Source organism: Oreochromis aureus, linkage group 9 (genome assembly GCF_013358895.1).
Source record: "Oreochromis aureus strain Israel breed Guangdong linkage group 9, ZZ_aureus, whole genome shotgun sequence".
Lineage (NCBI taxonomy): Eukaryota > Metazoa > Chordata > Actinopteri > Cichliformes > Cichlidae > Oreochromis > Oreochromis aureus.
The window spans coordinates 9,925,060-10,213,417 of record NC_052950.1 but is presented as its reverse complement, the minus strand read 5'-3'; the positions used below and the strand labels follow the sequence as shown (position 1 = coordinate 10,213,417).

General features: G+C 39.3%; 3 protein-coding genes and 2 long non-coding RNA genes across 8 annotated transcripts; 3 read left to right on the top strand and 2 right to left on the bottom strand.

Annotated features, from left to right (window-relative positions):
- Positions 1-95,727: 95,727 nt before the first annotated feature.
- On the bottom strand, positions 95,728-116,000 carry rnpc3 (RNA-binding region (RNP1, RRM) containing 3). Of its 4 annotated transcripts, none has more exons than XM_031759561.1 (16): positions 115,734-115,881; positions 114,924-115,074; positions 114,777-114,824; positions 114,580-114,689; positions 114,352-114,441; positions 110,835-110,946; positions 110,136-110,204; positions 107,946-108,088; positions 106,902-107,027; positions 106,377-106,522; positions 103,283-103,477; positions 101,166-101,260; positions 100,341-100,399; positions 98,453-98,585; positions 96,203-96,280; positions 95,728-95,794 (listed from the first exon to the last, which is right to left on the bottom strand). In XM_031759561.1, exons 2-15 carry the CDS (start codon positions 115,068-115,070, stop codon positions 96,212-96,214), a joined length of 1,542 nt encoding a protein of 513 aa, XP_031615421.1. In that variant the 5' UTR covers positions 115,071-115,074; positions 115,734-115,881; the 3' UTR covers positions 95,728-95,794; positions 96,203-96,211. The 4 variants fall into 4 exon arrangements, with proteins under 4 accessions (XP_031615421.1, XP_039473652.1, XP_031615419.1 ...); XM_039617718.1 differs by lacking the exon at positions 115,734-115,881 and adding an exon at positions 115,917-116,000 and having other exon boundaries at positions 95,744-96,059; XM_031759559.2 differs by having other exon boundaries at positions 95,744-96,059.
- A 183-nt stretch (positions 116,001-116,183) lies between these two features.
- LOC120442015 lies at positions 116,184-118,292 on the top strand. The gene is made up of 3 exons (XR_005614461.1): positions 116,184-116,251; positions 116,466-116,547; positions 117,263-118,292. It is a non-coding gene; the product is annotated as an uncharacterized LOC120442015 (long non-coding RNA).
- Positions 118,293-140,948: 22,656 nt separating this feature from the next.
- Positions 140,949-212,546, top strand: col11a1a (collagen, type XI, alpha 1a). Its single transcript, XM_039617396.1, has 67 exons — positions 140,949-141,326; positions 146,018-146,182; positions 146,526-146,739; positions 148,994-149,156; positions 158,047-158,169; positions 159,720-159,812; positions 160,897-160,995; positions 162,453-162,737; positions 163,932-163,997; positions 164,323-164,364; positions 164,479-164,541; positions 166,473-166,547; positions 166,683-166,766; positions 167,548-167,604; positions 168,437-168,490; positions 168,596-168,649; positions 169,549-169,602; positions 169,727-169,780; positions 170,653-170,706; positions 171,124-171,168; positions 171,375-171,428; positions 171,523-171,567; positions 172,313-172,366; positions 173,785-173,829; positions 174,335-174,388; positions 176,116-176,160; positions 176,541-176,594; positions 176,711-176,755; positions 178,112-178,165; positions 178,291-178,398; positions 178,482-178,535; positions 179,334-179,387; positions 180,405-180,449; positions 180,644-180,697; positions 180,897-180,941; positions 183,187-183,240; positions 183,877-183,930; positions 186,368-186,421; positions 186,858-186,965; positions 189,080-189,169; positions 190,258-190,311; positions 191,420-191,527; positions 191,626-191,733; positions 192,692-192,745; positions 192,901-192,954; positions 193,063-193,170; positions 195,008-195,061; positions 195,147-195,200; positions 195,359-195,412; positions 195,866-195,919; positions 197,678-197,785; positions 198,173-198,226; positions 198,377-198,430; positions 199,425-199,478; positions 201,890-201,943; positions 203,360-203,467; positions 203,790-203,843; positions 204,319-204,372; positions 205,107-205,214; positions 206,174-206,227; positions 206,315-206,350; positions 206,448-206,501; positions 206,618-206,858; positions 207,483-207,595; positions 208,007-208,075; positions 210,239-210,472; positions 211,016-212,546. Exons 1-67 carry the CDS (start codon positions 141,212-141,214, stop codon positions 211,160-211,162), a joined length of 5,427 nt encoding a protein of 1,808 aa, XP_039473330.1. The 5' UTR covers positions 140,949-141,211; the 3' UTR covers positions 211,163-212,546.
- LOC120441900 lies at positions 194,916-246,377 on the bottom strand. Its single transcript, XR_005614363.1, has 4 exons — positions 246,244-246,377; positions 195,278-195,398; positions 195,135-195,195; positions 194,916-195,056 (listed from the first exon to the last, which is right to left on the bottom strand). It is a non-coding gene; the product is annotated as an uncharacterized LOC120441900 (long non-coding RNA).
- Positions 246,045-272,878, top strand: olfm3a (olfactomedin 3a). The gene is made up of 6 exons (XM_031759532.2): positions 246,045-246,346; positions 266,333-266,476; positions 266,877-267,032; positions 267,811-268,030; positions 271,232-271,338; positions 271,612-272,878. The coding sequence occupies exons 1-6, from the start codon at positions 246,227-246,229 to the stop codon at positions 272,287-272,289; spliced, it is 1,425 nt and encodes a 474-aa protein (XP_031615392.2). The 5' UTR covers positions 246,045-246,226; the 3' UTR covers positions 272,290-272,878.
- The last annotated feature ends 15,480 nt before the right edge of the window (positions 272,879-288,358 follow it).

The following is a 288,358-nucleotide window of genomic DNA, read 5'->3' as shown; positions in this document are numbered from 1 at the left end:
TGTATATTTGGAACTATTTGACTGGTGACCTTTTTGTGTAATATTCGCACATCAAACTGATGTCAGCGAAGTCGTGTCAAAGGGTTTGGTTTTTTTTCAAAGCTACATACTATTAATACTACTTTTCTCTGACTTTTCTAGTAGCTCTCTCCTTATCCGACCTTCTATAATTAGATCAACCCCTTATTGTGAACCATAGGTACACAGTGGCCCACATGTTACTCTGACCAATCAGCCCCAAACGTCCAATATAATCCTCCCACCTTTGATCATGATTTCCTCCTAATCCGGTTGAAGGTGTTAGGTGAAGACAGCCAGCGGCAATATGTCTGCTCAAGGTAGGATACTCGCATCTTCTTGTGAAGAAAGAGCATTAATTGCCTCTATTCGTACACGAAAACTAACCTAAGTGACCAAAGTGAAAGTGAAATCTCTCATTGGATGAATCAGCACCACAGATGATCGAGTTCCTATTGATGTAGGCTGGGAGACACAGCTGGAGAGGCGGTGGGAGCTTGGGCTGCATCCTTTCTATTCAAACTTCATTATAACTGATTAAAGTGACTTTGCAACACTGCATCATCTGGCCACATTAGATGACTGGATTAGCAGAAGGGAGGGATATTTTTACTCCTTAGAGTTTTACACAGACTGTGCTTGTAATCCTCACAGCATCCATTTGACACATGAAAACACACAGACTTACATCCACACACATCCAAACCACTGTCAACTGCTATCGCACTCAAAGTTCTGACCATTTGTTCTCTATTGGTTAAACTAATAACAGTAATGACAGTAACATAAGAAATCATTTTAAGTACAAAACCTTAACCCTACAGGACTGACATGATCTCTAAGGATAAATCAGTAGATAAACAGATGGAAAAATAATCATGAATGGTGAGGAGAGGTAAGTATTTAAGTTGTATATTTATATATATATCTGCCCTCATGACTATGTTGTGTACTTGTTCTATTTTTTCCTCTGATCCTGATCTTTTCTTTTACACTCATACAGCATGTGGAACTGCTGTATGAGTGTAAAACATGTGCCTTCAAACTCCCTGCTGTCAGATAGCCTTGTTTCTGGCTTCTTCTCAGCTGTTGCCTTTGAGACTCCACACAGACAAGTTGGCCCATACTAATCTAACGTCTTACACGAGTATCAGACCCAACCATATCTGACTCTTAGAGTAGCATATATTTTCAAAAACATCCAGTTTAAGAGCAAAATGGAGATAGAGATCAGCTCACAACTGTTGACGTAAGTTTTACACACTTTAGAACAGCTGCTGACTCTGTTTTAAACACCCATCTGCTCAAAAACCTCAGAAAGAAGTACGAACTGCTGACATGGCTGATTGTAGCAGGCTATTGAATTCTCCACGGAGCTAAAGAAGGTGTTCTGCTCATCTCTTTTGATTGAGCTATTGATCATTTTCACCATTCACATTTATTAACCATTAAGACCAAACCCTTGGTATGAAGTGCCAAAATGGACAAAAAGAATTTCGTTTGAGTCATAAGATAAGATAAGATGAGATAAGATAAGATAAGATAAGATAAGATAAGATAAGATAAGATAACCTTTATTAGTCCCACACGTGGGAAATTTGTTTTGTCACAGCAGGAAGTGGACAGTGCAAAAGTTATATAGCAAAATTAGAATACAATAAGAATAAAATACTGTACACAACTGTACAGAATAGAATAAAATAAAATACTATATACAGTAGAATAAATAGAATAAAATATACAATAGGATAAAAATAGAATGCAAAGGTTCCTATCAGGTTCCTAAAGATGTCTACATGTCCTGTATGTAAACCTTTGACTTTCATTGGCTGCAAAAACCAGAAAGCAATGAGTCTCACCTGGTGTCACAATCACATGCATGTAAGGCTAATTTTATTCAGGGTGCCCTATTAGAAAGAAATGGCACTTTTGTGTGTGTGTCAAAGTTTGCTAATCTCTGAATAATAGAGTGAATTCTTGATTTAGTATCCATAAAATAAAATCTAATCTTCATAAGAATACTGAGGCCCAACATAGCAAAACTAATAATGCACTAATAATGAACAGGTAGCATTCTCATATTATTCCTAAAGCTGCTGAGGAGTAATTTTATACCATTCCTGTCTATAAAACTCTTGAACAGGGTTCTTGATTAAATAGCCCTCTTGTGGTTATGCCATAGCAACTAAACTCATTTTAGCTGACTAAAGACTGCAAGGTTTCCAGTCCCTGAGATAGCAAATAACCAGTAAACCATCATCCTCCCTCCACCCTGCTCTACAGCTGAAATTATCTTTTGGAATTGGTGTGTGGTATCTTTTCTTTCCTTCAAATTGTGAATTTCTGTTATGGAGTTTCTGTTTGTGCCTCATATGGCCATGGAATATTGGGAGAATATTTTGGTGAGATTAGTGTTTTTTTTTCATGGCATCATTAAATTTTTATTCAATGCTTTTCTTAGAGTGGGCTCAAAAAAACAAACAAACAAAAGAAACGGAAAACTAAGTTATGGAGCTCTGCAATTATATTACCATTCACCTTGAGCTCTTTTTCAGCTCTTTTAGTTCTGTGCATTGTGATCTTTACAGGACAACTTCTCCTATGGAGACGGCCAAAAGTAATGCATTATCCCCATTTTTGTTATCATGAACTAATGAATAGTCAGCTATGAACGACTAATAAATGACAGCTTGGGAAAGCTCTATAATGGTTAGTCTAAAGCCTTCATAAAGGCCTTAAATGGGACCACGCTGACCTCTGGTCTCCGCGGACATTTTAACACCCTTTTCCAGGTGAAAAGCTGCTCTTTATACTACTGAATTTTACTCAGCTCATCAGGAAGAGACAGAGTCTAGACTAGTCTAGTCTTGAATTACAATACGCTGAATGTTTTATTATTTTTTGAAGCTTGTATTTAGTTACACCATAAATTTACATGCTTCAAGTAAGTTTTAGTAGCACAGAGGACATTTGCTTCTTCCAACCTGAATTTTAAATGTTCATTCATTTACTCAATGCGTTCAATAAAGACTTGAAAAGTACAACTGTTTGCGTGTTTTCACTTTAATCAAATCATGTTTGCTTTTAGTTGTGACTTCAGTGGAGATCAGACATAATTCAATGAGTAGTCAGCACAGGTTTCAGAGACTTCTTGTATCTGAATAGTGTGAAATTTAGGAAGTTTGTGTTTCTCTGTCCACCTGCCTTTACTGCTTTTCAAAACGCCAATGAGTCATTGTCAGAAATCAACATATATTATTGTCAGTTGCTCTCACAGCTAATGAGTAATTAACACTAATGATAGCAATCAGACTTAGCACAACTCTGGCATCAAGATCTCCATAATAATCACTTGCCTTGACCTTATTGCTATTTCTGGTGCAACAAGCCACCAGCAACTTTTCCCCAAGAGCACAATATATGGTATAACATTTGATTAAAAAAAATACATTAAGAGTTTATTTAAGGCATTTTTTACACATATATTACCTCCCTGGGCTGCAAGGTAACTGGACAATATAACATATTCATAATTATGCCAATTATTTTTAATACTTTAATGCATAATATTTGAAAATAATTACTACTATTTGGAAATTATTTGTCTTACAAAGCAATCTGTTGCACTCAATGACTACCTGAAGTCTAGAACCCATGGACATCACCAAATGCTGTATTTCCTAGCTTGAGATGCTCTGCTAGGTCTGTACTGTAGTGTCCGTGTTTGTTTGTGGGTCTCCCTGTCTTCAGTTTTGTGTTACAGTAAGTTAACTAAAAAGCATGGTCTAAAATGAAAAGCAGGAGACTGATGTCACTAATATTCAATTTCACTGCCTAGAGAAATTCTTTGGTTGCTTTTATATTATGCTTTAGGTCAGTATCGATTTGCACTGTGTATCGCCATCTAATCTTTTTTGTAGTATTTGGCTTAATCTGAGAAGAGAGTGTAGTCCTGTACACTTCAGAATTCATTGTGCTATTTGTATTAGCAGTCACATCATCAATAAACACTGTGCCCTGATCCCATTGGCAGCCGTGCATGCCGATGCCATAGCACTGTCTCCATGTCTGGCAGATGATGCGGTATGCTTCGAAAAATGAGCTGTTCCTTTCCTTTTCCATATTTTTCTCCTCCAGTCATTCTAGTACAAGTTAATCTTGGTTTGAACTGTCCAAGATTATGTATTTATTTATTTAGATGTCTTCTAGCAAAGTCTAATCTGGCCTTCCTGCTCTTGAGTATAACCTCTATTTCCAATCAAGGCCTCTCCTGAGACCTTGACAATGATAACGTCTTCAAGAGCATTCTTGGCTTGGTTAGAGACATGTTTTTCTTAACCAAAGGAAGAATTCTGCAATCATCCACTTAATTTGTCCTTTTTGGTTTTTCAGACATTTTGGTGTTGCTGAGATGGTATTCATTCTTTTTAAGAATGCACCCCACACCTAAAGACGTGCTATCTGTTTGATAGGTTTATTTTGATTTTTCAGCATAATGCTGCCTGCTTCACTTGATTCAACATTTCCTTGGATTTCATACTTTAGAGTTCCAGTGAACAGCTTACAAATACACTGATTTCAAATCTGCTGTTTTCAAAACAATAAAAATCATATATTTTCCAAATCCTTATGGACCTTACTGAACATAAAGAGTGGCAGGGATGGGGGGGTATCTATCCATTACCAGTCAACGTCAACTTTCAATTTTATCACAACGATAACACATAAAAAATGTGCTTGTTTGATATGGCACAAGTTTCTCACTGCAAATATCTAAATCACCACTACGATCATTGGTTTCCACCTGTCAATTTTCTGTTCAGTGTGCTTTATAATTGTAACAACGAGTGAACAACGGCTGTGCCAAATATTTGTTATTTGAGTTTTATGGGAAACTTACAACTTCTTATCTAGTGCTGGGAATGACTGTTGAGAAGAAAGGGGTGGAAGGTCATATTTTGAGAGGTAAGCTGTGTAATGATACCCACTTTAAGAAAGGTCAGCTGTCAGTTGCAAGATAAACTCACAGAAAAGAAGCAAGAGAGTCAAACACAGTGAGTGGAACAAAAAGATGAGTACTTTGAAATCCATGAAAGTCACAAAAAACACAATGTATAAATGACTTTTCACAAAACATTTGCTATTGTTTTAAATTTAACTGTTCATCATACATGTTGCGACTGAATCCCCTGCTTATTTAATCAAAATATTTTTATCTCACTTTTAATTTAAGGAGTGATTTTGGATTAGGTTTTCTATGTATTCCACCAAAATAGTTCTGGAATACTACATCAACCTTGTGTATGCTAATGTTGCAGGTTATTTAATAGAAACATTTTAACTGCCATAAAACCAGAATCTGTGATAAAACTAACATTTGGCTACTGTAACAGTCCCATATATATGGAACTGGTTATGACCACTGGTAGGACCAGTTTTTGCATATTTAAATGTTGTCACTGGATTCAAATCATAGCTAAGGATTTAGCTTAAGCTATATCCCATAGAGGTACTAATCTATTACCACATAACAGGCAAAATCCTACTGGGACAACAACCTCAGCATGGTAAGCTTGAGAAGGGGATCATCACAGGGTGCACCCTGTTTGTAATACTTTTCTCCCTCACCATAAACATGGTGGTAAAGGCTGCTGGGGTTGAGTGTAGAGGACCCCTTACCAGGACCCAATGGTGACAACAACATGTGTCCCAGAATGTAGGTGGATTCTGAAGGGCCTCAAGGAGCTAATTACCTGGGCCTGCATGAGCTTCAAACCATTAAAGTCCAGATTTCTGGTGCTAAAGAAAGGCAAAAAGAGCCTTGGAAAGGTATTCAACTGCAACCTGAGGGACACATCATCCATCTGAGTCACTAACCAAGATCTGGAAACCTGGCTAACTCTAGTCAATAAATCAGGCCTACCTGGTAGGTTTAAGGCCTTGAGCTACCAAAATGCTATCCTCCTGAGAATTCTCTGGCCTCTTTTGTTTTACAAGACCTCTACAGTTGTGGGCCTCAAGAGAAGAGTGAGCAGGTTTCTGAGGAGATTGAATTGAAAATTGAATATAGTATAAGTTTAAGATATTTACATGAAATATTAGTACTACTTTTTATTAAAACAACTACCTTATGTCATTTAATTTTTCTTCATTATTGCTAAATGTACAATATATTGTTCATTTCCAAAAAAGCATATAATCCACAATCCAGTCAAGTTTAATTGTAATTAAAGTTCAACCTTTGGATAGAGAAGACGGCAAGTCACATAAATGGCTCAAAAAAGTTTCTTGCTGTGTCTGCCTAGAGGTTTGTCTTTGTCCCGGTCTCACTGCATCTCATTTCGACCTCTGTCAGAATGTTTTATCACTCTCTCATCATTCATCATGGACAACTTTAAATTCTCTTCTCTCCTCATTATACTTCACAAAGGACTATTAGAACACAGAAGTAGTGATGCAACATTTCTACGATCTTTGTCAAGGACTTTTTTCCAGTCCTTACTTCCTCCTTATTCCACTTCCCAGTGCCACAGAAGTACCACTGCCTTGTATCAAGGTACACACACACACACACACACACACACACACACACACACACACACATGCACATCACTAGACAAAGCCCCACACATGGCTGCTTGAATAAAGTGTTAAACAATATTCAGAGCTTTCTCCATTACTTTATTTTAGGTGCACACTCCCAGAACAGTTCCACTGGTGAGCTGGGTCAACCTCTTTTACTCAGCTAGCCATCCTGTGACATTTCCCTGCCTTACTAATGAGACAGGCTTGGCGAGGAAGGCCTGTGCTGACACCAGCAACCTGGCAGAGTTTGGCCCCTGGGGCCTTTCACTGGGTCTTTATTCCCATTTATCCCTGTGAAATATTCTGCTGCTGTTTTATTACATAAAACTAAAAGTCCACACTGCTCTCACTGCAGGTTACTGGAACAATGATTAAAAATCAACACAAAAATCAGCAATAAAGATCTGTTAGAGACCTACGAAATGAATAATTTAGTAAAATTTTAGGTCTTTTTTCAACATGTCCTTATTGATTTTATGTTAGAATAGTTGAAGACTGAATACATTTTACTAGTATAATGCCTCTTAGCTCAGAAAACTCGATGAGTGTTGGCAGTTTGCATATTTCTAAATAGGAGTTGACTTTAGTAACTAAGACAATCTGTGGATGAGCTGAGAGTGTTGAGAAACAAGACTTGTAACTCAGATGTTATTGTGGTATAAAGACTTGGACATTTGATGTCGACTGTAGCTACACTTCACCTCCACGGGCACCACTACACAACAAATGGACATACAATGATGAAATTTAAGATAATTTTGAATAATATGTACTTCTTCTCCTTTCTGTTTGGTTACAACGCAGTAGAATATACTGTATTGCAAAATACTACCGAGTAGATGTATATCATGCAAGAATCTTCTTTTCTCTGGTGATAATTATACAGCTCAGAATGTCTTGACTCTTATATTGTGTGTGAAGTATAATTAGAAATCTTTGTGTGGTTCTGCCTTTCACCCACTGGATGTGAGGAGGCTCACTGTGGTGAAGACATTTTCTTTTATAATTTATATTTCTGGCACAACTCAGAAAATCTGTACTGAAGGAAATGCAGACACCTTAAAAACATCTGCATTTGGTGCATTGTATCCTGACATGGAATAAAACCCTTGTCTTAATAAACAGGATATTCACCATGACCTTGTTATCAGTATCTGAAACCAGGTTGGCATGTCTGCTCCTGATTCTTTGCTTTATTTAGGACATTTTGTGAAGTCTAAAAGCATTTCTGCACCTGGTGTTCTGACATTGCCTGCTCAGGGCAACACATTTTCCCTGGACACAGTGCAGCCACAGGGAGCCATTTAGAGGTTTCTGGTCTCTCTCTTTCACCTACGTGTGCTGATAGCAACCTGTGTGACTAACATATTTTAACCCTCAATGTTCTCCTGTAACAGTGAGAGTTGCCAGACTTGTTGTGACTCTGATAGAAAGACCGGTAGGTAGGTTTTGACCTCTACCATGCAGTCAGGCCATTCTACCACTTCGGAGGGGGCATGTTCACAGAAAGAAAAGAAAACAGCCCATGGCACTCAAGCAGCAGGATACTTTGGAGTTGAAGCTGTGGATATAAAGGCCACAATTGATTTTTCTCCAGTCTTTCTGTAATTTTCACTTCTCATCTTACTTCATAGCTTTGTTGTGGATCTTTTTAAAGTGCAATGGCCCGTTCTCCTACAATTGTTAATATTTTCAGAAGCAGGTGTGTATGTGTTTAGTCAGTGGATGCAGGGGGTGATGGAGGACTGGTTTTATAAGTGTTTCACCTGTAATTAAGACACTGCAGCTCAAAGTAAATACACTGAGCTAAGCTTTGAATATTAATCACCATGGTATTTTTCCTCAGAAGCAGCATTGCTCATCTGTGCATAGCTGCTTTTGATTCAGTGTGTGATATTTACAAAAAAACTTTCTTTTTAAAAATGTAAACTGTCCACCGTTCAGCTTTTTGTTTGTGTTGACAGATTGGTAAAAGCAAATTTTGAGGGTCAATCAAAACCTCCTGGGAATTGGCCGTCGGCCCAACTCTCCTTCAAGCTCTTATTATTGTCGACCACTGGACTGCTTTCAGCATTTGTAGTTGTTATTTTAAAGTCCATCTTTCCAGGTCATGGACGTCAAGCTTCTTGAAACCCCAATGAGAGGATCGCTGTTGTGAGAACTGGGTCGTCAGCTTGACCCATTACACTCCATAGTTTCCAAGCCCAAACTTGGCACATGGCTTTTTGGCTTTTTTCGTCAATATTCACAAGGTCTGAATTGTGAAACTTGGCACCATGTGCACACACAGCACACTGAAAACACCTGCCCTAGCAAGATTTACCACCCTGTGACTTTTCCCACTTCTACAAAATGAAATTTGAGGTGAAGAGCTATTGTTTTGACATAATGGAGGAAATTGAGCATGCACCTAGGCACAAGGACAATGGAGGCAGAAAAGGACTTGCAGATGTTAAAACTTCAATTTAAAACTAAATTACATATCTTACAAAGTTAATTTATGCCCAGTGCTAACATTATAGTGCTGCATTGTTCAGTTATCAGTTTAACCTTTATTCGGATTGTTGACTAAAAAATGTAACAAAATGACAAAAGAAACTAAAGAAAAAATAATTTGACTCACAGCTTCACAGCAAGATGATGTCTTTTTCTTTCACATTGAAACTACTGATTGCAGCATACATTACTGTACAAAAGTCTTTAGTTACCCCTCATTTCTTCATGTTTTCCTTCCAAGGAGCCAGACTTTCTTCTGGTCTCCAGGCTTTCTGAAGGTATCTCAAAGTTTTTCTTTGGACTTTGGATGTTTTTTCCACTCGTTGTCTGTCGAGGCCTTGTACCTGACCATTTGCAGATGATTACTTTTTTAATTAAGCCACTTAACTAAGAAACACTCAAATGTAAAAACAGCACCTAAAACAAGGGATGAACAAATGTTATGTGTACACATAACAGACACCTTAACAAAGACCTCATTTTAAACAGTCTTTAAGCACTTTGTTACCATTAGCCTGTTGGAAAATATAATTTGTTCCAATTTCTTGAATTTCATTCTGATAATTGAAGGACAAAAGGACAAGTGACAGGCCTAAAATATCTATAGCATATAAACTGTATCTCAAAAACGTTTCCTAAAGAAATAAGAAAAATACCAGCAAACACCCATCACACCCATATGGAAAAGAAATAGTAAAAACTTATATGATTTACTAATGAAAGTGGCCACTTTCACGAGTAACTCATGAGTAACTCAGTTACAAAAGTAACTCAGTTACTTCAAGTTACTCGTTACTTTCAAAGTAACTAGTTACTAGGGAAAGTAACTAAGTAAATTCTCTTGTTAATGTGTTGCTTCCATAACTTTGCCCGTCTTCTAGCTTGGTCACTTGCCACAAGTGCACTGTGCCACCTACCAATAGAAAGGAAAAAATAATGTGCAGAGAAATCCCACACCTGGACCGTCGTTGACCGCTGCCATGATTCTAGCCTACGTCACAACGTCATGTGCGCTTTTTACATCCAACACGAAAACTGCAGCCGTGGTGCTTTCGATTGTACTCAGAACTTGAAAATTCCGCCTTCCGAATAGGAAGATGTAGGTAACACCAGACTGCAGATGAGCTGCATACAGAGCTGGACTGGGACAAAAAATCGGCCCGGGCATTTTGACTAGAGACCGGCCCGCCATTATAGGAAAAATCATAAAGCCTTTGAATGAAAATAAACACTGTTGTGACAGGGATGTACACTGTTCTGATGGTATATATGTATCAATCTATCAATCGTTTGTTGTAAGATTCAGATAATTATTTTTTAAAAGCGAGACATTTTAAATGAGAATAAGAAAGAAAAGTATTTCTTTGTGCCCCCCTTTCCCTGTTAACGCCCTACCTGGCCCCCCTGGCATAACTTTGCTAGATCCGCCCCTGCACAGTTACCAGCTGTCAGCTACATTAAAAAAGCATCCTGGTGTTATTTGTCTCTCAGAAACAGTTCATAACTTCCCTTCAACTCATCCATGTCACCTAAAAGGTAAACCTGTTTCTCCATCACCTGTTCAGCTCTGATGATTCAGTAAGAACATCTCCTGGTTTCATCTTCATGTTCATGAGAATGAGAGAAGAAGAGGCAGCTGTGCAGCAAAGATGCAGAATAACTCCAGCTTTGTGTCTTTTTCATTGTAGCTGAAGTCCGGGACAAATCGCGTTCCTTTTCACCTCAGTACGAAACGCGTAATATTTTCTCTGAATACGAGACGATTCCGTTTTTAACGGGCTGGTTGGCAACTCTAATAATTAACCGTATGAATAAAATAAAGTTCAACATCAGTAACATAGCACCCACCCAGCTGTATAGAAACTCCGTCATGCTAGCTAGTACGCAGTACGAAAAAGTCAGCATAACGAAAATAAACTCCACCTAAACTTGGTTTATATCTGACCCAGATAGACTGCAGGTCATAACTTCTTACCTGAAGTTCAGTTCACCTGACACTCGGACCGGCGGCCGCCTCGGCTCTCTCCTCCTCCTGCCTCCCCTTTCCCTCATCCACCTGCTGGCCTCCACCACTTGCTAATGTTACTGAATCTGTGGAAGCTCCACGATGGCCACCACACGAAGTAACGAATAACGAGCCTATCTAAATCCCAGTAACGAGTAACGCGTTCCTGGTTTTGGCATAATAACTAGTTACCGTGCTCGTTACCACAATAATAACGTAGTTACTGTAATGCGTTACTTAATAACGCGTTAGTCCCAACACTGACAATAATACATTAAGTAATCCAAAGTATTCAGAATACGTTACTCTCATTGAGTAACGTAACAAAATACATTACAAACTACATTTGGGGCATGTATTCTGTAATCTGTAGTGGAAAACATATTAAAAGTAACCTTCCCAGCACTGTGCAGAGTGAATTAAAATTCTAATTTCTTCATGTTGTACCTATGGCCAGAGCTGCTTTTCGGAGAAACCAAAAGAAAGTGACTCCAGCTGTCTGCACCAGTAAGAGGCTGACAAACAGATGTTCTTTATAATTTAAGAGCGTCTTTCCAACAAACCCAATTATGAAATGCTCACTGATCGCTACCTGTTTTCTGTCTCTGCCTCTGGCTTCTATTAGCATTTAGACTCCTCCAAGTGGGGACACATGATGTGCATTAGAGTCCAGTATCCACATTCTGATTGTGGAGCATCCCACCTCTCTGCAATAATAAGAATATGTGAAATAATTACTGTTGCTCAACTTGAAAAAAGTGTTCAAAAGGTTGCTTTTCCCAGTTCTTGTGTTTTGGCCAGTATATACTGTAATCTGTGATTGAGAATGATGCTGACAGTCAGCAGAAAAATCGACAGACAAGATGTAACCAATTCAGAGTCTTCCAATTACTCCATCTAAAAATATCCCCAGCTATTTAAAAAATCTAAAGAAATAACTTATCGGTTATATCAAACCTCCACCCGTGGCTCATTTTCTCTTTCTCCCCAGTCAGCTTTCTTTAATCATCTTTAATCATCTACATGCATGTATATGGCAGATGTTCAATTATTTAATAGCTTGTGGGAATGGATGACAATTTAGCCAATAAATTCTCTTTGATTAATACAAATGATGGTTATAAATGACTATTAACTGCAGGTTTCACTGAAGGAGCAACTACACTAAACCTTACAGTAGTTTAAATGCTATTAACTATTGCATAAAACAATTATTTCTTAAATTGCAACTGAGCCATCACACCTGAACTTTTACATATTACTGTTGTATTAAAACAGCCAGTATTACAAACTGTACATCCTTACTGTTAAAGTATAAGCAGCACACACAGTGATCTCAGAATTTTTTTGGTCATTTTTTTGCTCTTTCAGTTTGTAAAAGCTTGACATAACTGTCACAGGCATCATATCATCTATACTTCCACTAAATGAACAAAAATGGTGATGAGTTGAGTTGGATAGTCATCGTGAAAGTGCTCCCTTTGGATAAGAGCGACCCCGAGGCCAAATCATTTTCCACTATGAGGCCTGTGTTTTGCTTGCATGATAAATACTTCATGCACTATATCATGCAAAGTCTTCTCTACTCTGGCAGACAATGAGAGGAGGACCTTTCTGCAGCATAAAAGCTCCAGTCAGCAACGTCATAATTGCTTTTCTTACGGCAAATTTGCTTTTACTTTCTCTCAGTTAATGAAATTAAACCAGAACATTCCTCCCACAATCAGCAGTGCAGTAGACCTAAATGTCAGTGGCTGCTGGATTTCTTCATTCAATTTGAGCAAACACCCAGGAGAGAGAGGGTATATGGCATGAATTGATTGACAGAGTTCCATTACAAGGGCTTATCAGACCCCTGTCTGCAATTATCCAGGTTCAGTATGGTGGTGGAATTTGATTTGTGCCGGGATTATAGTCACAAAGATGTGCACAGAAAGGGGTACTGCTCCACATTGTGACTCTTCTATAATTTGCATTAGCATGTTCTCCCCTACTAACACTCGGCATTTACAGAGCTTTGAGGTGACTGTGCTATATAGCTTATTGTCTTATTGATTTTTCAGTTGGTGTTTTTGTTTGTTTTTGTGTTTTAAGTAGATTTTAATATTTAAATCTAGTAATTTCATTGGCTGTAGTCTTTGACCAATGTTGTGCGAGGCAAAAACGACAACAGCTACTTCATTATCTGCAGAGCGTTGGTGACTTTTACACACTATGTGCTTGTACAGCCCACTCTGTATCTTCACATGAACTGCTACTTGTTACTTTTGTAAATTGATGGAATAGCAAGAAGGGGGAAATATGGCGTGACATGTTGCAACACAGGCATCCTTTTACCGTATCATGCTGGGATCCAGTGAGTAAACTGCATGGCTATGTGCTTGATTTTACACACCTATGATAATGGGCCTGAAAACACCTGAATTCAAAGATGAAGACGTGCAGCCCAATACCTCTCTATGTAATTAGATTTCTTTTTTATTTATTTATTTTTTAATAAAAGCAATATGTTGATGAACCAGATTGCAGTAAGACGAGCTCCTGATGTTTGCCCATCTCTCTCTGGAATTTTAATATTCTTAATTAATAGAGTCAAAATTTTATTATTTTCTTGCACAGGGTAGTAAAATGAAGCAAACACATTGTGAGGTTCACACAGAAGAAGCAGAATAGAAGCTCTTTATTCCTTTTCCTACTTCACGTGTCTCGATGTGGTTTTCTTTTTTCTCTCACCCTGTTTTCTTGCAGCCTGTGCATTTTTTGGCGACATGTCCTGCGGTCAGCACAATTACAACAGACTGAGGCCAGTGGATGCTTGATAGGCTGGGGAAATAAATGCTTTCAGTCGCAGATGCAACCAATTGTTGAAGGACAGCCGTTCCTCACAATTCACTCAGAGGGAGCAGCATGTGGTCAGATTTGTCCATTGTGAAAAAAAGGCGAAGAAATGCGGCATCATAAAGTTTTCAGCATAAATGTGATCTATAATTATCATTCCAAAATAGGAAGAGCTTTGTTTGTTATTTTGTGTATGCTTTTTCTTCCCTCAGGCTTTGTTCCTTGAAGTTCTTTGTTTTTCTTTTGCATTTCCTAGGTGTTTCTGACTTTGGTCATTACATATTAAGTAATGATATGTGATATGTGGCTGTTTTACTCAGGCAGTAAACAGTCATGCAAAGACCTTTCAAATGTAACTGAAAACAAACAAACAAGAAAATCGTAAAAGCTGAATTGAAAAATTTTCCGTTGTCAGACTTGAATACTAATGTATGAAATTGTATTGCTGACAACAATAATCATGTGAAAATACTACAAAATCCTACAGTGGATGGATACTAAAGGAGCCGAGGTGTCAGCTATCAGAAACTGCAACGGGTCTCATGAAGTGATCCACACAGAGGTGGCTGTTGGTCTTGTCAAAATTGATGGAATTATGAATGCAGAAGTATCATCAGATTTTCATCAACACTATTGGCCATGGATCGGCCTCCCCAGAGCCCGAACCTCAACATTACCGAGGCAGTGTGGGATCATCTTGACAGAGAGCAGAACAAAAAGAAATCAACGCCCAAAGAAGAGCTTTAAATGTCCTTCATGACCTCATACTTCACAGAACGATCAGTGTAACCAACCCTCAAAAAGAAAAAAAGAAACTGAGGAAATGTAAACTTTCTGCACTTTATTATTATTATTTTGCTTTTGGGTCTCTTGGGTTATTCATTTATTTATTTGTTTTGAATTGTTTGCGAGTCCACATTTTTCGGTGTATTTTTATTAACAGGAAAATGTAACCCTGTGGAGCAGGAAGAGGTGTGCTGAAATAGTTTGTTTAGGGCAGCGCAGGACAAAATCTGACTCTTAACATAACACACTGTGTAAAAAATAAGTTATTTAGTTAAGTAAAAGAAAGAACTCACACAGCAATCTTAGCACAAACACACACACCTGCAAATTCATACACAATGCTTTATTCAAGTGAAGGCGCTCCATTATATCTTTATTCATAACCTTACATGCACAATCACATCACCACATTAAGACACACATTCACCGAAGCAAAACACACAGCGGCTATGTACTTACGCATGCAGTCCCAACATGCTGAGGGGATGATATAATGGCAACACGCTCATAGTAAGACACATAGACACCACGCGCACGGCACAAAGATCATCTCTAGAGGCCTCTAAACAGAGAGGAAGCAAGAAGGAATATAAAATGTAAATTTTTGTCTTGCTACATAAAAATGCAGCCAGCACAGACAAAATGTATTTCCATAATGACTCTGGCTTGGCGTGCATATGGGGCGTTAGCTTCCCCTCGGCAGGCACTGCATGTGAAATGAGCTGCTGCTCCGGCTGCCTCTTTCATGAACTCTCGGGGGTTTGTCTGTCCACTAGCTCTTGCTGCTCTGACATTAAACCCAAAAGCTCCGAGCCAGACAGGTGGGCAACTTTATTCAACATTCATGGCGCCTGTCTATCCAGATTTGAAGTTGACTGGATGAGGTGTGTCGTATGCTACTGCTGTGTTACATGTACTGCTGAGTACATGTAAAATATTTGTGGGTGGAATGAGAGCACATGATCCATTTATGTTAATAGTGATTTGATGCTATTTGAGTCTTCAGAAATATTTAAATGACGGTGACTAGAATGAAAAGTTTGTCCTCTTATTCCCTGGTTATAGAAAGTTTGGTTTTGGGAGAGTTTAAGGCTGATTTCAAATCAACTGTCTGTTTACTGAGATGCTTAATTTAGCAAATATGCTAAGATGTAGCGTAGTATTACCTTACTTTAACAGAATTCAGTCTATTCTTAAGCGTCCATGCTCATCTTCCCTCTTGGCTCTATTATTATTATTTTACAGATGTAAAATGCAGCGTGAGCTCAATCCCCAAATAACCCTCATAGGTGTTCTTAGGTTTACGAGTGATGAAGGAAAGTTCTGCTGTTTGTTGCAGTAATTAGTAGTTTCAGTCCAAATGTTAATAAATCAGTTAGCATGCTTGATTTAAATATTCTCCTTCTTATATTTTGTGAAAGAAAGGAGCTCCCAAAAATACACACACTTCAGGGTCAGTTGCAAAACTCTCTGACCTCTCACACACCATCTTGTCAATGCTTGCTTTCTTTGTAAATACTTAGAGTACTGCTTTTTACCCGGGCACAATGTCTTTGAAAATCTAGCACTATATTTTCTAATCTATAGAGATTTTTCTGGCATTTCTCAGGCATCACATACACAGCTGTCACTTTGCTTATGATAAATAGTTTTGCTTTTTTGCTTTTTTAAAAAGATCTTTGTATTCAGTGTTTTGTTTTTAACAACTTATAGCTGCATGAGTTCAAGGTTTATTAATTTTACTTGATCTTTATTTACAGTGCAATATTAAAACTGGAGGTAAATTGAGATGGGGCGGATCTCATGACTACAAGAGAAATGCTCTTTTTTAATTCATGCTTTACTGGAAAAGTCAATAGTGTTGCTCTGCTCATCAATAAAGTCATTTCCACCAGGCCAGCAGCTTTCGTTACACAGAATGGTGAATAATTATATGAGGTTGATAATATTGAAAAGACAGTTGTGCTGCAGATGATGCAGAAATTAGAAAAGTGAAAGGTATTGCTTAATAACTGACAAAAATAAATTGAATTATTTTTATGTTTTTAATATTCCCTTCAAAATGCAAATACATAGTACTATTATTATTATTTTGAAATGCTAGTTTTGCCCCCTTCCTTTTTGGCGTATCTTAATTGATTCTGAGTTTCTTGGCCTTTAAACATGTTGTGTGTTTTATGGCCTTTGCATCAACTTAACCATTTGCGCTTTGCAGTGACACACATGGGAAATAAACAGCTCAGCGGAGCTTAGCACGAAGGTGCAAAATTTGGCAGAGAAGCTTGGGAGATAGAAGATGGAAAAAAAGCGTTCTTCGAATAAACCCTGCTAATGAGCTGGTGAGAGATTTACATAGCCTGATGACTAAGGATCCTGGGTAATTACCCGTGTGCAACCTCAAGGTTTAAGCTGTGATGAGTGTAGGTCTGGTGACAATCCCAGCCAATCAATCGCTGCCTTGGGAGGTCAACAGGAACAGCACCTCCCCCGGTTTAACATCAGTTTATCTGTTGACTTTTGCAGTACAGCTCGAGCTCACCCGTGGCTTTATGAATAATTTCTTCATCGTCTCTCAAGAGGACAGGCAGCATTAATGCAGATGCAGACACACCTGAACTAATCCTGGATTTCAATGTGTTAAAAGCCTCAGAATGGGACATTTTTTTACCCCACAAAGCAATGACGTACTGTTTATGACAACAGTGAAAACAAGTATTTCGTGGAAACCTTGGGTCTAAATAGAAAATGCAATCAAGCAGCAAGTTAAAGCTGAAGATGAGGTCTCTTCTCAGCTAAACATTCTATTTTGTAAGTTTTCTCTGAAAATAAAGGATGGGGAAAAAAATGAAAATCAGCAACAATGAGAAATATGTAATGTTTCCTGAAAGCAGGATTTCACTTCAGGGGCTAAACATGCACTCAACTTCTAAACCTGCATGTTTTCCATGACATTACTAAAGCCATTCAAGGACTTGACTTCATTTTGAGTGAAAGCATGTCAGATTTGATTGATTGGAATGATATAATGCTTGCCTTGGGTACGACATGACCGTCATGGAAATAGGTTGACAGCTGGAGCAGATACTTTATCAGACTTATACAAACGGATTTATCTGTGGCGCCCTGCCCGCGATTGTATTAAAATATGTATCGAAGCTTTGAAAGAACCCAAGTGTCAGAGTGGAGGAATTTGCATTGTCTTTAACTATGACAGTGGTGGCAGGGAAATTAAGGTTCTGAAGTAGCTTGATACACACGTTGCCTGGAGAAGTGCGTGCAAGGATTTTCTTGAGTTCAATTTAAGGCCAAAACTTAAAGTTGCAAGACGTCCTCAGCTATGTGTTCATGCCTTGAAAGCACAGGCAGATGATAAGTACTGTTCAAATGAATATTAATGCAATTTAGAACGAATGCTTAAAAGGTACTTCTCCCTAATTACTCACTGTATCAATAACTATCACAGAATACCTGTAAACTGCTTAACTGCTTCTCAAGAGAAGAAGAATTTAAGGACATTAATCAAGGATGAATTCCAAGATTCACAAACAGATGTTTCCTCTTATTTACAGTATCAGTCCACAGTCTACAGCTTTTTGAGTCTAAACAAAGCTTTCACTAAGTTATGTGCCTCGTGCTCTGCTCACCTGACTGATTGCAATATAGATTTCTTAACAATACAAGCTGTTGAGAGGGTCTTACATAAGGAAGCCAGGAAGATTTATGCTTGGTTAAAAGTACACAAAAATCCCATATTTTCCACCATGCTTACTGACATTCACTGAAACATGGCAAACAATGACTTGCATGCCGACCTGTGGTCACTCAAAATCTGCTCTTGCACTAGATCAAATAAGAGCACGCACACAGCACTCAGAGCACTTTGAATAGTATTAGTGGTGACAGTTCTTGCCACAGAGGTAACAATTATTTTGGTTGTTCAACAGTCAATCTCTGTATAAAACCAGCGCTCCACTTTCCATTCTTCGGGGGGTGGGGGACTGCATGCTGGGCCTGTGAATCAGCCTTAAATTTGTAAATGATACTGCTATCAAGGGCTGTTTATTTTGAAGTGATTAATAAAAGGGAAGTAGTGCACCATAGGCAGATCCATTCACATGCTGGGAGACACAGCTCAGCATAAACAGCAAATATTGCATTCAGCGAGCACTCCTTATCTTTCTCGAAAATAAAACATAAACACAGGCTCGGTATCACATCCTCCACCCAGCATGAGACTGCTCTGTTTTGACTCTTGCCTTCCAGTGGTGATAAAAGACCCCCATGTGATTACAATTTCACTGTTGAAAGCCTTCAATAATTCATGGTTACGCATTCGTACAACCAGTGGTGCTCTATGTCTCCACTGGTTTTCCCCACAATCCCGACATCATCTACCTTCTTTCCTTCCTCACATCCTCTGTCTGTCATGTCTACAGAACATCCATCCATGCTGTAAATCTCCACGCCCAATGCTGACACCAGGCGGTGTAGGCAGGTCACTGGGTGATGAGAGGGAAATAAAACAATAGCTTTTATAGCTCTGGAGGAAGAAGTGGTAAAGCTTAGAAAGCGTTACACTTGATTGGAGTAAGTCACATTTACTGACCGCTGATCTCCCACTCCATTAGCTGCAGCACACAAATGCCATTAATCCACTGCATCTCCACCCAGGCTGCCTGAAAGTGGACAAACACAGCAAACTGACTCTAGTAGACATGGGAGGAAGTTCAATATGGATAAATATAAACTGACTTACATTTTAAACTAGCTTATTTATTATGGCTTAGATACTGTGGCGCTGCTGCACCACAAACACACATCCTCCACACTGTGAGGTTAACCTCGTTTCAATAAAGAGCCACTGTGATGCTGAACACAATAGTTGAGCATGAAGCCTTCTGAAAATTAAGGCCTTTTCACAACCCTCACAAGCAGTGACCTGGAAGGCTGGTATACACACATAAATGAAGTCATGCATATATAGTGCGTGACAAGACTCAGACAACCAAACAGATAGCAAGTCATCTATCAAATGTGCCAAATGCAGAATAAATGCCTGCGCAAGAGCCTGCCAAATACACATGATGAATCTGCATGGCATTAGCAGGAAGTATGCTTCGAACATATGCCAGCCTCCAGACCAAGACTTCTCCAGTTAATGTAGTAGGAAAGTGAAACACAAGCTCTGATCTCTGCTGGGGTCACAACAAGATCAGTCTGATCTTGGTCAAGCCGAGCAATAAGGAGCTTACATATGACAACAATAGGTCTTTGTAACACTTTACTTGAAATGATTTTATAATATTATATATTTATCAGACATGCATGATGCAAACCAGAGTCAGAACACATCAGAAATGCCCTTAACTGTGTCTAAATATAATGTTAGAAAATACACACACGCACACATGCACAAAAACATTGCCTTAATATAACTGGAATTCAGAGTCTGCCTGCAGAACTGATCCCCAACAGGTCTTTAAAAACAGTAAGAAGGAAATGGGAGATGAAATGAAAGAAAGCTAAAGCCTGACTATACCAAAAATGACTCTTCTTCTTGGTGCTGAATTCATTCAGCAATAAGAATGCAGCATTGTCACGATGGGCTTTTCAGGAAGTGGACATATTCTCGACTCAGCAGCGCTGAAGGCTGTGTCCTTGACAAGTACACTTAATTAAAGTCGCAATCAGCTGTTGACTGCTTCCCCTGCCTCATCAATAAAGCAATTGAACCTGCATGCTAGGGCACCTGTCTCTTCACGTTAACTCCTCTCCTCCAAGCAGGACTGTCGGCTCATTTATCTCTGAAAAACCTGAGCTTTATTAACATTACAGTCCCCTAAAAGGTAGGACCATTTCATTAAACTGGACTCATTCTGTATTTCCAGTATTATAGGGGTATAAGAATTCAAGTTTTAAAACAAAGAGCGATGGTATACAAATTACAACTTGTCGGCTCAGCAGGTTGTCCCAGCCAGTAGAATCCATGTCTTATTGATGGCATGAATGCATTACTGCTACCACCTTAAATTACAGTTTATTAATACCACGTATTGACATTTTTTGGCAAAGCACAAAAAGTTTTTCATTTGCACATCTTCTCGCTCTGTCAGTCTCACTTAGATCAACAGCCTTCTGATGTTGATCTAGGTGTCATTCATCAAACTCCATGAGCACATATAATGGCGCAATTATATAAACAATGATTGGCAGCCTAAATAACATCATATTTGTGAAGAACCTTTCAAAAGGGTGTATATTTGCATAAGCGACACGGATTAATGCGATAGTCAAGCAGCTGCTCTCACCGGGAGGCCCGAACGATAACAACTTTCAGTGATTTGGTGTAATCAGGAAAACTTTCTGTTTTGAGGTTAAATTTGAGAGAATCTGAAAAGTAGAGAGAGCTGGTGAGCGGAAGGTGAACTCAGTCAGAAGATACAAACTCACACCCATTAAATCAGGGAATAAAACCATTCGAATTGTTAGCAAACTGTATGTACTTCTAAATCCAGAGACAAATTTAAACACACTATGAAATCATACTGCATCTCAAATTTAAGGTTTTCAATCACTTAGATGCTAACAGATGTGGTCTGTACTGAACTGCTAAATAGTTAAAAATGGTCGATTGGAGACAGAGACCTTTAGTAACAGTTTGACAGAAAAAAGCAATAGCAAACACTCCAGCTGGACTTTTTTCCAGCTCCCTAGAGAACTACACACACACAACAGAAAGGTAAACCTAAATAGATTTTTACCTCTGCTGTATTTTTCCACCAGACATTAGACACAGCTGGGTGAAAATGTTTTTGAGGCAAAAGGACAATGTCAAAAAGTATCGATATGACTGAGCCAAAAATGCACAACCTGATTCATTTAAAATGTGAGGATAAAAGAATGAATGGAAACATTAAAACTTAATTTGGGGCTGTGTTTAGTAGATCTGTGAGACACATTTTCATTATAGATGGTTCACAGTTTAAAAGTTATTTTCATTTGATGAAACCGACTTAAATTTCTTTGCTTTTTTTTTACTGGCGGGAAGTTGGATATTTTGACTTTTGGTTGTCAGGCCTTAAAAGTGTCGTATATCTCTGCATGTTTGTGTGCTCAGAGCACCTTACATCACACCCTTTGAAAGACCCTTCGACTGAAACCTCAGCCATTCTCCCTACAAGAGTATTAGACCTGTAAAATGTCTGACACATTTCTATTTGACAGTTTCTTCCTTTCTTTTGGCATTTCTAATTTGAACCAACTGAAGCAGGTGTCACTCTCCGCCAATCCAGACTCTCAGGCTGGCTTTTCATTACAGGGTCCTGGATTGCACTAGGGTGTGAGATAAATTGGTTATGTCTAAAGTCAAATTATATCCAGGTCTTTGCAATTCAATTCACTTATCGAAAAGAGGAGTGGAAAAAGCTGCTAAAAAGGAATGTTCCAAGTTGCTGCTTTCGTTAAAAGATGGATTCACAAAGAGTGAAACTCATGCCAGATTGCCTGCCAATTTCTGGTCTAGACATGAGCGAAGAGTTCTTTCACTGCCATTCATGTAATGCTTGACGGCAAAAGGAATGGTTTCAAAAAAGAACAACCACATATTTTTCAGCAATTATTTGAAAACTACAAGGCTGCTTTTGAATGCCGCCAATACTTCAGACAGATATAGACTGTTGTCTAAATGTGTTTTCCAGTTGTGCCATTCAAAGTGTTTGAAATTAGGCTAAATACCTGTCTCTCTCCTCAGCTTGATTATATCACACTGGAGTTCCATTATATGCACATTTGTGTGTTTATTTAGTGACCCAGATTGGATTTTAATAAGAATTTAATATTAACCTTGTAAACTTAGAAGTGGTTGTTAATTTGTCAATTGGTCAACTGGCAAAGGATGTTCCAGGTATCCAGCAGGCTTAGTGTATTAAAAATGCTTTAATTGCTTAAATACTGGATTGAAAATGGTCTTAATATGGACTTCTGAAAGTTGTGGTGAATAAAGACTTTTTTCATATTTCTACAAGGTGGTTTACATCTAGAGATTAAAAACTGAAAGGGGATAAAGAAAGAGTTACTTCCCGATCCTTACTGTGCATGTGCAAAGTCGGACCGTACAGATCAGGTCTACCCGATCCGTACCGCGCATGTGCAGATGTTCTCTTCTTCTTCTGTTTCGTTCAATGGCGCTTTACTCCCCAGCATCATTACAAATCGTGTTTGTGTATGAGTGTTAAATTTAATTTAGTGATAGTCGAGTGTGTTTATGCTTGTCTGTGTGGAGAGGATTTGTTGGAATTGTTATGATGATGTCAGCTATCACCGTCAATTGTCAGTAAACACTGAAAAACATATTACAAGTTTTTATTTTTATAGACAATAGGTTTGTATACGGAGGTAACCATTGTTTAAATGTCCCGGGCAGTCGAAAAGGAGGCAGAGCTGTCGAGAAATGCTAGGAGCTAACTGGCCGCTAACTGTTTCATTCAAATACATTAACTGTTACAATTTTGGCAAAGAGAGGACGTGAAGTAAGATTAGCGCATGCGTGGCACGGGCCGGGGTTTCCGGTGCGGATCGGGTAGCGACAGTTATTGCACTGATGATTGTTGATTGGAAATTTTTTACACATCGGCCAACCTTAGGAGGGTATGGGGTTTTTCTTTCAGCAGCCCAGGGACACACTCAGATTACAGCTAGTGATAGATGCAGTTTTATTCCAGACCGTCATTCTGTGAATATTCGTGAATCTAATGCAAAACTCCATCCCTTGGAAATCAATTGGAAAAGTTAGATATCTTTTAAACAATGCCTGCCCAATATTATGTTACTGTGTCCAGAACTATAACTGTATTATTGATGTACTTGGATAGAAAACTAATGTTGTTGCTACAACGAATTAAAGCAATGAAACTGCATGGAGCAGGGAAAAAAGGAATTGGGAATCCTCAATAAGGGACTCTGTATTACCCTGCGAGCAACCAGTGTGACAATGACAAATACAAGCAATCTGTAATTGTCTTGAGTGCCAAATATCAAATACAAAGGTACCATGGACACCAGTAGTAAATGCTGTCAAACAGAACACGTGCTAGTGTTTTTTTAAAGATGGAAACCTCTTACTGCTGCTGGAACATTTAGTGATAATATTATACTGTACTACATGGCTGATGTTTTACTTTAACAGCTGCAAGGGGTGTTCCACTTATGTGTGCCTATCAATCATGGAAGTGCCTCTCTCTAGGGCACAAGTGATAGCAAGGCTGACACTGAACTCTTATGCCACCGGTTCATGACTCATGACCCGCTCAAACTCATGGCCTTGAATGAGTTGTGGAGCTCAACGGTCCCTAAAAGGATTCAGTAAATGATGAACTCATGCCTGGGGGTTGTGAAGGACACAATGATAGTTTTAGTGGTAAAACTGGACCAGACTAGAAGTGGGGAGCTTTCTGCACAGCTAACCCTAAGCTAAGCCTACAGACTGTCATCTATTGTCAGTGCCAGGGTAGCTTATTGACAAGCCCATTGATTTCCTGATTAATGGACCTCTCCGCCATCTGCATTTACTGCTTCCGACATCATTTTAATGTGAGCATGATCGATACCTCCATCAACATTGAGAATATCCCGCCGTCAAGCTGCGGGGGATTTGTCTGGGCATATGTTCCCGTCAGATTGATCATGGTGAGGTCCGATAGGGCATACAGTATGGGTGAAACAAAAGTCGAGTTAAATGTGAATGAGGCACATAATATTTACGAAATAACTGTGAGTATGACAGTGCATACTCAGTTTCACGTTCATAATAAAGACGAACACTTGTGAGGGATACCATGCAAGCAGTTCCACCTTAGTGGCGTGAGCTGTTTCCAGTTTAACCTGATGTGGTACACGCAATGAAATGCAAGTGTTATGAGATATAGAGAAGGTGTCAAAAGGAGCAAGTCTCTATTGTAAAAGGAGATTTAATTAGATAGTTTCCTCTTCTTATAAAACCCCACTTCTTTTAAGTTGTTGCTTACACGGATATATTACCTTATAAGCTGGCTGTTTGTGATTTGGGATTTAAGGCAATGCCCTGGGCCAGATTTACAAGGCTTGGTCAAGGCAGTAGTAATTACCTCGTTAGTCAGAGTCCACTTTTACTCACTTCTAAACACTTCGTAATATTTCTGTAGAGACTGTTTCATTTTAAAAGTGAGAAAGGGAACTTGTGGCACCAGGATAAACTGTTAGGAAATTTTGATGACATGTAACAATCCGACAGGTTTGCTCTGTGATTAGCAAAAAGATAGAAATTCAGCAATTTTTTGTTTTTTAGCAGAGTGTCCCTTTTCCTCTGAGGTTTTCCAGCAGTGTGAAGCCATGCTGTACCTAGAAAATTTAAATGAGCTAGCCAGAAAATAATCTGTACCTTTGCACTGTTGACTCCTACTAAAGACACAAACTAGCAAAAAATGACATATTATGAATTTCCCTATCAGCTACAGGTAAACAGGGAAAGACTTCAAATGTTTTTTTTACTCTTTGGATTTTTAAACAAAACAGTGAGATACAATGCCACATCCAAAATAGCCTTGAATATGTAGGCCTGCCTCACTGCATATTTACAGGTTTCCTTCAGGGTTTCCTGCAGTATGTTCCACTGCTAAATTATAGTATGCAGCACATACTAACTGATACCTGCAATTCTGTGTAAATGTGAATGACAAACAATGTTATTCATTTCAAGAAAAATGTATTTGTAAAAATACATGCACAGAAGTACAAAACCAAGAGTTAAATATGTTGCAGTTATCCACAATTGCATAACATATTGCTCATAACTTTTCAGGTGCCAGTACTGTTGCTGAATATGGAATTAAGTTGCCAGTTAGGCCAAACTTCCACAAGGTGTTGTTTTTTCTATATTTACAGGCGTGATTATAATCAAGCCAGCACGTAATTTTGACTGACGCCACCCACCAAACATATCATCGCTTAGCAATCCAGAAATCTTGCAGCAACAACTGTTAAACATATAGAGCACATTTCTTTGTGTCAATGTGTTGCACACAAAAAAAAATGAACTATTTTTGAAAACAAGCTTTTCATTGTTTTTGACCAAAGGTGAAAAGACGTCATTAACACAAGCAGCATGCTGAAAAAGGCAAAGGCAGAAGAAGAAATTGTGATGATAATAATAATAAAAAAAACCTCATGGATCCTTGGACTTTGTTGAGACCTGAAGGGTTTCCATCAATATTTTATGGCCAGCAGGAGCAGATCATATATTGAGAATTTCAGCTAACTTACATTAAAGTAGAGCAAACCAGAATATTCTACACTTGATAATGTGGCTGTGGTCAACCTGCCCTTCCCTCAAACTCCGTAACCTGAACTCCAGTAAGCTATCAAAAAGACAAAGGTTTCTTCTGGATGACCACTGCTAACATTCAGTAACTAGTGAGAAAGAACAACACACCAACAAACTTATTTTATGACTCCCTTCATTTCAGCCTCGGAAAACTTCATATGCCATTTTAAACCTCTATCATAAATATTAAAAATGTTTCTCACTGGCTCATAGCAAAAATATTAGAAGATACAAAAGATTACTGTACTGACCTTCAATGCTGGCTAAACTGCTTTTGGACTGCTCTAAAGTTATGAGATTCTCTCAAGGATCATGTTTATATTGTGTGCTGCACATTCTAGTATAAATATCTGAATAAAAAAGATGTCACTGCCAGCAAAGTTTGATATGTGGTGGTAATTTAAATACATTTCATCCAAAAATAATAATAGTTTAGTCGTGCCTGCAATATCTACTACTCTAAGGCATGGACTTAAATGTCACATTAGTTTTGCCATCTGATATAAGCCACATCTATAATTTATCAAGGTGTTTGGTGAGACCTTTAAATTTCTTAGGAAACTCTGGCAATATTGTGGTGTACACATCACAACAACCTAAAATGATGTACAGATAACAGAACTAAGAGTGTGAGTTCTGTGAAACTGCACTGACTCATGGCATAAAGGCTCATTTAGTGCTCCAGTGATAATCATAACATGCTGATGTTCACCTTTTTCACACTCTTGTTTTAGCTTTACAGTAGAAACCTTTTTTATCACTATCATTTTTGTCCCATCGATGGTATTAAAAATCAAAAAGATGTTATAAACAGTAATAATTGCACCAGAGTTCGATGATTTTTTTGATCACTTCTTCCAATCAGTGCCATTTTACCCCAATTTAAGTGCAATAGGGAAGGAACACAGTTACATTAACATAAACAACAACATAATGAAGTTTCATGGGAAAACCACCCAAACCACCCATTTTCTTTAATAACATAAACTTTACATATTAATTGTTAGGTTTTCACTGATTAAATGACCTGTTTTTTTCTATTTACATCACACAGTGTACATTTAAAATGATATCTTGAAGAGAGATCCATATTTTGTGTACACAGATGCTTATCATAGTGCCATACATCACAAACAACAAGCTAGCTTGCAATAACCCAGCAAACCCAGAGCCACTGGGTGATAAATGCGAGAGTGAAGAGTTTGAATGTACAGATGAATGATCCTGACGATTGCCCAGGACTGTAATAAAACACTATGTCAACTCTAATGTTGTTACCATTTCATTGGTCTGCCATAAGAGGTGGTCTTTGACTTGTCTGAGTGCTTACGTTAAAAAACAGAAATATCTGGATTCTGGTTTCAATTTGTTCCTAAATTAAAACCAACAAGTTAAAGAAACTGAGAGCAAGGGAGGTTGTGTTACAAAAAAACCTTTATTATTCTAATTTAATATATTATTTCCATGGAAACAACAGTGTTCAAACATAGTAGGACTGAATAGGTGCAGTGTGTATCACTGAGAGAACACTTAGAGCACTGCTGTAGAAAGATAAGGCATTGTTTTAGTTATTGTTACTACGCTAACGCTAATATTTGAATCATGTGTAAATTCCTATAGATACAAATAATGCTCCTGTAATTTATATGTGCTTCTCTGTGTGTTGTGGTGCCTTTGTGTGTGCCGTAGTTGTCTCAAAGTTATTACCCTGTCATACATTTAAGCACCATCATCCATCAGGATAAAATTTCTAGACAGTTTCCAGGCTAATTCAAATTGTCCAATGATTTATGTGATTAAAGTGACAAATCACAACTGACAGCGAGCACAAAAATACAGCAAATTTATATGTAATTTCCTAATTCCCCCCCCCCCCCCAAGTTATTTGTTTTGTGGTAATTCTTTGGGTTGTGTTGATGCAAAAATCCAGCACAGCACATGTTTCAGCGCACATTGCCACACAGAGATCAGTATCGTTCTGTCAAACTGTTTGCTTTCTGTCAGGCTCTGATTTGATGCAATAGGGCTTTTTCCGTCTCCCCGGAGATTCGATATAATCCCAAACTTCATTCAACTCCAAATATCAGTTGTTAAAGGCATCGAGGAATTTCACTTTTTGTCAGTTTAAATCCTACTCCTTTTCTGCACTTAATCCCAAGTGTGCTTGTGGTTCTAACCTTTCATATTGATTTTAAGCCAAATAGCTGAAAAGGTCTTTATGGAAGCGGCGTATGATGGGAAGCCAACTTGGTTCCCATTCGTAGAAAGCTTCTGAAGCACAGAGATGCTCCCTTGAAGCAGCCATGGTTGTTGAGCTGAGCATTCGTAGAGCCTTGCGCCCGAGGCCATTCCTCTGAACAGCTCTCATCTCTGGCTTCCACAGAGAGGGGCCTGATGGAAAGCTTCCAGGTGACAACTGTGGAGGGGTGGCAGAGAGAAAGAAAGTCTCACCCACCAAGACGTCTTCTTCCATTCTTAACTTGACTACTGAATTTACTACATCAAATGCCAATGGATGAATTTCACATACAATATGTAAAAACTGAAATATTACATTCAATAAAGTTATAATAGTGTTTTAAAATGTTTAAGGGATTGATGTGCTTGCCCCAATTATTTTATTTTAATTAGATTAAAACAGGATTATCAACATCTTTTTTCAGGTGACACCTGGCCATCAAGAAACAATTCAAAGTTTCGGGCAGGACAATACAATAATTATTATAATTTATTTGTTATTTTTTGTAACCATTTTGTCTTCTAAAGTTAATGGACATATAACAAATGAGATAAAACAATCACAGCGCTCAATTCCATTGATTCTGAATTTAGTTCTACAAAAAAATATAATGGCAGGCACATGTATAAAATTAGGTAAATAACATAATATAACATAAGATAAAATAATATACGATGGTTCAAAGAAATAAACATTGAAAGCTATTGCCAGTAATAAGGAGGGAAAATATTTAAAATAAGTTCGATTAAAAAGCAATATTAGTTAACATTAGTTAACATTACTAATTCAATGTCATCCTTGATTGTCAGTCATATTGGACTCTTCTGATCATTTATTTTGTCCATTAATTTTTTCAGTTATCTAGATATGCCAGCATTTTCTATGTAGCAGTCTAATTAGATGCCAGTTTCTTTCTACTGTCTTATTTAGATAGAAAGGAGCACTGACTCCTCTCCAAACTTCCTCCAGAGGTTTAAGCTTCTTACCACACCTCTGAGAGTAAGCACAACCACTATATGGAGGAAACTCAAATCTCTACTCTAAGCCCACAGCCATTTGTGAGGACTGGATAATGGCTCGAATACTAAAACAAAAGCGCTGCCTTCTGGCTTAGCTTCCTTCTAACCGGAACAGTCTTATACACCATTCACTCTGCACCAATCCACCTGTCAATCTGCTTTACCCTCACTCATGAACAAGTCCTCAAGATACTTGAATTTCATAAGGAAAATGACTCCCAGTCAGTTTTGGAGTTATTGACCATCTACACTCTTTCAACTCTAGGCTATAAATTTTAGGCTGTTAATTTAAGCAGAATGAGCATTCTTCTCATTTCGTACAGACACTCCCACCATCTATTGCACAGGTTCTGGCCGTGCGAAATCAAACTAAGACAAAACAAATGTATCATTTGTAATGTTAAATCAATGGTAAATTGGAGGACAAAACCAAGACAGTGTCTCCAACCATAGACAGGGCATCACATGACATTGCTTCTAGCTCTAGATCAAGACTCAGGGCCATATGTGACCCTGCACCAACCAAGACAATGAGGTCCACCAACTGCAGGGCTCCTTCAAGACCTGGCACCCTCAGAGTGCACCATCATCTCACCCTTTCATGCCAGAGTTCCAAGATGTGTATTGTGCCTTTTGAATGCCTTCAAGCTGTCTGCGATCCCATTTTCTACTTTGTATTCCCAACGGAATCCATATTGACAAGAGAATGGACACATGCCAAATTATCGGTAACTTTTACTGTGAGACCTTTCAAAGCCCAGTCTTTACCTCTTAACAAGTGTTTGGTACTGGTTGCCTGACTCTGATATACTGAACTGTTTATATTTCCATCAATTCAACAGAAAAAACATGATGAATATATCTAGCGTCATGTGGCCTTCTTTGCACAGAGTGGGTGGGACGAGACCCCCTCCTGGCTAATACCATTGTAATCCTGTCATTGTAACCACCTCTTTGAGTAACTTCTTCAGCCTTTAGAGAATGCTCAGCTCTGTACATCCACACCAAACTACCTCTCAGCCTTGAATGGAACCATTCACAACCAGAAGTACTGCTGCACCCTCATCATTGCCTCAGCCATTACCCCTCAAGTGACCAATAATAATAACAACAACAATAATAATAATAATAATAATAATAATAACACATCCAGCCATTCTGTCCTTATCATGGTTGCAGGAGGGCTGAAGCTTCTAAAGGGTGGGAGGTACACCCTGAACAGGTCGCCAATCTGACACAGGACTAACAAAGAGAAACAGACAACCATTCACACCTATTGGAAATTTCAAATTACCAAAAAGACAAAAAAAACTAAACAAAAGTAAAGCAAAACAAAAAGTACCCATTTAAGTAGCCAGATAAGTTACAATAACCATGCAGGTGATATAATCGTTGAAATAAAATGAACAAAATGACAGCTGTTGCAACAAGCTAGTATTTCTTAAATTGCTGTCAGTAAATGGGCGTGTTCCCTCAACTCTCCTTGAATGTGCATCAAGAGAGGTGTCCTGTATAGTGTTATAGTAATCCTACCTTAATATCTCACTGGCTGAATACTTAAGTTGAGTTTTTAATAATATTGCACAAGAGATTTTGAATAATTTTGAGACTAATAACTTTTAAAGTTGCAACATACTTTTCAAGTGTATATTAAAACTTTTGCAATTCATGTTTTTTGCAATTCAAATCTCTGAAATGGGTGTTTGTCCTTCAGCATTTCTGCTGATACACTGAAGCACAGTGGAAAGGAAAAAGAGAGAAAACCATAGACTATATAAGGTAGATGAAGACACCATGACATCAACATTTGGTTTGGATTTGTAGCCGGTATCACATTTGGATGTAGGGTAAAGGCACTGAGTGACAGTTGTAACCCTATTGAAGCAACAGGCATTTCTTTGAAACATATATAGTGCCAGGATAATCGGCCAATAAAATCAAAGCTGTGTTTATAGCAACAGTGTGGCTAACCAAGCTTTTTGGAAAGCTTGGTTAGCCACACCACTGTGGTGCTATTTTATCACTGCAAGCACTGCTCCCCATGCTTTCTCACCACTGCAACATACTGAATCACACCATGGCCAACAGCACAAGCTATTATACTACCGTGAACAGTATGTGTAAATTTTTTCCTCTCAGTAGTCTGACAGTTACGTCTCACAATCTGACCAATTTCTTAGCATCAGGCACTTCTTCATTTTCAGGTTTCACACCTTTATTTTCTGGTGTGTGCACTGTCAGCAGCATATTTATATTACTACATCCCATTTACAAAGTTGAGTTAATATGAGCTGCATAAAGAATGACAATTTGTTAAAAGTCCATCTGATGTTTTACAAAGTATCTGGATGAATACAAAAGCTTTTTTCACATTCTTCATGAGGCTCTGTCTCTTCATCCTATAAGCACACTGACCAGTCACCCAGGCATAACTGAGCTAGTAATTATCACTGCTTTAAAAGGTGACATGTTACATTCTGTCAGGAGGTAATATACACTCTTGTTGAAAGATAATGCATTGTAGTGTTCTTGAGATATGGCTATACAAATATGTATGTTTTTCATCAATACAACAGGGTGCGATCACCCTCATTTCATTCTCACAGGCTTTTCAGTGAGTCCTTGCTGTATTAACTAAAGGCCAACAGCAACAGCTGCACACAACTATCTCTTGCTCATTAAACTGTGTTCTTTAGTCAGCAATTAGACATAATTGTGCGCTTAAAACTCATCCTACGTCCAGAAACAGTCATTCACGTAATGCAAAGGGAAGCATGGGTGGAGAGTAATCTGCTATCTACCTGCCTGTGGAAGATGCATTTCTGTCGTTGTTTGAAATGCCACACAGCATTTTTATTTATGCATCTTGTGTTTGCATCCTCTGGGTGCTACAGTCTTCTCAGGTGAACTGGAAACTGTGAATTTCCCCTAGGTGTGGATGTGAGTGTGAATGTGAATGTCTGTGTTAGAGCTTCAATGGACTGCGGACTTGTAAAGGGTTTTTCCCTTTCTTTCACTCATGCTGTGAAAGGCTGACCCTGAAAATAATAAGTGAGTGTTGAAACCAGACAGACTGTACTCAAATTTAGTGTAGACAGCAAGCTTCCATGAAGGTGTTAGTTTGTACTTCACCAGGTTGTCTGAACATGTCTTTAGACCTGCAACATACAACTTGCATAGAATAGGTCATCACTCAAAATCTTACCTAATATCTTGATGTAATGTAATGAAAGGGTCAACAAAATGATGAATCTTTCCAACATGAATAAGTTGTTGAGTTTTATTTTTCATTTCCTATTCTTATGTATCCATAAAACACACCTCAGAATTTATTATTTAAATCTAAAACAAACTCACCTGTGTCCCAACCGAAAACTTAGCAGTTACATACGTAACAAGGTGACATCTTTTATAAGTCATCTTCGTATGATTTTGCTCCACTGAAGGGGATGTTTTGTAACACCAGCCAATGTCTTTTTTTCAACTTCTATTAAACATCTAGTGTTGACGTCCGTACGACTTCTCTGTACGGGCTTTTTATAGTCCAAATGTGGACGTTGCGGACGTATTCGCAAGGTCAGACTTAGACTCATTATAGACATTGTTTTTATACTGCATCTATAGGCTCTGTAGTCCCGTGTTTCCAGAGGGTGGAGGGCATCTTTTCTATACAGAAACAGTTATGTGTGAAGGAATGCAGAGTGATCAGCAGACATCTTCAAGATGGTGCGGGCTCTTGACGCTAAAACAAAAGTGAGCAGCTGCACGGTGGATTTCGAGCAGAAATGTCACCAGCTTCTCACAGGCAGTTTGCAAAGTGTGCACATCGAGAAAAACTGTCGAGCAGATAGTCCAGTTCATACATTCACACTTCACAAACTTCTCGTACTTTCCATCCAACTTCTCTCAGAGCAGGCTAACGATCACAACCACATTCACTTCCTCTTACAAAGCCATGAAACAGGATACCAACCTCGCTTAAATAAAAACAAGCCATATATAATGCAAATGCTCTTTTAAAATTATTAAACACATTGTACTTCTTTTAAAAGTAATTCCAGTTTTTTTCTAAATACTTTAACCATTATTATTTTACGTTTTAACATGAATTTTAATGTTTTTAATATTTCAACACATTTTAATAAATTACAGTTTTAACAATGTTGATATTTGTAATGAAAACATATCACATTTTTTAATCATGTAAATTCCCTGCACCTGTCATAGACGTCCATATGATGTTTAAAAAAATGACCCAGTCCAAATTTCAAATGATGATCATCATATTAACGTTCATATTTGGTCATGGTTGGACGTCCAAGTTGTGGACCAAGTTTGGATGTCGTATAGATGTCCAGAATTGAGCAACGGACCGATGGACCCAATATAGACATGATCTGCACATCTATTCAACATCCAGTGTTTAGTTGGTAATGTTTAACTTAAATGTTTAAATGTGTCTTAATGTGTTTTAAAAGTTTTATAAAAGACAGAGAATTTTTACATTGTGCATCATTAGACTCTGGGATTATTTAAAGAAAATCCAATCTGTATCACGTGTCACTGCAACAAGCTGAAAGAATTTAGAAAGCAGAGGACAAAGTTGGTCCAGTTCTGAAGTTAGAAGCGTTTCATTTTACTTTGTGAATAATGTAAAAAAATGTATAACTATTAAATAATTCACATAAACATCAATTACAGTAGTATTAAAGTACTGCATGAACATCCACACACAAAACTCATCCTTTCACCTTGGCTACACTCCAACATGTTGCATATTCTGCTGTTGTCAGTGACTGTCTACAGAAGTGGATCTTTAAACTGTGAGCATGCAAGGAATTAGGTTGGGAAGGATCCATAGTTTCCATTAACAGTAATTTCTTGTCCAATCATTTGCTGAGTAAACATGCAACCCTTCCAAGGAGCCCATTATGAACAAAGACAATGCCAAAGTGTGTAAAATCAATTCATCAACATAGGTGAATGTTAAGTTGGTTTTATTAGCTACAAAAATGCATGGTGTGGCTTTTATTATTAAAAATGCTTAGCAGTATTTTTGGTAATAGTATTTTGGTTTAAAGAACTGCAACTGCACATTTCAAGTAACTAAGGCAGATACAGAAAGTGAGGTCATTATTGTAAGTCTACATTAAATCAAACGCCCAGATTTTTATTATGTATTGTGAAAATATACATCTAAAAGCCTATGAATTGCACAGCATCACCACACTTCTCATTTATTTGCATTTTTTCTGAAAGGATAAAGTGTGTGTTACTGCTTGAAGAGTCCACTTCAAGGAAAAACTGCAGTCTTTAACAAAGAGCCCTTCTATAAGTTCTCTTTGTGCACTGTTCATAAGTAACTACAATGATGAAACGCTCAACAAGCATGGAAGAAAAATTGATAGCCCCTTTATATTAACTTCCACATAATAAGGCAAATGAATTCAATTCCTTCTCATCCTTGGATCAATTTACAAATGTCTTAAAAAGGGACGATAGGGTTTTGATTTTAACCTCTTCAGCGGCTTTTATAGAAACTAACAAATGTAAACAAAAAAGTCCAAAAAGAGAGCTGTGAGGTACTTCAGTATGTTAAGTACTTTAATGTGGATGGAGTTGATGAGTCTACACAAAGTGTAAGGTGGAATAAAATGTTTTGACTATAATGCCAGTATCTTTCAGTTCCACTGATCCTCTTCTTGTTTTTCTCTTTACCGCTCAGCAGGGACACAAGCTGTGATGAAACTTTGTTCACTGCACATCATCAGGAGTTTTGATTATCTCCCTTATAAATAGTTTCAGGAGCTGCATTAAGACTGCTTTCTAACAACTGAGTTCTGACTGTTATAAGACTGTTTTGTTTCTGCAGTGACTATGACTGACTATGACGGGACAGCTCAACACTATGAGAGTTTTAGCTACTCAGAAAACCAGTGCATGTATTCAGGGCCCAGTGAATAAGGAAATTATTGTTACATTTGAAAAGTAATGTTTCACGATAGGCGTTTCTATATTATAGCTATGGGAGCACATAGTTATTAAAAGAGGAAATCAGAGTAACTTTAAAAAAAAAAGATTTGCAATTATCGTCTACTTTTAAGTATAAACAAAGTGAAGATTGTATGTCAGCCCCAAAGGGGTTTTCAGGTAATTTCTGATGTACAACAACACAAATCCACATATACAAATAACAATTGTCATTTCTTTTATTAGACGTTATTTACCAAACTGTGGAATACTTCAAAGAAATTTCTCCTCTTACACTCAAGCTGAATTAAAAAGCTGTGGTTGGTTCCCACTATTAATGTCATAGCTGATTGGTTGCCAGCTATTTGGTCTAATGGCTGCATGACATGGTTTATACCCCTTAATTATAGCTAGATTATTGCCAGCCTCGGCTCTTCTGGAAAAAGCCAGGGGTGTGGATGAGCGCTGTCAGCTGTTTCTGCCCCAAGTCCCTGAATCGCAGCTTCATTGGTTGTTAAGTGTAACATATGGAATGCCTCTCCCTGCCCATGCACTTGTCCCAGATGAATAATCAAGCTATTCTCAGAAGCTCAGACTGTAGCTGCCCATCATTGTAAACTCACAGTCCATTCACTGTCACTTATTTTTAAAAAAGGCAGGGCATCCAATAGCCATCCACAGCAACATTAGTGTAATCATGGGTGACACAGAAAGATTAACACAAATTTAAAGGTCTCTTTTAATTTTTGACAGTTAATATTAGAGATTTGTAATCTTAATTACAAGAATATTGTGTTTGTATAACACATACCTCTGACTACAAGCACTGTGGTAAATTCTTGGGTATCAGTAAATAAACTTGTTTTGTGTGTTGAATCAGTCAGAAAGTTCCACTGAGACAATAAAAGCCAGATGAATTGGCTGTATTTCCATTTCATAGACATTATATGGCCATTGAACCTTGGCAGAGACAAGGAGGGAAAACAAGATGTGACACTCTCAGTGGCCGGCCAAAATGCCGAAAGAGGCCTTGTATGTATTCAAGGTTGATTCCTCTCCTTGGGGACCATTAGTAACAACCTTTCAGAAGTACTGATTGGAAGGAGCGGTGTTCTGCATATCAACATTCCCAGAGGTTGCTAGTCTGCCTCACAAAAGGTGTAAAGGGGAGTTGACGAAGGGAGGTGGTGCAACATAAATGAATGAGCAAAGGGAAAGGTGTAAAAAACAAAAGAAAGGGAGAAGAAAACTGGAAAAAGGACACACGTTGATGCATGGAGCATCCACAGAGGAGCAGTAATTAAGATGCATTTAAACAACTACTTAATATGTTCAAGTATTTCTGATAGTGGAGGTTTATAAGCAGGAATAATTTCATACCTCTGACAAAAGAGAATTAATGCACACAACAAACTATGTGTAGCACAAAAATATCTACAGCATGCTGTGTATAAAAAGGTTGCTTCATTTGACTAAATACCCAGGGTGAAGAAAACATAACTTAATAATATCCATATTTCAGCACAAGTTTAATTGTATTCACGATATGGTAGTGAAAGAGTTAAAACGGTTCACGATATTTAGATATTTTCTTCCTCCAGTGCATCAGTATGCATATTTTTAATGAAGTGGCTCTGATATTTCACTCAGCCAACAGTAGCTATTTGATCACTGTGCTTCCTCCCTCTCTCCACTGATTTCATGCAGCCCTTCAGACACAACTATGCCATGTTTTTTTTTTATAGTTCAGATAGCGCGCTATTAGCTTGTCATTAAGATATGTTCGGCTCAAGTTTTCTCTGGCACTGAAATGAAGAAGAGCTGTGCCACAGTCTTTAGTTCAGCAGTCAAGGAAATAATAAAACACAGAGATGTATCCTAATGAAGACATCCACAGCCAGAGACCTGCACTGCTGTGCTGTGTCACGGCAAAAAGGGTGAAATATCACCCCAGCAGGAGAAAAGTGAATCAAACAGCGCACACTGCAAACCTAAAGAAGAAAGAGTTTAGAGTGTATTGGTTCATCTATCAGCACCATCTCTCTCTTCAAGGCAGTGCAGGCAGGAAAGCCATCAGTCACATTTTTAAACAATAGTCTCTCCATCTTTGTCATCCGGTGCAGGCAGAATGACATTATTTCAAATGTCTAGGGAGAAATTTGTGGATAGTGCTGGATTTTGGGGTCAGTCTTAGAAAATGGCTGGACAGGCTGTTATGGAGGTTTTACTTCAAGAAACGGGTCCCTCAGTCCCCCTGCTGTGTGAAGTTAAATTCTAAGAAATGGCGGTAACTGTAACAGCCTGCACAAAGACAGCGTCAACATATTGATGGCGGCTCGCTAGAAAGCATCGATTCGAAGAGTGTGAAGATTTCTGTGTGAAAAGAGCCTCCTATAAAAGTGCCATGAGTCATCGAGGTTATCTCATTGCTTTCTGTCTGTGCACACAGTCCCGTCTGTTTGCGGCACAGAAAAGAATATGCACGTTACATCCAACTCTTTTATGGTGCGTTTAGAGAATACACAGCTATTCTCATGCAGCAATCAACTTAATTTCTATTGACATTGAAAAAATGTGGCAATAGTATCCCATCTCCCTCAAGAGCATAAACTTTTGCTTTAACCCTCCCCAGGTTAAGAGTGGTGGAAAACAAGACTGCATGCGGTAAAACCTACATGTACAGCCTTTATCATCCCACTGAAATGTTTCTAGCTGCATTCATTATGCAAACAATGAATATTTCCCAAAAAGTCAATACTAGATGTGCTGGCAAAGAAAGCGCATCTAAACCAAAAAAATAAAAAATAACAAGTAAGAGCTGGTGCAAAAGACTAATCTTGTGGCTTCAGCATCCAATCTGATTGTGAAGTAGCTCCTCGATCTCTGTGCAGTGTGAGTGCCAGCTAAACTTTTGCAAAAAGTTGTTGCAACAGACAATAGCAACATCTGCCTCTTAACAAGATATTACTCAGAATAGTAGAGTGACCACAATCCTCTGATTTTGGGGCAGTTGATAAAATTAGAATCAGACACACTAGAATAAGCACAGAGTATATTACACTGATTAGCTTATCCTTCACCCTGCATTCTACGTTTTGTAGTCTTTTGTTTTCCAAGGACATGACCAAACCCTTCCACACTCATTGTACTAGTGGTGTGGTTCCAAACCTGAGGATGTCATTCCAGGCAGATACCAATGGTCAAAATGGGATTTGGAAAAGAAACCAGATAAAAAAAATAGAAAATAAGGCATCGAACGCAGAGCGACTAGATGTTATATCTTACATATATATGTTCGTTATGTCTAAAGCAGTTTTAATGGAAGTTATATATGCCATTTTATGTGAAACAACAATTTCTGACTATCAGAGACTGAAAAAGCAAATCACAAATGCTCCACAGGCACCATGTTAAAAAGACACCCACCACTTTCCCTCAGCCCCAGTGGACAATGCAAGGGGGGCAGCTGACAGACCAGAATTAATTGACATGCCTCTGAGAGGTTGTTCTCTAATAACATATTGATCCACCAGGCCTGATATGCAAAGCATCTGCCAGCGAGTGTCGCTGCCGAGGTGAGACAAATGCCCCCAGAATACCTTTAACCAAGCTCTGTTGATTAAGAGAGGTATTAGAGCCTATGATCACATACCAGTATGTCAGGTATTCCACTTTGAACCATGTCAGAACCTGTCCTCATTAGCAGGCAACATACTAGACAAGCACTAAAAGCTGTGGCAGACTTGCATTAAATTTTCATAAATTACAAGAATTCAATGACAGGGTTTTAGATACCAGCTTTTTGTTGTGAGACTATTTTGAACTAAATAAAAATGATAGTTTTATCTATCTAAAACATTTCTCACATGTTTTAAATGCTCGAGCTGCAGTATTTTGGGCCCTGTGGAAAGAAAGGCATATAATTAAATCAAGAGGTCGGAAATGCTTCGTTATTATGTGAAAACTGGTTAAAAGGCAGAGTAGCACTACAGTGTGGAATAACATGATGCGTCAAATGAACAAACAAAATGCTGAGAAAATCTGCAGTGAAGTCAGGAGAAACTAAAATATGGGAGAAAGTAGGAGTTCACAATGAATCGAATTTTTATCTCAATTATGATTTTGGCTTTCTGCGATTAAATGACTATGATCGAATGCTATTTTAGATGGATGTTCTGCTATTTAAAACGCAAAGCTAAAGCAAATCAAGAACCCAAATCAATGGCTGACAAAATGCCTGGACCAATCACAGCTGTTCCCTGTTTCCTGGACGCATTTGAACAAGTAACATTACATTAAAGGACAGATATACAATCAAGTCAAATATCTGGCACAGCAGAAGGGGAGGAGCTTTACCCTTGAAGCAGATCACCACCAACTGTTTAGAAATAATTTGAATTTGGCGTAATGTTACCTAAGACAAGATCAAATGCAAAGAGTGCTGTGTATCTACCCTGCAATCATCACAACTAACCAGGTTTTCAGCCACTTGAGAAGAGGCTACAGCCTGCAGTATAATTAATGGATGAAGGTTAAAAGAAAACAATGCAGTCGTTGCTAACGTGAATTGTCCAACATTAATCTGAATGTCTATAAACGCGATCGTTCACTGAGCATCTGTGTATTGATCCAGCTCACAAAGATGCGCTGAAATAACTAATGCAATCATATTCTGTTTGGTCAAAGATACGTGTTCACTAAACACAGTGCATAATGAATTTTTAAGGAAGAGGTCAACATACTGGACAAAAGATATGTTTTCCCTCCTTCCAATTATTTTTCCAAAGTGGTGATACCTGTGTTGTTTGGAAAATGTTGCAGGGGAAAAATAGAGCGGGATCACACAGCTACCAAGTTCTTTGCAATGAATTTTATTCATATCCATCATGCAGATATAGTGAATGGAGCTTTATAGTATTTGCAATGTTCGCTGTTTTGACACTAAAATCAACGCACAATTGCGAGAAATAATCATGATCTCAATACTAAAAAAAACAATTGTGAACCATCCATTCTCTGCCGCGTAACCTTTTCAGGGTTGCGGTGGGGCTGAAGCCTATCCCAGCTGTCTTAGGGCGAGAGGCAGGGTACACCCTGGACAGGTCGCCAGTCTGACACACAGACACAGACTCGCATTCAGACCTATGGGCAATTTAGGGTTTCCAATTAACTGCATGTCTTTGGACTTTGGGAATAAGCCAGAATAACCTGAGTGAACCGACGCAAACACGGAGAACATGCAAACTCCACACAGAAAGACTCCACCCTGATGGTGGAATTGAACTCTTGCTGTGAGGCAACAGTTCTAACCAGCGTGCCACCGTGCATGATTGTGAATCATGCACTCCTAAAAAGAAACATGCAGGATTTCGTGCACTTTTGTTGCAGGGGAAAATAATAAATCCAGATGATTTAAATCTTAAAGACATTTGTTGAGTTTTTGTGTGTTTTCAGTGTGTATGCTCTTCATCCACCAGGAGCACAATACACCCTTTCTACCTGGCCCAAGGGAAAAAAGTGAAATACTGTACTGTAAGTGGTCCTTGAAAACTGGTATTGACAGGGACATTCTTTACTAGAGCAAGGTCCTCTCGAAAGGTCAGACAAGACACTCTACTTTAAATGAGGTTGTTGACAGTGAGGGCTCACTTAGGCAGAGCTATTGTTTTGGTAAACCTGACTTCTCTGACTGATCAGCTCTGTTTTAAACGCCGCCACACTGCAGATAATAAAACGAACAAGACTGAGCATACGAGTGAGCAGTAAACTAGGCAATTTATGATCTGCATAATTTTTTACAGGCTTTAAAATGATTCTCAATGAGTTCAGGTGGTTTGTATGTTGCTGACTAATAACGCTGATTTATTGATGGCATTTAGAGAGCTATCGAAGCACAATAAAGAACAATTTAAATGCTTCAGTGTTTGTAAGGAGGAAGAACAGGTGTTTCGCAAAGTAGGGCAATGATGTTGCTCAAATAGTAGCGTGGAAAAACAGTATCTGGAAAAAAAGATGGTGGTTGCTCAAAATTCTTCCTTACAGTTGCCGGTTTTTACTGACCAAAAATGTAAAGGATTGTCCTGCCTTCTGCAGCAGCTGTTTTTTATGCCTGAAGAAACTGAAGCGTGTTGTCTACATCTGTTTGAGTATAATTTGCAGTTGGGGAGACAGTGTTGAGGGATAGTAGAAAAAGCTGTGCCTTCATGTAGTGTGAACCACAGCTCTGTAAAATACAGGACCTGAGAAAGATTTGTTGTCTTCAAGTACACAATGAAACACTATCAGTGATTACATTACATTATTTTCTTGTAACTTGGCCAGTGTTTTTTGTTTTTATATTGCCAGCAAAGTTCTTTGAATATCTGTTTTATCTGGTCAGTAGTTAAAGGTTTATATAAAGTTCGACTGGATGGTTGGAAGTAATTTGTCCATCAAGCTTTTGCTAACTGCATCAAATTACCTATAATTCACATGGTCGTGTTTCCAGTTCTTGCTTTCTATGACTATGATGACAAGACAGAGCAAGCGGCCAATCTGCTGTTCCTGGCTGGGATACAAAGCCCACTAATTAAAAGTCTGTCCGGTGTTTAGTCCTCTCTTTGCAGACAGCTCTTATTGGATAGGAGAGCTCACAGCCCTCTGTTTTGCATTTTGATGTCTTCATCATTGTAATGGCTAGTTAAGTTGCCCTGAATTATTGATGAGCCCATACGGTAAAAACAAACCAGACAATATGCATGCTAAACAAATGCCCTCCAGTGCACAATGTTCACATGGGCTTTCACATTCTTATTGTTTTCACTTGTGATATGGTAAAGTTATGCACACCAGCTTTGGGTGTTTCATAGTTTCTGACTGGAAAATGCCCAAAGGGGGATACAGGGAGGCAATTATACACTGTGACTACAACTGTGTGTGTCTGCTCCCTTTAGTGGCATATCCAAAATGCCACATGCTGTACACAATGGCTTTATCTGTGAAGTAAACATATAGGAATGCAGGACATCTACGTCCTCTGTGATCTATTTAACACAGTTCTTTTGCATTGAGTCTTGATGTCCACCTTTAGTTTAGGCAATAAACAACTGACTGTCCCTTACATGACTGCTGGGAAAACATTCCAACCTGAAGTGTGTAATCGACACCCTGGTCCACCATGTGCATGCCATGCTTTGCTTCTCTTAAGCTTGAGATGGATGTGCATGCTTATAAAGCTGCAGTACCAGCAGAGGGCTAAATTCTATTTCAAGATATCATGAAAATAATTATGGGAAAGCATTTTAAAAGACATTAAAGAAACACATTTACATGTAAATATATATCAGCCACCTAGCTTAATTGTTTCTGGCATAGAAGGAACCTGGAATGTACTTTGCACCTTCCTTGGTCAGTAGCAACTTGTTGGCTGTACAAAATTATCTCCCCTTGCTAGTACAGCAACTTCTGCACATGTGTCCATTTCATGCTTTGGAGAAAGCTGTTGCCGTGATTGTAGGTCCAAAAAAAGCATGTCTAAAAAGCAAGTTATTGAGGATCATTTACTTACTTCTCTTTGAGCACTTGTAAACATGTGAATGATGCGAGAACTAGACTTAATCATTGCCATCCCAGAAAAATTATTACATTTACATCTCTATCAGCGTTTCCATAGACATTAATTATAAAAACGAGAAGAGCACGGTGTGCATTGACAGTAAATCATAAGTAGACAAAAGATCTCTTGTATATGAGTGAGCAAATCTACAGACTCACAAGTCATGACTACATTAACCTATTGTATATATATCAGCCATTGTCTGGGCCAACATCTTTTCTCTAACATTTACATATGAAATTTCTCAACCGTGTGTAAGAGATTCCCTTTAATTTATAACTCTACACATTTCTCCCCACTTTTCTTACATGTTTGAGGGCTAAGCATTTGTCATTAACTACTCTAGTGTTATGCAAGTTAATAAAAAATTGGAATTGTACGTGTATAAAATGCTGCTTTTTAACATAAAAGGTTACATGATACTAGTAATCTAGTAATAAGTAATGTATCTACTTTAATTACGTTAATGCACTGTAACGTATTATATGTGATAGTGTTTTAATTACTTTATTTAAAAGGGTTTTTAAACTAGGTAATTAAGCAGAAGATGTTGCCAGCATTTTCACTGCTCGTAAACCAGCTTTACTCTGTAAAGTTTGGAGCGATCCAGTTACTGAGTCAGCTGGGAACTTTTACACACTATGCAGCTAAGCACCTGGTAAGCCCTGCTCTGTAACTTTATATATACTGCCATTATGTAGCAGAGTTGCTGTAGTTCCTGAAAACCTCTGCTTGTAGTTCATTGTGAAATATCTAGAAGCTGAGAAATTTTACAACATGACTTGCTAAAACCAGAATTCAGTGAGCTAGTTAGAATGACCCATTCTTTCAGAAATGTTTGAAAAGGGGGACTGCATAGTTAAAAAAAACTATTTGGTCAGCTAGACAATTCTTAGATCTACAGTAAATCATGCGTTTATTTGTCTATTTATTGCTCCATAATGTTATTAAGCAGTCTCTCTGTAAATCTCAAAATAGACAGCATTGTGTGTCGTAAATGAATTCATTCTTTCGGTCCTTATTTCTCCTAAAGCAGGGTTTATAAAAAATAAATAAATAAAAAAAAACAGGTCAGAATTCAATAAGCTCCCAATAAGAAGATTATTTATTTCTCATGAGATAAAGAAAAGAGTACTATAAGCAACATTTTTTCCTCTGGTGTAGCAGTTGGGTCAGCCAGCCTTAATGAGATAAAGTAATTCCATTAGCTGAATTCAGTATCTGTGATGGTTAAAATGCTGCTAAGAGGACCTCTAACCCATCAAGAATGATCTTCTCTGGGCACATCAATGTGTACAATAACCACTGCATATGCAGCAAAAAAAAGACACAGTTTAAGTGTTGAAATGGATTTTAAACCACAGTGTAAGTTACTTGTCATGCATCATGTTGTGCTCTGTCTGCCAAGTCAAAATTTATTAGTCATAAAAAAGTGACAGCATGGTTCTTCAAACTGCATGAGAAACTCATATTTATGCGGAACAGTGGATTAGGGCTGATTGATAATTGTTTATGCCGTTGGCAGTGGTGAATATGTGTATTTCAGGAAAATTCACCAAAGCCAGGGCTACAAAGAGAAGAAGGAGTGCTAGCCAGCGTGCAGAAGTGGGTGGTAAGTTTAGAGACGCATATGACACAGCCTGCTTAGTAAACACACTGTGCTAACTCCTTCCATTCTCTGCTTTGCAGAGAGATCAAGCATAGGCTGAAGTGTTATTGCTCTAACGCACTGAAATCTCAATTATATAAAATAAAACAACATGGCACAAGCCTTACCATCAGAGAAAAGACAGTCTGCAATCAATCTAAACCTAACACAAAAGATGCACTTGTTTATTTGTGTTTCTGTTGATTAGTGTGGTTTTCAAATCCTTTTTAAATATTTTAGGTGTAAGTAATTTCTCATTTGCATTTTAAATATATTTTTAATGTCTTTGAAGTTAAGCACCATGCTAAAACCTGCAATATCTGATCTCATCACTTCTTTCTCAATTAGCATAACTGCCTAATTTAAGAGTTACGACAGGTTTGTTAAGCAGTAGATAAGAATAATGGTTGTAGAATAACCATGGCCAGTATTGTACTGGCCATGTCTCAGTCTATTCTATTCTATTCTATTCTTGTGATCTCTTGAGTGGACAGCTCCGGGAGATATCAAGCTTTGTTCTAAGCATTCCTTATACTGTGTATACAATGGACATAGACAGAATAAAACAGTATGATGCTGTTGAAAATTCTACACAGGCTGATCATTCACTTCCATTTTCTTTACTGCTTATTCACATGATAGTCGCAGGGCTACAGGATGAGATCCAGGGAACGGCTGCCCGGTTTATCACAGGGACAGACTGATCAGTCATTCAAAAATGACAACTCGCAGTGGTGAAGTAACCATATCTGTTCTTCTATCAATAACAAGGTCTAAGACCAGCCTCAAAGGTCATGACTTGACTCGAATCATCATAGCCCCAGCGGGCCTCATAGCTCAATCTAGGCCTCTAGGAAACTGTAAACTAAGCCCTTACACTGATCAATGCCTTTTCAGTGTACCCCACCCTGCACAGAAACCACATGTGGGCATCAGCTCCCTGCCCCCAATCCATATCTCTCTGTTTCTGTATTTACAGCAAATGAAACATTCAGACAGAAAGGCGGCTGACATCGATTGGCTTGTGGGTACACTTTTTTGAGTGACATTTCATAAATGGCGTCGCCTCTTGAAATAGTAATGAGCCGATGGTGATAAGCATTCAACTTTAATATGGCATGATTGATTAGATATTCAAATTTCACTTGGCCAAGGTCAAATATTGAAGGCAAGTATAAGAAAAATCCCACAAACAATACATAAACTATTGGAGGGTTTTGTTCTTTATTGGTTAATGAAAGCTAGGCAATTAGCCACTGGAAAAAAATAGTAATGAACGGAGGCATTCTTTGAGAGTTTGTGTTTCCCACCTAAAGTACCAACTAGAAAACAACCTTTCATAGCAGTGTTAGTATTCTCTAGCACATAAGGGAATATCTGTACAAACACATAATTTCAAATATGTACAGTAAGAGTGTAAATGTTTGCTTTTATAAAGAAAGAAGGATTTTATTTATTGATCAACTTATCTAAGGCTTATGCCGTTATATAAAAAAAACAAGGACACAGTATAGGTAGTGCACACTTAGTATTCCAGCCTTGTATGCAGAGAGAGATTGCACCTGTACAAGCTGTTAGGTGATGTCTGTGTCACTTGGATGACCACTATCTGTAGCCAAGCATTTCCTTGAGGTATGGAATTGGTTGTCTCAGGAAAATCTGATTAGTCACCGCTGACAATGCAGAGACAAGGAAATTACTTTCTTGTGCATATCATTAAAGAAAAATCAATATGACAAATGTGGTGAGGGCCAAGGCTATTTATTGTGGCTGAACTAAGGGCAAAACAGGCTCTGTTTGCATTGGCCTCTTGTTATAGCATTTAATTTGTTCCCAGGACAAAAACTTACCAAATGCTTCAGAGTGCAGTTGGTGTTTCCTGTAGTTTCCTCTCAATAACATATCACAGTGTACACCACCAGTATCTTCTAAAATGTCTCTTAATTGTAGTAGAATGAATAATTTCATAGAGAAATGCAAGTAATACTTTAAAGTTAGACATCTTAATTGTTCTGACAAGAAATATTATTACAGCTTTATTCTGTTTTTATGGCACTTCAAAGCCTTAAGAGGTAAAGTAACAAGGAAAACATTTTTATAAAGAATGCATTTGTATATAAGATGTTATAAACGTACAATAACATGAAGGGTCAAGAAGGTGTTTTTTATTCATTATTAGAAACACCTTTACAAATTAAAGGCTCTTTGGGACTTCTGTTTTCTTATATAATTAAAACATTTTCATTTTACTTGTGGTTTTTCATTGATATATGGGAGGACTTTTAATATTTTAAAAAATCATATTTTAATATAAAGATAACTGTGAGGTCACAAGTCTCAATGACATTATTTCATAGATCAGTAGTTGCCAAATTAAAGATGAGTAAATTCTGATTCTGCCTATTGTGAAAAAAAATATCTCATCCCTATCATTTTCAGTTGCCAGGTGCAACACTTTGGTTTGGCAGCTTGATGTTACGATCTTGTACTTGTAATCAGGTTCTTTTCCACCTCCTACGCAGGTCAGATGTCAGATCATTTGCATTCATTACAATGAATGGGCGTCTTTTTCCTTCGGGATATGCTTATAGGACAAATCCATAAAACAAAAAAACAAAAAAGACAAAAACAACATCAACAAAAACACATATACGGGTTTTTTTGTTTTGTTTTGTTTTGTTTTTTACTTTACTGTAGTTTTTTGGGGGGGTTTTGTACTAATGACAATCTACAAGGCACTAGTCAGTGAACAGGCAATGCTTTGTGATAGAGGTCTACAGAGAGTTTTTTCTTACCTGATCTGTGTGTGATTAGATTTCTTGCATAAATAAGAAAGATCTACAGTATGTTCCTACCTGTTCCAGCATTGCTTTGTCTTTGGACTTGTCCTGCTCTTCCACTCTATCGTTATTTTAGTTTTCTTCCCTGTCAAACTTGCCTCATCCACAGTCCTATCATCAGCCTTCTTCCCAAATTCCAGTCTGCACTTCCAATTCCTTAAAAACCAGTGCTATTATGCCAGTTTACCTTTTAGACCACTGTTTGTGCAAACCACCTCCTCCACCATCTCCGTTTCATCCTGGAACATGTCTCAGCCAAGTCACTCCTTGCCATCTGTTCCACCACCGAACTCTGCAGACTAGTGAATAATTATCTTTGTTGTTAAATGATCTTAAAGGATTCACCAGCAGAAAATCTAACATAAATCAGTTTATTTATTTTTGTAGAAATCTTCAAAAACATATTTATAGTTAGTGGTAATGGGTTACTGAGTGTATTCCAACTGACAAAGATAGTAATTTTATCTATGAGAAATTAAATGTACACTGCCAGATGTGTGCAAAAAGTGAACCAGTCTTTCTGGAGTCTCAATACTTCGAGATAATGGATTTCTGACTTTCATGAGCTATAAGCCATAATTAAGTTTAAATTAAGTTCAGCACTATTAGCTACTCATTTGGACCATGCTTCTTATACAGGTGAGCTATCATCAGTCAATAATAATAATGCTTGTGTTATTCATCATTTTTTGAATTTAATTTGAATTTAAAATAATATTTATTGGTGTGAACAATTCATATAATCTATTAACTAATAAAGAGGTATTAACAAAAAACAATTTCTTTCCACTTAGGCGATTCTATTGGAAAACCTACAGGCGTTAAATAAAGGCAGATGTATCTTAAGTGATCTTGTAAGATTAAGATGATATCATAGACATGGCAGCGAAACACTGTCCGAAAAACGACTGACTATAATAGAGAGCTTGTTATTGGAAAAGGGAAAAAGTTCATCCTAAAGATTAATTGGTTTGAGAGAAAGTCGCCATGTTTCTGAGTTCAAGGTATGACATTTAGAGCCATCAGGGGAGTGAACTTCATTATAAAGATTTATGAAAATGATTCAGGTAGAATATTCCATTCAGCCTTCCTATTATTAATTCTATCTTAAAAAGCAAATTGAATTAAGTGGCGCATTATTCTTTCTAATTATGATGTCCATATTAGTTCTTTTAAAAAGTCAACTGATGTTGAATAAAAGAGATGTGAAACACAAAGCCTCTCTAACCTGACCAAATTTAAAGTGAATCAGCTTTGTTCTGGTAACTCTTTGTTGTGTGAGTAATACCACGTAATAGAAGAAGGAAGCACAGACTACAGAGTTCTCTCTCTCTCTCTCTCTCTCTCTCTCTCTCTCTCGGCAAAGTCTTATTTGTTTCTGTAAAGCCAGCTTTGACCATTAGTATACAGAGGAGATGAGAGGTTATTGAACCATTATTGACTGTACACTGGGAAAGTCTAGTGATTTATATATTGTCCTTTTCCAAGATAAGCAACCAATAAGTATTGGAATTATTTAATTTCACATTTTTTTGGTTTGTTATGACAGTTTATCATTTTCTTACTTTTCTTACACATCATACCCATTATTCCAAATGCAGAGGCTTTAATGGAAAATTGAAGCAGATGGCACTAAACAGTGGTGACTGATCAAGAAACACAGATGTGACAGACACATTTTGTTGAAAAAAAGTATTTACTTATTCACATATATATATTAAGTTCAGTGGATAAAACACAGTCATATTATTTGTTCCTAATTAATTTTAATTTTATGACTAAACCGATCACAGATCAAACTTAAAATCTGCTGCTGATGGTCTCTGCACTGTCTGCACTTATATCTTAAAAACAATACTGTAGAGTTACAAATTTCTTCCTGGAGTTCCAACAACTCAAATTATGTGTGCAAATCAAGGGCAGCATTTATTGTCATAATTCAATTCAAAGTTTTTCTTTGATTACACAACAAAGAAATAGTGTCGATCTGCAGGACCAACAAAAAAGAACCCTATACAGAAAGTCCTAATCCCTGATTTTATGATCCTTACCCAGTAGATAGTGCAGGGTTCTGGAGTTGATGTGGGTGAGAGGACTCCAATCTGACTGCCCTGACGTCTACCTCAGGTTACACGACAATAGGGATACTATATTTTGGCTCTTACTCAACTTCACTGGGTGCCAAAGCAGTAACTCCCGCTCCAGAGATGCAAATGGCAAGTAAGTGACAGTAAATAAGGCTTTGACAAATGGCAAATTCTGAATAAAATAAAAGAAGTGTGTCAGAGTTTTATAGTTATATATATTAGGGGCCTATGAGAGCTGAAAAACATATGAATGTGAAGACTGGGAATATTGCTACCAGGAAGAGAAAATGCAATCACTATGGCAGCTTTAAGATCTGCTGCTTCTAAACAAAATCAAATAGCTTTATAAATTTTGTATGCACTTGCTTACACGAACTATAGCGCTGTTTGACCTTCACTAACCTTTAGTATGGTGCAAACACAAACCAGGTAGCTGGAAATGGGAATGTGCATGATAATCTACAAAATGAATTTCAAAACCCACACTATTCAGTGCCTTAATTGCCTTAATTTGCCATCTATCCTTGTTGAGAAGAAGGCATCTGCACTTAAATGACGTCAACAAATCTTCAGCAAAGTCCTGCTTTCAAAGTGCTAGATAGCCTAGAGAGGACTGACATGTGGATGGTTTCAATTTCCACAATTTACATTGCCACAAAAGCCAGAACATGTGCTCTTTCTCTCTTTCTTTGCATTTTTCTTTGTGTTCCCTCTCCAACCTGCCTGTAAATCCAGTAGCATTTAACATCTGAATGTAAAAATTACTTGTTAATTTTCTACCAACAGCTCTGTTTGTATCATTAAGCAATGATGTAACCAGAAGCGATAAAGCTGACTACTTAAAGCATACAAGAATAGACAATGCATATCACATATACCTGAGAAGGAAATGCAGAGCACAGTGACAAAAGGTCTGTGCTGAAAAACGGATTGCTTTCTATTTACAACTTTCAAAGTGAGCACCACTGTCGTGGAGACATCAGGTTTCTTATTACTTGGCTAAGCAGACTCCCTTATTAAGGATTCTGGTTGGACGCATCTTCTCAGAGAATCCTAATTAGTGTGACTTTAACAAAAGATGTAGGATTGTGCCATCTGCCTCATATAACGAGGATTCCTCACTAATTAAAAACACCTAGGAAAGCACTTAGGAAGTAATACCTGGTTAGGTTTGAGAGGTTAGGGAGATCTAATGAACATGAAAATCAGTTTATACTGCTCCAAGTTCAAGTTGAGTTGTGCTTCTGTAATGATAGGCATTGTCTCTTTGGGTTGGCACATCTGTGCATGACAAAAAAATGTCCCCTCCTTATGTTACAGGTTACACACCAAAAACATATTTATAGAATAATGTTTGTAGTGCATTAGTTTAGGCACAATGTCACAAACATGGTTCAGGAGAAGGAACCGTTCAGTAGAGGATTCAAACACAACTTCACTTTCTTCCAAGGTGCATGCAGAAGTGGCTTTATCACTTGTTAAACAAACAATGTGATTTATATAATACAGTGTCCATGTTATAAAATATCTATCAGAGAATTTTTTCTACATTATTAATCCTTTATTAAGCACCGTAAATTGTGCATTTTTATTGTTTCTCTTTTTCTTGAAACGTGTAAAAGCTTTCTTTAAATTTGAAAACTATTTCTTGTACTAATTTTTAGATTTGCTGAATCTAAATGGAGGTTACATATATCAATATATGCACTGACATTTCTTAGGTGAAAGTAGGCGCTGCACCAAAAACCTCTCTGTGACACTTTGGTCGGTAGCATATTGTCACATTCTCCTGTAGTTTGAACCGAAGATGCCAACTTTTCTGTAAACATGCCAAACAGTTGTAAAACTTGAAAAAAGCCGGCGTCCACCAGTTCTGCTCCTCAGCCTCCTGCTCGATGCCCCATGGTTTAAATAGTCTAAGCGTCTAGTTTTCGTCTTTCTCAATTTATTATGTTCACAAGATTTTCAGAAATCTTCTAACCTGGACATTGAGGGTAAAGTTCCCCAAGATTCAAAGTCATTGCACCCATGGTGTCAATTTGAAAATACTACATCACCTCATTTATAAGTTATTGTGTTCCCCAAGTTGGGTGTCCGTGCCTCACACGCCAGCCACCAGTCCATATACCCATCCACCTTTTACAGCTGAGTGGTAAAAACCCGAGAAACTGAGAATATTCTACTTTTGAAGTAAGGGTTGTGCCTCAGCATGCAAGTTTCAAAAAGTGCAATTTAGACTTGTACAGAGGCAAACGGCCTCTGTTTCTGTTTTGTGTTGCATTTTTAGCAGTTGTTTTTTAGCACTGTTGCTCATAGTACAGTTTGCAAGTGTTTTACAACTGTTCAACTTGTAAAAGTAGCAGTACCAAACACTGACCACTGAAAATACACTATATGTAAAATCTGTGTTACTGACAAAATTTAAAATTTCTTTAAATTAATTATTCTGCAGGAAAGTGTTCCCATCACTGTTATATATGGATCATTATTAATAGATAATAAAACTGTGGACGGATATGTTTTCACCTGCAGTATTAGGTGGACCAGGACTAGTCTCTCCAGGATCTTCATCATATGTGATAAGAGGGCGTCTGGTCTATCTCCTACTTCAGACTCATTTTGGGTTTACAGACAGTTGGCTAGTCCAGGTCATCAGAAGGGCAGATACCCTCAGGGTATTCAGGATCTGCAAGCTATTCACAGTAGCTGACCAATTTTTGCATGCCACTCTAGATTACACATGCAGCCTTTCTGTGGTGAATGATTTATGCCATATTCCTATTAACTTCTATATTAGCTTCTATACAACTCTGAAGTGCCCCAAAATAGTAAATTTTCATGAATAACACTGGAGTACACTGAAAAGTTGCATCTTCACATATGGTAAAATGTCACCTTACTGTCTGTCTGTAGTCATCTGCACGTGAATTTTTTTTTTTTTTTAAATAGCAAAGTGCCGTTAAAGTGACTGAACCTGAGGAGAGGCAAAGCAGATTTCTGCAAGTCCGTAATTGATAGCTGAGGCTAAAAACTGATTCACTTGAAAAGATATTTTGGTCAAAATGAATTTGTCACAGAGTGTTTAGTTGTCTGAGCGTGTCAAGACAAAGAGAAAAAAGGGTTCAGTAATTGTCAGGCTACAACAGCATTTAGGTTCATGCCAATTTAAGTGAAGAATAATTGAATAAAAAGAGGTGAAAATAATTTTTTTTTATTTTGTTAGCAATTTAGGTACACATAATCATGTGCATCATGCTTTTTAAGCTCAGTACCTGTAAATTAAAGACATTTACATATTGCCATGATTATCCACATATTTTAATTGCTGTCATGTTCAAAGGAACTTTTTTTTTTATCTTTTATCCACGCCTAAAGCTACAAGAAAGGCTATTAACCAGACACACACACACACACACACACACACATACACACACACTCACACAAATATATCATCTCCTCCATACACTGCAAATGCCCTCCAGACACAGGTTTCATTTGAGCACATTCATTACCTTTTAATTGCCTCTAAATTGCAATGTGACCCATCACATCAATAACACTTTATTTGTAACAAGAGAAATAAACCTCAGCAAGCTTTTGTGCATATGTATATGCATCTGTAACTGTGTGTAAATACATGCATGTGTTTTTTTATGAACAAAGGAAAATAAAGATTGCTTTACTACTACTAGCAAAAACATTTGCCAGGCCTGTGGCACACCAAAGTCTTCATTATGTATTTAGTGCTCAATCAAACACAATTCCACCACAGATACAAATTTTGGTGACATTTAGGTTACATATGGGTGATGTCCACTGACCGTGACACATGAAAGAAATGCAGACAGCGAATGTAACATTAGATTTGCAGGGGAATGATGAAATAATAACATAATGCATATAAAAAAAATCTAAACAATTTGGATTTATAATAAATCTTTTTTTAAATATATAGATGTGAATAATCGCTAAGCATGCAGTGTCGCTAAGATTGGCCCCATTAAGGAGGAGACAGGTTACCTACAGATATGTCATTATTATAAGAAGTGTCCTGTATATTACTTGTGCATTACCTCTGCTACATATAATAACTTGTTTCTCCATTGAATGCAAATTAAAGTCTAAAAGTTTTATGAAATGTGTGACTGAATAATACATTTCAGGCAAAAACAGGAATTCTACAGATTTACAAGTGAATTCTCGGTTCTAGGTGTGCGAGCTAACACTGGAGAAACAGACTGAGAAAACAGCCAGGGTCATGAACCTGAGCCTCACGGAGCAGGTGGACCAAAACACACCTATACACTGACCAGAATCAAGCAGTAGCAGCAAACCTTGAAAATGTGATGGCATATGGACATTAACCTTATCAGGTATTCAATTTAATTCAGTTTTATTTATATAGCACCAAGTCACAACAACAGTTGCCTCAAGGTATTTTATGTTATAAGGTAAAGACCCCATAGAAAGAAAACCTTCCTCCATCACCCTTGGGGGCATCTCCCATTTTGACCTTGGGACTTCCAGGTTATACTCGGCACAGATGTTCCTGTACACTATGCCGGCCACTTGGTTATGGCGTTCCATGTATGCCTTGCCTGCTAGCATCTTGCACCCTGCTGTTATGTCCTGGATTGTCTCAGGGGCATCTTTACACAGCCTGCACCTGGGGTCTTGCCTGGTGTGATAGACCCCAGCCTCTATGGATCTTGTACTCAGAGCTTGTTCTTGTGCTGCCATGATTAGTGCCTCTGTGCTGTCTTTCAGTCCAGCTTTGTCCAGCCACTGGTAGGATTTCTGGATATCAGCCACCTCCTCTATCTGCCGGTGGTACATACCGTGCAGGGGCCTGTCCTTCCATGATGGTTCCTCGTCTCCCTCCTCTTTCTTGGGTTTCTGCTGCCTGAGGTATTCACTGAGTACGCTGTCAGTTGGGGCCATCTTCGTGATGTATTCGTGGATGTTTCTTGTCTCATCCTGGACTGTGGTGCTAACACTCACCAGTCCCCGGCCCCCTTCCTTCCACTTAGCGTACAGCCTCAGGGTGCTGGACTTGGGGTGAAACCCTCCATGCATGGTAAGGAGCTTTCTTGTCTTTATGTCAGTGGCTTCTATCTCCTCCTTTGGCCAGCCTATTACCCCAGCAGGGTACCTGATCACGGGCAGGGCGTAGGTGTTGATAGCCCGGATCTTGTTCTTACCGTTCAGCTGACTCCTCAGGACTTGCCTGACCCTCTGCAGGTACTTGGTGGTTGCAGCTTTTCTAGCGGCCTCTTCATGGTTCCCATTCGCCTGCGGGATCCCCAGGTACTTGTAACTGTCCTCTATGTCTGCAATGTTGCCTTCTGGTAGTTCAATCCCCTCAGTTCTGACTACCTTCCCTCTCTTTGTTACCATCCGACTACACTTCTCCAGTCCGAACGACATTCCGATGTCATTGCTGTATAGCCTGGTAGTGTGGATCAGTGAATCGATGTCTCGTTCACTCTTGGCATACAGTTTGATGTCATCCATGTACAGGAGGTGGCTGACAACTGCTCCGTTTCGTAGTCGGTATCCGTAGCCAGTCTTGTTAATGATCTCACTGAGGGGGTTCAGGCCTATGCAGAACAGCAGTGGGGACAGAGCATCTCCTTGGTAGATCCCGCACTTGATGGTGACTTGTGCTATGGGCTTGGAGTTGGCCTCTAGTGTTGTACGCCACATCCCCATTGAGTTCCTGATGAAGGCTCTTAGGGTCCTGTTGATCTTGTACAATTCTAGGCATTCCAGTATCCAGCTGTGGGGCACTGAGTCATAGGCCTTCTTGTAATCAATCCAGGCAGTGCACAGGTTGGTCAGTCTGGTCTTGCAGTCTCGGCTGACTGTTCTGTCTACCAGTAGCTGGTTTTGCGCCTCTGGTATTCTTGCCAATCCCTTTCTGTGCCCCACTCATGTATTGACCCATGTGCCTGTTCATCTTAGCCGATATGATGCCTGACAGGAGCTTCCATGTAGTACTGAGGCAGGTTATTGGTCGGTAGTTAGATGGGACCGGTCCCTTCTTGGGGTCCTTGGGGATCAGGGCCGTCCGACCTTCGGTTAGCCATTCCGGGTGTCTCTCGTTAACTAGCAGCTGGTTCATTTGTGCTGCCAGACGCTCGTGGAGTGCAGTCAGCTTCTTCAGCCAGTAGGCTTGAACCATGTCAGGCCCTGGTGCTGTCCAACTCTTCATACTGAGACCCTTTCTTGGATATCTGCCATTGTGATGGTTACAGGACCCTGTTCAGGGAGGTCGCTATATATGTATGTATATATACATATATATGTATATATATATACACACATGTATATGTACATATGAGCTTGAACTCTGGGTCAAAGATGCAAGTAGCAGTTATTTATATCTCCTATCACCTTAAATCTTCACTGAAAGACAAGTATCTCTGACAGTGTATATACAGATGTATTATATATAAGAGACAAACATTGTTCTTTTAATATGTTGGCATTACTAAATTTGGCTCAATGCTTACATATATGTGTAAAAAGAAAATGTATGAGCTGTGATAACTGTTTCTGATAGAATGAAGAGTAGACTGATATATTAAATATTCCTTTATTGGGTGAGAAAATCAGACCATGTCATAACTGCTTTAAGTCATACAGAATAGATATCAGAGCCTTAAACAGGCTGACTTCTGCTAAATGGGTCAAACTGGGCAGAAAGTATACAAACACATAACATCCTTATAGAATATGATGTAACACTATAGATCAACTTACCTCAGGATATATAAAGCATATAAACAATCACAGCAATATGATGCAACAAACACAGCAGTACTACTAATTAGGGCTGCACGATTTTGCATAAAATGAGAATCACGATTTTTTTGCTTAGAATTGAGATCACGATTCTCTCACGATTTTCTTTTCCAATATAAATATTTATTGCACTTATTAACTGCACATCAACTTCATAACAGTTGAGACTGAACATAAAAACAATAAACATAAAAACAATAAATGCCAAACATTTTGTGGTTGCCGCAAAATGTTGTACTGCTTGAAATTCCGTCTCCACCGTTGCTCGACACTGCGTGTATAGAGCAGGTAGTGCAACAATAGAAAAATAGTTGCGGGACGGCACTGTGTAGCGTTTGTCTAGGGTGTTGATCATTTTCCTAAATCCCTCGTTTTGCACAGTGTTGATGGGAGCCATATCTTTGGTCAGGTGATAAGTAATAGCCTCCATAATTTCTTTGTGCCTGCGGGAGTTCGACGTGTATAGGGAAGCGCTGTATAAGGTTCCCGTTATTGATGTTTGGGTGGTTGACCGGGACGGATTTTCTCCTGTCACTTTCTCGTCTTCCCTGACATGTTCTCCGTTGTTTTTTCCTGCCAATTTGAGCATCACAAGGCACAGCTTCTGTATCACGTGGTATAAGGCTCCGCCCTTGTCATTTGTTGAGTAGGAAGAGTGAGCGCTTGTTTTCATGCAGATTACGTCCCGGATCAAAATGCAGTACAATCGTCGTTGTCTTTTTTTTTTTCTTTTTTTTTTTAAATCGTTGTCATTTGGAAATGAGATCGCACATAAGTATGAATCGAGATTGCGATTTTCTAACGATTAATCGTGCAGCCCTACTACTAATCCAAAATACTCAAAGCTTCATAGAACTGAAACAAACATTTATTTTTAGCTCCATTCTGCTGCTGATACATACTTTAGGTTTCTGAATATTAAACTTGTTGCTGCCTTTCATAGTGTGTAACTTGAAGGCCCTGAGTACTTTCTCCCACACTGAAAACACTGGGATGATAAAATTATTTGAACATTACCTAATAAGACTGATTCAGGACAGACAATTAGTTATTCAAAACTTTTCTAGCAGTCCTTCACAAACAGGGAACAGTCTGTCTATTCTCTCCATCTGTCAGCTGCTGCTGGCTCTTCCTCCTCCTCTTCCTCACACACTGCTGAGTTTGTCTTGGTGGATCATCAGGGGTGCAAAGCCTCACAGATGATGTGCAGCAGTGGGTCCCTCAGTCTGTCCTCACTCTGGACACTTGCAGTTGTCACACATGGAAATCAAATGTGTGATAAGCTGCAGGATTCAAACACAAGTGTAACTTATAAATACATGTTCATACTTTTATTCCACAATCAGAGAGAAAGAAAAAGAAAGAGAGTGCAGGACAGACAGACAGGTGACAGTCTCAGGTGTATACACTGTGGCGTGTCCAGCGGGGTGGCCTGGGGGGGCACAGGGCACCCCCCCAACCAGACTGGCCACCCCAGGTGCCACCCCGAAGCTAAAACAATAAAATTCAATGAAATATCAAATGTACGATTATGTTTTCACAGTGAAGCTCAGATATCCGAGTGTAAGTGAATGCAGCATCGGCTTCTGAGCTATGAGCATCACATAAGCAAAGGAAGGAGAGCCAAGCAGGAAGCCAGCACCTTTTTAGGTGAAAGATTAACAGTTTAACATAGCTGGACTGGCCATCGAGCATACCGGGCATTTGCCCGGTGGGCTGATGACCTTTTTTTTTTTTTTTGTAACGGCATGAACAATGAGAGGTGGTGGATTGGCCAGATGCTGGCCGATGTGTAAGAATAACTCAGTTGTTTGGTGGTGGCTATGGCGGAGCTTCCACAGAGGCCAGCAGGGGGATGAGGGAAGGGGAGGCAGGAGGAGGACAGACCCGAGGCGGCCGCCAGTCCGATTGTCAGGTGAACCGAACTTCAGGTAAGAAGTTATGACCTGCAGTCTATCTGGGTCAGATATAAACCAAGTTTAGGTGGAGTTTATTTTCATTATGCTGACTTTTTACAGTCAGTTACAATAACTCGTACTGCGTACTAGCTAGCATGATGGAGTTTCTATACAGCTGGGTGGGTGCTATGATGTTACTGATAGTGAACTTTACTTTATTCATAAGGTTAGTTAGTAGAGTTGCCAACTGCTCCTTAACAAATGGAATGGTCCCTCATTCAGAGAAAATATTACACATTTCGTATTGAGCTGAGAGAGACGCAGTTTGTCCCGGACTTCAGCTAGAATGAAAAAAAGACACAAAGCTGGAGTTATTCTGTCTTTATGCTGCACAGCTGCCTCTTCTTCTCTCATTCTCTCCCCCTCCCTCTCCTGTTGCTACTTTAATCATGAAACTGATCAATGATCAGCTGATCGGCTTTTCTCTCTTGTTTGTTTATCGCCCACTTTGTGCCAGAAAGAGGAAACCAGTGGATGTCGCGCTAAACAACAGCAGCACCTTTAAGCTTGATCAGCTGTTGTTAGAATTTATTTAATATTAATTTCTAGTATCAGCTGATGTTTGCTGGAGCCACAGCTGTAAAAGCTGCTGGTCATGATATCGGTTTGGTTATCTGGTGAGAGGGAAACATGCAGATGAAACCAGGAGATGTCCTTACTGAATCATCAGAGCTGAACAGGTGATGGAGAAACAGGTTTACCTTTTAGGTGACATGGATGAGTTGAAGGGAAGTTATAAACTGTTTCTGAGAGACCAATAACACCAAGATCCTTTTCTAAGTAGCTGACAGCTGGTAACTGTGCAGGGGCGGGTCTAGCAAAGTTATGCCAGGGGGCCAGGTAGGGCATTAACAGGGAAAGGGGGGCACAAAGATATACTTTCTTATTCTCATTTAAAATATCTAGCTTTTATTAAATAATTATCTGAATCTTGCGAAAAACGTTTTTATCTGACGTAAAATTTATAGAAATCATACATAAACCAACAAGACAGTGTACATCACTGTCACAACAGCGTTTGTTTTCATTCAAAGGCTTTATGGCTTTAATACCTGGTGGGCCAGTCTGTAGCCAAAATGTCCAATTTTTTTGTCCCAGTCCAGCCCTGCAGGTTAATACTGGCAGTGTCACCATGCCAGCTGACTGTATTTCATCATCAGCCAGTGTTGTTCTTTATACATCAGTATTACCAAAGTTTACCATAAGGCAGCATAGAAAGTATTTACTTGCTTTCAGGTTTCATTCAAATGTTAGTCTTTTCATTTGTTTCCCCACTTTTTTCTTGTTTCAAAATCAAACACCAGTTTGTGAGAAGATTATCTTCTTTTTTAATAGGCAGATAAAGTTTTGCATTGGCTAATTTGCCAATTGTATGTTAAAAATGTTCGTATTTTAATATCCAAAATTTTTTTTGCCCAAAACATATGTGCCCTATATGTCAGTAAAAATACTATGCAAATATTGCTGTCTGAACTGTTTGAACTATTACCGTCAGGCCGACGATACAGGTCACATAAAACCAGGACAAACAGATTCAGGGATAGCTTCTTTCCCAGAGCTATCACCGTTGTAAATAAGCACAAAAACAATTGAACCTGCTTAGCCATACCATACTGTCACTGTCATTATATTATGCTGCTATTCATACTGTCATACTGTCATTATATTAATGCTGCTATCCTGTAAATATCTTACTTTACTTTTGTTGAGTACTTACGTTTTTTTTTATTGTACCTTTATATTTTACATTTATATTTATTATTGCATTTTGCACCAAGGGAGTGGCACTCCAATTTCGTTGTACCCTGTACAATGACAATAAAGGCTATTCTATTCTATTCTATTCTATTCTGTCCTTGAATGCTGAATAAACACTGACAAAGCACTGACTGTATCTCTTGTACTTTATCAACGCAGTATCTAAAAACTTTGCACCGTAGTGGTTAAAATCTCATTCTAATAAGAGTTAAAAGCTAATTCAGTTATGGTTAACGGTTGGTAGAATTGTTTTTTAACATTATCTGCCAATTACATCTGCCACCCTTCTCCAAATCTGTGCCCCTACCTGCCCCCCCCAACAAAAAGTTTCTAGACACGCCACTGTGTATACACTGCTACAAAACAGCACAAGAGAAGGAGGATTTAGTGTTTGTGTTATTACAAGTGCTAAACACCAAGAGTTCCCAGATGGTACAGTGGACACATGTGTGACTCCTGTGATTAAAGCATCTTTCTTTCAGCTTAACGAGTGAACCGTCAGCTCGTTCAAACACACGTTAAAGTCCGTTTGGCTCGACACCACCGAATAGAGGCAGCAATATAACATAGCTAACATTAACAGTGCAGTGAATCCTGCTTGTGCCGTGATATTCAGGACTGCAAACCGAGCAGCATTCACTGACTTTCAGCTTGTTGTGTTTGTGGATATATGACTGACTTTAATTATCCATAAAATCATCACATTCTCTGTAAGATTAAGGTCGACTATTGAACGGTGTATATTTGTAAGGCTTTAAAACCAAGTTACCGCTGAAAGTACAAACATCACTAATGTCACATAACTTTGCCGACATGTGGCCAACAGTAATGTTTTAATGTTCTTAAACATTCGCACATAAATAAGTGACATAATATTCAGTACTTACTTTTGACAGTTCACTCTTCGGCCGCTCCTTTCTGCCGTATTTTGCGGCAAAATTATCCACACCCACCGCCGCGCTATGGATTGTGGGATATATGGGACCACGAAGCGTGCACCTGATCCGTACCTATTTGGGGAAATCGACGGCGCATTTGGAGTATGCATTTGAAGTACACTTTGAATTGGGACAGCCGTCGTCGCGTGGCAGTGACGTAATTGCACTTGAAATGCGTACTTCAAGCGTGCATGCCCTGAATTGGGACACAGCCATTGTGGAAGAGAGCCAGAGCCAGAGTTAGCCATCATGGGACGCACCTACCAGCCTAGACCTACTGCAGCATAATTAAGAGAGGGTTCAGCATCATTTGAACCAACCTTCACTATAAGCCTTATCAAAACGGAAAATTATAAGCCTAGACTGAAAAGCAGGGCTAGTGTCTGTCTACCGAATTCGAACTGCTAGCTGGTTCCTCAGAAGCAGGGTCTGGAAGCTGAAGGCTCTGCTTCCTACTCTACTTTTACAAACTCTAGGTACCACAAGCCTGCAGTCTGAGAGCAAAGAGCTCTATTAGGGTGATTCGCTACTTTGAGGTCTTTAAGATAAGATGGGATTATTCAAGACTTTTTATTTGAGGAGAAGGATTTTAAATTTGGTTTCGGATTTTCGGATTTAACAGGAAGCCAGTGAAGAGATGCTAATAAGGAAAAATATTCTCTCTTTTCTAGTCCTCATCAGCCCTCTCACTGCAGCATTTTGGATTAACCGAAGGGTTTTCAAGGAGCTTTTAGAACAACCTGATTATAATAAATAACAATTTTCCAGTCTAGAAGCAATAAATGCATCAACCAGTTTTTCAGAATGACTCTGAGACAGGATGCCAATTTTAGAGAAATGCAAGGAAGCAGTCCTATATATTTTTTTAATGCACATTGAAGAAACTGCCCTGGTTAAAAGGACGTTACGATACCTTGGGCATAAGGAGAACAGAAATACATGTTTTTCAGTACACATGCACTTGTGTCTTGACTTAAAGGTGGTACAGAGATGTTGGGTCATTTTATACCTTGCTCTCAAAATCAATGCCCTCTGCTTCCTTCTTTTTTATCTTGTGGGGTGATGTTGAGCACACTTTATGACTTTGACAATGATGTGACGCATTATCATTTCTTGTAGGATGCAAAGTCTTCATATATTGCAATATGATTTTGCCAATCAGAGTAAAGTTTCTGTAGCAAGGCATTTTCAGTCATCTCTATTATCGGACTAATTCACTGAATATCTCACAGTCTCATGTGGTGCTGTGAGAATATTAATTTATGCCCTGTTACTTAAACAAACATAATGTTTGTTTTTAAATGAATTTGAAACAGACACACTATCCAATTTATAACATCCAGTTCAGGTTGTGTGTATTTTTGTGGATATTTTTAATTAATTTTAACACTTTAAGTTTAACACTCTGTACCTTTGTTAGGAAAAGTGTTTGTAGAGTTCATGTATTATTATAATTCTCCTCACAGATCCAGGAACCTTCACTCTTATAGCCAAAGGTGTCACTGATTTTCCAGTCCCTCCAGCATTACCTCAAAACAAGCTTTTGCAGAATACCACGCTAACCATCCACTCTAAACGCAGGCCATGTTACTCATTACAGTGCTGTGGACCTGTGCTGTGCATTGCATACCTGCATCACCATTACCTTTGAGCATTGCTAGCCACAGAATTAATTAAAGTCTAATATAGCCTTGTCTGGGGAAAGTAGCGGTCTGAGGGGTTGTTAAAAGCAAATCAAGACAGGAGTGCCTTCCTGGATCTGAGAAAATGACTCTTAAATGTAAGACGCAATTAAGTGGGAGAGCAGTGTTACCTGGCATACAAGGTCTGCAGGGAAATCTTCAGTTAAGCTACACTTTTCTCTTTCATTCTATCAGCACCGTCATTCACTGAACTCATAGCTCAGTGTTTGACACAGTAGTGACAGGCAATTGTTCAGCGGAGATTTTCAGAGATTGCTTGTGAGTAAAGATACTGATCCTATTATGTAATACAAAAACAGTAACTACTTTAGCACTCTGTCAGGTCGCAGTTTTATTTCATAAATTTTATTTTGATTCTGCATTTTTGGTCAAATATTTTACCGTAGGGGGTTTCACAACATTTAGGATAGTCAGTTTATCACTTTGTCTGTAAGCCTTATCCTTTTCCTGTGGTATTTCATGAAGACTAATTTTATGCAGTCCTGGCTCAGCAATCAGATCTTCATCTGTAAATTCTAAACAAACTACTTCCTAATTTACTACTTCTTGGGTCCAAGAACATGTTTTCTGGGAAAGACAGACACTAAAGGACACTGAAATTTATGTATATCTGTAAGCGTGCATGGCAAATTTATACTGTACTTTTAATTCAGTTTACAATCCTAAATAGCATTCAATTAGCACCTGATTTGCTAAAACACTAGATTATGACACCAGATTATGATCTAATACTGATTATGCAATCAGTATTAGATCACCATTCGGTACATGGCCGTCAATCATTTAAATATACCAGACAGATCCACCACAGGGCTCGCACAGAAGAAATAAAATTCACACCTACACCCAATGTAGAATCACCAGCTAACCTAACAAACATGACTTTGTGTGGGAGGAAGCCAGTGGACCCTGGGAGAACCCATGACAACAGAAGGAGGTAGACTATGGATGGTCAACCCACTATCATGGCAAAGCGTGTAATGGACATGCTGGTCCACTGAGTGGATGTCATGCTTTCCCTTTCCTAAGCATGAAATGGATACACATACAGGAGTTGCAGTACCAGTAAGGGAAGATAATATATGCAAAGCCAACAAGTCGATGCTGACCAAGAAAGGTATGAAATACATTCCAAGCTCCTTCTATGCCAGGTAAGATTAAGCTAGGTGGCTGATATGTAAATGTCTCTTTAAATGTTTGTTTTCATGATGGGTTGAAATAAAATATCTCCTGCTGCTGGTACTGCAGCTTACTGCAATGTATTGCAACTTCTGCATGCGTGTCCATTTCACGCTTCGGAGAATCAAAGCATGACATCTACGCTTTGCCATGTTATCAAGGATGGTATGGTATTTTCATGGTTCATTGTTTTACAACTTTTCTTAAAATCATATATTTTAAGTAGCATTGATGCACAAAAACTCCAAAGGACTTACAAGTAGTTAAGCATACATTAAATGCCTAATATTACTCTGCAGACTATCGAAACTTCTTTAGTAATGAAAAAGAACCAGTAAGTGAATCAATAAAAAGGTCCACATAAAAAATATTAATTAGATTTTAGTCTTCTGCCTCCTTGTGCCATACTATACTAAATATTTCGTTTTGTATTGTGCTAGTACCACTTGTATGTTTGTATATTTGGATCTACTTGAAAACAAGATGTTAAATCTCAGCTGATTAACGTTTTCGCTGACATGAAATAGCTTACCTCTAATTCTCAACTTGCTTAAACTACAGATTTTAATTTATATATGTAACACCAACAAGCACAATATTTGTTGCACCAAATGTTTTTGGTATTTTATCGCCTTTTTTCTGTTATAAACACGCTACCTAATCAAAATCTGCCTAGAATAAGCATGTAGTGTGGGAAACAACATTGCCCTTATGCTAGCGACAAACCCAAAAAGGTCCATCCTATAACTATAACTGCTCTGTGCTGTAGATAAGTCATCACGGTTGATAATATGAAAGGCAGAGTACACCCTGGACATCAGTTCACTGCATGCCTACCGTGAGAGATGGAAAACTTATGTTCACATTCAGATCTATAGCAAGTTTATCAGCAGTAGAAAGTACATGTATCTGGACTGTGAAAGAAAACTCGTGCACTCACAGAGTTAGGATTGAAACTGCACATAGACAGGCCCTATAGTCACCCAGCCTCTACAAACCAGAAGCTTCATACTAACCACTCTACCTCTATGCTACCACCATGCTTTAAAGAATTAAGCAATTTTCAAATAATAATTATAAATAAAAAAAACCCAGAATAATGAAAATACTACTGAACGTGTAAATTTACCAGTCCAGAATGATTAACCTCATAATGACATGTCTTTACTTCCAATTAAATATTAGAACCTGCGATTTTCAGATGGTTCATAAGGATTAATATAAATTGCAGAGGAATCTATTATAATGAAAGGTAATACCACTGTCTTAATTTCTAAAAGAGGCAGGTGTCTTGAAATTAAAGCATCAAAAGCTAACCTGCTGGACCTCGTGTCATATGTAGAGATTTCATTCTTGAGTCAAAGACCTTCACTCAAACTATCGGAGCAAGTAAAGGCTACAGCCCAGTTGATCCATACAGAGGAGGAAATGGACTCATCAAAGCCCTCCGAACTCTTTGAAGATATTGTGTTTGGCCCATCCCAATCCCTTGCAAGATAAAGCGCTGACGACAAGATAAAAAGAAATAGTTTCCATAACCCCCACTCCTCAGTGAAAACAGTAGCAGTGGGTGTGGGCGCTGGCGTGAGGTATTCAGACTGATAACAAACTAGCAATATTTGATGTGATATATTTAAAAAGAATAATCAGAACAGATATTTGTCTTCACTATAATGTGTAACTATGGAGTGAATAGTACTAGTAGGTTTGATGGAAAGTGGAAAATTTGTGCAGCCTTCTTTAAGGATTATTCTGCAGAAAGTGTCAAGAATTTAAGTTTTGCATTATGCCTCATGTTGAGGTGCTGAAAACCTCGGCATTCACGAGGTTAACAAGGCTTTATAATCCTTCACCACTATTGCTTCAGCCACTTGTATACCTACACACCTTAGATATTGACCTCGTTTTATACCAACCTACATATTAAAATGACTGAAATCTCAGTTTGGATACTTTTGTCTCAGCCTGATCTATACTTAGATAATTCACTGATTATTTATTGTTTACAACATGAGGCACACCAAACATGCCCTCATCATGACTAAGTAGGGAGCTTAATACATTATTCTGTTGCAATTTTTCCTATATGTCTGAAGAGGGGTGGGGGGAATCTTTAGAATCAGGATCCATCCATGATGATGAGGAAAGAGTGATAAAAAGCAAGCTATATATAGATGACGAATTAATTTCCCAGGGAAAAACAGCTTTTTGAATATTTAATGGGACAGACTTTCATTTCTCTGGTGCAGAGAAAGAGGAGGAACTTCAAGAAAAGTTTCAATATAGATTAGCTAATAAATCTATCATCCTTGTAATGTGCCTTCTATAGATCTAATAACTCTACAAACAGAGTGTGAGAAACAACCACAATGTTTTGGGGGGCGGGGGGTTAGGTAGTATGTCTGCATGTCCCTCAAGTAGATTCTTCATTTTGCAGATTCTGTGGCAATTGCTGCGAATGTGTGGCAAAACACCAAAAGTAAACAGGTGTTTATAAATCTGCTGCCTCTTGGCTCAGTGCCGAATTTCCATAAAATGATGCATTAACATTTTCACTGAATATTCAGCCCTTTCTACAAGCACCCACTTGTTAGTCATTCAAATTAAATTATAAAAAATGCAGAATGGTGAGGCGTCCAAGAGACAGTGCAGTGTCCTACACATATGCAGCATATGGTTTTGGGAATACCGCTTATTCATGTGGTTGATTGATTGGTGCACTGTTGCCATCCTGGTGTCAATCAAACGTTTGCTCCATTGAATGAGACCACCAGCCTCAAAGCAACTGAAAATATAAATATTCATAGCAGGCACGTGCTTTTTGGACATTTCTTTGCATTTGTATTGTACTGACTACCAGATTGCATGTGAATGTCACTATAACTTGAACGTATCAGATGAATGATGCAATTAAAAGTTGTTTACATGTTACCAAACAGTAATACACGCATAACGTGGCCTGTTAGGGGCCTCAAAGCTGAAGGCTCTTCCTCTGATTCTACTTATAATTACTCTAGGAACCACAAGTAAGCCTGCGGTCTGAGACTGAAGAGCTCTAACGGGGTGATATGGTACTATACGGTTATTCAGATAAGATGGGGCCTGATTATTCAAGACCTTGTATGTGAGAAGCAGGATTTTAAATTCTATTCTGGATTAGACAGGGAGCCAATGAAGAGAAGCCAGTATGGCAGAAATAAGCTCTCTCTATCTAGTCCCTGTCAGTACTCTTCCTGCATTATTTTAGATCAGCTGAATGCTACAGAGGTCCCATGATGATACAGTGCCACATTACTGCAACCCTATGTAGCCTTGTCATAATCCAGCACAACTGAAAGTTACAATAAAGGACAGTTGGCATGCAAGGTCTTCTCTCATCTCCTGCCATGTTTTCTTGGTTGAAAACACTGTGCATTTCACCTGGTGGGCAACAGCTGGAGGGCTGTTTGATTAAAAAAAAAACCTCCCCGCTTACCAGCCCATCCTTTTGTGCTCACAGCACATGCAGGTGGTAAACATCTGAGCCACAGCCTTGCTTTTATTATACAGCATGACATAACCTGTTAATGCTCACTCCCCAGTCATTCTGGAAAAATTAAAGTCACATCATATTTCAGATTTTCTCTGTGTGAAATAAGATGACGGTAGAATATAAACTACAGTTTCATAAATAACGCCGGGGCCCATAAATGTGTGTGTTTCTCTGTGATTAATCGTCATTCAAGAGGCATTTATCATAATCAAAAGCAGGATTTATTGCGCCCATGGCAGCATGCAGAAACAAAACTTTAAAACAGAAGACTGTTTCTAAATGGTTAGTTTGCTATAAAAAAATAAACAATATAGGTACTATACTAATAAAGGTATTTTCAGCGGATTCTTGGTAGATTCTCAAGGACTTTAGCATCATGCTTGTGATGCATCAAGGCCTATTTTTTGCCAAAAAGAGGCTATGGAACATAAAAAAAAAAGCTCAGCCTAAACATTCAGACACCTTTTCTCTGTGTTCTAGGACACCAAGTCCTTTCTTGTACAGTTACATTAAAAAATGCTTTTGTAATCTTGTCAGATAACAGTGTATTGACACAAATAAACCAGGCATACATTTTTTTGTTCAGGAATATTTAAACTGTTGGAAAATAATGACTCATGAATGAGCCACACAAATTTAGCCTCTCATTAATTGAAAGTAGGCTGCTTGTTCAACTTGGCTGCATCACACATCAAAGTCTTGGCTGTCTGCTTTCTGGCTGCAAATGAAAGTTGTTCATGTCTACAAATCTGAAAAAGCAAAATAACATGTAGCTCTTAAACTGAGTGTTGATAGGTCTTTAATGTCTCAAAGAGGCAGCACAGTGGCATTGTTTTACATTTCTATAAAAAAAAGGCGGGCTTTGAAATGTGCATTTTCGTTGTATTCCGCTGCTCTGCCCCCTCGTGATGACAGTGTCTGTATTTTTTTGCTCTGCCTTTAGGTTCTGCTTTACTTATGACTTGCCAGCAGAAAAAAACGGAACATTTGGATGGAAAAGTACTGTTGCCTTGAATGGTTAACATGGGAATTGCTGCGAGAGTTGTAAAGACAAATGTTATCCATCACATTGATTAAATTCCTCTTAGCTAGTGTCCTTGGCCAAGTAAGTTTGTGCGAGCGGCTGTGGTGCTAACAGCAGTCCCATGGAGAGTTAGTGGATTAATTAGAATTGTACCAAATGGCTGGTCCTGAAGTCAATCTGCTTCCAGTTATATCACTTGTCACATTTCTTCCTGTAATTGTGATATTTTGCGACTGCCTAATGTAAAGTACATATTTGTGAACATTGTGGCGTGCTGCACTTTCTACATTTAGGTAATTAGAATGTATCTGGAAAATACAATGGTATATTTAAAACACAGTTTGTTTTTAAATTGAAAATGAGTGCTGAAAATATGAGTACTGGAAACTACACTTTGGTGGTATGCAATCAGCTGCTGTGAGTTCATCTTTTTCATACAGTATTCTCGAGAAAAGTTCAAAGAAAAGATTTCCTTCAAACGATTAGTCGTCTCTGGGTGTGCCAGCTGCGCACTAGTATTCTAAAGGCACATCTTATCGTAACCCCAATCTCCATCTTAAGTGCCCCTGGGTTATGTTCATATTGAATTAGCTCACTTCAAAGCCATTCCACATAACAAGCCTTTTAAGATTAAATGCACGTTTAATTCTCTGATTACAAACTATTTACTACATTGAGACACTCTTACCTAGATAAAAATGATATCAGTCCTACAGTTTATAACTGCATTGATAACATGAACAATTTTTAAACAAAACTCACAATGCCTGCAAATCAAAGAACATAATCAAGAGTGTCGCTGCTAAATTTTTCAGTCAAATACACCATGTTTCACAGATTTAAAGCAACCACATAGTTTTGTATTCAGGACTGTGTGTAATGTACTTTACTTTAAACATCTCTGTGAAGTCAAATACAAGACAGGACACAAAGAAAGGATCAACATCAAAGAAGACACCAGCACTTGCTACCACCCTCATTTTGATTCATTATTGCAAAAAGGAATGATTTATAGAAAAACGTGGGCTAAAAGCCCTTCTCAAAAGGCTAATGCCATTAACTGCTTACAAGAAACAAATGTAGATAGATGCTAACATGAACGTCAGTGTCATCTTCAGCAGATGGATCCCTTAGCTATTTAATCAGTAGTTTGATATAAGCCTTGAAAATCTGTCAGAGTTGGTTATACTATGAGTCACTTGGACAGTCAGCATCAGTTGTTGCAGGCATTCACTGAGATTGATTCATTTTAAAGGAGGATTGGGCTCCACCAGTCACCTAATCTTGATAGATGTGACCGATTTAGGAAAGCTGAAGAAAAGGGCCCAGACAGATTAAAATGGATGATTATTTTCATGATACAGCCTTTACTGCAGACCAGCAATTGAGGCACCTACAAACATATATTTTGAGAAAACTTACTTTGTATTTGCCACAAAATGCCCCGTCTCCTTTAGCTATTCTCCTCCCCTTTGTCATTAAGCTGCCAATCAGAGTTAGGGAGAGGCTTGGGATCCAATCAATCAAGCTGATTGGGAGTGTCAGGAAGTAGCTGCTCTAAGCAGCCAGAGGTTGCGCCTGTTGCAAACATCATTTACCGACACAGCATGTTTAGGCAGCATAATAATTAGGGCAATGTCCTTGCTCATCTCCCCTCTTAAGCTCAGACCAAATGTAACTCAAACTGTTAAAAGAACAGACTATGCTGTTACTAAATGTGTTAAATAATTAAAGATACTGTTCTTTGATATTTTCATTAGAGCGCAAACTGAAGAGAAGTCTGAATCAGAAAATATTATTTTGGAGATTACATGCTATGAACAGCATATGACCAAGGTTGTACATCATTTTGTTTCATTGCTTTTCCAAGTTCTTTATCAATACCCCAAATACACAGCTATTTTCTAATTGGTGAGACTTTCTCTGCAAAAATATATCAAACTGCTCGTACATAAGATGGATTTCTGGCTTCAATAAAACCCTTTCAAGATCACGCTTTAGTGGATGGACCAACAAACAAACTGTGTGTTTCAAATAAGCCTTCACAAGCATACTCAGGCAAAATTTAAAGATAGTATGTGTCACAACACAAAACAACCACAAATTTCCATATAAGATTTTACAATAAAGCACCTCAGCCATTACTAAAAATGATTAGGATTGCTGTGAAGCCGTTTGAACAAAAGATAGCTGACCACCTTAAATCTCAAGCAACACCGAATGTGTCTGTGGAGTTGATATAGCAATTTGTCCAAGAGTCACCATTTCTATGTGACACAAACACACAAAAGTCAGTGACATCATTTGTATGTGACACAAACACATCTGTAAATGAAACAAATCTTGACACAACAGAGGACGTCGTGGCGATGGTATACCTGCTGCTCGGTCTACGGCTTTTTTCAGGGGCCATGGTTTTGTTTTTTGTAGCCATTTTCCTCGATGCCAGGTTTCAAAAATGGCATTTTTAATTTTGGTGAAGGAGTTTCTCTCATGACTCGTCAAGTGACGCCACTGACTGGCCAATCAGTGCCACGCAGTCTGCTGACGCCACGTTTTCAGATTGACTCATACTGCTTGGAACCCCAGTGAAGTACTAAAAAGTACCTGGTGCCTGGTACTACCAATTAATGGAAAACTAAGCCAAGCTGTGCTGAGTAGCTACTAGTGGAAAAAGCCTATAATTTTAAATACCACAACCTACTTGAGTATTGTTGCTCATCATATGCATCCTTTTATAGTCTACCCATCTGATGGATACTTCCAGCAGGATACCATGCCATGTCACAAAGCAAAAGAAATCATCTTGGCTGGCACAATCACCAGATCTAAATCCAATAGAGCACCTTTGAGATGTGGTGGAGCATGATATTTGCATCATGAATGTGCACCTGAACAATTGCAGCAACTGCATGATGATATTATGTCAATATGGACAAAAATCTCAGAGAAATGTTCCCAACAGTTATTGGCTAGAGGTATTATATTATATTATATTTTTATAATAATTAAGGCAGTTCTGAAGTCCTAGCTGGGGTCTATCCCAGCTACCATAGTCACCTTGACAGATCGCCAGTCTGTTGCAGAGGTGCACTCACATTCACACGTATTGGCAATTTAGAATCACCAATTAAAGTTGCATGCCTTTGGACTGTATAAGGAAGCCAGAACCCCAGGAAGAACCCACGCAAACACAGTGAAAACATGGAAACTCAACACAAAGTTAATTGGCAAATTTCACTTCACAACAGCCTTGGCATTGCTATGGGGGTTGTAGTTATCTTGTTATTGTACAATCTGCTCTTGAAATATCTATGTCTTTGAACAACTAGTATAGAATGTACAGAAATTAATGTACAGAAATTAAACAAACGCCAATCCAAAAAATAGCTTCATAAAAATAACATCAGGATTAGCTTTGTTTTTAAACGCTGTGTCACCTGGCACTACAGGCTGAGGTCTCCTCTTATGCAGGTTAGGTTAGGGTCTTGATAGTTTCATAACTGTAGAGCAGGTACTTCCAAAAATAATATTAAACTTATGAACAGAGCTTACAGCAAAAAATGGGCTTGCATGGATTACCACAGTGGCCAGCTTCAGTAGAGAATAAGACCGGAGCCCCAAAGCCATCTCTCCATCACTCCCCCCTCCCATCTGAGCTGAACCAGTGCTGTCTGTCTCCCTGAGCTGTCAATAGAGCTGATGGCCCTTTTAGACACTTATCAATATTTAACCAGCCTCCCCCATTGACTCAGCAATTACTGCCTAATTGATCCGGGATTGATTATCATTTGCACCATAATAGCAGTGCTAGTCAGAGGCAAGAGATGATAAAAATCCTTAGTGTAAAATTAATTAACCTTTTTATGCAACCAGTGTGTGTGTGTATGTCTGTGCGTGTGTGTGTGTAAAGAATGAAAAGTGACTGTACTATATGAAGGTGGGTGCAAACTTCCATAGCTTGTCTCGGCTGCTTCCAGTGAGACATCCTCTTGTTGACAACAATGAAAAGAAGGTTGCAGCTTTCTGCTCAGCTTGCTGTGCACACCTCAGATATGTTTTCTCCCTCAGGCCTCAGTGTTTCTTCATAACACTGAAACAAAAATCCAAATTTAATGACAAAATCTTGTTAGCTTATTAAAAGAGAAATCTTGCTGTCATTGTGAAATAGAACTTCATAAGGCTTGAGCATTGTACAACAAATACATGGGGGCATGAAGAAGTTCAGAGATATTTAACCAGAAACTACTCATTTTATTTGGTAACTTAAAGCTTCCTTTCCTATACAGATTCAACTGAAAAGGTTAAGATGTTGTGGTGTTTTTGGTCGACTAGTACAAGCCCAAACAGTATTGTTTTGACTGTTTATGCTGTTGGCAAAGCAGCATGTATAGTGCAACATTTGTGGCTATAAATGAGATATTGTTATTGTGAAATTAAAAAGACAGGGTAGGATGCTTGGATCAGATATTTTCATATGGTACTCTAGGTGTATAAAGGTTAAAGACAGATCACTTTAACCTGTTGCTAGGTGACTGCCAAGGAACCTTATTGTGTCTTTCATATATCATGCATAACCTCAGTTTTGTAGATATAAATTTGATGTTTTTGTGTTGAACTAAAATACAGTAATGCAACACTGTGTGTTACTGGTTCATAAATACTAAAAACTGGTCATTTTACCTGATTACTAGGGTGTTGCTAGGCAATGTGACAACTATGTGACAATTATATAGATAAGAACCTTTAAATTTAAATTAGCATATCTGGAATTTACAGTACTCAGGTCATGCCTACTTGAATTCAAAATCCTGCTCCTCACATACAAGGTCTTAAATAATCAGGCCCCATCTTATCTTAATGACCTTGTAGTGCCATATCACCCTATTAGAGCACTTCGCCTCGCCTGCAGGCCTACTTGTTGTTCCTAGAGTATTTAAAAGTAGAATGGGAGGCAGAGCCTTCAGTTTTCAGGCCCCTCTTCTGTGGAACCAGCTTCCAGTTTGGATTCAGGAGACAGACACTATCTCTACTTTCAAGATTAGGCTTAAAACTTTCCTTTTTGCTAAAGCATATAGTTAGGGCTGGACCAGGTGACCCTGAATCCTCCCTTAGTTATGCTGCAGTAGACGTAGGCTGCCGGGGATTCCCATAATGCATTGAGTTTTTCCTTTCCAGTCACCTTTCTCACTCACTATGTGTTAATAGACCTCTCTGCATCGAATCATATCTGTTATCAATCTCTGTCTCTCTTCCACAGCATGTCTTTATCCTGTTTTTCTTCTTTCACCCCAACCAGTCGCAGCAGATGGCTCCGCCCCTCCCTGAGCCTGGTTCTGCCGGAGGTTTCTTCCTGTTAAAAGGGAGTTTTTCCTTCCCACTGTCGCCAAACTGCTTGCTCATAGGGGGTCATATGATTGTTGGGTTTTTCTCTGTATGTATTATTGTGCTATCTACTGTACAATATAAAGTGCCTTGAGGCGACTTCTGTTGTGATTTGGCGCTATATAAATAAAATTGAATTGAAATTGAATTGAATTTTAAAGGTTGTCAGAGCTCTTTGCTTTATCCTTCATCTTGTCTTTTCAATGTAAACTGCCACTGTATACAATGAGCAACACCCCAAATGAAGCCTCTGATCACGTTTGCCCTAGCTAACCAGTGTCAACTATTAGCTTGAAAAAGACAGTAAACTGTTACACATGAAGATACTTGACAAGAGAGACAACTAACAATAAATCATCCTTCAATTACACTGCAGTTGTTCCAAGCTTAACTTGTAATCCTCTGACTACAATACCATATACAAAAAAAAGCAACTGTATCACCCAATAAGCTAATTAGCTGTTAATAAGCACCAAATTAAAATGGAAATGGTCATTGCTTATGTCAGGGTAGCACTTACACAACCTGGGAAAAATTGCTCATTTATTACTTACACATTTATAGAGCATAACATCTTGTTCACTCCCATTCACTGAGCAGGAAACATACTGACAGTGAAGTTCTCCTCAAACTTTACTGGCAGCTGGGCTCAGAATGAGGATATGGCTTGTTGAAGGGAAGCTTTGCCTTCAGTAGACATTTTAACTTGTGACAGCAAGAAAAGCACAGGAAGAAATAATCAAATTAATTATACCTCAAGTACAACTGGATGTGCAATAGCATGTGGAGCTAAATGCATTTGGTGTATTAAGCAAAAAAGGGGAAAAAAGTATTTCCTTTATTCAATTCATTTGGGGCACAGTTTAATTACATTAGCCCTTTTTTTAACCCTGATGAGCTATTGTTTTCATACCATATTCGTGAGTCTCCCGTGGGCATTGCACAACCATCACACATGGGTGAAGTCGCTCACGGTGCCTCTAACCCTAACCTAACCAGGTGTAAAGGTGCCTGTGGAATGCCATCTTGTTATCTGGTGAAACCTCTTTTTGTGGTCTCAGTTTTTCAGGGCAGAAGTAAAATGCTGCTTTCTTATGCTGTCCTCAATTCCCCGATGCTCCAGTATATCTCAATTCACAGACTTTTCAATAGACTTCTTTTATTACACTGCTGTCCTAAGGCCTATTGGGGATTTTGCAGAATCAAATATTTCACACACAGTGAAAGATCCGTTAATAAAATACAGTAAAAAGCATTATCAAATTATTGAGTAATTAACTAAATTTATTAATTAAATAAATTATTATATTAAGTATTTTCTTAAGTCAAGCTCATCCAGCATCAGCCTGTCAGAAGTAACTGACTCTTATAGTTTGCATACTTGTGTTGCTTCTCTCCAGGTATTCTGGCTTCCTCTTTTAGTCCAGAAAAATGCTTGCAAGGTGATTTTAAATTGGCCATAGGTGTGAATCGGAGCATGATTGGTTGTGTGTTAGTCCTGCAATAGTATGGCGACCTGTTTAAGGTGTTCCCCACCTTGTGCCCCATGACAGCTGGGATCCAGCTCCTGTGACTCCGAATTGGTTAAGTGCAAGGAAATGGATGTATGAATGGTTTATCTCCAACATAAGTGTCAATCCTAAATTAGCAATAGAGACAATCACGTTTCACAAAAAAACACTATTACCACCCATGAACTGGGCTGTTTTACAGAATAAGACAGTGCTTTACTAGTAAGTGTCCAAAAACAAACAAGAGGCAGCAGAGTGTCCTTAGTGCAAGCCCAGATGAAGTACAGGTATATATTTATCCACAGAACTCCACAAGGTTAGGAACAAAGTGAGTGCTATGTGTTGCCCCTCTTTGAACATGACAGCTTAGTAGAAGAGGGTGGTTGTGAGGACCAATGCAGGTCATTAGCCTGCTGAAATACCTCTGGCTTAATTTATTTCTGAAGTGATTATGACTGCATGATAGGCTAATTACGAACTCTGCTTAACATTTTACAGAGACTGTTTGTAAAGCATTAGCTTCAACTGATTAAGTGTGGAATCCTTGATGAGCGCTCGCCTGTGTGTTTGACAGGAGAATTTGCACTACAGCTGCATGGAAATTCTGCATTTAGGCATTTCTTTGAAAGACGAACAGTCAAATGCGCATGATTCTGTTTACATGAAATTATTCTGCTGCATGCAGGCAAATACAAACAATTCTTCTAAACAAAATAATCAGCCATTATGTCAAAAAACTGGAATCTGCCGTCAAAAAGGAAAGGATTTGCTTGATGTTATTTTGCTCTTTGTATCATACTGCGTCTTCAACCTTTTCTACTTAACCTATCTGCTTACACTGATTTGATTTTGTCCATTTTGCCATCTCCCTCATCCTCCATCGCCGTCTTTTCCTTCCATCTTCCTACTGTCCACTTATCCGATTCTTAAAAGTCATCCCAGGTTAGGCGGAATGTCACATCACTCAAGTGTGGCCTCTGGGGCAGCTCTTGTTATTTTAAGGGGTCATGTACATTTATCCAAGCAATGAATAAAGAAGCACCCAGAGGCCCGAAGAGCCATGAATGAAAGGATGGAAAACATTTACCTCAGAGGAGCATACTTGGAGCCTTTTCAAAGGTCACAGGTCAAAGATCATTTGCCACGTGTCACTGGCTAACTTTAGGCCCGGCTTGGTAGCCCATGGACTCCTGGTCGTTGAGCGGAAATATGGCAGTATACTGCAAATTTCACTTTTCATGTATGAATGTTACCACCACAAAGAACCTCTGAAACATAAGTGAGCAGCACACTGAAATTCACATTAATGAGGTTCCTTTAGGGTCAACAGCTCCTTAAGGTGGTCTGACACCTATTCAATTGTGGCGAGACAGATTAATAACCATGACTTATAAATGCAGAGTGTTTGAGTATTTGTTTCTCTTATATATTTTGATTTTTAAAAGTTAAAGTATGTAAACATGTTAATTAACTCAAGGGGTATTCTCATGCACACACAGGAAAAAAAAATCTATTTTAGGCTTTTTTTTCCATGAGCTGCTGCCTGGAATGCTTGCAGTGGGTGCAGTGCTCATTAAGCAGTGATATAAAGCACAATCTCATAATGACTAAAGATCTGTTGTCTGGTAAGCACTAACAAAACGATTGATTCGTAAGCAGAGGAAGAGAGGAGGCCAGGAGGAAAGGGAGAAATTATAATGAGAGTGTGAGAGAGGGAGGGAGAAAGAGGCATTTAGTTGGCAGACAGTTTCCTGATTCAGCCAGGCTGGAGAGCAGGGGTAGCTGTCTTCTTCCATGTACCTCATCTATCACTGCCTACTTCTAGGAGACTCACCCATTTCCACTACCACACACAGATGGAAGGGAGGGAGAATTCAATCTTTCCCTGCCTCACAGTCATCTGCAGAAATGCATTCGTTCACCCTTCGCGGCGGGGCCACAAAACCTGCCAATAATCGTCCACCGGGGCGGGAAAGAATGACTGCAGGTAACTAAGCTTTTCTCACGTGATCTTTTTCCAATCTGTAAAGTCCTACCAGTAGATTAGGAACAAGTGGAAACACGATTTGAAAATTGCACTGGCCTTTGAAAGCAGGGGTCCTGTGACACTTGTGGAACAGACACATGCACCATACCATTCAAAAGCTCAGAACCAAATTCTACAAGGAATCACTCCCTTTCCCTTTCAGGAAAATTAATCGATAACATTTTTCCAGAATTTAGTGTGAGGGCAGGCTAAACCAGTGCTGACCACAATGCTTACCTGCAGTATGGTGATATGCCAAACCTGCCTATTTAAACATTCAGTAGACAGTTGCCATTTGGAGGACAAACTCCACAACAAAGTTGAAACAACACAATCTTACACACAGTATAAGTACTGCTATAAAGGCGATATGACTAACACTAGTCAGAAATCATATCTGTGCACGTCTGGTGGAAAAGAGAAGCATCAAAAGTATTTATTTTTAGTCATTTATTTGTTCTTTGGAATGTTAAAGAATATTTTTTGTAAGAGATTCTGTTAAACTGCAAATTCTCCATTTTTATCACCAGCTACCTGCCATTCTCTCTGCCACTGAGCACTGAACAAGCAGCAAGACATTGTAGCGTAATATTATAATACAGCGTTTAGAGCACAAGTGCATCCTGGCAAAGGTCTGGGCATGGAAGGTTACACATGTGCTAGAAACTGTATCGTATCGTGCCAGAAGACGTGTTAACCTGTTGATATCAGCTGTTTCATGGTAATTTAATGTCACGCCGTGAGACATTTATTATCTTAGTCTACCTAACTGTTGGTCTAAAATGTTATCTGTGGAAATATCATCAAGAGAAAAACGGAGCAGGCCCTCAGGGGACTGTTTCAATGGCAATAAACTGTTTTGTTCAGGATGTAATTTATTTATTTCATGTTTATGCGTACATACATTTCCGATGTTGGTGCAAGCTGTTATGTCGACATCTGCTCCATATCGGAATATTATTTATAAGGAAATTCCATATTAATATGCAGTCTGGCTCTCCCCTTGAAAACAACAGGCTCATCATCAGACTGACGGGCTAAGAAATGCTTCCACGCTGAGCACCTTCAAACATAGAGACGACCTTTTCACCAGAACTGTCTACATCAGGTCAGAACAAGGGGACGATGATCACAGCGTCTCAAATAAAACTATCTCCCTCTGGTGAATGCCAACACACGTTTGCTGACGTCCAGACTCTTCTTTTCCCCCCTCTCCGTTGCTCGTCGCTCTTTCTTAGTTATTTGCATAATCCCTGTGACTCTCTGATTAATAACTCCTGTGAGTGATTTGCATATCTATGCTGAAATTTAGGACAGACATTCACACAGTAAATACAGTCCAGCAAAAAAATAAATAAGATAATAAAATAAAATATACTGCCGAATGTGAGGTTTTTTGTGGGACAAGGGATCTTCAGGGACAAATGTAGAATGCTCTTATCTCATAACATGCACAAATGTCCAAGCACGCATGCACAGACACACATATTTTAAAGTGTACTTTCTAACTTCACCTACATGTCTCCTCTCTGGTCCTTTGCCCCTGACACATATAGGAGGGCAGACTTAACTACTCCAGCAGCTCCTTGCAGCAGAGGAAGATACAACACCCCAAAAATGACCAAGGCATCCAAACAGACTCTGATTAAACCATTTTGACCACTGAATTCAGATTAGGCGTTACACTTGTATTTGCTTCAACAGTGCCCCCCAGTGGGTGAAAAAAACGTCTCCTCGTAATTTCTGCTTGATTTACCGTCAGCTCACTGCACTCTGCAGATATCATCAACAAGTTAAAAGTCCATTAACAGTGCACTTATTGCATCACAACAGCAAATAAACTGAATATTTCCATAAATCCAACATTTTCAAACAAGACATTTATATTTGGTTGATTTATTTACTGCAATAGGCAAAAAAAATGTATTCACATTTAAAATGATTTGGTGTCTGTGCATTAAAAAAAGACATATCCCATGAGTTCTTCTGATTCATGCCATTATGTTCATGTTTATGTCACAGCTTGATGAATATTTTCTGAAAACTTTACTATTATTTCACTGCCATCTGAAAATACCCATGATTTAACACATTTAATTATATAAATACATTTAATGGAACTATAATTACTCCGGTTTTCATAATGAACATTTTAATAAGAGGTTTACAACTCTCTACAGAAGTGGCTATAAACAACGAATGGATGAATGGGCGGGTCTAGTTTTCAAGTATCTGAATCCTTCTGTACTAAGATGTTTTAGGGATTTGTGATGAAAGCAAGAAACTTTTGAGATTTTGTTTTATGAGCAAAACACTGAGTGTCTCACCACCGGGACATATCTGGCGGATGAGTGAGTTGTGCACACACCTTTGCACGCAAACAAATTCCTGCTGTCCCTGGGAGACCAAAGGCTGGAAATGACAAGCCTGCAATGAGGTAATGACATTTCCTCCTGCGTAATGTGGCCAAAGGCATCTCTTTCTCTCTCGGGCGACCCGACGGAGATATCTGTCCAGCTCCGGTGACAAGCCCTGCTCTAATCGGCAGGTACAGCTTTCACTGCAGCTCAGGACCGAGCCACAGAGTAGCAGCTAAATAATTGAACAGGTGCAATATGTTAAGGCAGGGCGGGGGAGGTTTGGTAGTGTGTGGGGTGTGGGAGGGGTCAACCAAAATGTCTGCAGTGTCCTATGCTTGGGGTAAAATTCATCAAGTGTTGGTTTGGGGAAAATGTCAGAGTACTTGCCTCATCCTGTTTGGTCCACAAACATGCTCCCTTCCACTTTATTCCCCCAAGGGCATTAGCTGTCAGCAGCTATTCTTTTTTTATTTTATTATTTATTTTTTTTTTAGCTTTCAATTGTCAGATTCTCCAACACATGGTCCCTTCATACCAGATGTTGGTAAAACACATGATTTATTATCACGTCTTTGTTTTTGCTTTCAGTTTTTATATCAGGTATTCAGGTTGCCATGACAAAAAATTGGGATGTCATGCTAGCATTTCACCCTGATCTTGCCTCATGCGAACAACGACTTCATGGCCATACTGATTTCTGATTTCATGGAAAAGGTTGTCAGCGGTGGGAAGTGAGGGGGAATAAGTGTGTGGTTGTGTGTGTGTGAGTGTGTGTCAGGTTGACTGACCTTGGGAGACTGTCCCTGTGCAGGGTATAGGGAGAGGGAGGGATGGATTCAGCTGAAGCAGGTACATAGTCTCCCAGCCACACATGGCGAGTGCCACAGCTGCAGTCAGCTGAAACCGAAGTGGCCTCTTTGTGAAGGCAAGGCGCTGCCCTCTGACACAAACAACAACAGTCCAGTGTACAAGTTTGGGTACATGAGCAGACAGTATATTAGTTAAAAGGTTCAAATATAAAAGGCTCAGGAAACTTAAAAGAGGCTTAGTCAAAGGGAAGAATGATAAAATGATGAGAAATTTTAAAAGAATAGGCAACTCAAAGTACAAACTGAGGAAATTTTTATGACATTATTAGAAGCTCAGTTTTCAGTAGTCGATGTGTTGGCCAAATACCTTCTGAGAAAAATGCATTTTAAAATATAGGGTTGATTAACAAGGTAAAATTTTATATGCCCGCTTTATACTTGCCCTGCAACTGCTTCCAGCCTGTAACTATGTCATATTTAAAGATGTATGGCAAACTAACCTAGTAATTAATCTATGTACAGGCAGCTTTTGTTTTAGCCTGTCCCAATTTATTATCATTAATTACTATGACAAGCTGCTGTGTTTATTTAAAACAAACTGGTGGCAGACGAGAGCTGCTAAAAAGTGAACTTTCATGTGTCTAATGGGTGGTTTGATAAAAGAGTTTTTAAACTCCACGTACACTAACAAGTGTCTAGTATTTCAACTACTGACAAAAAAGTCATATTGCTCTTACCTTCATGTCTGCATTATCAACCATATGGTTACAAAAAGAGATTGCGAAAGCTAAATTTTTTTGTAATATGTACTATATATTTTGAACAAGTGTTCCTAAATACATTTAATAGTTTGCACACATCCAGCTGAACATGCATATGAAAGGAGTTTACATGCACTCATCATGGGCATGAACATCATGGTAATTTTGAGCTTTTAATCATTTCTTTGAACTGTTTGAACTTTTCTCAGTAATCTGAATGACTGTGAGTTTATATCTTAAATGACTTGGAAAAAAAGTGTGAATTTATGTTGGATTTTCTCGAATCTTCACAGGGTCAAAATTAAATATATAAGCTTAAATACAAACACACACCCCACCTTGATGTTAGCCTGTTCTATTCATTACAAAACCAGCTGTGATGTGTTGTGTGCTTAGGATCACTACCCTCCATCCAAAAGTTTCAATCCTCTAGCTGTTGATTTGAGGAAAAGTTTAAGAATTTGAAGGTAGTCCTTATTCTTCATATTATCCACACTGTGCAAAGTACCCGTACCACTGACAACAAAACAACCTCAAAGCATCATGGTACCACCACCATGCTTTACAGTTGGTGCAGTGTTTTTAGGTGTGAAACCCTCACACTCACTCCTCCAAACATACACATTGTGTTGTGGTCAATTTTTGTTGACAAAGGCATTTGGCTTGTCCATGTAGGGAGCTGAAAATTTTAGTGGGCAGGGCCTTCTTTCTTGGTCAGCGCCCTCTTTCTCCATGGTTATATAAACTCATTTCACTGTGTACAGGGGCTCTGGTGTTCCAGCAGTTTCCAGTTCATGCTGGGCTTGAGACCTGGTTGTTCCTGTGTTGTCCTTGAACATCCTAACCAATGTCCTCTCATCAGAGGGTGACAGGTCTTCTTCCACATCTGAATAAGTTGTACTTATGTACAGTTGTTTGAATTGGAATCTGCAGTTATTTGGACATGGATCAAAGATACTTTTCCAACTTTTTGTATCTAAAACTTTATATTCAGGCATGTAGTTTAAAATCTGCCAAAAGCCTCTGACCATTATTTAAAAAATAAGCCTTTGGAAAATGAATGATTCTTTTTGATACACCCTATATTTTGGGCGGTATGATATATAGGTCTATCATCTGTTGCTTCCTCTTCCTACACTGTTGATGTGTAATATGTATTAGCTAATGTAACAATTCAGACTTTATCACCTAACTGTTGGGAATTAAGTTTTGGTCTGAGCAGTTCTACTAGCTTGACTAAGGCTTTGAATTACACATTCAACATTCATAAAGTTTCAGTGGGACTCCTTAAAAAATAATTATGTGTCAGAGTCTTCTATGGAAGCTTTCACTCTTAAAAGTTTGACTGTGCCAATCAATCAAATTGGCGTTATAGATGAATAATATGTGTTTTCTCTCAAGAATGCCCGTCAAAGAGGTATTGTGGTTGAAACCTCTTCTGGACCCACAAAGGTGTCACAGTAAGCAAGGGTTGTCAGAGGCTTGTCACTGCTGGGTGGTTTGAAAGCATGAAAAATGCCCTCTCTGGGGATGGAAGGACAAGTGCTGAGGAAAGAGGGAATGTGTTGGTGTATGTGTGCATGTGTGAAGACCTTAACTTGCTTTAGCCTGTTGCATCAACCCTTGTCAATCCTCTAGACAATAGGTCTCCATCCATGCAGCGGACCTTTTTCACCTTCAAGGGTGATGGCTATATTATTCAGCTTGACAAGCACTGCCACAGAGAGATCAAAATCTTTGCCTAATTGAATGCTGACAGTTTAAGTTCACTCACACTCAGGGCTATATGGAGGCTGATCATTTGACTGAATAGGATTATTATGGGGTAAGGATTCCATCAAAAAGTAATTTTGGCAGGCTGAGGTTTCGGATTCACCATCACTTATTTCTGACAGGAAAGCACCTTTGACACAACTGACAGCTATGTCCTAAAAACAATATCCATCTCACAGGAGATTTATCCTGGGTGCCATCTACATTTTTCAGTGGCTTCACTTCACCTAGATGACTGGTGACAATTTCTGGGTTTTAAACATTTAAATGTAAACATTGCCCAACAATCATTAAATGTACTGTAATAGTAAACCGTGTACTCTTCCTGTGCCACGTACTCTTGGAATACTTTTGAGTTCAGCTACACTCCAACAAATTCAGTTTCAATCAATTTTTGAACGCATTTTTGTCTATCAGCCAGTATTGATGCTTTTGAATTAGTAAAATCTGCGTCACTATAATTGATCGTTCTGACTCTGCTATGTTTGTTTGACAACGTCAGTGGATAAGCCGCTGTGTTTGTACATGCTGTAAAAGCTTCCACCAGCAAAATCTCATCTATCCAACTTGTAATTATGATACCATGACTGAATGCAGCAGTCCCAGGCAGCAAATCTTCAGCTAATACAGCTCAAAATAGCATGTCTGCAGTCAGTACGTGGATGCATGCAGTATCCTTTATAAGCGAATAAAGAAAAAGTTGGTAACAGCTTTAGCTGCAAACTAAAGGTAACAGCATCATTGACATAAGGGATTTTATTAAAATAACAAATAACCTTAACAACCAGTCCTTTAGAACTGGGTCAGTTCTGTTGAATTTAAACTAGTCGCATTAATGAAACTCATCTGTATTTTCTTACATATTTACTCACAGTGGTTTTAAACTACAATATCTACCAAACCACAATATATTTTTTGGTTAAGTAAGAGTTATCTGTTATTAGTCTGGGTGCTGTGCTCCTCCTGATGACGTATTTTTAATTAATGTCTTTGCCCCCTGCAGATTTCATTTTAATCCATTATTTGTTATCACAAACAGCTGCTCCATTTATAAAATATCTGAACTGGAGCCCAAACAATAAATCGGTCCACACTGGTCTATCACAGATATGAGTGACAGCATATAAGCTGTCTGATAAGCAGTGTATAAGGTGTATGATATAAAAGCTGTCACAGAACAATATGGCTGGGGTAATTCATCACAGTCTGTATTAGCATCGGCCCCAAACACTCGAGTATCTGTCAGGCTCTAGTGCAGCCACTCTCACTGCAACTTTTGAAACATAAATTTGGCCTTTTAGGATACATCTATATACACCATCTTTATGCAGCATGAGTATTATTTAGCTTATAAAAAACCCAGAGCAAACAATACAAGCACCGTCTCTGTTGAGTATTCTCTGTTCAGAAAAAAATTCTAAGCAGATAATAAGAGCTAATTAATTATAACATATATAGTTACTCTGTAACAAAAGACAATGTAATCTAAAAACGAAATCATCCTCCTTGAGCTAAACGTCCTATTTTGGTGTGCTTCTTTTTTCATGTCAGTTGTGATAAGAGACAAGTAGAATGGATTATGCTTTTTCGGGGTCTCTGGGGATTGGCTTGGCTCTGGTTAGAATTCATTTAGTCAGATAGCCTCTGTGGATTATCCCTGTTTTCAAAAGCTTGCATTTCTGACAGGTCATTATTGTACATCACACTGGGACCTACTGCAGAGAGCATCACACAGAAAGCCCCACCAAGCAGCTGAAGTTCTGTTCTGTACAGCAGGTTCTATGTGCCCACATATTTTAGAATATGCAAATAAATAAATAAAACTTGCTCCTCTGATACTCTGAAAGTTTAGTGGTGGACCTCATAGATCCTGTGCTCTGGCTCTTCATGATCAATAGTGTTGGTATACATAACCGGAGCCATGGAGAGGACTCATATGTACAAGCAATGAATAGAATGCCTGGTGGGAAGACCTGAAGCCTTCATTTAAATAATAAAAATCAGTGTCAATACCAGGAGAGGAAGGAGGTAGGAGTTGGTATTGACACCTCTGTATTTCATGCATATGAAAGACAAAAGTGTCAATGCACTTGCATAAACATGCTTTCAGTACTTTAAGTCAAAGATAAGCAGGTAATTCTAGGGTTGCTGTCAATGAATCTAATTGATATTGAAAGAATTGCACTATTAAGTGTCGATGCTACAGGACAGAGGGGTTAGCTACAATCACGCATTCTGCTTTCTGCAATGGTCACAGAAAACAGAAAAAAATTCTTTGTGCTGCAGATACACCTATTTTTTAACTGTTTTTGATCATATGTGAGAGACCAGCAATGAAACATTTGTTTGTTTGTTTTACTGAAAAACATTAGATACACAGAAAACAATTTCTGGGCTAACATCTACCAAATAATCATTTCTGAGCAGTGTTTAGTCTGTGATCCATTGAGTGCCCAGAAACATGAATATATTGGGCAATAAATAATATCTCATACTGAAACTTTATGAAATAGTGCCTGTGAGAATCAGCCAAATGGGAATGTGTTTACTTTTTAGCACTGCAAAATGAATCGCCATTACCCCTGGAGAGGCAGGCAAGAGGGGCTTGAAATTCAGCCAAACATGACTCCACTTGACCTCTAATAAACACAAATGATTGAGGCTCTGACAAAGACCTGACCTGGCTGTCTGACAGTTGACTGACAGTTGGACTTTGCTGGAGAGTATGCTTTATCTCTCCAAACTGAGGCAGGCTCAAGAACAAGAGCAGACGGCTCATCATATCCCCTAAGAAATATGCAACTGGTCCTCAACATACAGTGCCTTGGTTTGCTGGCTATAGCTCCCAAATATTAAATGTGCAAAAAATAATATTAACAGGAATTTATGTGTAGGCTCAATGGGATTTCATATGAGTAAGGCCTCACAATTTGCCCTAGTAGTGTTAACAAGTGACCTGACAACCATTAATGAGAATTAGAAGAAAATTTCCAGTACCACACACAGCTAATATTCACAGCTAATTAGTGAGTGTTAGCTGCCTGTCTATCAAAACCGTGACAACAGAGAAGAATTACAAAGAGCTGCTCTGGGAATGAGTGGATATCTAGATGGGATTAAAGTAAACAAGTGAGAAATTGTTGATGATGAGGTTCCTGCCCGTCGAGGGACCGTTCCTGGAGTGTAGCGCAAAGAATTAAGCAGCGAGGAACTATACTGTCCCACTGAAAATTGTGTCACTGAGTACACATCCAGGAACCAGGGCGCCTGTTGAATGCTAAAACGAGTAAAGACAGTCAACCAGCAACTCGGCAAGGTCACTGTTTCTGAATCTTCCTAGTAATTATTCTTGATACAAGGATTAATATCTAATTCCAAGCGAAGGCCTGGATGACTCTTTTGTTATTAACTTTGGTACAGTGGGGGAACCTTTCAGGATTATTTCAATTCAGTGATTACTTTGGGCCTAGCAGCTGATTGCAGACTGTGCTGGTAGGTTTACTCACCACATTGATTTCCTTGCCAATATTGAGGGTAGAGCTCCCAAGACATATCACCCTGCTCTCTCTACTATACTTTCTGTAAATCTTATTAGAGATGGAAGCTGATGGAAGCGCCTTCCCTGCACGATACTGAGAAGAGTACAAGGTTAAAGAAAGAGACAAGTTTGACTGAGGTTGAAAAGATGTTGTCTCCAACTTACAGTGCTTCTGTCATAAAAGAGATTAACACCCGTGTGTGTTTACTGTGGGAATGCCTGCCTGCCTTTCTTCTGCTGAATGATAGTGAATTTCTGTACTGCTTATGTAGCCACAGTGGCCCAGAATGTATGGTATAGTGAGTGTCACTGAAGAATATTTAAAAGTTACATTAAGAGCAAATTTGTTCCCCCTGCATCGGCCATCATTTATCCAAATTTTGAAAGGTACTATAATTTGTTGCACAGGTTATTACCGATAATACCTATTTTTGTTCCCTTTGTTTGCGTCCTTTCTTCCACACTGTTTGAATGTTTACAGGAATAATACCCATAGCTCCATCAATATCCATTACCGTTCACAAAGCTGCAGGAAAACGATCCCGCCAATCCAACATGGCTAATTTAAAAAAAGACAAATTCTCAATATGACAAATGCATTTATAAGCTTTTTTTCTGGAAGTCAAACAAACATGCTAACACAGAGAAAAGACCCATTACTGTAGGTCATAAATGTAAACAAGCTATGTCTACTCAGTGACAAGGCAGGAAACTGTGCAGTCATGAACATTTTTACAAGCCAATGATATGCAGCAACTGTTTATGTCAGCTTATTCTGGTGTTGTCCTGTAGCTGTTAGCAGTTAAGACAAGTGCAGAACAATCATGTGCATGAATAACTACAAATATCTGGAAACTGCTACCGATAACCAAAGAGGGAACACCAACGACTGCACTGTCTTCGAATAGTGAGATGCATTAATGTAGATAGGATCTTGATGGTATTGCCCTATAAATCCTGCATCGATGTCAGGAATTGAATCAGTGTCTTTCTCCATAATCTGATGGTTTGGTAATCTCAGTGTTGCAATCAAATTTCCTGTAAGGGATCATAATAAAGATTGAGCTTTAGTCCCACTTACTGTGAAAGTAACTGACTTCTACATATTGCACATACTATGCTTGTTACACTTTTTTTTCATAATGAGCTTTCACTATAACTACTCCCTCCCAAGGACGGAGTGCGTGATACACAAATAAACCCCACACACATGCATACACACACACACACACACCCCTACGCAAAGTTGCTGAGTCAGGCCCCTGTTGGGTGTTAGCTAATGATACCAGCTCACGGTAGATGGATAGCCAGGCGGCGTCTCACTTTAGAGGCGAAGGCCAGCTTAGCCATATTAAAAGCACAACAGTGTCGCCATAGCACTGTTTGGCATGCTGCTCGGCCTCTGTGTGTTAGTCACATAGAGTCACCCGGGGAATACTTTCCACCTCTACTGATCACCGGCCCGCACCTCCTGGCCCTGAGAAATCAACAGCCAGGATTTATAGATTTACCTTAGATTGGCTGTCCCGCATTTGTACCCCCATAAATACTTTTACAGCTTTGCTAATGCCACTGTTGGGAATAAACAAGGTTACAGCGGACAAGATGAGGCTGAGATTTAGTTGGCAACTCGGACAGCGCAGGGCAGAGCAATGAGGAAAGAGGTGTTATGTCAGAAAAAAAAGGAGGCAGCTCACATTGGGGATGAGCAGTTTATAGCACGCAGGCTGCACTTTTACATACCGACAGAGGCTTTATAGGGCTATGCAATAACCAGCCGAGAGCTCGCGTTCACTGCATAACTTCGGAATGAAGTTCTTGCTTTCTTTGGAAAAGCTGAGCCATTATTAGCTCAAGTGGGGAAGGTAGATGAATTTATTTGTCACTCATCATATGAAAAAAAAAGAAGTCCATCCATAAGGCTCGCAACATAAACAAGCTAAATATGCAATTAACATGAATAAATAAGCTTCTTGGCATAAATAAAACCGATGACCTTGGTTGTACTTCTCATCAAAGACATTATAGATTAATTATTCAAGCACATTACTTCACTTCAGTTTTAAATGCTACTCATTCGGACAACTTCATGAAATTTGCAAGGATTAAAAGCATGAAATATGAATGGTCAAGCCATCACTCTCTTCATAATGAATTAGCATACCTTAGAATTGACACGTTCACTCTTGGAAAGACTTGTAAGACTGATGACATACATACACTCTTGAGTTGACTAAGCAGTGCGTGCCTTCCTGCTATTTGCTCCGTCAAAGTCAGCAAAAGCTCACAGTTAAGTTGATCGAGGCAGGAAGAAAATTCAATGACGGACATCAATTGTTTATAATGGTTTCGGTTCAAAAAGAGGTCAGGAAGAGGGACAAAGTGATTAATGCAGCTCGGCAGACAGCTTGTTCTGTCTGCATAGATTTAATTTAGTCTCCTGAAAATATAAACACGATAGACTAAAAAATAAGCAGTTAGAAAACATCAAAGGTCAAACACACCTGCTATGGAATAGAAATACAACAACAAAATGATGGAAACACGTAAAACCCTTGACCCTTTCAGTAAGGGCATTTGGTGGCTGTGTTATGCCGTCAGGAGCATTTCACTGGAATTTTTTGGGCCCACTTGTCTTCTTAAACAGAAGGACCATTGAAAACCAAGACAAATGTGCTCTGAACAACTATTTCTATCTTCCAGAGCCACATTTCTACCCTGATGACAAAGTGGCCTCTTCAAGACTGACAATGCCTTCATTCACAGGGCATCAGGGGTCACTGATGGTGCTGAAGGTTTGATGAGCAACTATGAAGCTATTGCAGTTAGCACAACTTAGCATTAAGATTAGGTACGGTAAAGAGCTAGCTTGGTTATACTGAAAAGTTGTAATGTTTTAAAGCCCAATAATTAGCATAATTACCATTATAGTGTTAGCATTATATAGTGTGTATACACTGGTTTTGCACTTTATTTGATTATACGTAGTCGTCTCTGGATGTAGCGCTAGCAGTTTAACGTTTTTCTGCTAAGCACCACTTTCATCACTTCAAGACTGACAATGCCCTCATTCATCATGAGCATGAAAATGATCTGAATCACACACTGTGGTCTTTATAACCCTTACAAAAGGAAAGTTGTTCTATTTGGTCCCTTTAATTTGTCACCATCTTGTATGTAAAATTCCTTTTAGTGCGACGTCTTGTCAGTCACCTCAAAATGAACCCTTGTAGTGCGCCAGTGTAACCAGTGACTGACAGTCTGTTAGAAATGTTCTTCATGTTAAGTGAACATTCACAATGATGTTCTTTTTATTGATATGTCAGTTTATAAAGCTGGAAGCTTTCAGGGTCAAAGGAGCAGTTTTTTTTCTTTTAAAGAGAATACACTTTGAATGTTTTTCCACCTACACTGAATGGGTGTATATAAATCTACTGTGGAAGGCTACTTCACTTTCAAGGCAGCTGAAGGTAATACAGTCATTAAACACTGAGACCATGACGATCATGATCTCGAGGGAAGAAGCTCAGTTTAGGTAATCCCTGCTAAAGAATACAAACAAACAAAAACCCTAGCAATTAGTGAAATAGGATTCAGCTGCTACATCTGTACATTAACTATGAAGCTACTGCAGTTAGCACAGCTTAGCATGAAGATTAGGCACAGTAAAGAGCTAGCTTGGTTATACTGAAAAACCAATAATTAGCATAATTACCATTATGGTGTCAGCATTATATAGTGTTATTTAATCTACAACACTGGTTTTGCACTTGCGCTAGCAGTTTAACGTTTTTCTGGTAAGCATCACTTTCAAATAAATATTCTGAACTTTTATTTATTTTTATTTATTATGAACCTTATTTATTATTGCCCTTGCTGAGTCAACGCAGATGTAGATATGATTTATTGTCCGATCCTCTGTTGTGTTTGCCTGTTTCCAGAAGTGAGTAAGGGGTTGATGAGTTAACAATTCTGTCTGACATCAAGTTTCTTTTATGTCTTGTAACCTTTTGAAATGTGTGTGTGTTACCTGTACCTGTATCGAGACATGTAACACTTCTGTAGTAACACTGATGTGGAATTAAATGTAGGAGTCATGTACATGTCATCTCAACATGTGTAAGATGAATTAGCAAACTAGAAAAAAACTGCTTAGAAACTCAAAAATTGTACTGTCAAGATTTACTTTAACAATCTTTTTATGGTTATTAAGCAGTCTGTGTGTTCACAGTGCCAGAGAACCTGCAGACTGAGTGTATATTGGAGATGATTACAGTACTTGTGTGGACTCATAATTTCTGAAATCTACCATTTTTGCCACATAGGTGTAAAGGTAAACATCTGAAACTTGACATAAAGGAAGAAGAGTGAAAACTGGAAAAGGAAAAAGAGAACTAGGGAAAACAAGAGATGAAATAAAAGCAGAAGAGGAGTGAGCAACAGGATAACTGATGAAATTACGCTTGTTACTGCATTAGGAGGCTGGGAAAGTGGTTTGACCAATTGTGAACCAATGCATCCAATATGAGAGGGTATTTCCTACTTCAGTTTAATTTATTGAATTGGATTTATTCAATTTGTTTGCTGGAATTTGGGCAGCTCAAATTTATGATTTGGATGATTTAATATAAGCAGTCAGAAAAAAATGTAAGTCATATTCTAAATTAGCAACATCGTGTGAAGAAAAGATGATAAACTAAGAACCAGTCATCTAAATCAAAATTGCTGATGCATACCTAAGCATTTTTAAGTGTGCATGCTGAGTGCAGGTTCGCAGGTTTCTATATTTTCTATACACACCAGTTGGTGTGTGTGATGAGAGCCGCAATGAATACTGTGGGGGAAGAGGTAGGCAGAAACCTAAGGGCTGTTACACACTGTGTTGAAAAAGAAGATGCAAAGAAAAGATGACACAGAGTATGCACCACACAAGGAGACACAGCTGAGAGTTAACATCTATAAGAAACTTTAAATCAAGAATTTGCAAGTACATGCTGTAGGTGTTAGTTTTGTCTCTGCTTTGCCGTCAGCTCAGAGAAGTATCGACAACAACAGCTCATTATGTGTATCCCTGCTGCTCTTTTACCTCGTGGTTTTATTTTTGAAAATCTCAAAAAAGGATAGCACGGAGGTATAATTTTCACCAGACTGAAATGCTGCGGGTGATGTGTATTAAGGAATATTGAAGTAACTTTCAACAAGATACAGTACATCTCTATTAGAGTGTGTTGTTCACCATTTAATTGGTTAAAACCCGACAAGTTTAACTCCCCGCATTTACTCAGATAGGTATGCAAATGAAGCTGTGGCCGATAAGAGGCCCGTGCACCCCAGCAGCTCCAGGCTATGACTCGTTGCCTGTGAACTCTACAATAATTCGCTAACATCAATTCACTCAGGGAAGGCAATGCCTCGTAATGTTGGTTCACTGTCAGGTTGAATGTTATCCAACAGCTGGTTTCCCAGTACCGATATACTGACAGAAAAATGCATGTATTCTCTTTGAACCATGCCTTTCTAAAAGTTTCCATTTAAATGCCAGCACAGATAAATCAAACTATTTTAAAATATTCTCTTTTTTTGTTTTTATACATATTAATTCTAAATAGAAAATGACATTTCAGTGTCACCGGTGGCAACGCCTGATTTGATACACCCTCTTTGGTCCACTCTTCTTTACAGTATTGCTTCAGTTCACTAAGGTTTGGGTGTTTTCATTTATGGACACATTTCAATCAGGTTAATCAGGTTTTATAAACTAAATTAAATAACACAACATACTACAACGTTACAAAATAGCTCTAATAAATACAAATAGCTCTAACTGCGAATATCCCAGTATATTAAATAAAATCACATATATCTGGTTAACATTGAGGTGCATACTGTTGTACTGTACATTGTTATTTTCTCTGTAAAAGATGTGCAGATAGTAATGTTGTGCAACTATTGCAATGTGTACTTGTGCTTTAGATGGAGGGGTTGTCCAGGAATGATTTCCTGTGTCATTCAGTGTTGCATTTAGATCATCTCAGTCTATCACAGAGCATCCTCCTGTAACTGGCCAGCACGTCATGGAGTGGGTAGGAAGTATTGTCCAGCTTTGTCCTTATCTTGGACAACAAGGTGCCCAGGTCTTATGGCTTGATAGGCTGTGTTTGTTTTTCAATAAAACATGGGACACATGTGTATTATGCCCAAACACCTCGATTTTGGTCTCCTTTGTCCAAAGGACATTGTTCCAGAAGTTTTGTGGTTTGTTGAGATGCAATTCTGAAAACCTAAGATGCGCTGCCATGTTCATTTTAGAGACAAGGGGCTTTCTCCTGGAAACACTCCCCAAAAGCTATACCTGTTTAGTCTTTATCTAACTGTACTGTACTGTACAACTTCAACATTTAACATGCTAAGTGAGGCCTGTTGCTCTTGGGGTTTTTTGCAATTTCTCTATGCATTGCAGTCTGACCTTGAGGCCAGTTTTCTGTGACATTCATTCCTGAGAAGTTTTATGACATTTTGTTAAAACATGGTTGAACGCCTGAATCCAGACGAGCAAACTGCAAAAACTTGTAGATTATATCCACAATACAGTGCGTGCTGTATCTACTCAATAAACAATAAATCTAATGATGTTTTAATGCCCATTTGCATTACTAAATGTTACTAAATGTATGCTAAATATGGTTAAAACACTGACAGACAATATAAATATATTTTTGGGGTAAATTCAACCTTTGTTTCCACACTGTAAAACTGTTGATGAATTACATACTGTTTTTTCACAGGCTTCATACAGTTTCTCCATCATGAAGTACAAAACTAATGGATGAGTAAAATGCTTTTTGGCTTCACTTTTTAAACCAACAAAGTGCTGATCATGGACATTTCTTTAATTTTCCTCTGGCATTAATTCCCCTTGCAAGCTTAGTAAGACACATAATTTTTTGATAAACTGCATTCAAGCACAGGACCTTACCTTAATAGTCAGCTGTTTTATTCACGCTTCACAATCAATGTGCCATTCACAGCTGACACTCAACACTCAGTCATATTGATTCAGGTATAAGTATTATAATCTGACAGCACAAATGGATCACTTACACGCCAACAGCTCTTAATGTATTACCTCCTACCATCACCCCAACGTTACAGTTTCATTAAGTTTTAGCCTGAACCCAACATTTAAGTAGTGCATATAAAGCCAAATCTTCTCTGCTGCTTTGGTTCCATCAAAGAGCATCGCCTCCCTGCAAATCTATCAGTTTAACTCTGATTGTGTTGTGTCTGATCAAACTTTCATGTAGCAAACCAGTTCTTTACTATATTAATAATTTTGTGAGCACTGCATTCAGACTGTACCGGGGATATCCAGTACACAACCATAAAGGGCAAAAACCTGTTGATTCCTACAACTGTGATCAGTGACCAGAACAGGTACTTACAGGCCTCTAACTTAAGACTAGCAACATATAATGCCCACTTGTGGACACATATTCAGCAATCCAAAGGCTTGGCTAGACTCAGTAAGTAGATTGCACACCTGGTTGAACCCAAAATATGAAACATATTATCACGATATTACTTCTGGGTAGTTGCAGTAGGTATTAAACAGAGACAGAGCCCGTTTAGAGGAAAGGAAGAACATACATCTTTATCAGCGTCCACTTACAAAAGGTTATCTTCCCTATTGCTCAAATGTTACCTGATAAATGTCCTGGTAACTCTCAATATTTTCACTGCGGGTGGCACATTTGTCATCGTTGAGGTGGCGGGCAGAGTAGGGCACAGATGGGAACTCCTCCTACACACTGGCGTTGACATATGAGCAGCGGGTTGGACCAGACAAGCACGTGTTTGATTGATAACCCCTCGTGCGTACATCTTAACTACCGAGAGGCTGAACTCTTGTGCAACGCTGGAATGTAATGAAGTACAAGAAGCTTCATAGGTAAAGTTATACAAAAAGTAAAATTACCCCGCATTACTTGGGTAAAACTGTTGCAACGGCAACCACTCTCTCTGCCAACTTTAAATCATACCTCCAAGCTGGTATATGAAGCCTTTTGCGCTCACACGGGGGGATAACTCAATGAAACAGCACTGTGTGATGCATTAGCAGATTACACATTCCTGATTTGTGATTGGTGGTAGAGTATCAGCTACTTGGAGGTAGTATGCCCACTTTAAAATCAACTTGTCAAATGTGACAAGGAAGATACAGTAATTAGTACATATTGTCATTCCCTGAAAATAGATGTATTCAGACAATTTGTTTCATACTGATCTGCACATTCATCACGACCCATTTAAATCTATTATTTGTTGTATGCTTTTTTTATTGCTGTTTTGGAACACTTCCACAGGCTGCACTGTACATGTGTCATGTCTCCATTCAAATTTATTAAAAACCTGTAAGATAGTACAGTAGGTGTATGTGAAGGCTACATCCCTGTGCTTTTAGAAAGAAAAAAACACCACCGCAGGTTTACAGGAGGCTCGCATGTTACTGTGTGTGGGCAAACTGAGAAGAACGGCTCGAGCAAATACAAGAAAAATAACAAAGCAACCCTTGTATGGATCTGACGCATTGTAAAAATGTGTGCCTTGGCTGCTCTGCATCTACTTTTAAAGTGCTCCAAGTTGGGGAAAGCTTAACATAAGGACAATCTTTTCGCATCATCAGATTAACGTTTTCTCTTATTTTGATGCCTAAATATCAGCGACATCACAAACTTTACTTGTGATTGACGTGAGCCAAAGCACACTTCCAGTATTGCTCATACCTAGAGGACAAAAAACAATTTTATTTCCAAATCTTTAGATATGATGGCTGCTGAGGGGAGAAGTTCACCCTCCAAGGTTTACTCTCTATAATCACACAGATGGAGCCAGCCAGGGATTGTAAAGGTAAGCTAACCCAGTCCCAGCAATTTTTCCACACACTGCAGTCTGTTTGGTTTGTTTGCTGTCTCTTCAGGACTGTGGGGTTTTTTTTTTTCCCCACTGTTTTGACAGCCTACCATCTGCTTCAGAGCCAATCTCGATCTCATATACCTTCCCCAGTCTGTATTTACTCGGCTGACAGGACTTCAAGTTTGGGACTAAAGATAATCAGTTATGATAGTTTGACTGAAGTGTACGCGCATGTGTTTGAGGCGATGATTGGAATAAAACATGACAAAAATTATTTTAATAAAATATTTTATTTAATGACATAAGAAAGGAAGAAAACAAGCGCTGATGACCTCCACCTGAAATTCAGTCAAAAAGGGCAGAAATCAATGAAGAAGTTTAAGATTCAAAAATAGCTTATGGTTATAAAGTCTGTGCTAAAAAAAGACAAATAAGATACAATAGGCTCAAAAAGAAAAGAAACCAAAAAAAAGGTATACTATAATAATATATTTGTGCTACAATATCTGCAGTTAAACTGCTCCCCCCTCATTTTTTCCCAAAGGATATGACACAATAAGGATACAAATGGTTCTGCTGGGCCACAATATCAAGCCTTGGTATCTTGAATAGATAAAGTGTAAACATAATTGTGAAGCGAAAACACCATTGCAATAAACACAAGGCTTGTTCTATATATACAGTGGCATTATGAGAAAATGCAAATCATTTCCATATTATCATTTCATCACCATATCATCACTCACCTGCTGACTTCACCTCTGTTTTGGCCCTCTCTTGGTATCCGTGTTGTCTTGTTTTGGTCTTGCAGATCGAGCAAATTGCTGAGAAGAGAGTTAAGGTCTGGGGCAGCAAATATTTTCAGTTCTGTGTACTACCGCAATCTACAATTGTAATATACCAAAAGGAAATTTCCAACAAAACTTCACCAAAATTACCTGCAAAGGCAATTTAAATTTTTACATAATCAGAGATTCATTAATTATCTCACAGCCATAGAGTGTCATTTATTTCTGAACTTGCACAGAGCAGCTTTAGGCCACATCGGCCTTCCTTCTTGTGACACTCACTGCCTCATATGAATTTAATCTGAGTAAAGGTCTCAGCTATTTGTTCATAAATGCCAGAAGACTTCTGGCCAAAATTGACCTTATAAGAGTTTGGGTCTCTTGGTTTCCTGAGGTTGCCTCACTTACTCAGTGACATAACTTGCCAATCATACAGACTGATAAACAGTTCAGCTCACGTAGCAGGTTAAATAAAGAGAAGAGACCCAAATGTGTGGAAGACTGTGACTGTAGTGTTTTTTGCTAATAAACCTCAGACTAAAACCTATGAGGATTTTATGCCGTGTTTTCTTCAAGCTTACTAATTTTTGCAGCTCTTGGTAAGTGCCATACTGCAGTCTCAGGCAAACACTGAAAAAATCATGACAGGGAATTCAAACTGGGGCTGGCTGTCCTCTGCCTAAAGATATCTGTACCTGAATGAACCTCGGTTCACTTTCCGATACTGCAAACAGACTAGAAAAATATCAAATTTAAGCTATGAGTACATGCTTATTTCATTTTATAACAAACGTATGCAAACAAGCCAATCCAGGAAACATTTCTCAGAATAAAGCACTAATTATACAATAATAATTGTAGCATATAACGTAATATCCACAGCAAAATTTTGCTGGAATGAAAAATCTTAACATTTTTGCTGTAACAGTAATTCTATAAATAATTTTTGGGGAAAAAATTCTTTTTTGCTCAGAGTTGGATGAGAACGTTGACACCAAGCTTATCTGTGAAGCCAGCAGCCACTGTGAATGGTGGAATAGCAAGTGACACAACTGTTTGTTATTACCTGGTTGGCCCTTGCTTTATGCTAAGCTAATCTTACTGGCAGCCTGCATCAAATTTGTTTTTAATCAAACAGACATGAAAGGTGCGGCAATCTTCTCGTCTCACTACGTACAAGAGGAACCAATAAATGCAACCTCAAAGAGTCAAGCAGCTGAGATTGACACAGAGATCAGAAATGAAGGTGAAAGCTAACAAACTTAACATGTCAACTTCAGGTCTGCCTGCCAAGTGAATTTCTCCCAACACTGCTGTTGCCGCTTGGATTGCTCCATCAACTGAGAAGACATCTTTTAATCTTTTATTGCATCATATTCAGATTTTATTTAGATTTTTATTTATTTTTTTTATTTCCTATTTATTGAGGTCCCAATGAATGTTTTTTTTAAGCTTTCTGAGCTACTTTGTGTTTGGATATGTAGCAAGGTCATTTCTCCTGCTTTGGAATAATGTCCAAACTTTTGGAATAAATAAAGTGCATCCTCATACTGATATCTTCTGACATACAAATACCGACAACCAACAAAAAGACCATCCCACACTTTACTAGTCATATAGTGGCTGAAAAACTATAAATATGAATAAAACTGAATTGATACTGAGAGACAAAAATCCTTTTTTTAATTTTTCCTGCAACACGGCTAAATCCAGGACAACACCTGAAGTAAATTATGCTGCAGACATCTCTGTTCATTCTTTGAGCTGAAAGACTAATATGCTGTCGACAAGCTAATTGGCTGCAGGATGCACATTAAAACACTATCAAAGTCAATAGCCTTGTTCCATTAGACAAGTTCAAAAGTGGATGCACGGTTATCTCTGGAAAGAGGAAGAAAAACAGGTGGTGGTTCAGAGCTGCCAGATATTAGACAATATCCTCCTGAAGGTACTGAGGACCAAAGCCAAAAGCACATCTGTGAAAGCAAGTGCCCACTTGATAAATCATCTCTCAACTACCCCTTGATGTCTGTACCATTTTCTGCACGTTCACTTACATGTCATAGCCGCTTAGATCATTTCCTTCTGTTTACCATGTTTTTGTTACGCTTAATAATGCACACTAATGGTTATGTTTTTAAATCCAAACAGATATCAGTGCAACCTGAATTCACACGTTGTCTTTGTTTCATCTGACAGAAAGGATACAACAACCAGAGGTTTGTCATAAAGTACGTAGCCGTTGGTTTCCTGCAGGGCTTTCTCTGCACTCTGCACACTGGGGAGTCCGACGAAGGCCTGCCCTTTCATCCGCCCCTCCTTCATTAACACAATGTCAAACCTATGGAACAGGAATAAAGACACATCATTATCATTCAAAGCTTGTGGCCTGGTCGACTCAACGTTAAGCTCTGGCTTTTCAGCATTACAAAAGGAAAATGTTATCTGCTCCTGCGAGCTCATAAAACAGCGGCTGTCGGTCATGCGTTAGTGAGACCCAGCAACCTGCAGGTTTTTATTCCAATTAATTGATTCAACTGAGTAGATATTTAGCCGGTAAAATAATTGAAACTCTGTATTAAAGTGCAGTCTACTACCAGAACATTAGGCATGTCTAACTGTCTAACTACACTACCGTTGTCATGTGAACACACCATGTCTATCCAGCACACAGTGAAACCTGAAACACTGAATCTCTCTTCTTCGTTTCTAATCATTTGGCAACATCAGGTAAGCAGATGGACAGAAAAAGGTAGCTGACTAAATCATTATTTTAAGGTTGACTTCATCAATATAAGCACATGTTAATGACAAACAGCTGTGTAATCACACACATTAACAATTTAAAACTGTGATCACAAAGAAATTTAGAGACGACAGAAAGCTGTCTTTAATTTTGCTGCTGCACAGCTGACTGTGAGTGAGCAGCTGCAGACAGCTGGTTAAGTTATCAAGTGACAACATTCACTCACGTTCACCTTAGTTCTCTTAGGACCAGCTTTTCTGTGCTACAGTTTATTTGAATTCACTAAAGACAAGCTGTCATTTGCATAAATCATCAATTCCCCAAAAACCCTGAGATGCTGTTTAAAATACAATTAAAAACAAAATCTCCCAATTTTCAAATCCCCCATATTTAACTTAAAATAGGACGATGGTGCATTGGTGGTTATGGAGCTGGCACATCTATGCTGAAAGGTATATAAAGGTTTTAGAGCAACAGAGCTCTCATACAGATGACATATTTTGCATATTTCAGCAGCACAATGCTAAACCACATCCTGCACAAACATATTTGTAGTAGATGACTTCAGACCTTTCCCCAACTGAAAACATTTTGCACATCATAAAATTAAAAAATATGAAAGCCAACAGAAAAATATGAAAGTTCAGGACTGTTGAGCTGCTAGAATCCTAAATCAGACAATAATGGGACAACATTCCTCTCCCAGCAGACCAACAGCTGGTCTCCTCAGTTCCCAGATGTTTGCAGATTGTTGTTAAAGAAGAGTGAATGCGATGCCGTGTTAAACACGGCCCCACAACAACTTTCTTATACATGTTGCTGCCTTCAAATTCCAAATGACTCATTTTTTTCTTGAAATTGAACATTTTCTCAGTTTAAACACTCAAACTGTTTTCACTGTTGCAAAAAAGCTGGTGTTCAAAACTCTTATTCAAAGGTGTTGAGGTCACTAATTGTTATAAACGCCAAAGAAAAAAAGAAAAAAGCCAAGCAGGTCACTAAAGTGAGAAACTGATTGGCTGGCAGAGTTGCAGTTTCCTTTTTATCACCTGAATCTGTGTTCAGAGTCTGTCCTCAACATAAGCTCGGTTTGATGACTCAGGTGGAATATTCATTTGAAGTAGTGCTGATGCACAAACATAAAAACGTCCCTCATGATCTCTACATCAGTTTAGGTACTTATTAATAACACAAGACAGAGTCAGCATGAATAACTAAAAACTCTCAAGAGAAAGTGACAAATTGCTAGAGTCAAAAAATAGCTCATGAAGAGAAACTTGGGGGGGAGTGAATCACAAGTTGTGTTAATATGAAGTAAAGACATGATAAGGAGGATTGATGTTAACATACATGTTTCTCTCCTCTTCTGACGAGAGGTTAATGTATCTCCCATAGATGTACTTCAGCTCCTGTAAGACAAATAATAAACATTAGCAGCAAAAATGATTAGGACTTTATTTATTTTTTGTGATGCATCATTACAAAATTGAATAAATATTAACCCAAAATGTTGATGACACATTTGCTTTGCACTTAATTGAGTCTCTCCTCTGCGAACTAGAAGGCAACAAAGTAGCTTATTGGATAAATCAGCTCGACACAGCGTGGAGGTTAACAGTGGAGATTAAGGCAGCCTGACCTTCAGGTGAGCCCAGAGACGCCCACACAGAGAACACTTTTGCTGCCACCTTTTTTCTCACCTTCACCAGGACCGTTACTCACAGCTGTGAGCTACGGCTAAGAAGGCCTGCAAATTCACTTAACAGCTTCCGTATCAAATGTAAGGGAAGAAACCATCACCATTTTCCCAGGAAGCATAGGGTCAAACAGTGGTAATGTATGACATCATCCTGATATAATGCATTGCAAGAACACCTTTTATGGGGTAGTGGCACCTGTTATTTGTAGCCCCACCAACTATCACTGCTTGGCATCATCACTAGGATTAGAAAAGTAAAGCTTTGCTAGAAAAACACCCACAAACCGATTTCTGCACATCAGTCCATGGATGCAATAGCATAGGTATCATCAGGCTTCTAAAACAAGACATTTTTGACGATAACTGATGCTATGCCAATTTAATATATACAACGATGATCCCAGACTCTCATGAAACAACTCCAGTAAACCAAACAACCGCATAAAAGTGGATCAAAGAGCTAAAATTGGACCTACCTTCTCTTCCACTTGCTTTGCAATGTTCTTCACGTATAGTCTGCAGGTTGGCTCGCCAGGTTCATAATTTTTAAACACAGACATCCTTTTTATCTCTGTTTTAAAAGAGAGAAGGAGGGGGTGCCTTGATGCAAGGTGAATTTCAAAAAAACAGGTACAAAGGATCACAGGGCTGCCTATACCAAAAAATTTAAATAAATTCAAAGTCGTTGCAACTCAATACCATCCGCTCAATGTTTTATTTAAGACAGGATGGAGAAAGAACTAGGCTTAGAAGCTCCACAACTTTAAAGCAATGATTACATGTATGAACTTATTTTTCACTGTAATTGGGCATATCGTGTGTTAGCTGCTGTATACGTGCTTGTAAAAACACGGCGTCAGAGAACGTGAGACAAAGTATTGGTTGGATAGCCAAACTATTTAATAAAGGTCTACCTTTATTAAATAGACAAAAATGTCTATTTAATAAAGACATTTATTAAATAAAATGTGCATTTTTCCACATTTAAACCTATGTAAATGGCCAGCAGATCCAGAGGAATGTCAGTGTTTATTTGGAGGTGTGTTTTCACTTATTCAACTAAACAGCAGGATTTGAAAGCAGCTCTGCCCTGAAGCTGAATTTAAGCTAACCTGCCCTGCAAAGCCGAGTAGACCTGTAAATGAGGTTGATAATTCTGTCTGTGAGTCACTGGATAAATTGTAAATAATTACGATAACGGAATCTTAAAATCATAACCTCATTAAAGAAAATGACTTGTAATCATCATCATCTTCCCTACAACCCTGCTAATGTCAGTAATGTTGATCATTTTTGGTCTTCCTGAGTAAAGGAAGTTTGAAAGTTTTATATAACACACACCAACAGCTCAATAGACTGGGCCACCTACCAGATCAGTCTTTGAGCTGATGTCTTATGAGTCAGCAGAGCGTTGGTGACTTTCAGCCACTATACGCCTCAGCACTCTGCGCCACTGTTCTGTAAATTTATGTGGCTGCCACTTTGTTGCCGACACGCTGTGGTTCCTAACCGCTTCCACTTTGCAATAATACCACTTACAGCTGATTGTAGAGTATCTGGGAAGGAACTGATCGGCGGCAACAAGTATTACAGTCAAGCTACTTTCGGCTGCTCGCTTGTCACAAGGGGCTGCCGCAGCGGGAAGCTCCGCATGTTTGATTTGGCAGCTTTACGGCAGACGCTCTTCCCAACGCAACCCACAAAGGGGCTGGAATTACCACCAGCACAAAAACTCTGGCTGGAATTGAACCAGTGACCTTTTGCCTGCCAAGCAAACATGTGAACCACTAAAGGTAGACTGCACGGCTTGGTTGTTGATTCTACACAGGGAGAACAATGTTACTTTACATATCTCCCTTATCTCGCCTTAAAATGTTTCAGACTAACAATCTGCTGACACATAGCTGACGCTGAATGCTTTCATATTTTGCACTCAGAAAAAGGTGAGTGTAATATTAGACGGTCACAGTCAGTAGAAGCTAATTAGAGGCAGGGTTTTGCAATGCCAAAAGAAAATTCTGTTCCATATTTACCACCAGCTCCTGTTTCTGTGAAGGATTTCTTTCAAGGCAGATTTTCCACAATTTGCACTTCTTTTTTGTTTTAGCCATGATGCCTCTCAGCTAACTGGCAGTTTACGCTAATATGCATTTCAAAGTATCTACTGCTTCTACTCTACTTGCATCTAAACAAAGGAGGGAATCAGAATATATTACAGCTCCTTAAAATGGAAACCAAGGACTTTTGGAAACTGACACAGCAGCTGATGCACAATATACAGGACCAACAGAACAACAGTTACATGAAAGAGTGACTACTGTAATCACATAGCTAACCTAAAACTGGATTTTTGCATTGTTTCTTACTGACTGATTAATCTGGTAAGTATGAAAATGATGCGACTTAGATCCTATGGCCTTTGCAGTGACTAGATCACCCCCTGCATCACACTATGCATTTTATCCTTACAAAGACTTTGAATCAATGACAAGTTGCACTGACGCTGATCGCACGAGGTGGCCCAACCCCTTTACTAAGAGACTTTATGTTGCCTTTTCCTTTAATCTGTCACATTTCTGCGTGTTACATTTACCATCTCTTGACAGCCGTCCTTTCTCCAGCTCCTTCCTCGAGATGACATCTGAGACGAGATCCTGCTCGTTGTCGCCGCGCTCCTCCTGCTGCTTTGATGCCTGCGTGAAGTAAAGCTTCCCAAAACCTTTAGCCTCTGCTTCCTCCTGATTGCTGCTGGGCTTGATCTCGCTCTGATCCACTTGAATGGACAATGCTAAGGGACAAAAGTGTAAGCGTGCTAAAACCTGTGTATCAGATTGTTACATTACTTATGCACGTATTTCTCATGTGCCACCAAGTTGGATCTGCTGAACCGCTTTATGGTATCAAAAACAGGAGGATGACACTCTCCCTCTAGCACAGTTGAAGTTTTCAAAGTGTTTACCAGTAGCAGATGGTGAAATAATCACTTCCAAAATGTTTATCCTCTTCAGTAAACAACACCAGCTCTGGATGGGGATGGGAGGGTGGAAGCAAATCCTCTTGGTCACAATTAGTTTAACATATTGATATTTAAATTTCTCACTGTGGCATCAGTATAATCCGAGTTGGAAATAATGATTTCTTTGTCGCGGATTAATACAACAGGGTTTCATACGGCAAAGAAATAATGAAATAATGAAAAAGGTGGAAGGTTAAACTTGGTGGCGCTGACTACTGGAAGACGAGCAAACATAAGCACATTCAGTCTCTGTGAAATAAAGAACTGTAATCAAAATTCCCTCCTGTTTTGCAAACATGAGTTTGAAAGGCGGTGGAAGGATAACTCTTTTGAGGAGCACATGAATGCACACACACACTCACATGTTGTAGATGGAATTACTAAGAGCAGTGAGCCTCTACAAATCCGAGGAGGGTGGGGGGAGTTGTCATCCACGCAAGGTGTATGCGTGTGTGTGCACTAGAGCAAGAAGCGTTGGGAAGCTTTTCTGATACACTCTCTGCAGAGAACTAGATCGCTGCTTTCAAAATTATCCTCCTCCTTATCTACCCCCACCTCCCCTTTTCATTTAAATAGCTTGTTTATCGGATCCCACACCTCCACTTCCCCAAAACAAGACTAATCCAAAAAGCCACCTGTCATAGTTTATCTTTCCCCTGCCTTTAGGAAATCTTTTGTGTTTGACTTTGAGATCTATTTTACTTCGCAGGGACTTGCCAGAGAGTGAAGTTGTAGCTAGAGAGCAGGGAGATAAGGCAAACAGGGAACTGCACAGCTGACAAGTAACACAGACTGTGCCCTCAATGACATTTGCTCATACAGATAATGGTTAAACCTTTTTGGTGGGAGTTTCTACCGTGATATACTGCTGTGTAACACTTGGCTGCGACTTGGCCCATGGTGCGGGCTTTAACTTATGTCAATAGGAACATCAAAACACCTCCTGCATCAATGTGATAATAAACATGATGTATAGTAATAACTAAATCCCTACACTGCCTCTGCTGCACAGAAGGACATAAGCAAACCCATCTTTAAACTTTTGCGATGTATTTGGAGACTGCAGCATTGGTCCGATTTATCTGAACGGTAGCTATAAAAGTAGCTTTTTGCATGTCTTAATACAACTTAGCCTTTGTTTCTCACATGCTATACAGGCCATTTACCATGCTAGAGATTTAACAATTTTCCAAATCTGTGGCTCAGTACACATGTGGATTATTTTTTTTAATAGAGGGGGAAAAAGCAAACTTCGGGTGGGTCATCCACATAAAGGTGGTCGGTGGGTTGATCCCTGACTTCTCCAATCCACATGCTGAAGTATCCGTGGCCAGGACATGGACAATACATCCATCAGCATGTGTCAATGACAGAAAGTGCTTAAAAGCTATATGTGTGATTATGGTTAACTAGCACAATCAACAATGGAAACTGACTAATTAACATTGCATCATTACATAGTTGTCATGGCTGCCACTTCTCATTTCTTAATCACGTCATATTTTAACACATGCTGCTTATGCTAATACAAAACACGCAGTTAATTTTTAATAAATAGACTGGAGCTTTTCTACTCTACCTGAACACTCAAAGCGCTTTACACAACTTTCATCATTCACCCATTCACTTCTATTAATGCAAGTGCTCTCTGTCTAACATGCACACACATTCACTGGTGTAGCGAGAGCAGCTCTGGGTTAGTATCTTGATCAGGGGTATCTGGCATGCAGACTGGAAGCAGCCTGGGATCGAAGAACCAGCCTTCCGATTAGTAGATGACCTGTTCTACCTCTTTCTACAGTTTCTGCTCTTCACCTTTACCACATTTCTACATCCTCATAAAGTTTATTAGTAACTCAGCAGGTTGGAAGAAGCGAATTATAGAGATGATATTTTATTGTTGGAAGTATTAAATACACCTTTAGCAAAGATCTGTATATCCCTCTTTGGAATCACACTAAAAGTTAAGCAGCAATTAAAAGTAAAAATAAATAAATATCTTTCTTGTGATAATTAAGCACAAGCATTTGGATTGCACCTTAAAATGTAAATAAATTAAAAACAGATCATTTACGGTGTGAAATGATCCTCGTCATTCTGTAATCCTTTAATCATATTATGTTACATTGATCATCGTCTGTGCCTCAAGCTTTCATGTCTTCTGCATAACTAAACACAAACAAATTACGGTCTTGCAAAGCCACCTGTGGTTGGTGGACAACTTCTTCTATCCCAATTTCCTTTTCAAACAGTAACTCTTGCTAAATTGTATCTTTCCAATGTCATCAGTACAACTTAAATAAGTTCATTAATGAATCAGTCAAGAGAAGGACCAACAATAATTTTGATAACTGGGACAAAAAGTCTCAATTTCATTTTTGTACCTTTTTTGTTACCATTTCTATGAAACTGTTATTTTTACCCTTTAACAACGGCATGCTCCTTTGTCCTTTTCAAAAATCACACCATCATGAATTTCTACAACTGATTAACTACTTTAAACTTCCTCCTGCTTTCCTCTTTATATTACTCGAAACTGAATATCTCTTGATCTTCAGTATCAGAGGCATCAGCTTGGACTCTGGAAAACTGTCATGACTCAACAAAAAAGCTCAATCCAGTAAAACTAGCAAACATAATTGACAGAAGAAATTGCGGGAGGCAGGATTACCTTTGCCTTCGTCGTCTTCAGGCTGAGCTGGCCTACTTCCTTCAACAGCAGCTGCTACATCCGGAGCTGAAATGCGGAACTCAATTTTCCTCGGACCGGCGGCGTGGGGCTGCTCAAACACATCCGAGGGCTGCAGAGCAGGAGCACTGAGGACAACAAAGACAATCACTGCTACCCTCAACTGCAATCTCTAAAAATAACCTACAATAAAACTGAGCTCCTGAGCTCCTTACAGTTCAGGATATTTTGTTCTGGTCAGATATTTCCCAGTCCACAAACATGTGGCCAGGAGACTGTGTGTTTGTGTATATTTATAGTTTAGTAACAGAGTTTGTGGCCTGTCATTAAGGGAGTGTGTGCGTGTGTGATGCTGAAACAATAAGTCTCCGAGCCGCACAAGGCTGTGTTTATGAGGAAGACTTATTATCTGGAGGTTTTTGTCCCCCCTCTTTAGCCGCCTGTGAATACTGTCCTGAGATGAGCTATGCGTGAGGACTGTGACATGCATGAGTGCCTTTGGTCTACCTCTGAGAGTCTGGCTTGGGAGCATAGAGTAGATCCTTGATCTTGGGCTTCTTTCGTTTTGAAGCTGTTTTTGGTCTCAAGGGTCGCTTGCATGCTTGGTTGACCAGGCCCATCAGACGAACAATCCTGAAATAAACCAAGCATAGGGAATAAGGGGAAAATTGTCCAACTTGGTCCAAAAAAAGAAAAAATACATATCCATACGCTGGATTAAAATAAAATAAAAATCTATGAAGCTAGTACTTTAATCACACATTTGCAAATGTATATGGATAGTTAAATATCTGCTGTAATCAGATTTAGAAATGTATAAAAACAATTCTCTAAATTTATATTCAGATTTGTAAATGTGTAGAAGGATCATTCATTGATTTTCCAGGTCTCTGGAGCTCAGCTGGAGGGCTGAGACATCACTTTGGTGATTATCTTCTATAACATGTCAGTCTAAAATCACCTATAGGTGGTCAACTAGGAGGAGACCTGGTGACCGCAAAGACAATAGCATATGATTCACACTAGTTTTTTTTTTTTTTTTACTCATCAGACCATTCAGCGAGTCCTCAGACCCTAACACTGGGGGCACGGCCGTTCTGGAAGATACCACTCCCACCAGGACAGGAATGTTTCATCACACCATAAAGGTGATCACTCAGAGCAACTTCATATCGAATCATGCCAGTATGATTCCACCGACGCCGTCCATGTAAGGTTCAAAGATTCATATTTGCCCTTTAGTTTGTCACCTGCTGCTAAATCTAAAGTGGAGCAAAAGTCAGTCAAATCTTTGCATTTACACAATTGTGGATCTACACGAGCTTTATGCACATTTAGAAAATATGACAGGGAGTGAGATACAGATGTGAAAGTCTCCACACACGTTTGCAACTAATTCTAGTCACTCTTTTCTCTAGAAAGATTACTACTGATGAATAATATGTTAATACGCCGGCATGACCGTTAGCTATGATGAGGTGCAAAACTATCTGACAGCCAGTCTGACTGTCTCAAACAGTGTTTGTGCTGCACTCTCTGTCGTCGCCTCACCTCTCTTTGTCTTCGTCGTCTCCACTCTCATACTCGGATTCTTCCTCGCTGCTCATTTCCATCTCCTCCTCTGGTAAAGGGGGATAATCGGGAGGGAAGGGAGGAGGCATGGGGATGGGTGGAGCAGGAGGCAGGAGTTCAAACTGCGGAAAAGAAAATTACATGGCTTAGCATACAAATGGGAGAAGCGATGGCTGATTTTGATTTTAAATTAAATACCGATATTTTGAAATTCTACAACAGTCAAAGGAGACGACTTTACGGTACTAAAAACAACAATTATTATTGCAGTTGAGCAACCTGACGACCAGTTTCTAATAACTAATAAAATGTAAGAAAATGAGCACACAATAGAACCAACGTCTCAGAGGAAAGAAGGAAACTCCTAGCAGAGCTGGACGCCGCATTCCCGGACATTTGCATGAGAGAGGATCTCTCCCTTCACATCCTATCAATTTTTTTTTTCTCTATGAGTTTGACATTTTGAACATTGGAATTTCCTTGAATATTGAGCATCTTTGCTCTGCTTCTGAACCAGCATGTCAGTTACATACAGTTAAATGTAAAGTTTCTATTTAATTCAAACTGTATTCAATTCGTTATTCTCTGTCTTTACTGTTTTTGCTGCTTGCATGTGTACAGTATATGAACCCTTTTGTAATCACTAAGGCTGGAAAAGACGAGTGAAAGCCTGACTTTAATAATTAACGGACCCTCTAATAGCAGCAGCCTCCATCAGACCTTGGCTGTAGCTGCTTCTGACACTTCCAAATGGTTTTTGGAATCTTTTTGGACTGTTCCTCTTTACAAAGCTGTTTCAGACCATCAATATTTCTGGGATGTTTTGAATGAACACCATTCCTCAGGTCATGCCACAGAATCTAAACCGAGTTGAGGTCAGGTCTCTGTCTTGCGAGTTTCATCCTTTTAACCATCCTTCTGTTGATTTACTCGTGTGCTTTTTGTCACTCCCCTGTTGCATCACCCAACCTCCCCTAAACTTCAGGGCATGGACATCTTGCCTGCATTTCTCCTATAAAATTCATTATTCCTTCAATGATAGCAAAGGAAAGTGTTTTGGGACAGGCCGTTGATTTTCTTTTCTCTTTCTCTATTTTGCAAACCTTTTTTGTGGACTGCAGCGCTTTGGGGTGTCCTTCCATTAACACAATTCTTCCTCAGCGCTTTTCTTACAGTTGACACATGAAAAAGGATTTCACATGTTTACCAAGAGATTTCTGCAGGTAGTTTTATGTTACCCTCGGGTTCTTTTTTCACTTCTTGCAGGACTGCACACTGTGTTCTTGTGTGATCTTTGCCCACTCCACTTCAGCTAAAGTAGCAACCTGTCCTGAATTTGTCCTATTTGTAGGCACTTTGAGGACTGATGAGCACTCAGGTCTTTAGAATGGCCGTTGCAGCCTTTTCCAGCTTTGGGTATAAAGCCTGCTGTGATTTTGTTGAGGTATGGTTCATACCAACCAATCATTTGAGGGAAGAGCAGCCTTTGTCATCAACTAGACTTTATACATGAAAGTCACACCTGCATCTGCTTTACTGAAACACCAAACTTAAAGTAGTTTTTGGAGAAGTTCTGAATGTGAATATTTACTCATTATTTTTCCCTGTTTGTGTATTATTAGTACTGAGTACTAATAATATGTATTATTAGTATGTGTAATATGTATGTCTATTATGAGTACTCACTATAGAAATACTGATCATACCGAAGGGTTCTTGCATCTGAAAGTGTGACGTTAACACATGAAAGTTCTGATGATTAATAAATAAGCTAGCTAGTACATTTGTATATTTATATGTGCATTTTGACAAAAAAAAAAGAATATGAACTATGAATGGAGAGTAAGTAGGAATATTTTGGCTGATCTGGGAAAAGTGCTCACATTTACTGCTCAAACACGGGTTTTTTTGTTTTTTTTACACTGAAGAACTTTCAGTCTCTGTATTTGGGAAAGTCAAAAAGTTAAGGAAAGGTAGGGATCTATAGCTCTGTTAATCAACCTAAAGACACACAGCTGAGTGTTACTGCCTCAACAAGCTGTCTAACTCTCAGAAGTACATTTTTGTGAAACATAACACCTGCTTCTTTGTTTTTTTAAAAAGCAAAAATCTTCACATTTACACACTTGGAAAGAGCTTTGCATTCAGTGATCGTGTACAGAAGCTTACCATGGGTGGTCTGGCTGTGACTGGGCCAAAAGGACACGGCAAATTCATCTTGTTCATCAGATGAAGTACCTGTATAGTTTGAGATATGAGTTTGAGAACAGTGAAAATTCATACCGCAGGCTGGGGGGAGAGAGAGCAGGTAATATAAATATATATTGCCGCTCTCAAACAGGCAGCCGGAAACTCGGGCTCCATATGTAAAACAGATTTCCAGGCTTTTGCATACAAATACGAGGATCAAGGTGAGATTGAGGCTCGAGTGAGATGCCTACGATGAGGCAGAGCACTGGGAGAGCTTCTCCGAAACACACTAGCACCACCAAGCCGCTGACACGGGGAATAACAGCAATTAAAATCCAGGCAGCGCGGCTCCCAGGGAAATGTTAAACCCATAACTCATGCCGCCCACTTATGGTTTATTATTAATACTTGCTTCCCAAATTGAGATTTAAAAGGCAAATGTTTGCTGTTTGATCTTTAAGAGCCTGGATGCAGTTCAGAAACCTCTGGGACACTTATTCCAGAATCATATTCCTATTTTACAATATAAATGTACGGACTCGAAATGCTCTCACATTAGCTTGATTTTCTTTTTCTGCACCAATTCCCACTTACATCATCATTATTATTATGGCCAGTAGCTGCGCATCAAGGTAAAATAACAAATAAAACCACACAAAGGAAGCTGTGTTTACTCACTTGAACATAAAACTTTGGCACGCTCATGAGGGCGTGCATTATATTTGTCAGAATGCCATTAGAGGGTGGTGGATATAAATATTTCAAAGTGGGATTTGATTGAAACTTCAACCTGTAGGAGACAGAGAGAGAGGGAAAAAAGAGAGTTACTTTAAAGCTGCAACTCCCTGCCTTAAATACAATAAACCCTTCACTGAAAAACAGTCATGAGAAAAAAAAAGTATGGAAATTAGTGTGGAAACTACTAACGTTTTGAATACATTTGAAGGAGCAAACACTCGATCCATTTCAAATGAGTGCATACAGATGAAGGTGATATACTCTAAACAAATTCAGTCATTTTCTCAATTTCTATACACAAAGCAGTCAAACGGGAAAGAAGCATGTACACTTCTATATTTATCTCCTTCACCTTCAAATCTAAAATTGGAATCCAGATTAAGCACCAGTGATCCGAGTCTGCTGAGGGGAACGACAGGTGGAAAAGGTCTGAAGCCAAGAAATCCTAGAAAGGACTAAACCATGCTTGGCCGGTGACCAGACAGGAAAACACCCAACCTTTAGGAATAATGTGCTCTGTAGTGGCAAATCAAAAACATTGTGTTTTGGGGTTACGCTGTTAGTTTATGGCTTTACGGAGCATGTCGCAGTCTCTGATTCAACTGTAAAGTCGGCATCACACCAAGGACTGCTTGAAGATCATTTTAGGCCATCTGCTCCAAGAATTAATGCTGAACCAGAAGTGACTTTTGAAGAGGATAATGATCCTAAGAACAGCAGCAAATCCACCAAAAAATGGTTTCGGCATTAAAAACTGAGAGGTTAAGGAACGGTCTAGTCAAAGCTCAGATTTAATCCCACTGAAAATGTGGTTTAGGGATTTGAAACGGGCAGTACATGCAAGAAAACCCTCAAACATCCTGAGAATGAATTAATTTTGCATATAAATTGGTCAAAAGTTAAAGCAAGATGATGTCAGAGACTGGCAGACAATTATGTAACACGTCCCTGTTTTTTGGGTTTTTTTATAAGCACTGTTCAAAGATAATCAAGCGTTTGCTTTCTCAAATACTTTTTATGGGATAAACTTCTTCACATGACTATATGTCAAAACAACAGTGACACATCAGTGTGTGGCCCAGGCGGTGGCTCTACCTCTTGCTAGGTAGCCTATCATTAAGATTAAAAGCACAAGCCATGCCGTGTCAGCACAGCAAGGCTGGTCCTCGGGAAATAAATTTCTTAAAGTGCCAATCTACACAGCGTGAGACAACAAATTCACCTACACTCAAGACTAATGAGCAAAGACTGAAGGTAGGGGAGTGTTATTTAATCTGCCACTAGAAACAGCAGTTAAAGGTGCGGAGGCCTGGTAAATGGTGCCTTAACAGCAATCTAATTCACCTTCGTCATCATTTGATTTTGTGAATGTAGATTCTGTTGTGTCGCTGCTTGAAGCCACATGTCATCAGCAAGATGTTGTTCCCACAAACATTTCTCCTTTGTTTCAGCACTCAACCAACACACAACATCTCCAATTAGAATGAAAGCAAGCTGAAGTTAAGGACTCTTAACCACAGAGCCCGACCGATGTAAGGCTTTTAGGAATGACACTGATGTTTAAGGATTTAAAAATGTCATTCTGATCTTTTTAACCACTGTTTTTTTTTGGGGGGGGGGTTAGATTTTTCTAACATTTGCTGCATGTAGTCATTTATTTACCTGACTTGACTGGATCAGCTGTTTGTTGTGCTTGTGGTTCCAAAGATGTGCTTCTTGTGTTTAAAATTGAAAAACAGGGATGTTGCAAAGCGCCCTCTGGTGGGCTATGAAACATCAACACTCATAGTTGAAGGGTGTTTCTCCCATTTCTTCTTTACTTTTAAAACGTTCCCTTAGCGACCATTATAAATGCAGCTAATATTATTGGGCGATAGCAGCAAACAGCTAGTAGCGGTCGCCGATAAAGTCGGACTGTGGTTGTACGCCTCTCCCAACCCAGTTTTTTCCAGTTTGCATCAATGTGAAATTTGTAAGATGATTAAAATCCCCCCTTCTGCTCTTTAATTATTAATGGCCAGAAAAAAAAAACGTTTTGCAGTGCATCAGCATATCACAGTAAAGCTGACCTTTGACCACAAAAATCCAATCAGCTCATCCACGACTCCCATAAAAAACATTTTTTAAATCCATTGTGGCAACTTAAATACACATCTTGAGCCACAGCTCTCCACAGTAAAATGAATCTATATTATATCCTGGACGTCATCTGATTGAAAGGGTTTAAATACCTGGTTTCAACTCTGTTATCATTACATGCATTATGATGCTAAAGATATTATTAAAATCTTGAAGCTTATGTTCACCCGCTGGCATTTGAGTCTGCCTGATTTGCTTATTGTGTCTGTGCACCCTCTCACACAGACTTTACTTATTTCTTCTAAATAAAACAACGAAAAATTGTTTTCTTAATTACTAGCATATAATTTGCCACAGAACAAATTACAAAAATGTAAATGTGTACAAAATGCAGTTCTAGCCTTTCTGCTTATACAACGATTGAATTAACAAAATGAGCATAGCTGACCACTATTTTAGAGTCCCTTTTTTTAAAAGCACAGATTAATGTATTTTAAATTCACTTAATATCCCTCAATGTATTATTTAGTCCATAAAAGGAACCAAAGACTAGTGAAAAACAGTGAAAAACAGAGTTCCTCTTCCAAATACGCAATCACATTTTTGCTGTACCAGAGATTTAAAATACGCTGTCATTGGTGAACTCAAGCTCAAAATAACCAGCAAGCGCAGCTAGCGGGACATCTCAATTTGTCCCTAATCCAACCTTTCTACAAGCTCTAACACACCTAAATGCAATATATTCGTCTAACCAGACAGCACAGTCTCTCAGTTTGTGCAGACTAGTATTAGAATATGGAGCTCTTAAGTCTGGGTTGCTGTAGCAGCAGCGAGACAAACTGTCAGAAATGGAGTGAAAGGTATCAAAGACCACCTGGTCCCACCAACTGGCAGGACAGACGGCCTGTCAGGCGCTCAGTGGCGGCCTGGCTATCTAATTGGACACAAGGCGTTTGACAGCTCCCAACTACAGCTCTCAGATTCTCATCCAGGTTTACTGTCAGCTAGCCTCCAGGCAGTTTCTGCATAGCCAAACTGACAACACTCTGACCACAGTTTGGAGAACATGTGTCACACATGCATATTTAATCGAATAAGACAGAGTTTGGGCAGGTAATGACTTACAAACTCTGGGTAATGGGAGACAGGGCCTGTCACCAAAAGGCAGAATGCGATATAGTGTTTTTGTTTTCTTTTTTTAACCCCACAAAATGGCAAAAAGAACAAAGACTAGAAATCTACAAGGTATCTAATGAATAATGCACTAGAGAATAACATCAGCCAAAAAATAAAATAAAAAACAAAACAAGTGATAAAAATAAAATGTTTCCTTCCCTCATGTCACACCAGCTTCATGATGACATGCTTTCATTCTTACCCGAGACTCGGTGCAACGCCCGTCTCTATGATGGGAATATTTGGCTGTTTGCTCTCCTGCTTCTTCTGCTCTTCTTTGACATGTTCACCACTACAGAAAGGCAGAGGGGAGGTTCAGACCACTACAAGGGATGCAATCACAAGCTGCTAACTGACAGAGACGTTAACAGTCCATCAATTTACATAAGAATGAAGGCCTGTGCAGCCCGGGGTTATTCAGACAGCTCACCTTTCTGACACAGGCGGGTCCTTCAGCACTGTTATGTGATCTTGGCCTTTTGCAAACTCCACAACGAGTGTCTGATCAAGAACCTCTAACTGATGCAGTCTGCTGACAGCCTACAAAAAAGATGTTAAGGTGACTGAAGAAGAACGTACAGGACAAAGTGAGAGAAAAACCAGAGGATGTCTCAAACAAACTCTTACCCTTGCCGCTGACTTTTCACTCCTAAACGTTGCAAAGGCTGCATGTTTCTGTGGAGATGGACAAATATGTACAGACTGCCTGGCAACTCAAATGAATGTCATGACGTGAGATACAGCTCATGGGATAATCGGTGAGGAGAAACATACCAAGCGGCCTCTGTTCGAGAAGACTCTGACTGACTCAGCTCCGAAATACTTCAGGAGGTCTTCCTTCTCTTCCTCGCTGAGCTCAGCTGGTAAGTGGCGGACAAGCAGTGTTTTACTGCAGTTTGTTTGGACCGGGTCTTCATTCATTTTGCTGCAGGACAGCAGGAAGAGAAATGGCAGCAAGTTAACCTCACAGAAACCTCCATCAGTGAGCAGCAATCACCTCCTGTGTCCAGTGATAACCACTGCTTAATAAGCAACCTTTCACCTAAAAGAGCAATTTCACAGGCTAACTGGTGGTGCAATGCCTCTTGATACTGTCTGCCCCACTGATGCCTTTGACCGGCTCTATGTTCAATATCTAAATCGTTTAATTTGGCGCCAGCCTTCGCATACAATCATATATAATAGTCCTGTATCTAAGCCCTGTGACCATAAGAGTAGTGAAGATTTAGGTTACACCAGCTGCAGCAGATCAGTCTGATACTAACGCTGATGTATTAGACTGGATATCTGACACGTGCTTCTAACGGGCTGAGCAAGCCTCTGTTTAACCCCAAGCAATCGTTAAAGACAATGAGAAATGTGTTTCACTGCAGGCTGAGGTACTAGGTTTATTTAGGCTCATTTATAGAAAAACGTTGGTATTTTTTTTAAACAAATGATGCCGAATTAATGAATGAATTGTGGTCACTTTATAAACAGCTGAAGTGAAGCAATATAGGACGTGCTGCTTTTTCACTAGCAAAGCCAAGTTTAATATGCCTTTCTTCCAATAGCTGCTCTACTCCACGATGACTGAGTCCTTACCGTAATGTACCGCTAACGCTGGTGCTACACGGAGCTAACGTTAAGCTAATTTATCTCTTTATATGTTCTGAACACTTTTCAGAACCGAAGTAAAGATTTTAAAACATAAAACAGAGGTCCGAACCGCAATAAACCTATCGGATCAGAAACTTGCCTCCAAAACCAGCCAGTAAACAAACTCACTTCCGTATTCTCTTCTTCTTACACCATTTGACAGCATCAGGAATGTGCGTTAGCGCCACCCTGTGGACTGGAGTATGAAATGTCTAACTTCTTTTTGCGAGTCCCCTTCCTCCGGTACTCTCGTAGGCTATTCGTACAGAACACGCAAACATGTAAATATAATTTTAAAAGGTACTAATATGTAATATTTGATAGTAATACATAGCTCACCGAAGCTTTTTTCATCACTTATTTAAAGGCTACACGGCGAGTGTTTATTATGAAGGAAATACCGGAAGTACTTGCTGTAGGCATGGAATTTGACCACTAGAGGAAATACACGGGAACAATAAATGGTTAGTTTTGGTCTCATGTTTTATAGATGAACTGAAATTATAGCTCGCACTCTGCTTTCTTTGTTCCTCTAGCGCGCATCATTTTAATACTTAAATCAGGGGAGTGAAGGCTGACAATGGGAGCCAAACCTGAACAAAGCAGTCGAATTAATAAGCAGATAATGTGTTACAGTAAAGACTGACTACACCTCTCATGCTACCTTATTTCCCACAGATAGTCCTCTGGCTACTTGAAGATGTGTGTTTTTATCGCCCTCTAGTGGTTACAATGAATGAATAAATTGGTCAAGCCAAAGGTGAGAGCACACAGACACTTCCAGTGACTACCTCCAAAATACAACGACAAAATCGAGGAAATAACGAACAAATACGGGAACCTTGTCTGCTCATTTCGAGGTTCCCTGTGTACCCACACATGTCCAGCAGATACATTACGGTTAAAAAAAAAGCTTATTTAAGCTTCCTGTACCAAAAAAATCTCATTTTTTCTTTCTTTAAATTATTAAATCACAATACGTAGATATCGAGTCGTAGAAATTTATAACAAAATTGCTGAAAAACAATCTTTTTTATGCTAATTGCTCTTTCCCGGCCATAGATTCTATATCATTTAGTATAATCCATGTATAAATGCTATAAAAAAAAAATTCAGAGGCACAATAAATTCACAGCTCTATGCAGTGTAATGCGTTAGTGGTGATTTTTCACCAGCAGGTGGCATCCTCACTACATCAGACTCTGATTAGTCTGACTGCTCTAAGCAGGTTCCACAGTAACTTCCAGATTCTCCCTTAAGCCACAGTTATATTCTATTTTATTATTAAACAAAACAGTGCGATGTGATCAAAGCTAAGCGTGTTTTAATACTACAAAAAAAAAACCCGTCTAATGTAACTGAGCGTTTTCTAAGAAAAACAAGTTTACAGTGTTCATTGTTTGTTTATATTGTATGAATTCTAATCTGTTACTGTCACAGAGACTCAAGTTAAGATTTGTCCTTCTCCTGTCCAGCCTCGTGAAAACATCCAGGTTCCTATCCCCACCTCTGAGAAAATCTCCCTACACCTCTCGAGGTCCCTCCAAATTCCTGGCCAAATGAGGCCTTTTCTTTGACGAGCGACACGAGGGCATTCCTCATCAGGGGGACACAATACCCCCTTTCACCGTGGCCTGGCTCTGAAATTTCACAGGTGATGGGAGGAACGGTGGACACTCGATCCTCCCTCCCCTCTCCAGTGTAACACATCAGCCCCAGGAAGCGGGAATGTGGCTGCTGCATGGAGAAAGAGGAAAAATGTGGAGTGTGGAGCAATGTCTGTTGACTGTGCTGAGAGCATTATTTCAGGGACTAAAGATGCAGATCATTAATAATTTGTTGTAATGAAATCGTGATGTTTGACATATCAGAGGTGGCTCTATCGCACCATTAATAAAATGCAAGCCCCACCCCACATATGGGTTTTAAGGAAAGAGGTGAAAGGGGGGGCATGGACTACTAAAACTACTAAAACTGTAAAAGAGTTTCAGGTAGCGAGAGAGATGAAGATGAAAGGCTGTGGCTGCCTCTGTAAGAAATCTGAGGAAATGACAGAATTAGAAAAAGGCCCCTGTCTTTCTCAGCAAGGCATTTTAAATGCAGAGAGACCCCCCGTGGGGGATATTGATGCTCCTACTTGTCATTTAGCCAATCCTCTCATCCAGACACACTTACAGCAGTGGGATGCAGAGTAAGATTCTCATTCCAGCCCAAAAGAAAAAAAGCTTAGCAGCCTTTCAGTGATTTATTGGAAAATCAAACAGAGTCATTAGGGAGCCGTTAAGACTCAATATAGAAGCAGCGTGCTCCTTTTAAGTGGAGGTGTTAGATCTATTATTTTTATTTCCATCACTGCTGCACTGCTTCTCTCAGAAAACACATTATTACTATTTGTTTTATTTCCAAAGATCATTTTGATAGTTTTTATGCCTGCTAACTCGACATATGTTACTACAGCCAGGAAACTGGTTGGTGGAAGCACTAGAAAACAATAACAATCGTGCCACATGTGCTGAGTTGATCTGGATAGTATATGTCAACTGTATTTCTGTATTTAAAAAATAGCATTGCATATATGAAGGCGTCCACTTAAAGTAACATCCTCTGGAAAAGTGTATGTAAGCACTTACTGCTGTGCCATCGGTGTGGTATTAAAACATGACGACAAACAGCAACAACAAGCCTGTAAATCTCGTCTTCTGATTTCCTCTACTTCATGAAATTTCTTGTAGACTTGGCACAAGTTGGGCTCGCTCCCCCCTCCTGCTGCACAACAACAACAATGCGTTTTGGTCTTTGCACAGGAAAAACTATAAATGCTTTTATCAGTGCTGAGCAGGACAGGCAGGTGAGCTCTGGTGACGAACGGTGTTGTGGAAGTGTTGTTTGACATGTGATTAACCCATGAACAAGGCCAGAGGCAGGGGTTTTCTATTAGTAATCACTGGTATTAAATCCTAAGGAGATATCCTGATTTGGGTAGTTAGCTGAAGCTAAATGAGGCTAATGCAGGATTTGTGGTAGTGCGTTTGTGTAGGTATTTGGCAGAATGACCTATGCAGATGTACTTTTGAGCAGTCCCCCAAAAAACACGGTGAGGGTCAGGTGTAAGGATCTTGACCAAGATTCCCAAACAGGTGTGTGAAACCTCTTGAGCTCTGTAAGTCACGTGACAGTGATCCTGGCTTAGAAAGAGACCAGGTGACAGTTTAGTGTTTTTAATACTTACTCTCTCTTCACTATAAAATACTTCTTTGAATATTCTTCCTTCACTTCATCAGCAGCTGAGCTAAAACACCAACAACAGCAAAAAAATGAAGAAGAGTAGTTTTTGACTCTAAACGCTGGTAACAGTGCACAGCGTTGGTCTGCAAAGCTGTGTGTAGGCTTTTTAAGGGACCAGCGCACAACCGTGCTGTTCCTGGTACTCAGCTGTGTTGTCAACAGCGGACCGAGAGTTAGGAAGTTCTGGCCCAGTACCAGTTACCAGATTATGGTTAGGTTTGAGGTGTGAAGATCCGGGCCTGTTTGGGCAAAGAATTAGCACTTTTATCCTTATTTATGGACCAATATGAACCATGTGTGGGTGACCTGAACTGAGCAAAAATGAAAATTTGAAAAATATGCTAAATTGCTGATTTACTTAGTCAGATGTTACGATAATAGTTTATAATGCATTATGAAGTGACCTTGCTTAGGTGTATGTGTTGAATTAATGCTGTTTTATACTGATGGTAATCTACCAGACACAGTTTCTCTCCTGGCTATTTCAAGTGAATGCACAAGGATTTAGGTGAATGCTTCAAATTCTACTTGCCTCTTCAGTATTTCATCTTTTTTCCCCGAGTTTGCCTACCGAAATACTTTCCTGCGTGGTTCTACCCACACAAGAAAAATACTGGAAACTACACACACCGACTCCTGTTTGTGAGTTTGAGGAACAACCTGAAAAAACAAAAAAAAGAAAGAACCTTACAGCATTTCAACTGGAAGAGTGATCCAAATGAATTCAAATAAACCTATAAGAAAACGCATGCTTCATACGTGATGAGTGTTTTTGCCCAGAGATTAAAACTAATTTGGGAGCAAAATAATCTCTTCAGGCTCTGCACCTTCAACAGGGTCCTACAGTCCTCACCAACTCCCCATGACCAGTTTTCCCTGACTGGACACAGAAGGATTTAGGCTAATACCCCTTAGACAGTAAACTCAGGTCATGCCCAGCCTCTGAAGCTTTAAATGGACTCTTTCATGGTTGGAGGCAATGTACGGGGCAGAAGGGGGCTCTGTGGTGGGATAGTGTGCATTTCCAGAAGCCTGCATGGAAACAGCATTGAAGAACTTAGACTCCCACTATAACATGCCTCTATTGTGCTTGTACAGATATGTCACATCAGACATGATTTAGCTGACTGGAAACTTGGTGGGGCTGATTGAGACATGTCTGTTTGTTTGTGTTTTTTTTGAAATTTCATTTAATGTATTTTATTTAAATAGTCTTTGTTACTTTAGTATAGACAGACCTAGTTACCCGTTTCCCAACCCTGTGTTAAAGTATTCTAACTGACTGTCTGCTCTGGCTTCACAATGAAGACGTGACAGATATCAGCTTACTTAACATATTTGCCCAAACGTCAAACTATTCCTTTCACAGTGAGTGCACCTAGCTTTCATTTTGCTAGTTGCATGCAGAGCAGGCAGCTGAATCCCTTCCTCTTCCTGTCTGTCTGTTTGAAACTTTGCATGTGTGTGTTTGACAAAGGTCATCTCTCGGATTGGTGTGGAATGCAAGCACACAGTCTTCGCTCTCCTCTCTCTTAGAGCAGCAATCTTTCACTCCGGTCATTCATGGTTATAGAAGTGTAGAAGCCAGAGTGATTATTCAAACAAACATTCACTATTTATAGATTTGTGTGTTGTAAGTCGTGACTTTCACAGAAGACCCTGCCAGTAACTAGGACTGATTGTTACTAGAATTGAACTATTGTGTTAAATGGTAATTGCTGAAATAAATAAATAGCAATTTATTATTGCCTGTTAGTTAATACACATTAAAGAGACTTCCATGGGACTAAACACACGTCATGATTCAACAGCTTGTACAACAACGCTTAACAGTGATATTTATTGCATGTTATCTGTCTCTCACATTGTTGTGGAGGAATTTGGCCACCTGCTCTTTACGGCGTTGCTTCAGTTCATTGAGGTTTGAGGGCATTCATTTGTGCACAGCGCTCTTAAGATCCCACCGCTGCATTTCAATCAGGTTGGACGTTTTTCTTTTTCAGCTGTTCTGTGGTAGATTTGTCGCTCATTGTCCTGCTGGATGGTTTGAGACAAGCCTTAGTTGTCAGACAGATGGTCTCAGCTCTGGAATCCAAGTTAACTCAATGACTGCAAGGTTGCCAGGTCATGTGGATGCAAAACAAGCCCAAATCATCACCCCTCCACCACCGTGCCTGACAGCAAGTATGATGTGTTTGTGCTGATGTTTGAGTTGTTCATTAGACCGACCACCTCAGTCTCATCGGTCCAAAGGTCACTGCTTCAGAAGTCTTGTGGTTTGTTCAGACTTTACAAACTTACAAACTGCAACTTTACAAACTTAAACTGTGCTACCATCTTGTTTTCAGAGAGCAACCCTTTCAAACAACCTGCACATCTTCAGTGTAATTGTGTTGTCATGAGCTTTAACAAGTTTAACAAAGTTCCAAAGTTTTTGGTTTTATAGAGGCGCTCACATTTGCTGATGATCACTGACCAAATGCTTTTGATTAACCTAGGTGCTACTTACCCTCTTAATTCCTGTGGAAACAGCAAGGATGTACTTAGTTATACACATGACTGCACAGAGTAACTCTTTTTCACATGACTGTATATTGTTACAGTGGTGGATGCCCTTTAACCATGGCCAAGATTTTCAAATAAAAGGGACAAATTATGCCCAGTTAAGGCCTGTAAGTCAAAAACTCAGACTAAAAAAAATCAGTAAAAAGTTCTGCACAGTGTATCAATGTATTCTTTTAAAATGAAGGAACTTTTTGTAATAATAATAAAAAATAATAATAATAGCAACATATTAATGTAAAGACAGAAAATATTTTCCTTTTCTTTTACCTTAAAAAATTATTTATTTATTTTTTAACTTTGATTTTACAGTGGCTCATTTTAGGCGCACAAATCTTTTCCTTAATTCCAAAGAAATTAAGGATAATTTTGAACAGTAAATTATGCAAAACTACTCTAATAGAGTCCAGAGCTGGAAATTAGAATTGCAGAAGATAGTCTGTGCATTTGGTCTATCTTCAAGATATTGACATTATTGAAAGCTTCAGGGATAATTATGTCATCTAAGTCTTCTGGCAGGTTTTGGCCATATGCAACATGAGTACAAAGTACAATGTCATTCCCAAGGTTGATGGGAATGACATTTGTTCTGTAACTCTTTAGTAATGGGTTTATTTGAATTTCTTCCACAGTGAGCCTAAACGTCATTGAAACCACAGAGGCAACACAATTCAGCTCAGTTAACCTAGAAAAATTAGCAAGACAGCTAACAGAATCATACCAAATCCCTTCATTTTAAAGCATCTGCTAAGTAGTTGCTTGCAAACCAGCAATGGTGGTGGTTGCTTCTGCGAGATTCAATTACCTTGTGTTTAAGTCATTTAACAAGACAATCTGTCTTTTGAGACGCTATAAAAACGTCCCACAGACATATGAATGATAAACTGAATGTCCCGAGCTGACACTGCATATAAATTATGTTTCAGTCACAACAGGCACCACATGCTGTTTGTGTTGCGTTTAATTTGTGTCCGAGTGGATTACAAAGCCAGTGTGCTGACAGATATAGTGGATCAAGCCATGTGAAAACTGAAGTTTCATGTGGCCTGCAGATGTTCCATATTGGAGGTACTATAAAGTTATAATTTGAATTTCATTATAAGTTACGCAACAGTTACTATAGTTTGAGTCTCTTTGTAAGAAATATTCTAACATAATGTCTGTTTTCCCCTCGAGCCTAAACAATGCTTAGAAAATGGAGATGTGGCATGTGATATTTAAAGATGCACATTGTGGATCTGGATAGCGCAAGTTGGTAATCATGGCATAGAGTGGTTCTCAGGTACTGAGCTAACCTCTTATTCTCAGGAGTCCCTGCAGCTTATCGGAGTCCGGGCAAAGACGGAAATAACATGAACTGGGGAGCTGTTGTTTAAACAGCATTTCCTAACAAGCATTTGATGGGTGGTGATGTAGAGGAAATGGTAAAGTTCAGCCTACTAGGTTTTACATGATAAGCAGTTTCAGAATCAGCCCAAACATGAGCTTTATAGTCTCAACGATGTAGTGTGACTGTGTGTTAAAACACACCAAAATCACTTTGTCAAAAAGTAAAGCTGCAGTCGTAAAATCTTTCTTTTCTTCTGTTCTACAGACAGAAGATACTGAAGAGCAAATTCCTCTGATTTAGAATCGTGTAAACAGACGACTTGAGAGATCATTTATGTCTGGCCAGTCCACACACCACTCCAGCCCTCAGCTGTGCTCTGCGATTAATGATAATGAGAGCATTCTCCTGCTACAGGCTGCACTGTCATTGGATAGGCTTAAACAAGCTCACGAGTTTCCTTTTGTCTTCCTGACTATGCAGGGAAAGCCTTGATGAAAGAAGGCAAGAAGCGAGCAGGGGATCAAACACCGCGTCACCCATCGTAGAAGAAGACTGCAAGGGGTGAAGGGAGGTCAGGAATCCAGGGTTGAGGCAGAATGTGAGGAATGTTGCCTCCCGACCTGAACAGTGAAAACCAGCAGCCATAGAGAGATGCTATCTAGAGTTGCAGAGTAGCAGCAAAGGGGTCAAAGTTAAAGGATGAGCTATATTAGTGAGGGTCCGGCCCAAAGCTAAACTGATGACAAATGCATGAAGTCATGTGAAGGATGGGCCGTTTGCACCGATGAAGGACTGCACCTTTTTCAGCAAGTAAAATGAAAACAAGCTGTACATGACTTTCATGTCCAGGTCACCAATAACTACCACTTAGCAAATTATTATTTCACATTATAGCACGTAACTCAAAACACGTGCAGTAACATGTCACTTGAAGCATTTTCTTCCTCCTCGCAGCGTGCTTCGACACCATTACATGATCTTCATCCATGCTGAGGTTTGAGGAAACCACAGTGGGCTCTGGGCATAAGGCTGTTAAGCTGTGGTTTATGCTAGCGCTAGTCAGCTGGTATGGTGACGAATTCGATCACTCTTAGCCTGGAATATGACACGATCAATACAACTAAGACGTGAAAAGATTTCAAGAAGAAAAGCTGCAATAATGATTTGAATTCCTCTTAAAGTCTACATTATGGTTTTACCCTTTGTTTGAACAGGACTGAGAGTTTATTTATTTATTGCCTCTGTCAGGAAGTAGTTAGTCACAGCAGTGCTTTGAGCGAGTCGCTAATGGCAGAATGTTCACAACAACAATGCTGAGATCTGATCTTTAGCAGATGTTTAACACGTTCAACACGATGTTTGTGTTAACATGTTTGCATTCACTGATTAGTGTCAAATACATACAGCTGAGGTTGAATAGCCTTTTTTTAAGTTAGGGAGTTACTTTAAAAAATCATTAGAATTGTATATATTAAACTTTAATAATGAAAACATATCAAATGTCACTGATACATTTGGGTCAGGAGATTTCCTCTCCACTGTCACTAAGTGCTTATTCCAGCGGGATTTGTTGGGTTTCTCTCTAAAATACTGTAAGGTCTTCCCTTGTCATGTAAAATGATCCCATTGCACAATAGTCTCCAGTATACCTTCACCAGCCACTTTTCGATGCTTGTTAGCACAAATATCTAATCAGCCAATCACGGGGCATCAGCTCCAAACATTTAGGCTTGTAGATCTGGTCACGATGACCTGCTGAAGTGTGAATGGAGTGCCAGAATAGGGAAGGAAGGTGATTTAAGTGACTTTTAATTTGATGTTCATAGTCACTTAAATCACTGCTGATATGATTTTCCCACAGAACCATCTCTACGGTTTAAAGACAATCTGAAAAAGATTTATTTAAAAAGTATTCAGTGAGTGGCAATTTTGGGTGAAAATTCCTTGTTGATGCCAGAAGTCTGGAAAATAGTTTTCAACTGGTCTGAGGTGAAAAGCAACAATAACTGAAATAATCCCTATCCTTATATGACCCCACAATGCTCGAATGATTTCAGAATCATGGACATGCAGCCAGCAAATCTGCAGCAACTGTGTGATGCTGTCATGTCAATGTGGACCAAAATCTCTGAGGAATGCTTCTAGCATCTTACTGAACAATGCCATGAAGATATAAGGCAGTTCAAGGGGGGAGAGGCAACATGTACGTGCACTCAAGTGTCTGGTCAGTGCATTACACATATATTTGTGCTCTCTGTCACTCAAACCAAAGAAAATAATCCTTAAAATGTCCAAAGTCAGCAAATGGAGGGAGCACTTTCTGAATAGAAACCAAAATGTAAACTGGGCCACAGCACTTTGCTCAGCTCAAAGGTCCTTTATTGACAATTTTAGTCAAAGGTCTTTTACCCTGTATTTTGCTTTACCATCCTGTTTGATATTTTGTCAGGCCACATCATCCCAATCTGCCCGTTCAGTCTGCGTCCGCCCCAAACTGCTAATTATCTCTCTAATGCAAGGGCACCTCCCAGAGTCTGACTGGACCACATTGTGACTGTAGGCACACAGCTGGATTAAAGCAGGCATCTTCCACTTTCTGCAGGCATTTCAGGTCCCTTAAAGGTTGTTTTACTAAGAGAGGGCTTTTCAGCCGCAGATTGATGCATGTTTTGTGTCTCCGCGATAAAGCCACAACTGTTTCTTGTTGTGTAACACAATAATTGAGCATGATTTTATCTTTACTCTGACATTACCTCAAATCTTTTTCAGAGTGTCAACACTATAAAACACAGCAAAATTTTTGAAAACAGCGATTTCAATCCCATCAAAAAACTAATTTCCAGAAAGAAAAGAAAAGACAAGAAAAGAAAAGAAAAGAAAAGAAAAGAAAAAAACCCTCCACATTGATCTGACATAATTTAAACACCTCACAAAATATACCAAGTGAGACTTCCACGGCATTGGGAACAAAAGGCACATACGGAGACCATTCACAAGTCTGATAAATTCCAGATCCGGCCTCGCAGCTGTGCTCAAAACCACTGCTGCAGAAAACAGGCGTTGATTTAATGGTAGTACACACACATCTTTCTTCTCATAACATGATCATTTTTTGCTTTGGGACGTTAGACTCATTGTTAAGCTTCAAATGGTCTTATACATTAGCTCTTTTCATGCACTAAAATGCTCTATGCAGCCACGTGTGGGATTGCTGGGATCCACAGTCCATAACAGTACTGAAGTGATATGGAAGAGATTTCCCATGCAGTTTAACTCACAGGGCTATTTAAGGACAGTCATAATGTGGGAAGGATGTAGAAAGATTCCCACCTCTTTACATGTCTTGTCTGCTAGTCTCCACTAACTTTCTGGTCAGGCCGGAATTTGTTATCTCCAACTCATAGCTGTTGAAATTTCCAAATCCAAATCCAATTTATTTATATAGCACATTTAAAAACAGAGGTTGGAGTGGGTACAGTAAAAAGAGTGTCAGTCAACTCGAAAAAAATCCTGTAAATGATAATCCTTTAAATATCCTAGCAGACCACAGCAAAGTCCACTTCCCTCACAACAACTGACTACTAGAAAATCTTCATTATTTTGCGGCACACACTGAAGGAAGATGGAAAGAAGCTCTTTGCAGCAGTTTGATGGTCATCCACTCTCAGATTTGGTCTGTATGCAAACTACAGAGTGTTGAAAGGTGTTTTTCAACTGTGGTCTCAGGACTAGTCAAGGCTAGTCTCTCCAGCACCTTCATCACATGTGATAAAAAAATGATGGTCCAGGATCAGCATTGGAACTGAGCAGTCACTGAGCTTATGCTAACTGGCTAGCAAGCTAACATGAGTAACTTATATTGGTGTTTTTTAGCTCAGTTACACTCAAGAGAATGCATATGTAACTGGTGTGTTCCTGTGTTATGTCTGACAATGAAAGGTAAAAGAAAGAAAGAAAAGTAATTAACTTGCCCACTCCAGCTCCTACAACCACATACAAACAGTAGGGAAGAGGGTTAGCTCAACCCACCACAACTTCCAAACTAGCAAGAATTATCTATTCATGCTAGCATTAACTGTGCCTATAACACATATGTGGCACACACGTAATGCACATTTACAGCATCTAGCAAAGACAGGCATAATGATGATAATAATTGAAATAAAAACACACAATCAGAAATATCAGGGTGGCTAAATATACCGTATATGTGTGTTTTACAGTGTTGGAAAAGAAATTACACCAACCACTCCCACAGGGGAATTGTAGAAAAGGGGAGAGGCCAAAGGGGTACCCCGTATTTATAGGGTTGCACCAAAGAAGAAGAAGAAGAATGAGGAGGGGCTCTAACTGATAATGAATATAACTACACACTTGGAGGTCCTAAAAGTCAGGTATAAAAGGAACGGTTTGGGGTCTAGAATACATTTTGTGTAATTATAAAAATATGTAATTTATGACCCAGTGACACATATGTCCACAGTGGATACCTCCAAAGCCAGACAGCTCACGCTAAAATAACCAAGAAGAATAAATTTATATAAAGTAAATTCTCCTGACATACTTTTTGCAGCATACCTGAACACTGAAGGTCTGCAGTGTAAAGTGTAAAGTTTACCCCAAGCTTACCTGGGGTCCTGTGTTGGATAACTTGCACGGACCCAGCAGGGTAAAAGAACGCAATCGAGGCACAAAACAGACAGCTCTGGTTGGGGTTCAGGGCTTGATGACTTGTTTTGATTTTGGGACTTCTTCATCAAACTCTTAGAGGGGTCACAAGCTAAACAGGGCAACTAAACATAAAAGCAGCATGATACCTAACTTTTCCATCCAACCCTTTTTCATTCAGTTCCTCACAATGAGCTAATAGGTTTGCTGGCCAAAATCACAATTGATTGCCAGGATGACAAGTTCAACTCATGGACACTCATTCACCCTCTGAGCTATAATGTAGTCAATAGTTACTTTAAAAAAAAATGTTTTTACATTTATTTTTATTTTTTCAAATTCCTGCTAAAATGAAAAAGTAAAAGTAAACATTCAATGCACAGTCCAAATACTGTTCATGCATATACTAAGTAATGTCTTTATTAATTATTTAAAGCATTTGTCAGCATGTTTCATTGTATTTATTTTAGTTTAAAACTTTTTCTAAAGCGTGCTTCGGATTTGCTGTGATTCCTGTGTTTTCAGCAGCAGCTGGTCACAAGCCATGACTGAGTGGTATGAGCACCAGCTTGCAGAAACGTGCAAGCTGCTTGACATGTAATCCATCACAGTGAAATACAGTGAATGCTCACACTTACTTTACTCTTTTTGGTGTTATCACTGCATTGAAATGTTGATGCCTAAAAGAACTCGTAGGATTTTCCAGCTCGCTACATGGCAACTGCACCGCATGAAAAAAAAGACTTTTGATCCGGAATGTAGCATCGAGTGAGTTAGTAGTGGGATAATTATGTGGTCAGTTAAGTAGCAGAGCGGGGTTTTGATCACTTTCTGCCACTTTGGTGTTAATGAAATTAACAACAGGTGCACTAGAGGGCCAACAATGAGACACCCCCCCAAAACAGGAATGGTTTAACAGTTGGAGGCCTCTGACATTTCTTCCCTTGTCATCTTTTCTCAATGTTTTTCCCCTAGTTGCATTTGGCTAAGGTCAGTAGTATCTACTAGCAGCATGAGGTGATACCTGCACCCTAAAGAGGTTGCACAGATATTCCAGCTCTTCCAGAATGGCATACATACCACTGCCAGAGGGTTTGCTGTGACTAACAGCACGGTCTCAAGAGTATGATGGAGATTCCAGGAGACAGGCTGTAGAAGACCCTTAAGCAATCAGGAGGACTGGTACCTGCTCCTTTGTGCGAGGAGGAACAGGATGAACACTGCCAAGGAACAATGAAGAAGTAGTGTGCAGTTAAAATGTCATTTTTTATCCTCTAAAATGGGCAGAGTGATTCAAACTGAGTCAGTCATCAGCTTGGTTATTTTTATTTGATCACTGTTGAACATTTTCCAGCACATTTTTGGGCTTAGCTAAATAACTGAGTTACTGGTATTTTCTTTAAGTTAATTTTGAAAACAGTTTAAAAAATATTCCCATTCCAAAATGTCATGTGACAATCCCATTGGCTTACAGAGCGATGATGTAAAAGGACATCATGCATAAAGGGGAGTGGGAATCAGCAATTTTTAGTCAGTTTGTTCGCAGCAGTTGTGTCCACAGCCTTCAAACGTTTGACCAGAGATACATTTGGAAACCTTTACAGATTCACTGTGTACAAATTCCAACATGTATCCACAAAAACACCAACAAAGAAAAAAAGATTACGCCGCCTCTCCTTCCTGGCGTGGCCAGCAAATTTCTCCAGGGGAAATTTACCTGGATGGCGTCTTGTCCATTCAAAGGACATTACAAAAAAGTAGGCAGGAAAACAACTAGAGCAGAAGTGCAGACAAATGGAAGCACAAAATAAAGACCTGGAAGAAAAACAACAATGCCAGCCGGACATAAAAATTATTACTGAGGGCTGGGGAATAATGTTTGGTCAAGCACGAGAGCAGATTGTGTTCCTGACTAAAGAAAACAAGAAAAAGAGTGCTGAATTAAAAGAAATGTCTGCCCAGCTTCAAGACAGAAACGTTACTATTGAGGTGATCCAATGGGATCTCCAAGTCATGGAGCAAAAGAATCAGATGCTCTGAGGAAAGCTTGATGAAGCGCTGGGAAAAAATTAAGAAATCCTCCAACAGAAGGAAGAACAGGACATAAAGCAGAGAGAAATGGAGCGCAAATTCAAAGGCATGGAGGAAGAAAACAGAGTGCTGAAAGCCAGGCTTGATCAAACACTGCGCAACAATGAAGAGCTTCATCAAGAGAAAGAGCAACAGAAGGAAAGACAGGAAAAAGAAAAATGTATTCTCCAGGACTTTAAGAGGAAAAACCTACAACTGCAATAATTCTGTGATGAAATGAAGGGCAAAACAAGTGAACTTGAAGGAGAAAAGGAAAGACTGGAAAAACGATGCTCAGAGATGCAGCGTAGGATCACTGGAATAGCAAGAAAAGACTCAGAGCTCATTAAGGGGATGTTGTTGAACTACAATGACTTGAAGCGTGAAAACACAGAAATGCAGGCACAAAAGCAACAACAAGAGAAAATAAATGAAGACCTGCAGCGTATGCTTCAAGAAATCCAAAGAAGAAATGAGCAGTTAGAAGACATGCACAACAAAGGACTCGAGGCAACATCGAAAGAACTGAAAGAAAAGCTTGAAGAAACACAAGCAACATTAGAAGAAGTAAAGCAAAGATACCAGAAACTCGAGAAGCAACATGCTGAAACAATCATCCATCCATCTTCATCCGCTTTATCCGAGGCTGGGTCGCGGGGGCAGCAGCCTAAGCAGAGAAGCCCAGACCTCCCTCTCCCCAGCCACCTCCTCCAGCTTATCCGGGGGAACACCAAGGCGTTCCCAGGCCAGCCGAGAGATATAATCTCTCCAGCGTGTCCCCGGGGCCTCCTCCCGGTGGGACATGCCCGGAACACCTCACCCAGGAGGCGCCCAGGAGGCATCCTTGTCAGATGCCCGAACCACCTCAACTGGCTCCTTTCGATGTGGAGGAGCAGCGGCTCTACTCTGAGCCCCTCCCGGATGGCCGAACTTCTCACCCTATCTCTAAGGGAGAGGCCAGCCACCCTTCGGAGGAAGCTCATTTCTGCCGCTTGTATCTGCGATCTCGTTCTTTCGGTCACTACCCAAAGCTCGTGGCCATAGGTGAGGGTAGGGAAGTATGATCGACCGGTAAATTGAGAGCTTCGCTTTTACACTCAGCTCCCTCTTCACCACGACGGACCGGTGCAGCGTCCGCATCACTGCAGCCGCAGCACCAATCCATCTGTTGATCTCCGGCTCCCTTCTCCCATCACTCGCGAACAAGACCCCGAGATACTTGAACTCCTCCACTTGGGGCAGGAACTCATCCCCGACCCGGAGTGGGCACTCCACCCTTTTCCGGCTGAGAACCATGGCCTCAGATTTGGAGGTGCTGATCCTCATTCCCGCTGCTTCACACTCGGCTGCGAACCGTTCCAGTGCGAGCTGGAGGCCTTCACCTGATGAAGCCAACAGAACCACATCATCCATAAAAAGCAGAGATGAGATTCTGAGGCCACCAGGCGAAAGCCCTCCGCCACTTGGCTGCGCCTAGAAATCCTGTCCATAAAAATTATGAACAGAACCGGTGACAAAGGGCAGCCCTGGCGGAGCCCATCACCCACTGGGAACGAGTCCGACTTATTGCCGGCAATGCGAACCAAACTCTTGCAATGGTTGTATAGGGATCGAATGGCCCGTAGCAATGGGCCAGACACCCCATACTCCCATAACACCTCCCACAGGACACCCCGAGGGACACGGTCAAATGCCTTCTCCAAGTCCACAAAACACATGTAGACTGGTTGGGCAAACTCCCATGCACCCTCAAGTATCCTTGAGAGGATAAAGAGCTGGTCCAGTGTTCCGCGACCAGGACGAAAACCGCATTGTTCCTCCTGTATCCGAGGTTCGACTAGCGGACGAACTCTCCTTTCCAGCACCCTGGCATAGACTTTCCCAGGGAGGCTGAGGAGTGTGATCCCCCTGTAGTTGGAACACACCCTCCGGTCTCCCTTCTTAAAGATGGGGACCACCACCCCGGTCTGCCAATCCAGGGGTACTGCCCCTGATCTCCACGCAACATTGTAGACGCGTGTCAACCAGGACAGCCCTACAATGTCCAGAGCCTTCAGGAACTCGGGGCGGACCTCATCAACACCAGGGGCTCTGCCACCAAGGAGTTGTTTAACTACCTCAGTGACCTCGCCCCGGAAATTGGCGGGTCATTCCCTCATCCCCAGACTCTGCTTCCTCCTCGGAAGACGTGTCAGTGGGATTAAGGAGGTCCTCAGTATTCCTTCCACCGTCTGACAATTTTTCTCAGTTGACGCCAGCAGCGCTCCGCCAGCACTATACACAGTGCAGGTAGAGCACCGCTTTCCCCTCCTGAGACGTCTGACGGTTTGCCAGAATCTCTTCGAGGCAGTCCGAAAGTCTTTTTCCATGGCCTCTCCGAACTCCTCCCACACCCGAGTTTTTGCTTCAGCCACTGCCCGAGCCGCATTCCGCTTGGCCTGTCGATACCTGTCGGCTGCCTCCGAGTCCCACAGGCTAACCAAGCCCGATGGGACTCCTTCTTCAGCCTGGTGGCTCCCTTCACCTCTGGTGTCCACCATTTGGTTCGGGATTACCACCACGGCAGGCACCAACCACCTTGCAGCCGCAGCTCAATGCAGCAGCTTCGGCGATGGAGACGCTGAACATGGTCCATTCGGACTCAATGTCCCCAGTCTCCCTCGGAATGCTGTTGAAGCTCTGCCGGAAGTGTGCGTTGAAGGTCTTGCGGACTGGGGCCTCTGCTAGACGTTCCCAGCACACCCTCACTACGCGTTTAGGTGCACTGGGTCTGTCCAGCGTCCTCCCCCGCCACCTGATCCAACTCACCACCAGGTGGTGATCAGTTGACAGCTCAGCCCCTCTCTTTACCCGAGTGTCCAGAACATATGGTCGCAGGTCTGGTGATACGATTACAAAATCGATCATCGACCTGCGGCCTAGAGCGTCCTGGTGCCACGTGCACTTATGGACACTCTTATGTTCGAACAATCAATGAGTTCAAAATCCTCATTCTGGAGAAAAAAGTGCTTGTGGAAAAGTGTCTGAAAAAGAAGAAAAAACGCTTCCACTTGTTCCAGAGGAGAGACATCTCACTCCCAACCAGTCCTGGCAGTTGACTGTCCCCTCCTGAGCCTGGTTCTGCCGGCGGTTTCTGCCCGTTAAAAGGCAGTTTTTCCTCCCCACTGTCGCCTAGTGCTTGCTCAGAGGGGATCGTTGGGGTTTACTCTCCTCTATCTTGTTTCTTTATTTACTTGTTTGTTTAACTTTTGGTTTTTTACCTTGTTTTACCTTCTTTCTTTATTTACTCGTTTAACTTTTTTTTTCAACTTATGTAACAAAATAATAAACCAGTTGAATTGATCCTTTGAGCATTTTCCATCTAATCATTACAGAATTTTTCCAAAACAATTTCAAACCTTCAGATCTGTCTTTTATTTTCCTATTGAAGCCTCATAAATGGTGAACTAAAAACACTGGAATATGCTTTGAAACACTGAAATTGTTTCAATTGAAACCGGCGAAGTCACACAAGTGTGTGTGTGTGTGTGTGTGTGTGTGTGTGTGTGTGTGTGTGTGTGTGGGTGTGGGTGTAGAAAAAAAGAGAGAGAGAGAGACATCATAAGGCCACAGAGCTCTCACCCCTGCAAGAACCAAGTTTAGGAGTAAACAGTTTGAGCAGACCTTTAACCTTACAACACTGAGAACTTGACAAGCTAGCATTTTTCAAAATGTACACATTATATTTACATTTTGAAGAAGAAAGAAGAAACATTAACTTGGTAAGTGTGTACAGTCTGCTGTCTGTTCGTCCAGCTTGCAACAGATTTGTTCACACTCACAATACTTTACTAATATTTTTTGCCTCTAATTGTATCTGCTATTCTCCTTAGAATTTACCAGCTATGTTATTTCATTATAATTTGAGGTTTAACCTGCATTGGCTTTAGGAGTTGAAAGCTTAAAGTTAAAGGTTTTTAGTTGTATTCTTTTATTTATCTTTTGAGTTTGGCCTGGGTCTTGTGGTTCCAGTGAAAGGACGCTTCAGGTTACCAAGACTTTTTGGACCAGTCTGTGCTTAAAACAATGTGAGAACAGTTTGGGGAGTTTCTTTTTCTCTCCCAACATGACTGTGGCCTAATGCACAAAACATGGTCCATAAAGACATGACTTTGGCATAGAAGCTGACTGGCTTTGAGCCCTGACCTGATGGACCAGAAATGAGATTGCAAACATCCAACATCGGTGTCTGACCTAACAAATGCTCTTCTGGATGGGCAAAACAACACCAAAAAAATGAAAAAAATCCACAGACACTTTAAAAAATCTTGTAGAAAACCTTGGCTGACAAATGTAAGCCATTAAAGCTGGCAGTGGGTGGAGGGGATAAAGAACGTGACATCATGCTGTAGGTGTAATGTGTAGGTGGCCCAATACATGTCTGTAGAAAGTATGGACAAAATGAGCCCATTTAATGTAAGTAAGGGAAAGTCTCTTTTAATGTGCATGTATCAAATTAAAGAGAGTATGGTTACAGTGTTTTGTACCACCCAAAAATTAAATGAGTATACTGGACATTTGCCTGTATAAACATCTGTGATTGTAAGTAGCCCAACCCATCATTTTAAATCTCTTGACAGTATGGGTAAAAATGAACTTGTATAACTCAGTATTTGGGTCTTTTTAGTTTGGGGTGAATTCTTAAGAAGTTCTTCGGAACTTGTAGGAAATGGATAACCATGTACGCATACTGTGTATTAGCATAAGTGGAGCGGTCATGTTTATATGTGAAAGAACCTGATAAAACAAACGCTAATGCTCATAAACTCTTTTACAATCATATGGTGGTTGCAGACAGACTTGGATCAAACACTGCATCCAAACTCCACCACATCAAATGCGTATGGTAATGCACACACCCTGTCATTTTGTAACATGAATAGCAAACTATAGTTTACCTCCTACAATTCATCACTCAGCCAGTCTTCCTCATGGACTTCCATTTAGAGGCTGCAGTATTTTCAGTGCCACCCCTGTGGGTGCACTCAGTTACAGGGTGGGAGGAGAGAGACATAGTGCATGAAAAGGAGCTCTATGAATGAAGCCTGACTCCAGCTGCCCACAGAGCAAACCCGGAAACACGAGGAAGAATATTTTAGTTGGTGCCTGCTAAGAAACCTCTGCTCTGTATTGGTAACATGTGTGCAGCTAAGGCACTTGATGGGCTTCTTATAACTTCATTATTACTGGATTATTTTGATACTGTTCAGTTAACTCGCTCCAGTCTTCACATAGTGATAGAAGGTGGTTTCCTCACTGACCTATAAAAATGTTTGTTGCTTACAAACACAAAAAACGCCAGCTAGTTGTGAGCCATCCTCCATTACTTCACAGTAGTGTTGCTATCTTGTGATTCAGCCACAGTGTTCACCTGCTTTCTTCACTTGTACCCCAGTCAGTCCAAGTTTGCTTCAACCTTTTGTAAAATGTTTTTCTTTATTCAACTGTTTCACGTTAGGGTCACAGCACACCTTGCTCCTAGTGTCATAATCTTCACTTTAACACCTGGAGGAAGAATGATGTGCGGTATGTTTTTCCACAGAAATTTACATACCAAGTTTGTGCAACTCTTCTAATTTTCCATTGTCCTGAGGGCTCACTTTGGAAGCGCCCTGATCAGTTGGTGGAAAAATGTGCAGGTCTCTTTTGATTGGCTGAATGCAGCACTTTACAGTGATAAACCATTCTTTTAAGTGAAGGAAACTGGTGTCATATTCAAACTGTCCATCAATATATTAAATGAAGTTATTCTGATGTGTTCTGATGTGTTTTATGGTATGGCTGAAATTTGAAAATTTATGATTTTCTTTCTTTCTTTCTTTCTTTTTTTTTTTTTTTTTACTATGGCTCTCTGCGCTTTATGAGCAAAAAGTAGAATAGTATTCTTAAATCACAGGGCTAGCAAATGCTGACTACATTTCCGCTCTGTCTCGTGAGACAAACTTACCCGAGATCTGGATCTGAGCTGTTATTACCTGTGGCTCATACAGCATACATAAAATAGTAATTATTAAGCCATCTGAGTTGTGAATATCACAGCACCCTTGAAATTATACTTTTATCAACTGAAGCCATCATTTTAGATGCCTCTTAGCTACAGCGTGCTCAGACGGAAAGACATTCCTGACTTTCTGAGACACATAAATGGCTTGTTGCATGTCTGGCTGCAAAATTGCTGCTTTCTTTCTCTTATGTACTGTAGCATTGAGCTGCTTCCCATTAAGAACACCTGTAGACCAGGCCAGACTGACTGCAGTTCATTTCTTTTTCTCTTGGCTCAAAATAGTTGACACAGATTTGTGTTTTTTATCCATATAAACAATAGAGGCATGTTTGGAGTAGCTTTTTATCTCAGGTCTGCTTCAAACAGAACGTTAAATTTAATAAGCAACACAAACCCCATATAAATAGTTCTCTTGTGCCCAAAATTATCCTTTAGCCAGATTTTTTGTTAATTATTTGTGTGCGTGTGAGAGCGAGAGAAAGTAGTAAAAGATACATATCTTTATATAAATATAAAAATACATATATTTTACACAGTACTGTGCAAAAGTCTTGAGTCGTCTATCATTTCTTCATTTTTGCTTTGAAGGAACCATATGTTCTTGTTCTTTTATCAAAGTGGTCTTGAGGAATAGTTCTCCAAGCTTTCTAAAGGTCCCTCAGAGTTTTTTGGGATATGTGTACCTGACCATACGCCTGTACATACGCCTCTGTTGATCTACTGTTCACTGAAGCCTAATCAGAAAAGGTTGCTGTGAAGGGGTTGCAGGGACAAAAAAGCCAAATTATACAACAGCTGGACTGAAAATCAGTTTCAACAGGTCTTATGAAGCTCTGAATCCAAATGTAACATTTTTTTCATCGACAGTATGTACAAGAGGGAGGACCAACAGTGACTGTCTAAAGCTGTAAGTTAAACACAGTGAAGGCTCCATCATGGTTTGAAGTTCCTTTTCAGCCATTGGTGTTGGGGGTTGAAAGTGATGAGTCAGTTTTTCATCATCCAATATCAACTGGAAACATCTGATTGTCAACAGTTCAATTTTTCAGCATAACAATGACCCCAAACACACTGCCAATGTGGTAAAAGCACAACTGGATAGAAAAACACACACCAGACCTTAAAAATAATGGTAGCAGTGGAATCATCTCGACAAAGAGCAGAACAAAAGGCAGAAACATCCAAAGAAGAGCTTTGAATGTCCTTCAGGAAGCCTGGAGAATTATTTCTGAGGATTACTTAAAGACATTACAAGAAAGCTGTGTAAGAGAGTTCAGGCTGTGATCACACCAAATATTGACTTTCAAGCAAATTAGACGTGTACAAATTCATTTTTTTCTTTTTTATACTGTATTTCCTTATGTTTACAATTGGAAAAATAAATTTCCCATTTTCCTAGAAAATAGAAGTTAATGATTGTTGACTCAAGGCTTTTGCACAGTACTGTATATATCCTTTGCAATACAGTAACAGCCAAAAATAACATTACTGAAGTGAGGGAACCTTTTCTTCCTTGTTTTAGACAGAGGACTAGAGTGAGTGTGGAGAAAGAGCTCTTTATACTCGCCTCTGTGCAGTGTGTAAACAGTGACAGACAGTGGCTGAAGGTTGGCTCAAGTTTGCCTGTGAAAAGTGCTTGTGTTTCAATACCATGTCAGGTAAAAGTCAAAGCAGGTTAAAGAACTCTAATTTTTACACTTCTGCTTATATAGTACCAGAGTATTTTTATTGCAGGTCTATTTGTGCTTGAAATATCACTGACTGCTGTTCCATATGTTTAAATTAAGGTTTTGACAAATGGCAAAATAGATGCAAATGATTTGCAATCCTTAATATAGATTTGCATATTTGACCTTGATTGTATCGACAACACAACATACACAATTTCTTTTATGTCTCTTAACACTCTTAGTTATAAAATAGATTTTTTCCTCACATGAATGAATAAATTATAAATCCCTTTATGTGTTACTCTGTCAAATGTGTCAAAATAGTGATAAATTGTCAGTCTGCTATCAGTTTGCAATTGAATGCAGTCAAGTTGGCAAATGCATCACATCAGTTTGTAATAATACGGTGAATAACTTTGATAAATCAACAAAAATTGCAAAATTTCAAATTAAGCAAAACCTTATAGATCTGAGACAAAAATTCAGAAATTCCTCCACCTTTAGTGACACAGCAGCATGGTGATTGAACTGCATAATGACAGAGGCACTTGGGAACCTTGCTTTTACATCCGAATAAAACCAGTATACTGCAAACAGCTGAGTTAAGTCTCCAATTTCGAAGAGACGTTTCACAGATGCGTTGCACTCTTTGGTGCAACCTGACAAAACTGGTTGCAACATGCTGGAAATCTGTTTGCATTTTTAAGTTAATATATTTGCAAGCCTTCACCAATCTAGAGGTTATTACTAAAGGTTGCCTTCCTGCAGGTGACCTTGGCGACCATGCATCCACCTAGGAATTGAAACCAAGGTTGAGAGTGTTGCACGTTCAACCGCTGGACAACCAGCTGGCCACCTCAATAACTTGCAACTAGTTAACAAATGCAAAGAAAAATCAACGCTGTCATAAAGCAACTATCAATTCTTTCTAGCTGCAAGGAGGTTACTGACCTATTATAACTCTATTGTGACTGAGCCATAACACAGCATGCTTGAACTAAACCAGTATTAACTCCTCCTGCACTTTTCCTACTGTGACCAAAGGAGACTAATAAAAGCATCATCAGCAGTGTCTGGGTATACATGTAATATTGAATATTGAATTGTATAATTGTAAATACCATAACTTAACCTCAAAGTTGTAGCAGAGCACTACCCAAACTCTTCATACAGCAATATATACTAAATATGGCTGTAAGACAAAAACACTTATTTACAAGTTGCTGTACAGAATCACTAACTGTGAAAATAGTAAGAGAGTAAAGCAGATAGCCAGAGAGATTATTCATCACTTCTCTGGCAGCAGTTAGTTGGCTTTGGTTCTTTTGGTTTTAGGGCCATCTCATTAGTGGAGATGGTAATAATTTTGAACAAAGGCTGATTGTTCTAATATTCACAGCTGATAACAGCTACATACACACGCTCGCAGTAATTATGGGAGAATATCTGAGACAGACTATATCTTACACTGAAAGAGTATAAAATATAGTCTGTCTCAGAGTTTTTATTTAATAAATAGGGACGATGAAACAGTTAAAACATAATTAATTGGGGGTCAACTCTAAAGTACACCTCTAATGTGTCACTTTAACTATACATGCATTTTGCATACATTACACCCCACAGATTAGACACATAAAGCTTTTTGACACTTGTATTTAGCTATCTAATATTTATAACAACACAAATAATCACTGAGTACAATTATTTGGTTGGGCCCTATTTCTAAAACAGGGCGGAGAATTTGCTTTGCTTATTGTCCAACAGGAAATCAAACCAGCCTTAAGTGTGCCTCACTGTCCCCGGGGCTACCATCTGCTGCTGTCACCCTGGCATCTTTGAGCTGTACTGTAGCTGATTCACTCACCCCAACTTTATCTCCTTTGAAGTGCACTTCTGACTCTAAAGCAATAAAAATAAATGAAAATACACACAAAAAAAGATTCTTGGCCCTGAAAGACATGAAACGATCATTTTAAATAAAGTGCATCTGAAATATATAAAATCAAAGGTTCAACCATTAAGGAAAATATGCTTGCAAGAACTGAATGCATGCCAATCATGCAAATTTCATTTGACTAGATTTTTTGTTAGATTAATGTAACAATTTACATCTAATCAGGAAAATAACAATAAAACCAGGTAAGATCCTACAAGCTAGATACATTAACATCAAATGTGTCTTAAATCTTTAACTGGAACAATTTCTTATGAACCAAAAAATAAAATTACACTCAGGATTAAACGGGCCCCCAGAAGAACCCATGGACATCACTGGAGCCCACTTTTCTTGAATGACTGCCCCTGCTCTGTGAACCATGCTAGGATGAGATGTAGCATGAAACCGTCTCTGACCAGACAGCTATTCTTCCCAGGAAAATAGCTCTGGATTCGGTCACTGGGCACTGGGAGCAGCATCTGATACTATTTGGCTGGGAGCTGGCTGAGTTAGGCTGGCCTGGGAGGATGAGCTGGCTGAAAAGACAGAGGCTGGTCAAAGCTCTTGCCATCAGTGGAGTGAGCCAAAAGACATACAGATCTGACTCCTAAATCCTGGAATGCTTCAGCTCCATGCAATTACAAGTTACGGTTGTTAAAAAGAAAAAAAGAAGGTAATTTAACTCACTGTGTCATGTTTTAAGAAATTCAGGAAGTAACTCTCTTTTTCTGTCTTTTTCACTCTCTGTCAAAATGACCTAATCACTGATATAGAAAGTATAACATAAGATTTATTGGCTTTGAATGAGAATACGATAAAAAAGTGATAAAATTGGCAAATAAAATGAAGTTTATCTTCAGGTGTTGTTGTTATTTTGTTTTAGTTTAACAACATATCAGGAGAGCATATCATTACCTGACATGACCAAAAACAAACAAACAAACAAACAAACGCATAATATTCTGTTAGCTTGTTGAAGGTCAGTGTATGACTCTAAAATATTCCGTAGGTCTGGTTTGGTCTGGATGTTTATGAGGCATAACTCAAAACATTTATTAATCTCTCATACCCCAAAGCAAAACATCTGCATTCCTCTAATTTATTCAAGTGCTTTCTTTCATTCCACACCCGCAGGACCTTTCAGGGTCTGGTTTCTTTCCCTTTTTCTGTTCTTTCATGTTTCTGTCCACGGAAAACCCTGTGGATTAGTATTTGTAGTGATGTAAACCATATAACCCTCAGTGACTCTCTAGCACTGTCTAGTGTTTTTGTTTGATTCATTGGTGCATTATAATTCACTACTATTATTTTTGAATGGTGTATAAGAAAACATTGTGGATAACAAATGATGTAGTCTCTGGTGAACTGTAGATATTATCAATGTGACCGAACATCCTGCGTGCACAGTTTTCCCAGGTCATTATGAGCTGTGTCAGAGTTTTCTTTCATGAAAAGCACTCTGAAGAGACTTCGGGGGGCGCACAACAAAGCCAATGGGTGGACCCGAAGGAGAATTTCCAGCCCCGTGATTTGCTAATCGGGGGCTGGTTCACTTGTCATTTCCCTGTAATCCTCGCTCTGGTTTGTGGAGCTCGCCCAGCCCTCCTGTCCGTGGACGCACCAAGTGTACCGATTGCACTCTTTGCGTTTTGGATAAAGCCCGACTACCTTCACTGTGAAGGCTGGGCACGGTACAGGAGGATCAGGGCCTCGTTGTGGCTGAGAGAAGAGGCTTAAATTCGTCACATATGGCTTTTTTGTAGGACAGTATCTATCATTACTTGGGATTGTGGAAGGGACGTCAGTAAAAATCACTGAAGTCGCCCAGAAGTTTTATACACTTGTGGGCGCGCGACCATGGAGATGCAAAGGTGGTCCACAAGGTGGAAAACGAAAAGGTGGCTTATGGATTCCACTGTAACCGGATTCATCACTATAACCTTGGTTCTACAGGCTGCTAATGTCAGAGCAGGTAAGATTACTAGGTCCCAAACGCCTCTAATAAACTTTGTATTGCCTAAAAGGGGACGGTGTACGGAACGCCGACTGGATGGCAAACCTAGGTAACTGATGATGGAGATTAGGGGGTGGGGGTGAAGTATACTTACCTGGAGAAGGCAGCGTTATGCTCGCATCGCAATTAGACGTGTTTTCCCGTTTCACAAACAAACTAGTCACAATACGACGAGATTGCCCCATATTCAGAAGCCGATGAACGCCGAACCAAAGGCACAGCAAAAGTGTGCCCTGTTACTACCGCTGCGAGGAGAACCGTTAAATACTTTGAGACAGGCGGCCCAGGTAGTGCTCGTGAGGAATCGATTGAAATGCGTGTATTTGTTGACCAGAATCCCGTTAATTAAAGCACATTTTACCCCGTGCTACTTTTACGCATGAATGAAAAGCGTCTGCGGCAAAGATGAAACACATGGCCTAATTAAATTCATCCTAAGCCGCTGGTATGCACTTATAAAGATCGGGAAACAGAGCATGGTGCTTTTTTCTCTCTCTTTTTTTTTGTAAGATTCACTTAGGCAAAAAGAAACCTCTTTGTTTGAACTGTGGTCCCCTAGGTGGATTGGAACACGGTTAGCAGGGTGGGCTTTTCCAGCCAGATGGCACTGGACATTTGTCGAACCTGGACTTTGTTCACTTGTTTCTTACAACTGTTTAACTTCACCACTCATATTAGAATGCAGTTCTTTACTTCATGCCAGGCGGAAGATATATTCAACAGTGGATTGGTGTTTAAATTTGGTCCTGATCTGATTGCCAGTCTCATATTAAATGAATACAATGGGTGAAATTCTAACGTGTGAACGTGTGGAAAGATAATTAATTGAAGGTTCTTGGGCACAAACATTTTGACGTGAAAGTTGTGGTTTGGGGAACAGCAGCAATCGTTTCATGAAGTCCGCTTTTATGAAAGGTCTGAGTGGACCTCCGACCTGTCAGAGCAGAGCGCAAAGCATCTGTCGGTGTGGGTGCTAAAAGTGGTCATGCAGGTTCACCCTATCTCCACACTGCCCTGGTCCACACCAAAGCCCAAAAACTGGCCTGTGCATCCCCCCTCCCCCTTGCCACCCACCAACTTTGCGCTTAAAGGTTTGGTCAGCTGCAGGACAAGGCTGTGTTGTGTCCGTGGTGGGAATGCTTCCCCTCTAAGTATTGAGCAGTTATTTGATGATGGTCCTTGTTGAGCTTCCCTATGATTTAAGAGCCTTCAAAGAGCAGGCCTGCATATGGGCCTAGCCTACCATTACAGCCACAAGTGACATGGTCAGGATTACATGGGTCTCACATCTTGGCCGACAACTCTGTAAGGACTCCTTGTTTAAAAAAAAATGCTGTTGGAGATAAACATGATCTTCATAGTGATATTTATCCAGTACCTGCAGTTTGTCTAGTGGGTTTTCAGTGGTAGACTGAAAGCGTGTTCTGCAAAACAAGAAATCACTAAAGGTTTAAATAAATGCAGTTTAATTGTTTCACTTGATGTTGTGCAAATGCAGGGGTTCATGATTACTTTGTTGTGCATTTATCTATTTCACAAGGCATTTTGGTATCATTTGTTGTGTTAAAGTACTACAGAACCTGTTAAATTCGATGATAATTACTGAATTTATGGTCTAAATTGAAAATATATTGTTTCATAACTGAACAACTAGAGACATTTTTATACAATTTAAGTATCCTCCTGCAGACTCTGTGCTCTATGGTCCTAATTTCTTCGGAGCTCTTTATGGCAGTCGGAGCTGTTCCTGCAGGGTGCCCTCTCCATCTAGCAGTGTACAGACACGTTTTCTCAGCCCCTGGGGCACATGTTCAGATGTGCATTCCAACAGACAAAGCTAGCATTTCCAGAGTCTTCTCCTTAAAATGCCCAACTGTGAACGAGAGCTAATCAGCTCCTTGCTGGACCTTTGTCTGCTGAAGCTGTCACACATTTATAGTTATTGTCATTTCATTTAGAGATTTAAACACAATGGGGCAAACAAACCCATATTTCTATATGGAGGCATACAGTAAAAAGAGATAATGTGAGGAAAAGTAAAGTGAAGGAAGAGGAGTGGGGGGAAAATGCTTTAAAAACTGGGTTGGTCTCAGTGAAGTTTCTTTGGTATGACAGCGGCATAAAGCCGTCTTGTTTTAGCCGGCAGCGTGGTGGAAGTTAAAGGAAGCAGAGAGGGAGAGCGGGGGAGAGGGGCTATATATATAGAAAGAGAGAGAGAGGGAGAGAGACACTCTGAAGATGTTATTAGAGTCTCAGGGAGCTGCAGGTGAAAAGGTCCTCTTCCATTTACCAGCCAATTTTACATTTCTTTACCTTAAAAGACAAAAGTGCTGAAAACGAGAAAGTGAGTGTGGGATTTATTATAGGAGTATGCCTAAGTGTTATGTACAGTTTACTTAGAGAGTATTTGGCCTCAGATGTGAATGGTGATATCTTTTGGAACATCCAGTTTACAATGATGTACACTTGTGAGCATGACAGATAAATAAATCTGTCTATTTTGATGTCTTATGGCAACAAAGCTTCATATTGCTCCTCCCATTCTCCTCTTTTTCTATAGTTTGCATTATCATCCACGCAAGGAGTGATGAAACAACAGAGTATTTAGCAGCTCAGGTACTGGTTCCTCCTCCACACTAAGGAAGGTCCATCCTGAGTCCTTCTCACAGCTATGTGGCCTGTTTACTTAGCCCTGAGGGCAAACACACCAGCTCATCAGATGCACTCTTTTAAAATCTGTGCACACTCATTTGGCCACCTTGATGGATTGGCCAGTATTGACGTTTTCACAGCACCACTGTGTGAGGGTCGTAGCCTGGCCAAATTGGCACATCTGGAACATATGAGTCCTGGAGTCTGAACTGAAAGCAACTCTGCGGGAACTCACAATAAGCTCCTCAGTTCACTCTCCAAAATAAGTAGCTGCTTCATCCTCACAAGCTACAAAAATGACCATGTTGTCCTTAGTGAGGGTATTCCCACAGTCACGGCTGATACTGCTCTCAACTTCGCATTTATTTAAGATGTTTTTAGATACTTTGCCTTATCTTCCTTTGAGCGTTTTGTTGAAATGAGAGGGAGTTAATCACCCAACACAAATTTTTCTTAGAGGGATCTATTAGCGGTTGGTGTTTGTGAATGGGCTTGTGACTTCTTCAGATTACTTCTCAAGTTCAAAGTGCACCAAGTTTAAGGAGATCAGCTCTCTGCTTGCACTATGAAAAAATGCCCAGTCCACCAAATGTCCTCTACATTTCTACAACTATAGACACCAAAAATATCTATTCAACGTGTTTATGCTTACTTAATAAAAACAATACGTTGCACTGACTCACTACCCTGGAGATATTCTTAGTGTTTTCAGTCTAAATAATTTACCAGAGTAGCATTTTGACCTGTTGTGACTATCTAATGATCTTATACAAACCTTCTGTATGAGAGCTGCTAGTGGCACATTCAGTATTCAGTTGTAGATGTTAAGACAGGAACTTCCCCGAGCACATGCTTCTATGAATGAATGAAAGATGCTCTTTCTTTTCTTTTCCTTGCCATTGCTGGAATGTTGACCAGAAAGTGTTGAGATCGACATCAGTGACTTTTTTTTAACATCCTCTTGTGTCAAGAAGTTAGAGAAATACAAGAGTTATTTGACCTCAACATGCCAACCATAACAGCGGCTTGAGAGCGATCAGAAGAGGCTTACTGATGCTTTCAGGCACCTTGGCATGCTTCCGCTCCAGAAAAACACATTAGTGTTATTACATCCAACAGTCTGCAGTTGTATTGCCTGATTTATTCAGATACTGCTGTCTGCTTCATGGAGTAAACTGAGTAACTGTCGTTTGAGCATATTTAGGATTTAAACTCATCTGTCTATAAATAACACTTGCATTGTCAAGTACGGGTGAAATTGCTGAATTTATCCATCAAATATTTTGCATTTTTATCAGACCTTGGACAGAAAAAAAAATCTTCCAGCTGCTGACAGCCTACATAACCGATGGTCAGTATGTGGTTGCAGTTGGTGTCTTCCCAACCTAATGTTTTATGATGAGACAGTGGTCTGAATAGAAGGCATAATTATAATGCTTTCCCATGGGAGTCCATTTGCACCCACATAGGCTCCTTTATGTAAAGCACATCAGATTGAAGAGTCTTATCAAGGTAAACCTATCCAGCTGTTATAGAGCTCGAACTCTGTTGGTGCATTGTTCATTGGTATGCCTTGGCTTAGACATTTCCTGTCAGATGAGATTGTAGAGCCTGGCAAGGCCACATTTCCTAATTTAACTATTTATTGTAAGAAACTGAACTCCACAATTAACCAGCATAACACACATATTTTTGATAAAAAGTCATAATTTATAAAAATGTAATTTAACATTAGGTAGAGGTCCTGTTAGTGCCCTGCATTTACTTACAAGCACAATGACATGTTCATTTATAAAAAAATGTTAAAAGCCCCAACACTCATCATTGTTCTCTTAATATATTTGGACTTTGTTGAGAATGCACCTTCACTTTAGCATACTATATTTTATGTTTCCAACCTGAATCGTTCATGTGGTGGTTATGAAAAGGAAGTGCACCTTCATGTTGTCCACAGAAATCGCTGCAATAACCTGATGTTTTCTTTGCCTTTTAAACAGCAGAGCCAGTGGATGTCCTAAAAGTATTAGCATTTCAAAATTACCCCAAAGGAGTGACAAAAACAACAGGATTTTGCGCAAACCGAAGAGCATCGACGCCAGATACAGCTTACAGAGTTTCCAAGGAGGTCCAGATCAGTGCCCCCACCACACAGCTATTCCCTGGTAAGTTCATCCTTTAAGCTTAGACTGCTAAGTGCAAACTGCCAGTGACTGCTTTTAGCACGACATTAGGTGAGCATGAGAAAAAAATACCATGCAGATTTGTGTAGATTTCCATGCACCTTAATATTTTACCAAAATTAAAAGCGGGTAATGTTGCATCATTATAGTGTTATTATTATAGTAATTCACTGTGATAAAATGAGTATTTACTGAGAACTTACTAAAAAACGTATTTATTGGTAATTATTTATTACTTTTGAAAAGAAAAGTGATGCTGGGCAAAGTTAAATATTATTTATTAGATCATCTCAGTCACATTAACTTTTCTGTTTTGACCATGCAGGTGGTGTTTTTCCTGAGGATTTCTCCATCCTAGCCACAGTGCGTCCCAAATCTGGCATCCAGTCCTTCTTGCTGTCCATTTACAACGAGCAAGGAGTCCAGCAGCTGGGCGTGGAGGTTGGACGCTCACCTATCTTCCTGTATGAGGATCATAATGGCAAGCCAGTCCCAGAGGAGTACCCCCTGTTTGATGGTCTTAACCTTGCTGATGGAAAGTACGTCAGATCTCGAACATTCACTCACATAATCACGTATTCGATCACTTGCATGCAACCTCAGAGGGAATGGGTGTGGAGAGTGAAGGGTGTTAAAACGCAACATGGTGCAAAGGAAACATGCCAGTGCTTTGGCATTTTGCAGCACTGAATAGTTTTGAACAAAGTCATCCAGCATTTATTTATTGGTGCCAGTTTTGCTGGACTATGGATTCCTATTATGCATTGAATATCATGCCATTTTAATCAGCCTAAAAATAGTTTAATGATCATGTAAAACTAAAGTATTTTCTGATTCCCACTGACTTGTTCTTCTGATAAAAGTGAGAAAACAACCCATATCTTCCCCTTGTTGCACTGCAGGTGCTCATCACCGGATTAGCCATCTCATCAGGGGTCTGTGGGCACAGAGACAGGTCAGAGACAGAGAGACACTGGATTATTGGGGCACAGCAGGACTGCTATGGACAACCTGACCTCATCTATGAACTCACTGCCTCTGTTATTTTAGAGACGGAGGCAGGGGGCAGTACCAGAAATACAGGCCTCTTAACATTTAGCATAAACCTGATTATCTCCTCCCATGTTCAAAAATCACAAAATGCTCAGTGGGAGTTTTTAGGTCACTGTCAAGAGTCCATGTGCAGGGACAGGCTGGGGATAAATAATCAGAAAGGATGCTGTGCTTTACACTTTCTTCCAGTGTTATTAAAGGATTTTGCACTTGCTGAACATGCTGAACTTTAGAAGGAAGTCAGAACCCAGTCACAATATTTTTGTGCTCTAAATTGGCTTAAGATGAGTTATAGTATGTATGCTGTTATCATAATAGAAATAAGTTTGACAAATCCTTGAAAAGTCAGCAATAATGCTGCTTCGTGGGCATTTTTCAGCAAATGAAAGATACTCCGAGCCGGCTTTGTGCTAGTCTTGTAGGCAGTTTTGCCCATTATGTGCTGCTTGCTTTGTTAGAGAGTGCACTGTTTTTTGTGGAGGACTTTCCAGCTCAAGGCCTTGTTTAAAACTTCAGTGGCTATAGCTGCATGCATGGATGGATTCATTGCTACTAGGAAGCAGACACAGGCTGAATAGGGAGGTACAATGATCTGCTATTAATGAGGTAAAAAGGAGCATTCTTTTACTTAGAAAAAGGGGTAAGATATGATGCAGCTTAGTTTTGGCATAATTATGCTTTTTAAATATGATTTATATAATAATGCTATTTCAAATATAATCTTACCCCTCCGATCAATATGCACTTAAAGTCTGTGATAACCCACTGAAGTCAACATTTGCTTTTCTGCCATATAAGGTGACAAATAGTCCTTTGTGCCGTAGTGCTTATCCCAGAGAGTGTTGCACATTTATTTTTCTCCAAGCTCCATTGCCTGCCTTGGAATGTGTCTGTATGACTTAGCTGACATTCAAAGACACAACCATCTACATGGTAACACAATTTACCATGTAGATAAATGAATGATCAAAAACAGTTATGTCTGTGGTTAAAAAAAAGGTCTTTGATTGCTATCTTAGGTTAAGATGTTGTCAGGTCTCATCTTCCACCTGTGAACAATGTTTTGACTGTGTGTCTCCTGGTCTGGCAAGGCAAGCCTTCCTGGATCTTGACACACACTTTCCACAATGTTCACAACGTCTGTCATGCTAAGTAACCCAGAAGGAGGATTAAGTTTGGAGTTTAATGAGTGTAATCCCGTGTTAAACAGGGCCAAAGTGTGGGGGCAAGAATGTGGTCCAGTGCTGCCTGGTATGCAGTAGCCCTCAAGTGCAGCGCAAATGGTGCAGGGGCAAGGAAGGTGTCAGACTCACGTGTGACCCCAGTTAACCCATTGCATCGATGGTGGTTGTCGATCAAAATATACCATAAACACCAGAGCATGTATTGTAATGAATTGAATGAATCATTATACATCAGAGTATTGTGAGTTTCTTTCTCCTTGAGTCGTGTTGTGAGGCATTCAAAGTGGACTACATACTGTTAAAGTGCTGATGTTGTTTTAGACTATAATTAAATTAAATAAGATTAGATATCCTCATTTTTACTTGACACCTATAATAATAATTTTTAGCAGCTATCTGCTGTGTCAAGGCCTTTTTATTATGTGAGAATTCCCACAGCAACAACATGCAACAACATTTCAAAATGATTAAATAACAAACAGTTAACTCATTGAACTTTATAGATCTTGTCTTTTTTTCATTCATTGCTTTTCTCCTTTTGTGTGTCCTTGATTAGGTGGCATCGTGTAGCCATCAGTGTGGAGAAGAAAGTGGCCACTATCATTGTAGACTGTAAGAACAAGGTCACCAAAAACCTCCCCAGGAGTGACCATGCCTCCGTCAGCACCAATGGCATTACTGTGTTCGGCACCAGGATACTGGATCAGGAGGGTTACCAGGTAAGGTTGTCAACGTGGTGGATTGCGTATGTACAGCCTTTGTGATTGAGCTGTCTAATCTGCATTTTGACACCTTTGCTAATTTGGAAACCATGCATCTGCCATCTGTGACTGAAAAAGTAGAAGTTTAATCCGTTACTGTGTTTATTAAATGCATTTTTTCCCTTGTTTAATTTGAAAGAGTATTTACTGTCTACCCAGTTTTGAAAATGTGTTGTTTAGTAGGTTTTAGTTTAAATCGCGCTGACACAGATCCTTGTGATTCTACCAACATGGAATGTGGACTTGATAGAAACCAAATTAAGGTTACATGCGTATCAGATATGAGATATCTGATATTTGACCTTTGTTGCTTCTCATTTTTAATATCGCTACTTTGTGGCAACTTTAACATTTGCTGTTTTATTTGATCTTCTCACAGAAGAATTTTCCATAACTAAGGGATATTGAATATAAATTGAATACAAATCTGCTTTGTTCTGCTTCAAACTCCCAGACTGTATGAGTAACTGTCTGGGAGTTCGGGTTTGTTACCATTTGTTCGTTCAGTGTGATGTTTGTTCTGCTTTGAGGCACAGTTCATCCAGAGGCTGATGGTGGCAGTGGGTCAGGCAGACATAAATAATGACAAACAAAGGTTGAATTGTCATGATATTTATGGTGAAACATAAAGGTCACTGGGAGGCTGCACGGGAACTATTTTGGACTGAGGTTTGCCTAAGTGGTACAGACTGAGCCTTCTACTTTTGTCCTAGTTTTTGTTGGTGTACCTTAAAATCGCCACAGAGACATAGAGTGCCCCTGACCCACAAGAGTGAGCACAAGGTTTTTACTTTATTTTATTTTGCCTTGCATTTTAACTTACTGACTTGGTGCCATATTGAGATTATTTGGTAATATGCTTACTTAAAATATATATCTAAAAATAGTGTGAGTGGGCATTAAGGCGTTTGAGATCCCTTCCTAGACGTCTTAACGGCCACACACATCCTGGGTCATTTGACCTCAGTAAATCACATGATAGGGTGGGGCTAGGCTTCACAGTGGGTTTACCCGAAACCTTGGGTGATTGTGACCTCACCTGATTTCTTGTCTCCCTTGTTGAATTATAACTATTATATATATAACTTGCTAGTGAAACTGTTAAAGGAAGAACTGGGTCAATACCTTGACCCAGTACTGAGGGGATCGAGTGGCCCTGTTAATCTACTGGAGACATTTTCCTGGCATAGTTTGTGTACACTTGTGTGCTTAGAGGGAAACGTGCTGCTAATCAATGCAGTCACCTTTATCCTATGATAATAATGTCTATCATGATGGGAATTTTAATATAAAGTACCGTTTGATTTGAGCGCAGTTTCCTTGGATATACTGCCTTCTGTTACTTCTATTTAAAAAACTTGGTCTTGCCCCTAAACATTGCAGGTGTATATTAAAGCATATATTTATATGGATGATTCACTTATGTATTTCAGTATATTCCACAAAGATGAGAAAAGATAAAACAAAGACATCAGTGTCTAATATATAAATCCAGCATTAAAGACCTTTGAAAGCTCACATCAGACACAAAGACATAGACAGTTAGCACAAACAGTGACACCACTTCATATTTGGAGAACATGTTTGTTTATCCATTTTAAGTTTATAAAGCATTATTTTCCTTTCTATGTTGTATATCCTGATTATTTTTGTGAGAGCCCCTTAAAAAAGGATTGTTCATCTTAAGTAATCTTTCTAAAAACATCAAAAAAATGTTTATCAGCTAATAAAACCAGATCTGTGTAGTTTATGATATATAATGGTAGACATATTCCTGTTTGTTGTACTATTTTTTAAACGTTTATAAGCAGATTTGCTTTCACATATCCTGTCGGTTTTGATTAGATTTATGAGGGGCCACTGAGGCCCATGTTTGTATCAAACAGTGTGTCTAGTCAGAGGCTGGCAGTGGAAGGGCTGAAAATATGAGCCATAAGTCACCTAACAGGGTCTTCTCTGTGTAGTTTTTGGAACAGGTCTCCTGTCTGTTCTCTGTCCTTGCGCTCTTCAGATACCCTCAGTGCCCATTGCATGCTGGGATGTACAGTAGAGGGGAAGGAAATACCTCGACCTTGTGCATTCATGCCAATTTTTTTATAATGAGAGATGATGTCAGACCTCCCCCTGATGTTTTGGGGTTTTTTTGTGAAATTGGTCATTGCTCAAGTTTTATGAGATTTGACCTGGTAAAAATATAACTATGTATAAGAAAATTAAAAAAAATTTGAAATGTGAAAAATACAAAATTGTCAGTTTCTCCAAAAGTTTTACTTCTGTGTTAAATGAGTAGTGTTTGATTTATAGGGTTAGATAGCACACATTGCTGTTGTGTGTTTCTTTGCTCAAATTTTGGAATTTATTTTCCCAACTCCACCTGCATTTTTCATAAATGTCTATTCATGCAGTACCTGCCTCAGGTTTGAGGCGACCACCATGGCAAAAGGATCTGGCTTAGATGAATGGGAGGCTTTCATTGAGCCTTCAGGCCTTCTTAGTTCCTCATCTCCTCCCCTCCCTGCATACTCACCCCTGCTCACCACCCCCTCCTCCCACTGTATCGTCCCTAGGTTGAGGCCTCCCTACTGTGCTAAACGAGACTGTCTATTCATGCCTGGTGGACACACACACACACACACACACACATATATATATATATATATGCACAGATATATCACTTTGCATTTTGAGTTCTTTTTCTTATGCATACTTACTTTTCTAGTGTTTACGATGATTATAAATCACATATTGTTGTAATTGTTGTATGAGGCTGTCTAATTACAGCTGACTGTGGTTAGACTTAAAGGTATGTTGCCTTTGGCTACAGTATGTCAAAGGACGCATGCTGATGACAAATTTGGCCAGTGATAACTTGCCTCTGTATTTAGAAATTGTAGTAGGATTTTAACCGAGAGAAAAAAAAACAATATCTATCTGTCACGGAAAAAGTTGACATTGTTGCATGCTAATGGTTCAAAAAACAGATGTTATTTCAATATAGCTATCGATTCCAACAATTTTACTATGCGTGGCTGTAACCCTTGACCTCTTCCATGTTTATTTATATCCCAAGTTGACTTGTGGTTAGGATGAGGTAGAATGTAAAAAAAGATATATGGCAGAATTTGCCCTTTACAGATCACAAATATGATTATTTTCCAGGTTTATTTCTGTCACTTTGTGCTACATAAAGTATAAGACAGATGCAATATTTCCAAACAAACGGACATAACTTTTTTTTAGTGACTCCGTGACTTAACTAGTACATGTAAACACTGATTCGTGAAATTAAAAAAATTAATGTTTCAATGAATAATGTAATAACTGGTCAATTTATTTGAAAAAAGAGAAAAGGGGCATCGACCCTTTTCTCTTTTTCACTTATCTCCATAATGTTCTTCGTAACTGCTTTGACCCTGCTTATACTGAGTAACTAAAATTAGCATAGCTTTAATTTTAGTTACTTTTCCCTTGTTAGCTTCTCTAACAGATCCATTAGATGTGTGGGTGAGGGTGATCTAAGTGTCTGATTACATTTGTTATTGTATTTATTTTTGTGACAACAGATGCGGTTTACCTTGGCGAACTTTGTGTCTGCACATACAGTGAAGAGCTTCCATGCTAACGACATGTTAGCATGTGGCTGTGAGTGCTGTGAGTGTGCACACTTGCGCATGCCTGAAATAGATCGGCTTGAACAATTTGGAAATCAGCTGATTGTGGTCCCTGGCTGGTTGATCAGTGCGTCTCCATTTCTTAGTCTTGTATTTTGCTTTAACTTCTTTGTCAAAGCCCTTTGTGAAAGTGGATTTTTTTAAAGCTGTTACATAACTTTACTATTTTGGTAGCAGGGGATGCTTCACAACGTGGATAAAGCAGGTATAGAGTAGCAAACTGATTTGTACAAGGATTGACAAGTCTCAGCTGTTGATCTTAACCCCACTGCTCTTTTTCATGCCCTCTCTTTTCTTATTGACCTCTAACAGTGCAGTCTTTAATGTATAACCTCATGGGCTTGCTTCCATGCTGCACAGAGGTATTCTGTAGCCAGGAGGGGCATATTTTGGAGTTCTGGCTTTACTCCAAGTTGCTTTGGCTCCCTTTTTTTTTTCTCAGCAGTCCACATTAGAAGACAGGCTCAGAACTGTGGTGTAACTCTTCCCAGGTGTTTCCCAGTACAAAACATCTTTTACCATCCCAGCTGCTCTCTCTAAATCCCCGTCTGTCTCTGGAGCCCTCATGGTGTTACTTTCCAGATTTAATATTAGTTTCTCTCTTACCTTGTCTTGGTTTTGTGGTTTGGCTCTTGTTTGTAATGCAGGTCTGCAGCAGTCTTATTATTTACTGGAAAGACATTTTAATGAACCGTTAAAGGAAGAAGCCGTCTGTGGGATTTCGGTTTATACCTGAGAGATGAAAGAAGAACTTGGCAGGTATACTGATGATGAGATGATTCATATAGATGTGCTTTAACATTTATCAACCCAGCAGCCTCCAAGAATAAAATCTTAAATTTAATTTAACAATTTACTATCTATTAAAACTTTATTGGTGTTCTTGATCATGAATGCCCATCTTTGATCATTTTTGTACTAATTACAACTATTGTTAAATGTGTTGGTCATGAAGCAGTCAGAAGTTTACTAATTGTGCTGAGCTGGTTTTGAGTGAGAACACCATGTCTCCACAACCTATTTGTGTGCAGACGGGTGGCTCTCAGGCGTGGACTAATTACAGCTGACTCAAAGCAGGGTTCAAGCATTCACTGTTGGTCTTATGGTGACACATGTGAGGCAATACATGTCAGCCTGATTCAGGACAAAGCTTGATCTTACCTTCTTTTTATTGAGTCCCCTCCTCCAAAACACTTGGACTGAGGCACACACATCTCTTTACAGGCTTGATTTATAGCTGTCCAGTGATCATTATACAAGTAAAATTTTGATCTAATGAACAATATGGAAAATGTCTTCAACTGATAACACAAGTTAATTTTTTATTTGTAAATGTATACACAGACAGGTATGTTAAATCAAACTAAACAAAAAGACATCACCCTTAAGCTTTATAAATGTGTGTTTGGGCTCTGTGGCTGGCATTTTGCTGCCATTGTTTGTCTCCATTTGTGTCCTTAGAGCAGGGCTCTAGACTAACTTTTTGACATGGGCGCACCGGTGCGCCTAACTTTAAAAAGTTAGGCGCACCGGCACAAAAGTTAGGCGCACTCAAATTTTTCAACCGCATCACTTAACACCGCAGTTTTACATGTGCACTTTCTTTGGGGGAGAAGTCCATACAGACAATATTCATTTCTAAATTATTAACTAACAAACTTGTGCTTAAATTGCTTTGTCAATATTGTAGAAAATGTTAAACTTAATCATCATCTCGGCCTGACGACCTGTTTGCTGCTGCATGCTGCTGAAAGGCAGTGGGGAGAGGGGACACTTGGGCAGTGCATTTATTGCAGCATATAATGTGTTTTCTGGATACACTGCTGCTTTTTCAGCATTCAAAGATTGATGGCACCGTGTCAGAGCTGGCTATGAATTTCAGACGGATCAGTCCTTAACACAAAAGTTATCAATAGTTCTTTTCATCTTTTCTTATTACCCACAGCTACATCCACTTCTGTCAGGCCTAGGCTGCTCACTAGGGCTGGGTATCATCACTGATTTCTATAATCCATTCGATTCCGGTTCTCAAAGTCCTGATTCGATTCAATTTAGCCTCAGACAGTCAGAAATATTATAATTCTGATCATTTATCAGTACTGATACATGTGAGACTTCATCAGAATTGTGAACATCACAGCAGATGCCTTTGTGTCAAAGTAACTGAGAATAAAACTCAGAAAAACATGAAGGAGATTTTTCTGGCCTGGCTTTTTATAGAAGATAACCTTAAAAATATTCTGCAATATTCTGCAATTTTGCATAATTTTAAAAAGTTTACATTTCTTCAATATTGAACAGCAGAAAATAGGCTTTCTTGTCCGAGGTCATTTAAGTGAAAAAAAGAAAAGAAAAAGACAGCAGCCGACAGCGCTGTAAACAACGGTAGACTGGTGGGTAATAAGAATGGATAATGCAGAAAACGGAGATTTGAGACGGGAAACTGTTATTGAAGTACAGAGAGAGAGAGAGAGAGCTGTGCATGAAGTGTGATTTTTATCGTGGTGGAAGCAAAACAGCAAAAGTCAGAGGGAATTCATGACGATGTTTATCAAATGTGAAGCGTAGTTTGCTGCTTCTTTTGCTGCTGGCTCGTGAATTTTGGTTGGAGAGACACAAAACCTGCAGCTCAGAATCAGCGCAAAAAGACGTAAACACAGAGCGGCCCCGACGCATCAGAATCGGTGAGCTCCGACGGCGTGTCCGTGTACGTCCCGTCGGGTGAGAAAGCCGAGAAAGACAAAGCTGATTCTGATGCGTCGGGTCTGCTCTGTGTTTACGTCTTTGTGTGGAATCCGTGTACCTGCTCTCATTTGCTGTTTGGTGGTTGTTGAAATAGTTTTGTGAGCTTTAATCTGAGAAACTGGCGTTTCTGGCAAAACACGGTTATATTTAAAAGTCAATTCAGGATTTAATGAATCGATATCGCTTTATTCAAGCTACTCACGTCCCTCTATCCACCTGCACTTTCAACTGGACCACGGCCAATCAAAGAGGTCCCGCCCCTGACTATCTCTGATTGGTTTAGTCCATGATAGGGACATAATGTGTGGCTGTTGTTGACCACACGGAGAGTTGCAGAGATTTTTTTTTTTTTTTTTTTGTTACCCGAACAGTTGGTCGCACCGGTGCGACCAAATATGTTTTTAGTCGCACCATTGAAAAATTTGGTCGCACTCTAGAGCCCTGCCTTAGAGGGAAGAGACTGGACCTTGGTACTGAGTGGTTACTAAAAGCTTAGTTGTGTGGTATCTTTCAGACATTGTGGGTACGGCTATTTAATTGTCCCACTGTGCGATCCAAGAGTGTAGCTACTAAAATGTAGTGTAATGACTTGGCATGAGCAGAAATGTTGTGACTAGCCTAATAAAACAGAAAGTTTGAATTAGGCATGACAGATAAGATCAGATGTTTGGCAGTCTAAGGAATGGAGCAAATGCAGTAGCTAGAAGAAGCAGAGACAGAGAAGATGTTTTCTATGGTACATCAGATAGACTTTTGTGTGCAGATGCAGTGTGTTTAACTTGAAACTGACTGACAGTATGAGGTTTAATTGTTACAAATGCATTCCTACATTCAGAGACATAGGCAGGATTCTCTGGACTGCCAAAGTGATGGAGTCAAACACGATGCTGATGGATCGTTATACACGGAACAAGCCCTAACACATTGATGTTTATTCTGAGGTACATGTTAAGGATACATAGATCTGTTTTTTTACAAAAGGAGAGTTCATGCATGCACACACACACAAACGTGCACACAGACACACAAACACATTCTCTTGGCAAGTTTCAGCTTGCTTGATTTCTCTTCTGTCTGACTTCCAATACTCTGTTCTGCTCTCCACCTATAGTGCCTCTGCTGACACATATATGTTGGGATTGTACCTGTGTGCTGCCCCAAATCCAACACCCCTCACCCAGCCATTGGTTCAGTGGTGGTGCAGCGTGTAGATGCACAAAGCCAGTCTGCAGAAACTCAGTTCAAGTTCTAGACGCCAAAGAAAAAAACTGTTTGATTTGGCTATGAGACCAAGGGCTTGGCAGTGCTGGAGTGGTGTCAAGCGTTGCGGTATCCGGTCACACAGTAAACTTTCATAAACATGTCTGAAATCTACCCTTGTTTGTGTTTTGGGAATTTTAATGGTTTTCAGACCAAAACTGTGTGCAATTGGTTGTCTTTATTTAGTGGTCAGCTGAGCTGTGACACAATTGCCTTTTGATACTTACTGCAATAGACTTTATGGGTAAACGTGTCGTCTTGTTGGTTTACTAGGCAAATCAGAAAATACCGAGTTTGAGTCAGATAGCTGGCTGATTTGTGACCAAGGATTTGAGGGGAAAGAAAGATTCTTGTGTTTGCTTTTTACGCAGCACTGCCAACATTTTTGGCAAATATGTTTTTTTATTTTTTGAAGCGGTATAAAAAAGCTGTGTACTGTGGCAGGATATGAAGTTAGAATTAAATGATCAAAACCGCAAATGACAAAGATAAATATCACTTAAATTTTAATTTTCTCAATGTATATTCCCTGTGCACATGTCATAAGGCATATATGGGATAAAAACAGAAATACTGCATTGCCAGGATTGTTTGCATTTTATTTCTTATCTTTCGTTCACTACAGTTGTTGTACTGAGTATAAAGTCTTTTATATTTATAGTAAAACACACGACTACACCTGGTGTTTCTTGTGTCTTGATGATACTCGTTTATTTATTTTTCCTGAGGTAAAACTCAGCACTGATAACAATAATTTCCCAGTGTCTGAACTCAGTTTCCTCCCTGCACCTTGTCGGTGTGGACTCTGCGGTCTGTGCTTCAAGCTGTTTAATCATACAAGACTCTACTCTGCCAGACTCTATAAGTGTCTATAATTTAAGATTTTCATTTATTCCACTTTGCACAGTGTGTGTGGATGTCGTGTGAGTCTGTGAGCAAGATGAGGCATGATCCTCATGCCAGCAGGCCTGGGTACAGCATTGCCTTGTCAGGGAGGTAGTGATCAGGTTTCATCAGCCTTTAGGGGAGTTGTCAGTACTAGTAATATTCATGCAAATTAACATGCAACAAAATAAGGATTTCAGATGTTGACTGTATATTCTTAAAACCTGCAAAGAAGTTCATGTGTGGTAGAAATTTGCTTATTTTTTCTGTTTTTCTGTTTTCTGCAGGGGGACATCCAGCAGCTTCTGATTGTGGATGATCCCAAAGCAGCATATGACTACTGTGAACATTACAGCCCAGACTGTGACACTGCCCTCAGCGATTCTTTGCAGGCACAGGAGCCAGAAGAGGTCAGGCAACCACCAGGGAGGGTGGTGGAGATTCCACAAATCAACCATAGTAACTAACATAAAAATATGAATATAAACTAAACTGTGACAGAGGAGGGGCTTAGATGTTTTAAAGCCGTAATTACCCATCTTTTTATATTTTAATGTATTAAAATAAATTAGATATTGGGAAATACTCGCCAGGGTAAAGTGCAATGCTTTGACAAGTGCCTTAGGAAAGGCCACTGACTTGATCTTTTACTGTTTCACAAACCTAAAGGTTTATGATCCTGGAGAATCAGTATATCATTTGCACTAGAGTGATGCATGCTGACATACTGACAGACATGCAAAGCTGTTAGGGTTTAATCATAATGACTAAAACTGCTACGACTACTGCAATGTTGTATTTTAGTTGCAGACTATACAAATAAAGAGTAAAAGAGTACTGATCGGCTGATTTTCCATACTGATTATCTATTTGTATTCAGTACAATACAGATATATTTATCCGACACATCCATTAATTCTCAGTCATCTGGAGCTGCCTCAAACCAGCCTTTTATTTTTTCACATAATCAGAAAGATGCCATAAAGTCCACAATTGATTATTCATTGGTGAATACACAGTCATGTCAGAACCTGCTGTACATCCGGGCCACATCCTGGAAGGTGTATTTGTACCTTAAGTGCCAATATAAATGTGATCTACCTATATTTGATCAGTTGGTAACTGCTAAAAGAAATTCTACCTGCCTTAATATTTTCATCATTTAACCATGAAGGCATCATGTTGAGTTTGCAAATTGAAGTTCAAGAATCACCATGAAATGAATCTCTCATAACTGGAAATCAGGGTTTTCCATTGGCAGCTGTGGATGTGATTATAATTAATAACTGTTTGACTCCTTAATAAGGAACTGCTATATAATTACATGACTGAGGAGTTCCACTTTTATTTTTTTTAATCAGACCAGATATTCCAGCTGATCTTAGAAGTCCTTTGGTGTATAATTTACATGCCTTCAGTGAGAAATTTCCATTACGATGTCCCTGAAATGCTGCTTGTAATTTAGTCTCTGTTGTCTTTCTTTGTTTTATGAGATATTTACACCATCCCCACCTGTTTGCTTGTAGGTCAAACCTGTATTGCTAGATTCAGTATTAGTTCCTAAAATAAGACTACTATGTAATTTAGCAACACTTTGTTATTTGAAGAGACCATCATCAAAAAATATTAGCTATAAAATATACATATAATTTTAATGCATACGCTATAATGGAATATAACATTGCATTACATTGTGTGTCTTGTAGCAGTTCAAATAATGTATAATGTCATCAGTATTTTCCTCTTTAAACGTTTTAATCTTTTAATGCTTAATGTAGTTGAACTGTCAGCACCTTACCTCAAGCATATTTTCTAACTGATTGCTGTTTAAACACATCGCATGATGAAGCTGATTTATATTATGTGTGTCGTCTTCTTGTTGAAAGAAGTTGAAAGAAGATGTGTCTTGCTTTTGCTAACACTAAAACCTCTCTCCCTCCTCCTCTGTCATCCTCTCCAGTACACTACTGATGATTTAGATTACTCTCCGTTCGATGAGTATCCCGAGGGAGCGACAGAAACCAGTCCAACCTATGATGATTTTGAGCCGCAGGTAAATGGAAAAAGCGAAGGACAAGATGTTTTTGCGCTGTCTCATTCAGATTTTGGTTCTTTCGTGTGTTGTCCCCGTGTCCCACTGTTACGTTTACAATCATGTCAAAGCTAAAAAGGTTGACTCGCCCTGCGACATTAAAATATTGAGATTATGCCCTTAGTGTGCAGTACTGCAGGTGTAAATTTGAATGTGAATGTAAACATACACAGTGTGCTAGTCCTGTCTTGTCTGTCTACAGCCTTCTCTTGGAATGCCATCTGCTTTAAGTGTATTTCCAGCATATCTTTAAAAGTACTGTATACACTGTGGAATATCAGCAACTCTGTACTCTTCTGTGGATTTTATATCTATTTATTTATTTGTTTTTTGTGCACTTGTGCCTGACTGTGTCCTAAAAATGTTCCAGTGTGTCACATGAACAGCTCAGTCCTTGATTGTTGTACAGCACCTTATTCTACCCGACCGTTATGTAGTAGTATTAATATTATCAGGACTCCAGTTGCAGCCCTTTTAGTTGATCTGCATGAACAATATGTAAAGTGATACATGCAGACCAAGTACTGTGTATACAGCTGCTTCTGGAAACACTGGCAATTGTACTGACAAAATACTGTACATCAATCAAGGAGTGTGGCTTCAAATCATTTCCATTTTCGGATGTTCCATGTTTGGTATTATTTATCACCGTCACCTCTTCCAGAGAAAGAAACGTAGTCTGTCCTCGAAAAAGAAGATGACCAGAAAGCCCCCCAGTAAAACTAAGCCCAAGCCCTTAAAAGCTAAAAAGTATTCCACTAAGAAGAAACATCAGATGCCTGGCTACCAGGCTACAGCACCGGAGCAACACCGAGGCGATATTAGGGTAAAAATTCATTTCGAGATTAGAGAACATCCCATCAAGATCTTCCCGCCCTGAATTCTGAAGGGAAAATCTGTGATGGCAGATTTCATCTTCGCTAACCTTCTCAGTGTAGAGGTAGCAGCGACTTCAGTCAGCTTGAGAAGACCTCAGCAAATAACCTCTAGTCTGAGCTTTTATGCTAACCTTTATTCTTCTTTGCTTTTTTTCAACATGACTCAGATAAACAATTTAGAAGGAGATTACAATACAGACATTGACTACGGAACAGTAGATGGTACTCAAACTCAGTCCCCCTTTGCCACGAGTGGACCCAATGAGGTAATTTTCAACTCATTTCTGTGTTAGTTATTTTGGGGAGTGTCAACAAGGATTTTACCCAAGGAAGTGCCTGGTATGATGTGACAAAGACACGGAGATTCAAGTCAGTGAATCTCTGTGTCTTTTGACTTTTGAACTGATGGACAGAGGATAATTTTAAATGCTTAAAAGCAAAAATACACACACACTAACATACACACATATATATTAGTGCTGTCAGCATTAATCCCATTAAAATGACGTTAACGCCATAACCGCATTAACATGGCAAATCTCCGTTAGTGAGTTAGCGCGGATCGCCCCGTTCGTGGGGCTGCAAGGTGTCAATGCATTAGCGCAGTTAGCTCGTTAACGCTAACTCACTAATGGAGATTTGCCATGTTAATGCGGTTTTGCCATTAAGGTCATTTTAACGAGATAAACGCTGACAGCACTAATATATATGTATATATATATATATATATGTGTGTGTATGGCAGAAGCTGTCTCATCCAAAAATACTGGTTGTAAATATTATTTAGCAGAGATTATCTGCTAAACAAAATACAAAATTTCCTGTTGTCCATCACAACATGAGCCTTGTTTTGATCACTATTTGTTCTTATTTCCTTGAAAAGAACTATGATCAAAAGGCTTAACTCTCACAGCCACCTATCATTGTATACTGCAGTTTTTGACAAAGTAGATGTGATTATTCGAGCTATTTTGAATATTAATTTGACTAAATGTCCACAGCAAGTGTAATTGCATCCACTTTGTCTTGCTCTAGAACTAAATCCACAGCGATCACCACTGTGTTTGAACAGCTATATTGTGCCAGGTGATTGTGGTTGTGGTGAAAATCGCTGGTGGCTTAAAAAAAACTGGTCAAAATCGATTTGCTAATTTTGATTTTATTTGCATTTCAGTTACTTCTATTCAAATAATTTGATGTTTTTGCAAGTTGCTGCTAGATGTCTTTAGTGACATCTGTGTGAGCCTTTCTTTGCTTTTTGCATCAGTATGCCATTTACAGCACGGCCATACGATGAGAGAGAAAAGCAGGCTCAGATAACATTAAGCCTTTCTTTATATCTATGATTGCCAAACTGATAATGATTATGTTTTGTTATCATGGTAACACTTTATTTATTCCTTTTTTTTCTGGTATAACAAGTCAATTTGTTGAAATACATATATCACGGTACTTGGCTGTAATGGAGTGATATACTGAAGAGTGAAAAGAGTGTAGTTGTTTTTCTCACATCAACGATAATCTAAGATTGACAATATGGTATTCAAAATAAATAAAGTGTTACCATTTCTTTTTTTTCTGCATTTCCTGTTGAATCTACTTGCAATTTTCTTTAATAACATCTTAAAATGGATTATATTACCTCAGTCGCTTAACTAACATTGTCATTTCCTTGGTTGCTCACTATGACCCCCACCCCCTTGGCTTGGTTAACACATGAAAGGCTGTGGAGGAGGATGTTGTCGGTGCATATGTCACCGAGGCCACTCACATTGCTCCAGAGCCCACCGTTGTTGCAGAAGCACAGGACGCCTTGGATACTGGTGCGGACGCATATGACTTTAAGGAGTATGACCTAAACCAGTATGACTTGGGCGAGGTTGACAGCAGGTTGTATGATTATGGGGCGTATGATGAGTATGGCACAGCCCTGCCTAAACCTGAGGCGACCTACGATGATGAGGTGGGACCTGGGGTCGCTGCTGAAACCGATGTTTCGGAGAGTACTGTAAGTATCACACCCGGACCTGGTGACTGACGGGTGTGCGCATGAACAGCATGCATTAGAGACTCTGTGTGTCATGGTTTCACTCAGTCCTTCAGTACACGTCTTCTTTGTTTGTCGCTTGGCATGGGATATGCGTCATTGACATGTTAAGTGTGGAATCAGGTGATCTGCTGCTGTTCCAGCAGTGTGTGTCTGGTGATTCAGCGATCATAGGGACTATGCATGCATCTATTTTGCTATAGTTTTTGTTATTAAGGTGGATTTCTATTTGACATAGCACAGACATTTGCACTTATTCCATACACATCTTTTAATCAGTGTATGCTGGCCCAGCCTACACCCACTGATCCCAAACAAGGCCTATTGCACCTCCCTACCCACTCATCTTTCAGCAGCTGGCTGTGATCCCTCCCTCTGCTCGTCTCAGTGTGGACTGCAATTAGCCTATAAATCGTAGGCAGCTGTCTGCATAGTGCACCCACACAGTTGTAAAGAACATGCAGACTTTACTAATCAACAGTTTGTCACAGTGTGTTATTTAGTCAGTATAAAGACCATATAGATTAACATAACTCCTCATTTTGTGTCTATTTTGTAAAATTTGGCCCCAACTTTGTGTTAAATGTACACAACCAGACATCCTCAAACTCCATTAAGTGCATTATGTGTCTGTGGGGCTTTGGGTATTGGTACTGTAGCATGTTAGGATGAGGCCTTATATGCCTTTTTACTACCCATCTCACACACAGCTCACCCAGACTAGCACCTTCTAATCTCACCACACCTTCTCCATGTCCATAAGGAAGAACATACTCAAAACTGCAGATAATTTTTTGTGTTCAGCTACTCATGTGTACTTGCTAAATTTCAATGTTGGAAAAATAATGGGAAATAAAATATACTTAATTTACACTGATAACCGCTGGTGATTGTATGTTATATCAGGTCATCATTTATTAACCACACTGCTCAGTGACGATGCAATGACAGCACGACTCCATTTCAAGCATGCAGAGGTCCGTTGTCGCTCATGAGGACTAACCTTCTTCTTCGTTAGTGTTTGTTAATGTCTCGCTTTGTATTATCCGTGATTTGCTTAGTCTAGTGCTGTTTGTACCTGTGGAGTATAACTGCTCCACGGTTTAGCTTTACAGTTATAAAACTGCCACCACTTTTCTTGGTTTGTAACTGCAGGTCGCTGATTCCGTAGCAGGCTTTGGGCAGAAGGGAGAGAAGGGCGAGCCGGCTGTGATTGAACCTGTAAGGTCCAAAAAGTCGATAATTGTCCTAACATTATGACTTATTATCACTTTACTGGTACACATTATTTTAAAATGTTATTCTCAGAGCGAGCAGTCTCACTTTTATTAGAATTTTAAATCATTAAACCCAAACGAAATAGTGTCAAACCCTAACTGCAGCTTTATTTTATTTATATACTTCTTTAAAGATCCCATTACAGTGCTATCTAAACATCTCCAGAACACAGTTTTTTTCTATTATTATCTAATCTTGAACTTATCTGTGATACTGCTTTTGGATATCCCACTATTTGTGGTGATAAAGACTTTGCTTGTATTTTAAGGGCATGCTAATTGAAGGACCACCAGGAACCCCCGGCCCAGCAGTGAGTATATTTTTGAAAAAAAAAAAAGACCGAATTATGCGTAATTATGAACTCTTGTCAGAATTTCCTGAATTGACACCCTGGTTGCCTGCTAACTTTGTTTTGCTTATTCAGGGTCTTCCAGGACCCGCAGGCCTACAAGGACCCCCAGGCACTACTGGAGATCCTGGTGACAGGGTGGGTTTATCATTTATGTCCCCAAGCTCATAGTTTTTTATGTAGATTTACTCTGAATTCTGAATTCAACTATGTTCGTTCTGGTTACACTCTTTCAGAAAATGAATGTCTGGACAGCTTGATAGACACTCCAAATTAGTGAAATTATTTTGTTATTTTTCATTCATTCATTTATTGGTGGACTTCATTTACGCGTTGAAGAATAATGATCTATGTCAGTGTTTTATATGTGAAAGGAAGGGAGTGTGAGGAAATGCAGGAATAGAAATTTTATAGCACACTAAATGCATTGAAAACTGCATAGAGAATAACACTGAATGAATTGTGTGTAGCTCATCATTAAAAGTTAATATGAATATCGAACACTAGTGATCTTGGGGGCGTTACTTGTGCTACACACAGTTCACTGAAATTAAACTTCTTGTTGTCAGAATGGTTAAAAGCAGTCTCTGGGATAGAGATGCAAGTTTTAGCACATTCAAACTGAGAGTCATTCATTTCTACAATAGTGCACTTCAAAGTGTATTAACAGATTACTGTCAGCAGACAGAAATAGTCTTGAGCTGTTATTTTCACTTCCTTGCTGCTCATCATTAGCATAAGCAGCCAAGGTGAGTGAGACAATACCTGAGATGTGAAAGATTGTTGTAAAAGTCTACAAAACCAACTGTTTGCAGCACACTCACACATGTGCACAAATATGGCTAAAAAGAAAAGATGGAAAAAGGATGTTAGTTTTGGATCGCAGATGGTTGTGTTGCTTACCGATGGACACGCCTAGTATCTGTGCAATTAGGCAGAGGAAGCGAATGATAATCAAAATAACAAACTGTGTAACTGTGTCTTAAATTTTTCATGTGAAAGTTTATGGCTTGATTTGCATTTTTTATGTTAATGATATGAATAGAAATAGCACAATATAAGATTAAAACTTAAACTAAAAAGGAGCCAGTAATAAATCACCCGAGTAGAGATTCAGTAGTTTCGTGTGTCCAACATCAAACTTGTCTTTATATAGTGTAAAGTTGACATTTTCTTGTTGCCATCTATACACCTAAACAGTGTCCCGAATGTAAATAGTATAGTTTTGATGGTGTCATGACACAGCCTGTCTACAGACATATGGACAAACAAACACCCTGCAAATTGCCGTGAATCCTGGTATAGCAGGTATCTTCGCGTCTGCCTTTTCGCCATGATAACACACGCATACACAGACACATGATTACAGCCACACCAGCTACATTACTGTGTCAGGTAAAAATTGCAATTTTGTAGCTCAGATAAAGATACTTATTATGTAGTTACAGATAGACAGAAAATGTAAAAACTGTCAAACAGGGCTGTAATGTGGGAAGAGGAAAAAAGTACTCAGTGTGGGTCAGTGTACACCCATCTTTGACCGGAGCCTTAATTTGAACATCAACTAGCAGTTTAGTTAAAATCTATAGATCGACAGAGAGACATATAAACACCCAGCAAAGTAGTAAAGGCAATCATTTTATTCTCCCCGCGTTCACATTTTGTTTAAGTGTCACAAACACACACACACACACACACACACACAGGGTGCAGTGATAAACATCTCTTGGCTAGGTCTATTTTTCAGCAGTGCAGAGCATATAGATAATTATGTTTTTATATTTTGTATAAATTTGCTTTCCGCCCCGTCGTGTTTGATTCATTTCAGTGATCTGTACCATCATAAATTCTTGAAATTCAGCCAAAATATAAATGGTAGTACATACAAAGATGTGACAAAGCCCACAGAAAACGGCCAGAGAGCTTTTGCCACAACTGATGTGCTAATGGTAAGATGTTACAAACATAACCAGCTATGAAAATTTATTTTTTACACTTTTTCACGTGCCATAATTTGTTTTCAATGTTGATGCTATTAATAATTTGGCTTTGCCTCTTCTGTATCACAGGGTCCTCCTGGACGCCCTGGTCTGCCTGGTGCTGATGGTTTGCCGGGGCCCCCCGGTACCATGCTGATGCTTCCAGTAAGTGCTCATACAGCAGAACTACATTCCATCCAAACTTATCATATAATCCATAACCAGGATCATTTTTAGGATATTGCATAGTGATGACAGAGTGAGCTGAACAAAAATGCGCTGTCTGTGTGTGTCCAACAGTTCCGTTTCGGCGGGGATGGTGAGAAGGGTCCAGTGGTGTCGGCCCAAGAAGCCCAAGCGCAGGCCATCCTTTCACAGGCTAGAGTAAGTAGAAACAACATTTTAAAAGCCACAGGGAAACCAAAAGGCTGTGGACAAACCCCTACCTCCCTCTTGCTCACTACATAGAGCTGTAGGGGGACAGGAGGAGAAGGAAGACAGAGACACCATTTTGGTGAGGAGGGGTTGCACCGCATTTCGTTGGCCTTGCGGGGCTAAAAGGAGACATGCCGAGTGGGCTAAAGAGCAACAGCATGAAAAGGCCACTTTGAACAGGTGGACAGGCAGGAGAGACTGTTAAAAATACTTTAGGGGCTCAGCGTCTGCGGGTGGGCTAAGAAACAGGTGTAGTCTTTGTATCTTTGTGGGAGACAAGATGGGCACTTAGACGAAAAGAGAAAATTTACTTTAGACCCAATAACTGAACAGGTAAACCGAATAATTACTAAATCTGATTATTAAATGTTAAAATGTAAATTGACGACTACATAAGGCATCACAATGAGACAGAAACTGGAGGATGATAAAGAATGTTTACTGCAGTCCAGATGAGAGGCATCTCAGTATGGGATGTAGTGATCATGTAGTGCGAGCAGTGCCAAAACTTTCTTAACCAAGACCAAAAAAAAGGATTATTCAGTACAGACATGCCAGGATACTAGAAAACAGACTATCAAAATATGTAAAATGGGAAGGAAAATGCTGAAAAATGCATAAAGATATGCATTATGTGCTGCTTATGCAGTTATGTATGTAAAAGTATTATGAATGGGTTTTTTGCCTCAGTGAAATTTGACCTTGCTCTTGTCTGTGCCCATACCTGCAGCTGGCTATGAGAGGACCCCCTGGGCCAATGGGTTTGACGGGAAGATCGGGGCCAGTGGTGAGTGAGAATTTATCCTCTGGAATTTTATGCTGCAACACAGCTTTTCAATCTGTAATCATGTGTTTATTATTCATAGTTTTGTGTTTGATTGTATTAATTAAAGTTGTCATTTACAGCCATTGTATAAATCTGGAACAAGTATTCAAGATTAAGTTAATCAAATGCATATTTTTAAAATATGCATTTTTAGAAGAAAGTACAATCAAATACAGAGTAGTACATTTTTTTTGTTGCTCAGTGGAACAGAGGAAAAATACATGTTTATTAACAGCTGCTTTACATATTGCAACCGGGCAAACTTTTTTTCTTGGGCTTGTTGATACAAGATCCACAGCTTATCTCCAGGAAAAGACCCTACAAAAGAGTTGCCCAGAGATGAATGCCAGATAAAACACAGATCTATCACTTTACCTGTATGTGTAATCTTAGGCTTCTGGTGCCAGCTAGATCTGGAGCTATCAGGCTAGTCTTGCAAATAAGTTTGAACTCTAACTTGGCACAAAGCATTTAGAAGCTGAAAATAAATCGTTTGCAGCAAATAAAGATCAGCATTTAAGCCAGGTGCATATAATCCATGATTCAAAAATCTGATAGGAGTGTCTTGCAGTTTATAATATAATATGTGCCAATTTGTGCTTAAAAATAATCTGTGCAGTGATGTTTATTTTGATGAGCGCTGGTATATGGTTTGTGTGCTGTAAAATGTCGCCATCTGCTGTTTTCTTTAAATAACTGTTTTCCGTAATCTGTCCTGAAGGAAATTGCGTGTAAAAAAGCTTGAAAAGATATGCATATATAAGCATGCTTGGTTTGTGTTGTCTTACTTTAGGGTCCACCTGGCATTTCTGGATTGAAAGGTGAAAGTGGAGACCCTGGTCCTCAGGTGAGGGATAAGTTATGACTTAATGAATGGGTGAAAACATTTCACACAAACTGAGAAACAAATAGTGCTGCTGATCACCAAACTGGTCCTCATGTGCCTTTACAGGGTCCTCGTGGCACCCAAGGTCCGCCAGGGCAGCCTGGCAAGCCAGGCAAGCGGGTGAGTGAACTCACTCACCTCCAGCACTCGCACTGCAGTGTGTGTGTGTGCTTGCATGCCTCTGTGTTTGTTGTGTGGTTGTTTGTACTTGTCGTCCCTCCTCAGTGGCTGAGAAGCTTATTTCCACTCCAACAAACAATTGCTTGAGATGTGCTTAAAGGCCTGTGGTCCCTCCAATCCTCGGATCAATGGCTGGGCAGTTAATCTGTCTGAAAATGCCAAAACATTAACACTGACTATCGATGTGGGGCGCAATTAGCGTCACGGTTCAGTCCCTTCGCAGGGCCAAACATCGTGACCTAATTGGATACTAATAAACATAAACCAGTCATTTGCAAGTTAGTAATACAAGCTTAATTAAAATGCAGGACCTTAGCTGATTTTAATGTCACAAAATGTGATTAAATATTGCTTAATTAAATAAATAGTATGTAAGCTAGTTATGTACTGATGCAGTGGATGAAATGTATCTTGCACTGTCATTTCTAATGTTTTCCATAAAAACCAGTAAGGCAAGGAGGAGATATAGATAATAAGAGAAATGTAAGCTGCCCTTCAAAGTTGAGTCGAATCTGAAAAATAAACATATTCTTTGGTTTTCTTCACTATCACCTCAGACAGACTACTTCATTATTTACTGATTGTAACAACCAACCAAATACTCATTTTCTTCATCTATCGGTAAGAATTTGCAACATCAGCCAACTGGTTCACAGGAAGAGTAAATCTAAATGAAAAAACAAATAGTGACATTTTATCTGATGATATAAATAGAACGTAATCGCTGGTAGTTTTCTACAGAAATTATGTTACTTATCTAGAATCCAATAGTTATGTTCTGAACTTCTCCCCAGTATCAAAATCTGTATTCATATTTTTTATTTCTCTTCTATTTTAAGGGTCGTGCTGGAGCTGATGGTTCCCGTGGGATGCCTGGAGAATCAGGTTCTAAGGTACAAATGCTGCTACATAACATTTGAAGTTTATTTCACTAGAAAAGAGCAAATGCTGGAAGTGCTCTTGTCCATATAAAGATTGCTTTTGTAATAATGCGTGGTGCGTACTGTTTCCTTACAGGGTGACAGAGGATTTGATGGACTTCCTGGGTTGCCTGGTGAAAAAGGACACAGGGTGAGGATAATATGGCACTTCATACGTTAAATCATGTGCAATTTGTAATGTTTTCAAACAGCAGCTTTTTAGTCTGCTCCTTTTGCAGATCCCTCTGATTTAGAATAGCTGTGAGATTTATCCACTGAGAGTAAAAATGAAACAGAACATTGTTTGCCTGAGAAACAACTCTAGATGTTTTTGAGCTGGTGAACAAAGCACTGCTTCCTCGTGTGATAAGTCACAAAACTGGCATTAAAACAAACTCTCTCAGTTATACAGGATTAGCCATCTTAGATTACAATAATAACCAAAGGTTTGGATATCTTGGATCTCTTTTAGTTGGCTGTAGTCGGTGATACAGTTTGGAATTTCAGTATCTTTCTAAGATCATGTTGAGTAACATCCTTAAATTTCAGTGTGCTGAGTGAAGAACTGTTATGCCAAGAGGGGAAAATGGATTAACAATTTATAATTTGCTACATGGCTTCCGCTAATGTACCTGCATTAATCACGCACTGAAGCTCGGTAATTGGTTTGTACATTGAAAAATTACGAATGAAAGTCCTGGGTGTCACCTGGTTATTTGAAATCTGTGTTATGATGTCGTATTTGGTTCATTCCCAGCTATGGCTTATAGCAGTAAAGGTTTGGTATAAAGGCTGTTACAGTATAGTGAGATGCAGCAGGAAGTAAAAACATAATGTGTTTAGTATGCAAGGATGAAGAAACAAAAAAGTAACCAGTGAATGAAAGGACACTAATGTAGTTTTCAAATTAAAAACTCCAACTGGACAATTCTACAAAATAAATGAAAGACATCATAATGTGAGGCATTAACCTCAACCTGTGTGCCTTTCTGATCTCTTTCTTCTTTTTCTTCTTTTTCTCAGGGAGACCCAGGACCAATGGGACCCCCAGGTGCCCCTGGAGAGGATGGACAGAGAGTAAATGCTTCCTCTTTTATCTCTCAAATACCTGCACTCAGCTGAGATGCATCACCAACATACTTATTTAGATCAGATGTGCTTCACCAGCTCAGCCCTCAGGCAGCAGCAGCTGGGTTGAGACTGGGAACTGGGAACGAGGGGAGGTTGTGTCTAACCTTTTCTTCTTATGAAACTACCTTAACCAACTTCTGGCTGTTGGTGCATTCAGTAATGTTTGCAGTGGTTTAACATAAGCTCTAACTGATAGAGGATTTTGAGTACCTAAAATTAAAAGTGATGATTATTAATATATAATACAAGATGCCACTGTTTACTTCCAGGTCTGGTTTGTTTGAATTAATATGATAAATGCTAAAAGTTCAGTAAAGATGATTATATTTCATTTTCTCTGATTCTGTCTGTTTCTTCCCTCAGGGCGAGGATGGAGAGATTGGGCCTAGAGGATTAGCTGGAGAGAGTGTAAGGCTCCTGGTTTTATTATATCATGCCATCCCAGATCTATGAAATTACAACAAGCTGCAACATGATCTTCCTTAAGTCATTTAAAAAAGCTAACACAAGCATCCAGCAGGGGCAGCAGTGCCCTTCTGACAATTATTCATGAATATCGTGACCATAAAACAATTCTCAGTTTATTTGAACTCTTTGTCGTTTGTTCCTCATAGGGTCCAAGAGGTTTGCTGGGACCTCGTGGTCCTCCAGGACCCCCTGGATCGCCTGTACGTACTCTGACTTTTACCATGTCCTCATGTAGTATCACTGCCTGCAATTAATATGATCTGTCACGAGTCTTGTTTAATGTGTCCTCTGCAGGGTGTTGCTGGAGTTGATGGTCCTCAAGGTCCAAAAGGAAACATGGTACCAACACAGCTTCCTCTTTGTGAATTCACCAACATGTGACCATATCAGCTGCAGATCTTCAGACCCTGGGCTGAACTCTACAGAATGCTTTTACTCACTGCGCATTGTTAAAGTTAACAAGTTTAGGTTTAGGTTTAGGTTGTAGGATGCACAGCTGTGAGATCAAAGGTTCAGTGCTCAGTTGTGAGTCTGCTGTGATCATTATATTTTAAAGATGTGTTAAAAGTTACATTATGTTAAGTTAAATATATATAAATAACAACAACTTACAGAAATGTGTTATTGATATGTTTTGCCACTATTGAGAATTAAATGTCCGCTAAGAGTCAAGAAGCAAATGCTTCTTACTATAGCCTCTCTTTTTTATTCATTTCTGTCCTTGACCCCTAAGTAAACATGCTGTGGTATTTTAGGAAAGAGTCGATTTTTGAGGCTTTGCTTTTGTAACCAAAGTAAAATACATTAAGCTCAGTAAAAAGGCAATCAGAATTGGAGTATATGAAGCAGATTGGGAAAAGTAGGTATACCAAAATATTTCAATTAATTAATAAAATCCTTCTGTAACTTATCCCCTGAGATATGATTGTTTTTTCTTTGTTATCTGGGGAGTAAATAGTCCTGGCGACAGAGCACACCTGTTAACAGTGCCACACTGGGTGTAATTCAACTGCACTGCATTTGTGAGAGTTGCTCTGGGAATAACGTTTCATGCCTAGTTTTGACAGTCTTCTGTTTTTTTCAGGGACCTCAAGGAGAGCCAGGCCCACCCGGGCAGCAGGGAATCCCTGGGACACAGGTGAACGAATCAATCATGAGGTGTCATCACTGCACCTGAAACAAGCAAAGACAAGTGCAGTGCAGGGATATTTTCCATGGACTTATCTTAGGAGAAGAACTATTTGTTTGGTTTTGTTTTCATTGTCTTCGTGTTGGTTTAATCCCTGCAAAGCTTCTACAACTGTTGCTTCAAGCTGACACACACACACACATGAATATATGAGCACATATCAGACAGTGTTATGTTGTGCTTCAGTGGAAAACATCATGAGGTCAAAGAAAAGTGTGAGGCAGAATTTATAAGGACCTAGGAAAAGAGAAGTGCAACGGTCAGAGAATCTCAGACAGCTTAATAATGTGGCAGCGGATGCTGTTGATGTGGGTCTGATGTGGTGAAACAGTGTCTCACAGATGGACTACACAAAATACATCTTAGATGCCTCATGCAGTGTTACTGTGCTGTTACATGCAGGTCTTATGAAAGAGAGAAACCAGTGAAAAATATAACTTTGTTACAAAGGACAGAATTCGAACTCATCATTAAATACAAATAATGTTCACCTGAGAGGTCACCTATCATTGAAGGTTCAAATTTTATCAGCACGTTTTGGCATCAAATAGAAACTGCAGTACTAATGAACATTTAGCTGCCACATGTCAGTTAAGCTCATTGCAGTTAATGATGTTCACGTATTATGTCGCTATGAATAATGGGAGGGCATTATCTCCTTTCACTTCATAAAAGGATTGGTCTAGTCTATCTACAGCTGAAGGAGGTGATGAAAGAATCACTGGAGCACCTTTCCTTAGTCATTAGAAAATTCATCCAGTTTTTATTAAGGGTTATTATGGCTGCCACTCAGAGAGATTCTGTGTCACTTCCCTCTGTTAGGATTCTTCCTAAGCAAGTTTAACAGTTTGCTTGTAGCCACTTTATACACTGAGCATTGGTTTAGAAAATGACACACAAGTGGGAAAAAGGCACATGGGCCAACTGTCAGGCATAGAAGGCAAAGGAGCAAAGGTGGGAAGTAAAAATACAAGACAAATGGGAAGACGAACTTTCACAGTACAACGGAAAGTAACCAAAAGATAAATAACTAATGCTGATAGACATGAAGACAAAAGCATGGGAAATAAGGACACCAGAAACACAACCAAACCAACAAATATAAAGGGCAATGGCAGGTAGGGACTCAGAAATGCATATATGGGAGCACATAAACAAATATTTAAGGGTTTGCAAGCATGCTTAAGGCCAATATACCCCACTTAGAAAGAACAAGCACACTTAAACACACAAGCTTAACATTTCTTTACCAGCTAAACTATTTACAGCTCCAACAAACTCTTCAGTTTATCCAGCTTGTGCATGTGTTTGAGCATGCCTGTTGTTGCTATAGCGACTCTCATCTCTATCTGTCTCTGGTTTTGCAGGGTCTTCCTGGTCCTCAAGGCCCCATTGGACCACCTGGAGAAAAAGTGTGTTTATTTCTGTCTTCATTATTTGAAAGCTTATTATTAAAGCATAACGGTTTGTACATGGAATGAAATGTTTCTTGGTACAACAAACGTAGTGCTGTGCAAGGAATTATTAAGTTGCCAAATCAGTAAACTGTATTTGATATAAGATATAAGGACTCTTGATTTGATATAACTTTTGCATTATTTGGTAAAATAAGGCAAATTTGGTATCTGCAGGTTAGCAAGATTCATGCTAAGTATGCTATGTACTGCATGCTTCTTTGTCATGTCTCTTTGATAAGTAAGCTTAGTTGTATTTATCTAACTACAATTTAAAATTTAAATTCAGTTTATTTATTTTTTGTTTATGATAGAATTTCTTTTTCCTTGAGTTTTCTTTAATCAAAACTAAGAGTCTATGCTAAAGTCAAAAGGTTGCATTTAGCTTATTTGAACCTGCACGTGATCTTCATAAGAATTCTGGACGTTTTTTTAAATCTGTCTTTTTCTTTTCCTCATACAGGGACCTCAGGGCAGGTCAGGGTTGCCTGGATTACCTGGAGCTGATGGGCCTCCTGTGAGTGCGCTTGTGACCTATATACATGCATACTGTATATCAATATTACACACATACATATCCCACAAACAAGATAATCTAACACCACTTCACTAAAATTGTGGGTGCTTTTTTTTACTTTCTATTTTGTACTAGTATTAGTAGTAGTTTAGTACTGAATCTGCCATTTACATATGGGGCAATTGTGCATTTTTATATAACCACCAAGTTGAAAGATGGCTGCACAGCTAATGCACCTACAATCATTGAGAATTAGCGAAACAATACGTGCACAGTGTAGTTTGTGGACAATCCACTTTGAAAGCCTTTCCTTTATTTGTTTTACAAAAATAAAGGAAAGTTTTAGTTCCCATAGATTAAGAATTTAACTATGGGTGCTGGGTAGATGAAATGGACATTTTTACTAAAAATTGCTCTTAAGTATGCAAACAAAAAGTGCAGTCATTAATAAACAATCAAACCAAAACCCAAGTTAAATTAGTTACATGCTTCCCCTTAAAAGTCAGGAACCATGTTTGGAACTTTGTAAAATTGTGGTGCCCATAACTCACACAGATTGAAAATTTACATGTGGAGGTGGTTTTGAGAATATTCGTCTCACACGTCTCACCTGCAAGTTATCAGAAGTTGTGAAAGCAGAAAAAATAAAAAGCTTATACAGTAAAATAAGAACCATTCATTCAAATGACCTGAAACAACAGTATTCTCTATTGAATCCTCTGCAGTAAACCCACCAAGTGGGAAGTAGATTGCTGAGAAAACAGAGAGCGCACACACAGATGCACACATATACAGTGACTCCTTGACTTATTTGTGTTATACCTTCAGTCTGTTGGTAAAATGATTTTTGGAAATGGCCCCTTTTTTTGTTTGTTTGTTTTTCTTGAAATATCTCATATGCATTTGAGACTATAAATGAAGTTGCTGTGCAAGCTATGTGCTTCAAAAATGCACGTGGACAATATTTTGATTTTTATTTAATCCTTTTTGTGCAACATGGCAGAACTGTACCTCAGACATCTCTCGTGGCATTTTCCATCACCAGAAATTTGATAAATAGCCTACGGGATTTGTTATTTCAGACCCGTAGTTATTCATGTCATACCTCCTTCACTGCTCTTACTTGGAAAGGTGTGTAAGTTCAACAGGCAGACAGCCTTAGCTGGCCTCAGGCCCCAGAGCCTGGTGATTTACAGCCCTCTACCTCAATCTCACACCTCAGATCGGGAGTGTCAGAGGCTAAAGGATCCCATATGTTTGTGGGCAGCTTATATCCAACCTGTCTGTCTGTACTATAGACCTTACTTCATCAGTGGCCATCACACAAATGTCAAATTTAATATTATTACTAGAAAAACTTGTACTTGTAGTAGTATATCTGCTAATATACTATGCTATTGTTTACAAAAAGCACCACAGAGCACACAAGTTTACCCTTATAATTAATGCAGCATTGTGTGAATGCACTACAATTCAGCTTTGCGCTGAAATAGTAACTCTTTTGTTTGTTTGCCATGTGTTTGAAGGACAGCACAAAAGCTAGAAATTGATGTTAATATAAATTCAGGAAGAAACACTGGAGTTCTTTTTTGTGAAGTTGCTTCAACATCATAAACGGTTGCATCAGGTAGCTCAGTGACACACATTAGGTCACAGCATTCACTAAGTTAAATAGTTTTGCAAGTTTTAACCATGTTGTGATGTCTTTGTTTTGTTTTGTTTTGCAGGGTCATCCTGGTAAGGAGGGACCACCTGGAGAGAAAGGAGCCCAAGTAGGTGTTTTGAAGTCACAGAATTTTATCTTATTTTTATTTATTTTTTTCATTTCATAGTATCAGCCAGCAATATTCGTTCATTTATTCATTCATTCACTTTTTTTATTGTTATTCATATTCAGATCACATAACATTTTGTTAACTGAGCTTATGTTGTGCCTCTCTTTAATATTACAGTTTAATGAGCAACTTATATACAAGCTTGGGTTCAATAATTGACCAACACTGATTGTTTACCATGCAATTGTAATGGCGAACCTAGCCATCTTTAATTGAAACTAATCGGTGTATTTAAATATACAAGTTATTATTAATGCCATCTGCATTTATCTGCTAAGCGTTAGCCCCAGTGATCATACACTGTTTCTTTGCTCCAGGGTCCGTCAGGCCCACAGGGTCCCATTGGTTATCCTGGGCCTCGTGGTGTTAAGGTATGACGTTTGATGAAGCATGTATTTGATTGTCCAAACGCTTTTATTATTCTACAGGAGTTTGTCCTGCTAGACATCATTGTGTCGTATTCTGATCTCTGGCTTCTGTCCTACAGGGTGCAGATGGTGTCCGTGGTCTCAAGGGATCAAAGGGAGAGAAGGTATGTATGTCTTTTTAAAATTTATACATTATTTTACACAAGTTTTTGATATAAAATATAACTATTGCAGCTAAAATAGCTTAATAATTATACATAATATATTGCTAAAGTCAAAGTAAAGAACCAAATGGGGGTCAGTTCAATGGGATAACTCCCTTGGTTTCTGTTAAGGAAGTTGGCATAGTGAATTGCAGACTGTCAGTCTAAACTTCATCTTGTGATAAAGCTGAAGGCATCAAAAATAAAGTTTGGGAACAGCCAGTAGATAGTTTCACGTCACAGGCAGGACCGCTCCAACAGTGGCTGTTTACCTGCACTCCCAGCTTTGGTTTGAGTCCTTTGAGCCGGAGTGGACAGCTGCTGGAGCCTGAATGTAGAGGTCAGTCGATAGCCTTCTTCAGCAAAGACGGAGACTTTCTTAAAGTGACCCTCAATCCACTGTTGAATGTAAAGCTGTCATGCTCTAGAATATTTTTGAAAGGCCACTACAATCAATTCCAAGCAGTTTTTTAAGTGTTGAACTTTGCATGTATCCATGTAGAATTTAAACTATTTTTTTTATATATAGATAGGCATAACTTTTATTCAAGATCAGTACAGCTGTGTCACTGTAAAAAATCTATTATCTGACTGAGAGATGTTGTTCTTACAACAATGACAGGTATTCATATCATTTTTTATTGAATTATTTATAGCAAGAGATCCAAAAGCCAAAACCTCGAGGAGAAAGAGTTTGTTATGAATAAAGGATGTGCTTTTCTTGAGGTGTGTGCGTGTGGTCTTTGCGATGTGAGTTGGTGGCAACAGACGTGCTCAGTACTGCATTATGCATCAGAGAGTTGAAAACATGGACAAGTGAAAGTTTCAAAGAAAAGAGGAATAAGTTTGGATGAACTCAATCGTGTCCTTCAGTCCATTTACGAGTTTCACAAAGTCAATAAACCCAAGCATCATTGGGTGTATTGTAGATATACTGAGTGTCTAGTGTCTTTAAAACTAGAGCAAATGATATCGTGTTTTCTAATTTGGTACATCGGCATATAAACAGTCAGAAATAAAAATGAATGGGCACTGCTGCAAATGTAGAGGATGAAAATATCAACAGCTTTACGTTTCCATGCAGGTGCTATTCCACTATCTGACCAGCAGATAGCACTGTCAATCCTGTGATTTACACGGTGAACCTAAGAAGGCTGAAGCTTTAAAAGATTTTCAAAATATAACTTTTAAAGAAAAGTTTCAGGAAGTTTCCTAGAAAAAATCATCAATTTCAGACAGTTAAACAATGCTTTTAGCAACAATATAGTAAATTAACCCCAAAAATGCCAGAAAATTCACTAACTTCTCTCATTTCAGGGTGAGGACGGTTTCCCGGGTTTCAAGGGGGACATGGGAATCAAAGGAGACCGGGTGAGGAGCTTGACTGAAATAAAAACACTGATGACTCAACGTTTAGTCTAATCTTTACTATTTGGATGGAGAATTAAGATATATAAAAATGAAACCATATGTTTTTATATATCTGTTGATTGTAGGGTGAAATTGGTTTGATTGGGCCCCGTGGAGAGGATGGTCCTGAGGGTCCTAAAGGCAGAGCTGGGCCCCCTGGTGAATCTGGTCCTATTGGTCTTGCTGGAGAAAAGGTAACATGGCTCTTATTTAGCTCTGACTGGAGTTGTGCTAAAATTGTATTCTTGTGCTTACTTGTGGTGTTAATGTCTCTCAGGGTAAACTGGGTGTCCCAGGATTGCCAGGTTATCCTGGAAGACAAGGACCTAAGGTACGTTTGTGAAAATCAAGTTTTTTTTGTTGGGTTTTTTTCTCAAGTAATAAAAAATAACAAATATTAAATGGTGGTTTACTTTGTTGGCTGGGTTTGCCAGGTTACTCGGAAATAACGCAGCTGACAAACATCCCATATTAGGTAGCACACTGGTTATTTTTATTTTTTTTAGTTATTTCGTTTTTTTGTTATTTTTCAAAAAATATATTTAAAAGAAATTGGCATCACTTTTTAATAAGGTGTCATTAACAAGGCTATAATTCCCTAAATGAGTAAACAACACAGCTTTATTTTGGCAGTGCAAAATTTTAGTGTTATTGCTTTACGGAGGTAAAGTTTGCCATGGATTCAATTTTTGTTGAATGTCCCCAATGCAACATTTGAGGCTCTGCAGAATAGGTAAGCTTTTCTGATTACAGAAAATGTCACTTTGTCTCGTGTTTAAAGATAGCTTGTGCCGTGTTGTAAAGTCATCCTCCTCTTGTTTCAGTGTGTGAATGCGTGTCCTCAATTATTTTATATGGACTGAGAAAATGTTCTTTAACAAGAAAGTGCAGTATAGATAAGGAACAGTTTTTTTAACCCCTTTATGTTTCAAACTCATGCTACATTCAGGTTATTTTACAGGGACGTGGGGTTAGCAGTGTAAAAGTAACTGAAGATGACTTTCAACAGCAGTGCAGATAAATACAGGCAATTAGGCTGAGCTTTAATTATTATGCATGTGCTGAGCCACACAGCTTCTCTCGTGTTTCTGTATTTCCCCTCCATGACATATCTACCTCCTGTCGACAGGGCTCAAGCGGTTTCCCCGGATTCCCCGGAGCCAATGGCGAGAAAGGAGCCAGGGTAAGAAAACACATGCATTTAGTTTTTGTGTATGAAAATCACCACGACATCACAGCCCAGCACAAAAGAAAATTGATTCCCATTACAAAGCATCTGCATGGTGACTTGGCACAAAAATAAATAAATAAATAGATAAATGAATAACAGCAGCGAAATCAATGTCGGGGAGAGAACAAAAGGTGCGGAAACAATTGTGCTTTCATTGAGCCCATGGCCTCATTTCTTGGCTTGAAAAAAAGTTGCACTCACGCAGTTTTGGAGAGTTGCTGAGATGCTGTTCGAGTTTTCATATTTGCACGTTCACCATTTACGTGTGCAGTAAGCCAGATATCCCCAGCTCAACACCATTCGTTTTATTAAAGGTGGAGGTAATGGGAGAGAGTATTAGTTTGAAATCCACTTTAATATAAAGATTATTAAAAGTATAAAGAGTTATTAAATAAATTGGCTTAAAAATCTTTTATTAAATGGCTCAGAACCATTAAGTGGATACTTTAAACTGTATTATTTGACTAAAGCCAGGTCCATCCAACAGCTTTATTTGGCACACAGAGGTTATTTTGTGAAATAAAGCAATCCAGCCAAAATCAAAATTTCTCTTCTGATGTGAGAAGCCAACTAGTTGCTTAACAAATTCTTTGCTTTCTGAACATAACTCCTGTACTCTTTATTTATGTTGCCATATGACCTGTTTACATTTATTCATGTGATCAGTTTAAATTAAAGGTTTTCAAGCTTTTCTTAGTTGGCTCATACAAGTAAATGACATTGCACTGTGTCCTGTAATTACAAATTATTGTTTATTTATAAGTTAAAAGGAAATAATGAGCCACTACAGTGTGTTCCCTGTCCAAGCAGGGAACACACTGTTCTCTGGTTGTTGCTCGACGTAGCAGAGATGCTTTGTGTGGAACACATGTTAATGGGGTTTCATATGTTAAGTGGATTAATGCTGGATGAGGACAGACGAGCAGAATCTGTGCTTAAGCCTTTTTTTAAATTTTTGTTACCTAACAGGGCACTGCTGGCAAGTCTGGTCCGAGAGGACAAAGAGGTCCGACGGTAGGTGCTGTTCACGCCATAATTTTTGTGATTAATGGGCTATTAGTGTAAACATTGTTGAATCGTTTAAATTATTCTTCCAGTCAAATTATGTGCATACATTATAGCTGTTGAATTAGACTGTTGTGGCTTTTAGATATGATGTTACCATAAAGTTGTGTGCTTAACATGACTTTTTCTCTCTCTCTCTGTAGGGTCCCAGGGGCGCTCGAGGAGCCAGAGGTCCAACAGGAAAACCTGGACCCAAGGTTCTGATGCTACAGCCATTACAACAAAACACTACTCACAAAGAGTCAAGACTTTTCAATTAAATTGCTACTTTGTCATTTTGAACATTATTAAATAGAGCTGCTTTCTGCTTCCGACCTGGCCGGGCGCTAATGCAGTCTGCACAGTGTCAAAACGGCAAAATGTGAGCTGATGATGATTTGTTTTTGTGTGTTGAAGGGCACAGCAGGTAACGACGGTCCTCCTGGCCCACCTGGTGAGAGAGTAAGTCCAACACACTGAGTCTGCAGTGGCTGTTATGCATTTTAAAAGCACACAAGGGTTAGATCCATACCAGTTTGTTACTGTTGTCCTTGCATTAAGAAATATACTTCTAATTGTTGGTATTAAGTCTATCTCATTCTAAGCATTAAAGATAAATAGTAAGAAAAGATGCTAACCTAGTAGTGTACACATAATATGCTTTTTTTCTTCCCAGTAGATCTCTAGCATCTACTAAAATGATGGCTGTGCCTTACTTTTACTTTTCTAGTTCAACAGGAGGATAAATAAAGATAGACTGGAAATAATTAGGAAATTAATTGATCAATAGATGAATCGTTTGTTTCATTTTTAATTAGGGGCAATTCAGGCATCATATAATATTATAATAAGACTGCTGTTCTATACGTTGCTGTCAGCTGGGATCTTGCCTTAATGCTACATCACTGTTCCTACAGACAGCAGCATTTTTGTTTTGTTTTTTTCACCCTATCACTTGGCTCCCAGCATTGCAATAAAGTAAATTGCTCCTTTGCAGCATTTCAAACTGACACTCCAAAAGGAAAGGAGGAAAAAAAGGAAAGAAAGCGCTTCAAAACTAGATGTTTAGTGCTGGGTGGCTTACTCAGCAAAAAAAGGAAAAGTAAACAGTGTGCAGTTGCTGCACAAAAACAGATTCCCAGCAGTGACACCTCATTTAATAACTTTCATTTGATTTTGTTAGATTTCTAGTGCCGTTTTAGTGGAATTTGATTTTGCTGTGTATCAAAGAAATGAGAAACATTGGCTTGATTTAGTGAAGGCCTGAAAAAAGGAAGGCTGTTAAGCACCTGCAGCAAATGCTCTGTTTGCATTAGCATTTACCTACCAGCACTATTTGTACTGACACAGAGTGATGAATTTTAGTTGATCGGGAAAACTGAGCCTCTTTTCTGAAAGTTGAAAGTTGGTAATAACAGAAATCCATTTATGGCACATGTTCCTCCTACTTGTCCTCGGCTAGGTACAGGGATTTCATCATTAATTAGTCATAAAATAGGTTTTTCAGTCTCAAAGGTAAATCTTTATCATAGATATGCTTTTACAGACTTAAAGTTTTCTTCTTTTACTGATCTAATACAGTAATGGCACAGTGATTGAAGCAGATATTAATGGACTGCTGTCAACAGTTCTTTTAACTTAAGCTATCTGAGATGTAGTGTCATGAACTCTGTAACAGTATGAGCAGCCTCTTTTGTTAAACTCCTATGAACATGGACAAGTGAGGTGAAATAAATTTTAATCTGATGAATAAGGATGATTAAAAGATAAGCTTAAATGATCGAGTCAGCTTTGAAGCTTTTATTAGACTGCAGAAAATTAAACTTGTATTAGATGTTTCATCGATTTGTGTTTAATCTCCTTAAATAAAACACTTGTTACCTCAATAATGTATAGTAACTGAAATCCTTCTTCAGAATATTTGACTCTACAAACTCGGACACACAACCCCACAATATGAATGTCTCTATTTGTAACATTGTGGGTGGCAAAGACACTTTTTTTCCTTTATTAATTAATTAATTTTTTAACATGCAGTTTAGCTTTCAGCTGGTTTTAACCCCTCATTAATTATATCAGCTGAGCATACAGTATTTGGCGTATGCAGCAACATTGATGAAGATTTGTTACCTGATAAGCTACAGCTAATTTTCTACAACAATGGAAAGTAATATATTAGGATACAACAAAGTTTATTTGGAGTTAATGTTAATGTTGATGAACTCGGAGAATTCAAAAGCTAATTTTTTGGCTTATTATTATTGCCATGATTATAATCTTCCCTGTGATGCTGTCTGCTTGATTTAGCAGGATCAGATAGGGACTTTTTTTTGAAGTTATCTTTATAACAATATAATATTGGATTTCAAAAAATATCCATGCTACTGAAATTTTAAGGTTAGCCGAACAAATAAATCATTGCAAAGACTCCTGATACACTTTTACTCTCACTACTTTTCTGTGTGGTTAGAAAGTGTGGCGAGTCTTACCGTTATTCATATCATATCATTTCTGACCTGAGGCACAGTTACTCACCTGATGGTGAGGCTAGTTTTTCAATTCGAAAAGCTCCATTTTCTTTCTCAACCTGGAATTAGTCATAAGGCACACAAAGCAATCCCAGAGCCTGACACTTTTTCACTTTCAGGTTTTGTTTTGCCTTTTTGCATAATGTCATAACCTTAATTTGACTGTGTGTTGATTGCAGGGACCTCAAGGACCACAGGGACCAGTAGGTTTCCCTGGACCAAAGGGCCCCCCTGTAAGTATTTCTCCTTCCTTGGAACAGAAGAAAGCCACTTGGTCTCTCAGACTAAAAAAGCACCTACACTGAGGCTTTGTGGTTTTGCAAGGCTCTGTGTCTAATCTCTTACTTTATTTACCCTTCCTCTGTGTTGCAATAGCAAATTAGCCTAGTTTGGAAACATTATAAGTCACAATTGATTCAATTTGAAGAATTCATAGGGTGCAGTAATACATAGCAATATCCCTAATTCTGTTCAGAGGTCATTACTCTAACTGTTATTGAAGCTGAGCTCATTTTCTCACTACCCAGTCAAGGCAGGAGACAAGTGGTAATTTCCACCTATTGATTCCGGTTAGATTCATAGCTGGCTCTCACGTCTCAGCCCGTAACAATGTTTATTTCACACAAAAAAAACAACCCTGAGCCTATTTCCATACCATTCAACTACTTCAGGATACTCAGAGGTTTGTCCTTTCTCAATATTATGTTTACACTGCCCACAAACCATTTGCACAAAATTGTAGTAATAAAACTTGTTGCTTAGAAAAAAACTTTTACTCAATCAAAGGGCTGTCACTTAAGATATAAGAGTGATAACAATGAATGTCCCTGGCTGCCTGGTGAATGTATGTCTTGTTTTCTACCTAACAGGGACCACCTGGCAAGGATGGGCTGCCCGGACACCCTGGCCAGCGCGGAGAAACAGTGAGTAATTGCAATATCTTGTTGTTGAACTTAAACCCAGCATGATCTAAGAATTATACATTTTGGCTTTTTGTTAGCTTTCTACATTTAAACCACTTTAAAACAAGACTTATTCCTGTGGCTATGCCAGTATTATACATAAACATATGTATGGTGCTTTCATGTGCAGTAGATAACAATCGATGGCACAACATCTCAGTGGGATGCCAGAGGTGCAGACCCATTTCGTAAAGTAAACTCTAAAAGAGAAAGCCCTTGTGAATACTGCCTGAGTCTGCTGCTCAGCTGGTCTTTATTCACACAGACAGAATACACACACACACCGTCGAGGTAAATCCACAGGGCTCAGACTGTGGGCTGTGTTGCCATCTATTTCTGATGGAGTTTCTATCTCATTGTTACTTTGGCATATTTGCAAATATCCAGTGAAAGGATGCTAAGCCTTGGCTGTTTAGTTCCACTAAGGTTTACTTGTGTATCACTGCCTACTGTATTACAATAACACCTTAGAGATAACTAAGCCAGCCAGCACAATATTTGTTGCAGCAGGATAAAACAGTTTGTTGCTTTTTTATTTGTATTGTTTGTTTATTGTTCCAAAATGTGCATGAGCTAAATGAAAAATGGCTGATTTGGCACATAGATAACAACAATAAAAAAAACAAAGCAGAGTAAGATTCGATCAAACGAAGTTAGAATCCCCCGCTCTTCGATTCCTCTGCGCTTGGTATGCATCAGTGCACCATGGTTTGATGAGGCTCGGAGGACAATGATTCTACTAAAAGCTTGACATCATTGCCTTTATCAAAGCTTCCTTTTCCATCTGCCTCTTTCCCTTAGATAATATAATACAGCACACACAAGTGCTTCCCTGCCTTTTCTGTAATTCAGGCCCCCATAATAGTCTTCATTAAGGTGTTTATGTGCTGATGAGTGGGCTCCACACAGCAATAAAGAGGCTCATAGATGCACATCCTCAGAAACGCAAGTTACATTTAAGGAAGCGCAAATAAAGATTTGAGCCAGTGTCTCTAAGCCACGGCTGATGCTGCAGCAGCATGGCTTGAGGGCGTCCTTTAAAAAATACATCATCATAAATCACAGCACATAGTGATCAATAGGCCTGGAGTCATAAGTCTTTCAGGATTGACTCTGTAAGAAGTTTGCATTTGAAACTTTGTTTAGTTATAGGATAATAAGTTGCAAATCAAATGAATGAATGAGGGATCCAATAGAAAAAGCTGATTTCATCTAACACTCTTCTTGTGCTGATCCTGGGGTTGCACTTGTTTGCTTCTCGGTAACTCTCAGGAAGCTTAATTAAGCTGTACACTGTTCACTGTCTACAAGTGTGTAGACTTATTACATCTGTGATACAGGCAGAAGATACCATTCTTTATCGGGTTGTATCAGTTCACTTAATAGTGAGTTTTAAGAAAACTGTTTAATTAGTATTTCAGGAGTATACTGGAGTGCACTTGGACTCAGGTCAATGCGGATTGGATTGTTCCTCTCCCTGAAGACAGAAGTTCATCTGATTTGTACCGCACCGTTGGATTCAATGCTCGGGAATTTTGAACTTGGATCTTTTTTTTTGGCTCGTCTTGTTTTGCTGTTTAAATTTGCTTAAACGTATCCACAGGGAGTGCTTCAATGCAAATCAGCCATATGCTGTGAATGTAAACTTAAAAGTTAACCACAACTAACTGGTCTGTATTCTCCCAGAGAACATATAACTTAATGGTGACTTGTACACTTAAAGCTGTATGCAGTAGTAGTAGTAGAGCAGCTGTACTATAATACTGTTGGCTTTGAAGTTGGCTAGTTACACATTCATACACGACAGGACCAGAGTTTATGTTACCTCAATGAAATTTTGCACATTTTTATTCTTCATGTAGAAATCCGTCACTCTCATAAGAAACAAATGAAAAGATGAGACTTAGCCTTCTTATTATCAGTGACATGTCAAATCTGTTACTTGTCTGCTGTTTAAATCTTAATTACAGTATCCAAGTACAGGTACCCTACAGGTTGCCTGGTTTGGTTCAAGGCGTATGTTGTGTGACCCTTCCTTTTCATGTCTATTTTGGATTGCAAGCAAAAAAGGCTAAAAGCTGTAAAGCTTATTGCATAGACTTAATGTCTACATAGACATTAAGATATACAACATATTAAACAACTGTAGATATTAGTTATTTACTACCCTGCACTGTATTGTAAAACAATATATCCTTGACTGTGGATAGAAGCTGAAAAACTCTTGTTCCAGAAATAAAGGAAACGTCAGACCCAAACATATAGTAAATCCCTGCTCATATCATAAATAATATCACAATAATTGCTTTACATGGGCTTGAATAGATACACTTTATGTGTCCAATGTTGCTGTAACTTGTATAAATAAGGTTTCATACTCTCTCTTTTCTTTTTTCAGGGTTTCCAAGGAAAGACCGGTCCTCCAGGACCAGGAGGTGTTGTTGGGCCCCAGGTAAGAGGAGCTATACAGGAAAGGCAAATACATATATTACTAAAGAAACAGCAAAGCAGATGGGGATATAAAGTAAGTGCTGTATTAGCAGTGCTGTGGATCAAATTCTTCTACATTACAATTTTATTCCAACAAGAAGTACTGTGGGCAATTAAAAGAAATTGCTCATATACAGTAGATAGGTCATCATTTACTCAGTTGGATCTTGGACACCTACACACTTTGGTCTCTACTGTACTGGCGTAAATTATAAGTGAAAAAATGATAAGCTTTATTTATATGGCACATTTTGAAGAAGGTTACGAAAATAGAAAAGTTAAAAAACAGCTGTAAAATTCATAAAGCCTTTGATTACTTATTTTGTAAATGTAACTAACTGATTTATCGTCATTTTCATCCACTGACCTGTAAATCCAAATGTGTGATAACATCTTAGGGACCCACAGGAGAAACTGGTCCCGTCGGTGAGAGAGGCCACCCTGGACCTCCCGGCCCACCTGGAGAGCAGGGGCTTCCAGGTGCTGCTGGCAAGGAGGGAGCCAAGGTATGTTTATTGGATTCCCTTTAATTTGACTTTTCCAATTTATTTTAGATATAGTATAATAGCAAACTATGCTTTTCTAGCAGCTAACATTTTTACACACTAACCTTCTGAAAACACTCAAAACAAACAAACAAGAAAAGCGGCCTTGGCTTTTCATGTAAACTGAAGAAGAGGATGCCCATGACATTGATAGGAAGTTCAACAGTGTATACACGAGCTGCAAATTAAACCTACACATTGTTCTACATGATTTGATTTTGCAGACTGAGCCAGCTGTCCTCATAAACACTTATACTTTTTGGGGGCGTACAATGCTTGATAGTTTACATATTGCTTTGATAACACTGTGAGAGTGTGGGATGCGTTTCACGCAGAAACACATCCCAGCAATCACCCGACTATCACCATTACTCTCTATGCTAGACAGTGCAAAATTGCAGGAAGTGACTGCTGAAAATACAGAAGCTGAGATTTGAGCAGTGTCTGGCTACGTTCTCTCACTGGGCCCCCCTGCTCGAGAAGTGAGTGCCCATTAGGAGCAGACAGCAGGCATTTTGTAGAAGTATGGGCTGCTCCTAACCAACCCCCTGATTCCCAGGGCCACTCAGCATACCCTGCTCCCCAACCCCCACAACCCTCAAACCCTCATGTCTTCTTCTTTCATTTTCTTCCTGTCTTCCCCAAGCAGACAGTTTAATCAAGTCTGTCGGCTAACTCCAAACCCTGTGCCAGTCACAGGCCCTCTTTCCTTCCCACTCCGTTCAGACCTGCGCATCAGTATGCCAGGGACACTTTGAAGAGACCTTGGCAGCAAAGCCCAAATCCTCTTATACCTCTCAAGCCCACTCTTCTCTGCCTCCCTGTTTGCAGATAAAGTCAGCCTGCCAGCACTAAAGAAGAGAAAACGAAGCCAGAAGTTACTTTTTCTGAAGTCAAATGTCCTTGTTTTAGAATTGCACCATATAAAAGAAAAAGAAAAACAAACAAACCAGAAAAAAATCTGTACTCAGTGAGGATGCCCTACAAAGTTTTTTTCTTGTAGGCAGAACACAAAAGAACTTCTGAAGGAGATGTCTTATGTTAGAGAAGGGTTGAGTTTGTGCATACGGCACCAGAAGGATGTGAACTTTGTCTTTTTTTTCTCTGGTTTTTTTTTTGGTTTTTGTTTTGCTTCATTGTAGCAAGAAACTGGCTGCTGGAGTGGAGTACTCTTGATTTTTTGATTTTGTTTTTAAAATCTGACTGAAGTCTTTATGTTTCATATTGTGCCTGATGATGCAAAAGCAATACTGCATTGGTATTAAGGGTTATTTATTGACTGTGTGATGAAAGTACTAATGAATCCACAGGAAACATGTGTCTGTAAAGCTAATTGCATCCAATAGCTCATGATGGCTGTCAGTTTTGAAACAGGTTCACTCCCGTCCCTGCTGCTGGGGAGTTCAGAGGCATTAGTACATATATTTGCTCATTTTCCCAGTGATATGTATCTCTCTCTCTCTCTGCCTCCTGCTACTCAGCAGCCAGCACTGCAGTATAGTCCTTTTTTAAATACATAAATGGCTACAATGCATATTCCACCAGTGGGCTGAGAATCATTAAGTGACTTGGTCATTTCATATGTTTTCTTTGTAGTACAACTTGAAATCCTTTGGTTTTCTTTTCATGTGCTTTGCATCTCCAAACCCATACTAACATCATCAGTTCCTATGCAGTAAAGTTATGTCAGCAGTTGTTATGTGGATGATGCAGTTTTGTGTAAAAATCTCTCTCTATATATCGAACATACTAAAACAGTAATTGTAAGTCTTTTTCATTACAAGGCCATACTCCTGCAGTAAAGAATGAAGACCTTTTCAGACTGAGACTATATGAAGAGTAAAGCTATTAAATACTTTTCTATGGAAAGTGACCTTTTTTTATTCAGCAACAGTGCCCAAATAAAAATCTTTGTGAATGGTGACAGATGATTCACCTTTTATAACAGTCTTAATGTAAAAAAATAGTTTGGTACAGGAAAGTTTCAAATGACACATTTCTAGTTAGGATTAAAAGTTAATGCAACATTTTGAATTATAGTAAGTCCAATTAAACATATGTTATTGCCTGTATAGGGAGATCCTGGACCACAGGGATCCCCTGGTAAAGACGGTCCCCCCGGTCTTCGTGGCTTCCCTGGAGAGAGAGGTTTACCCGGTGCCCCGGTAAGTGCTCCATTTCACCTGCATCTATTCATCATCATCAGTTTTCCTTTACACGTGTTTGCTAGTAGAAAGTGACAGAACATAGCTACATAATAAATGAACCAGCATCTATCTAGAGCAAGTCGCTTCATTACAGACTCCGGCCCCGGAATTCACACCAAGTGATCAATCCAGTGCGGAGGAAATCCAAAGCGACATTTTACAAATGAACAGGCGTGCCTCGGCATTGCTCTGCTGCCACCGACGGCGCTGTTTTAACAGCCGCAGTGGATCTTGGGCCTGTATTACAGAATTGGGAATTGTTGATTAGGGATTAATTTGTAAAAGTTTAACTCAGACATTTTTTCTTGTGGGGAGGGCAAAGTTATGTGCTGTTTCTATAGGCATTATTTACCTAATAAATTATTAAGTGAGAAATGTTGGCAATTAGACTGGGTTATCTGGGAATGGATATACTGCAGGGAGAGGAAGTGTTGTGCTTCCTCCATCCTCAAGGTCAGTCGGGCTCTGCAGGACAGCAGCACCACTGATTGTTTTCTGCCATTGTAATTTACTCCAGCACACAGCCAGAGCCAGCAAAAACTCATTACCCATACTGCTATGTGTTCTTTTGTGGCCCACTGGGGAGCTGCACATGCACATGATGGGAACTGACAAATATATAAAACAGCACACATGCGTCTAGGTTATTATGCACACCCCTGCATGAGCAAAACTGAATTTACAAGCTTGCATATGCAGAACAAGATGGAGAAAATTGTATGCACCCATACAATAGCTTACAACTTTAAGCAGCCATCTATGTGCAAAAGAATCCCACTACACTTTCCCTGCAGTATTCACAACAACACAATTATGGATGAAATGTGTTTTTTGAAGTGTTGTATATTGTGACTGAGCTATGCATTACAGATATTAGATTTACAATACACTAGCAATCTATAGCTTTGGCCTTTGATTTGTGTTTACTAGGATGAAAATCTCAGCTCTCAGCTGTAGTGGAGATTGGCTCAGTTAAATACAATTAAAACACAAAGTTCAACAGCTGTGTGAAAGTATTTATGTCTTTTGTTCCATCTTTACCTCAGGGCCCAGCTGGTCTGAAGGGAGGAGAGGGTCCCCAGGGTCCACCTGGTCCTGTTGTAAGTACAGTGTTACCTGAGAGCTATGTAAAGATAACTGTTTTTATGCTCTCTGTATTATGTTGGTTTGCATGACAATTGTATTAGTATTAGCTTATATTATTCTAGATAGTTCCACACTATATATATATGAAGTATTATTAAGACTTGAATATTTGAATCTTACTTTAATTCACATATTTGTTTGTTCTGGCTTTTATTACCCAAGTTGAGACTGTAGTATGTTCCTTTTGAGCTGATCATGCCCACACTAACAGCACACTAACATATTCTGATGATGCCCATTGTGTCATCATGACACTTGCGTAACACAGTAGTGGCTAAATAGAATATAAACCAGATCTAAGTATTTATAATTTATTTACATATTTAGGGTTATTGTTATGTTGAACATTGTAGTGTTTTAAGTTTGATTAGTGTAGAACAGCCTCAATAAGCCAAAACTATCAGTGGTTTGTATGTATTTATCATTAAAAAGAAAAAAAAGAAGATGCATCCCCGTCTCTACATAAAGCATTTGTTCAATAAAAACAGAGTCTAAATGATCTGTTTGGCTTTTATACTCAGAGTGTTTCTGTTGTGTTTCTGTAAACAAAATTAATGTGCATGCAGGTTGGTTCACTGCATCGATGATATAAAACAAAAAGTGCTGAGTGTCATTCATAATCATGTTTTATGGCTTGAGCTGAACACTGAGTACTTTAATATATATGCAACAGAAGTCTGTTTCATTTAGTAATGCGTTTTCAGCTGCAGGTGAGTGTTGCTCGGGGCTTGGAGAACCACCAAGACATCGGCTCCCTGACAGGAGATAATGCTGACTGCTTTCAACGAGCTTTGCTCTCTTTTAGAACTTGAAAGCCACCTGATACTGCATGTTTCTGCTAATGTTTTCACACTTTTCCTTTTAAAAAGAGGGTTTTGTGTGTAGCTGTGTATCTATTGATACATTCATTAACAGAAAGACACAGTGGGGTCTTTCTTTGCCAGTTTCCTAATGTCCTCAGTGTTTGTTCAGTCCAAACAGGCCAACAAAACTGAAATCTTTAAAAAATCCTTCTGCCCTTGTTTTTCATTAATCTTGTCCGTATTGTGTTCATGCTTACAGGGTTCTCCTGGTGAGAGGGGTGCTGCTGGCCCAGGAGGTCCAATTGGCCAATCTGGTAGACCTGGCCCTCAGGGTCCCCCGGGTCCCGCTGGAGAGAAGGGAGCACCTGTACGTGTTACTTTGCTCCTAAAGCTTCATTCTTCTTGTCCTTTCTTTGATCACCAATTTTCAGAATATAATTAAAAGACATTTCTGTCTTCTTATAGGGTGAGAAGGGGCCTCAAGGTCCAGCTGGTCGTGATGGTGTCCAGGGTCCTGTAGGTCTGCCTGGACCTGCTGGACCCCAGGGCCCACCTGGTGAGGATGGTGACAAGGTCAGTTACCTACATTCAGCACCACCAATTTCATCCTGTTACAGCTGCTTGTGTTCCCTAAGTGGGGCATGTGGGTAAATCAATCATTTCCCCATATTAATCTGCAACAAAAATGTATTCCTCTTTTTCTAACTGTTGCTTATCCATCTTCATAAACAGATGTACCAGAAAGCACAATTACAGGAGATGCTGTTGCATCATTCATTTCTTGTAATTATTATGGCCTTTAGGGTTACTATCAGACATTCTATAAAAGCTGCCAAACAAATGCCTATGCAGAGATTTGCAGTGCATTAACTTAGACAAAATACATTTCTGTACTTGTATATGCATAGAGTAAACTCTTGGGAAATAAAGTACCTAATTGCACCTTGACAGGAAGCACTTATTTTCTTCTTGAACCTCATTCTTCCATTACACAAAATTAGATAAAGAATGAAACTTGTCACAGTGTATTAAATGCTCTAATTTATCTTTAATTGAAACTGGGAATGAAAACAATATTCAACCTAACCTAACCGTTTTCTGATATTCCACCTTAATATCGAGAACAAATATTATACATATGCATACCTTTATGGCCCTCAGAAAGGTTGACATAGTTAGTTTCAGGTCTAATAATTAGTCCCAGGAGTGCATTTGTGCAGACTGTGTCGTTATAACCTCTCACCATTACAGTTATAGATAACGTATATTTCTGTTAAGCTGAGGTTGTCAATAATTTTGCAATAACAGAATGTAGTATTGTGCTTATTTAGAAACCCTAAATCCTACATTTGGTGTTTGGGCTTGAATTTGCAAATATGCAGAGAAGAAGAATATCAGCACTAGCTGATAACTATTATTGTTGTTGTTTAGTGTTGGTTGTGGGACATGTGTTGGTTATTAGTCAAGTCACTGATTTTGTAGTGGTTTTTCATTATCTCAAAAATTGACTGTGTGTGTGTTTCTTTACCAGGGAGAAGTTGGAGAACCAGGTCAGAAAGGAAGCAAAGGTGACAAGGGAGAACAGGTAGGTGATACAGAACATTTATATCCATCCTTCTTCAAAATAAAAAATAGCCCGTTAGATTTCTACTCAGGAAGTGATTCATGGGTGCTTGGATTTTTCTTTGACTCTGTGGGGATGCGCATTTTGGTGGCATCATTTTTCGCTGTATGTTTCAGGGTCCTCCTGGTCCAGCTGGTCTCCAAGGTCCTGTAGGCGCTCCTGGTCCTGCTGTAAGTACTGAAGAAGAACGAGAAGTTGATTTCAGTCAAGGTGTTAAACCTGAGCAGGAGGTCACAGCAGCGCTGTTCACATCTTTGCTTTTGTTTGTTGTTAATAAGGGAGGTGATGGAGAGCCTGGTCCCAGAGGTCAACAGGGCATGTTTGGACAGAAGGGAGATGAGGGCTCCAGAGGTTTCCCTGGACCTCCTGGTCCTATTGGCCTGCAGGTTTGTATCATAACTATGAATACAAATTGTAAGAGCCATATATGTATATATATATATATATATATATATATATATATATATATATATATATATATATATATATATATATATATATATATATATATATATATATATATATGTATACACATATATTCTTTGTCTTGTAGCTGTCACACAGGATAATATTCACGTTATTTTTTCCCATTCTGTCTGCCTGTAATAGTGTGTCTAATGATGTCATATGTTATAGTCAGAAACACTCATTTACCTTTTTTAACTACACTGTGACCTTCAGGTCACAAGTTACGGTGGAAAAATGGTAGACACAAACAAATTCATATTTACACCATTGCTTAAGCACTTTAATTGGATCTGGACTGTCACGTCCAGTGAACTTGCTTTGACCTGCAACGATTGCACCTCTCACCTCCATTCAACGGCAACATCCTTTTTTCATCACGGCCTGGCTTCTCTGTGCAGTGCCAGCATCAGCCCCCGCAAAGAATTCACAAAAACCAACGAGGCCTGCCAGTGCGTGTATCGTAAAATAGATTATTATCAGTGGCGTACTTTTCTTTTGTATGGTATTCATTGGTGAGGGTTATTCATCCATGGAAATACTTTAGGCCAGACTGAAGTTATTGGGGGCATTTAAAAAACCCGACACTTTGACACAAAAAGGTACACATAAACTTTAATGATGTTTTCCTGAACTATGATAATATTCTAACGAGGTAGGACCTTTCCCATAGATAGACCTCATTTCTTTGTAATTATCTGTTTATTAGTAATCAACTTCTTAAGCTAGACGTTGGGCATTTACTGCAGAGATTGGGGTCATTGTCTTGATCAAATTACATAGACTGCTATTCATCAATCCGAGGTGCTATCCTGTCTCTGCAGGATTTTATTCAATGGACTTTTAATTGGGAGTAATTCACTTCCCATCACGATTCCATTAATTGCATGGACTGACCCACTCCAATAGCCTGGTCCTCATTGAGCACATTTACTATGCTACATAATGAGTAGCACTGCTAATGATCTTAGACTAGACGGGACCTTTACACAGATTATATTACTCAGCACAGGAGATATTAGCATGCATCCACACACCGTTTTTTCAGCACCCAGTGAGCACACACATGCTGAGATGCATGCATGCACAAGCTCAAAACAGTCAGCACAGGGTCTTTGTTTTCGTTGTGTGTCCTTAGTGTAATGTGTGGAGAAATAAATTCTTTGATCTCCCCCAGCAAACCTCCACCACTCATTCACGATCAACTCCTAAATCACACAGAAGCAAAGCAACCTTCAGCAGTGATATCGTGGCAATTACTGGTAGAAATGTCACAGATCAGAAACACACATGAGGTCTGGACCACGCAGCTTATTTTACAAGGATGAATGAGCGGGATTTATGCCTGCACCTTGGAATAAGGATGGACAAGTTACTGACTGCAAAAAGGAGAAAGAAATAATAGATCAGTACTCTCTTACATGTCTGCAGAGCTGCGGGAAGAATTGTAGAATAAAAACATGACACCTTCACCGAAGAATTCATAAGGGAGCTTAACCCCCCTGTTTTGCTCAGGCAACAAGTGCATAACATAGAGTCTAACAAATTCAACCTTTTAGGGCAGCAGTTTTCCTTGACCTTACTGATCATACTCACTGAATATTTAATTAAACACAGACAGCAGGTGAAACATGAATTCTAGTAATTTATTTGTGCACAGATACATTTAAGATTTTAGAGCATCACTGCATCAGTAGCATCAGCCGTTTGTTTTCTTTTCTAATAACATGATCATTTATTCATTTTGTTTGTCCACAGGGGCTTCCAGGACCTCCTGGTGAAAAGGGTGAAAACGGCGATGTTGGACCTATGGTAAGAGAAAAACCACTCGATATTTGTTTGTACTTATAATAGTTTGTTTAATACACTGTAACAACTCACTGACTCTTTCCTGCAGGGCCCCCCTGGTCCACCTGGTCCCAGAGGTCCTCAGGGTCCTAGTGGAGCTGATGTACGTACAAATAGTTGTTAACAACTGTACTCTATGCATACTAGACTGTGACTTTTTTTTAACTTCTATCAACTTACATTGTGAGGCCTGTATATCATTACTTGTCCTTCCCTGTGGTGACTGATGATGATTTATCTCTTTCTTATGTCCTGCTGCAGGGTCCACAAGGTCCTCCAGGTGGTGTGGGCCCCATGGGATCTGTAGGTGAGAAGGTAAGAATCAAAACTTGGCACCCCAGTGTGTTGTGCCTGCACTGAAGGATGTTAGGCACTGAGACTGAATTAGAGTCTCTTACACCTTCCAGCCAACTTCATACAACCCAGTCGCCTTCTTGTTTTTGATCACCGCGTGTTCATTTTACTATTTTTTAATGACTTAGTGCTTGGACACAATGTCTTTTTAAAAAAATAATTTTTATAGCACTTTCAGGACTAGGACTACAAATACTGTGAATGTAGTAGCACATTATTAGTCAGCTACAGTTATAGACTTAATAGAGTTAACTGTTAGTAATAATATCATTATTTATTCTGACAATAATACTTATTCTCATGTATGACCTAGGTAGTTATGGCTCAATTTCAGATGTCGTATCTGAATTTGGAAAAAAAATGTGTGAGGTTGAAGATTTATTTGTTTTGACATTGACATTTGTCTAACCACAGGGTGAGCAAGGTGAGGCTGGAAACCCAGGACCACCTGGAGAGCCTGGAACTAAGGTAAATAAGCTCTTGTTTTTGTTTTCTGTCAAGCTAAATATGTGTTGCTTATGTATATTTGTGTCACTGTGTTGGATGTTTACACACCAGACCATGCTTATCGATGCACTTTCAGTATTTTATTGTAGATTCTAGCACTGTAGCGTAATTGTAGGGCCCGTCTTTAAAATGGATAAACTCCCTTCGTGCACGCCATGGCAGTTGAATGGTGACAAGGAAAAAGAACAACACTCAGTAACTTTAGGTATATTTACAACTAACTCCAACCTAATGAGGTGTTTTTGTTTGTTTTTTGTAAGTGACATTGTGTATTCATCACCATGATAGTAATTGTTCCTCACATTTAAGCTGGTAGTTCATCTCAGCATGACTCTTCTGCTTTGTGCCCTGGATCCACATGACCTGCCAAGCCCAGTCTCTTCCTAGACTCTTAAGACATAGCCTAGTTAGCAGGAGGATCTGCCCACTGCTTCTGACCTTATGAACAATGATTGCAGCAACCCTGAAGCAAGTTGCCTTCAAAACATCAGACAACCGTGTTAATGCAGCTTAAGTTGTGATTTGTCCTTCTTGATAGTTACACTGGGGCTGTTGCACAAGAAATCGGAAGTGCTCTTCAGTGCCATACTTGTTTGGAGTTACTTCTAAAAGCTTTAAACTCATTAACGTACTGCAGTCATACACTTGACCTTGTTGTTGTCGAAGAAAAACACCCATCAGTGTTTGCTTTTTAGCTCTGCGGCTTAATTTATCATTATTGAGGTACAACAGCAGATTGAAAAGTTGTAAAAGAGTGTGATTAAAAGTGTCATGTATGTCCTCTGTTAGGTCCTCATTGAATTGCTGGTATGACAGTTTCAGAGTTAGGGTGCAGTTTACGTTCCTATCATAAGCATTAGTGTTGGTACCGTACAGTTTAGTTAGTATAAAATAAATCTAAATCTAGCTTTCATCCTATTTGCTTACACACATTAACCTCTACATGCTGTACATCAGATTCAGAGACAATAAATTAATTAATAATAAAAATATTAAGAATATTAAGAAATGGAACAGTAGTGAACCACATGAGTTTCTAGTTTTCTGTTTGTTTGCTTGTTTCCACATCTTAACTGAACTCTGAATCATCTTACTTTAACAAATGTTGCAGAAACCAAGGACATTAATTACCAACTCGTAAGCTCAAAAACATGATTTTTCACCCTCATAAACATAAAGCAATAATTTTAAGTAAAAAGAGCCTGAAATGTGTAAAAGTAAAGATTTATTTACTCAAATTATTGATCAGTAAGGAGAATATCTTTGTATAAACTGACTATATACTGACCAGATTCCATTAAATTTACAATCAAATTACTTTAAAGTCATTTCTCACCAAATCAGCTTTAATCTTTTGCAACACTTAGCAACTGGACTTGCAAATAATTGACATGGTTTAAAAACTTGAAAATCATAACCAGCAAATTTTTCTCATCAGGGAGGTTTTAAAATATATTTTATCTATATAATTTAAATAAGGCTTTTTAAAAAATATATGTTGCACCTTATTTCACATCAGTGCTGTTGACCATCCAGGGTTGCTGTGCTCTGTTACCAACACTGGGATGATCTTTGGATCCAGTTTCTCTCAGCAGCCTCTGACTGCTTGTCTGTTTTTATCACCCCATCCTGTTCAGTGTCAGCCTTAGAAAACAAAAAAATGCTCCCTCTTGTGGAATTGATATAATGAATGCCCTCCCTTGCCCCCCATCACTACAGGGACCTAAAGGTGAGAGGGGAGAGAAAGGAGAAGCTGGCCCCCCCGGAGCTGCTGGACCTGCTGGCGCCAAAGGACCCCCTGGAGATGATGGCCCAAAGGGCAACCCTGTACGTCTGGCACATACTCTCAATATCTCTATAAGAGTTTTTTAGGACCGACTCAGACAAGCTTAAATGTACTGCTCTAAAGGAAATATCTCCCGCAGCCATAAGGCAGGCAATTTTAGCCTAGAACATATTCAAGAGCTAAAAAGCCTTTTTATTGATGGAGATTATATTTTATGCCTGCATAGAAATGGGATGCAGTGAAGCCTTTTCTCAAAGATTTGCAACATTATCATTAAGTCCATCATATTTCCTTCAGAGGCTGTAACCAAGTACACCAAGTCTAAATCACTGTCGAAATTACTAACCATGTCCTTAATGCTTGAAGCCAGGGAAATTATGTCTTTTTTTAAACACTGATGCATCTCATCTTATTTCTTTCTTCCAAAGGGTCCTGTTGGATTCCCTGGAGACCCTGGCCCTCCTGGAGAGCCAGGTGTAGCTGTAAGTATGAAACCCTCATGTTAGCCCTATATAGAGTACAGAGCATGTATAACTCTGTTCCAGGTGGATCATGTTTAATGCAAGAATTAAAGAGTATGGTCCTAATGGATATTTCCAGTGTCAGACTAATCTCTAATGTCTTTTTTGCAGGGCACTGATGGAGAACCAGGAGAGAAGGGAGATGATGGAGAGGCTGGTCAACCGGTAAGTTGACACTTTTTTATAATTTGGAATGAAGAAATGACTGCATGACCTTATATCACATATAACATTTCGTACACTTGGTGCAAGCACATCATATGAGGACATCAACTTAATAGTCAGTTTCTCTGTCACAGTGCTTTTATTATTTTTTAGTTTTACATTATACTTTAGTACTCCACCACAAGTTTGCCTCCACTAAATGCTCTAATTATATTTAGTGAGTAAATAATTTACACTGCGGCATTTTAATTCATGCTAGTTACCTCATACGTATGGGTGTAGGGTAAATGGACTTATCTGCTTTGTAGATTCATTAAGTATAATTAGAAATAAAATCCACATATTAATGTGCTGGCCCCGTGTAAAGTGCAACGAATCACAACTCTGAATATTTATGGATGTAAATAAGCCTTTATCATTGCCAGAGAAAAACTCGACCAATGTTACATATTCTGTTTTTTATTTTTTGTTTGTTTATGAAGCCGGTTTACATCTTTGAATTCTGCAGTGAAATATGTTGATTTAGAAGGTATATTAATACATAATGTGAACTTCATATGATGGCTCCCCCTTCTTTGAAATCAGCTCTACACACCATGACTTTTGTATTTATATGTCACTGTGCAGTCATCCCAAAAATGAGCTGATTAACACTGTGAATATTTACCAGTGTGAATGTTTTTAAAAAATACTCTGATTGTCTGTAATTAACTCAGAGATAATTGGATGAAAGTATCTCAGGGAACACAGTGTGTATTATTTCAAGTAGTGCTGTGCGCATTCCAACTTTGGGTCTGGGTGTAACTCTTACAGACTATCGAGGGGTTTAGTATTCCCAAAATGTGTATTCGGCCTCTGTGTTATTATCCTTCTGGCAGACAGAAGACGAATGCTGTGCTTTCATAAAAATTCATAATCAGCACAGATTTACTTGTTAATGCAAACTGTTAATAGTGTTCCTCTGTTTCTTTTGTTTTTGGCTTGCTTGTTTTAGGGACCTCCAGGTCCATCAGGAGAAGCCGGCCCACCTGGACCACCTGGCAAGAGAGTAAGCCCGAGGCAGTTAAAACTCATTTTAAAGTGTTTGCATCATTGGTATGATTCCAGCTACAATCCAAGATTGACCAATCGGACGGTCCCATTGTTACAGTTTTTACTGGCTAACGCTTTTGTCAGCTTTAACATCTTAACTCATTATGCTCAAATGAGATGTGTATTAGGTCGTTTTTAAAATAGATAAAGGAGGTGGGATTTCTGTTGGCACTGTACAAAAGCTCTTTAGCCAGCGGGCGAGTATTCTGCCTCGCTTTGCGACAACTCCTCCTCAACAGCTCAATTTTGGCAGTAAAGCTCGGAGAGACTCATTTTCATTAAAAGTAGAATGGGGACAACAAAGTGGGAGATTTAAGGGGTCGAGGCGTTACGCTGTTTGCGAAGAGAAGCCGCCTCAAAGCCTACTGAGAGATGAACGTCAGGATGTGAAAATCATGAATCAATTTTTTTTTCTTAGCAAGAAATTGGAAAGGCTTACTGAAAAAATTGCTGGGAAGAGGAGAAAAAAAAAAGCGAGAATCTGTGGGTTCCAAACTCATTTAGGTCCATATGGCAGAAAGAGTGAAAGCGAAAGAGATATATAGCGAGTCTGACACACTATTGATCCATGGGTGCTAGACTGACAGGCAGAGCAAAACAAAAACATGGACATGGAAAAATTGCTAGGATGTTATTAAAAGAGAAGAGCTGAGTGATTTCAAGGCCAGGACACTGCACAACAACCAGTCAAAGTATATGTGACAGCTGAGATTTGTCACCACTACGATTTTGGCTGCCATAATAGAGGATCTCAACGTTGGGAGAATCTTCTCAGGGTTGCAGGTCTGATTTAAAATTTAAAAAACAAAATAAAGCATATAGCCACAATAAAAGATAATGTGAGTAAAGCAGATGTCCTTCATATACTTCATGAGGCTGAGATGTCGGTGAGAAATATCAAAACGATAAATTGCTGAACAGAATGTACAATTCAAAGATTGAACATTAACATATTTTCAATCCCACGCGAAGCTCAAAGTCCACATGAAAATAAGCAGCTATTCTCCCGAATTTGAAAGAAAAGTTACAATCTTGAGTGCCTCACTGCATTTCAAAGAAAAGCACTGGGCTTCGGTCCAATGGGATAAAAAAACATGTCGTGCATTTATAAACCAGGGTTGATTGCTTTTCTAATGTCCCAGTCAAATTTACATTCTGAGTCTTTAGCATGGTATCAGCATATGCTGCACCTTAATGGCCTAGGGATTATAGTTAAAGATAAGGGCCATTTTTCCCCCCACACAGATCCTTGGTAGTCCATGCCCGGTCGCTCATACATAACTCCTCCTAACACTTTTTTTGTATTTTCTCTGCATTTGGCCTTTTAAAAATCTGCAGCCGTCCCTAAATCGTTGTCTGCTTCAGCCTGTGATTCTTAATTAGTCAGTTGAGCCTGTCCACAAATTTAGCTTCATTTATTCTTCTAATGCGTTAATGCTGGAAATTTATTCACCTATGCTTCCTGAAAAAAGAGAGGTGGGAAAACTTATTAACCCTGTCTGGCTTTAATTCTTTTTATTTGGGTACAGGTCACAGCTTTTCTTTCTTTTTTCTTTTTTTTTTACTGGAACACTAATAATCTCTATCCTAAACACGGGGCACATGTCAAGGTGCTTTAGCAACCTTGACATACACCTACATATTGACTCTAGCTGCTGTATATTGTGCCACTACTGAAATGGTTCTTTGTGCTGATCAAGAGCCTGCCTCTTCATCACCAGTAAGAGGTGCACATCAGGAGAAGATGAAAGCGCCAAGACAGGAGGCAAGCTCACATTATAGGCTCTCAGTCAATAGCACTCAGGCTGCAGTCGGCCAGATCAGAGTGGAATTTGGATGGAGAGTGGATTTGAAGAGGGAGACTGGAGGTGGAGTTGAAAGAAATCATTGTGGGTCTCGAAGAGCCTGACCAGAAAGATAAGACGACCCGACAACTGCTGGCTCTGACCGAAGACGCCTGTGTTTCTTAAATGTGATTTTTTTTTTTTTTTTTTACATGGCTGATTGCAAATTATTGTAGGCAGACACAGGAGAGTCATTCAGATAAGTCTTTGCATAATAGACCTGTTGCAGTTCACACTGGATGATAGAGAAAGATCCACCCTGTTTGAAGAAAACATCCACCAAGTATTTAATTAGAAAGACAACTAACAAAAATCTCCAGCGATTCCCCTTTTGAGACCAAAGTGTGCATGATGCAGCGTCGTATGTAATTTGAAAAAATGAACCAACAGACAGAGTAACAACTTAGTCTGTGAATAACTCTGATGTTCATTCACTGTATGTGTTTGTGCAGTCTTCTTGTACAGTTGGCTTGTGCTGATGTTATGTTGGAATGCTGAAGCAGTGTACTATCATCCTCCTCAGGGACCTCCGGGGGCTGCTGGTGCAGAGGGCAGGCAAGGAGAGAAGGGCGCTAAGGTAGGAAAATCAATTCTTCCTTTGCAAAGTAGAGCCGTCTCAGCAAGTCCCTCGGACTTCCTCCTCCCTCACTGCGCCCACATTGTGGAATTAAAATCGCAAAAAAAGCGCTGAAGTCATTTAATTTCCATCGCAGATTAGATGGAAATTTATGAACACGGTCTATTTGAGTAAAAACGAGATTCACTTGTTTCTCCCATTGTTCTGTGGCTTAATTTCGAGGCCTACAAAGGAAGTCAAGGCTATTTACGTATAGCCCTCAGGTATTCTTCAGTTATCATGTGTTTTTCTTTTTTTTGCAAATCTGAGCTCGCTGAAATTCCTCTCGAGTTTGCACTTGTTGCAAGCCAATTTCTTTGTTTCATCATTGTCTAAATGTACACACATGCTCTGCTGCTTTGTGCATAGGCAAAATCATTTAACACCAGCTGCTGCTTGCAACAAGGTGCCTCTCTGTTTATGGATAACAGGGAGGATGTGGATGTAAACCTGAAGAAAATTTTTTTTTTTTTTATGCCAGTAGTGTTGCACTTACATGTTTGATAATCACTGTTAATGAATGACACTCTACAGCGTTCTTAAAACAGAGATTTGGCCTTGACTATCTGATTCCTGATCGAAAACACTGCAGATGTCATACACAGTGGTCATAATAAATTCAGTAAAGTTGTTCTGACAGCTTTGCAATAAGCCTTTAATCTGTAAGTGCCTCGCAGCTCAGACATGATAGCTTATTTCCATATGCTCTGTTTGCATAATGCTGTGTTTCAGATTACAGCTTGTCAGTATTCAGCTGTAGAACATGAGGACTTTATGTTCTCACGAGCTCTTGATTAAAACATGGCCAGAGTAACTACCATCTATTGGGCCCATTCTCAACCCTGTGTAAAGCAACAGGAACACAACTTTGAAAACTCAGGATCTTTTTAATTTTATTCATTTATTTATATATGAATTTTTTACTGGCCCCCATTTACCCAGTCTAAAGACGAGATACTATCTCAGCATAATTTAAAACTCAAAGCAGCCTGCAGTTGAAATTAGTCTGTAGTGCTGACTCACTTCAGAAAAATAATTAATAAGATATCAAAGGTTGTGTGTGTGTTGCAGATCTCAGATACCACACATATTTTTTAATCTATCCCATTATATTACATGCTGCTATTACACATTAAGACTTTTATGAATAACCAGCTATATACCACTGGTTTTGTCATTAATCTGTGGTGAGTGCTTGCAGGCTATGCTTACTAAAAACTGTGTGCATATTGATTTATTTGTTTGTTTTATTGCTTGTAGGCTCCAGGACTTTCCTAAATTTCCTCAATGACTGAACACTTTGGACTTTGCATTTGCTCAACTCTGCAAAACTTTGCTTAAGTTATGCCATTAGGTCATTTGTATGTCCACATACAGGGTGAGTCAGGTGTGGAGGGTCCAGCAGGTAAAACAGGACCAGTTGGCCCCCAGGGACCTCCAGGAAAACCTGGTCCAGAGGGTCTGCGTGGAATCCCTGGCCCTGTTGTAAGTTGAAGCTTCAGTAATGATGCCTTCCTGTTCACACGATATACTCCGCTCCAGAGAGATACGCATACTTAAACTAAGACTCACACTCAGTGCACACACATTTTTTTTTTTTAAACCTACGGCTAAGGCATGATGATAGACTTCATGGAATAATCAATACTCCCATTTGGCTTATACTTTAGTTTCGCTTGTTTATTCCAGCACACTTTTCTTCCCTGTTTGGGCTATTAATCATCATGCTGGGCACAGAAAATCAATGACAGACCAGAGAAAATACAGCAGCCTATAATGCTCACTACAATTGAATGGCTTTTCACAGGGTGAACAAGGAATGCCCGGCTCCCCAGGACAAGATGGCCCACCAGGTCCTATGGTTAGTATGCATGGCATCCCCTACACTCTCCTGCCTTCTACTCTTGGCATTTATCTGTCTAACTAGAGCTGGTGTTGTTGGAAGGGGGGTGTTTTTGAAACAGTTTTTTTCTTGCTTCCAGACTTGCAGAAGTTAACTCACATTAGACTTGTTCCAGATTTGGCTGTTTAACAAAACCATAGCCTATCCCCTTAAATAATGTCTCAAATGAATGTGTTTTCATTTTTTGTGTTGTTTCTTTGCTTCCCTTTCTGTGAAACGTGTGATTTTCGAGTTACTTCTTTTGTTCCCTCTCATTTTGACACTCCAAGTTCTCTCTTACTCTGTCTTCTCTTTCTTTCTCTTTATTGCCTCATTTTTTTTAAAAATTCAAGTCTTGTATCTTTACAGTTTTGCTTGTACTGTCATGAGTTCTTTTGTTTTTTTTATTCGTCTCTGTGAAAATTGATTTTTAACTTCAGTTATTGTTCTTCAGGGTCCTCCCGGTCTTCCTGGCCTGAAAGGTGACCCAGGTTCTAAAGGTGAAAAGGTGAGCGTAGCACTTTCTTCTTCGTCTGATTGCAGACTGGTTTCATTTCTCATCTTTGATATAGAAGATATAATTAGAGAGAGGAGAAGTGAGTCAAGACTACAACTTCTACCCAGCTTCCATGCCTTTTGGAAATTATCAAAAGCAACAGATTTAATTAAGAAGACAGCTATACCCTTACATTAAAATGAACCAAAATGAGTTTTGTCATACTTTCTGTAAGAGAAAATGCTTTAAAGTGATTGAATATGCAGTTGAATGTGATGTATCACTGTAAATCTGTCTAAACTAAACACTGTCAAATTTGCTGATGAAATATAACTGCAGAGGATATTCAGACAGCACACATTACTAAGCTAAATTGCCTCCCACCCACTGACAGGGTCGGCTTGGGAGTGAGCAGTTTAAAAGTGCACAATTTAGGCACCGTGTTGCATGTTGTCAATTTAGCGGGCCTGGTTAGAACTCACCGGTTTTGAAGTAATCATGTACTGGTGTTGTGAACTGGCCTGGCTTATGTTTGATTTTCAGAGAAGTTCTTTGGTGTGTGCTGTAAGAAAGGCATCCCAGTTTTAATCCCTGAGGATTTGTACTGTAATGAACCTTCACCCTTCGCAGCCTCCCATGTGCATTTCATTTTTGTGGATAAAAAAAACAGCTTCACCTTTGTCAGCCACATATGAAATAATTTTTATGGTAGAGTTCACAAAGAGACGTTTGTTTTCATCCTGCAGGGTCACCCAGGTTTGATTGGTCTGATTGGACCCCCTGGCGAGCAAGGAGAGAAGGGAGACCGAGGTTTGCCCGGGCCTCAAGGTTCTCCTGGTGGCAAGGGCGACAGTGTAAGTGATTGATGACTCTATTCCCACACTGGTCCACAGGCCACTTGCCCTGCACCTCTTGCCATTTTTAGCCCATTTGCCCTTCTACTGTGGCCACAGATCTTGCCACGGTCACTTGTTTTTGACTACAGCTTTTTACTAGAGCTCTACAATGCACTGCACATCTCTTCTCTTGCTGTATCCAAAACATTTGTCTCATTGGATTACTGATGCAAATTGCTTAAAATGTGTAGAGAAAACTGTATAATTATGGCTGTGAGGTGTTTAAACCAAACTCTTTAGTTGACACTGCGTTAGCATCTAGAATATCACCATCATGGAAACAAGCAGCTAAAGTATATGAGCATCAACACTAGTATAGATATTCTTTGACGACTCATTAACACTGCGGTCAGTTTCTATGTGTGTGTGACACCTGCTGTTATAATATCACACTGTGTGATGTGAAAAACTGCTTTCATTCTGAGCCACATCATTAAAAATCAGACTTCTTTTTTTCTGGCTTTTCCACTTAAATAAGAAGCAGCACTGAAAGGAGGACATGACAGCCTTCATCCATTAAAAAAACATACACACACTGCAGGATCACTGAATATGTTACTCTTTCCTGCTGTAGTCTTCAGCCTGCCTTCGTTTAGTGATTTAAGGTGGCGCACTGGTTAGAAATCTATCCTTGTGAAACCGTACTGCCTCCTTTTATCAAAGCTGAAGAATGTAAACATTTTTATTCAGATTAGTATGTTTACTTTAAGGTCTCAGAAGCAACAGCCCTGTCACAAGTGCAGTGTTTGGCCACTTTTGATAGTTTTCTTTGAACGTCACTGGTTCTCTTATCGTATTTTTTTATGTCACCAATTATTCAAGCTTGACAGTAATTCTGTATCCTGCAATGTTTTTTGTTGTTGTTTTGTTTTCTTTCAAATATATGTACCTTCTACTTTGATCTCATCTCATAACAGGGTATCGCTGGAGCCACAGGTCCTCTTGGTCCCCCAGGCCCCCCTGGTTTGCCCGTATGTTTGTTACTTATTCTACATATATATTAATGTCATAACAGAATGACTTTGCTAAATTGCTGTACTGTGTTCTTTGTCATACAGGGTCCTCAAGGTCCCAAAGGATCCAAGGGTTCAAGTGTGAGTACAAGCCCATGTTTCTAATGATGCATTGCTGCTGCAACAATAAGCATTTACTTTAAATGGAGCTTTAATAACATGTTTGTATACTTTAAAGGGTCCTGCTGGTCCAAAAGGAGACACTGGTACAATTGGTCCTCCTGGTCCTCCTGTGAGTCTTTTAAACTACTGTTTCCATTGTTTCCATTACCTTAACGTTGTCACACTACCACTGTACAAATTCTGTTGTATATTTTCATATTGTATGAAATCTAAAACACCTTGCAGGGCCCACCAGGTGAAGCTATCCAGCCCCTGCCAATTCAGTCCCCAAAGAAGACCAAGCGCTCCAGTGACATCCAGTCAGATGGTACCATCATGGATTATGGCGAGGGTATGGAGGACATTTTTGGCTCCCTCAACAACCTCAAGCAAGACATTGAACGCATGAAATACCCCATGGGCACCCAAAACAACCCCGCCAGGACATGTAAAGATCTCCAGCTCTGCCACCCAGAGTTTGCTGATGGTAAGTTTAAGCCCTGCAAGACTTCAGCATAAAAGGAAAACACACCCATGTTGTTGGCATGTTTCAGAGGGATATGTATCAGCACAGAGAAGCAGACACCAGAGATTCTCCTCATGTTTTCAGATACTATTGCTCATCCTAAGAGCCATTATTGCGACAAATGGATTGTCTATTGAAAAAAATAAAACCGGCTGATAACAGTGATTGGCAGACCTGCTCTGAAAGAATTAAATTCATTAGCGAGCATTAATGTTTGTTTGATAGTTCTTTGTATATCTCCTTTTTGAAACTTTGTGCCCTGTGCCTTATAATTAATGCATGAATATTAGGCCCTCTGTCCTCTCAGTACAATGTGGGATTATCTGCTTGCAAAGCTGATAGTCATAGCTGTTGCTGCGCAGTAGGTTTATTATTACTGCTTTACTTCCTTTGAGGAATAAAATGTACCTTGGCTCAGGCATAAAAACATCATTTAATCCAGCTGTGCGTGAGCCATGAAAATGAGCAGCAAATTTTTACTTAAGGTAAAGAAATCAAGCACACTAACGTTTGAAATGGAGCTTTCTGCAATTTTCTGTCGATGTAAGTTGAAGAGAAAATTTGGCTGTTCTTGGTTCTCTTCAGGTGAGTACTGGATTGACCCGAATCAAGGCTGCTCAGGGGATTCCTTCAAAGTCTACTGTAACTTCACTGCCGGAGGCGAAACCTGCATCTATCCAGATAAGAAGTCCAGTGGAGTAAGTAACTTAGGTTTTTACAAATTATTTCAAACTGGCTATTGTTAATCATCCTTTCTAAATTACTATTAAAGCCATTATGCTAAGACAATGAAGCAACAGAAGGCACATCACAAGGCTGCCATTGTTATAAGAACCCGTTTGATCTGCTGCAGGTAGAAACCTGTTCAGATCAGATTTTGTGCAAACAACTCAAACACCACCGAGAGCCAAACACTACACAATGATTCAACTCGAGAAGTTTGTGAAAATGTTCTTTCAGAGATATAAAAATAACAGTTTTATCTTCTTTCCTGGATGATAAACTTTGATGCTACGCTCGAGGCAGTGCTGTATACAACAGAAACGTTCACATATTATGCCTGTGATAATTTAAAATATTAATAAACTTTGTCTTTTTATTTTCCAAAGGTCAGAATATCTTCATGGCCCAAAGAAGTCCCAGGTTCATGGTTTAGTGAATTTAAGCGTGGTAAAATAGTAAGTTTTTTTTTTTTTTCCATCTCTCATCCATCTCTTAGAGATCTAACTTTAACCGAAACATATTTAGTCAGCTGTTGATTCAACAACATGATTCAGCAAACTTAGTTTGAATTTGGCTACAAACTCTTTCAAAATTGTCTCTTTGAACAGTCCTGCTAGATTTCAGTCACTCCATCAAAGTCCCATTTTCACTTGGAAGTCTTCATTTGTCCTAATTGCTGGATCTCCTCCAGTGTGTCAAAACAGGGCTGTGAAACAATCTGGCAAATATTCCAGGTGGTGTCCCATGATTGTGTTGTTATAGCAAAAACTTCAATAAAAAAAATGCAAAAACATGCTACCAGTTTTTCCCTTTGGGCAAGATTCACAGTGTGCAACCTTGTGATTGTTAAAAAACCAAAGAAAGAAAGAAAGAGACAACTGACCTGAGGCACTTTCTCCTGACTTGAAGGCCTGAACTGCAACATAAGGTTCGGTCAGTTTGACACAGAAGTTGATCTCTGCCAAACCTGAGGTTAAGATAATATCACAAATGCAAAAAGTCAAGGAGTCAAAATGGGACTTTTAGTGAGTAATGTAAATGTAACGGAGGCGCTGGAAGCACTGCACTGCTTTACAAGAAGATGACCTTGAGAGTGATAGCAGCCACATTTAAAGCAGGTATAGATTTGCTTTTTATGGGTGCATACACTGAATCTCCAAAAGTTGAATCTGTTCATCTGGACGTAGCGTTTTGTGGGAGAAACGTTTCGTCACTCATCCAAGTGACTTCTTCAGTCTCAGCTGACTGCAGGTTTCCCCAAACCTTATTTCTCCCACAAAACGCTACGTCCAGATGAACAGATTCAACTTTTGGAGATTTACTTTCCTGGAGGATTGAGAATGCATCAAGATGCATACACTGAAGTTTTTCATTGAACTTCAAAAACTTGCTCAGACAGTAACACCACCCATACAGTGGTTATTGTTGAAACATTTCTATAACCAGACTAATTCATTCAGTAAGAGGACAAGATATTACAGTCCCTGATAATGCATTGCTTTAAATGGAGAGAATCTTGAGGGATGGCTGTTATGAGGAAAGCAGCCCAGAAACTTTACCAGCAGCACACATCGTTGTGTGCCTCAACTTTCGGTCTTTTACCCAAGCTAATCTGCCATTTTTTGTTTAGGTTTAGGGATTAGAGATCTGATCTAGATTATCTTATTAAAATTTGGGACACATCGTCAGTAGTGGACTCATCTGGTTTTTCGGCCATTATCACTAGACACCTCATCCAAGGAGCCCCTGCCAGGGTTGATCAGACTCCGGAGTGTGTCACTGGTTTGTGTTAAATTGTTATTTCTCTTCTTTCTTCTTTTAGTTTTCTCCTATCTATTCACTGCAATATACAGTGAAGAGATACAGAACAAAGTATCACTAAAACATCAGAGTGAAGCTGAGGAGAATTCTTCAGGATGTTAGCATTCCAGCTGTCCTCACTCTGTCCCTGGACAGTGAAAATCACTCTGTAAACGTCAGCTATTTACTGTATTCACCAATGAAAGAAACAGGTTTGTCCCGCTCCGTCAAACTGGTGTCATGGTGTATTCCACAACAGCATAAAGTCTGGCTGTGACAGAACATGACACAACTTTGAGGTATTGAAAGCGCGGTGCATTTCCTGACATTGGACAGTGAGTGCTTTTAATGCACATGTTCAGACAAGAGTTACACAAAGTATCTGTCAGAAGTGTGTCGTGTCTAAAGGTCTTGTTTCTCTAGAAGCTTTCCAAGAGAACAACACAGTGTCTACTGTAAACCATTTTCTACCATTTCTCCTCTATGCAAATAGCTCTGTGACTGTTTGCTGCAGGAAAAAGTTTATACCTTCATATACGCTTCATATTTTGTGTGCAAGTCTGCACATGTGTACGGATGCTCTTGTTCTCTTAGAAAAAACACATTACTATCCACATGAGTTTTAAACTTCAAGTATTTAAGTATCTCTGAAGTTATTTTGCACTGTTTTCCACATAGTTTGTACCATCTTGCATTGAGAGACAGAACATTTTGCTCTTGTTAAATAAGTTCAGGTATCAGTCATCAAATTTATTTATATTTATTTCACAAACTTTTGGTAATTGCTGCTCTTTCTCTCTCTGTTCATCTCTGTCCAGTTTTCCTATGTCGACGCAGATGGGAACGCAATAAACATGGTACAAATGACCTTCCTCAGACTACTGACAGCCTCAGCCAGGCAAAACTTCACCTACAGCTGCCACCAGTCTGTGGCGTGGTACGACGCCTCTAGCGACAGCTACGACAAGGCGCTGCGTTTCTTGGGCGCCAACGATGAGGAGATGTCTTATGAAAACAACCCTTTCATCAAGGCCATCTCAGATGGATGCGAGGTAAGCTTAACCGCCTAAAAAAATAAGGATGTTTATTGTGGTGTATTAAATTAAAGATAAAGAACATTCCTGCAATCTCTGTTTGTTATCTAATTCACATTCATTGAACAGAGCTATTTTATTCATTTATTTCATTTACTTAAAAGAGACAATGCAGTTTGACATGGTTCCAATGCTGGGATTTGTTGGGCTTTTACATCCACAGTTGAATGATCTAAATCACAATTTAAATCATTCAATGGATTCCAAACTTTCATACAATATGAAAAATGAGAACGTATCAGAGAATGGATAAAAAATTGAGTTGCTGACACCTTTAATTACTACTTTAATTACTCATGCAATTAAAGGTATCAGCTGGTAACATCTTCCTCCAAACAGCAGAGTTTTTCCAGTAGCTTTTTTCTGTAAGATATAAATGAAATGGCTTTATGATGAGCTTACGGTTTGAGCACACAGCAGAAGGACCCGGTTTATTTTTCTGATCATCTCTCATCTGAGTGCTTGTTTGTTTTTAATGTGTTCCTCTCTCTCTTGTTGCAGACGAGGAAGGGCTACGGAAAGACTGTGATGGAGATTAATACTCCCAAAATTGATCAGGTTCCAATTATCGATGTCATGTTGACTGACTTTGGGGATCCGAACCAGAAGTTTGGGTTTGAAGTTGGGCCTGTCTGCTTCCTTGGCTAAATACAAATGAAAAAGTCAAATAAAAAAAAATAAAAAAAACAAACAAAAAAAAGGACTTGATGGGGCCAGCAAAGAAAGTCAAGTTGAGACATTCTGGGTACTACCAAACCCCATTTTTAGCCCCCCACCCTTTTCCATGCCACATGCAAGTTTTGAATAAGAGATGGTGTAGCAAACATGTCTTTCCATGTATGTATGTGTAACCCAGGAAAATACTTGTTGCCCTTGTGGGGCTCGAACCACATGACTTAACCACATCACGGAGCAAAGGTGAAGGACAATCGAATCGTGTGCCAGAGGAGGGTGAATCGGAGGTAACCGAGAGAGGAGGTCGGGCGACGTAAGGGGGGTGACACGCGTCTCCTCTCTGGATTCTCCAGGTGCTGTATGAAAACAACAATAACAATGGTGCTTGTTCAAAACACACACAAAGTATAAAAGAGGTGCTACAAAAGAAGGTGTATTTTGCTAATTATAAAATACTGTAATTATTATTTTGTACAAAACTTTTATTTCTAAATCCACTTTCAAAACTTGCATGTGTATCAGATTTCACTTGTGGCTCTTTCATTTCAACGCTGGTTTAAAGACATACAGTGTAAGTTAAAGGCATCATTAAGTCAAGTCAATTTATAATTCTGTCTTTTTGTTCCAACACTTACTGTGTACATGTCATGAAGAAAATAAAAGTGAGCATTCAAACAGTTCTCTATTGCTAAATTAGACTGTATGCCCTTTGTATATATTGACAGTCCAAAGCTTGAGGTTACTTGCTGTTTTGCCCTTGTGACCGTAGGTGAAACAACTGGAAGTATTACACCCGCACGTATATGACAACATCTCCCACTAATGTTGTGATCCTGTGCTAGTAGGAAGCAATCATGGCATTCATCTTCTTTTATTTAATTCTATTTTTCTTTTGTTTGTTTGTTTTTTTTCCATTTTCTGACAGGCTTTCATTTTGGTTGTATACCTCAAACTTTCTTGATAACCTTTAAGATGCAAGGTTGCCATGCCCTGTATATACCTTGGTTAAGCAATTAAGTTTATATATATTTGGGTGGGGATTTTTTTAAGAGAGAAATACATTAACTGTTAGAGATCCACTGTTCAGATCCTTCTGTGAATGCAATGAGAATCCCTTTCGGTGACCCATTTTTGTAACTAAGATGTTTTAATGTGCTTTTTATAGTTCATTTAAATATTAAAAACCGGATTCTAAACAACAGTGAACTGAATGTCTCAACAGTTTGTGTAAGATGACTTTGGAGAAGATCTACTGTACATGTGAAATGCTTTAAATCAAGGATATGTTCATTCAACTAAGACTCTGGGCTGGTGCAATTCCATCTCTTGAAACCAATAAAGTACCATCTTACACTAATTTACTTTCATTTGGAGTATATGAATGGAAACCTAAAATGTCTTTTATTTGCCATGGGATGGATGAAAGACACTTACCTGCCTTCATATTTAAATGTCTCAGTATGTGCTGCTTATTTACCCCTGGTTGTGATCAGCCTGCTGTATTTCACTATATTTGAGAAGCATGTGCACACAATAACACTTAACTCCAGGGAATATACTTTATTTCATTCAGTTAGGGGAAAAAACTGGGCTTATACAGAAAAGGATGTAAAGACTGCAGTGAGTGGGGTTGAATATTAGAGTATAATTCTTTGCATATAGATGTTACATGCTGGGTGCAATTTACTTCAGGGGTTTCTCCCCCGCTGGTCTATGTATCCTTGCCTCTCCTGAATTATTTTTAGCCCCTTCACCAAAGTCATTAATAGTACTTTAACAATAGATATACCAAGATATTCCGTGGCTTTTCAGTGTGGTGCCAAGCACAGCACAGATTTCTGTGAAAACCACAGCTACCTAAATGAAAAGGATTTAGAGCAGCAGATATTCCTATTTTACAGCACTCTTACAAAATAAAGCTGAATTTATAACTGCTGAGAATGAGGTTACAATCTCATTCTACAGTATCATTAAAGCATTTTTATCCTTTTTTTTCTCTATCTGATGAGTAAGAATACAGTCGTAAAAAGAAAGTTTTCATAGCACTCTGCAAACCTGTGAAAAACTGCATACGCCGCATGATTCAGTTGCTCGTAACAACTGAATCGTAGCAGCAGTTGCTCGTAGCAGCAGCAGTGACTATCAATAATTCTCTGTATGACCCCCCACAGCATTTCGGTCAGGTTTAGGTCTGGTTTCAGACTGGGCCATTGCAACACTTTGATTTTTTTCTTTTTCAGCCATTCTGTTGTAGTTGCTGCTGTGCTTGGGATCATTTTCCTGTTGCATGACCCAATTTGGACCAAGCTTCAGCTGTTGGACAGATGGCCTCACATCTGATTCTAGAATGTTTTGGTACACTGAGTAGTCACGGTTGGCATGGCAACTGCAAGGTTCCCAGACCTTGTGTCTGCAAAACAAGCCCTAATCATCACACCTCCACCACTGTGCTTGACAGCTGGCATAAGGTATTTGAGCTGATGTGTTTGGTTTCTTGACTGTGGCACTGCACATTTGGGCCAAATACCTCCACCTTGGTCTCATCTGTCATTGTTCCAGAGGTCTTGTGATTTGTACAGCTTGCAACCCTTCCAAACAAGCCATACTACCATACTTCAGCCTTCTTTCTAATGCCACTGTCATGAACTTTAACATTTAACATGCTAACTGAGGTCTCAGATGTAGAGCTTGGGTTTTTTGCAGTTTCTCTGCAAACTGCACACTTTGACCTTATAGTGAATTTGCTGGGTGGTCCATTCCTGGGGAGATTCTAGTGAACACTCCAGACCACCAAACTGCTAAGCTTAATCAAGTGCATATGATTAACAGCACATAGCTACTACTTACCCTCTGTAGGGTGAATAAGTCCTGTGAAAACTTTCTCTTTCACTTGACTGTATACTATAGCTGGTTGTTCATGTATTCATTACTTATTTGACCAGATGTTATGTATTAAAGTGATCTGGCAAACATGGCCCAGTGGCCCAATCTAAAAAGGGGATTTAATTCAAGCTGGTAAAATATCCTTTTTTATTAGTCTGGCAATACTTTGTCATCAAATCGCTAATTCATTTTTTTTTAAACAGAGGATAATTGTGAGTACAGTGGTTAAGTTCAAGTTAGAATTGGAGAGCTGAAGCCTGTTTTAACTCCTACAATCCATAATGTGTATAGAACATAAAGATGAAATGCCACTGTCAAGTGTTGTAAATATGAGCCATGAGGCTAACTAGCTAGCTTTGCTTAACAGAATAACTGAAAATATGCAATCCTAATGAACTACCCTGGCTGTGTCGACGAGTAATAAAATTCACAACAACAAATTACATCAAACCTGACCATTTAAATTGCTCAATGTTTGTGTCAGAGAGTAACAGAAACACTTTGCTGGTTAGTGCAATGACCAGCTAACGCAATGAACAGCTAGCTTGGTCTGCCTCTGCGAAAAGGTAACAAAATCAAAAAGTGCAATAATTAACAATTAAATATTAAATTTGCTATTGAAATGTTAAGCATGGAAACAGTATTTGCAAAATACCATATAATCACTAACTGTGGTGCATAAAACATTTTCAGAGTGTATTCAAAAAAAGGAAGATCCAGTTTATGAGTACATCTTTGGTGCACTGAGAGAAGGAAAGGTTTTTTGGTTAGTTTTATCATTGTTTAATAGACTCATGAGTTTAAATTAGCCTTTGCGGTCATTAGAATATAGCTGATCTCCACAGGTTTGTTCTAGAGTTGAAAGTTCTTGGTACTTGGCCTTGCTTTTTCATCAGTAACTTGAAAAAGCTGAATGAAAGCGTGTATGGCAAGAATACAGTGTTGTGTGTCTTTGCTGATTCCTCTTGGACTCCACAGTAACTAGACGTGATTGTATTAACGGAAACAGAGACAGGCCTCGTCTATCTAATGGCTGAGAAATCAAATAAATGCATTTCAAATGTAAAACTATTGCTCTACAGTTTGCATCTCTCTTAATTCATCCTGAAAGTGCCCATTGTCTTTCCAATAATTGTAATTCCATTACAGTTGTGTAGGTTGTTCCAGCCAAATCACTGCAGTTCTGCAGCTCCTCTTCTCTCCTTGAAATTATGAGGGGCAAAACAGGCCTAATTAGTATTCAGTCCTCCTGTGCCTTCTTGAAACAAATGTTAGCAATGGCCTGTGTCACTTCAAAGGACTGACCACCGCTAAACCTTTTATTTTCTCCTTGAAAGGTGCAGAAGAAATCCACATAATAACAACTGACATGTCTGTGCTAAGCAGCAAAAGAAATGGACTTTGCATTTTCTTTTATCTTTTTTTTTTCTTTAGAGAGTGGGTCTTTGTAGGGAAGCGACCAAAGAGAATACTCATGTGGAACTGCACACAAGCAAAACAATCAAGAAATGCTCCCCATGGGTTCAGAAGCAAATTCAGCTCCACAACTCACGCTACTTCCAACCTTCTTTATAGTCCTTTAGCAAATACCGCGTTTGTCTCAAGAGATTGCTCACACTCTTAATAGCTCTTTTTAAATATTCAATTCACATAGTTTATTCAAATGAAGCAATCAAACTTCCTTGAGTTGTTGTGAAAGATAGTCGTAATAATAATCTCCTACATTACCATATAAATGTCACTTTTGTTGCATTTGCTGTCGTACACTGTGGGGTGAATTGTGCACAGAACAAGATCTCAAAGAGTCCCGCTGACAGAACATCATTCTTTATTAACAGGAGATCAATGGGCAAAACAAGCTGCAATTGCACCGCATGAATGATTGATGATTAGTGAGTAGCGTGGCTCAAAAGCATCACAACAATAGCTTGTTAACAACAAAGCAAAGATACTAGTGTATCTAAGCTGTGCAACTTGAAAGAAACCAAATGTCAAGTGGGGGAAACCCTCAAATTTCAGCAAAAACACAATATTCTGGTTGTCCCTAACACAAGATCATGTTTCCAGCAGCTTTTTAATAACATAAATCTCTATTTACCATACCATAAAGATCACTTTGGAATAAGACACCCCAAACCTGAAACCACAGCACTTTTATAAGCAGTTGATGGGTCTAGTTTGTTTCCAAACTCATTCATAGGCCTAATCAAGTCCAGTTTTACTGACTCCAGCAAATGTTTGTGTTGGTTCAGTGTATAGAGAAGGTAAATAATTACAAGGACACCACTCACAGGGAACATTAAGTCTTCAGTTGCTTCAGCAGAGAGGGAGGAAAAGCATTTGGCTGTCCAAATTACTTCTCTATTCCTCTGGATCAGTGGATATGAAAAGATTACACGGCACCCCAAGGATCACACAGGGACTTCACAGTCACAGCAAGAACTAAGTGTAGCTAAGATACTCTAGTGAGACAAGAAAGCAGTAATTCTTAATCAAAATCACCTTGAACTTTAGCATACAGCTCCTTTTTAATGAAAACACCTCAAGACAGGGTCGATTTAGCAAGCTCATATACAGATTTAGCAAGCTAATAAGCCTGACGCCACATGAGAATGAGGAATATGTTATTTATTTGTAGATCGAGGAGTAGACGTTCCAACAGTTTCTCATACAATTATAATACAAGGGAACGTCATACCACTAAAAGCAGAAAACATATAGTATTGAAAGCAAAAGATATTTAGAATAAATGGAAATCAGATTATATGTTTTCAGCAGAACAAACCCTTTCTGGGCATTACAAAACTACTCAGGGTTTACTAAAGTTGTTAAAGGTGTGTGATGGAAAGGCGTGGGCTTCGTCTTTCAAACAGCTAAATTTAGGGGTTTAATTTAATCATACAGGCTTTACAATCACACAATCATACAACTTTGCTTTAGTCAATTTCCTGCTTATATCATTGTAGACTTAAAAACAGCATGTCAACCAATTTCTACTTGATGTGGCTTCATTTGCAGGTGGTGGGAGGAAGTGCTAAAAACAGAGAGCGAGAGATTAAAAGCTACTGTTAGCTGGCTGCCTGCAACTAGGGGTCACCACAGCAGGTAGCTCCACATATTTGATTTGTCAGAGTTTTGCTTACTAAGTGAATGCGTACACCACAAAACAATCGAGCTATCAGAAAGAGAGAGAGTCGTGTCATAGAAAAATTTTGTGCGTTTCTCTGTTTGCTGCCTCTCCTTTTTGAGAGCTCAAGCAGGGCTCTAACAACTCTTTCACAAATGTTGTAAGGATTCATGTCATGCCTACAGTACACATCTAGAAAACATCAAATCTTCATAATAATCCATAAATTTCCTTTGTTTACTATTTTTTACTTTTCTTCTTTTTTTTTGTTTTAAATGGTTTTAGGATCCTGGATGGATGTTGGTGGATGATTTTGGTTAAGAAAAGAAATCCTACAGATACTGGCTGCTGGTCAGGCCTACAGCAGCTATGTCTGATAAGCTCAGGTTATCTTGTGCAATGTACTTTGTCTGCATGCTGCACATGCATTTGTGGGCATGCTGTGTTACTGATGTCCTTTTTGCTGGCAGGTTAGGTTTTGCCATGTATTTGATCAATTCCTCCGCTAATGTCAGTTATTCCACACTGAGCAGTTCCTCTGCTTGTTCCGTAAAATAAAAACATGTATAAAACCTGTACTTATTTTTAGTCATCACTCACACCATTTTGTGGTCTGCTTGATTGCAAAACAATATGGAAATGATAAAGGTGAGTCTGTTCTCATACATTCAGATGCAGTCAGTAGATCACATAAATACATTTCTAAGTCACCCTGGTAATGTCTGCTGGTGTGTTTACCTCTCCAGATCTTGCTTTTTCAGTATAATTACAGCTCTTTGTTGAGCAGGCTTGGCTGCTTTTGGCTGTGAAAGTGGCTTAGCAAATCACATTCTTCTGCAGGGAACTTGTGCATCAATGCCACTGTGCCTTGTGTTGGAGTGAGATCATTCATCTACTGCATCCTGCTGATTCAAACTGCATTTTTGAATGACGTTATTACCATTTTGGTACTTTGATGTTACCTTTGCAGGAGGTAATTTTGTCATTTTGCAATTAGCGATAAAGAAAAGCTAAAAAGAGCCTAAATGTCAGCAGCAAATACACACAGCCTGAAAGGCTAAATAGTGGGGGCTGATGGCTCACTGAGTCACATCATGTTTTCCGTTACTTAATTATCATCATTTTATTTTCAATGTTATGTTTCACAAAAAAAAATGCAATTTGCTTAAAATGACTTAAATTGAATGCAATTTGAAAACAGAGAGTTGTCAGTGCCACAATAGTAGGCTCTGATTGGCTGAAAGCAACAGAAGCTTCATGGTTCAAATGAGGTAAACTAGGTAAGTGGAGACTCTTGAGCTTTATTGCAAACTGAATTTTCTAGCAGCAATCGGGACCGGTGTTATTCACTTCAAATCTGACCTGACAGTTTGTGGTTTCAGTGTTCAAAGAAAGACTTCAACTGTTATTATGGAATTAAAATTGGCTAATCCTCAAACTATAAATGATTACCGCAGAAATTTCCCCCAAATGTTAAACTTTAAAAAGAAATAACACCAAAACTCAGCTCTGCACTGCTATTTCTCTCCCTTCCAAATTTCCTCTCACTCTTTACTGTTCAGAACATCTCTACATGACAGCTGGGTTATCACCAGATGTGCACTTCATTTTTAGTGTTCCTATATGACTCTGCAACCAAAAGCAGTGCATCAAACACGCAGGCTGAGTGCTCAGTCAGCACAAATAGGAAGTGAGTGGCAATCATCTGAATGCACCAGCCTGGATTTCTGCTCAATGCAATAGTCAAAAAATAAGGAAATCTACACAATACACTGGCTGGGAAACTGGGAAATTTTTTGTTTTTGAATTAATTAGCACCCTCATTCCCACATGTTACTGTATTGTCTAAAGAAGATGAAAGGGCTGATAGGCTGCTGCAGGAAGCCGGTGAGCTGAAATTACTTCGATAACAACTGGCAGCTACATGAGACTTTTTAAACATTCTTTTAAAAAGTGTTGTACAAGCTTGTCTGTAATCAGCTGAAAGACTTGCAGTTCTTTAGTTGGTATTATTGCAAAACTTTGAAAAGATTCTATACACGTTATTTAAAAAAACTAATCTCAGTACAAAACCAAACAAAAAAGAAGAAGAAGAAGAAATGTGAAATAAAGTGACAAAAACAATAGACTGTCATCTAAATATTTGTGGAGATATCAGCAGCAAAGCAGTGGATAAAAATGTGTCATCAACAAAGATATTTGGGTCTTTCAAAGGATATAAGAGGAAACATATTTTTGATGAAACAGTGTATCAAATGCCTGATGCCTGATTTTTGTTTTACATGAAAGAAAAAAAAATCTGATTTTAAACACCATCAGACTTTGGCAAAACATAAATGAACCTGTAATTCCAGGGAACGTCCAAAGAAGACTGTGATGGCCAAACCCATGGCCACACTCTAGAGTTGGTAACTCTTGTGTATTTTTATTTCTTCACTTGAACACAATAACACATTTTAGTTTCCAGTAAGTTTATTGTTCTATTTGTAAGCATGCACATTTAGTTTACTTATGTATTCATACCAGTTCATTACTTTGTTTGATTTTTGACTAACCTTTCTTTAATGCTTCTTACCTGCCATGATCCCTGGGAGTTGCCAGACAAAAGGTGGTTTGAAGCCTTAAATACAAAGAGGGATAATTGGACCGCACCACCACTTTCTCCTGAAGGGGAGAATGTGTATTTTCTTTAATTAAACAAAGCTTTTGTATTTGATTAAATATTTGAGTTTAGGGTTTAGTGGGTTTTGATTTTCTTCTTAGGTGTTTAGTTTATTAACAAACTAGACTTTACTGCATTGTTTTTGTGGTTTAAGATTGTGTTTGTTGAGTTACCCCTCGTGTGTCATAGTGGTCTGATCAGCCATTATATATACCCTTGTGTGTCATTTCCTGTTTAGGTCAGTTATGTTTGTTTGGGCAGTTGTTTGGTTTGTTAAGTTTGCAGTTCTTTGCCTGAGTTCAGTTTTGTTTCTTTGACCTCTTTTATGAGCTCAACATTTATTAGTTTTGTAAATATAATTTTTGGGTTAAATAAATGGAAACCCATCCATCCATTCGCTTCCACTTATCCTTTTCAGGGTCGTGCGGTGTGTAAAGCGCTTTGGGGTCCCTAGGTGGGACTAGTAAAGCGCTATACAAATACAGGCCATTACAAGTGTATTTTAGCATGGCATTTTAAAATGGTGGAAACATCTACTTTTGGGGATTTCCTTACCTGGATGATTGAGCATGCATCAAGACATTGCCTCTCACAGTTGCACATTCTTGGTTCCAATTAAAAGAAAATCTCAGTCTCAGTACTCCCATCTGTACGGTGCACTGCTGGGCATTTGGGAAATAATTCAATTATTAGGTAAATAGGCATTTTGGGGGGAGGCTCGACTGTCTTGACAAGTATATCAGAGTAAGCAATTAGGGTCACTCACTAGTGTTGCATGCTCACTGATTTGATTTAATTGTGATTTAATGACTGTCATTATGTCAACAGGCAACACATTTTCTTTGGGTCTTTGTCTAATTGAACTGACAGACCTCCAGGGGAGTCCAGTATCAGGTTTTTTAATAAGTAGCTGTTTACTTTCCTAATAATTTCACATTTTAAAAGACTTCACATTTAGGCCCTTAAAGGTTTGTACAATTTGATTTTTTTCCTGTACTTCACCACAGTGGGTTTTAAATAAAACAATCAACTCAAGTGCAGACTTACAACTTTAATTCAAAAGGTTTACCACAAGTAGGTGATTTATGTTCCCTCGTTATTGTTCCTTATTCTTGATCTGGAGTTGAGTCTAGATTTTGAGAGATCAGTTCCATGACTGCTGTCCAATGGCAATGTGGACTTTTCACTGAGAACCAGAGAATCCAGAGAAAGATGTACACTAAGACTTCATTTTTTACATAAGTGCCCTCTTTAACTACATGCTCAAACCAATGTCCCTCCCTGTGTGGGCTATGTACATCCTGTTCATTAAAAGAGTGGCCACTGGGCTATGGATGTAAATGCAAAGTTCTGGTCTGAGGTAGTTCTTCTGTGTTGGGCCATCCACTTAGGTAAAGGTTGTTTGAGTGTATAATTCATGTAAATCCTCTTGGCACTTAACTACATGTGTTACATTGGTCTGTTTGTGCCGGGGGATCCGATTCGCAGAGTGGACTGATTTCTAGTATAGAGTGTTGTGGGGTTTAGAAGTCACAAGACTTTTTTCAATATGCATCTGAGCTGCTCCAACAACACTCCTGACACACAAGGGATCAGTGTAGTTTCAGTTCAGTTTCTTTAAGAAGAAAGCAACAGACAGACTTATTATATGTTAACATTATGCCCCCTTGATTGTTAATCAGTGGAATGCTTTCTTCTTGCTGAACATCATCAGGTATTAATGTCTCAAGGTCTGCGGTCTTAATCATGTCATAGACTGACTGCAAAGACAGAACCATGTAGGAGTTCTGGATGAATTTCAAGAGTCCGAGTGGACAGACTGGTATCAGTCACTCTCAGAACATCCTTGTAGAAAAACCTTGGACTGTTATCAGTGATTCATTGAATAAAATGGCCTGAATTGGTAGCTAGTGTATTTGTTCTTGTTCTATATTTGCCTTTTAAAATCCTCTGGTGGACTTCAAGGTCACAATTAAAAAGGAGGGTATAAAGAAGCAGAGGGAGTGATCAGAGAAGCACCCGAAGTGATTGTGAATAAGCCCTAAGGCAAATGCCAAGGCTCCCCTCGTTAGAAAACCTGAGACTGTCAACGGCACATCCACTGGGAACCATAACAAAGCTCAGCCCATGCAATGCTTCAAAGACACACTCTCATTTGAATAAGTTTAGATGAGTTCTGCGCTCCACCCTCTCATCCTATGCACGGGGTGCTGCAGCCGGTGCGTGGCCATGAATCTCGAACAGGACAGCAGGCTCTCTGACCTCGCTACCAATAAATTTTAGTACATCTCCTGGGAAGTAGTGAGCCGATACGCTCTTAAATAGCAGGTAAGGGACAAGCGTGAAGATTGTGTTTACCAGCCAAGGACACGGGAGGCAAATACCCCAGGCCGGGGGAAGACAGGGCAGGCAGAATAGATCTTGGCAGTACCTGTTAAAACATTTAACAAGTCGACTTTTCAAAAGTAATTTCTTTACTTGAAAGGGCAAGAATACATCTGAGGAAAATAAAAGTAGAGTGGGACAAAGGGGCGATACAGAGAGGGAATTGGGGCTCTGCATTTACATTTAATTATAAAGTTGTAATAAAGCTGATGTCAGACAAACAATACCTCGAAGTAAACAAGTTCAGCAAAAACCTGCATAGTCTGAGTGTATTATAAGCATCTTGAGTGAAGTCTGTGGTCTGTCTCTGGGATTACATCAATTATTAACTCTCTGAAAATGCTGCAGTTACTTGTGCTTACTTGGTCAGTTAATGTGCGTGTGAATGCGTGTGTGTGAATGCGTGTGTGTGTGTGTGTGTGTGTACTATACTGTAGTCATTAAAACTCATACTACATTATCCCCATGCCTGCTGTATCTCCCTCCCTTCGTCTTTGTCCTCTTACTTGGAGCTTTTAACATTCTTTTTCTTTCCTGCATTTTCGGGTTGTTTCCACCTGTTTCCACATTTCCTCACTCCTTTTCTTTATGCTAACTTACACAACTTCTCTCATCCTGTGATCTGGAAAATCATCCCCCACCTTCCTCCATCATCATCATCATGGATAAGCTTTCAGTTTGTTAATTGAACTTCAAGGTGAAAGTAAAGAGGCAGCTTTTGGAGGAGCTTAGAGAATGGGAACACATTTGTATTCTACAGAGATTTGTTATCAAGTGGTGCGCCATGTGACAAAAAGCCACGCCTCCTCAGTCTTGAGACTGGCTGAAGATCCAATGTCATTTGGCAGCTTCGGCTTTTCATCTCTTCCTTCTCCTGATTCCAGCTCTCACTCACATCTTGGCTAGAAAGAGCTAAAAAGTGGAGATGAGAGTTGAGGGAAAAGATTATGTAGACATGTTAGCCTAATTAAAAGCACCCTTCTGCTTAACTGTCTGTGTGTCCTGCATCCTTTCTGAGTGTCTCTTTGTGTCCTCACATTGTCCCCTGAGCGTTTTCTGTGTAGGGTTTAACTAAACACTAACCCAGCACCTCATCAGCCACCTGTTGTTATTTCACTGCCAACCTTTGTTGCCTTCTCCCACAGACTTTATCCAAGTACCTTTGGTTTATTCTACCTCACTGACTGCTGTTGATCTTTGCAATCAGGTCCTTTATACTGAACTCACAACAGCAGCTTGTGGAGCAGAATAATACATAACAATACTTTTTTCCCCCTGTCCAACTAATCATTTTACTCCCTTTCATATTTAACTAGTGGCAATTTGGAGTAAATATTGTATTAAAATATTATTTTTAAACTGATCATCCATTTTTTTGCATGCTTATCAAACATCTGTGTTGACTTTATATGCATTTAATTTGCATATTAACTACTGTTTTTGTATATATACTTGAGTGTATTTCTAACTAATTTTCTGAAACTGTACTTGGAGCAGTCACATCTTTTTTAATTGAAGAAAAAGGTCTGAATAGTTCTTCAGTCACAGGATGGCTGGAAAATAAGAGAAAGCCATGAAACTCTGAGAGGAGTCACTTTTACATTCGCTGTTTCCTTCTGCAAAGAATGCCGCTTGCTTTTCACAGGTAAGAATGTTCTACACGAGGTCACACATATCCACCCACCACTGATGGATCTGATATTTAGCGTGCACCTCCTCGACAGCCTTATTCACATCACGACCACTTGAAGTCCTGACGTCCAAAATAGTCTACCTGAAAGACTGACATTTTCATTTGGACATAAACTATACACCACTGAGATGCTGTCATCCTTTCAGAGCCAGCTCCTTTTTTTATTTGTCAACACGGCTGTATATAGTTAGCCTGTTGGGTTCCTATCACTATTTTTTCTTTTATTATTGTTATTGAAATTGTGTTGAGCTGCTGAATGGTGATGACCTTCAAATGATTTACAAGTTTCTGACTCATTAAAATTGGATTAGATATGTACAGAAAATCACCCTGGTAAATACCAACTTGTGTTCGACCTGCAATGAAAAACTTGTTTTGAACCAAATTTCTTAATTGAGCCAAAAACTGATCATGTTTCATATCAACAGTCTGAACCTTTGACCTGAGAACCCCCTCCATGGCTGCACAACGTGGACTGTATCTTGTCCTACTTGACAATGTCTTTATGTTTATTAAGTGCCTGCTCTTATGCCTTATGTATTCCTTACATACATTAACACAGAGGTTGTTTTCTGATTTTAAACAAGTCCTCGGTGCAGTAAATGACATGATGGAATGTGGCTGTCCTCATTCAGCCTTAACATAACATAACAATTTTTCCACAACATTCAGCACAGATTGTGTGAGGAGAAAAAATCCCACCGGAGTAGAGGACATTAATGTTCTTCGATATGAAAGCATTTGTTCCTGCATTCAAATGCTGATAGAATTTCATTTTATGTCCATGCAAAGTTCAAAAATAAAGACATCAACCTTCTTCACACATTGCAAATTTCATTTAACAGCCTCATCACCTTAGCGGATGTTGATTAAAGGTGGTTGTAAAGAGAGGCAGAGGCTTCAGCCTCTCACTATTACTGTATTTATTGACAATAAATTAAAGTAGATGAAGACCACAGACAGGAGTAAAGGATATTCTTGCATTTAAATGTGAAAAACTTGGGAGGCATTTTTCCCACTGAGACTTGAAATTAAGACCCTCAGGAATGGCGGTGAATTGAAAGCAATCATTGCACATTTGACCGCGATCCATCTGCCCTGACATTTTAATGATACATCTCCAGAGCAGTTTCATCTCTGTGTAGCTTGAGCAAAAAAAAAAGTGTCACAGCATTTCTCTCCTCAGGAGGCTGAAGAAAATGAACTGATCTTCACCTTAATCTCACAAACATTAACACATAGGAGAAAATCGTGCATGCTGGAAGCTTTGAGATAGGGCATGTTGACATGGAGCCTGACATTTTATCAGGAAAATTACATCTATGAAGCATGTTATTCTCTTCCTTGTAGAAGACAGAGGGGGAAAAAAAGTACTATTTCTGTGACTGTAGCTCAGGTGGTAGCGCAGGTCTTCTACTAATCAGAAGGTTGATGGTTCAATCCCTGTCTACTCCAGTCTGCATGCATCTTGAAGTTTCTCTCTGTGGGGGTGATAACTTAAGATTGTCATTTGTGCTGAGAAACATATAATCCTTTATGCTTAGAGATACATAATCTTTTATATGTTGATTAAATATCTCATCCTTATTTAGGTGTGTTAAGGTTCTGTGTGCACTCTGTGCACCATGAGATGGGAGGACGTTCACTCCCGTCTGCTGTTTCGGCATACCTCATACACATGTTAAGTTCATGGGAAGGTCGCATCTTGTTTGGTGATAAATGGTATGGCGGAACACACACTCTATATCTTTTCAGTTACAACAGTCTTTTGTCTTAGTTGGGCTGCTGCAAGGAGGACTCCCACTATTCTCCCGGGAGGCTCCTGGCACCGGTCATCTTGGGAGTTTCATCCCTTTGCAGATAACATAGTAAAACACCGTTAGGCCTGGCTGAGCAAGTTTCACAGGGTCATATTTTGACACACACACACACACAGACAGGGGTATACTTCACTCACACACACATGCCTGCTTGAGACTGTCACGTGTTAATGGAACTATGCATATTCATGTAATCACTATTGTCAATAAAAGGAGCGTTACGGGGAGTCCGGCCGAGGTTGACGGGGTTCAAGTGGAAGGAACAGCGCTTGGCCTTGGTCGGCTTCCCTCGCGAGTGAACACACAAAGAGCTCTGTCTTGTGTCGTGTTTTGCTGCTGCAGTTGGGTGTCTTATGTTCCAGCAGGGTTTGTGCTTAGATAAACTCAACACTCTCAGAGTGTGAATGTTAGATAAAAGTGCTTCTGTGAATGAGGCAAGTTGTGTAAAGTGCTTTAAAAGCTCAGTTAGAGTAGAAAAGCACTGTATAAGAACCAGTCCATTTACCATAAGAAACAGCAGTCTTTTATTGTAGTTTAGAACTAATTACTTAATTAGTCATTAAATGAATTAGGTGGGGGAGAGACACAGGAGAGGTGGAGAATAAACCTAACCTGGGTGTCTGTTGTCTTGTGTAGTCTGGAGATGATTGAATGTTGGGGTGGGTATAGTTTCCTCTGCGGTGGGTGGGGTGGGCTTCCCCAGGTCCTGTGGGGCTTAGTGGTGCTGCCGTGAGGCCCCGGTCTGGATGGGCCTGGGCTCCCTTGCCTTGGTGGGTGCTAGAGGACGGTGCCTACTGGGGTCAGCGGGGAGTTGGTTCTAAGGAGGGCATCTTGCCTCCCTTCTTTTCCTCCCCATCCCGGCTGCCTCCTCTTCCCGCTCCACCACACCCACTCACACAGGTAGGGCCTTGGGTGCGGGTGTGTCACCAGGGTGCAGGGAGGCATTCCCCCCTCTGTCCCCTTCTGGCCACCTGTGCCTCAATTTTATTTCACAACTTAGACATCCATTATTATTCACACTCATAACACACACACACATATATATATATAGGGCCTTGAGGGTGACCACGTTAACGGCGCCCAGAGGACGGTCTGTGTATTCAACCCTACCTCTCAATTTTAAATCCATGTAGACATTGAGGGTTCTCGGAGAGGCCGTGCTAACACCTGCTGCTCTCTGGCAGCACCACCATGCCCTCCTTGTTTTAAATGCACTTTAGAACAACACGCAGCAACACTACACATGAGCGGGAGGAGGGAGGTATGGGGTCTTCACACACCCCCGTTCTCTACTAGCCATCGGGGCGGGGGGCTGGGAGGAGGTGTTGGCTGTCCGATTGGCCTCCCTGCTGCTGCGGAGCCTGGGGCGGTCTGCTTGCCTCCACCCCGGGGAAAGGGTCACATCTCTTGGGTCTGGTGCCGTTTCCCCTCTGGGGCGAGGGTACCTGGACCCAGGGCATAGAGTATGTTTGGGGAGTATGATTGTGTGTACATGTCTATGTATGTCTGTCCCTACGTTGGGTGAGTGCTGAGTGTTTGTATATGTGTGCATGAGGGTGGGAAAGCATGTTTATGTCTGTGTGTGCCTGTTTGTCTGTGTCTATATGTCAGGTCGGGTCTTAGACTCCACCTCCCTGGTACTCCCAGGCCCTCCAAGTGTGGAGGCCTATCTCCCCTCACCACACCCCTGCTGGTAGCTGATGCCCTCAGGGGTTGGTGCATTGGTGGTTCTTGGTGTCCGGGCTGGGCGCCAGGTATGCACCAGCTCACCCCGGTGGCTACTTGGCGGGGCCTGGTGCCTGTCGCTCGGTCAGGCCTCTTCCGGGCAAGGGGGCCTCGGCCTCCGGCCTCGGGCCTGCAACTCGGTTCACTCTGGCACAGCTGGCTGCCGGCAGAGCCGGCGGGCACGCTAGTGCAGCCCCCTCTGGCTTCTGCTCCGTGGCTACTGGGTGACCCCCTCGTCTGGGGATCTCCTCAGCCCTTCCCAGGAGGGTGGCACGGATGCCCCTCTGGTGGTACTCCTTGGGCTCTCGCACTCTGGGGCCTCTGGATGTCTGGAGCCTGGATCTCCTCCATGCCTGCTTCATGCCCTGGGGACGGGGCTATGGGCCTCCACACCCTCTAGCAGACCGTTACATGGGGAAACCTTTTTGTATACAAGCGTTGATCCACACAGGTGTGCACACGGGTGTTCACTGTTCGTGAGACATAAACTACACCTTTCTTAGCTGCTACTTCAAAGCACATTGTGCGCTGTCTGTCCCTGCGTGCTGCACAACAACTTTCAATATTTAGTATTTACTGCTGTTTACACTCAGCTAGATTAACGTGATGGTGTTGTGTTTAGTATGTTGCTTTGTTTTTGTTTGGTTTGTTTTTTTTTGCTTGTCTTCTCTTCTTTTTCTCTCAACAGGTGATCCAGGAGATTTTTTTTTCTTTCTCTTTGTCTTTGTCTTTGTAAGTGCCCTTTCTCACTGTCCCTTTTCCCTTCTGTTTTTCTTTTCCTTCCTCTCTTTCTTTCTCCCTTTCCTATCCCCCAGTCATGTCTGTCCCATCTGTAACAACTGAAAATAAAATAAATAATAACAACAAAGTTTGATCAAATGGACCAATACGGCAATGCCATGATGATCCATTTGGCAGAATAAATCCATTTGGTATCCTTGTTGGTCTTCAGACAACAATTCTGATGGCTAAAGAACCAAATGGGACAGACAAAAAATAAATAAATAAATAAATAAATAAATAAATGAATAAATAAATGAATTAGGTTGCAAAACAATTAGGAGACAAGTAATTTATAAAAATGTAGAAAGCAAATTCATGATTTCTTGCTTGATGTCTCTGTTCTGTTAAATCACAATGAAACAATTATCACAGCTATTAAGAATACTCAAAAGATGGCAGCTGTTGTTAACACAATGAATAGGTGCTAAGAATAGGGTGAAAAATCGTTGCCTTACTGATGCCACTCAGTTCTCGCTTTGCTCTTCTCACTTTGAGGGGGTTTTAAAAAAATCCATGCCTAAAAATGCTTGGGTCTTAGCTTAAACATTTACACACATTTAGCTTTAATACCTAGGAGTTTGTGTGATGAAAAATGTCTAAATTTACTTTGCTGTTTTAGCCCCTTTAAGTTTACTTCCTTCACTAAATCTCTTTTTCCAGAAGGACTTTGAACAATCCCCTAAGAAAAGTCCTTGTTGAATCCAAGTTTTATAGTACAGCTGGAAAGGAGTGCAGGAGTTCTGATTCACAAATAAAGGAGTGTTTTTGCAAGTGAGAGGTGGCAAGATGTGCTCTTCACAGCCACACACTGGATTCACATGTTTCAAACATTTTGCATTAGATGGAAGCACTGGATACTGAAGATGGGTTAGTGCTGGACTAATAAGCAGTCTTGGGGTGTTTACTCATAAAACATTAATGTATTGCACATTACCTGTTTACTTTTCTTAATAGTGTTGCATTTAATTACTTAGTAATTGTATTTGGTTACACTCCTCATTACATTACTGTCACGGCTGCCAGTGCGAGCCGTGTGGTGTTGGAGGAAAAGGACCCAAAATGCAGGCAACGACTGATGATATGAGTGAGAGTTTATTTACAAGTGGCAGAGTGACAAAAACAGGCAATGAGACACGAGAAGCTACTGAAGAAACCTAAACTGGGAAAACTAAAGAGCAAACCTGAAATCATAATAAAACGAGGTGAAGGGCAGAGAGATGTAGACCAAAGAACAAAACACCATGAAACGCAGATGAGCTGACCGACACCCACTATACATACACACACAAGGTAATCAGGTAATGACACACAGGAGGGAAGCACAGCTGATCCTAATTCACAAGACTACAGGAAGATACAAGCTGAACACAGTGATAACAGACACTGACCTTCAAAGTAAAACAGGAAATTCACAAACACAAACTCAGGGACACGAACAAAGCACCGGGGGACGACACAGGAAATAAACCTTAGAACTGGAAACCCTGAGAATGAAACCTACACATTAATAAAGATGACCACAAGGAAATTAAACATCAAATCAGATAATAATAATAAACATAATGACAAACACAAAACGCTGGGTCAACGACCCAGCACCATGACACTTACATTCGCATTACTCCATAACTATACTACATAACAATCAGTTAACAATATAAACCTTAGGCTACGGTCCCAAACACCAACACAGATCCTCCAAATGAGGACACACACACCATCTTTCTTTTATTGTTCACATGTGAACATAAAGTCGACAAAGTTGAAAACCAGCCTAACTAGATTTCAAAGCGACTTACAGAGTGATTCTGCTGACAAACATGAACAGGTAGAAATGAAGGCTGCAGGTCTGACCTCTCATCGCTGCCTCTTTAAGTTCAGACTCTTGCTGTTGGGTTGGGGGTCAGCATACACTCAGCTTGAACATCATTCTAGATTTTTGGCTAGCTTTTTGTTAGCATGCTGTATTTGCAGATGCTTGCAAAAAGCCAAAGTTGTGTTAGCAGTATAATGCCATTGTGTTTTTGTTGTGGTGGCAGTTTGCCGTTTACCATTCCACACTTCTCCTTTTGTGCACTAAGAATAAAAGAAATGTTTATATCTTCACTCATGAACAGCTGTAGCCCACATCACCATGTTCCTCCTGCTGCACACAAACTCAGCTGATGAGCTGATACCTACAGAAAAAACATTAAGTGAACTTACAACAAAATTGTAACTGTAATATGATTACTGAATTTAGTGCTCTAACACGTTAAATTACTTCATTACTAAAAGATATGATGTCATTACAATACTTGGTGTGCCAAGGTGTACCATGTACGAAGTAACGGGGTACACTGCTGATCAAAACTGGACTTTTAACTGCTGCCAGTGTCTCCTGTGTGAAGGCCAACAGCAGCTTTGGTCCATATTTTTATTGTTAATTTTGCTGAATTTTAGTACGTACAAACACTGATTCAGCAGTGTTTCAGCATGAGCAAGCTGACATTTCCCCAAGACTTACCAGTCATGCAGCAAGAGTAGTGAGATTACTTGTCCACACATCTCAGTACAATATTTCATGTCAAAACAGAAGAAAAAAAACAAGTAGAGATCTGAAAAGTGGGCTGAAAAGAGGAGAGGATATAGCAAGACAAACTAATTATATTTGCAGCAAGGGTCCAGACCACTATGAATCATTCAGAATCTGGTGAGTAACAGTGGGAATAAATCAATGGAATAATTCACCCATGTCATCAGATATACTCAGGGTGTTCTTTAGATGTGCGATGTTAAACTTAAGAGTCCTAGTTGGCATGAAAAAATTGACAGCAGATTCTTATATCCAGACATAAGTCTGCACTAATATTTCATAGAGTGTACATATTTTAGTGTTTGTTAGCAGTGCTTTGTGATCTCTGTTTCCTCCCAAACGTCTCAGGGTTTGTTCTCTCTTCCAAACAGAAAAGCAGCTCTCCTAAAAAAGTGAGCAGAGATCCATGTCTTTGGTATGTTGAATGTGAGGCTGCATTGTATTAGCAGGACTTTTCTTAATATTTACCTGATGCCACTATGAACATGTCTCTGATGTGACCCATCCACTCAGACCTTCTCATATTGGTGAGATGAGCCCAGGTTATTTAATCAAATCTGCATAATGCAGAAATTTTTAGTGTGGTCACCGTGGATGGCCAGTTAGGATCAAATAACAATACTAATAATCCGTTACCGTGCAAATGTATTTAGCCAACCCTCATTTTATAGTCTGGAGTAAAGAACCTATATTAAATAGTACGTTTAGGCACTTTGTTGCTGGCAATCTGTTACAAAAATATATCATTTGTTCCCATTTCTTTAGCTGAATCTATGAAAAATGCCAGTGATAACAAACAAGGTGATTAACCAGGATTTATATGCCAAAAAACTTGGTATGGTGTGCTCTGTGCTCATTAACATTTTAAGGAAATGAGAAAAGTGGGTGACAAAATAAGTAGTAGGTAGGCCTAAAACTGTACATGGCAGAAGAACATACGAATCTGAAAGTCCCTAGGAAATAGGAAAAAAATACAACAAAGACCTGACACAGGTCCTGAGAGACGCATCTGGCTCTTCAGTGGATCAGAAATGGCCTCAATGAAAGGGTGGCTGTTTTTTTCTTATGTCAGTAAGTAGTAAAGTTTAATTTTATAGAGCTTTTCAAGAACAAAAGTCACAAAACGTGTTACAATATAAAATGAGATACAAGCATTAAGTATGAATAGACAAAACTAAATTAAAAAACTAAAGCACGCATGTGCAGGTAAATCTTGGGCTTCTTTTAAAGGTATTAACAGTGGCCACAGAAAGTGCAATAGAAGCAAGGTCCACAACCTGGGAGTCACAACCTTAAAGTCTCCTTGTCTCCACTGTCTCCTTGTGTCCTTAACCTTGACCTAGGTAGCACCAACAACCACTGATGAGCTGACCTTAGACATGGGACATTCTGTAAGTGATCTTAGGCAAAGGAATAATGGATTGGAATAATCAATTAGGGGTGGGTTTTAATAATCGATTCATCGATTAAAATCGATTCTGGCTTGGATAACGTGAAATCGATTCATTAAAATCCTGATTCGATTTTTTAATATAAATTTATTTTGCCCGAAACGCCAGAATCTCAGGTGAAACCTCACAAAATTTCAACAACCACCAAACAGCTAAGACAGTAAATGAGAGCAGGTACACGGATTCTGCACAAGGACGTAAACACACAGCGCGGACCCGCGGATCAGAATCAGTGAGATGTCGCCTTTCTCACCCGATGGGCGCTGCAGCTTTAAGCGGCTGCACGCGCTCCCGCGGACGGCAATCACTTTTTGGCAGACAATCACTTTTTGGCACAACAACTGCACGGACACGGTCGGGGCTGAAAGCCGACAGCTCGCTGCTGATTGTGATGTTTCGGAGGGTCCGCGCTTTGTGTTCACGCCCTTTTTGCGCTGATTCTAAAGCTGTTAGTTTGATCTCTCTCCAAACAATACTGACTGAACCAGCAGCAAAAGAAGATCCAAACTACGCTTCACATAAACATCGTCATGAATTCACTCTGACTTTTCCTGTTTTGCTTCCACCATGATAAAATCACATTTCATGCACAGCTCTCTCTCTCTCTCTCTCTCTCTCTCTCTCTGTACTTCAAGAACAGTTTCCCGTCTAAAAATCTGTTTTCTGCATTATTCACTTGCTTGTTACGCACAAGTCTACTGTTGTTTACAGCGCTGTCAGCCGCTGTTTTTATTTTTTCGTTTTACATACTTCCGAAAAGAAAACCTAATTTCTGCCGTTCAATAATTTTAAACAAATTTAAACTTTTTAAAATTATGCAAAATGCAAAACGCTTAGCTGTGTCTCTAATAAAACCACTGTAACGTCAGAGGTAATGTTCATATGTTGATTAATGGTTTTCTTTCGTTTTTGATGTACTGCAGAATATTTTTATAAAATCCCAGGCCAGGAAAACCACCTTCATGTTTTTCTGTGTTTTATCTTCAGCTACTTTGACACAAAGGCATCTGCTGTGATGCTCACACCTGATAAAGTCTTGCGTGTGTCAGCTTCCTTTTTATAGACACATGTAAATGTACTGATCTGAATTATAATATTTCTGACTGTCAAAATTTCCCAGATTCGAATCGAATCGAATTGAATCGAATCGTGGATCGAATCGATTCGGGACCTTGTGAATCGGAAACGAATCGATTCTAGAAATCAGTGACGATACCCAGCCCTATAATCAATGCATGATCAGGTAAAAGCATATATAATCATAATCTTGGCTGTTTTGTAGAAACTTGTACAAAACAGCCAAGATGCTTATCAAAGCTGAATACTGATCAAAACACCCACATTTCTCACAGGAAGATGAAACGAGTCCATGGGAAAAAAGCTAACAGAGACAAAAATTAGATTTTTTAAAGACAAATAATTAGCTGCCATCCAGTTCTTTAGAACATTTTCTTATATTCTGAATGATTTATATAAATGGATATCATCTGTGTAACAGTGGTATGTCATGTCCTTAAAATCATTCAGGATGTCCAAGTGGAAGCACGGGAGTGACAGGAAGAGAACCAATTCAGCGCTAATCCAAAGATGCTGCAGAAGAAAGATCTAAAAGTACAGGAACATAATATTTAACTCGATGCATTAAATCCCCCAAAATTGATTCTGTTCATCTGGACGTAGCGTTTTCAGTGGGAGGAACGTTTTGTCATTCATCCAAGTGACTTCTTCAGTCTCTATGCATTAAAATATAAAAGTATTATTTGAAACTCTAAGAAGAACTGTTTAGCTGATATGACTAAAAAGTATCTAAAATGTTATTAGAAACTCTGTAACCATCTTTTCTAAAATTTTGGAGATGAAAGGGAATTTTGAAATTGGTCTAAAATCCTGAGGGAGGGAAAGGTAATCGTTTTTTAAAAGAAGTTAAATAACAGTATGGTTAAAATATGAAGGGATCACAGCTAGAAGTTAAAGGGTTGTTAATTATCCAACAAACACATGGCCCAGTGGTGTGAATGACCTTTTTGAGCAGTGAGGTTGGTAAAATGTCAAGTGGGCAAGAAGAGGTTTTCATTTTATGAAGAGAGCATTCAGAGATATCAGTGCAAAGCTCTCTAAGCTGATGCCCAGTTAAGGCATGGTGTCGCAGAGAAAGCAGGATTAATGTTTGCTCTGATATATTGGCTCTTATTAAAAAAGCAGGAAAGAAAGTTTTCATATTCTTGGTTAGGGTGAATAGTTTGAGCAGGAGATACAGGTGTAACAATCTTTCTGATGGTGTCCAGTAAAACTTTTGGACTCCCTCTGCTGTTTTGAATTAAGTTTGAAAAATATGTAGCTCTTCCATCTTTCACCATGCTATTGAAACAGTGTAGGAGTTCTCTTAGATAATGATGATTAAAATGAACCTGGAGATTTGTGGATTTCCACAAATGCTCTACTTTTTGTCAGCTACACTTGAAACAGTCAATACTTTCATTCATCCAGGCTAAGGATTTAGCAGAAGGGCCATTTCTGGTTTTAAAAGGAGCTGTGTTGCTTAAAACAGACACAAACCTGTAATCATTAAATGATTGGACCATGAAAAGTGCATAATTGTTCAGGAAAACAAAAAAGATAATTGAGGTTAAATACAGCAGAAAATGTATCTACTTAAAGATGATGCGAGAGACAAATAGATGATGGCCAGTAGGATGAGTCAGAGCTGAAGAGAAATTAAAAAGAATACACATGTGTTCAGATATAAAAATAGTCCATGATCAGGCCCAGAGAAAAACATGCTCTAAAACATGTTCCTTGTAATGAGTGGGGCCTGATGCTTGCTGAATCACATTAAAAGATCCCATCGTATTAACAATTTTTGCTGTAGATTTATCTGTAGCATAAAATATGTGGGAACTGAGGAGGTCATGAGAGAGGTAAAGCAATGAGTGTCTACAGGCGCCTGTAAGACACAGTGGTGGTGTTGGGGATGGTGTCAAAATGGATTGGGAATGCATAAAAAAGTGTGGTCAGATTTTAGTCCAGCATGCAGTGTTATCTGGAACGTGTCTGATTGGCAAATTTTTTATCTTTCAGTATGTCAATTATCCCAAACACACTGTCAATGCAGTAAAATCACACCTGGTTAGAAAAACACAATATGTATCACTATCAGCCATGGATTGACATCCTCAGACCCCGCACCTCAACATTATCAAAGAAGTGTTGATTATCTTGACAGAGAACTGAACCAAAGGCAGTCAACAAATCTCTGAATGTATTTGAAGAAGCTGGGAAAAACTATTCCTGAAGACTACTTAAAGAAATACAAGAAAGCTTGACTAAGAGAGTTCAGGCTGTGTTGAAGAATAAATATGATCATACCAAATATTGACTTTCAAGCTTGATAGAATCGTACAGACTTAGTTTTTTCCCTATATGCTGCATTTACATGTATGTTTGTGCATGTTTGAATAATTTGCTGCACCTATTTCCCATTGATCTGAGTTTTAAGTATAATGGAGAAATATATATTCCCTAATAAAATTGGTTTTCAGCTAATTGAATTAATCCTTTGGTTAAATTAGTATAATCTTGTAAATACCAGACACAAGGGCAGAATGCATTACACTTTTAACTTGGATCTTAACTGTCTTAAATATCAAATCTGACTAATAAGCAAAAGCCTATTTTATAATGGTGGGTAATAAAGAGATCTATATTTGCCTCAAACAAAGGAGGAGTCATACTCAAGAGGCCACTCAACTTCCAGTATTCAAGAGCCAATTATCCAAGTATAAGCTAATTGGCACACTGTACATTGTAATTAGCTATGCGCACTAGGCTCAGTGTGTTACTGAAGGTTCTTGAGCTTCATTTGAAGAGAAAACACCATTTCAATGAGTCTATTTTATTTCTCACAATGAGAATTTATCAAAACTTCCTTTCATAAAGCCAAGAATGCTAATCAGAGCAGAGAAGAGGTCAAATAAAACATGTTTAAACTTTATTCTCATATAGTGGGGTATCTGCAAAGTAATGAGCTTTTGATTTTCAAAAAAGTAATAAATAAAATATGACAACTATTTCCCATTAATGACATCATCTTAAGCAAAGTTAATGACTCACAGTGATAAGGTACACAAATACAGCCCTAGACGTTGTGCAGCTAAATGCTATTCACTGAGCAGCTATTTCTGCAAATGGACTTTTTTCAGCCTGACATGTGAAAGTGGAAGTTTTATTAATAAAGTTCAGCTGCATTAACAAGTAAAAGGCTAGCATAGCTATAGCAACGCCACACATCTGATTTTGATTTGATTTTGATTACGCGAGTTGATTTATTTTTAAGACTGTATGCACACACAGTGTATGACAGAGCAGTCTAAAGGATACACCTTCCTATCCAAGCTAGGCAGCATTGGCAGATGACTTAGCAAGTATCATCACCTCTGGCTGCTATAAACCAATAGCTTCATACTGTTGGTTTCACATGACGTCACATAATTAAGGTAAAATACAGCTGAAAGGCAAAATGAGCTCCTATTTGTGCTTTCTAGCTTTTTTTTCAGGACTGGCTAGCCAAAATGCTAACAACTGACCACTCAGTCTCTGCACAGCAGCTATAAAAACATAGGGTAAGCCTCTGAATGTGAACACACTGCTAATGCTGTCATGCAAATGCTGTGGCCAAATTCCACAATCCCTCCTCCATAGTATAACAGCCAAGGCTGTTAGTGTGTCGTTTTTTCATGTTTTGACTAGCTTCATGTCATATAACCTTCACATACCTTCTCATCGCTTTGTCATTATTGCCCCAGAATTCTGAGTAATTTTGATGTTAATCCTGAGAACTAATCCTGATAATCCTGAACTGTTTATTAACTTACATTGGCTAATTAACTGGCAACTTTGGTCTGAAAATTAAGAAATTCCTCGACCACGTTACTGACACATCCTGATGGAAAATACATATAACAGGATATACTTTTGTACACTTTGATGACAGAGTAACTGGAGAGATTTTAAAATATGTGCCATGTTTAAACATCACCAAAGTGGGAATCTGGCAGGGATGTCACTGTTAGTGGTTAAAATACTGCAACAGTCTCAGAGGGGAATTTACAAGTGACTATCCTCAGTGTCCGATTAATAAAGTCTATAAAGAATTTGCAGTTTTTTCTCACATATGTGTTGGACCAGTGGATTGCCCACCAGGGCTCCGCACTGGAGCTGCAGTTGTGACTTTAAAACAGCAATCCTGAAAAACATTATATGATGTCACAGAGGCTTCATCCACCACTCACAGCCTTCATTGTATCCATTGTATATGTATACATATATCGGCAGATCACTGGTAAAGTTATTGTCTCATCTAGAATGTGGTTCTGGCATCATCCCATAAAACCCAGTATTAGTGGAGCTGTAGAGTCTTGTATGGTGGATAACTGCCACAAACTGGTGCTGTACTAATGTGCACTCCTGTATTAACAGTTTGCTTGTCACTCATTGCACATCAGAATAAAGGTTATGCTTAGATGTACACACCAAATAAGTTTTGAAATAATAACTACCAAAATGTTTAATCACTAAAAGACAGCCTCGGTATAACTCCTGTCAAAATTCTTTGCTTTTCGGACCCTGCAGCTCTGCAGAATGACAAAAGACCCCTCACAATGAACTGCTGTTTCTGCCTTGCTATTTTTTCTGTACCAACAAATACCACTTGATGTTGCTGAGCAACTAATGCCAGAAAAGAGGAAGCAAGCGTATGAAAAAGGAATAGCACAGCAGAGGGAATGACAGTAAAAGGATAGCAAAGCAATAGCATATAAGGTTTTTAGATGAGCACAGCAAAAGGCCAGGAATGCAATTCCTGCAAAATGCTAGGGTGACAACAGAAGAAAGGGGAGATAGAGGAAGGAGTAAAAGAACAATTTTGAAAAAAATTGGATATTGGTCTATTAAGCTTTGGGATGAAAAACACGATTCACATGCACACTCACTTTTTGTAGCTTTCAGAGCTATGGATGGTGCGCTAATGTCTGCCGGTGTGATGTTTCTGCTAAGAAAAGAAGAGTCTTGACAAACTGAAGAGGATGTAAGAAGCATTTTAAATTTTGATGCTTTTCTCAAATAGGACATAGAGCATCAAATGCTATACATGCAGTACTGAGCAAGTCTTGAGCTAACCTCTTTTCTTTATATTTTTATACAGTTTGCATGTTTTATAATGAGCTTGAAAGTCAACTTTCTTCTTCAAAACATCCTGGATTCTCCTAGGCAAGCTTTCTTGTAATCTCTTTAAGTAGTCTTCAGGAATAGCTCTCCAGCTTTGAAGGACAACCGAGCATCTTTTTTGCCTTTTGTTCTATTCTCTGTCAAGATTATCCCACATTGCTTCAACAATTACAAGATCCAGGCTCAAGTTTTCAGGTTATGGGTCTTCAGGAATTACCTTGTTGGCGAAAAACTGCTATTTTATGCCTGTTAAACTGTGTTAGTTTTGATATGAATGTGTGAATGTGTGTGTGAATGGGTGAATGACTGGATATGTAAAGCGCTTTGGGGTCCTTAGGGACTAGAAAGCGCTATATAAATACAGGCCATTTACCATTTACCATATATTTCATATATATCAAACATATATTATTATTAACTGTACACATTTGCTCTTAAGTATCATCTTTATTGTGGAAAATGAGTTTATTCCTTCTTTCCTTTAATCAGCCACAGTGTTTGTGCATGTGTGAACTACTGACATGCATGATGTTACAGAAGAGAACTTCAGCAATTCAAGTGTAAAACTAAAACTAAAGTGTAAAACAGAGTGCCCCCTGTTGACTCAGATGTCCCCCTGATTTGCACAAGTGCTGCTCTTGTGTTCCCTTTCACTAAAAGACACAAGATCCCTATAGATCTATGAGATATCTCAATACATTTTTATTTTTCATTAATGTGAACAAACACTTTTTTCTGACAGACACTTGTCATGGACCGACTGTCTACGTCTTTTAAACCAGACTGAAGAATTCCATGGAGGTACATGGTTTTTATGGTATAAGGCGGATGCAAAGCACTTTTTTTTCAATATTATGTCACTGTTGCCACTATGATGACAACAAGTTAAAATGTTGCATTGCACAGTAGAACTCTATAACTCCTTTACATGAAGCAGCACATCATGCTTTGTGGTATGCTTCATCTCTCATGGGCGACTCAGTTTAACAACCACTCACTGATTTCTTGATTCACAGGTTCACAGCTGATGAATCCTACAGGCTTTACTGCTCTGCTGAATTTTCCTTTGGCTTCACCATGAGCTTTATGTTATCAGTGGATTTTAGTAGTCATGTTCATATGGAATCCACACATCGCTTTTGGTGCTTTTTTCAAACTTTCTGTATAAAACTTAATAAAACTTGCCTTGATGAGTAATGAACCTATCTCAAACATATCTCTGATAACGCTTTTACTGCAGTGTTTAATGGTCACTAGAGGGTCTGGTGCCATGAAATAACAGACACAAAGGATCTATAAAAAGTCTCTTATTGTCTGTGTACCATTATACACATGACCCGATCATACTGCTGCGCACTGCTTAGGAAGGGAGACTGGCAGCTTCAGCTTGAACAAGGTAGGTACTTATGAAAACTGTTAAAAAAAAAGTCCACATCAGTGTTTATTTATCAGCCATGCTACTACTTCAAATATCTGGAGGCTTTACAGATACCTAGTACCTCAGAAATTTTTTTTTTTTTTTTTTTTAAATATGTCACAGTCCATACTGGAGTGAAAACTTAAGATGTGTCCATGTGAACTGCTCACAATTCCTTTGGACTTTGTGTGTTCTTATCATCCACAGTTTAACTATCTTAAAAAGTCGGCCCTCCATGCTGAGCTATAGCTCAAGAGTCCGCTTTGGAACAAAACCACTGGGAAAACAAAACAAGAAACCCCACTGTAGCTGCTGGTAAATCTTGTTTACTGAGACTCTGACTGGCCAGCTCCCCAGACTACTTATTAGATGCCCTACAAAGAAAACTAATGTAGATGAACACACACACATTCACACACAAACATTTATCCCTCAGTGATGCATTAACCTTTAACCTCAGCTTACATCTGGTAAGCACACAGACATGTGTGCAAACATTTCAGCTAATGTGAAATAACACTAATGTTGTCTCATACACCAGCTAAACAGCTGATACATTATGGACATCAGTACTTCTGTGTTTTACTGATGACCTTTGATAAGTCCAAAATAGAACTGAAGAACACTGTGAGATGAGAGGCGGAGAGAGTGTGAGGCTGAGCTGTTTCAAGGTGTAAAAAGAGCAGCAATCAGATGGAAGCTTTGAATTAGCAAAACAAATAGCACTATTCAGAGATGGAGCAATGAATGATGCAAAAGCATTGCACATAGATGTGTGTTAACAGCTTTACACATGACAAACAGCAGAGCCTGGAGTTTCCAAACACAATCTTCTTAAAGAATATAGAAATAAGCCCATTGGTCTCTGAGCAGTAGCAGGTCTGTTTAATTTTAATTACTCGAACTTAACCGTCTGAACCGGCTCTGTTCTTGCTCCATTAAGACTCCATTATACTGGTGGGAACAGGCATCGCATCACTTCTGGTACTTCTTTTCTGTTCTACTACAGATGTAATTCCTTTAATTGTCTCAGGAAAAAAAAAACTAGAGGTCACATTTAATTAAGACGCAAACACGAATGCAAGCTTCTTTTCCTTTTACTGTCAGTGTTTCTTCTTCTAAAAAAGTAGGGCTGAGAAAGTCTTTGTGGAGCTCATTGGTAAGCAACGTTTATGGTGGTGTAGAGAAAACTGCTTCACTCCCCGTTGCTGTAAAACTATGACCAAAATTTCTATCTGCTACTGAAGAAACACTGTGCTGCAGTCTGAATACAGCAATCCACCTGGAACTGCAGACTGCTCAAAAACATCCTATGAGGGGCTATAAGGACTTAGAAGTAAAATATGAGACCCACGCATGAGGGTGAATAAGCAAAGGCCACAAAGCACAATTCTAATCTGATCTCATCTGATGTAATCTAATTGGTTTGCTAGGGAAAACATTATCCAGACTTATTAATGGTAAAGGTTTTACACATTTATTCTAAGAGCATTTTGTGGCGTCATGGGTGAACAAGACACAGGCTAAGTGTCCACTGTTGGTGCGTCCTAACTGTTTTGTTTTAAAGCTTTATGAAGAGCCAATTAATATTTACCATTTCATATTCCCGATGCACTTGACAAAGGTGGTTTCAGTTAGTATGGACTTCTCACTTCTTTGAACTAACTTCAAACTACCCTCAAATTACTATATTCCCCTGGAGCTCTCAATGCTTTAATACCTTTTTAACTTTTTGGGGTGTTATCTGTTTAAGTTGTCCCGTTGCTCTTGTCTGCTCAGTGTGTTTTATAAATGTTTTTGTTTCTTTCTTTCAGATAAAACTTCTAAAAACTAGAGTTTAATTTCAATGACACTGCCTCGCAGTATAAAAATGTAATATTTACAGCTTAAAATTAGATTTTTTGTTTTGTTTTGTTTTTTAAGCATGTTTAATAAGATAATGCAGAAGAAAAACTATTTTTCTGGCATTTTTGAAATCTCACTTTGGCATGAGGATAAGAATACTAAAGTAAGTCTTATTCAGAGAGCTCAAGATTTTGCTTGAATGTTACTGTTGACTAAATCTGGGGGTGTTTTTTCTAGGTGAAAATAACAATAATAACTTTTTTAAGGCTTAGAGCTTGGGGAGTAAATGAAGAATGTTTTCTTCTTCTTTTTATAGACTTCCTTCTATATATGTAAGTACACATTAAGATGGGTCAAAGAAAGATAACGTTGAATTGCATGTCTGTTTGATCTGTGTAGCAAATGAATCAAAATGACCTTATTTTAATCATCATGTACATTATCCATAAACCTCTGCACTATTCTACTAAGCTACCCCATAATTCATGAATAATAATAGCATGACATTGGATGTGGCTTATTTGAATGAATTTCAGAATTAAACATTTCATCAGCTAAACCAGCATCTACTGAACTGCATTCTGAGCAGGACAAACTGGAGATTTGAGTTATTTTTTTAAGGATAGACTGACCTTGTACAGATGAAAAACAAAATGTGACCAATCAAAGTTGGCTGGGCTCAACATTTCTAGCACAGAAATAATGTTGAGGCATCAACCAATCATAAGTCCCTGTGTATACACACTGTAACACTGCGCATCATTGCACATTGGCAACAATGTCACTGGTGACACTTTGTCTTTACTATATGTCACTTTTTCTATTGTGCTTCCATCCTGGCGGCTCTTTGATGCTCATAACGAACATGTCAACATGCTTATGTTACATCATCTCTAATTTTTACAGATAGCTATAAGATAATTGTTTATCATTTCACTTTTGAGTGTTAGCACACCAAGAAGAGTCAATATCCTCTAATTACATAGTGATGTGAATGCCATTTTTATGCCATAAAACATGCTGCTAACAACTAAACATAGCTGAAGTTATTACAATTTGTCTAGAGGCAATATGCAAATTCTGTGTGAATGCAATGTAGTGTACTTCCATAGTGCTTTTCTAGTCTTACTCTCTACTCAAATTGTTTTAGACCACAAGTCTAGACGCTATACACTACGACTTTATCCACCTCACATCCATTACCAAACAGGAATCACTGTTTACCCTTTCCGTGTCTTTGGACTGTAGGAGCAAACCCATATAAACAACTAGAAACAGGGAAAAAATGCTGACTACACACAGAAAGGCCCAGGACAACCAGGACAATTGAAACTGGAAGCTCCTTGCTATGAGGTCAAAGTTCTAACCACTGCACCACCGTTACAATGCCCAGAAGTCTGCAATACTTTGTCTAATCTACAGATAACATGAACATGAAGGTTAAACCAAAGCAAAAGCCAGTGTATCACTAAAGTCTTTTGCATTCATCACATGTGGACCAAGAATGTTTGTGCAAGATTTCATGGAAATCCATCCATGAAATATGTATTAAGATCGGTCAAAGAAAGATAAGGTTGAATTGCATGTCTGTTTGATCTGTGTTTCAACTGAATCAAAATGACCTTATTTTAATCACCATGTGCATGTACATTATCCATAATCCTCTGCGTGTTATTTAAAGGTTAAAGTTTGTACAAGTTCAAGTAGAAATGTATTAAAGCATTAAACTGATGACCCTGTGAAGAACATTGTACTGATTTATGTCAATACTTTTAGTTTACTTCAAAGTAAGATTCAGCATTCTCACCATGATCTCCAATTCATGAAATAGCAAGGATGAACTTTTCACTTTTAGTGCTTTGCTTTTTGAAATATTTATCGTAACATGGGGAGCTGCAAACTTAGAAAGTGAGTGTGTGTAGCTGTTCCATTAAAAAAATAAGAAATTTAGAAACTTGGGAACAGAGCTCAAAAGCTTTCAAACATCCTGAAGAATAAAGGATGCTCGCAACAACCGGCTTGTTGTCTCATCTGGTTAAGCGGGTCTAGAAACATAGATCAGTGTAAGACAGTGAAGAGCGAGAGAAACAGTCTGGATAGACTGAGACTGACAGAACTAGATGAGAACCCCCAACACAGTGTCACAAAGCAGATGACCAGATCATCAACAGCCCCGCTGACTACCACTGCCAGCATGGCATTATACTGCTGCTTTCCTCTCATCACTGTACCTGCACCAGCATCTCATCTCCCTACTGCTGCTTCAGTTATGAATATCTCAGACATGATATATTCATGAAACTATATGAATGTAACCACAGAGCTGTGCAGTAACCAACTTTGTAAATAAAAATCTCTCAGCCCGGGTTTTAAATGAGAGTCATAAAGAAACAGAGGCCCTCATCTTCTCAAGAAAATGTAAGGAACCACAGTCTATTCTCAATGATGGCTTTTTATTATTACAAAGCCTGTTTTGCATCTGCTTTTTCCCCCCTAAAGTTTAGTATATCATATAAATGCATGAGGTGGGAGAAAAAAACCTTCTTAGGCTGGAAAAGCTATTTTGCATCGAGTAGATATACTCTTTTAGCAAAGTCGGAGCCACAGTCTTACAGCCAACACAATACATATCTATTCCAGCATGATTATTTATACATATATTTTAAGTGTGTGAGTCCCAGCTCTCAAGTATGATACTTGAACCAAAAGAACAAAACTAGACACTATGGACTTTACTTTTCTAGTAAAGTGGGAATTTGGTTTTTTGAACATACAGTTAGTTTTAGTTTTTTACAGGAGTTTTATGCAATATTGTGAAAAAGTACCCTTACTGCTTCCATAGTAATTAAAAGTAGCAGCAAGTTGCAACCAGGTTCTGTTAATTAAAAGCATTTGATTATTTGATCATCAGCAAGTGTGAGCACCTTTTGTTGGTTGGTCTGGAGCATTCAGGACTGTGTTAAAACAACACCACAATGTTCCCAGGAGCAGACATGCCAGCAATTCCAGCCCAAAGTCAGACCATGTAGTGTTCTGAATCCAAGAGCTACAGCTCAGATGCTACAGGCATCAGTTAGCATGTTAAACATTAAAGATCATGACAAAAATATTAGAAAAAGACTGAGTGGCTTGCTTAGGAGGGTTTCCACGTGAAAGCTTCTTCTTTCTAACAAGAGGATGGTAGGTTTGCAAAGTTACATCTGAACAACCCACAAAAGAATGACCTTTGGACAGACCAGACCAAAGCAGAGATGTTTAGCCATAATGCATAGCACCATAATTACATATTACACAAACCCCCAGCACCAAGTGCCACGCACCAGGTAAAGGGGTGATAATTTGGGTGTGTTTTTGGAGCTGCAGGACCCGGGTACCCTGCAGCCATTGAGTTGACCAGGAACTCCTTTTTATGTCAAAGTATTCTAGTCTCAATTGTGAAGCCATCTGTCCAACAGCTAAAGCTTAGCCCAAATTGGGTCATGCTACAGGACAATGATTCCAAGCACAGTATCTACACAAAAATGGCTGCAAAGGAGAAGTGAGGTGCTGCAATGCCCCAATGCTCAATAATGTTGTAAAGAAGAGTGGACCAAAATTCCCCCACAATGATGATATAGACAATGATTACTTAAAGCTGTTGTTGCTATGAGTGATTCTAAAGCATGGGATGTACTTAGATTCTCACAGGACTTCACAGAGTGAAGTAAAAACTTTCTTTTTCACTCATTAATCCTCCATCCACTATATCCACAGATCTCTAGCTGAATCACATGTGTACAGATACAGTGCACTGTACCTGAAATATTTAGATATTCAACATGGACAGATTTCTCCATTTACTGTTAAAGCTTCTCTCTCTCTCATCAGTTCAGTCGTATATCTGCACTGCTTTCCTCAGCTTTTTATTTTTATTTAATTTCGCGTTTGTCCTTTCAACAAGTGCGCTGTGCACCACAACTGCATTTCCATATATATTTCCTGCTGAACAATTATTCCCCTATCATTACTAAACTGATAAACCAGTACCTCTTCAGCATTTGGATAATGATGTTATCCCTGAAAGTGCTGTCTCACACCTGAAACCCCCTGTCCCACAATGGCCTCATTAGCCATTTAAGACATTATCTGCGTGAAGGTTGTGTAAATGAAAAATGTGGTCGCTTTTCACGAGGCATTCAGCACAGGCAGATAGATAGAAGTGCAGTCACACGGTTGGAGCGCCTCCCCTGCAGCTTGCTGGAACTGAAATATTTGAATATTTCCCCCGTCTCAAAACTTTTTTTTTCCTCGGCACTGCCCTCAGTCGGAGCGCTGGGGAGATGTGTGTGTGATGTCGGTGAACGCGTGGTTGCAGTGCCGCGGTCGGAGCGCTCTCTCTGCGGTTCCACAGCAATAAAAAAAAGAAAAGAAAGAAAAACACGGTGAGGTGAACAAGAGGACAAGAGCCCCATGTTAAAGGACTGTACCTTGGAGAAAAGTGGCTGCCCGGAGCCCGTCAGCATGCGGGTCCTGTTGAGCGTCCTGTACCCGGTCCTTTCCCTCACCATCTTCGGATTGTATCCCTCTATGGTGAGTTTGATTTTCTGACACTTGTTCCGTTACAGAGCGAGGATGTCGTTCTCCGCGCACTGCTGCTGCTGCTGCTAAGGGGTGAGGATGCACAACCTGTAGTTTCTCCACAGTAACCCTCGCACTGATAGATGCCACAGTTTGTTCTACGGAGGTATGCCCAACTTCACTCTAAAGTCGCAGTGATTTAACGGGATTTAATGAGCTTCACGAATGTACAGGAAGTACAGCACGTCGGTTTAGGTTTGGTGCGCATAGCTGCCCTTATTTCCATGAAAACTTTGAATGATTATAATGCCTGCAGCCATTCTATAAAAATGTAAACTGAAGCCGTCCCGCTTTTTTTCTAAATACAGTGCTAGTTAGTAGAAAATGCGTATGACTAATTACCAAATACATCGTGTATTCTTTTTATTTTAATTCACCTGGATCTGTCTTCCAGATAAGCCAGGAAACGGCCACGTAGTTAATTTGTTCAGTTTCTTTATGAAAATAAAAGGAAATCATTCTTTTATGAATAATACATTTTGGTTCGTCACCCATCTTGGCCACTTGTGGATGTCATTTCGTTTGAAAGCTGAACAGGTTGTAATGCAGTTGTGAGAGAAGGTGCACAGCATTTCACCGTAAGCTATGGGCTGTTTCCTGTCTAATAGATGCTGAAGCTTCAGCCCTAAGCCACCATTCGTGCCCTATATGGCGAATACTTCAGCAGCAAAATCCTCCACAAAGGAGCGTCTCGCTCTTTTGTCAGTGACGCTGTTTCTTTCAGGATTTGTTGGTTTGTCTTTGCGTTTAACCTTCAGAAAATTGGAGGAAAGTAGAATTTCAAGTGCAGTTTTTTGCTCAGAAATTCAAGTCTGAAGCTCAGTTTATCGGGCTCAAGGTTTTCTGTGGAGCTGTCCACTCTGTGGTGCTGAAACTGTGGCTCTTCCCAACTGGAAAACCAGAAAATCGACTTCATCCAACATTTGTATGCAGTTTCCAAAAGCGCAATAAGAACACTCTATGCTTTATTCATAGGGGTGAGTTCCTTGATCCTTTACTAGTCTTGGAACAATTAGGTGATTAATCAATTAGTGCACAGACAGAAAATGAATAGGTGGCAGTTTTTTTTTAATGAGTTCATTCTTTAGGTTATCAAGATGACAATGTCTCCTGCATTTAGGTCCTCAAAATACTGCCTCCTTTTTCTCCTTCATATGATTTCATGATTCCAGATTTATCTGTATACTTTATAAGTTAATCAGTTGATTAGCCCATCCCTGCTATATACTGCATATGTTTTCATTACTGCAACACTAGTGAACTCTGTAAATCTGCTCGTTGGTATTCTCTCTATATTTTAGACATTTTTTCTGCAAAGGTAGTTGTGGTTTCCTCTGACTATCATTCAGTTCGCTCTCTATCTTTTATCTCTTTGTGATTAAATCGATGAATACACCGTTGCCATTGAGGAATGTGAGATATAGTGCTTGATCAAGGGCTGCATGCAAATTGCTTGCATGGCCCCAAAGGCCTTTCAGCTTCAGTGTTTAAAAATTATCTGGAAAGGGAAACCTTTTATGGTATTACACTAAGCTGGAAATTATTAAGCTGTCACTCACAAGCTTTCAGACCTTATACATAATGCTTTCTTCAGTTTAGTAAGTGGTGGCAGCTGTTATTTCTTAGCATTTAAGTTTATTTGTTCATTCTGCCTTCATTACCCCTCACATGTTCAGTTTGGCAACTTGAAAATAACCTTTTACAAACCAGACCTTGGACAAAGAGGCTAGAACTAAGGCTAATGGTACGAATTTTCCTTTGTTGTGGAGTGGCACAATCTGGTTTGGCAGATATTACCTCTGCAGTGTAGACAATGGATCCCTAAAGAGCTTTTGTGAGAAAATGAAATATTTGCATAGTGTAGCTTTCCCTTATGGTCTGTGCCAGCCGGGTAATTACACAGTGGCTGCTAACAGCACAGTGTTACTCTCATTATGATCAAAATGATGACTGGGATTTGTGTTTTATGATTACACGTGATAGTCTGGACCCAGAGGACGTATCGATTGAAGAAGAGCGAGAGACGTAATTGACTTGAAGAGTCTGACGTCAGTCCTGATGCCAAAAATTCAACTGCCCACTTCAAATTCAACACCCATATCTTTCCTCATAGTCCAAGCTAATAGCAGCAATTTTGTCTAAAAATAATCACACAGTGCTTTTATGTAAGGTGTTACGTGTTAACATGTTTTAGCGAGTGCTTAACAGGATAGGCTTTTTTTCACAGTGAGGCTTAAAGTAATCATTGACTGACATGTCTTTTGCGACAAAAGGAGCAATGCTGTTTCCTGTGGAAAGGTTTTTCTTGGTGAGACAAAAACAGCAAATCCCTGCCAGTTTCCTTAGAATAATTAATTCCTCTTTGTATATAAATGACAAATGATATGCATGACTGCACAAAACATAACTGGTGTGAATAATCTGAATTTTTCTGGGGATTTTGTTACAACACCAGTGGGATGGAGCTTTGTGTAGGCACTTGCCCTCTCCGGTAGCCATTGTGAGTAGGTGGCATGCAAGAGTACACAACTCACAAGAACTCACACACACACGCACACAGTCCACATAGTCCCTTTTATTAATATAAATGCCAGGTTTGTCAGTTTACAGAGGTGCTGTTTTCAGCCTCAGTTTTTGCTGAAATGTTTCAGGTCACATAATCAGGTTTTGATCACATATGAAAAATATGAAATGAAAAATGATCATGGGTGCATGGGAGAGCATACTCTGACTGATCCAACATCCCACTGATCATTAATCATCTTAAACACAGAAAGGCATTTATGTAGCTATTGTTTTGCGGGGCTGAAGGGGGCTATCTGTCAGGAACTGATGTTGTCTCTTGCTTGTTTGAAATCAGTTTTTCAGCTTGGATTAGCATTTATATGGATGATACACTCAAGGAAATTTGTTGAGCACAGATGCCATATTAAAAGATGAGATGTGCCATAGGCCCACACCTATCCACACAGTCGTTAAACAATGGAGGTTTTACATTTCACATAACTATTTCCACCAAAAGCTAAATTAAAAATGACATCTTCTAACTACGTGTCAACATAAACCAAGCAAACTGTTAGCCACAAGTCGGCACGCAGTCATTAGTCTGATGCTGCTTGTTTCATGATGGAAGCAGGAAGGAGGTTGTCAGGGTTCATGGACTGGAAATAAAGAAAGCAAGTCCACCAATGATGGATGGGGACAGTTTGTGCAAACAGCAGGATAAATATGAGGCATTTTTTGGACTAAGAGATGTTAGCCCTTTTGAGCCTCTCAGAGGTTGTAATGACTTTTCTGTCAGCTTTTTAAAAAATTTATAGTTTTTTACCTGTCTGTTGAGAAGTATGTGGCAGGCTGACGGAAGAATTCAGTTGACCTTGTGTTTGTAGCGGTTGAATTCATCCTTTTGTTTAGCAGCACGGTGTCCAAGTACAGACAGCAATAGACACCCACAAACAAGCTCTGAAGAAGTTTTTACTTTTGCACCGTTGCTTCTCCCTTTTCTGGCGACTAGCCATCACATTCACTCAAAAAAAGATACTTTACAAAGAGATCGCAGTTATGTGGGCAATTATGAATCGCTTAAAGTTTCCATCTTTTTTTCATATAGGTGATGACTATAACTCTTTGAAGTGACATTTCCTTGTTTTATTTTACTTTTAGTATTTTCCCCTCCTCTGAGTGACTGCAGCTTAGTTAATAATAAGTCTAAGCATAATTACAGGAGTTGAAACATGATGTTGAAACTACCAGGGGCATAGTTACAGCCCTCTCCCTGTTCCCCTTTTGATTACTATAATTACAGCCCAAGCGGTCTGTATATCAGCTGCATATTACTGGATAAGAGCTGAAAGGCTGAACATGAGAGGAGTGGAAGACATTTTTGGCCTGGAAAAATGTATATTATACTTTCACAGGTATTGAGAGCCAGATAAAGACAATAATTCCTGATTTCTTAGTAATAGCAGATTTAGGCGCTGACAAACTGGAGCAGAGTTAAGTTTTTAGACTGATATCAATAATTTAAATAGTCATTAGAGTCAAAGTAAACATGCATCAGAATGCATGAATTTCTTTTTTTAACAACGATTATTGTGCACACCAGCTGATCGTTTGCTAAACCTTTTCTCTGACTTACTAAGCCTACCATTCTTGCAATATAGGGTAAAAATTTCCAGGCAGATATTATATGCAGTGTTTACCAGATGTCTTTTTAAAATGGGCCAATAATAGGACTGTTCTTGGTAGAGGTAGACATGTCTCCAAAAAGAACATGGCAGCATGGCTTAGGTTTGAAAAGTTGCCTCTGAGCAAACCACAAGATATTTCAAAAGACATTTGGAACAACATCCTTGGGCAGACAAGAGCAAAGTGGAGATGTTTTAATGTGCACCACCTCATACCAGCTGTCAAGCACCATGGTGCAGGGGTAAGGATTTGATGAGAATCTGGGCATATTGCAGTCGGTGACTAAGCCATGAACTCCTCTGTATAGCAGAATACCAATGCTAGAGTCAAATGTGAGGCCATCTGTTTGACAGTTAAGGCGTGATCTAGAGTGGGTGTTGGAGGAAGAGAATGATTCCAAGCACAGCAGCAAATCTCCAACAGCATGGCTGAAAAAGAGAAGAATCAAAGTGCTGCAATGACCCAGTCAAAGTCCAGACCTCAACAAAACTGAAATGCTATGGTGGGACCTTGAGAGAGCTACGTATAAACAAAAGCCCTTAAACCTCAATGAACTCAAGCATTCATTCATGCATCCATTCGCTTCCGCTTATCCTTTTCAGGGTCGCGGGGGGAGCTGGAGCCTATCCCAGCTGTCATAGGGCGAGAGGCAGGGTACACCCTGGACAGGTCGCCAGTCTGTCGCAGGGCTAACACACAAAGACAGACAACCATTCGCACTCACATTCACTTCCGCATTCACACCTATGGGCAATTTAGATTGATCAATTAACCTAACCCCACTAATTGCATGTCTTCGGACTGTGGGAGGAAGCCAGACTCAAGCACTCAAGCAATGTTGTAAAAAAAACAGTCACAACAATCATTTTTGGTTTTTGCTGTCACATTTAACAGGGTTCTACTAGCTTTTGAGTCAGGGCTTTACTTGGCTTAATATTTGTTTTCATACTACTGTTGCCTGCTAGAACACAGCTGAAACTTTCATGGACCTCAAATGTGCATCATTATAAAGCCACTCATGTGCTTTACTGTCAGTGTTTATTTAATACACTTGTTCACAAGCGTTTTGCCCAGTACATAGGCACTGGAGCAGGAGGAATAAATGTGCCGTGAAATTGTTCTTTATATTTTTGGAACTTGAACTTGAACAGGTGCTAATGTTGGAATCCAACTGGGGACCTTTTGCTTTTTAGGTAAATATGTAAACCACTGCCTTACAGCCCACAAATTTGGATATTTTATTCAAAGTGCAAAAGAGCCGCAAGATCAGTAACATTACAACAATGAATCTGTACATTCTTTAGTACTGAACAGAAAAGATAACAATCCTTTAAAAGGTATTTCCCCATTCTATATGAGTTTGCTCTTGGTGCAGATGCTGTAACATCTAGAATCCAGAATGATGACTCAGGAGTTGACTCCTTGTGCACGAATGGGTCACACAGCAGGTTTCTGTAGTTGCTGTGGTTGTTTGAGTGCAGTTCCAGCTCCAGCATCAAAGATGGAGAAGTGAGGGTCACCGTTGAAGCCTGTAGATGCCACCTGGTCTTCTGTGTATCAGAGGATTCCTTTCATGGGTTCCTCAGCAGCAGCCTCACCAGCTTTCTTAATGTTGCTGTACTTAGCGGGCTTTTCCAGATAGTGTGGTTGATGACAGACCCTTTGGAAAAGGATACATGGGAATTCATACCGGTCAGTTAACATTCAGCTTGTAGATAACCTTGCCAACAGCTTTGGTGGCTTCAGCGGAGGTGGGAATGATTTTATGGGAGGCGGTCTCTCTGTATTTTACCAGATGAAGTTAAAAATCCAAGCCTGATTCAACATGTTTGTTTCAGTCTGCAACCAATGTTGTGTATGTAACCGATAACAGATGTTGTAGAGCGCATTACAGCAGACAGGCACACAATCAGTGTTACATGCTTGCTCTTATAATATAATTCCAGAAACTCTTCAATATCAATGACTGATCTTAGTACAGTCCAGTGTACTCATTTTTAACATGTGACAAAATACAGTTTAACAGGTTAAGCTATAATAGGACAAAGATTGTTTAGGGTTCAGGTTAAGCAAAGAGTCATTAGAATTAATTGTGTATAATATAGATCAGTACAAGTCCAAAGTCTGAAGTTTAACCATCAGGTATAGGTTTTTTTTCTTCACAATCATAGAACAGGCATTTCTTTCTTCTTCCACTCTTCAGCACACACGCCCAGCTTTCAGAAGAGAGAATCTTACCAATTCCTTCATTGGCAGTAGCCTCAGACAACCTTAAAGAGTTTAAAAAGTATTTACCAAGCTACATACTGCTATACACTTGCAGTACTGTCCATATCTATATATTCTGCTTTATTGGAACCAACTAGTATAAGCATATTCCCAAAAAGTTGTTAAGAGACATTTTAAGGAACTCATTAACTGAAGTAGAAATGTTGGAGTTCAGTTTAAGAAAAGTAGTTAGAGCAAATAAATTGCAACACAACTTCAAAGAACTGCCTGAAATGCACTGAACATACTAATATGATGGTTTTCGTGAGTAGAAGGCAGTTTTTAGACTTTGTGCTCTCTTGCTTTTACATCAGGATTTGGACCAGAGGCGGACATTTCTCTTCCCAAGGGGTCACATGAGAAACTGGGAGTGTTATGATGAGCTGCATCAATAAACTGAACTCAGTTCTGCTCAATATTAATTATATCTTTTTATAAACAGTTACTGGTAAGAGTAGATTTAACAATAAGCAAATAAAAATATGAAATAAGCAAAATGTTCAAAATTTAGAAGACTTTTAGCTTTATCCACTGTGTTATTGCTATTATTGTTGTAGTTTAATTACTTCATCTGCTGTTTTTCAGTTCCTTTTCCTTTGTTATTGAGTAAAATTCAATCTTTTTTGGGATTGAAAAGGTTAATATAGAATTAAACAATACAAATTTAAATTCATTTCAGTCCTTTTATCTTCTATTGTAAACCTAGTTTGTCCCATTTCAGCCCAAGCCTGTCCATCCATGTAGTTGAACAAATTACTCCCTGTCCTATTCTCTTTCATTGATCACACTGCTGCTAGCTCTTCCTAATCTCAAATGTTTTATTATCCTATGTACGAAGATGAGTAACTGGGTTGTGTAATGGACACTACATCACAGCTTTCATCCAGAGACAAGAAGAAAAAGACAACGTTTTCAGCTAAAGCTCCTCGGACCACCTTGTTACGCTTTGCCTGGAGAGGCAAACACTTTAGAAATTCTTCTTTTCTTTTTTTGCTATTAGCACATCAGAGTCCACCAAATACTCTTTGATAAATTGACTGCTACATTCCTGAAGTGCAAAGCTTGGTAAAAAAAAAAAAAAAAAAAAAAAAAAATAGTGCTTGCTGCTTTTACAGTTTTGCTAGCAAAGATTCAGATTTTTGCTCTACATTATTGGTCAACTTATTCTGCTTCTCTGTCTTTAGTCTTGTAATGGAGATCCAGATTGTAAAGTCCTTAAAAACACAGTCACACAGGGTTACCTCTTGCTTCTTTGAGTGAGTACTTAGACCAGTGTTTCTCAAATGATCAGGTGTGCCATTGAAGATTGTCTGGTTCCCAGTGGCGGTCCTAGCCTGTTTGGCGCCCTGGGCGAACACTCCCTCTGGCGCCCCCCACACACACACACACACACAAACAAAAAAACATATTAAGGATTGTACATTAACATAAAACTGTTGTACACACACATAAGGAGAGAGAGAGTATGCATAGTATGCAAACGGCTATAATGTGTCATACAATGAGAACAGAACAAATCAACAATTGACAATGACTAATTAATATTATAATGTATTGTTTGGAGTTTAGTCTGTTACTGTTACTATTTTTACCATTTCTTCTTGGAGCAACTGTAACCCACATTATTTCCTTATGGGATTAATAAAGTATTGTGGCGTGTTGGGGGAGCAGCTAGTTTTCTCCCATCATGCCTTGGGACATGTGCAGCTGTTTAGATGTTCTTGTTTTATTGTTTATGTTTACGTTACTTTTAACTGTTACCTTGAATGTTGTGTTTATGCTGCAGTATAATTTCAATGACAGTTATTGTTGATGAAAGAATGTAGTACCATGAGTGAGTTCAGGCTTGTAGTTATTGACCCTCTGAAGCACAGTGTGGTATAGGGAAGTATTTTAATAAAGAGTTCTCTCTACCAGCTTGGGGTTGAACAGCAAGCTCAATCTCTCTGTGAGCTTCTTTGTTGAGATTTCTCTGCATGCCAAAGTATTCTGATTTTGATTGTTTCAGGATGACCTGCCATTATCCAATGACACATCTGCTTACCTGCATCTTTTGCTCGTTTCTCCTCCTCTTCTTTTCTCTTTTTTCTAAACTAAGCACCTGATGGCTTTGAACTTTTCTTCTCCATCTTCCATTGGTTTTAATTTTGCACTCCAGTATGAACACAAATCCCCCAACCCGAGGATCACCACAACATAACCTAACAGACCTACACCTTAGTTCACAGATTCACTTTGTCTAGGGTGTATTTCTGGGATTTCACACAACCCAGGATTCAAATCATGACAACATAATGGGCTTGGATTTACAACATTATGAATGAAATGTGCTCTATTTGGAAGCAGCCGGCCCCTCCCCTTTCAACAGGTTGTGTGTGAGACTTTAAATCATCAAACTGTAAATTTTAAATTGTTATTGATCCCTTTACCCCTCGTCCTAAAGTGTGTATTTATTTTCTTTCTCTTCTGATATTTATTGTTTGTTTACTTGCGCTGCTGTAACTGGAGCCTCGTCGTCTCGTCTCTCTATATACTGGACTGTCTGTAGCGGAGATGACAAAGTTTACTTTGACTTCAGCAGCGCGCAGGCGCACCGAGGGCTCTCGCGCTCACTTTTCGTGTATAGAATTTCGAAAAAACATCGGTGCAAATTATAAGTCTGTATCATAATGTCTGGTGTTTTCGTGTTTGTTGGTTTGTTTTTATTTTGTTTTATTTTGCGAGTTGGTTATTAGATGCTGCTCCAGCCAGCCAGAGAATCCCCCGCCGCTCCGCCCTCTCCTCCCTGTGCCGCAAGCAGCAGGCGCACCTCGCAAACGGAGGGCGCCCTGACGCCCAGCAAATGGGCGATAGAAAACCGATCGGTGCCTATGCCATCCCCAGTATGCGCTGGCTGATGTCGGGGCAGCATGAGTACGAGCAATTTTTTTTTTTTTTTTTGCCGATGCCCGTGATGCCGCCCCCACCACGATGCCGCCCCGGGCAACCGCCCGTGTCGCCCGTATCTAAAACCGCTACTGCTGGTTCCACCCGGTTAGTACTCTAAGCGACCGGCGTGGGTAGCGGGAGAACAATTGCATTCTCTACCACTAGAGGGCAGTACAACTACCTGCTCTAATTAAATGGGTTGCCAACTGCCAGTAAAACAGAAGAAAAAGAAGAATTGTCATCCTGTGAGTGAGAAAATACATAATAGCAATAGATGAATATTTGAGAGGAAAAATTAGTCAGCATGACCTGAGTCCTGAAGAAAATTCTGACCCAGATGAAGGCCCTAGCATGAGTAGTAGTCAGAAGAAAGCAAAAAAGGTACACTGGGGACAAACCGAGCCAATTCCGCTATGCCTGGTGCCCGTGGAAAAATTTATCAATATGCTTTTTGTGACATTTTTGTTTGGTGGTGTGTTTTACAAAAAAAGCAGAAAAAATAGTAAATGATGTTAATGTTTTAATAAAAATGAAAAATTACAGTTATTTGTTTGCATTCCTGATCAGAATCATTTGGTTTAGTGGTTCAATATTAAACTTGATTAATTTCTGACTTTTTACAGGAATCCAGTGTGGCTGCTCAAATGTTGGTATGAAAACATAGTTCAGTGAAATTTTAAGTTTTAAACATATTTCTAAAAGATTTGAAATCTTATAACTTTCTAAAGCACTGTATAGCGAGCTCTCACCTTCCAAATAAAAGCAACATAATTGTATTGTGATGGGATTTCCCACAAAACTGCAATGGGACAAACTGCTTGTTGTATACTTATTTACATTTTAATCCTAATTTTCCTGACTACACGCTGACTGGTTATGGAGAATCAGAAGACCAGATGTGGCCCAGGGGCTGCACAGCACCCAGGTCTAAATTTGTACTAGAAGAATCTGTGTTGTAGCTTCAGCATCCTACCCATCCTACTGACACCACCGTAGAGGATAATTAGGAGGCGAGAATTCAAAGGGTACTAAAGAGCAAGAATTCGTAAAATGTGACCATCTACAGATTCTGTGACATTAATATGGCAGCAATGTCCTTTTTCAAAGATTCAACCTTCTTATGTAATACTAATGAGCATGCTCTCATTTTTACCCTTAGAAGCTGCCAAGACATGTAATTGCTAATGACACAGATTTGATTTGGACATCAATTAAAGGGAGATTGTTTTGTGGCAGACTGCTTTACAAGATTTACTACACATTAACTTTAAAATAATCCAGTCTCAGGACCTCGGGTAAAAGTAATGCTTCAGATGTGAGTGGCGTTTCAAAAAGGCTCCATAGATTTAGCTCTTATGAATCAGTTGAATCTGGATGCTCCTGACAAAAACCAAAAGAACAAAGATTCTAGTTTTGGCTCCCAGCATCCACATGCTTTTCTCAGCGTACCACAAAATCATTTTACATGGGAGATCTCCTTAGTACTCTGCTTGTGTATGCATGTGCCATTCACAGTGGCCTGGAGCTGTCCACTGGCCTTACTTCACTGCTAATGTTTGATGACTGTTTCATTATCATCCTCCGTGGTGCCTATGACTGACATGTTGTCTTGTTCAGTCAGAAGACTCATTGAAACACCCCCCCGGAGAAGAAACACAGAGGTGTGAACAAGATAATGCCGTGGTTCATTCAGAGACTGTCTAGGGCAGAATGTGCAGAGCGCCTGCAAAATTATCTATTCAATCTTCTCTTCGCTGGGGTCAGAAAAGGCAAGGAGGTAGCACGCCTCTAGGAAATTAATCTCCCCGCATGCCTTTCACTATAGTCACATCTGAGAGAAAAGATGGCTTTTGCTTTTGCTGCGTCTTCTTTTCCTCCCTTTTTTACTCCACAGTATGCAGCATCTCTTTGTCACTATCTTTCTGAAACCTTTTTTTTGGTGTCAGGATTATTGCTGCCGTTTCTCCTGTGTTTAGGGGCGTCACCGTTTCTCAGCGCTGTCTTGGATGTCTGCATCAGACTGCTTACAGAGCCGGCTGCACATGCAAGTTCATCTTCCCCTGCCATTAGAGTTAAAATGTTAAGTCATTTAAGCCGTATGATCATCAGTTACAGCACCGACATGCGCATTCCACTCCACTTGCCTCCAATACCCTGGTGGCTTTTTGTTTGGACAGGTTGATAGATGACTGGAGAGATAGCATCTGTTTAGGTCTCTGTCTTGTGGCAGGCAGAACGGCAGCATTATTGTGATATGAGATTTAGCTTTGCCGGCATCACTGCCAGCTAGATTTGTTTCTATACATATTAACGGGTCTTTTAATGTCACACAATGCCAGCTTTAATCTGACTTTAAAGACAGGAAATGCAAAGAATATGGGAAACTTTTCAAACATGTATGTTCGGCGTGACTTCACTGAATTCAAATGTTCGACAACATAATGGACAAAGACGAGCTGTAGTGACAACTAGTAAAGTTATGGTGAGTGACAGTGAAGCCATTTCCAGTCTGTCACCTTCTTCTGTCAAGACTTCATACTGTAGAGATGGAAGTGCCACTTGAGACATTACCATCTGAGAATGGACCTCATATAGTCATAACTCCATATTTTACACTACTGTGACAAACAAGTGATGACAGCTTATCAGAATTAGAGTATTTGTGGCTTCTCCGCAGCTCTGACTGATACTGTTGAGGGAGTCAGTTACCTTGCTATTAATCTAAGCTGTATTTATAACGCATTGATTTCTGCTGCTGTCACTGACAAGCTTTTAATTTTTTCAGCCCCAGCATCTCACTTGGTTTATTCCTCTGAGGGGTTCCTCACAGACTCATACCGCTACAGCGTAGCAAATGGAATAAGCCATCATGAAAATGGCTAAAGAAATTATATCAAGAGACCAAAGCGATACACAGCAGGGGGAAGGGGGGTTCGTTTAGTGCAGACAGTCAACTATGGCATATAGACTTGCTGAGAATCTTGGCAGTGGCTAATACAGATCTACTCAGCACTGAACAAAATCATTCCTCTGCTAGAGCCCAGCTAGTTTTGCACACAAGGGTGCACTTAAAAAAGAGCTACAGTATCCTCTATCAAGTTATACCTGCTGTGGCTTTATAGAAATGCTTGCAAAATAAAAAAAAAAGTCCAGAATTCAATGTTCAAATTTTTCCGGATAAACTGATCATAACTCACAGAAAAGGAGAAAATATTTTCAAATGCAAAAGAAAAGTGCAAGAGGGAAAAAACAGTACAGCAGAGACCAGATCAGGACTGAACAGAAGTGCAATCATAAATGGAAGTGATTGAAATCTAATGACTCTAGCTAACTCTCCCAAATCTTTCGAATTAAAAGGATAATGAGGAAACAATTAAAGGTAAATGAGGCCAAGGTGGAGGTTCAGTTAGGTGTGAAGCTGGCAGAATGTATGGCATCTTTTCATGGTATAGTTATAAAGTACTCATGATTACACTATTCATGGTTATACAAACTAGACTCAAGATGAACTGTGTTAAGATGGAATCAGTTTTGCTCAGTATTATTTTATCTCTTTTTAAGTTTACTGGTCCAACCACAACAGTCCCACTTTTCCATATGGCACTTGCTCATCCATGACTTGATATATTTACAGCACAAAGGGAGCAAGACAGACACATTCACAGGCAATGCAGAAAAGACTACAAGTCCAAGACAGGACTGTCTACACTGAAGGCTAAATTGAGAATAGACAGAGGTGGGGAGTGCAATCAATAAAGTCAAACATGGAGGTGTGTGGATCTGTCAGTTACCTATATACAGGGGTTAAGGTTAGGGGGTTAGGTTAGGGATAAGTGTGGACCGGCTCTCTATTTAAAGAGAATTTCTGATTCCAAGGGGTGTTCTTCCTTGGCAGGCCATGCAGAAACTGGTTTAAGCCGGTGCTAAGGTGAGTCTAGCTCTGACAGTCTACCTCTGGATGCTGACCCCACTAATCTTTTGGTGAAGATTAGCCTTGCCGGTCAAGTCCAAAGCATCAGTTCCTCTCCATGGCTGCTGCTCAGGAGGTAGAGCAGCTCATTCACTATTTGACAGGTTGATGGTTCAATCCCTGGCTGCTCCAGTCTGCATCCTAGATCCTTGCACAATACTGAACTCCTACTGCTCTCCGTTATGTGTATCAGGGTATGAATGTTAGGAAGCAAGTACTTGGGCATTGAAAAAACTGCTTACATAAATGGGGGACAATGAAGTATGTTGTATAAAGTTCTTTTTGTAAGATAGAAAAGCACGATACTATATGAGGACCAATGTATTTGGCTAGCTTTTTACTTTAGTGGCCAGGAAAAGAATAAGCCCCAGGGATCTGTTTCTTTTTAAAGGGCTGGGGAAGTCTATAAGGACCATTGAAGATATGTAATAATTATTTGCAATCATTTAACCTTAAAGGGTATCCAAAAGCAAAATGCAAGAGAATACTAAATATTAAATTATAATATTAAAGGAAAACAGGGAGAATTAAACTAGTACTCAAGTCACAAAGGCCAAAAATGAATGGGGAACATGTTATAAAGACAAAACAGAAGAGAAGCACGTAAAACCAGTCTAACGTAACCTTCAAAATCAAGCAGGAAATAAACAAAAGATAATTGACACCAGAGGCTAACCTAAGAGTGATAACAGACAGTGTCGCACAGAAGACACAAACAGATGAACGAGACCGAGGAAATGCAGATAGGGAGATGCTCACAAGGCTCGAATGACAACAAGAAGCCAAACAAACATCAGAACTCAATAATTTCACAAGAACTAAGACTCAAAATCACTAAAATCAAAACTCATCATTAGAATGACAAACTAAAGCAAGAATCAAAATTCAAAAACTATTCGAAACACTAAATCCACAACTGAGAACCAAACAGAAACCCAAAACTCGCATACAGTGTATTAACCAAGAATCCAAATTAAAAATAAAACAGCAAAGCCCTTGGACCGTGAAAGGACAATACAATTACGCATTTCAACATACACACTTGATTCTGGTGGTGCAAGGCAACAAACAGGCAATTACTTTTTTTCTCCTTCCCATGCGGTGTAGAAGAAAATCTGTGCACTAATGTGAGCTGTGACTGGAGGTTTGTGTTGAATCATCTCCTTGTTTACTCACTCACTGTTCTGTATATAATGGACACACATTGGTTCACTAAGCACTGACGAGTAAACTGAGATTTATTAACCATGATTAGTTTATATCATCACTGTTTGCAATTTGGTGGTCGCGTTGAGCTTTTGTAAAGCACAGTGTATTGTACTGAGGTATTTTAGGGAGATGACACTGACCTGCTTTTTCTGTGTATACATTAACCAATTACTATAAATGTAAAGAATATTAGAAGCTTGTTGACCAGCATATGTTCAGCCTTTATTGAAAGCCTTGTTTTTCCCAAACTCACAAATGTCAGTCCCGCAGTATGAAAAAGGCAGGGGATCATTAAAGTAATAACTAAGATTCATTATCTACATTACATTTTAAGAAATCCCACCATTCTTCCATGAGATTGTGAGATGTTTTGTGCTGAAATGATCAAACCATTGCAACTGCACAGCCCTTTGCATGAGCAGCAAGCTTTCTTTCAGCAGAAGATGCAGCTGTGCAGGACCGCTGGGCAAAAATAAATATTATTAGCAATATAAGTGATAAACAAGCAGTTACAGTGAACCAGTCAATAAACCATGAAAACAACAGACAAAACAATCAACATGAAGCTGGCGAAATGACATCAGTATTGCATGTCATATTACGTGAGGGGTGCCTCCATTCTTTTCCTGTCATCGGCTTATTGCTTGTTGGCCTGATGACAGATCCAGTACTGTAAATGTCACTCTGGAATTCACTAAGGCATAAAAGGTTTAGGGGCAAATTCACTGTTCATTCAGGCAGCCTGACACAAGTCCAACAATAAAAGGACCAGAAGTGAGACTGATTTTGTGGGCGGCAATAAAAGTAACAAAGGGCTGATCATTCATTACTTGGCTGTTGTGTAATCTTTGAGTCAGTAAATCAAGACCAGCAAACATTGTTGACATCTATGTTGAGTGAACACATTTGTAATAAAAGTTAAAATATTACGAGTTTTGATGATTACTGATCTGACTTGGAGACAGGTACATAGTTGTTAAATGGCTCCAGTAAAGGTTTGTTCTTTCATTTCACTGTGTTATGTTGTCAGGTGCTTATATTATGTCATGACGTGTTTTTCTGCATTAAAACACCCTTCTACATGTTGTGTTTTTAGTGCAGAAATTTCTCCCAGGAAGCAGGAAGCTGTAGTAAACAGTCTAAATCTGTCAGTAGACGCAATTGATTCATATAATAAAATGTTAAAAGGGGCTTTCTTTCAAATGACATGAATCGAGATTTGTTATATATTAAGTAAGTACTTTCTTTGGATTTGTGAGGTCACTCAGAGAGTAGGAGGCTATAGAAACAGTTTCATATTGAAACATATTATTTAAAAGCTCAGATATTATTGAAAATCCCCGATCCTAGTCAGATAGAAAAACAAATGTTGTAACAGGTTTGTTAAAAATGGAGTGATGTCACGAAATCGTCTGTGCCTATGTTAGCATGTGTCATAGTAAAAACCTATGACTCATAGGTTTTTACTCCGTTTTGTTATAAATCATGGGGAAATAACAAACTCTGGGCTTGCTTGCTGGTTTCGACTGTAAACATATTGAAAGCTGGCACAAAATAGTGTCTGTTGGCAACTTCACTCCAGAAATATTGATGACTGCTGTAAATCATCCTTTCAAAAATCCATGAGTCAAACCTTGGCAAAGGCACATAGGGAGATCAAGTATGAGAACAACTGCAGGAAACAGTTGTTCTCATACTGTGTCTTTGGCAACAGGCTATGGGTTTGTGTGCGTGTTAAATACTGTATGTGACCACTCATGCAATTCTGCGCTCATGTCTATGATTCCTGTGAAGGGAGCGATACCTCGCTGGATGAGCGGGCAGAGCTTTCGGCTGGTGGATGCTGTTTTGTAAGGATGATAAATGAGTGAGCTTTGGTGTGCAGCTCTGTGAAACCCCATGTAGCCTTGGAGCAAGATCTTCTTGTATTTAGTGTTTTGGAGGCAGAATATATCAGAAAATTAGTGTTCGCCTCATCGGCTCCACGGCAGCATAAGTAAAACACAATGTCACTGTGCTGAACAAGCTAAAAACATCGTCCCTTATTAATGATACGGCAGTAGCTCGCCAGGTTTAGATATGTACATCGTGTTGGACGTTACTGTAAAAAATTAGTTACACTTCTTTATATCTGTGCTGTCATGCATTAGTAGGCAGCTTTTAATCAATCAATATTTAGCAATCAATAGTTAAGCATCAGTGAGATGGATTGCACTGCCCTAGTTTTTTAATGTTTTTGCTTTTGCAACTTTTTGTCAATTTTCTTTCATTTTCCCTCAGTACATTTTGAATGCCTACCTGTTTATTCCTCATCTCAGCATTTTGTGCTTACTGTACAAAGGACTTCTTTGTCAGCAATGTTTTGTTTTCTTTCCCTTTTTCAGCTGTTGTTTACCTACATAACCACCTCTTCAACTCTTCTGTCTATTCATATCCCTCCTCTTCCCATTTTTTTTCTTCAGATGTCAGATTACAGTGAATGAGAAGGTTTACAAGCACATAAATATTTATATCATTACAAATGCATCTTCTGGCTCATCTGTCTGTTTGTTTGACTGGAGAGTCAGCTAAATCTCTACATCTAGAGAGTGCATGGCCCTGAGTCCTATGAATAATTGAAAAAAGGTACTTGAAGCTACGCAAGTTACACACAGTTCAAGGCTTTCAGAGTTTTACAGATGACATTTAGATCTGTTTCTTTATTAAGAGTATTTGATTCTGATCAGATATTATGCATTATACTGAGATATTCCCATAGTTTAAACATGATAACATAACAGTGCAGTAAAAAAGTTACTTAAAAGTTTGAGAGTAGTATCAAAAAATGTATCCACGCAGAGATTAAACAAGAACAGACTGAAGTGATTGCTGACAAATTGATGTGTTTGAAGCTATTCTGACAGATGTGGTGAAAAATATTGCACTGGACACAGGTTAATTGACATCCCTGAATTGCCTTATCCAATCATGGCAAGCATGACAGCAGGCTAGTAAGGGTTTAAGTTTCTCCACACATTGATGTTGACGTGTGCACAGGCGCAGGAGCAATACTCCGTATACTGTACTGTGCATATAGGAACCTTGCAGAATGGAGGCATTTCTTGACCTTTCCAAAAAAGAGTAGCTATGTGTGCTCTAAATGTAAGTTACAAATGTTTAACTGTTTTATTTACTAGCTTACTGCTACCAATAATGACCAAACCCAGTATCAAGATAAATTCCAAAGCTAAACAGCATTTCGTTTTGATTTGCAGTTGTTATTAAATTCAGAGGGGATTACAATACTACACACCAGCGTAGCCAACACAAGCTTTTGGTGTGAGACACCTGCTCAGACTGGCCAGACAAACTGCACATCCCATAAAAAGAAAAGCCACAAATCTGATTACTGATATTGGTCCATAAAATCACAGAAAGTGCAAAAGACTGTTTTTGCAGCTTTAGTTGATGAAGCAATGGACACATGCATCTTATCTCTTGCAAAATTATAAAGTAACATTTAATATTTTTAGGCTTTCTCTCATTCCCTTTCATTCTACAACTACCTGCACTTGATTACAAACTTAAATTTCTATAAATGTTCATAAAAATCAAGCTGAGCGTCAGCCAAGTCATGTAGATCAGCTGAGCGCAATCCATAGCTAATCTCAACGCCAACCCACATTAGCTGATTTCTCAATATAATGAGCTTTTCTCCTCTCAAAAACACCATGATACCTCTCTGTCTGGGCCAATCTGTAATGATTTATGACCAAGAAGCACTGGATTTTTTAATGTTCTCACTCTAAACAACCCTTAACCACCTAGTGTATCATATTTGATACGTACAATTTTATTTGTGAGTTTTTGAGACTTGTAAATTAGTGTGATTTTTTTCCCCCTTAAAAACAGAAATAAATTGCACAACATATTTTTAAGCATTTTTTATAAAAGCTTAGCAAATACAATACAAATTAAGTCATATATGGAAATAAAATTGAATTAATTTTTTAAATAAATTCATCAGATGGTTCAATAAATGCTCCTTTTACAAAAAAATATAATTTTTCTGGCAATGATTTCATATTTCAGGCTTTACGGGGTTAAATTGTTGCATTATTTAATACATTTTTACTTGTTTTTACACTTTTGGACACCTACGTTTGTGAATGGAAGAACTCAAAAATGAGGCGATGCAGGAGTTTGAAATTAAGACCATCTAATAAAACTCTCAAGCTAGTTCTAAAATCAGTGACCTTGACCTCAAGCTCAGAGGTTTTGAAAAATGTTTTCACAATTTAAAATGATCAAATTTTAAGAATTTCCCTCCAAAATGTAGACTTATCCTCGAGTAAGAAGGAGCTAGATTTCATTGGTATCTGTTGGATGTCAACGTTGCTATGACCTCACATTCTTCACATTCATGAAAATCACTGGACCTGTTACAATAAAGACATTATAAAAACATTCACTTGTATTCAGGGATAAATTTATAAAATTTTACTGGACAAGGTTCGTTTTCACTTTGACCTCAGAAAACACAGTTTTGGCCATAACTGAAAAAAATCAATCATGACATTTTTTTTTTATATATGTCTAACACAACAAAGTTACAAAGTGATATCCAGAAGTTCAAAGGTCAAATTTATGATCATTATTCAGAACCATAAACTCAGTAACAGAAAGAGAGATTTTGACCATATTTTGAATTTGGTTTGATGCTGAAATAGTGACACTAATTTATACAATGTACTTATAACCTTGACTTTAAAGCCTTAGACTACAATATAAGAAAAATGCTTTTACCTGGGTTGGATTGGATGTGGAGAAGTTAACAAAAGCGCCTTACTGACTTTTCTCCAGATGCCCCAGTTCTACCCCACAGTCCAAAGATGTGCTTAGCACAAAGCAGAGTCCTGGTTGTAAGAGTGTGGCTCCCCAACAAACTGTAGTTGTAGTGGTTAAGAAGGCTGATGGAAGTATTTTACATGGGTACTCAGCTAGGATGCCGGTGGAGTCATGCAGCTGTAGCTACATTTTTTTCCTCTCGTGTCATCTACAGTTTTGAAGTGACATTTTTAAGAAATTCCATAAAATGAGATCTTTAGCTGTAGTGTGTGTTCTTAACCAGCTAGCGTGTGCTTCACTGGCTAGTAAATGGACAAGCAGCCAATAAAATAGACCATAAATGAGATTCTTTCTGTTACCATGGCTGTCATATACTGCATTGGACATAGGTAGTTACAACAAGTGAAGGATGTCAGAGCTTAGTAAAGAATTAGTTGTGAAAATGTCTACTTTTGCTTGTGAGTTTATATATATTCCATATCTATACTAGAGGATATCTAATGTATTATCCATCCTTAGACTCTACATATATTTGTTGGTTCTCACAGACTATCGGCCCAAAGGAGGGCTGGCAGGTGTACAGCTCAGCCCAGGATGCTGATGGGCGCTGCATCTGCACAGTGGTGGCACCAGAACAAAGCCTGTGCTCTAGAGACGCCAAGAGCAGACAGCTCCGCCAGCTACTAGAGAAGGTAAACACACTATTTTACCACCCTGGGCAGCACGCACCTGCACACACACGTTGTTTTATAAAGGATAGGAATAAAGACGCAAGTCTCTACAAGCTTTATTTTCCTTTCATCTCCCGATACAAGGTATTTATTGTGAAATTTAACTAAAGTGGGGTGCTGCTAGGCCTTTCCAGGTTTTTTTTTCTCTTTTCAACAATAGCCCATTATAAATTTTAGGCACACACAGGCTCACCAGGGAAACCCATCAAAGTGCCTTTCAATTAGCTGCGCTGGCAGGAAAGAGGGCAAGAACAGAAGACGTCATATACTTACTTTACAACCATATCATGGACTGTGCTAGCGTCTCAGTTTGTGCATTGGAACCCCCGTTCCAGTTTTAACGTGGCTTCTTTTATTCTAGGTACAGAACATGTCTCAGTCCATTGAGGTGCTGAACCTACGCACTCAGAGGGATTTCCAATATGTCATGAAGATGGAAAACCAGATGAAGGGTCTGAGAACCAAGTTCAGACAGATTGAGGATGACAGGAAATCCATCATGGCCAGAAATTTCCAGGTGTTTTATTTTTGGATCTTTCTGTTTTGTTTTCATTTATGTGCATTAGTTGTTTTTATGCCATTTTGTACCATGAATCCATTCAAGTGTAATCTGGCTCTGTCTTTTTTCTTGCGCAAGTCTTTACATAAATTCAATCTAACACTTTTTTTAACTTAATATATTTCAAAGAAGAGAAAATCAAGAAATACTGAGTCTTGAAATGGTTTACTAGTTGAGTTATTTGACACTGTGAATAGAAAGCCACTGTTGTCCGAGGCTTAATTTAGTGCAGTTGTCTAATAACTACCATAATAATAAAAATGTATAGCATATTTACCACAAACCCTTCAGAAATCATTCAGAAAGGGTTAAAATCTTAGATTTTTTTTCACTGCTGTCACTGCCCTGTGTGGATTGTACTGGACAGCTGGTAGGGGAGTAGGATTATTTCTGGTGTGGCAAATTCTCTGACACCAAATGAGTTGAAACATTCACAACAAGCAGCTGCAAAATCAGAAATCAAGCTGTTGGTTGACCACCAACAAATTCCAATGTCATTTTATCATTGCAAATAGGAAATCGGTCCATTTTCTTGTGTTTAATACTACGAGATACCAGTGCTAGCATGACTTTATTCTTTCATGTAAGGCTGACTGTTCTACTATAGTACAACAAAATTCTACCATGGACATTTCCTGACAAACAGTAATTTCGTTTCTTTCTAACTTTTGCACTTATCCGCGATCTCCCACCTCTTCCCCTTTGTTTCTCATCTCTCCTGCTATCATTTCTGTAGGAGCTTAAGGACAAGATGGACGAGCTGAAGCCGTTGATCCCTGTGCTGGAGCAGTATAAGATGGATGCTGCACTCATCTCTCAGTTCAAGGATGAGATCAGAAACCTGTCTGCGGTGTTGACAGGCATACAGGAGGAACTTGGGGCGTATGACTACGATGAGCTTTATCAGCGAGTCCTGCGACTAGACAGTCGGCTCCGCAGCTGTATGGGCAAGCTGAGTGAGTAGTGTGCACTGCATTTAGTTGATAGTACAAAAAGTTTGAATTCTTTGTGTTATCACAATAAACTAAATTAAGAAGCCACATGTGTACTGAGAAAACTGTGCTCATCTAAAAATAATACTACTGTGCGTGGCAAAAACATGGCATTAGTATGTTGTAACAAGTTCCCATAGGAGTATTGATGTTATAGGTTTTACCATCATGGTGTACTTGTGAGTAATCCTGCTAAAGAAATTAACCACCTGGGGAAATATAGAGTACTGTGCTTAAGTCTAGAGCCATCGCTCATTTCTGTGTGTGTTGCTAGGAAAATAGGAAAAATGTGCAGCAATTTATTCAAACATGTGGAATACAAAAGTAACTAGTTCTATTTGGTATGGCCACCTTCATTTTTCATCACAGCCTGAACTGTCTTAGACAAGTTTTATTGTAACTTCTTTAAGTAGTCGTCACGAAGGCCAGCAGTGATGACTAATGACTAATACTGTTACTGTCACGGCTGCGGCGGCAGACGTGTGGAGTTTATGAGAAGGACCCAAGATGCAGGCACAGGCTGTGATGCGAGCGAGCTTTATTCCAAAAGGTGAAAATGCAAAAAGAAGCAGAGAATGTCCAGGACGGAACTAAGAGCACAGCCCGCTCTCACTCACGACGCGTAATATACCAACGATTTGTCACGTCCAGAGGCTTTCCATCAGAGTGTGAAATGTGACCTTCCGTGTTCCTATGCTACGATTGTGGATGAAATGGAATAGAATGGCGCTCCCACGGTAACACACGTTCCAGCCATGTAATCCTAACCATAACCTTATCCCTAATCTTAACCACCACCTTAATCATGTAAGATAGTATTTTCCAAAGCGGTTTAAGTAACATAAACATACATGTGCAGATTCATTCCTCTCATGTTTCCTCATTTTTCCGAACTCGTATTATAGGGACGTGTTGGGTGACCGAAAGCGTAATATACCGACGATTTGTCACCTAGCATAAAGTGTTACGCTTTGGGAGTGAGAACGTGTTGCAGAGCAACCTAAATTGGGATAACTAACAAAACAAGCCAGAAAACATGAAACACAGGGGCAACACAACACATGATAAGCAGACGAACCAACGACGAGCGCTGGAGAACACACACTAATATACACAAAGGGAAATGAGGAAACTGTACACAGGAGGGAGACACAGCTGAACCTAATAAGCATGACGAGACAGGGAGGATGCAAACTGAATACACTGACATCAGATACGGACCTTCAAAGTAAAACACTGACAGAAATCAGAGACAAGATACTGACAGAGAACAGAGTGAACACATGGGCAGGGATGACTAGACTAGACTAAAGAGAAGAAGCACAGAACCAAAACTAAAGAACTAGGAAAATCTTAACAGAATACATAACCAGAACAAACAAGAACATAAGATAATGTTAATTAATACAAAACACTGAGTCAACAAAGTCAGGACCATCACAGTTGCATTGTATGTTTTCTTATCCAGGCATGCTTTTACAGCATTGGCAGCATTTTTAGACTCACTGTCATGCTGAAAAATGAAGCCTTTATTTAGATGTTTTCCAGATGGATCAAAATCCAGTATCACTTGCCTGCATCGATAATTGCATCAGTTCGAAACAAACTAAACACAAGGAGCCAGAAACCAAAATACAGAGAACAAGAGTCCAAAACAGAGCAAAACAACAGCACTGAGGCCCAGGAACAGCTCAAAATGAAACAAACAAAAAAGTCCATGAAAGGCACAGAGGCCCAGATAACAGTCTCGAAAAGGTTCAGGGGGCCGGCCCGGAGGTCGACGGCCCAGAAACCCTAACAGCACCTTCTGATCTCCTCCATATATATTGACAACAATTTGAACCAGAAATGTGGATTCATCACTCCATCAGACCTGTTGCGTTTTTGTGTAACTTGGCATACTTCAGACCTTTCCCTGCGTTTTCCTTCATTAAGAAAGGCAGTCACTCTTCCACTGAGACCATTTGTGATGAGGCTTCATCAAATAGTAGATGGATCAGCTGAACTGCCAGATGCAACTTGAGGGTCCTGTGTCAGGTTGTACCTGGATTTTTTGCCAAGAAGCTAGCAAGCTTCTTGGCAAAAAACCCAAGAAACCCCCCCAAAAAACCAAGAAAACAGCCAATATCCAAAGAAAACCTCCAGAAGGCTTTAAGAGAATCTGGATTAAATTGTTCAAGATCACTTAAAAATGACACAAACATCTGGCTCTTTGGAAGCAAAATATATAAAAAATGAGCAGTGGCTTTACACTTGCACAGTTTCACATAGTACTTTAAAATAAGGTACATTGCTTAACTCAGCAGAATTCCTTGTGACTTCAGACCAAAGCTAGAATTATCCAAAATACTTTTGGACGTCTAACTTCAGATACTTTTACTATTCTTTGCTTATTTCTTGTAACATCTCAGAGTGACAAATGTTGCTCTGAGATGTAACAACTGTGAGAAATAAAAAAGCTTGTGATTGTCAGTGTGTTTCATCTAGAGCTCATGCTGGTGAAAGAATTTTTTTAAGGACTGCTGTAATGTTTGGCCTTTAACATTAAATGTTCTAAAATCTTTAACTGAGGGAAGTGAGAGTAATGTGCCATGCCTAATTTCGTCCTAATGGGCCAAAAAGGAAGCGGTTTGTGCCTTTAATATCTACAAGCACAGTTTCTCCCGGGAAGTTAAGCTATTAATTAGTACAGTAGGCAACATTCAAATTACATGGTGACTTTCAGGGGGTCTGTCTTCTTATGCTTTGAGTGGGGGGCAAAGTGAACAAGCAGAAGATGGATTTCTTAATATGATGGCAATTTTAATGACACTTGTTCTGTACTTGAAGATCAACCATCCATTACTAATTGTGCTTAAATCAAGCCTGTTATAGCTTACCAAAATAACAGGTGGACGAGGTCTGCCTATAGAAAGAGACGTGTACATTTTTAATCTTCAGATACTCTAAAGAACTGTGGAGTAGACATAAGATGAGTTTCCTTTAGCTACAAACAGCAGTTGTGTAATTCTGTTTTAAGTTAAATTAAGCGTCTTGCTTCCACTGCTACCTTAGTATGCACAGAGGGCACACTGTGGTGGAACAGGCATGAAATTGGCTTCAGAAATCTAGTTAGAGACAAAAAGCACCACAGCACATCTTATCGCTGCATTTCTTTATTAACAGCGTGTGGGAAATTAATGAAAATCACTGGACCTGTTACAATAAAGACATCTGGAACCCGGTTTGGGGCATGGATGACTGATCCTCTCGCATCAACCAGAAACAACAGGGTGAGTTATGAGAGCGTGAGGGTGCGATGCATTTAATATCAGCGATGTGCTCTGCTGTTAATGTGGGCAGAATATCACAGCAATTTAAGAAAAGACTTGCTTTCATTTTCAGGGTTTTAATTTATTTATTTCTTTTTGGGGGGATGATTTTGAAAAGATGTACGATGTGTTTTTTTATAATATAAAGAATAGTTCAGATTTGATTTTGTATTGCTGATGGCTGTTTAGCAGAGCTGATTCTAACCATCTGTCCTCTTCATCATCTCTTGTTAGGTTTGGTATATGGACAGTTACACCAATAGCAAGATTGTACGTGAATACAAGACGATGGAAGACTTTGTAGCAGGGGTGGTTTCTCGAACCTACAGCCTCCCCTTTAAATGGGAGGGAACAAATCACATCGTCTACAACGGATCACTTTATTACAACAAGTACCAGAGCAACATCATTGTCAAGTATAACTTCGAGACGGGCAGCGTGCTGGCCCAGCGAGCTTTGGAATTTGCCGGCTTCCACAACATGTACCCATATACGTGGGGGGGATACTCTGACATCGACGTCATGGCTGATGAACTGGGAATGTGGGTTGTGTACGCAACCAATCAAAATGCTGGAAATGTTGTCATCTCTCAGATCGACCCTGACACCTTGCAGGTCCTAAAGACTTGGACCACCGAATATTCCAAAAGGAACGCAGGTGAATCTTTCATGATCTGCGGGACACTGTATATTACTAATTCTCACCTGTCGGGAGCAAAGGTTTACTACGCTTACTCTACCAAGACTTCAACCTATGAATACATAGACATTCCTTTCCACAACCAGTACTTTCACATCTCCATGCTCGACTACAATGCCAGAGAGAGGGCGCTGTACGCTTGGAATAATGGGCATCAGGTAATATTTAATGTGACCCTTTTTCATGTCATAAAAACTGATGATGATTCTTAAGTGTGATACTTTTCAACTACAACTAAAGCACCATCGTTTGTGATACAAGGACCTCCTTATTGACCGTGTTTTCTTCTATTTGAAATGGACTGTGGTTTCTTTACTTGACATTACTTGAACTTTTCTAATTTTTGCCTCTGGATTCTTGGCTGAATTGAGCATGGATACCAATAACTTTAATGCTTTACTGAAAAACATGCTATACAGTTTATATACATTTCCGTTGCTGCTGATCAGACTAGTATGCCTTATTTGCTAAGTGTCAGGTCTGCCAGCAGAAGACGCTTTTGCATGAATGTTAACATTTTGTCCGCAGTGATTTGCTATGACATGACTGTGTTTTGTTGCAAAATTGTTACTTGCTTTCCAGTGTTTGCTTTCTTTGTCTTATTAAAAGTCTATTTAAAAGTATTTAAACCTTGAAAGTAACATATTGATGATTATAAAATGTAGTTGCCATTCTTTTAAAGATGGCCCTGTAAAATATTGTTGTTATGTATGTTTCTGTGGAAGAACATTTGTATTTTTTATAAAAACCAAACCCATGAGACGATATCTGCGCATTTTCATTAAAACTAACTATTATACATTTCATTCAAATTATTTTGTCTGCTAAAATGAATACCTCCCCCGGCCTGATGAAGAAGCAGTCAGCTCCCTGGGCTAGTCTAGTCATTCGGCTTATTCCAGTCAGGAAACGATGCATCCCACAGTGAAAGCCATCTGCCTTGTTTGGTTTGTGTCCATCATAAGCATGCAGAATTCATATTAGCATATGAGCACTCATCTGAAAGAGTTTGAGGTACGCTGCAGACGACTCTCCCTTTGGAAACCCAACCTGTATCATCTTAAACATGATCATGTGATTAAATGACTTCTCCTAAAGGTTGATGGAAAAATAGACGGTCACCTGAAGAAGTACAGTACTGCACACATCTCTTAAGCCATCATTTCTTTATACTGTATTTTGCTAGGAAAATGGGAAATATGGCAACATATTGAGACTTGTGTAAACAAACATGGAAATACAGTATATAAGGCAAATAGAGTTTGTACAATTCTAAAACGCTTGAAAGTCAATATTTGGTATCATCTTTTTTCTTTATATTCTAAAATCTCTTGGTCAGCTTTCTTGTTATTTCTTTAAGTAGTCTTCAGAAACAGTTCTCCAAGCTTCTTGAAGGACATTCAAAGCTTTTCTTTGGATGTTGGTTGCCTTCTGTTCCCTTCTATGTCCAGATGATCCCACACTACTTCAATAAAGTTGAGATCCAGGCTATGGGGAGGCCAATCCATGACTCTATTGTGTGTTTTTCCAACCAGTTATGTTTTATTATCAGCAGTGTGTTTGGGATCATTGTCATGACCAGAGGTGGGATGTACTTCGTTACTGTACTTACGTAGAATTTTCAAGTATCTGTACTTGAGTAGTTTTTTTTTCTAATTTTTATTTATACTCCCTTCATTTTTGAACATATATCTGTACTTTCTACTCCTTATATTTTCAAAATGGGCTAGTTACTTTTGGTTTAACAAATTTGTGAGTTATTATTTCACATCACTGACAGCCTTCAAACATGAAACCGATTTGAGCCTAAACAGAAACACAGAAACACCAGGATATGTCACATAAAGACAAATGACGTGTGCCATAGTCAAGGGTTCAAGTCGGTCGGTGTGCAAATGCAACGTTTCTATGAGCTCAACAAACTGTGCGACAAACTGTGTGTTTCCAGTTTGTCGCACAGAGTGTTGCTAGCTAAAAGGTCCAGCTGCTGTATTTCCCAAGGAGAGTAATAACTTTACTCAGAGATGGAGAAAGATAAGAAAGAGAGGTTATATTTAAAGGTACAGGCTGCTCAGTGGTAGTTGATAAACTGGAAATGTAAAGCTTACATGTAAGTCCTCATGCTTTTAACTCAGATATTGAGTCTGTATATTTGACCCTATTTTTTTCATATTGTGAAACATGCTGCAAAACAAACTGAGGGAGATTAACTGTGTGCAGGTTAGTGCAGGACAAACAGGGTAGTTTACTGTATTGTGATAGATTTAAAGTAAAGAACAGTGTGTGACTGGTGCACAGTGGCCATGGTGCTCGTGGTCTGTTACATCAAGTGTAGCAGAGATGAATATGAACTTCAGCTGATGCTTAGATCTAGAAAAAAGAAGCATAAACAGTGTGCTGTCAGTGTAAAGGATGGAAATCAGCCAGGACAACTCACGGAATACAGTACCTGCTGACATCTTCTTGAATTTAGTTGTGTAAATCTAAAAGAGCAGTGCACCTCAGCACACTACTAGGTACATTAAGAAAATCTACTGGAGCTTAGAAATTATTGTGACTTGTGAATTTTTTCCCCCACACTGGGCCACTACAACTGATTTAGAGTTCCCCATCTGCCGAATCCCACTTTAACCCTTGACTGCACACATTTTCCTGTTTAGAGGCAAAGTCACCCTAAACCAAGTAAGCAACAGAAAATAGACATTTTTTCTTATTTTCCTTCTTTCCTTCTGATTCAAACTGAGTAGAATTAGAATTAAAAATTAGACTGAAGTTTGTATTCCCATCTACTGATATTATATTATCACGCAAACCTGAAATCTGTCCTGCCTGGATTCTTTAAAAACGTGAGCTTTAAAAACGTGAGGGAAAACAACACACTGGACCAGGTCTACACCAACATCCCAGATGCTTACAAAGCCACCTCACTGCCTCATCTCAGACTCTCTGACCATCTCTCTCTGTCCCTGATCCCTGCTTATAAACCTCTAATTCAAAGACAAAAACCATCTGTAAAACAGTACAAGTGTGGACCGCGGAAGCCACCACGGCCCTACAAGATTGTTTTGATAACACGAATTGGAGTGTATTTGCAGAAGGGTCAGACTTGGAGGGCCACACATCTGCTGTACTTTCATACATCAACTTCTGTAGTGAGAGTGTAACAACAACAAAGACTGTTAAAATGTTCCCGAACCAGAAGCCATGGCTCAACAGTGAGGTACGAGCCCTACTAAGAGCACGCGACAGCACCTTCAAATCAGGAGACCAACAAGTCTACAAAGAGGCACGCCAATCTCTGGTTAAAGGCATAAAAGTAGCCAAGCGCAAATACAAACAGCGCATCGAGGAACACTTTAACACAAACAACTCCAGAAACATGTGGCAGGGGATCAAGACACTCACTGGCTACAAAGACAGTCGCACACAAACAAACTTCCCGGACATCACCTTACCTGACACCCTAAACCAGTTCTTCGCCCACTTTGACCAACAAAACAGGGACGCCATCACCCATCCTGCCGCTACAGAGAGGGACGACGCCCCCATCCAGCTTGAGCAGCATCAGGTCAGAGCCACACTGCGCAGAATCAACGCGAGGAAGGCAGCTGGTCCTGACGGTGTAGCCAGTAGATGCTTAAAGCATGTGCAGACAAACTAGCAGAGGTTTTCACCACCATCTTCAACCTCTCACTGCTACAGTCTGTAGTACCATCCTGCTTTAAATCAGCCACCATCGTTCCAGTGCCCAAGAAGAACACAGTGAGCTGCTTGAATGACTATCGTCCAGTTGCTTTAACACCCATAATTGCCAAATGTTTTGAGCAACTCATCATGCTGCACATTAAAGCTGCCATCCCTGCAAACTTCGATCCATACCAGTTTGCATACGGGATAAACAGGTCGACAGAAGACGCCATTGTGTGAATGTGTGTGTGAATGGGTGAATGACTGGATATGTAAAGCGCTTTGGGGTCCTTAGGGACCAGTAAAGCGCTATATAAATACAGGCCATTTACCAGGCCATTTGCCATAATAACAGCTCTTCACTCAACCCTCACACATCTAGACAGTAGTAACACTTATGTGAGAATGCTGTTTGTGGACTTCAGCTCTGCCTTCAATACAGTTCAACCCCACAAACTGATTAATAAACTAAGCAACTTAGGACTCAGCAGCTCACTGTGCAGCTGGATATTGGACTTCCTGAGCAACAGACCCCAGAACGTCAGAATGGGAGCGCACACCTCCTCCACCCTCATTCTGAATGTAGGTGTCCCACAGGGGTGTGTCCTCAGTCCCCTCTTATACTCACTTTTCACCCATGACTGTTCTCCAATCCACACCAGTAACACCATTTTAAAATTTGCTGATGACACCACCATCATAGGACTGATCAACAACAACAATGAATCAGCCTACATAGAGGAGGTTCAGCATCTGAAGCAATGGTGTGAAAACAACAACCTGCATCTGAACACAGCCAAGACCAAGGAGATGGCTGGTAGCTCCATGCTCTCCTGGGTTTTAAATGCACCTTAGAACACACATGCATCAACACTACATATGAGCAGGCGGAGGGAGGTTTGCTCCCTCCGCGGGGCAGTCTGCTTCTCTCCACCCCAGGGAAAAGGGTAACACTACCTGGGTCTGGGTGCAGTTTCCCCCTCCAAGGGCAAGGGTACCTAGACCCGGGGCTTAGAGTACGCTTGGGGAGTGTGACTGTGTGTACAGTGTCTCTCTATGTCTGTCTCCACGTTGGGTGAGTGTTGAGTAATTGCATATGAGAGCATGAGGGTGGGAATGGATGTTTGTATCTGTGTGTGCCTGTTTGTCTGTGTCTATATGTCAGGTCGGGTATCAGACGCCACCTCTCTGGGGACATCTCAGCCCCTCCAAGGTATGGAGGCCTATCTCCCCCCACCACTTCCCCTGCCAATGGCAGATGCCCTCAGACATTGGTGCATTGGTGGTTCTTTGTGTCCGGGGATGGGCATCCAGGTACACACCGGCTAACTCCTGGTGGCTGCTTGTCGGGGCCTGGAGCCTGGGGCTCGCTCGGGCCACTTCGGGGTGGGGTGCCCTCGGCCTCTCAGCCTGGGGCTCGATCACTCAGGCACAGCTGGCTGCCGGTGGAGCTCACGGGCACGTCACTGCAACCCCCCTGGCTTCTGCTCCGCGGCTGCTGAGTGACCCCTCATCTGGGGCTCATTGCTCTTTCTCTTTCTGGGATAGTGGCGCGGCTGCCCCTCTGTTGGTCTTCCTTGGTCTCTTGTGTTCTGGGGGCCTCTGGATGTCTGGAGTCTTGATCTCCTCCACACTTGCTTCATGCCCTGGAGGACGGGGCTGTGGCCCCCCACACCCTCTAGCAGATCATTACATGAAGGAACCTTTTAAATACAAGCGCGTTCATGCTCACAGGTGTACACACGGGTGCTCACACACACAAACTACACCCTTTTTGGCTCCTACCTCAAAGCACACTGTGCGCTGTCAATCTTACGCGCTGCACAATAATGTTTAATATTTAGTATTTACTGTTATCTTCACATAGATCATCGCGATGATGTTGTTTATTATATTGCTCTTTCTTTTTCTGCTTGTTTTCTCTTTTTTCTTTCTCAACAGGTGATCCAGGTGATTGATACATGTATTTTTTGTCTGCTTATTTTGTTGGTTTTTGTTTTTTGCCCTTTATCACCGTCCCTCTTCCCCACTGTTTTTCTTTCCCTCTTTCTTTCTCCCCTTTCTTTTCCCCAGTCAAGTCTGTCCCGTATTTAGCAAGTGAAAATAAAATAAAATAAACAATAAAAGGTGAATCAAATAGACCATTACGGCAAGGCTGGGATGGTCCATTTGGTAAAGGAAATCCGTTGGGCATCTTTCTTCGCCTTTAGACAATAATTCTGATGGCAAAAGAGCCGAACGGGACAGGCCAGAAAAAAAAAAAAAAGACCAAGGAGATGGTAATCAACTTCAGAAGAACAAGGCGATCTGAGCACTCTACCCTCTACGTTGATGGGGAGGAGGTAGAAAGGGTAGAAAGCTTTAAGTTCCTCCGAGTCCACATCTCGGCCAACCTTACCTGGTCCACAAACATCTCCCACCAGGTAGGCAAAGCACAACAAAGGCTGTACTTTCTCAGGAAACTGCATCAGGCCCAATTACCCCAAAGACTGCTAGTAAACTTCTACCGCTCCACCATCGAGAGCCTTCTGACTTACTGCTGCACACTCTGGTTCAACTGCTGCACTTTGGAGGACAAGAGGAAACTGCAGTGGGTGGTGAGGGCAGCAGAGCGGGCACTTGGCACCTCACTAACCCCGCTCAGAGACATTTGTATTGGCAGACTTCAGCAGAAAGCCAGTATCATCATCAAAGACCCCTCACACCCTGGACACTCACTTCCCCCCCCTACCCTCTGGTAAACACTACAGGTCCATCAGGATGAAGACAAACAGACTAAATAGAAGTTTTTACCCACAGGCTGTTAAACACGCCCTACCTCCACCCTGATTGGAGGATAACTGCACTGCCAACACTCATGGACATTACACCTTATTTATAAACCGTATTTCTATGTATACTTTAATGCAACCAACATTCCTACCTCTTTAAACCTTATTTACTATAACACTATTTATTATAGTTGCAACTTCTCCAACAAACGAAAAGAATGTCTGGCTCCTTGGAAGCAAAATATGAAGAAATGAGGAGTGGGTCAAGACTTTTGCACAGTACTTTGGATTTTAGTAGCGAGGGAACGAATTGTTTGCATTTGCAGATAACCTAAACTAATGCATTTCAGATTGTGTTATAGCTTAAGTGGTTCTAATAGAATATGTAAAGTAGCTAAATATGCTTAGCTATTTTACAGAGACACTTGCAGCATACCATTAACTTGTGTGGATCCCACTTCGGGAAAGGAATAGATGGAAGCTGCAAGGTATTGTGGAGCTTAACGTAACATAAAAAGACTCCTTCTTTTTATTCATTATAATGAGGGGTAAAGATGAATAGATATGATGATGCTGGTAATGACAGCATCTCTCAGTAAGAGGGAAGAGGATTTTCATGCACTCAACATTAGACTTTCTAATGGCTTAAGAGTTATCCTTTGGCATTTCAAGCAGCATAAAAAGGCAATGAACTGCTGGGATGTTCACTATAATTTCCTTCTCCTTACCACTGTGTCTCTATCTTCAGTAACAAAGAATATGTTTACTTTACAGTCCCCGATGGTGAGTTTTGAATATGTCACAGTGTGGTGTGTCTCTTTTTAATGGGTAAACAAACAGTCACGTTTTCATGCACACATAATGAAACAAGCCTGAGGCGAAATACATTTGTACTGGCACACATAAACAAACACAGACACATGCTTGGGGGTGGACTGCAATCAGTTAATTTCATCAGCATCCATCAGAAATCACAGGCATCACTGTCAACTGCCTGACACGACCTACAAGAGCCACTGTGTAAGAAGTGTGTTTAGACACTAAAGGTAATCCATTGTCACTGTATTATACAGCTTCGCAATTCACTTCTTGGGTTTTAAAGTGCTGCAATTTAGCTCAAACGTGAGACACAAGAGTCACTCTATATATTACAGGTGGGTCATTAAGGTCTTGAACAATGAAACATGTTTTGTAATTTCACCTCTGTACACCACCAGAGTGGATTTCAAATCAAACAATCACGATTTACTTCAAGTGCAGACTTTCACATTTAATTCAAGTGATTTAACACTTTCCCACACCAGAGTAATATTTTGAGCTTATCATTGACTCATAAATCATTAATCATTGAAGGTATATATTCAAAGAAAGAGCAGAAAGTTAGATTTCTAACACTACATCACCACCTGAAAACACTGATTGCTGGAATATTTCATCATTGCCCAGGATAGTGTTTTTAAAAAAAGCATTGCTTGAAGTCTTTTAGAATTACATTACACATTGTTATCAATAGTCCCCCATATTCAAAGGCTCACAATGAATTGAAAAAATGAACATTGTTATAAATAAGAGGATTGTTTTCAATATTTGGATGAAAATCTGTTGCCCTTAATAACTGTCTAAAGTCTAGAATCCATATGTTTCTTTCCCAGAGATGCTCTGCTATCCCTTCACTTGATCCACCTTCAGTTGTGGCTTGTTTGAGGTTCTCTCTGCATTCAGTTTTGTCTCTAGTAACTAGAAACTCTGCTCTGTTAGGCTGAGATCAAGTGACTGAGTTGACCATTGAAGAATATCCCATTTCTTTGCCTTGAGAAATTGGATATTCAAAAGCAACCCATGGCTAGTCCCTTGGGTTGCTTTTGCAGTGCATTATCCCTTTTCACAGTGAAGCAGCATCTAATCATTTTTGCAGGATTAGTCTGAATCCGAGCAGGGAGGATAGACCTATACACTTCAGATTTCATTCTGCTACTTGTATCAGCAGTGAACTGGTTCAGTTGGCAGGGATACACGGCCATGCCATAACACGCTCAGCGCTGTGCTGTTTGGCAGAGGATGTGATGTGCTTTGGATTATGAGCATTTCTTTTCCTTCCCCAAACTTTCTTCTTTATTTTGGTTGTTTTTTTATTGGAGGCAGTGGGGGGCTGACTCTTTAGGAATTTTACTGTTTGTAGAAAAACATTATCGGTGTGGTTAATTAATCGTTTCATGCTTTCATGTTCGGAAACATTAATCATCAATAATCACATAGAGAGCAAGCACTAGTTTCTGTCTTCTATCTTGCCTGTTCTGTGTGCACAACCTCTATTTGCTGCAAGTAAATATCTATATGAGTATTTTTGCAGAAAGCTTTATGATTCTGCGGCAATTGTAGAACCCTTGAGCAAATTTAAAAAGCATGAATATTCAGTTTAGCAATCTTTAAATGAAGCTTTCTTTGTCACTACTCCTTCTGGTGGATACACAAGACATTACCACCAGTTTTTCTAAATGCAGTTTAGGGGTGTTGCTATTCGTGGTGGTAATGACCACATCATAGGCAGGGGATCTCATTACGGTCAGGGACCGTCGAAGCATCAGCCAGGGATTAGGTGACTAGATCTGTAAATGCTTTCACTTTAGTTGTCTCTGGTGAGCTGGTGGTTGGATTCCTCCTTTTAAAAATTTACCAGATGCTTGATCTGTTTTTGCATTTGTTGATCTCTTTTATAGATTTTTTTTTTCTGCCTAATAATGGCCTTAAATTATCATCTCATTGGACCTCATATTGAGCGTTCCATTGAGCAGCAAGTTCCACAGTCGGGTTTGACTGTAGATGTTTTTATCTGTTTAATTTAAGATGAATAATGAGTGAAAATGCCTCACCGGGCCATGGAGCTGCATGTAAGTCAGTTGTTCAGTTAATTTTGAGCCTCTCAGTAAAAATAAAAGTATTGCTTTAACTGTAATTTCTAAACCGTTAATGCAATACTTTTATCAACAGCTTCTCCGCCCAAATTAAAGCTGAAAGTCTGGCAGTCTGTTCAGTCACATCTTGACAGCGTGAAATAAAATGCACTGTGTTGGTGTAGTGAGGCAAAATTCAACATATCTCATAGATGGATATAACTTTATGTGTACCTTGCAATATATAACACAGTGTATGTATTTAACTGCATTACAAAACTATGTGATTGGGTTTTTAATAGCTCTCACCACTGCCTTTCCTCATATATTAACTGCCCATCAGGGGTTTGAGGCTAGCGCCACTTAAAAAGAGTGAATGAATCATCATTGTCTACTCAAGTCTACCAATAACAGCAAAGTAAAAAAAAGACCAAAAACTTCCCATCAGCGTTTTTTAATTGAATCAAAAATGGCTCATGCAGAGAACTCAATTAGTATTGATCTTCCCACTCTTCCTCGCTGTATACACCATGTGACTGCTTGGACAGCTCTCTGCTTATTCAAAGAGGTACAAACATCAAATCCAAATCTGTATGTTTGACCACACACATCTTTTTCTGTGCTCAGCGGCTGTTACAGCGTACAGGGCACAGAAAGGTCCAGAGGCTGTCATATCAAAGTATATCACAACAGGTCTTCTTTAGCTTCAGACTAGCAGACTGACCCGCGGTGTGTTTGTGATTCTTTTATGGTGGAAAAGCCAGATCAACACACAAAACCATTACAGTAGCAATTAGTATTTACTTCATTTTCGCCCTACTTTTGTACTTTTGTCTATGTCAAACAAATGGTAAAAGTTCACAATCACTTTTAATATATAGACAGACAGACAGACAGACAGACAGACAGACAGATAGATAAATAGATAGATGCTGTATTTATTTATTTAAGCCAAATTAATGGAAGTTGCTGAGAAAAGTCATTTTGTTCACATAGTTTAATGACTAGGTGGTGTCTGTCAATAACCCTACTGGGCTCATAATTAATTTTAAATTCACCTCATCATGGAGTACGCCTACAAACCCCGGTGCCTTGACATTTCCTCTATGATTTTCCTGTAATGGTTCCTTGAAGGTGTCTATTCCCGTTTCAGTTTTGTGCTTCGCTTTGTATTCTGTGTCATCTGCCCACATTTGATTGCTCCGGGCCGTTTGATTTATGCCAATTCCCTTAGAAGCCAGGATGTAAAACTTGGTGTGAGCCACAGTTTTGCCTGACTATAGTTTCCATGAAGTCAAGGAATGATGGTGGGCTTCCTGCCAGGAATAGTTTATGTTCACATAACAGGATGCAACCTCTATGTAGGCCAGCACGTCAACAGGAGAGGCTAAACCGTCTTAGATAAATTCTAATTGCATCACAAAATCCCACCTGTTATCTCCTCAAAGCCCAAAAGTAATATAGATTTTATGAGAGACATCCACAACTACTTCAGTCAAGTGAGTTTAGTCACAGTGCCATGGAAATCGCATGCTAATTTTTGTCTCATGGATTGCTTTCTCTTGTCTTGGCATGCCTTGAGATGGAGTGATGATATCATTCCCCAAAGATGGCAGAAAGTAAATAGGTAAAACAGCTAAAAAATGCTTATTACACTGATTCCAAAAACAAGCTGTTTAATCACTGATAGCCTGGAGCTGTTTGAAACAGGATTTTGAGTCACAATTGTTTAATATTCAAGAAGGAAAAAGAAGTCGAGGACTGATTTATATTTCCCCAGCTGAACCTACGAATCCATTGTAAATTTCCATAAATGCAACATTCCCCCTCGCTCTCTAAAATTCATTCTTATTAACAGCAGGAACATTCATTCATGTACAAGACAGAAAGGCGTAGGGATGGATGACAAATTCAAGGAAATGTCAACCTGACTGTTACAGCGAGACTGATGAGAGTGGTACCTTCCAGGGTGACATCACCCTAAATCTCACACAGATACATATAAGGTATCCACTGGTGTTTATACTGGGCATGCTCCGTTATGTTAATAGTGGCTACTCGCAACATGCAGAGGACCTCTAACTGTAGTTGATTAGCATATTTCTTAATGTCGTAAAGAGGCATATTTTATCCCAAACAACAATATGATTGTGGATTATGATTTAATTAATATTTTTGAGGTTTTCTTGATGTTCTTTTTATTATTGTAGGGTCTCTAGCTTACAATATAAAGCACCTTGAGGCAACTGTTGTTGTGATTTGGTGCCGTATACAGTAAATAAAACTGAATTGAATTGAACAATCTATCCAAAATCAAGAGTAGTTTCTGAAGCCAACAAAGGAAAACAAAGAGCAAAGCTCATACTCGTAGATAATATAAAACATAAAAGGTTGGAAAAATGAAATCAGATAATCAATAAGAGATAAATCTGTGGTCTTGGACAAGAGACACACAGGAGATCAACATGCTAACCACACGGCCATTGGCTCTACTTTCACAGCTAACATCTGCGTTTTCATCTTTCTTTTTTTTTAGAACGGTCCAAAACAGAAAATTCCATTAATCGCTGTCAGCCACCCCTTCAACAGGATGCATTACATTGTAACTGTCTTCTAATATTGTGTGATTTCATTGTGTCAGTCAAACACAGGTGATTTGTATAATAATGCATCTTACGACTGTCTTTTCTTTCCTTTAATTTGTCACTCAGCCTCAGCTGACCTCAGCTGTGACACAAGCTTTTATCAAGAATCCTTTGGTCTCGTAAATTGGCTTTCTGAAAGCATTCATCAGAATCCCCTAATGATCTAATGCATCGAGTCCTTTGGGAATGAAGCAGTGTGTCTCAAAGGATGCATCAAAGTTTATGTTGGCCTTGAAACTACAGCCATAAGGTTGAAGAAGATGCGTCAGCTGACTCCTAGTTTATTACCGTTCACTCTGAAGATTAAATAAACAAGCTTGTTTTGAAACCCACAATAGCCAAGTTTAACTGAGCGCCATTAATCTCGCTGGCACATTTGGATCTGGATGCCAAATGAGTTTTAAAAAGCTCACTCAGTGGAAGAAAAAAATACATTGTTTCTTCTTTATTCTTTAGACAGCAAACTCTTTGAAAGCAGTTAACACTAAAATAAAAGAGGCAACATCTGTTTGAAAGGCAGCATGCTGCTCTATTAGCACCCTTTGCAAAAACACGGCTGGTGAAATGAATCAAACAAGGTGGGAGATATTTCTGCCTTTCATGATTTCCCTCATCCCAACGCTAGAAAGGGAAATGTGATTGAGCCCTACCTAACAAAAACAAAGTAATTGAAATCTCATATCAGCACCGAGATTCCATTTTTGTTGCATAGCCTAGGTCTTGTGCTGATTTCCATATAAATCGTAGAGAAACTTGGTTATCTTGCTTTTGCGGTTGGCCTGTGCAGACATCTGCTGGTCGTAGTGCAGTATCTCTGTTTGCACACATTGTGGACTTTGGGGATTGAACTTGTCCATATTGAAGGATGCTGTGTGTGTACACTGTAAGGGCAAGGAACACATTTGTTGGAAAAATATGAAGAGTTCAAGTAACCCATACAAACATCTTGAAGGAAGCCTTGTCCCTGGGGAGCAGTTGGATCACTGTCATAGACTGATTTTTAATTAGGCTCTGGAACATTAAGCTGTCTGTGATTCTGTTACAGCATCCTAAGTGGTGTAAACAAGTTTCTGAGTAGCTGCCAAATGAAGGGCTAGTAAAAAGACAGGGGAAAAGACACAACTATGTGGCATATAGACACAACTATGTGTTAAATTACTGATGAACTGGTTTAAGCTGAAAGTTGGTAGCTTTGCGCTCTCCATAAAGAGTAAAGAGTCGACCATTCTGAATGCCATTTCAGTGGTGTGATTGTGCAGAGTGAGTACTTGCATTCATTAAAGTGCCTGTGAGCTGCTCATACTGGTAAATAAGAGTTCAAGTGCTCTGAAAGACTATCCATGTCAATAAACCCTCAAACCAACAAGCATGGAGAATAAGTGTGTTTACTTCCCTTTTTGTCAACATGTTCTTTTATGACACTGAACCAGTGCAGCTGATGTAATTTGTTCCCCAATGTTTAACTAGTAAATACAACTGTAAAGGTTTACTCTCTCACTTCCTGAGACCAAGACAGACAGCATAAACCTACTGTAACTATGTGTGAACATCCACCCATCCATTTTCAGGGCCTACAGCCTAACCCAGCTGATACTAACCAAAACACACAGCTAGTCGATCACAGGGATTTATCACAGCTATGGTGAAAGTAAGTTTAATCACCTGTTAATTTAACACAGCCATCTTCAGAAGGTGAGAGAAAATCGGATCTCCCCAGGAAAATCCACACAGGCACATAGAGAACATGTTAATTCATTATCCACACTTGAACACAGGCACACAGCAGGGTTGTGTGCTCAGGCCAGCCTTCTTCACTCTATTCACACATGAATAGAGTGTGAATACCTGTGTGAGGGTTTCAGACATAGTGGGTCTCATACAGAGAAGAGATCCAGCACCTGACCTCAGAAAACAGCCTGGTCCTGAACAGCAGTACGACCAAGGAGGTCGATGTGGACCACAGAAGGCCCGGGAAAACAAAACATGGAGGAGATGCAAAACCCAGAAAAGGCTCTTTTTCCACAGGAAGCTTTAAAGGGCTGGAATCTCCTCTGCTGGCAAACCTCTACAAAACTGCAGTTGAAAGCATCATCTGTCTCAACATGAGAGTTTGGGATGGCAGCTGTATGAAACAGGACAGAAAGGACTCGGTGCAGTTAAAACAGGAGAGGGGATTGTGGGAAGTCCTCTCCCAAATCTGGACTCAGTTTATGCTGACTGTGTCCAGAAGAAGGCCAGCGGCATTGCTGCTGCCTCCACCCACCCAGATGGCAAACTTTTTGTCCCTCTGCCTGCTGGAGGAAGGTATAGGATCATAAAAACAAGAATCACCAGACTGAGGGACAGTTTTTCCCCAGAGCTGTTAACTCTGTCACCTCACTCCATAGACACACAGTCTTTTAAGGCATGCCATGTGTATGCGTGTGTGTCTGAGGCATGCACAGGACAGCTGCACTTTACAAAAATATACATAATACTACTTTTTAATTGTCTCCCTACTGTGTATATTTAGTTGTCATGTGTCTGTCTTTGTTTCAAATACTTTCTGGTTTTCAGCTGAAAGCTACCACTCAGAGTTTCATTATCTGACTGTATAATGACATTTTTAAATATGCAAATAGCTGAAACATGTTGTATGTGTCTGAAGGTTTTTTAGGATTAGCATGATCAATGGATTTTCTAGGATAATTTCTGAACTTGGCAACAAAGCCGTTAGTAATTCCTCAGCAGAAACCGAAAGGTTAAAATTTATGACTCAAATCCAAAGAGCCTCCTTAGCAGGTGCAAGTTGTCACTCTAAAACCACAGACGTGACCTGAACATAGGGTTAAGAAGATATTGAAATGATATTGGACAGTTTAATGATTCCATCACAGTGAGGAGATTAATCTTTTATAGGCTTTGTAATCATCAGTTTCTTGTGATTCTCAGAATTACTTTATGCTCTCCCATAATTTATTTCGCAAGGGTAACTCCAGATATTTCACCTTCATTGCATCAGCTGCTCAATCTTTGTTCCTCGATGTTTTCCTGGAATACAGATTGACAAATATTAATATAACTGTCCCAAGTTATAGCTCTAATCCACAATTCCACTGTTTCATGTACTGATGTCTGTCCAATCCACAAACCACATTGCTAGTGTCCTTTTATTATTAGCTTGCCCAATCTCACCTGTTGTTGCCTGGATCAGGTGATAAATGGCTTTCATATGGTTAGTAGCACAGCAAGATATACTGCGAGTAATAAGATGTGCATCTCTCTGGAGCAAAAGGAGGGAAATTAATTAGCAAAAACAACTATGGACACAAATCACTCTACCAGCAGTCGTGGTATTATTTTTCTACATTTCAGTTCCATAAAAAATAAGCAGCTGTCATTGCAAACATTGATTTATTCCCACAGGTGTGCATTAGTTTCAGAGCCAGTACTTCTTCATGGCAAGCTGCCAGAGATTAACCACAGCACATCAATATCCTTCGTATAGAGACATCCTCATTGGATTTCTTCTTACTTTGCTGTCTCAGCTACGGCTCTGCTTTCGTTATGTTCATTTCTACCGGCTTTGTGGAAGGGTAAGCCTGCAGTCAATGTCACTGTCACTTACTGTAGCTTAACTTTGTCAGTCACAAAGTTGGAAATTAATCTGTAAACCTAAATCCAGACAGAATTACAGGAAACATGAATGATAAAGTTTTGGAAGTGTTAGTTTTTTTCAGTGTTACTGAGTGTGTGCGCTCTGTGAGCAATACAGTCACTTATAATTAGTCATTCACAGACTCGTTTTAGTAAAACATCAAAATCAGCCAGCCACCATTTTAATCAAATCGCTTACATTTTATCTGTATTTTTTAAATATCTTAACATAGAAATTTAGTCATAGCTGAAAAGGGTTAAGACAACAAAACAGTGCATTTTAAAGACAGCAAACATCTTTGGTTATTTTGTAAAATAATGAAGGCCCAAACAGAAAATCCAAAAATGTCCTGCTATCCTGCATGTCCTGTGTCACAGTCAGTCGAAGCAGACTATGTGGAGTGAGGAGGGGGACCCAAATGCAGACATGCAAAACTAAAACTTGATTCTTAACTGAAAGCGAGCCGTTTATTGTGGCTGATTAAAAGGCACAAAACAATTCAACACTGAGCAAAAACCTAAACTGGGTAGACTAGAAAGAAAACATGAAAGATCCTAAACATGAAAACTTGACATAATGAGAACATAACAGACAATCAGACAGTGAACAGAGGGAGACAGAGGACTTAAACACACAGAAGGGTAATGAGG

Bases quoted from the DNA above. Each gene is read 5' to 3' on its own strand.
- rnpc3 (XM_039617718.1), bottom strand. From the start codon at position 115,070: ATGAATGAAGACCCGGTCCAAACAAACTGCAGTAAAACACTGCTTGTC. The intron at 106,523-106,901 runs GTAGACCAAAGG...TGTTGTCCTCAG, and splicing joins CCCAAGCCAGACTCTCAGAG to TGCTCCTGCTCTGCAGCCCT. The intron at 98,586-100,340 runs GTATGTTAACAT...CCTGTTCCATAG, and splicing joins TCAGAAGAGGAGAGAAACAT to GTTTGACATTGTGTTAATGA.
- col11a1a (XM_039617396.1), top strand. From the start codon at position 141,212: ATGGAGATGCAAAGGTGGTCCACAAGGTGGAAAACGAAAAGGTGGCTT. The intron at 197,786-198,172 runs GTACGTCTGGCA...TTTCTTCCAAAG, and splicing joins ATGGCCCAAAGGGCAACCCT to GGTCCTGTTGGATTCCCTGG. The intron at 198,227-198,376 runs GTAAGTATGAAA...TCTTTTTTGCAG, and splicing joins CTGGAGAGCCAGGTGTAGCT to GGCACTGATGGAGAACCAGG.
- olfm3a (XM_031759532.2), top strand. From the start codon at position 246,227: ATGTTAAAGGACTGTACCTTGGAGAAAAGTGGCTGCCCGGAGCCCGTC. The intron at 266,477-266,876 runs GTAAACACACTA...CTTTTATTCTAG, and splicing joins TCCGCCAGCTACTAGAGAAG to GTACAGAACATGTCTCAGTC. The intron at 271,339-271,611 runs GTGAGTTATGAG...ATCTCTTGTTAG, and splicing joins CATCAACCAGAAACAACAGG to GTTTGGTATATGGACAGTTA.